Genomic DNA, 277480 nt, shown 5'->3' on the forward strand with positions numbered 1-277480 from the left:
TAGAAGGGAAATGTCATGATGTCTATTATTCATGTTTAAATACTAAAAAGAAGCCAATGTGGTAAAACATCGGTAACAATTAAGTATAGATGATGAGTATGTAAGTATTCATTATGCACTTCTGTCATTTTTTGATTTTATTTTACTGGAAAGCAAGAGAGTAAGGAGATCAAATTTGAACTTAAGAAGCTCACTCCCCCACTTACTGGGCGACAAGAGTGGAAGCAAAAGACCAGTTAGCTGATTGTTAGTGATCGTGATGAAGAAGCACAGCGTTCTAGTTCAGGTAGTGAGGACGGGCAGAAGTGGACTGATGGAAGATGTATTTTGCAGGCAGAAACCGTAATATGATTGATAGGCTCAAGGTGGTCCAGGAAGAAAGGAGAGTCAAAGCTAACAATGAGGTCAGGCATGGTGGTTCATGCCTGTAATCCCCTCACTTTGGAAGCCTGAGGCAGGTGGATCACCTGAGGTCAGGAGTTCAAGACCAGCCTGGTCATCATGGTGAAAGCCTGTCTCTACTAAAAATGCAAAAATTAGCTGGGCAAGGTGCCGTATGCCTGTAATCCCAGCTACTCGGGAGGCTGAGGCAGAAGAATGGCTTGAACCCAGGAGGCAGAGGTTGTAGTCAGCCAAGGTCATGCCACTGCACTCCACCCTGGGCGACAGAGCAAGACTCCATCTCAAGTAAATAAATAAATAAATGCTAATGACAAAAGCTAATATGTATAGAGCATGTAGTATGCACCAGTCCAGACATATAACTAACAAAATCTTCACAATCACCCTGAGAGGCAGGTACTATTAGCACGGTCTGAGGCAGGCACCTCCACTTTGCAGATCAGGAAACTTGGATGCAGACAAGTTAAACAACCTGCCCAAGACGAACATACCCTTAGTAGGTGCCCTGCTAGACCTGGAATCCAGGCACAAACGTCTATCCATTTCTTCTTAAGGAAGACACCAGTACCATCAATGACAATGAGGAAGGGTACTTATACTACCCACGTTCTGCTTCTCCTCTTCGGGTTTATCATTCTGGACTCACCTCTCTTTCCTGGCCCCCACCCAACTCGACCATTTTCGCCCACATAGAGGTAGTGGTCCTAGAAGAGGGCTACAGGTCAAAAAGGGGTGGGGCCGAGTGGGAATTCTAGCGAGGCGCCTAGTATTTGACGGAGGAGGGATGGGCTGGGTAGGTCCCCCGCTCCGACAAGGCTCTTACGCCATATGTGACGCAAATTAGCTTACGAGCCGGGGGTGGAGGTGTCGTCAGCACCCGCCTGCGTTTGGCAGCGTTGCAGCGAGAGGGGCATGTAGACCCCGCCTCGTAGCGGGGTGGGAAGCAGCAGGCCCCGCCTCGGCCCCTCCTTCAGGCTCCCGCCAGCGTCGCTGCGGCTCCGGCCCGGGAGGGAGCGCCCGGAGCTCTGAAGGATGCGGCGCCCGCGGCGGCCTGGGGGTCTCGGGGGATCCGGTGGTCTTCGGCTGCTCCTCTGCCTCCTGCTCCTGAGCAGCCGCCCGGGGGGCTGCAGCGCCATTAGTGCCCACGGTCAGGAGGAAACTTGGGCTGGCCGGTGGGGGGGGGGGGGGTGGGATGGGCAGCTTGGGGCCAGGAGCGAAACTGGGTGGTGGTGGGGGTGAAGTGTCAGGAGGCTTAGGGAGAATACGGGTTGGGGGGGTCAGGCGACAGAGGAGGGTGAGAGGGCGTCTGGGAGGAAAGGGGCGTAGGCCTGGAGGTGGGGCTGGGAATACGGGGGCGGTACCTAAGAGAATTGGGCTCCGGGGAAGACTGCAGGTTCGGGAGGAGGACACGGAGTGCTTGTGGGCAGAGGGATTTACAGACCGGCTGCGAGACCACAGGAGAAGCCAGTTACGCGAGGCGCCAGGGGGCTGGTGACAGGCGCTGAACGGAAGGGGGCGGGGACGTGTCGGAGAGGTTAAGGGAACGGCGATCCCTGGGCAGTGGAAGCCTGGGCCGCAGGCATAAGGTCCCAGATGGGCCGAGAGAGAGGCGAGGGTTTCTCCGTAAGCCTAGAGAGGCTGATTGCAGTGATCTGATCTCCCGTAAGAGGGAACAGCACGGGGAGGGGGCAGAAGAGGATAAAGAGAGGAGGGTCCTCTCCTGTCCCCCTCCCCACAGCCGGGCCTGGTGCTGACTCACATCTGTGCGGACAGAGACAGTCAGCGCTGACTCACGGGAGGAGGGTGGGGGTAGGAGGGTGGCGCGTGGGGGAAGGGGCGCAGCCTCGCCGCCTGGCGCCCTCTTTCCCCAGCCGGGCTTGGAGGCCCGAGAGGCAGAGTACTTCCTGTGACGCTGTGGGTTGACAGAATAGAACGGAGGGCTCAAGTCTTGTGGAGAGTTGTCGTTCTGTGACCCCTTCCTCTCTGGTAACCGCCTCCCAGGCGAGCCCCGGGCGGCGCCAGACTCAGAGCTTCAGCACCGCGGACAGCGCCAGCGGCCCGGGACAGCGCCGGGAGAGAGACACCCCCCCACATCCGCTTTCCCCCGACCGGGCGAAGTGTGCTAGGGTTTCCACCTCTTCTGGGTTCCAGGCTATTACAGGATGCTTTTGGATATTTGGGGACGAAATTCCCCTTTCTCTCAAAATATGGCCAAAATCTCTCCTACAGTAATTCTATGAGAACAGACAAATATGTTATTCTCCACCACTTTTCTTCCTGTACCTGGAAGATTTCTTCCCCATCACTCAGTTAAGTAAACAGAGGCTTTTAAGGATCCAGACTCACAAATTCTTCAAATCCAAAACTAGATCCCATGCTTCCTTTTAAGAATTTTAGGCCTGATTTCTACTCTCCTCCCAGCTTAAGGCCTTCTTTAGAATGAAAGAATAAACTGCATCTGCTTCCCCCCTTTCCCAGCCTGTCCACCCATCTGCCCATTCTCTGTGTGTGGGTGTCTGAGCCTCTGCTCACCTGTTCCTCTACAGGCTGTCTATTTGACCGCAGGCTCTGCTCTCACCTCGAAGTCTGTATTCAGGGTGAGTGAAGCCCAAGCGTAGAACTCACAAGGTGGGGGGAAGATGGGCAATAAAAAACAAGAAAGGGAGAGAAGGCCCAGAAAGGAAGAGGGCTACTGGGCTTGAGAAGAAGGAGGACTTGCCTGGAGGAGGAGAGGTAGGGGAGGAGGTGAAGAGAGTACTGTTCATTTGCAACCTGGACTTCGGAAGGCCTCTTGTTCAAGCCTCCTGCTGACACCACTTTTGTGCCCTTAGATGGCTTGTTTGGACAGTGCCAGGTGGGAGTGGGGCAGGCCCGGCCCCTTTTGCAAGTCACCTCCCCAGTTCTCCAACGCTTACAAAGTGTGCTCCGACAACTCATGTCCCAAGGTGAGGTCTGGGTGCATTGGAGGAGAGAGATTGGAACTTGGTTAGTTATGGGTGGGGAAGAGCATTTCTATTCAAGGAACATTTTTATCACACTCACTGCTGGAGCCTCATCTTCCCAGATCTTGCTGGAGTGAGAAGTGAAACCCTAGAGATGAGCTATTCACATTTGGACTCTCTGGAGAAACCCAGAGGAGGCTTCTAGAAGAAGCCACTGGAAAAAGCCAGCTTCCTTAGGACCAGTTCCTGTCCCTGACACTCTCTGAGTGCTACAGAGCCAAGAACACTGTATTCCTCAGCCAGGATAATATTCCACTCATCCAATTCCTCATTCAACAAGTATTTATTGAATACTAACTATGCAGCAGGCATAATTTTAAGTATTTGGCGTGTATCAGGGAATAAAACAAAGATCTCTGCTTACTGGAGTTTATATTTGGGGGTAAGAGGAGGAAACACTATAGAAGTTAGAAAATATAGTGTCTTAGAAGATGATAAATGACATGGAATATTACAGCAAGATAAAGGGATCAAAATGGTGAGGTAGAAAGCTACAGTGTTAAATCAGGTGGTCAGGTGGAACTTATTGAGACCGAAATCTGAACAGATTTTTTAAGGAGGTGGGGGAGTTTGTCAGGTTATCTAGGGGAAGAGTATTTCAGGCAGACCAAACATCTAGGACAAAAGCACAAGTCTGAAGAATACCATAGAGGCCAGGAGACTGAAGAGGATTATGGAGAAGAGCAGAAAGTGCAGTCAGGTAGGTGAAGGGAAGGGATGCAGATTACTTTAGGGCCTCACAGGGGAATGTATGGACATTGGCTTTACTCTGAGTAAAGAAGGAAACCATTACAAGATTTTGAGCATAGGTGCACGTGATCTGACTTACCCTTTACAAGCATCACTTTTGCTGCTGTAGTGAGAATAGAATATATGGAGTCAAGAATTGATGAGGGAGGCCATTCAAAACCACCACAATAGGTTTCTCTGTCTATGGAGTAGCCATTCTTCTGTTTCTTCACTTCTCTAATAAACTTGCTTTCACTTTACTAAAACAAACAACCAAAAACTACCACAATATCTCAGATAAGAGATGAATATGGATTGGGCCAGGGTGATTGCAGGGAAGGAATGAAAAATGACAGAATTCTGCATTTATTTTTAAGGTAGCCAACATTATTTCATGAAATATTAGATATGGTAATAAAGAGAGCAGTCAAAGGTGTTTTTGTTGGATTTTGCTGTTGTTGTTGTTTGAGATGGAGTCTCACTGTGTTGCCCAGGCTGGAGCACAGTGATGCGATCTCATCTTCCTCCCGGGTTCAAGTAATTCTCCTGCCTCAGCCTCCCAAGTAGCTGACATTACAGGCATATGCCACCACTCCTGGCTAATTTTTGTATTTTTAGTAGAGACAGGGTTTCACCATGTTGTCCAGGCTGGTCTTGAGCTCCTGACCTCAAGTGATCCATCCACCTCGGCCTCCCAAAGTGCTGGGATTACAGGCATGAGCCACCATGCTTAGCCAGGAGTCAAAGGTTTTATTTACTGAATAACTGAATCAGGGGAGATGTCACAATTATAATGTGGAAACTTGCAAATGGATCAACTTGGTAGGGGTGTTCGGCTTTGAATACGTTGTTTAAGATGTCTAATCAAGTGAAGTGGCAAGTTGAATATATAAGACTGAATTCTGAGAGAGGTCTCAAGTGGAGCTACAAATCTGAAATTCTTTGGCATATAAATGTTAATTAAACCCACGAGGTAGATGAGATAACTAAAGAATTGAGTGTCTATGAAGAAGAAGACCAAGGATCAAGTCCTAGATAATTCTATTAAGAGGACCAGGAAAAAGAGGGGAACCATCAATCTCTTCTCAGGGAGACTGAGAAGGGGAAGCCAGTGGAGTAGAATTAAAAACAACAGTGTTCAGTGTCCTAGAAGCCAAAAGAAAGAGTATCAAGGAGGAGGAGAAGTGACCAAGTCTCAAATGATGATTACGGGAAAAGTAAAATTAGATATGAGAACTGACCACCAGATTTGGACGTGCAGAAGTCACTGGTGATTTTAATGAGAGCAGCTTTGGTAGAACAGTTAGGAATAAAATCCTGAATAGAGTGGATTAAGAGGGAAGAGAAAGAAAGAAATTGGATACACCCAGTAAAGGGAAATTTTTTCTAGAAGTCTTGTTGCAAAGAAATGGAGTGATTGCTAGAGAGGAATGCAGGATCAAGCAGTATTTTTCTTAAGATGGAAGAAAGTGCATATGACATGCATGGGAATGATGTGAATAATTCAGCAGAGAACAAAGAAAATTATGTAGGAAAGAGGAGAGAATTGCGAGGAGAATATTCCTGAGTAGGTGAGAGTGGATGAAATCTAGTGCTCAAACAGAGGAACCGGCTTTAAATAGGAACACAAACAGCTCATCTAATGTTAAGAAGAAAGGAGGCAGATGTGGATGTTGGTAGATACCAGAATACAAGTTAAGAGCAGCATAGATTATAAATCCAGAAACAGAGAAGAACGGATGAGGGTGGAAAGTGGGAAATTATTCCTTTAGAACAAGTGACTAACCTTTCCTGAGAGCAGAGTTTTTTGGGGATAAGAGTCAAATAGGAGAGCTGTCTCTGAATAAGATGATGATGATACTGACAATGATGATGATGATGACAGTGAGGATGATTATACATGTTTAAAACATGTAGATTGTGCTTTAGAGTTTTCTAAGCACTTTGATTTCCCTGATCACACTTGATCTTCACAACAGCTCCCTGAAATACGTATTGTCTCCGCTTTATAAACAGAGAAAGTTGAGGTTCAGGGTCAACATAAAGAACACTAACAATAGTAATAATAATTGTAGTAATGGCATTTGTTAAAAGTTCACGGCATTACAGGCACTATTCTAACCATTTCATGTGTATATATGTTATTTTAATTATAACAATCCTAGGAGATATAAATCACCATTTTATAGATGAGGAAATTGAAGCTTGGAGAGGTTCAGCAATTACCCAAAGTTACACAATTCATCAGTAGCAGAGGCAGGATTCAAACTCAGGCAGTCCGGCTCCAATAGCTGTACCTGAGGGTGGGAGGAGGACAGCTCAGATCACTCACTAGGTTTGTCTCTCTACTCTGACAAACCCCAAGAGCTGCGGGGCAGAGGGTACATTTCTGATCCCCAGTGGGCCCCATTACTGGACCCTCAGACTCCCAAACTAACTTACCCTATCCTTTTTCCTGACAGGATTGTCCTGGCATGATGACCTCACCCAGTATGTGATCTCCCAGGAGATGGAACGTATCCCCAGGCTTCGACCCCCAGAGCCCCGTCCAAGGGACAGGTAGGCAACCTTTCTTGACAACTCTAGCAATGGTGAGGCTGGTGAACCTCTGGTCATCCTAACAGATGGAGGGAAGGGGAAGGAAGTGGGCCCCAAGGCCAGCAGGCTGGGGCACAGGCAAACAGATGCGGGAATGCTCACTCTCTGACATGCTCCCACTGCCAACAGGAGCTTAGCTCATCTCTAGGGATCCAAAAAAAGGGGGGAATGTTTTCAATGTTTTGAAAAACCTTGACATTGGATACTTTAAAAAAAAAAAGCATCAACGTAGTCATCAATGGAGAAATTAGAATTGTGTTGGACTAAAGTTATTCAATATTCAGTTTCATTGTTATATGAATTTCTATATGGCAGGAGGCACCATCATCTTTTTGTGGTTAGGGCCTCTAAAGGCATCATTCAGTCTCTGCAAAGCGGAGGAAAAATAAATGAGGTTTGTGGAGCTCAGATGATGATACCAGGATGAAGATGGCATAGTGGTGGGGGGTGGAGGAGCAATCCTGAATAGTTGGACATACACTTGGAGAGCCAGGTGTGGGGACATGACACACAGGGACAACGGGGACAGCTGCAGCCACAGTTCATCTAGAGAAGTTCCTGGCTGCCTTCCCCTGCTCCTGTGTGCCCCTTCTCCATCCCCAGCCTCATGATTCACCAGCCTTTGCAGCTGTTTCAGAGACCCAGCCATGCTCACCAGGGAGGCAGATACCTCTGCCCTCAGCTTGGCCCTCTGGTCCCTCCCCATGCCCACCCAACCCATCTCTCTTCCCCTGAGGTCACTCAATTTCTTAAGAGGTCAGGCCTGCTCTTAACCACTGAGGCTGCCTGGCCCCATCTAGTTCTGCCTTGCAGGCTCTTAGGCTCTCTATGCCCTTCCCCCTGCTCCAACACACACACTTTGCTTTCCCCTCCAGGTCTGGCTTGGCACCCAGGAGACCTGGTCCTGCTGGAGAGCTGCTTTTACAGGACATCCCCACTGGCTCCGCCCCTGCTGCTCAGCATCGGCTTCCACAACCACCAGTGGGCAGAGGTGGAGCTGGGGCCAGCTCCTCTCTGTCCCCTCTGCAGGCTGAGCTGCTGCCCCCTCTCTTGGAGCATCTGCTGCTGCCCCCACAGCCTCCCCACCCTGCCCTGAGTTATGAACCTGCTTTGCTGCAACCCTACCTGTTCCACCAGGTAAGCCCTTAACTCTGGCACCGCCTAACTGCAGTCCCACAGTCCCTCAGCCCGGACTTCTGCTCTTACCCAGATCTCTGGTTTTCCACAGTTTGGCTCCCGTGATGGTTCCCGGGTCTCAGAAGGCTCCCCGGGGATGGTCAGTGTCAGCCCCCTGCCCAAGGCTGAAGCCCCTGCCCTTTTCAGCAGAACTGCCTCCAAAGGCATATATGGGGACTCCCCTGGCCACTCCTATGGGGACCTTCCAGGGCCTTCACCTGCCCAGCTTTTTCAGGACTCCGGGCTGCTCTATCTGGCCCAGGAGTTGCCAACACCCAGCAGGGCCAGGATGCCAAGGCTGCCAGAGCAAGGGGGCAGCAGCCGGGCTGAGGACTCCCCAGGGGGCTATGAGGAGGAAGGACTAGGGGGCCGCAGAGAGAAGCCTGCTTCCCCAGCAGTGCAGCCAGGTAACGAAGTCCTCAGCATCCACCTCCCTGTGGGGGCTGTTTGGGGGAACCATGGTCGGGCCCCTCCCTGACAATCCATGCATTTGCTAACTTGTCTTTAAAGTCATTCATCCATTTAAGGAATGTCTAATGATAAGCTGTTCCATGCCAAGCACTAAGGAAGTGGTGGGGACACTGTGGGGAATGGGAACACTGTGGAGAGTCACAATGTCCTGAAGTTTGGTCTGGGCCCCCGGAAGCCCTTTCCCCCAACATGTGGACAAGGGCTGGGAAGGAGAGGGCACCCTTTAGTGTCCTGGTGTTTGGGAAGAGTACTTAATGTGTTAGTCCCCTCCCACCCTGAGTCACCCATCTGCATCCCACAAGTTCACCCCACAACCAACCCTAAGCTCTGTGTCTGGCTCCCAGCAGACACGGCTCTGCAGAGGCTGGCCGCTGTGCTGGCGGGCTACGGGGTAGAGCTGCGTCAGCTGACCCGTCAGCTGACCCCTGAGCAGCTCTCCACCCTCCTGACCCTGCTGCAGCTACTGCCCAATGGTGCAGGAAGAAATCCAGGTGAGTGTCCAGGCGGAGGGAGGCACCAGCATCTCCCAGCTCCGTGGATGCCTCTTGCCCCACCTCAAGACCACATGGAGTAGCCTAGAAGGGAAGAGTCAGGCTTAGGGAGAGAGAGTTCCTTTGAGACACAGGGTCATTACCAGTAAGGCAGGAGCAAGGGGGTAGGGTGGTGAGCTGAGGAGTTAGATCAGGAAAAGACTAGAGGGTGAAAGCAATGGAAAAAGCAGCCAACAGAGGGTGTGAGCAGGGAAAAGGAGGCATCAGGAAAGGTGGGTCAGTGACAATGAGGGTGTACAAATGGGCTTAGCCAATGCTAAGAAGAAGGCAGTAATTGATAGGTAGAGATGAGCACAGAATAGCTTTGAGAGAGATGGTCAATGACAGAGGAAGTTGGGAGGAGGAAGCAAAGAGGAATGAGGCCAGGCTTAGGGTAAGACTAGTCACAGGGTCTTGGTCACTGACTGAGGAGGAAGACAACAGCAAATGTACCAGGCTCGGGGGCTCTGGCCCTGTCTCCCACTTGTGACGTGTGGACCTTGGCCACGGCCATTTTTCCAGACTCTCGTTTTTCCTGTCTCACAGGAGGGGTTGTAAATGTTGGAGCTGATATCAAGAAAGTGAGTCCCCAGCACCTCCTTGACTCCTCATCACCCCATGGCAGCACACCCCCTTGCCAAACCTAGATCTCAAATTCAGGACCCAGAATCTGTATCCTCCCACCCCTCATTTTGGGGAAAAGCAAGGCCCAGAGACTGCAAGTTATTACCTAAGATCTCGCATCAAGTTGATGGCAGAATCGGGGCTAGGAAACCGAATTCTGAATTCATTGCTCTTTTCACTCCAATCATTTCACACCATGCTCTGAGGATTCCTAGGGAAGGAGGGAAGTTTCGAGCAGGAAGCCCTTCCTGAGCTTCCGTAGCTGAAGGAGCTCTGCTTCTTTCTGTTTCATGTGTTGGAGTTCTAAGACTTTGCGGCTAAACAAAAGTTTAGAAACCATTGCCTGCCTGTTCATCTTCTACCCCCGCTTCTCTGGCTGCAGAGGTTTCCCTCTCCAGCCCCATTCTGTGGATTAGTACAGACCATTTTCAGTCATGCAATTCTTTATTCATTCATGCGTACACTTGTGTCACATGCTCTGGTGTCCTCTCTGTACCCAGCACTGCAGTGGTCCCTGGGGGTAGAAAGCTAAAAGCAGGTCCTGAGCTCCACTGTGGAAAGCTCAGAGTCCAGGGCACCCCTTCCCGCAGCACTGTCCAGATGCACACCTCCACCCTCTCTTCTGAACAGACAATGGAGGGGCCAGTGGAGGGCAGAGACACAGCAGAGCCTCCACCCCCCACACCCTCCATGCCTGGATACCCCACTGCCAGTTCCACCTCCAGTGAAGTCCAGCAGGTGCCAAGCCCTGTCTCCTCTGAGCCTCCTGAAGCTGCCAGACCCCCCGCTACACCTGTCCTGCTAGAGAAGAAAAGTCCACTGGGCCAGAGCCAGCCCACAGCAGCAGGACAGCCCTCAGCCCGGCCAGCAGCAGAGGAATATGGCTACATTGTCACTGACCAGAAGTAAGGGCGGCATCCTGGGAAGCCTTCTGGCCAGCTGGGAGTTGGGCTGGCCTGCTTGGCCAGAAGCAGAGGGCAGAAATCCAGATGTGTAGGGACAGGGAAGTGGAAGGCTGCTCTGCGCCCGTGGAGTGACCTGTTTTAAGAAAGTGATTGGGTCAGGTCACACCTGTAATCCCAGCACTTTGGGAGGCTGATGTGGGTAGATCACCAGAGGTCAGGAGTTCGAGACCAGCCTGGCTAACATGGTGAAACCCTGTCTCTACTTAAAATTTAAAAATTAGCGAAATGTGGTGGCAGGAACCTGTAATCCCAGCACTTTGGGAGGCTGAGGTGGGTAGATCACCTGAGGTCAGGAGTTCGAGACCAGCCTGGCTAACATGGTGAAACCCTGTCTCTACTTAAAATTTAAAAATTAGCCAAATGTGGTAGCAGGTACCTGTAATCCCAGCTACTCAGGAGGCTGAGGCAAGAGAATTACTTGAACTCGGGAGGCAAAGGTTTCAGTGAGCTGAGATCGTGCCATTATACTCCAGCCTGGGTGACAAGTGTGAAATTCTGTCTCAAAAACAAACAAAACATGACTGGGCGCAGTGGCTCACACCTGTAATCCCAGCACTTTGGGAGGCCAAGGTAGGCAGATCACCTGAGATCGGGAGTTTGAGACCAGCTGGCCAACAAGGTGAAACCCCATCGCTACTAAAAATACAAAAATCAGCTGGGTGTGATGGCATGCACCTGTAATCCCAGCTACTAAAGAGGCTGAGGCAGGAGAATTGGCTTGAACTGGGGAGGCAGAGGTTGCGGTAAGCTGAGATGGTGCCACTGCACTCCAGCCTGTGCAACAAGAACCAGACTATGTCTCAAAACAACAACAACAAAGAAAGTGACTGAGAGGGTTGCCCCACTTTCCTTCCTCTGCCTTCTCCCATCTCCAGGCCCCTGAGCCTGGCTGCAGGAGTGAAGCTGCTGGAGATCCTGGCTGAGCATGTGCACATGTCCTCAGGCAGCTTCATCAACATCAGGTGAGGCTGGCATCTTGCTGGGGCAGTGGCCAAGATCTAGAAGGCAGCTTGAGCCAGGAGGTGGCTGGAGGGGCCTGGGGGAGGAAGGGCAGACAAGGTCTGAGCTAAGGGATGCTCCCAGCTGTATTGAAGGTACAGCCACACCCAGCCCATTACTGGCCCCACCCAGCATCTTCCTTGCCGCAGATACCCCTGTAGCGCATCCCTGATCTGCGACGGCCCCATCCTTTAATCGGGAGAGGGCCAGATCTGGCCTCTTTTGGAGTCTGCGGTCTAGGGTGGAGAAGGCAGTAACATAGCTCCTATCTGGCAGTGTGGTGGGACCGGCCCTGACCTTCCGCATCCGGCATAATGAGCAAAACCTGTCTTTGGCTGATGTGACCCAACAAGCAGGTAAATACCTCGACCTCGACTCCAGGCTTGGCCCCAACCCCATTCCTAAGAGGATATATCCAGGCCTGTGGCTGATTCCCCCTTGAATGTTCCCGGCCCACATGGGCCCTGCCTGCCGCTTGGCAGAGCAAGACAGAGGGTGGAGACCACAGGGGGCTGGAGCGAACCTGACCTGCGTCCTCCCTGCAGGGCTGGTGAAGTCTGAACTGGAAGCACAGACAGGGCTCCAAATCTTGCAGACAGGAGTGGGACAGGTATGCGCTAACTGGAGAATCAGTCAAGGCCCCCAGAGGGCTGATGTTGTCCACAAGAGCTGGAGGTGAACTAGAGGGGAGAACTGGAGCTGAAACCTCCTGGGCCCGGCTGGCTGGGGGCGGCCTTCGCCCAAGCAGTCCCTCCCCCTGGAGTTCTCTTTCTGACCAGCAGATGGCGCAGGTGTCCCCTCCCTGCAAGAAAAGCCTGAGAACTAGCAGAGGCACCCTTAGCCTGCTGGAGGGAAATCTCTAAATTCCAAAGGAAAACCGTGCACAGAAAGCACATTATACTCAAAATAAGTTTTGTTTGTTTGTTTGAGACAGAGTTTCACTCTACTCTCCCAGGCTGGAGTGCAGTGGCGCAATCTCGGCTCACTGCAACCTCTGCCTACCAGGTTCAAGTGATTCTCCTGCCTCAGCCTCTCAAGTAGCTGGGATTACAGGCACACGCCACCACACCTGGCTAAATTTTTTTGTATTTTTAGTAGAGATGGGGTTTGACGGGGTTTCACCACGTTGGCCAGCCTGGTCTCGAACTCCTGACCTCAGGTGATGTGCCTGCCTTGGCCTCCCAAAGTGCTGAGATTACAGATGTGAGCCACCACGCCTGGCCTACACTCAAAATATCCTTGTCTTCTGCATGCAACACTGGTGCCTCACATCCTACAATTCAATTCCTAGGGTTCTCTGTCCACTTCTGTCTTCGTTTTAAAATGCAAACACTCCTCGGGCTCTGCAGTGTGGTTGAGTTGACCTGATGGGGATTGAGAAACGGGATCTGAGCCCTTCCGGCTGTCCCACCATCCCCCTATGCTCCCAGCTTTCCCCCAGAAGACGTCCTAACAGGGAGTGTGGCATGGGATGGGGCTGAGGAGCAGCTCCGAAATCTCCCCATGCCACTGCCTCCCTTGATTCTAGCCTTGTTCCCACAGAGGGAGGAGGCAGCCGCAGTCCTTCCCCGGACCGCGCACGGCACCTCTCCCATGCACTCAGTGCTGCTCACTCTGGTGGCCCTGGCAGGCGTGGCCGGGCTGCTGGTGGCTCTGGCTGTGGCTCTGTGTGTGCGGCAGCATGCGCGGCAGCGGGACAAGGAGCGCCTGGCAGCCCTGGGGCCTGAGGGGGCCCATGGTGACACTACCTTTGAGTACCAGGTGTGCAGCCCCAGAAGCTGGTTGAAGAGAGGAAATGCAAGGAGCTTGGGAGTCTGGGTCTTGCATGGAGGGAGGGTAGGAATTGAATGGAGAGTGAGCTCCCATCCCTGGGAAGGTCCAGTGGAGGCTGGAGAAGCCCCAGTGGGAGGGAGTATGGTGGGGGCCTTTGTGAATGGATGGGAACTGGAGCATATGATGCCTAAGGTTCTTCTTGGTGTGGTGCTTCTGGGGTTCTGGGATTCCACTCTATCATGTCTGAGGTTGACATAAGCCTCGCCCAAGTAGACCAACCCTGAAAAGGACCAGGGCCAGGCAGAAGACCCTACCCCAGAGGAGCTGAGTTCACTGAAACTCAGTCCTCCTAGGACAAGCCTAGGAGCCCAGCGTTGAACCCAGGGCCCTGTTGAAAGTTTCAAGGGACTCTTGGACCTCACCTGGTTCTTCCTCCACAGGACCTGTGCCGCCAGCACATGGCCACAAAGTCCCTGTTCACCAGGGCAGAGGGTCCACCAGAGCCTTCACGGGTGAGCAGCGTGTCCTCCCAGTTCAGCGACGTGGCCCAGGCCAGCCCCAGCTCCCACAGCAGCACCCCGTCCTGGTGCGAGGAGCCGGCCCAGGCCAACATGGACATCTCCACGGGACACATGATTCTGGTCAGGACACGGCCGGGGCCCCGAAGTGGGTGAGGGAATGGGATGGCAGGAGAGACCAGGCTGGCTGTATGGGCCAGAGCCAGACAAAGGCACCCCCACAGGCGTACATGGAAGACCACCTGCGGAATCGGGACCGCCTGGCCAAGGAATGGCAGGCCCTCTGTGCCTACCAAGCAGAGCCAAACACCTGTGCCACTGCGCAGGGGGAGGGTAACGTCAAAAAGAACCGGCATCCTGACTTCCTGCCCTGTGAGTGAACCCTGCTGGCCAGCCCAGCCCAGCCCTCTCTCCGATGTGAGGTCTGGAGGGCTTAGGGGAAGGGGTTGGACTTCTGGCTCAGGCTGAGTGGCAGAGGTCCCGGGAAGCCAATGACCAGAGGGTCATCTGGGGTGGGATGTGGGTCTGTGCAGATGACCATGCCCGCATAAAACTGAAGGTGGAAAGCAGCCCTTCTCGGAGTGATTACATCAACGCCAGCCCCATTGTGAGTGGCCCTGACTCCAGCCCCCACCTCTGCCCCATCATTATCCTGGCCCTATGCACTCCATTCCCCTGTGGTCACCTCCCACCCCACCCACCCCCTGGAATGGTGGGGCCTGATATCCTAGCAAGGAAAGGGGGAATGGCCAGCCTTCTCAGACCCTGACCCACTTGCTTTGAAAATTCATAGTGAATTTTCCCACACTGGCTCATGGTGTATCTTCCCTGCCCCCAGATTGAGCATGACCCTCGGATGCCAGCCTACATAGCCACGCAGGGCCCGCTGTCCCATACCATCGCAGACTTCTGGCAGGTGGGCTCTTAAAGGGAGGGCTTTTCTGGGGTCCTTGTGGCCAGCCAGGTCCCAGGGAGGTTAGAGTGGAGCTCACCTGGGTCTCTGTCCTAGATGGTGTGGGAAAGCGGCTGCACTGTCATCGTCATGTTGACCCCGCTGGTGGAGGATGGTGTCAAGCAGTGTGACCGCTACTGGCCGGATGAGGGTTCTTCCCTCTACCATGTATATGAGGTCAGCAGGGCCCCACAGCAAGGGGACAGTGAGTGTGGGGATAGTAGATGATGACTACTCAATAGTCTTTTTAAAAAGCCTTTCATCGGCTGGGTGTGGTGGCTCACGCCTGTAATCCCAGCACTTTGGGAGACCAAGATGGGCATATCACACAGTCAGGAGTTCAAGACCATCCTGGCCAACATAGTGTAACCCATCTCTACTTAAAATACAAAAAATCAGCCGGGTGTGATGGCAGACACCTGTAATCCCAGCTGCTTGGGAGGCTAAGGCAGGAGAATTACTTGAACCTGGGAGGCAGAGGTTGCAGTGAGTGGAGATCATGCCAGCCTGGGCAACAGTGTAAAACTCTGTCTAAAAAAAAAAAAAGCCTTTTATTGGCCCTGCTCATGATTTATAGACATGAATATATATAAACACATGTATGCACACATATATATTCACATACATGCGTGTGTGTCCTGTCTAGAGCCAAAAAGCATTCATAGAGACATAATAAAGGCACAGAAATAAAACTATAAAACCACCAAAACTGAGGTACAAAGCTAACAGCTAAATGCATACAGACAGGAAAGGTAAGTATACCCAAAGACTGAGATTAAGACCTACTTTAACTGAGCCTAATTTAGCTCTGAGTTTCCTGGTGGCCAAAGCAAAGAAAGAAATACCACCAGTTACATATGTTATTAATGTAAAACAGAAACAAACTTTTTCATTAGGAGAGAGACTAGGTGGGGAAGGCGGAGAAGGTGCGGAAACTGGGCAGAGGTCAAGCAGGGAAAAGAGATTTCAGACAAATGGGAGGTGAGTCCCCATAAGACAAAATAAGAACAAAACAGAAGCTTCTTATCAGCACATGAGCCTGAATAGCAATTTATTTCCCATCAAATAAGCACATTACAATTTTGTTTTGTTTTGTTTTTTGAGACAGAATCCTGTTCTGTCACCTAGGTTGGAGTGCAGTGGCAAGATCTTGGCTCACTGCAACCTCCGCTCCCGGGTTCAAGCGATTCTCCTGCCTCAGCCTCCTGAGTTGCTGGGATTACAGGCGTGCGCCACCACGGCTGGCTAATTTTTGTATTTTTAGTAAAGACAGAGCTTCACTATGTTGGTCAGGCTGGTGTTGAACTCCTGGCCTTGAGATCCGCTCACCTCGGCCTCCCAAAGTGCCGGGATTACAGGCATGAGCCACAGCGCCCAGCCTACGGGTTCTTTTTTTTTTTTTTTTTTTTTTTTTTTTTTTTTAAGCCTTTCATTTGTCCTGCTGGTGGCTAATGAAAAAAATCAGAAGAGAATATTACAGAATTTCATCCAAGTTTATGGCACGTGTAGCACAGACACTCTGGTAGACCCTGCGAGGAGGAGGAAGGAGAAAGTCCGACCTCGAGAGGTTCACAACAGTTGTGTCTGGGTGCAAAAGCCACCAGTGGTCCTGAGCAATAGATAAGTGACAGGCAGCCAGGGTTCCTGGGACCGCTGGGACTTAGAATTTGAACCGGCCTGGGAGGGCAGGGGGCGACTTGGAGAGATCGAGAAGGCCGCGAGGAGCGCGCGCGCAGACTAGATGCGGGGACTGGGGCGTCCCGCGGCGCTCAGGCCTGGACCCCGCCGGGCAGGTGAACCTGGTGTCGGAGCACATCTGGTGCGAGGACTTCCTGGTGCGGAGCTTCTACCTGAAGAACGTGCAGACGCAGGAGACGCGCACGCTCACGCAGTTCCACTTCCTCAGCTGGCCGGCAGAGGGCACCCCGGCCTCCACGCGGCCCCTGCTGGATTTCCGCAGGTGAGCGCCGGCGCCCCGGCCTGGAGCCTCGGCCTCTGACCTCTGGCCGCCCCCTGCAGAGCCCACCGTCCCACCCCCTAAATCAGGCCTGAGGCTCCGGCTGTGCTGGTCCCCGCGTGGGCCAGCCCCTCGCCGGCCGCTTCTGCTCCGCTCCTCCCTCGCACGCTCGCGGGACCGGCTCCTTCTCCTCCACCTGCTTCCTCTAGGGGGCCCTCCAGCTTTCTGGCTCCCCTCCCTCTCGGGGCCCCTGCTCCCTCTCTTCTTCCCGTTTGCTCCTGCCCCGCCGTCTCCAGGCCCTGCCCTGCGCTCATCGCTGCCCCCTCCATCTCTCTCTCTCCCTCCTGCCCGTCTCTCCGCCTTCATCCCTCTCCGTCTCTCCGCCTCTCTTTTTGTGTCTTTCATTCTTTTTCCTTTCCTCTTTCTTCCTCTTCTCTCTCCCCATCTCTTTCTCACTCTGTCTCTGCCTCGCCCATTCCCTCTCTCTCCATTTCTCCCTCCGCGCTTCCCTTCCTTTCTCTCTGTCCTTCGCCCCTGTTTTTCTCCACCTCCTTCCCTGTCTGCCGGTTTCTCTCGGCCTCTCTGTCCGTCCCTCCTTCTCCCTCCCGCTGCAAGTCTCCTCCTCTCTCTGTTCTTCCCTCCCTTCTCCCCTCTTTCTCTCTCTCCCTCACAGCTGCCAGCGTCATTTTTGTGATCTGCAGCTAGTATTCTCACTCCAGTTGCATAGTCACAAAAGTGATCATTGGCAGGTGTGGCTGCTGCATGGACAGACAGGACATGTGGCCCGGGGACCACCCCGAGCTGGGAGCAGGGAGAACAGGGGAGAGGCAAAGACTGTCAAAAGGAGTGTGGGAGGATCTCTGGACTGGGGGACGGGGGGCGCTCAGTGGAGTAGGTGGGGCTAGACGGGGGCTACCCAAGAGACTTACCCTTTACCTACACTGACACCAGGACAGGTCAGCCCTGCAGACCTGTGTATAGTTTCTGAACCTCAGGACAGCGGTTTCTAACTGGGGTCCCTGAGAGCTGAGACACAGGCATCTTGAAAGCAGTGCCAGGGTATCAAAGCTATTTCCTTTTTTCCACGTTTTGAAAATCCTGATAGAACTAGCGCATGCATCTGTTTTAAGGCTGCACAGTCACTTCATCTACTTGATTGTAAAAAAAAAAAAAAAAAAAAAAAAAAAGCCAGGGGTGGGGGGTTGCACAGACAGCTGGCCAGGCACAGTGGCTCACGCCTCTAATCCCAGCACTTTGGGAGTCTGAGGTGGGTGGATCACAAGGTCAGGAGTTCAAGACCAGCCTGACCAACATGGTGAAACCCATCTCTACTAAAAATACAAAAATTAGCCAAGTGTTGTGGCAGGCACCTGTAATCCCAGCTACTCAGGAGGCTGAGGCAGGAGAATTGCTTGAACTCAGGAGGCAGAAGTTGCAGTGAGCTGAGATCACGCTGCTGCACTCCAGCCTGGATGACAGAGCAAGACTCTGTCTCAAAAAAGAAGAAAATAAAAAGGCTACACAGATAAGCTAAAAGATTGTTTTTTGCTTTAGGCTGGAATTATGTGAACTCAGTTGGCATTAGATATCCAGAACAAATAAATTGGTGCTTAATAAATGCATTTCGGGGGCCAGGCAGAGTGGCTCACGCCTATAGTCCCAGCACTTTGGGAGGCCAAGGCGGGCAGATCACTTGGGGTCAGGAGTTCAAGACCAAATTGGTCAACATGGTGAAACCCTGTCTTTGCTAAAAATACAAAAATTAGCTGGGTGTGATGGTGCACGCCTGTAGTACCAGCTACTCAGGAAGCTGAGGCAGGAGAATCGCTTGAACCTGGGAGGCGGGGGTTACAGTGAGCCGAGATCATGCCACTGCACTCCTGCCTGGGTGACGGAGTGAGACTCCCTCTCAAAATAAATAAATAAAAATAAATGCAGTTCGGTGAAGGCCCCCCAGAAAGAAAACAAATTAATAAAAGAGACCCTAAGAAAGTGACCCTGAGCAAGTTCCTTGGCATCCCCCACCTGTGAGATGAGGATGATGACACATACTTTAGAGCAGAGGTCCCCAAGCTTTTTGGCATCAGGAACCAGTTTTGTAGAAGACAATTTTTTCCACAGCTGGGAGAGGGGGTTAGTTTGGGGATGAAACTGCTCCCCCTCAGATCATCAGGCATTAGATTCTTTTTTTTTTTTTTTTTTTTTTTTTGAGACAGTCTTGCTCTGTCACCCAGGCTGGAGAGCAGTGGCTCGATCTCAGCTCACTGCAATCTCCGCCTTTCTGGTTCAAGCGATTCTCCTACCTCAGCCTCCCAAGTAGCTGAGACTACAGGCAGCACCACCACGCCCAGCTAACTTTTGTATATTTAGTAAAGACAGGGTTTCACTATGTTGGCCAAGATGGTCTCGATCTGTTGACCTTGTGATCCACCCGTCTCCCAAAGTGCTGGGATTACAGGCGTGAGCCACTGCACCTGGCCACATTAGATTCGTATAAGGAGCTTGCAACTTAGATATCACACACGTGCAGCTCACGATAGGGTTCACGCTCCTGTGAGAGTCTATTGCACCCGCTAATCTAACAGGAGGCGAGGCTCAGGCAGTAATGCTCGCTTGCCCACCACTCACCTACTGCTTTGCAGCTTAGTTACCAACAGGCCACAGACTGACACCATCCATGGCCCAGGGATTGGGGATCCCTGCTTCAGAGGATTGTTGCGAGATTTGATAAAGTACATAAAATCTAGTGTAAGTACCTGATACATAGCAAGGGCTCAGTTAATTCTAGATGCTACCTATTATCATTATTAAATGAGTGAAAACAACTATTTTGACTGCTCTTCTACCCCAGCCCTCTGACATAACAGCCAGTGAGCTAGAAAACCATGTGGACTCCCATAAAGCCATTCTAAGTCACCTGGACCCATAGCTGAAGGACTGCGAAGTTCCAGACTTCAATCTGACAACCCCTAAGAAGGTTTTCCCTAGTTCTGGCCTGCAGGGATCTCAGGAATATGCAGGTGACTCCCAAAGCAGAAAGGTCATAGGGACAAGGGCAGGTTAGATGGGTCCGTTGAGAGATGGAGAAACCTCCTGCTCCTCAATGAGTCATGATCAGGGGCAGCAGAGAAAGGTCTGAGGTCCAAGTGGACCCCAAGTCTGAATATAAGCCAGCCACAGAATGCCTGTGCTCAAGTGAGTCTGCTCCAACGAGACAGGGAGTAGCACTATGTCCAAAGTTGGGGTGTTGGGGCTGTCCTCCCCTGGCCCAGGGAATGCTATGCCCAGGGCAGCCTGATGTCACAACCGGTAAGGACCATTGGAGCCTGAGTGGGGAGGAGAACAGCCTGGGTGGTCATAGAGGATGGCAGAGGGGCAGAGCAGGAATGTGGCAAGACTGACACCTCTGAAGTCACCAGAAAGCCAGGACTTGGGCAGAGGCGGCTCTTAATATGATGATGTATTATTGTCAATAATTCCTACCATGTATGGAGCACCTACTGTGTGCCAGACCTTAGCTCTTTACATGAGTTATCTCATGTGGCCATTGTGCGAACCCTAAGGAGGTCACTATTATTATCCTCCATTTCACAGGTAAGAAAACTGAGGCTCAAAGAGGCTAAATCAGTTGTTCCGGGCACATGGTTGGGCACCTAGCTTGTAAGTGACAAGGCGAGCCCAGTGCCAACCACCCTAGCTCTGGCTCTTTGCCTCCAGCCCTGGCTCCTCCTTTCTCTGACCATCTTCCCCCACCGCCCTGGGCAGGGGGGGAGAAAAGGAGGAAAGAGAGACCCACAGCATGTGTTTCAGCTTCCCTTTCCCTCTGCCAGTGCCCACTGGCCCTCACGCCCATTTCTTGTTGCAGGAAAGTGAACAAGTGCTACCGGGGCCGCTCCTGCCCCATCATCGTGCACTGCAGGTGGGTGGAGGAGGGTTCCTCTCTCTGGTCCCACTCCCTGTGTGTGTCTCCTGCGCACGTTGCCTGCCTGTCCCCTTGGTGCCAGCAAACTGCAGGCGCAGGCCAAATCCAGCACACCACCTGTTTTTAATGGCCAAGACCTAAGAATGGCGTTCACATTTTTAAATGGGTGAAGAAACAAGAAGAAAAGTATGTGACACAAACTGTATGTGGCCCACAAAGTTGGAAATATTTACCATTGTCCCCTGATGTACACAAAAAGTTTGCTGAAGGCTAGAGAGGCCCATCCAATCCCCTCCTGCTGGCTCCACCGCAGGGCTGAGCTGTGGCTCTCCTTTTTGGTTGTCCCATTGCTCAAGTGACACCCACAGGTCACAGACCGCCCTCTCAAGGCCCAAGTCCCAGCATGCAGGTGCTATGAGCTTTCCTTCATCCTCGGATCACTCACGCCCTCTCTGAGCCAACCCAAATGGGTCACCCAGTGTCCTCCCCCTTCCAGGCCTCCTCCATCCCTTCCCCTTTCTGCTGCATTGCAAGCTAAACCTGTCACTAACTCCTGTTTCAGTGATGGTGCAGGGAGGACTGGCACCTACATCCTCATCGACATGGTCCTGAACCGCATGGCAAAAGGTAGGGAGCTTCCCACGGTGCCCGCAGCCCCCAGGCCCTTTTTAGAAGCTCCCCAGCACACAGGGTCCTGGGAACTCAGAAGGAGCAGGTTGTCAACCTCCAGGCTCTGCCCAATCCTCCAAGACCTCCCAACAAGGAGGCCCCAGGCTTTCTGGGTCCTATCCTCCTCTGGACACCCCCTGAGCAGCCCCATCCCCCCAATCTTCAGGAGTGAAGGAGATCGACATCGCTGCCACCCTGGAGCATGTCCGTGACCAACGGCCTGGCCTTGTCCGCTCTAAGGTGACCGTGCCTTCCTGCCCCAACCCCAGCTGCCACCCTTCCCTAGCACCCACTTCTTAGCCACCCCAGGGAAAGCAGCAGCTTCCAACCTCTCCCACCTGCCTCTGCGTTTCCTCCCGGAGGACTCCCCTCCTCCCGGGGAACCTGCCTAGGGACCCCCACCCCCGCTGAAAGCCCCCCACCTCAAGGGCAGAGCAGAGACCAGGCCTTTCTGTGACCATCCTGCCTCTGCCCTTCCCTAGGACCAGTTTGAATTTGCCCTGACAGCCGTGGCAGAGGAGGTGAATGCCATCCTTAAGGCCCTGCCCCAGTGAGACCCTGGGGACCCTTGGTGGGCAGCCCAGCCTTTGTCCTTCTTTGCCTGTGTGAGCATCTCTGTGTACCCACTCCTCACTGCCCTACCGGCCACCTGTTGGGCATGCCCAGCCCTTCCTGGAAGAGTCAGGAAGGGGAAGCCAGAAGGGGCACACCTGCCCAGCCTCACGCATGCGGGAGCCCGGGGCATCCCAGAGCCCAGGGCGTCCCATGGGGGCTCTGCTGCCAGGAGGAGAGGAAAGGACGTGGGCAGCAATTCTACCCAGAGCCTTCTCCTGCCTATGTTCCCTGGCTTGGCTCTCCCATGGCTCTCCCATGGTTCTGGGAGCTCTCCCCATGTCTGTGTGTGCCCCACTATGCTCCAGCGTGGAAGAACGGGGTGGAGGGTCACCACACCCGGCTCCCCCTGCTTCTCAGCCCCGGGCCTGCCTCCTTGACTCACACTTGGGCGTTCTGCCCTCCCTGCCCTCATGCCCAGCCTCCTCCCACCGCTCTCCCACCATGTGCTGCTCAACCTCTCTCCTTCTGGCGCAAGAGAACATGTCTAGAAAAATCTACTTTTGTACCAATGTGAATAAAGTTAGTGTGTTTTCTGTGCAGCTGCAACCCAGACTCCTGCGAGTTTGTCTGCTGTGGTTCCCGACTCCAACCCCAGCCTCAGTCTGGAGCCGGTCCCTGCTGGTCTCTCAGAAAGTGCAGAGAGCACAGCAGGAGAGCGCCAGCTGCAGTCAGGCCCTCCTGGGCAGGAACATTTGCTTAGAACCACACGGCTTCCTATGTGGCCGGCAGTCTCCAAGGTGTTTTACATGATGAGCCCCATTTTATAGGGGGAAAGACTGAGGCACAGAACTTACTTGTGTAACACGTAACACAACTGGTAAGATTGTAAGGTGGCTGGGTGCAGCGGCTCACGCCTGTAATCCCAGCACTTTGGAAGGCCGAGGCAGGCAGATCACCTGAGGTCAGGAGTTCAAGACCAGCCTGGCTGACACGGCGAAACCCTGTCTCTATTAAAAATACAAAAAAATGAGCCATGCATGGTGGCATATGCCTGTAATCCCAGCTACTCGGGAGGCTGAGGCATGAGACTCACTTGAACTCAGGAGGTGGAGTTTGCAATGAGCCAAGATCGTGCTGCTGTACTCCAGCCTGGGTGACAGTGAGACTGTCTCAAAAAAAGAAAGAAAGAAAGAAAACGCTGTCAGGTGGAGTTAGAGTTTGCACCTGGCTGACTAACCTCCTCTCTATGCCTCTTCTCTCAGTTCTTTTTTTGTTTTGGGTCTTTTTTTTTAGAGACAGAGTCTCACTCTGTCACCCAGGCTGGAGTGCAGTAGCATGATCTCGGCTCACTGCAACGTCTACCTCCCAGGCTCCAGCAATTTTCCTGCCTCAGCCTCCGGAGTGGCTGGGATTACAGGCATGAGCCACCATGCCTGGCTAATTTTTTCTATTTTCAGTAGAGAAGGGGTTTTGCCATGTTGCCCAGGCTGGTCTGGAACTCCCGAGCTCGGACAATCTGCCCATCTCAGCCTCCCAAAGTGCTGGGATTACAGGTGTGAGCCACTGAGCCCGGCCTCCTCTCAGTTCTTCCCAGCTGCTTTGTGCCCTTCAGCTGCTGGATTGAGGTGAGGACTGAACAAGGGGATTCTAGCAAAGTGCCTGCCTCACCTTAAGCAAAACTCTGACAGTGGCCGGGCCTCTGAGATGCTAGGAAAGGCATTCCTCTGGAGGTAAAGGACACTTTCTGTCTCACCCCAGCTCCTACCCTGAATGGTCCCAGAAGGTACACTCACCTGTGTGTCACAAGATGTCCTTGGACAAAAGTGGTGGACATTAAGCCGAAAAGAGCCTTAGGCCTGGGGCTATTTGGGAGTTGGCCACTTACCTGTGCTGAGGCTTAGTCTCCTTAAATAAAAACAGGGCAAACACCATCTGCCCTGAGCAGGAGTGGAGGGACCAGCCAGCAGACCACAGGCCCTGCCGCTGTCTCACCCACGCTCTGCTGAGCTCAGCACCAGTGACAAGCATCTCAAAGGCTAGAAGTAGATGAAACAGCCATTTGCACTCAGGATGGAGGCTTGAAATTCCTCTTTGAGGGTAGGCTGCTTCTTTGCTTTGAGAAAAACATAATAGAGACCCTTTGGTGATTGGTGGGGAAGCAAGAGCCTATCCTGAATGGAAGAGAGGCCTGGGGAGCAACCTGACCCTGCTTGACAATGGAAAGGTGCTTGTCCCAGCATGGTGGCTGGAGATGAAAGGGAAGGGGTACCTGGGTTTTTCTTCCCTGGGCCCTGATGAGTTTGGGACCCGGGCCCTAGGTGGGCTGGACTCGTGCTGCTCCACCTCACTGGCTCATGCCTCAGGCTGAGCCAATAAAACCTGCCCAGAGGCTTAGTTTGTGGGCCTGGGCAAGGGTGGGGGACAGTTTCAAGGTTTTACCATGTGTTCTCAGCTTTCTGTGCTTTCAGTCCCCATGCTTTAAATCCTTTTTTTTTTTTTTTTTTTTCTTTTTTTGAGACGGTCTCACTCTGTTGCCCAGGCTGGAATGCAGTGCCTCAATCTTGGCTCTCTGCCTCCCAGGTTCAAGCAATTCTCCTGCCTCAGCATCCCTGCATAACTGGGATTACAGGCATGTACCAACACATCTGGCTTTTTTTTTTTTTTTTTTTTTTGCATGTTGGCCAGGGTGGTCTCAAACATCTGGCCTCAAGTGTTCCACCCTCCTCAGCCTCCCAAAGTGCTGAGATTATAGGCATGAGCCACCATGCCCAGCCTCAGTCAAGTCTTAACTGAGTATGGTCCTAGCTGTGTTGCGGAGTACTAGGGGGTGAGGCCCCACATAAGGGGAACATCGGCAGCTAGGGAAAGCCGGTGTGGACCCCCAGGAGGTGAAGGCAAAGAATGGAAGCATTGCTTGGGGTTCTACAACATACTTGGAGAGGGCAGCCTGGTCAAAGAGTGCACTTCTGCCTTCTACTGGCAAGCCCTGTACCTCTAGCTGAACAGGCATAAAGGGAGGTGTGAAGCCTGAAGTGTCACCCACTGTCCTTTAGGGGCTCTCCTGGGCTACCCTGGAAAGTAGGAACACAAGAACCCAACACACCACCGAGCTCTCAAAACAGTTTTATTGCCTTCCAGCATTTTCCCCTTAGTCTGAGCTCAGCCCAGCTGGCTTTGGTTTGTCTCTGAGACTCAGTGTTACAGAAGCTGGCTCCACCACTCCCCTCCCTGGCCATAGGGCTCCCCAGGCAGGGAGGAGGAGAGGCGGCTTGTCTGTGACGTTGGAAAGAATGGGCAGCAGGGTCAGAGGCCAAAGAAAGCCATACAAGCAGCGGCATGCCTGGAGCTGCCATCACACGCCAAGCCCCGCCACATACACGCACCCTCGGGTGGCCTTGCCCTCGAAGCTCTCTGCCAGCACATACTCCTCAGCTTTCTGGAGCCACGCCCTGCTCAGACAAACATGCTACTGGCCCTGGCTTGTTCCTGGGACCCCAGGCTGCCCACGGGAAGGGAACCTCTCCCAGGTGCTGCACGGCTCTGCCCTGCCCACTCTAACCCTGGGGCTAGCAAGATGTGTCAGAGGAACCAAGGCTCACATCATTCCCCCTTCATCTATGACCTTGCTGGCCCTCCAGGGATAAATCAAAAGACAAAATCTCCCCATCACACAGTGAGTGACAGGCCAACCTGGGCTACTACATGTCCCAAGATGCACAGCTCCATAACTAGGCACTAACTCCCCCAAGCAGGATCTATCAGAAATGGGGCCGGGTGCACTGCATTCTGGGATTTGTAGTCCCCAGGAGCCAGCACCAAACACCCAAGGAAGAGAGTGAACAGGCTAAGACTACTGCTGCCTCCCACCCAGCCCCCACCCACCACCCAGGCCCCGGCTCTACACTCAGCAAGGGTGAGGGAGAGGAATGGAGGGTCCCCTCCCAGCACATGGGGGAGGGCGCTGTCCTGTTGGAACTGTGCAGCGACTCTGGATCCCGGCATCCAGCTCAGAACACATCTGGGGAGAGAGCAGGGGCGGGGTGACAGGAGAGAGCATCAGCGGCAAGCTGTGGAGGATGGAGCCGAGCATGCAGACCTGGGCTGGCCGCACGGCCTCTCCCTAAGCCCTGATGTGTGGTGGGGAAGCAGTACGGGAGCAGTCCCCTCCTAGCCTCCCTCCTGGGTCCCCCTGGCTCTATCCCACCTCTCCAGGGTGAGCCAGCCTCACCTCTGCCTAGTCCTGAGGCTGAGGGCAGGCTGAGGCAGCAAGAGGAAAGGAGGAATAGCGGGCTCCAGTTCTGAATCTGGACAGCTGAGAGGCTCCCGCCCCACCCAGCTAGCCTCCCCAGAAGATCTCACAGCCCTACCGGCCCCAGCATCTTCCTTGCCACATTGAGGCCTTCTCGGGGAAGGAAGGAAGAAGGGAGTCCTAGCCAGACAGCAGTGAAAGCAAGCGACGCGGCCCGCAGGGAGTTGCAGAGAGAATGGGAGGAAGGAGAAGCAACACCAGAAGAGAAGCAACAGAGACGGTCAGAGTGCAGCATGGCACAGAAACCAGGGTGGGGTCTGCAGCTGGACCAGGAGAGCAGGAGGCTCCACTTGGCCTGTGCTGCTCCCCAGTGAAGCTGCTGGCTCCAGCTCAGACAACCCCAGGCCAAGTCCTCCTTCCTGGACACCATCAGCAAAACAGGTGGCAGAGGACCTGGGCACAAAAGGCCCAGCCCAAACTACTAATGCCCCTTGGAGCTCCCCATCCAATAAATGCAGTCCAGCTCCCCAGGCCCTTCCACTGCCCTGACAGCCCCCACCCTCGGCTTCACCAGGGACCTATCAGCCTTGGGCTGAGCACAGCAAATCCCAAGTCCACACTGGGGTGCAGGGCGACCTGGGAGGGAAACTTGTGGAGGGAGCATGAAGTTGAAAACCGGTTCCTACAACTCAGGATACTCCTCTCTGCTCTCCCCACAGTGAGCCAGACCCCCAGTCAAGACCTGGACCAAGTCAGGTTGGGCCTGGTGTTCAGAGGATGAGGCAGCGAGAGGCCTTCTCCTCTGGGGATGGGCTGCGTTTGGTGGCTTCACCCCTCACACCCTCCTGGGCTCCCCCTACGCCTGATTCTTGGTGCTGGGCCTTGGACCGCCCCTGTCGTCGGTGCTGTGCCTCCCGCCCACCTGCGGGTTTCTTCCCAGCTGCCTCCATCTCTGACAGGCTGTAGGCCATGGCCAGCTGCAGGTCCTCATCCTCAGAGAGGTCACTGTCCAAGGGGCCTGAAGCAGGGGTCTGCTGGACCTGAGTGCCTCCCGACCTGGAGGTGACTGACGGCTGCTGCTCGCGACGGCTCAGCTCCAAGCCCAGTGCCAGGTCATCTGGGACACCTGCAAGAGTCACACCACCATAAGGCCCCAGCCTAGGCCAGGGGTATTACTGCCAGGCTGCCTCATGCAGTAATGACCCTGACCACTTACAGTCTCTCATTTGGAATTGGCACGCATGCATTTAGGCACATAGGGTCATGATTTTGAGCACAGGGAAGTATTCAGCTCTACCAGGTAGAAGCTCCTCCCCTTGGCCAAGTTACTCAACATCCTTACTCCTCCCTTTCCTCATCTAGAAAGTAGGAATGATGGCCGGGCACAGTGGCTCATGCCTGTAATCCCAACACTTTGGGAGGCCAAGGTAGAAGGATCACTGGAGCCCAGGAGTTCGAGGCCAGACTGGGCAACATAGTGAGACCCCATCTCTGAAAAATATTTAAAAATTAGCTGGGCATGGTAGCACATGCCTGTAGTCCCAGCTACACAGGGGGCTGAAGTGGGAGGATTGCTTGAACCAAGGAGATCAAGGCTGCAGTGAGCCATAATCATGTCACTACATGCCAGGCTGGGCACCAAAGCAAGACCCTGTCTTAACAAAAAAGAAAACAGGAATAATGATAGTGCCTTTGTACTCAAATGTTCCAATGATTAAATATGTCAGCCCACGTAAAGGACTTGGTGCACAGTGCCTGGAGTTGGCAGGTATGAAAGGTTAGCTAGTGACGACCCTGCACAGCATGGTGATAGAGGGAGAGTGCTGCTCTGGGAATCGTGCATCCTGAGTTCAACTCCCGGCTCTACCCCTTACTTGGAAGGAAAGTCTTGGGCCTGGGCTACTTGGAAGTTAGGGTCATTTATGCTGCCTCTCAGGCTCCCCAAATTAGAACTGGGTGGATACCATCTGCTCTGCTTATACCCCTAGATGCTTTAAGAATACAGAGGATATCGTATATGTGGAAGTGCTTTAAAAATAGTAAAGTGCTTTGCAAATGTAAGGCACCCCACTTACGGTGACGGTCGTGGCTCCCTGAGACTCCTCCGCCCCCTTCCTGGCATTGCCATCTCTGATCTTACCAGTCTGACCTGTAGCTGCCACTCCCTCCCAAGCCCTAAAGGAGTTCAGAGAGCAGCAGTTTGGGGAGGAGGTTGCTGGGTTGCAGCTGGGGCTTCCTGCCAGAGGCTGGATGGTGGAGCCGCTCCTCACCATTGATTGTGACTGACTTCAGCTGCCCGTCCTCCTCCACTTCCACCCGCTCCTGCCCGTTCTCCGTGATTCTGTGAGAGACAGCACAGTTCAGGCCACCAGCAGTGACAAAATCCTGCAGGTACTGGTCCCTGTTCTGGCCACCGCATAGAAAGTACAGGCTGGGCCCTGCCCTCAAGGAGCCAACTTTCTATTTGAACACAGCTCCTCCGCAGACCTCTCTCCCCTCTACGGGCCCAGAAGGAGCTCTGACCTGCGTGTGGTGATGCGGCGTCCTTGGACAAAGGTGGTAGATGTAGAAACAGAGCGAAAAGCACCAGCCCCGGGACTGAAGGAGAAAGATGAGGAGGAGAAATCTGGCATCGGGACAAGGGAGGAGGAGGAGAGGTGGTTAGAAGACTACTGCCTGTCGGAGTCACCGAGGCTCCAGGCCTCCTCGCAGGGCTGCTGGAGGCAGGGCTCCTGACACAGAGACAGGCTTGGAAAAGCAGCAAGCTCACACCAGGGGTTCCAGGCATCAGAGCTTGCAAAAGTGGGAAGGGGCAGAACTTACCGGACTGACCAGGGAAGGAGGAAGAGAAGGTAAAGAAGGGGCCTGAGTGTCGGGAACCCCGGTTCTGAAGCTCTGAGAAGGGGCCCAAGTCATCTGCAACAAGTAAACAGGTCAGCAGTCATCTGGTGAAGACATTTCACCCCAAAAGTGTGTGGGCCCTGCTTTTAAGTCTGGAAGTATAAAAAAGTACCCGCTGCCAGGCGCGGTGGCCCACGCCTGTAATCCCAGCACTTTGGGAGGCCGAGACGGGTGGATCACGAGGTCAAGAGATTGAGACCATCCTGGGCAACATGGTGAAACCCCGTCTCTACTAAAAATACAAAAATTAGCTGGGCATGGTGGTGCATGCCTGTAGTCCCAGCTACTCAGGAGGCTGAGGCAGGAGAATTGCTTGAACCCAGGAGAAAGAGGTTGCGGTGAGCCGAGATCGCGCCATTGCACTCCAGCCTGGGTAACAAGAGCGAAACTCCGTCTCAAAAAAAAAAAAAAGTACCCGCTAAGCAACTGGGTAGGGTTTTTCTTTTCCGCTTTTTAGTTGGGCTTATTTACAATTAAATTCCTTTTTAATGTTGACTTCAAAAACACTCACTGGTTAAGTCCGTCCACAATAAAGAATAAAGGAAGGAAGGGGGGGAAGAGGGATGGAGGACAGATGGCTCTTTCAGTTCAGCAAATCATCGTGACGTGATGACAGGCAGGCACAGCTAGGAGTCCGGCTCTGCCATTTGCTATGTGACTGGGCTATTAGCTGTGCCTTGGTTTTCTCATCTGCAAATGGGGATAAAATTGCCCATCCCTCGGGGTTCACTAGAAAATTAGGAAATGTACAATATTTGGCACCTATCAATCATTTTAAAACACCAGTATCTGCTTTATAGATAACAATATTGTCACAAGATGCTTTGTCTCGATTTCCTGGCTGTTATTGTAGAGATCTAACAATGTATTATTGTTGTCGTCATTTAATAAGGTGAGTCTGTGAAGTGTCACTGTTGGATCACGGGGGTTCTGGCACATGTGAGGTTCTGTCCCAGCTCTCACTGGACCCAGCTCCACAAAAATCTCCTGTCCGTGGCATTCCCGTCCCCTCCCAGCCTTCTACCTCAGGGCCTCCCAGCTGATAGAACAGGCCTGGAAGGGGAAATTGAGCCATTCAGAGGCTTCCAGAGTCCACTCACCAAAGAGCTCTGCAAAAGGATCTCCACTCCCAAAGAACTCCCGGAAGACCTCCTCGGGGCTGCGGAAGGTGAAGGTGAAGCCTGGTCCACCACTGCCAGCTTCTGCCCGAGACGGGCCAGTTCCTGGAAAGGCAGGAAGAGGAGAAAGCTTAAGTCATGCATCTTGCCCTGAGCCGGGGGACCTCACCTGAGGCACGGCCAGGAGCCTGAGAGAGCATCCATTGCAAGACTCTGCCCTGCCCTCTCCCCCCTGCCCTACCCACCACTCCACCTACCTGCCCCTGTCAGCCCTTCCCGGCCATAGCGGTCATAGATCTCTCGCTTGTGCTCTGCAAAAAGAGACCAGATCACTTCACCCTCCCTCCGGGATGGCTTCCCCTCCCAAGATAGGACCCTCAAAGGATTGTCCAAAGACTGACACTTGGCGGGGGAAGGCAGGCACAGCAGGGGACCCAGGGGACATGGGCTATAAGTTTTAGCAGCAACTCAGCCTTTCACACAGCTTTTTTTTTCTTTGATATGGAGTCTTGCTCTGTCAGCCAGGCTGGAGTCCAATGGCACCAGCTTGGCTCACTGCAACCTCCACCTCCCGGGTTCAAGCGATTCTCCTGCCTCAGCCTCCTGAGTAGCTAGGATTACAGGCGTGAGTCACCACACCTGGCTAATTTTTGTATTTTTAGTAGAGACAGGGTTTCACCATCTTGGTCTGGCTGGTCTCATGATCCACCTGCCTCAGCCTCCCAGAGTGCTGGGATTACAGGCATGAGCCACCACACCCGGCTAGCTGGCCTCTTTTCATCTGGAAAATGGGTATCATCACAGCACCTACCACATAGGGTTGTTGCAAAGATAAAATGAGACCATCCAAGTAAACTGCCTAGCACAGTGCCTGACACATAGGAAGTGTTCAATAAATGCTACCTAATGATTACTACATTATTATTCACCAGGGCTTAGCCTAAATGGTATCACCTCAGAGAGGCCTTCCACCATCACCAGCAGGTACACATTATTCCCTAGTACTCCACCCACCCTGCTTCTTCCCTCTGGAATACTCTTCACAAGCTGTAACTGTGTCTGTGTGTGTGCCTGATGGGTATTGGTCTTCTCTGCCCCTCTGGGCGAGGACAATGCCAGCTTGTCCTCCAGTTTCCCCAGAACCTAGCAAGTGCTGGACACTGTCAGCATTCAGTGAATGCTTTTTGAATGAATCAATAAAAAGACAGACCTGGATTCATATTCCAGCTCTGTGTGGCCTTGAGCAAGTTACTTCACCTCTCTGTGCCTCAGTTTCCTTGCCTGTAAAATGGGGGTGCTCGAACCTGCCTCACAGGACAGCTGTGAGGACTCATGGAGATGATACCCACCAATGCCTGGCACGCAGGAGGCTCAGCTCACAAGTTACCTGCCCTGCTTCCTTCCCTTTGCAGGTCTCATGCCATCCCTACCAGACTCTGGGGAGCAGATACTGAGCTGTCCCTGTGGGAGAGGGAGCTTAAATGTCAGGCTGGAAAAAGGCACCAAGTAAATTAGGGTGGCAGAGGCATTGCTTTAAGAAAATGTGAGCTGGGATATAAGGTAGGGATGATGTGCTGGGTCTGCCCTGACCCCGCCCTTACTGTCAGACAGCACTTCATATGCCTCGGCCACCTCCTTAAATTTCTTCTCAGCAAACTCTTTATTATCTGGGTTTTTGTCTGGGTGCCACTGGAGAGCCTTGCGCCGATACCTGCAGAAAGTGAGAGCAGAGGAGAAGGTCGCGGACAAATGCAGGCACTTCCCACGAAGGAACCCAACGACCCATTTTCCCATTAGCCCACCGCTGTCCTTTCACCGCTGGCTCCCCAACCACCCCAGATGCTAGGGCTGCCTCTGCTGGGATGTTTTAATCAAATTCCACCCTCTCGCCTCCCAGTGCTAGGACCACATGTATGAGCAGATACAATGCCACGGTGAGAACACCTGGCTCTAGCCCCTCCCTGGGGCTCGCTGGACTGGGGCTGCACAGGATGGGGCACATGTGGCCTTGAAGAGCAGATGGACACCGGCCCCTCCTCGTCACAGAGCCTGGGCATCTTCGCACTGCAGCCTGAGAATGCCCACATTTAGGGGGAAGGGGAGGGGAAAGGGGAGGGGCGGGGAAGGGAGGGGAGAGGGAGGGAGGGGAGGGTAAGGGAGGGGAGAGGGAGGGAGGGGAGGGTAAGGGAGCGGGGAGGATGAGGGGAGGATCCACTGGAGAAGAACCCACAACACAGTGCAGCTCCCAGTAGAACTAACTACTTCACTCTCTGGACGTTCTTCTTGTACTCTACGAGCGGTCTCCTTCCTCCCTGCAGGTGTCACTCGGAGGAAGCCCCCCACCCCAGTGCTTTCTAAGGACCTCAGACACCCACAGGTGTCACTCTGAAGGAGGGTGAAGGTTCTCTGATGCACATGGAGGCACTTACGCCTTCTTGATGTCATCAGCGGACGCACTTCGCGGCACATCTAGGATCTCGTAGTAGGATGCCATGGCAACTGGTCAGTGGTCAGGCGGGCCTCCTTGGGGCTGCAGGAGAGAAGGAGTCAGGAGGAAAGAACCAAAAGCCCCTCCCTGTGGCTGCAGCAGTTCCCCCAGGGTGGCAGGAGGAGCTCCCAGTTGGAAGCGGAGCCCTCTGCTTGCAGCCGGTGACTAGGCTCCCTCCCGCAGCCTTATCTGCCCCCGCAGGCCGAGGCCAAGGGCTATCTCGGTGCCCAGGCCCGGGAGCCCCATCGGGGCTCCCCAACTCCAGCAGTCCGGCCCAGGGCCCCCAGCCTGATCCGGGCCCCCAGCCGCACCTCCTCCGCCGGGAGTCCCGGCCTCCTGCGGCGCCCCGCCCCTGCCCCCCGCCGGGAACCGTCTGGCACCGCAGCCCGGCTCGCGGCTGCTGCGTAGGACGCGCCGGCCCAGCTGTGCGCGCAGGCATGCGTCAGCGGCGCGGAAACTACTAGAGACCGGGAGAAGGCCAGCTCGGCCTGTTCCCCGGAGGGGGGGCCTGCAGGGGCTGCCGGGAGATGAGGGCGGAGCCGGCTATTTTGGGCCTGCACCAGGACGACGTCAGCCCAGCTGGGACCTGGGAGACGGCTGCCCCGCCTCCATCTAGGCAAGACGCGCTCGGACGGAGACTAGGGCAGCCTGCAAACAAGGCCCCGGCCCTCAGGTCCCTCTGTTACTTTCTTATAAACATGCGCGATGATCCATGCTTACTCACCCACCTCCAGGACTTACACTCTCCCCGCCTTCCCCCACCCGCACCGTTCTAACTCCTCCCCCTTCTTCAGCTCCCAGCTCCAGCCCCAGGTCCCCCGTCAGGCTGCCCTGGCTTTCCTGAGTAGGTCAAAACTGCCTTTTACAGCATCTCATGGCATTTCCTTCATCAGGCTTATTAGAGCCTTTATTAGAGCATTTATTGGTTTGACTATTTTTGATTACCATTTACCTCCCCACTAGAATGTGGATTCCACAGGGCAGGAATTGTTTTTTTCTCACCGGTCTGTTTGAGCAGTCGTCAGGGTTCAAAACTACCGGTGGGATGAATAAATAATAAACACATGCAAACCTTTTGTTGACAGTTTTGACACATTTGGGGTAAGTGAGGTAAAGGGGACAGTGCAATGGTCAAGTCTTCCGAAACTGATCCCAAGTAGGCCTATTCCACTTCAAAATGCTTCCTGGGTTCAGGCCTCATGGGAGGGTTAGGAAACCTTCCAGAACTGGCTCCTGCTTGATCCCATCCAGGCCAGTCCACAGGCATTCGCTGAGCATTTTTCTGCATTCAAGATGCTGCCAGGCCGTATAAAGAAGAATGTGGCCCAAGCCCTGCCTTTGCAGAGCTTGAACTTGATAAGATACCAGCCCATCAGTGTAGCCTGCTGGGAAACCCGAGGCTTTGGAAACAGAGTACAACCTGGCATCACTGCGAGACTTGGGAAAATCTCTGAGCACTCTTTTTTTCTCAGTAAATATAGGGAGTGCCTAGGGTTGTTTAAAAGTCAAATGAGGCATGGTATACATTTATTATAGGTGTTACTGCAGTCCTCACTGGCATCATGAGTGGCTCAAGCAGTAAAATGGTTATGTGAGTCCAGAAAACTGCTTTAGGCTGGGGGACTCAGGAGCACTTCGCCAACGAGAAGGGCTTGAGGCGGACGTGAGAGAAGGTGCTGTGAGTGTCCTGTTTTCCTGGCTGCTCACCGTGGGAACCTCCTGCCTACATTTGGGGAATTTCCATCGCACGGGCCCTAATAGGAAGCAGGCCACCATTTGCCACCAAGTCCCGACTCTTGCTCTCCCTGACTTCTCGGCTCTAAAGTTGCAGCAGAAGACATAAACTCCCCCAACTGGGACTTTGAATCTGGAGCAAGTCACGGAGAAGCAGGACTGGTTGGGAATTCATTTCTGCGTCGGCGGTGGAGGCGATGGGGCCAACAGCGGCCTCTAGTGTCTGGAGGAGGAAATGTCAGCCCTAGTGCCGCAGGTGAGGGATGGGGGTAGGGGAATCACTGAGGAGGGTGCAGGGGACTGGAGCCTCCTACACAGGCTGTCCTGTGCCCAACTTTGATTGTGGTGCTGGCTGCCCAGCTTCCCTGGGTTCCTGTCTGATTGCTGACCCTTGTTTGCCGGCCCCCGCATTGATTCTGTATGCTATCCGATATCTCTATGATTGGTGGGGGTGGGGGACTTGAAACAGTTTGCCAGTAAGCTTCTGCTGTTTACAAGAGTCCTAACTGACACAAAAACTAAGGGTTACACTTGTTATAAGAGGAAGGAGTGGTTGGGTTAAGTCTTTCCAATTTTTCCAGATCTCTGCCTTTTTCTTCTTACTCTCCCGTCCCAGCAGACATTTGTCTAGCACCTACTGTGTATGTCTTGTTATATTAAGAATAAGAATATAAAGGCCGGGCGCGGTGGCTCACTCCTGTAATCCCAGCACTTTTGGAGGCTGAGGCGGGCAGATCACAAGGTCAAGAGATCAAGACCATCCTGGCCAACATGGTGAAACCTCATCTCTTAAAATATATATATATATATATATATAAAGAATAAGAATATAAAGAAGCTGAAATTCCAGTCTCTGTGCTCAAGGAGATGAAAATCTAATTGGGACATAGACAAATGACAACCGAGGGAAATTATATGGAGCACATCCAGCAGACAAAGGTTGAATTTCCTTTGTTCACAAAGAAATCTCAACTAATAAAAGACAAACTGCCATTTTTAAATGGACAAAAGGCACAGGCAACTCACAGAAGAGGAAATACTGGCTTTTAAACATACGAAAAGATGCTCAATGTCATTCACAAGAAAACTGTAAACTAAAGCTACAACAGGCCGGGCCCCGTGGCTCATGCCTGTAATCCCAGCACATGATCTCTGCTCACTGCAACCTCTGCCTCCTGGGTTCAAGTGATTCTCCTGCCTCATCCTCCCTAAGAGTGCCTAAGATTACAGGCACTTGCCACCACGCCCAGCTAATTTTTAGTAGAGATGGGGTTTTGCCATGTTGGGCAGGCTGGTCTTGAACTCCTGACTTCAGGTGATCCACCTGCCTCAGCCTCCCAAAGTGTTGGGATTACAGGCCTGAGCCACCTTGCCCAGCCTGGTGTGACTTCTAAAGAGAGCAAGATTTAAAATGCATAATATTTGACCAAGAAATCTCAATTCAAAGAATGTATGGTTGTACATATGTGCAAAAAATACATACAAGCATTCCAGCATTCTTTTTAATAGCAAAAGATTGGAAACAATCTAAATACCTATTAATAGCAGACTGGCAAAACAAATATTGGTATTCTATACAATGGAACATTATATTGTGACCGAAAGGAATGAGGCATAGCTAATGGTATGCATATGGACCATCTTCCAGACTTACTGTTATGTGAAAAACCAAGGTGTAGAACAAAGTGTATACTAAATGTGCATACAAGCATGGTAGCACAGGTGGAGCATCCCTGCTCCAAAAATCCAAAATGCAAAATGTTCAAAACTCCAAAACTTTTTGAGTACTCAACATGATGCCACAAGTGGAAAATTCCATACCTGACCTCACATACACAAACTTTGTTTCATGCACAAAATTATTTAAAACATAGGCCCTTCACAGTGGCTCACACCTGTAATCCCAGCACTTTGGGAGGCTGCGGTGGGCAGATCACCTGAGGTCAGGAGTTCGAGACCAGCCTGGCAAACATGGTGAAACCCTGTCTCTACTAAAAAGATAAAAATTAGCTGGGTGTGGTGGCAGGCACTTGTAATCCCAGCTACCCAGGGGGCTGAGGCAGGAGAATCACTTGAACTTGGAAGATGGATGTGCAGTGAGCTGAGATCATGCCATTGTACTCCAGCCTGGGCATTATGCCTGTAATTCTAGCACTTTGGGAGGCTGAGGCAGGTGGATCACAAGGTCAGGAGTTTGAGACCAGCCTGGCCAATATGGTGAAACTCTGTCTCTGCTAAAAATACAAAAATTAGCGGGCCGGGCGCGGTGGCTCAAGCCTATAATCCCAGCACTTTGGGAGGCCGAGGCGGGTGGATCACGAGGTCGAGAGATCGAGACCATCCTGGTCAACATGGTGAAACCCCGTCTCTACTAAAAATACAAAAAAATAGCTGGGCGTGGTGGCGCGTGCCTGTAATCCCAGCTACTCGGAAGGCTGAGGCAGGATAATCGCTTGAACCTGGGAGGTGGAGGTTGCAGTGAGCTGAGATCCTACCACTGCACTCCAGCCTGGGCAACAGAGCAAGACTCCATCTCAGAAAAAAAAAAAAAAAAATTATTTAAAACATACAACATTCCCTTCATGCAATGTGCATAAAGTATATATAAAACATAAGTGAATTTCATATTTAGACATGGGTCCCAGCCCCAAGATATTTCATTATGTATATGCAAATATCTCAAAATCTGAAAACACCTGAAATCCTAAACACTTCTGGTCCCAAGCATTTTTGATAAGGGATATTCACCCTATGTATAGTTAGACATCTCTGGAAGTCTAACAAAACATTAACAGTGGTGGCTGCCAAGAGGGGAACAAGATGAAAGAGACTTGCTTTTCTTGTTTCTAAACCTGATACTTTTTGAATTCTGAAGCATATGCCCCTAATACCTCTTCAAATTCATATTAATTGTTAAAAATTGAGTAGGGAAAGAAGACATTGACAAGAAGCCAAGTGCTGTCATACAAGGCAGCCCATGCCAAGTGCCAAACGAGGGATAGAAAGAGACAGAGGTAGGTGCTGAAAGAATCCAGAAGCGGGCCAAGCGTGGTGGCTCACGCCTGTAATCCCAGCGCTTTGGGAGGCCAAGGCAGGCGGATCACAAGGTCAGGAGTTAGAGACCGGCCTGACCAACATGGTGAAACCCTGTCTCTGTAAAAATAAAAATAAATTTAAAAAATGAAAGAATCTGGAGGTTGCGGTGAGCCGAGATCGCGCCATTGCACTCCAGCCTGGGTAACGAGCGAAACTCCGTCTCAAAAAAAAAAAAAAAAAAAAAAAAATGAAAGAATCCAGAAGAGAGAGAGCTCCCTGGGGCTGGGTAGGTTCTGGATAGCTGTGACCTAAGTTGGAAGGAATGGTAACATTGAGACAAGCAGGGAGACCTGGCATTCCAGAAGGAGGCAATGATGACAGCACAGCTTTGAAGCTGGGCGTGTTCCTGACACATCAGAGCCCAGGGAATAAATTTGTTGGGTGGAATCTGAGTTTGGGGACCTGTCTCTTCTGTCTGCCTGCAGGAGGTAATTGTACCTTGGCTTTAGAAGTGTCAGGGATGAAAGAATTTCCTGCGCTGAGGGAGTCCTCAGGAGCCAGGCTGGGTGGTGCTCCCAGCTGCCCCAGGAGATCCGGGTTACCATCTCTCCACACCCACACCCAGTCCAACCCAGGCCTGCCAGGGCCTGCCAGCAGAGTATTACTAGCAGGGAGGCTTCATGGAGATGCCATACAGCTGCCCAGGGTAGGGTGGCTGGTTCAGCAGATAGGAAGGGAGACGAGCTGCCTCTCTGGGTCCCCAGCCATCTTGGCAAGTGAAGATCTCGCCTCCCTCCCTACCCTCTCTCCTGACCTCTCCCTGGCCCTCACCACCTCCTAGGAGATGTTGGAGGGTGTTTTCCAAAGGCACTGATAGCCCCAAAACCTGGCCCCAAAAAAGTCTCTGCTCCCATTCAGACCCAGAAGCTGGGACTCTCCCCTCTACATGGATGCCTTCCATCCCAGAGATTGGGCAGGGCAGTATAAAGCATCAGTCCCTCCCTGCCCTTGAGGCACCTGAGTCACTGTCTGGGCACTGGGGAACTGGCAGGCCCAGAAGAGGTGGCATCTGAAGAGATGCCCGGAACCACTGTGGGCAGGAAGTAAAGGGACCTAAGAAAAAGGGAAGGAGGGGCAGCAACATATGATTTAACGAAGGCTAACCTGGATTTGAATCCCGACTCTTCCATTTACCACCTTGGGTGAATCTTTAAGTCTCAGTCTCCACATCTGTAAAATAGATGTTGATTGAACAAGTTCATCCAACAAATAATAATCATCTAATATGCCGGGAAACATTGGAGTGTTGAGAGTAGAACAATGAAGAACAATCTTGAGGCCTGTCTGAGAGCTTCTGTTCCTATGGGTATAACTGTACTAACCTCAGGATTAAACAAGAGCTTATGGATGCAGGACCTAACACAGAGTAGATGCTCACTAAATGATGACTATTTCTGTGGGGTGTAAAGGGCTCCCAGAGTAACACACTCTTCCCTTTTTAAGTTTTAAACCAGTTGACAGAAAGACACATAAGTCAAATATATGGAGATTTAATATCATGCCATGCCAGTCATGGTGGCTCATGCTTGTAATCCCAACACTTTGGGAGGCCAAGGTGGGAGAATTGCTTGAGCCCAGGAGTTCGAGACCAGCCAGGGCTACATAGTGAGATCCCCTTCTTACAAAAGTATTATTTTATTTTATTTTATTTTATTTTATTTTATTTTATTTATTTCAAGGGGGAGTCTCGCTCTATCACCCAGGCTGGAGTGCAGTGGCACTACCTCAGCTGACTGCCCCCTCTGCCTCTTGGGCTCAAGCAATTCTCCTGCCTCACTCAGCCTCCCGAGTAGCTGGGATTACAGGCATGAGCCACCACACCTGGCTAATTTTTGTATTTTTAGTAGAGATGAGGTTTCCCCATGTTGGCCAGGCTGGTCTCAAACTCCTGACCTCAGGTGATCCACCCACCTTGGCCTCCCAAAGTGCTGGGATTACAGGCATGAGCCACTGTGCCCAGCCCCTACAAAAATTAAAATTAAAAATTAGCTGGGTGTGGTGGCACATATCTGTGGTCCCTATTTGGGAGGCTGAGGCAGGAGGATTGCTTGAGCCCAGAAGGTCAAGGCTGCAGGGAGCTGTGATCACACCTTTGCACTCCAACCTGAGTGACACAGCTGTCTCAAAAAATAAAAAATTTAAAAAGTTGGCCTTTCTGGTGAAAAAAAAAAAAGGGAATTGGAAGATATAGCTGAGCTATTCCACCAAAATGGGCTTCTAAATACACCCCTTGGGCTGGGCGAAGTGGCTGATGCCTGTAATCCCAGTACTTTGGGAGACCAAGATATGCGGATCACTTTGGCCAGGTGTGGTGGTGGGCACCTGTAATCCCAGCTACTTGGGAGGCTGAGGCAGGAGAATCACTTGAACCCGGGAGGTGGAGGTGGCAGCGAGCTGAGATAGCTCACTGCATTCCAGCCTGGAGACTCCATCTCAAATATATGTATATATATTTAAATATATATATAAGAGGGAGGATACTGCTGAGCTGAGCATGTCCGTCTTCTCCAATGCCCCCCAACCAATCCTCCCATCCTGTTGCTTCCACTCCATCCTCAACTTACTACAAAATAATTATTAGAATGAGAGTGACAGGGACTGGTGATAAAAACCGGACAAGGAAGAGAACTTCCTCCATTTCTGTTTTCACCCCCTATAGGCCCTGAGTGGCATCTTAGGGTTGGACTTAGTGGGGTGGTATGCAGTGATTTCCCCTTTTTCTCTGGGATCCTTTTCCCCACATTGCCCACCCTGCTCTGTGTTCTGAAGAGCTGCATACCCTTTGCCCTGACCCCCTTGCTATCTGGCTACTGTCTAGGTACAGCAAGTGGGAATTACTGGCTGGAGATTGAGGCTGAGAGGGAGAGAGAAGCCAGGGTATTTCTCACCCTCTCTAAATCAGGTGTGGTTGTGTCTCCCCTTGGCTCTGAAATCCTGCCAAATATCCTTCCATCTTTGGTCCTTCCTGCTCCTTCTGGGCATCCCAGCTCTCACCCAGTGGTCCCAGGCCCAAGGCCCTGTGATCACATCACATCCTCCAGCCCTAGGGGATAACAGCAGTGTCCTGGTGTTGCTAACTTTTGGGTTACTGTCCCAGCATCCAATCTTGGGAAGTGACACGAAGTTTGGAGAAAGGAGACTACAGGAAGAAGAGAGCCAAGGGTGACACTCTAAAATGATTCTCTCCTGGAGTAGGGTGAGGATTGTCCTGGTTGCAACATCTCCAGTGGTTAAGCCGTCCTTCAGCCCAACAGGGGCTCCAGAAATCCATGGGAAAGGATTTAAAGTTTGCCATCTGTTTGGGAGTGGGAACATGAAGCTGCACACGCATAATGCCACAGGACTGTAAAAAGTCAACCGTCTTTACTAAAAAGTGGCAAATTTCAGGTCCAGGCACAGTGGCTCATACCTATAACCTCAGCACTTTGGGAGGCCAAGGCTGGTGGGTCACTTGAGGTCAGGAGTTGGAGACCAGCCTGACCAACATGGTGAAACCCTGTCTCTACTAAAAACATAACATTAGGCCGGGCGCGGTGGCTCACACCTGTAATCCCAGCACTTTGGGAGGCCGAGGCGGGTGGATCACGAGGTCAAGAGACCGAGACCATCCTGGTCAACACGGTGAAACCCCGTCTCTACTAAAAATACAAAAATTAGCTGGGCATGGTGGCGCGTGCCTGTAATCCCAGCTACTTAGGAGGCTGAGGCAGGAGAATTGCCTGAACCCAGGAGGCGGAGGTTGCAGTGAGCCGAGATCGCGCCATTGCACTCCAGCCTGGGTAACAAGAGCTGGGCATGGTGTCACGTGCCTGTAATCCCAGCTACTCAGGAGGCTGAGGCAGGAGAATTGCTTGAACCCAGGAGGTGGAGGTTGCGGTGAGCCGAGATTGCGCCATTGCACTCCAGCCTGGGTAACAAGAGCGAAACTCCGTCTCAAAAACAAAAAATAAAATAAAATAAAATAATAAAATAAAATTAAATTAAATTAAAAAATAAAATAAAATAACCCATAACATTAGCTGGGTGTGGTGGCGCATGCCTGTAATCTCAGCTACTTGGGAGGCTGAGGCAGGAAAATCGCTTGAATCTAGGAGGCATGGGTTGCAGTGAGCCGAGACCATGCCATTGCACTCCAGCCTGAACAACATAAGCAAAACTCCATCTAAAAAAAAGTGGTGGGTGTTGACAGAGATTACTGGGAGGTAAGCCTCCAACCCTCACAAGCCATTACCCCTCTATGGCCACCACTGCGCCACTCTTCTGCCTCAATCAACACCAGCATCAGGACTCTCTCTTACCCCAACCTCCTGCCTGGAGAAGACAAGCCTCTAGATGGTAGGATGGGCTAGCAGGCACTAGATTAAGGATTGCTTCGGGTCCTCCTGGACTCACCAGGCTCTTGTTGCGGCTCTATGTGGGTTCCCACCGACTTCACATATGTGCAACTTAACAGCACCTCCTCCTCTCTCAGGGCTTCCTGATGACTCTGCAGCCCAAGTGTGTGCAATCCAGACATGCAGGGGAGTTGATGCTTGGTGGGGTACAGCTTTAACCAATGGAAGAATAGAGCCTGTGCATAAGCCCCACCCCCACCCCCTCTCCTGCCCACTCACCCAAGGATGGTTCTGAGATGCCATTTATTCAGCTGCATTTTCTCTAGGGTGAATTGTTCCTCCTTATGTGCTTTACTTCCCTTGGCCCCCATTCTGTTCGCTGTAATTGCACTCTGTAATGAAATCTAAAATCAGATCTGCTTTCTGGGGAATCGAGGCTAAGACACCAGCGTTCCTATCTCTCATGGAGAAGAAGCCCTCCCCCTATGGTTTTTCCCAAGAGAAAAAGACATTCGTGAGACAATAAGGCCACAGCACTTTATGTAGGACAGACACGCAGTATTACCCTAGTATTAGGCTCCCTTTTCCCTTCTTCCCCCAACTTCATGCTATGCATGCCCATCTCCTCGTAATCCTTCTCCAGGGCAGCCATATCCTCACGGGCCTCGGAGAACTCGCCCTCCTCCATGCCCTCACCCACATACCAGTACACAAACGCCCTCTTGGCACACATCAGGTCGAATTTGTGGTCCAAGCGAGTCCAGGCCTCGGCGATGGTGGTCGTGTTGCTCAGCATGCACACAGCACACTGCACCTTGGCCAGGTCACCCCCAGGCACCACAGTGGGAGGCTGGTAGTTGATACCAACCTTGAAGCCTGTGGGGCACCAGTCCACAAACTGAATGCTGCGCTTGGTCTTGATGGCGGCAATGACAGCGTTGACATCTTTGGGCACCACATCTCCACGGTACAGCAGGCAGCAGGCCATGTACTTGCCGTGCCGGGGATCACACTTGACCATCTGGTTGGCAGGCTCAAAGCAGGCATTGGTGATCTCGGCCACCGACAGCTGCTCATGGTATGCCTTTTCTGCAGAGATGACTGGTGCATAGGTGGCCAGGGGGAAGTGGATGCGAGGGTAGGGCACCAGGTTGGTCTGGAACTCTGTCAGGTCCACATTGAGGGCCCCGTCAAAGCGCAGGGAAGCTGTGATGGAGGAGACGATTTGGCTGATGAGGCGATTGAGGTTGGTGTAGGTTGGGCGCTCGATGTCTAGGTTGCGGCGGCAGATGTCATAGATAGCTTCGTTGTCCACCATGAAGGCACAGTCTGAGTGTTCCAGGGTGGTGTGGGTGGTCAGGATAAGAGTTATAGGGCTCGACCACAGCTATAGACACCTGGGATGCTGGGTAGATGGAGAATTCCAGCTTGGATTTCTTGCCATAGTCAACAGAGAGCCGCTCCATCAGGAGTGAGGTGAAGCCAGAGCCAGTGCCCCCGCCAAAGCTGTGGAACACCAGGAAGCCCTGAAGGGGAGGAGAAATGTGGCATGGAGCACAGCTGATGGACAGGAAAGAAACAACTTGTGCTGTTTTAAATATCCAAAAGTTTCATGAAATCCTCGGAAGACTTTTCCAAGAGCACAGAAGAGATCCTCACAGGGAGGATCCTCCCTGTGAGGATGCTTTTCTTCTCCCTGTCCCTCTTCCTCTGAAATCTCCTGAGATCCTTAACACACAGCTCTCTTGTATACTGAGAAAGAGGGGTGTGATGGTGGGTGGAGTTGGCTGTCTAGGCTGACCAGTGCACAGGACTCCAGGGCTTCCTCATCTTTTCATCATCATAACTTGCCAACCTGCCCCCAACCACCATCACATGCATTCCCCCTTGATTTAACTTTGGATATTTCTGGAGGGCTTCTCTACTAAGATCAACAATCCAGGAATCTCATCCCCATCCTTCGTAGGAGCCAAAGCCAATCACAGAGCCTTTGCTGACGTTCTTTGAATCCCTGGTTTGCACAGGGACTTCTGCCCACATTCTTGTAACACAAGGTGATGTTCTGGAAATGCTTATGGACCCCCACAACTTGGCCAGGCAGCCCATCAACATGTTAGCCTTAATGGACACCCTGCCTAGCACCAGGCCAGCCACTTCAGAGATAAAGGAGACACCAGCTCCAGCCTGGAACCTACAGTTGTCCCCCTGATCAGAGTGCAAGGCCTCTCCTCAATGGTTCTGATCCTTTGTGTTTCTACCGGAGGCTGAAGCTATCCTTCCCCAATCTGGTCTCCAGACTACCTCACAACAGGAATCCAGAGTCATCCCCCCTGCCCCAGCCCTCAGTCCTTTCCTCACTGGCTTCCAAATCCAGTCCAGTACCAGGTCAATGAGTTCCTTCCCAATGGTGTAGTGACCCTGGGTATTGTTATTGGCAGCATCTTCCTTGCCTGTGATGAGCTGCTCTGGATGGAAGAGCCGGCAGTATGTGCCTGTTTGAACTTCATCGGCAATGGGCAGAGTTTTGGGCCCCACCTCCCTTTGGGATCCAGCTGCTGGAGCCCCAGGGTACCCCAAGGAAGTGGGATCACCAGGTCCCAGGTTCTGCATTCAGGCTGCTGCTATTATCTGCTTGGATGTATGTGTGCTGCTTGGATGTGCTTTTCAATAAGGAAAGTATTAGAAATAGATGTTGGAAATAGATGCTCGGTGCTGCAAAGAAAAATTAGCACTGAGACAAAGGATCTTTCAGCAACACAATTTTTACTTCCTAGACTTCAGGAAGGGAACTCTCACTAGCTATCTTGCCATGAGAGTACAAAGAACAAAGAAAAACACACAAATTTATCTTTTACACATTTGGGATCATCCTTACAGCTGTGTCTGATCTCCGTTGGCTGGAGCCAGACCTTACAATCTAAAGTAAAACCCAATTGGCAAAACTATTCTAAACAGATAAAAGCAATGGAGAGCTGGGACCTACCTGTGAACATGTCCAGCACAGATATCTTGGTTAAAGTACAAGGACATAGAATGCACTACATGCCTGTAAGCATGGCATATCTAATAGCTACATAGGATAGGGCTTAACAAAGTTATTAGCACACTTATGATTTAACAAGAAAGGAAACTTTAAAAAGGAACTTTTCTACTTCCCACAGAAAGGGATCTGGAGTGGCCTACAGACTCAGGAGCTGAGTAACATGATGATTCTGTACATTTGGAGTTCTAATTGACTGCAGCAACTGGGAAGCTATACCACAAACTCCAGTGCTCTGCAGTTATGGTGTAAGACTTGCTGTGGTACCCAGGGACAAGGTCATGACTGGGACTGATCAACACTCAATAATCATGGTGGGGTCTAGATCCACAAACACTGCCTGGGGCACCTGTTTCCCAGCCCCAGTTTCACTAAAAAAGGTGTAGAAAGCCTCATTCCCTCCCCTGATGATCTTGTCACTGGGCATCTGCCCATCAGGCTGAATCCCATGCTCCAGGCAGTAGAGCTCCCAGCAGGTGTGGCCAATCTGCACACCAGCCTGCCCCATGTGGACTGAGATGCACTCACACTGAGTGGGCAAAGGGCAGAGAACGGCCTTGGCAGAGGGAAACATATCATGCCTGGACATGGCTCCTGCCTGCCTTCCTTGAGTGGCTCTCTGGCTGAGGGCCAAGGTTGCTGGACTCTGCTCTGCTTGCCTCACCTCCTGTGTCTAAGCATTTACTGGTGGCATGGAGGAGCAGCAGGCATTGGCTCTAGGGTCCAGGCCAAACTCCTTGGGGAAGCAGAAGATGTGGGAAGTTATGAGATTATAGAGTCTTACTCAGTGTCTGTCTCGATGAGGAACATTGAAGGGATCCAATGAATCTAGAAGAGCAAGATAATCAACCCACCTGTGTCCATTGGTGAGGGAAGCAAGGGGAAATAGTCCAAAGATAAAGCACAGGAGACCATTAACTTCAAATCTGGAATAATGGCGTTCTCTGGCAGGGGAAGCAGGTAGATGCAATTGGAGACAGATTCTATTTTGTAAGCTTGATAGCTGCTGTTCATCATATTATTCTTTTTTTTTTTTTTTCTTGAGACAGACTCTCGCTTTGTTGCCCAGGCTGGAGTACAGCAATGTGATCACAGCTCACTGTAGCAGCCTCGGACTCCTGGGCTCAAGGGATCCTCCCATCTCAGCCTCCCAAGAAGCTGGGACTACAAGCATGCACCACGATGCCTGGCTAAGTTTTTAATTTTTTTGTAGAGACAGGTCTCGCCATCTTTCCCAGGCAGGTCTTAAATTCCTGGGGTCAAGCAGTCTACCTGACTTGGCCTCCCAAAAGTGCTGAGATTACAGGCATGAGCCACTGTGCCCAGCCTATCACATTATTCTTTATACCTTTTTGCATTCCTGGAATATTTCTTAATTCTTTAATTAGGGTGCCTTCTCCATAAATGTAGCACTTCACTGACTATTTTTTAATATCACAGGGACTTGACTTTTCATGATTTTTAGATGACTGGGATTCATCCATAAATAATCTTTATTCCAGCCCCATTACTTCTCTACTTGTCTTGAGTAAAAGTCTTTAACCTCTTTGTCAATGTTCTCCTTTTGAAATGTGGACAATAATTAGAGCCCCCTCCTAGAAAAACTATTAGGATTAAATGAAAGAATGCATGCAGTGCCTGGCCCCCTGCCTAATACACACAAGGGTTCCCCTTCCAATTTTCCACCCCCAGTCCCTGATGAGTTGAGGCCAGGTGCAGTGGCTCACACCTGTAATCCCAGCACTTTGGGAGGCCGAGGTGTGTGGATCACTTGAGGTCAGGAGTTAGAGACCCACCTGGCCAACATGGTGAAACCTCCTCTCCACTAAAAATACAAAAATGGTGCATACTTGTAATCCCAGCTACTCAGGAGGTTAAGACAGGAGAATTGCTTGAAACCAGAGGCGGAGGTGGCAGTGAGCCGAGATTGCACCACTGCACTAAAGCCCAGGCAACAGAGTGAGACTCCATCTAAAAGAAGGAAAGAATGGAAGGAAGGAAGGAAGGGAGGGAGGGAGGGAGGGAGGGAAGGAAGGAAGGAAGGAAGGAAGGAAGGAAGGAAAGAAAGAGAAAGAAAGAAAGAAAGAAAGAAAGAAAGAAAGAAAGAAAGAAAGAAAGAAAGAAAGAAAGAAAGAAAGAAAGAAAAGAAAGAAAGAAAAAAGAAATGAGTTGAGCTGAGACCTCAAGGACTGGAGAAATCCCAGGTGGGTCCAGTCCCGAGCCTGCCTTGGCTCACCAATCACCTGCCTGGTGCTACACCTCTGAGCCTGTCCAGCCAGCACCGTCCACAGATCCAGACATTGTCCTGGCCCCCAGAACTGCTACTCCATGGAAGGTGTCTCTAGCCTCTCCAGGAATGAGGCCTCACACTGTGGGGCAGCAGGTTTGGGGCAAAGAACTCAGTCTCTGGAGTCACACAGACCTGGCCTCAAACCCCCGTCTCTCTGTGACCCAGTACAAGTCATTTCACCTCAGCTTCCCTAGCACCTTTTTCATGACTAGAAAGAGAAGAATCTCATACCCAGCAGGCTGTGTTGTTATGTTGCTTAGTTCTACTTGTTAAGCACTAATTAGGTGCCAGGTGAAGGTGGCACTTTACACACACTATCTCATTTAATCTTTACCACATACACCTTAGGTAGGTAGTTTTGTTGCCCCCAATTTATAGATGAGGAAATTGACCCTCAGAGGAGTCAAGTAGCTTGCTCAAGGTCATGAGCAAAACTAAGAATGTTTAGAGCAGGGACAGCCTGGCACCAACCATGCTCTTAACTGTTCTTCTATCCTGCCTGATATGAAGGTGAGTAAAAGATATCATATGAGCCCCAGGCACAGCCAGCTCTTGACAGATAGAAGCACCCCCTTTTCCCTCTCCTTCCTCTCCCCACTGATTTGCAACTAACATGAGAAGTCAGACAAAGGCACAGCAGATGGGCAGGGCGGAGGGAGGAACCAGAGGGGAGAAGCTTCTATGGAGGATGTCTCCCTGTGGTGGGAAGGTGGGACCACAGTCCAACAGTGAACCTGTGGCAAGACCAAGGGTCTGGAGATTCTCAGCCAGCAGAGGAAAGCGCCTACACTTTGTGCTCAGGTCCTGCTTCCCTGACACTCCCCGCCCCTAAGTTCAGACCCCCTCAGCAGCCCTGCCCCTGCGCCTAGGCTCATCCTGGTTACCATTGACCTTTCCTTCCCTACCCCCTGTAATGCCCCCCACATCTGCACATTTGGGGACCACAGCCACATCTGGAAGTCTCTTTCCCTCTCCCCACCTTACCACATACTGTAGCCCCATCAACATCTGGACTCTCCAGATAGCTTCATGCCAGATAGCTTGGGCCCACTGGGACTCTTACTTGCATGCTCAGCCCCCTCCCCTCCACCAGGCCCTTTCTGCTCACCATGCTGCCTGGACAGGGGCTGGCTGGGGTCCTGTTTGTCTGTCTACTGCAGGATAGTGAGCAAGGATGGATCTGTGTGAGACCTGGAGCGGCCAGCCAGCCTCCTTATACTCTCTGGGTGGCTGCCAGCAGGTGAATGTTTTTAGAAACAGCCAGGGAGGGCAAGCCTGTTGACTTGGTTAAGGAGCACCAGGCAAGCACTGGGCCTGCGCCCAAACAGGGGAACAGCTGGCGTGGGCAGAGGAGGGTCCAGGGCTAGTGACTCCACACAGGTATCCAGGCCCCTGGGTACATGGTATCTGTTGTCAGTCATGCAATCCCATCTCCTCATGGCACAGCCTACACTTCACAGGTGGGAGAGGATTTAGAAATCAAGGCTCCAGCACCAACCCCATCCATCAAACCCAGTACTCCCGTGCCCTAGGGTTGGTGAGGGCTGTCAGTCAAATGTGGGTGGGACTAAGAAGATGTCTGCAATTATCCAGAAATAATGAGTCCTCGGCCAAGAGATCAAGCCTCAGGACATCCTGCATGGAAACTCTGAATATCATCGAACAAGCAACCTAGAGCTTGGTTTTAACCCCACCTCTGATACCTGCTAGCACTTAACTTCTTTTTTTCTCCATGTTCCCATCTGGAGAATGGGGAGAGGTAGTATTGCGAGGTCCAAACAAGGTAACCTTTCTTACGTACTTAGTCCAGAATGGCTGCTGCTCTCTAAGGGCAAAGCAAGAGGATGAGCAGGACCTTGAGACTCTTCCTAAATGTCTCCTCCTAGCCCATGGCAAGTCACTGCTGCTCTAGCCTGGCCTTACATCACAAAAAAAGTCTCCCAATGGTCTTAGACAAAATTCCTTTTTTTTTTTTTTTTTTTGAGACGGAGTTTCGCTCTTGTTACCCAGGCTGGAGTGCAATGGCGCGTTCTCGGCTCACCACAGCCTCCGCCTCCTGGGTTCAAGCAATTCTCCTGCCTCAGCCTCCTGAGTAGCTGGGATTACAGGCATGCGCCACCATGCCCAGCTAAGTTTTTTGTATTTTTAGTAGAGAAGGGGTTTCACCATGTTGACCGGGATGGTCTCGATCTCTTGGCCTCGTGATCCACCCGCCTCGGCCTCCCAAAGTGCTGGGATTACAGGCTTGAGCCACCGTGCCCGGCCTGACAAAATTCTTAATTAAAAAAGCTAGTCTTGCCAGGCACACTGGCTCACGCCTGTAATCTCAGCACTTTGGGAGGCTAAGGTGGGCAGATCAACTGAGGTTGGGAGTTTGAGGCCAGCCTGACCAACATGAAGAAACCCTATCTCAACTAAAAATACAAAATATTAGCCAGGTGTGGTGGCACATGCCTGTAATCCCAGCTACTCTGGAGGCTGAGGCAGGAGAATTGCTTGAATTGGGGAGGTGGAGGTTGCAGTGAGCTGAGATGGCACCATTGCACTAACAGCCTGGGCAAAAAGAGAGAAACTGTCTCACACACACACACACACACACACAAAGAAATGAAAAGAAAAGATGAAGATAAAGGGCTAGTCTCTAGCATTTATATTCTGCTATTTATTTATTTATTTATTTGAGATGGAGTCTTGCTCTGTTGCCCAGGCTGGAGTGCAGTGGTGCGATCTCGGCTCACTGCGACCTCCGCCTCCCAGGTTCAAGCGATTCTCCTGCCTCAGTCTTGTGAGTAGCTGGGATTACAGATGCCCACCACTAGGCCCGGCTAATTTTTATATTTTTGGAAGAGACAGGGTTTCACTATGTTGGCCAGGCTGGTCTCGAACTCCTGGTCTCAGGGGATCTGCCTGCCTCGGCCTCCCAAAGTGCTAGGATCACAGGCGTGAGCCACTGTGCCCAGCCTGCATTAGCTTCTTAAGTCACCTTCTCCCCATATCTCCTTTGAGTCCCTCAACAACTCTGAGGTAAGCAAGGCAAGGCCTCCCTTTCCCAGGATGAAGAAAAGAAAATTGAAGTCCCTAGTGTCCTGCCTGTGGTCACATGGGGATTAATTAGTGGTGGAATTAAGATTCATCTGGGACTTGGGGTCTGCTTTCCCTCTTCCCACATGGCAGAGTGTCCACAGCAGCCCCTCCTCGGCCTTTATCTCCTTCCTCCCAGTCTTCAGTTTCATGGCCAGCCAGGGTTGCTCCCTTATGTATCCTTCAACTCTCTTGCCTCCTGCTACCTTCAGCATCCTTGTTTGACTAAACCAGAACCCTGGTTAAATTTATTTTGTCCCCAGCTCTGTGTCTGCACTCGCCCAGCTAAACAGTGGCCATAGAAAAATCCAGAACTGGGTTGGGTATGGTGGCTCACACCTGTAATCCCAGCACTTTAGGAGGCCGAGGGGGGCAGATCATGAGGTCAGGAATTTGAGACCAGCCTGGCCAATATGGTGAAACCCCATCTCTACTAAAAATACAAAACCTTAGCCAGGTGTGGTGGCAGGTGCCTGTAATCCCAGCTACTCAGGAGGCCAAGGCAGGAGAATCACTTGAACCCAGGAGGCGGAGGTTGCAGTGAGCCGAGATCACACCATTGCACTCTAGCCTGAGCGACAGGGTGAGACTCCATCTCAAAAAAAAAAAAATAAAAAGAAAGAAAGAAAAAAGAAAAAGGAAAAATCCAGAACCATGCTGACTGATGTTTTGAACGCATGGCCACTGGCCTCAAATGGGTGCTCATGTCACCTGGAAACACCACCACAGTAGCACCCCCATCTTGCCACCTTAGCCAAAGCTTCACTTTCTGCAGTTTCTGTTGCCTGTGGTCAACCATGGTCTGAAAATATTAAAGGGACAATTCCAGAAATACACAATGTATCAGTTTTCAGTTGCATGCATTCTGGGTAGCGTGATGAAATCTAGTGCCGTCCTACTCTGTCCTGTCTAGAACATTCCCATATGCACATCTATTGGGCAAGACAGACAATAAACAAACAAGAAAATTTCAGATAGCAATAAGCATGTGAATAAAACAACACAGGATAATGAGTCAGAAAGATATGCAGGGGCTGTTTTGTTTTTGTTTTTGTTTTGAGACAGAGTATCTCTCTGTCGCCCAGGCTGGAGTGCAGTGGCACAATCCCGGCTTACTGCAACCTCTGCCTCCCAGGTTCAATTGATTCTCCTGCCTCAGCCTCCTAAGTAGCTGGGAATACAGGCACACGCCACCATGCCCAGAAAATTTTTTGTATTTTTAGTAGAGACGGGGTTTCACCATGTTGGCCAGGATGGTCTTGATCTCCTGACCTCGTGATCTGCCCTCCACGGCCTCCCAAAGTGTTGGGATTACAGGCGTGATCCACCATGTCCGGCCCACGGCCTGCTATTTTAGACTGAACAGAGAAGAAACCACTCTCTAAGAAAGTGATATTTGAACTGAGGCCTAAATGGTGAGGAGTCAGCTAGGTAAGATCTGGAAAATGGTGCTCCAGACAGACAGAATAGCAAGTGTAAACATTCATAGGTAGGAACCAGCCCAGTGTGTCCAAAAACCCAGAGTGAGGAAGGGAGAGAGCTGTACAAGATGAGATCATAGAGGCGGAGGGGCCTTGGAAGGAGAATGGTTTTATATAAGTGTAACAGGAGGGTTTGAGGCAAGCGTGATTGCCTAGCTTGTGTTTCAGAGATGACTGCAGCTGCTGGGTAGAGAATGCATTAGGGTTTTAAGCCTAGAAGCAGGAAGTTGGTTCAGAGGCTGCTGAAGGCATCTAGGAATAAGGGGATGGTAGCAGGCGGTGGTGAGAAGTAGCTGGGTTGGCTGTAAAGTGAAGGACATGCTAGTGTAGGTGGTGCCAGAGCTTCTCAGCAGCCTTGCCTGCCCCTGCCCCTGCCACAATTCTTCACTGGCAAGGTCCTGATTTATTTGAGTATTCACCCTTCCACTTGTTCAAGGAAGACGGCTTTTTCCCAGGAAGACGGCTTTTTCCCAGACCTAGGGGTGTGGACAGTTTAGTCCAAACCATCCATGCTCACTTAACTCCCTCCCTCCAGTGACTGGTTTAGGCAAGAGCTAGTGAGATAGAAGGGGGAAGTCTGCTAGGGTGTTTCAAGGAAAGGTTTTTCTCTCGATAATAAAAGATGTGGGAGGAAACCCCCCTTTCCTGCCTTAAGACAGTGTCATATAAGGACATGATACTTAGAGCTGCTATATCTTGTGTTCCTGAGGAAAGATGTCACCAGCTCATTGAGGATGACATAGCAGAAAGCTAGAAATACTGGAGTTATTGGTGACATGACTAAACCAACCCTGGAAAGGCCCTCTACTCAGATTTCTTGTGAAATAATAAATGCCCTCATTGTTTAAGCCACTGATAAGTTAGGCTTTCCATTGTTTGAAGCCAAGAAATTCTAACTTATAAAGAAGGAGAGGAGAGAGACAGGAAAATGATCCTAAGTTTTTAACTTCCTTGGGAGGAAGATGATCACTCAGACTGGGAAGCCTAGAACAGAAGCAGGTTTGGCAGGGAGCGGGGCGAGGGTAGAAAACAGAGCTCCATGTTAAATGTGCTATGTTTGGGAGTCTAATGGGCTTTCAAGTGGAAAAGTAAAGAAGGTAAATAGGCATATGAATCTCAAGTTCAGAGGAGAGGTCGAAAATGGAGATATAAATAAAAAATATATATAAATTAAAAAAGTGAAAAAGAAAAAAAAAGAAAATGGAGATATAAATTTGAATCATCAGCATATATATGACATTCATTTAGTTTTATCCTATTCTTTCACTATTGTATCGGAATGTATATACTCTAATTCTACTCCTTTTTGAATAATTCCAAAAATGTTACAATAACTTTTTTTTTTTTTTTTTTGAGATGGAATCTCACTCTGTCACCCAGGTTGGAATGATGCAATGGGGCGATCTCGGCTCATTGCAACCTCTGCCTCCCAGGTTCAAGCTATTCTTTTTCCTCAGCCTCCGAGTAGCTGGGGTTACAGGCATATGCCACCATGCCCAGCTAATTTCTGTATTTTTAGTAGAGATGGGGTTTCACCATATTGGTCAGGCTGGTCTGGAACTCCTGACCTTGTGATCTGCCCACCTCGACCTCCCAAAGTACTGGGATTGTAGGCATGAGCCACCACACCTGGCCTACAATAACTTTTTATTATGGATATTAAAAATGTACCTAAAAACAGAGATAATATAATAAAACCTGTTATATTCATCAGCAAGCTTTAACCATTGCTCTTCAGGGAGAAAAATAAATGAATGAAATCAGAGAACCTAAGACTGGGCTATGGGGAACACCATTTAAAGTTAAGCTCTCGGCCGGGCACTGTGGCTCATGCCTGTAATCCCAGCACTTTGGGAGGCTGAGGTGGGTGGATCACAAGGTCAGGAGTTCGAGACTAGCCGCCAAGATAGTGAAACCCTGTCTCTACTAAAAATACAAAAAATCAGCTGTGTGCGGTGGTGGGTGTCTGTAATCCCAGCTACTCAGGAGGCTGAGGCAGGAGAATCACCTGAACCTGGGAGGCAGAGGTTGCAGTGAGCCAGATCACTGCACTCCAGCCTGGGAGACAGAGTGAGACTCCATCTGACAAATAAAATAAAATAAAGTTAAGCTATCAGAGCCTACCAAGGAGGAGTGGCCAGGACAAAAGCTAGAAGACGGTGCTGTCATCAAAACCAAGAAAAAAGAATTTCAAGAAGGAAAGAAGAATCAACCATGTGAAATGCTGCTGCGAGCAGCTGAGAAAGATGAAGATGGAGATGTATGGCCTTTGGATTTGGCAAGATGTAGGCCACTAGAGACCTTGGCAAAAGCATCTCAGCAGAGCATGTGAGTCAAGTCTGCAGGAAGAGTATTGAGGGGTGAATTCATGGCTATGTGATGAATAGAGCTCTCCCTTTGTAAAGGCTGTGCTCTGAGAAGGAGGATGGCTGGGAGATGCTCTAGTCTGGAAAAACTGAAGGCTGCACACCACTAAGGCTGCGGCTCGCTGGCCGGGCGCGGTGGCTCAAGCCTGTAATCCCAGCGCTTTGGGAGGCCGAGGCGGGTGGATCACGAGGTCAAGAGATCGAGACCATCCCGGTCAACATGGTGAAACCCCGTCTCTACTAAAAATACTAAAAATTAGCTGGGCATGGTGGCGTGTGCCTGTAATCCCAGCTACTCAGGAGGCTGAGGCAGAAGAATTGCCTGAACCCAGGAGGCGGAGGTTGCGGTGAGCCGAGATCGTGCCATCGCACTCCAGCCTGGGCAACAAGAGCGAAACTCCGTCTCAAAAAAAAAAAAAAAAAAAAGGCTGCGGCTCTACCTCTCCCAGATGGAGTCAGCGAAAACATTTTAAACTTTGAGTACCTTGCTGCCCTGCTTCAAGATAAAGGTGAGACTCTGGGAAGGGGTCAGAAAATATGGAAATGATAATGGGAAAGGAGAAGAGGGAGAGAGACCCAGAGGGAGAGTACCTATGTAGGTAGATGGACTGAAAAATAATTCAATGGGAGAGTGAAGAAGTGTCTGGCAGCATTTTCTAGATTCTGAACATGTCTATGAATGTGTAAAAGTTTTTGATCTGGTAAAATGAACCATTACCTGCATACTCACCCAGAGTTTGTGGCCCTAATTCTGGGGATCTGTATATATCCTGAGGACACATGGACACACACACACACACACACACACACACACACACACACACGGAAGCAGAATCTGTATTTTACTAACATGCCTTGGGCATTTCTTTCTGCACCATGTGTTCTCCATTTTGTCAGCTAGAAAGCATGCTCGAGGGTTGTAAACTCTTAGCTACAGGGGCCGGGGTATCATAAATGTGTAACGTAGGCTGAGTGTATGAAGTTAAATGACAACAGACACTTGTGTTCTGTGTCAGGGAGACACAGAAAGTGATGAGCACTGTGGTGAACTGGAGGGAGCATGTTGCCCATCTTAAGATGGTAGCTTCTGTCCACCTCTATTGTCATATCATTTTCCTATTGTCACTGTAGCAAATTATAACAAACATGATAGCTTAAAACAACAAAAATTTATTATCTGCCAGGGCTGAAGTTCTGAAGTCCAAAATGAGCCAGGTGGGCTGGGTACGGTGGCTCATGCCTGTAATCCCAGCACCCAGGGAGAGCGAGGCAGGCAGATCCCTTGAGCTTACGAGTTCAAGACCAGTCTGGGCAACATGGTGAAACCCTGTCTCTACTAAAAATACAAAAAAAACTAGCCAGGCCTGGTGGTGTGCACCTGTAGTCCCAGCTACTCGGGAGGCTGAGGTTGAAGGATGGTTAGAATGCCACTGCACTCCAGCCTGAGACAGAGCCAGACCTTGTCTCAAACGAAAACAAAAACAAACACAAAACAAAATGGGACTGGGTGTGACAGCTCACACCTGTAATCGCAGCACTTTGGGAGGCTGGTCCAGATGAATTACCTGAGGCCAGGAGTTTGAGACCAGCCTGGCCAACGTGGTGAAACCCTGTCTCTACTAAAAATACAAAAATTAGCCAGATGTGGTGATATGCACCTGTAATCCCAGCTACTCGGGAGACTGAGGCAAGAGAATCACTTGAACCTAGGAGGGGGAGGTTGCAGTGAGCTGAGAGCTGAGATGATGCTACTGGACTCCAGCCTGGATGACACAGACAGACTCTGTCTCAAAAACAAGGCAAACAAACAAAACAAATGGGCCAGGTGCAGTGGCTCATGCCTGTAATCTCAGCAGTTTGGGAGGCCAAAGCAGGAGGATACCTTATGGCCAGGAGCTCTAGATGAGCTTGGGCAACATAGTAAGACCCCATATCTACAAAATATATAAAATTGTGTGTGTGTGTGTGTGTATACAAAATATATAAAATGTGTGTGTGTGTATATATACATATATATGTATATATATATATATATATATATATATATATATATGTATGTATATACATATATATATAGAGAGAGAGAGTTTTTGCTCTGTCACCCAAGCTGGAGTGCAGTGGCTCTATCTCAGCTCACTGCAACCTCCACCTCCTAGGTTTAAGTGATTCTCCTGCCTCAGCCTCCAGAGTAGCTGGGAATTACAGGAGCCTGCTTAATTTTTGTATTTTTAGTAGAGATGGAGTTTCACCATGTTGGCCAGGCTGGTCTTGAACTCCTGACCTCTACATATATATATATATATATACACACACACATATATATACACATATATGTGTGTGTATATATATGTGTGTGTGTATATATATATATGTAGCTGGGTGTGCTGGTGCCTGTCTGTAGTCCCAACTACTAGAGAGGCTGAGGTGGGAGGATTGCTTGAGCCTAGGAATTTGAGAGCAACGTTGCAGTGAGCCATGATTGCACTGCAAATCCAAATGAAGAATCTGCACCTTGGGCAAGAGAGCAAGACTCTGTCAAAGAAGAAGAAGGAGAAGGAGAAGGAAAAGGAGGAAGAAGAAGAAGAAGAAGAAGAAGAAGAAGAAGAAGAAGAAGAAGAAGAAGAAGAAGAAAAAGAAGAAGAAGAGAGAAGAAACCAGAGGGTCAAAGGGTCTTGCAGAACTAAAATCTGGAAATTCTAGGGAAGAATCCATTCCATGCCTTTTCTATCTTCTAGACGCTGTCCATATTCTTTCACTCATGGCCCCTATTCCTCTTCAAAGTTAACAATCACCTCATTCTGACCTGTACTTACTTTTGACTTCTTTATTTTTTAATTTTTATTTTTTGGTAGAGACAGGGTCTCACTATGCTGCCCAAGCTGGTCTCAAACTCCTGACTTCAAGTGATCCTCCCACCTAAGCCTCCTAAAGTGTTGGGATTACTGGCATGAGCCACAGAACTGGGTCTGACCTCTTCTTCTTTGACTCTGAACCTCCTGCCTCCCTCTTTCACTTATAAAAGCCCTTGAGATTACATTGGGCCCACCTGGGATAATCCAGGATCATCTCCTTATCTCAAGATCTTTATCTTAATCACATCTTCAAAGTCTTTTGCCATGTAAGGTAACAGTCATAGGTCCTAGAGATTAGGATGTGGACATCTTTATGGGGGAGCATTCTTCTGCCTACCATCTCTGAAGTGAAACAATTCATCTGACACACACTTAGCAAATGTGTACCAGGCATGCTAAGCACTATGGTAGGGGCTACAAAGATGAATAAGACACAGTCCTTACCGCCAAATAGTTTGCTATCTATAATAGTAAGATGTACATGTACACAAATAACTATGGCATGATGTGCTATCTGCACTAAAATAAATGTGAGGCGAATATGCACATCCCTAAACTCATGTGATACTCACAATCCAAAGTTGTTACCGAGGTTTTACAAATGAAGAATCGGCACCTGAAGGTCAAAGAGGTTTAGAGTTTTTCCTAGGAAAGCTCAAGTCTCTTACTACATTCATTCTGCTTGGGTAGGGGACCACAAGGAGGGTCCAAAGAGGGTCAGGGAAGGTCTACAACTTCCCACCATGTGTCCTATAATCACCACAGCTCCTTGCTTTGTACTGATCATGACCTCATTCCCCAAAGCAGCCTTACTATATGACCTTTTCAGTTTTCTTTTTATGAGTGAGTCTTGTTCTCCCGATCAGATGGCAAGTCTACTGGGAAGACAGACCTTGTCACATTTCACTATATTCCTTTCCATGCCTTGCCTAAACTATTTTGTTGGTAGAGAGTTGCCATCACTAGTTCTTTCATGGTATTACGTTTTGTCAGATGATGGGGGAGGGTCAGGTGAATCCTTTCCAAGTGATGTAGAGCCAGGAAGACAGGTTTCTTAAGGATGTGCAAACCAGCAGCACCTGAGGCACTGCTGGATGACTTTCCCCACTGAAGGGAGACAATTAGAAAATGTAAGGTAGGCTGGGGTGGTTGCTCAAGCCTGTAATCCCAGCACTTTGGGAGGTTGATTCGGGTGGATCGCTTGAGCTCAGGAGTTCAAGACCAATCTGGACAATATGGTGAAACCTGGTCTCTACTAAAAATACAAAAAATAATCTGGGCATGTGGTGCATGCTTGTGGTCCCAGCTACTGAAGAGGCTGAGGTGGAAGGATGAAGTAGAAGGATGGCTTGAGCCCAGAGACGGAGGTTGTAGTGAACTGAGATTGTGCCACTGCACTCTAGCCTGGGTGTCAGCAAGAAACTGACTCAAAAAGAGAGAGAGAGAGAGAGAGAGAGAGAGAGAGAGAGAGAGAGAGAGAGAGAAGGAAGGGAGGGAGGGAGGGAAAAAAGAAGGGGGGAAGGGAGGGAGGAAAGGAGGGAGGGAGGACAGAAGTAGCCTGAAAAGGTGGAGTTGGGAGAACGGAATGAAATATAGAAAGAAGGGCTTCTGCTGAGGCCTGGGGCTGAGATCATTAAGGTGTAGGGTGCAGATCCTGCCCTTGGCTTGGAGACAGAAGAGACCAGAAAAGTCGAAATCATCCAAGATATGAGAATCTCAATTTTCTTCTTTTCTCTTCAGAGTCAACAGACATTTCGATAGCTTACAACAATGTTTCCTTTTGAAACATTCAAGTGTTTCAGTGAAACACTGAAACAAACAAGTGATTCCAGATAAATCACTGTCTCCTCTTCACCCACGAAAATGTCAAGGACTCAGTGAGGTTAAGTCACTTGCCCAAGGTCACACAGGGAAGCCTGGAGGCGAATCCAGGGTCCTGAGCTGTCCGGGTCAGCGCACCCCGCAGTTTTGGCAGCAGGAGAACGGGCAGGTGTCCGCAGCGAGGGCATCATAGTGACGGCGCTGATGACCCGGCCACTGACCCGCAGGTGGCCGGCGAGCCACGGCAGATTCCTGGGTCGGCCCCGGCAGACACGTTGCCTGGCTCGGTTCTGCGGGAGGGCCTAAGGAACCGGCACCCTGGGACTCAGGTTGTGCAGCTCCAGGTCCTCGGCCTCCCACAGGCGTCGGCGAAAGCCTGCCGCCCCGGCCGGGGACCAGCAAACGTCGGGCAGCTGGCAGGGACTCCCCGGGGACCCGCCTCAACCGCGCAGCACGCTCGAGTCTCCTGGGAGGCGGGGCTGGAAGGGCACCGGCGAAGGCCAGCCGCGGCCGCTTGGGAAGGACCGCCTCGCCTGCTCCCGACCTAAGTCGGAACACCTGGATAACCGGCGCCCCCAGGATGCAGGTGCAGGCAAGACTCTCCCAGCCACAGCACCCTGCGTCTCCACGGAGGCCCTCGGGAGCCCAGCGTGTAGGCTCAAAACGGGGAAGGAAGAGTTAAAGCCTGAGTCGCGACTCCTAATCCCAGCCCGACAGGTGAGGGACCCGCTCGCAGCTTAGGGAGGGGACCCGGCCACACTCCGCCCTTCGGGACCAATTACCCCTCCGGGAGGCGTGGCCTGTGGCCGCCCAGCCCCTAGTGGGCAAGCGGAGAACGCGGGCCCCGCCCTCCGCATATAAGACCAGTGCAGCACTGCAGCTAGCGCAGTTCTCACTGAGACCCGTCACCCCGACTCAACGTGAGACGCACCGCCCGGACTCACCATGGTGAGTGCGGCCCTGCTTGGGTCGCGCCCCTCCCCTAATTGCTCCTCTCCTTTGGGGGACATTCCTTCCAAGCCTGCTCGGGGACCTCCACCCGGCGTTCCGGGTATCCAGGAGGTGCGAAGGTTTTACATCCTCGTTCCCCAACCCCCTCCTGGTGACTTTGGCCGAGTCCTGTAGTTCACCTTCGGTGGCTGGGGATGGGGCTTGGGGTGGAGTGCTACTCTTCAGTAACAGAGAGGAACCCTGGCACTCTGCTTCTGCCTTACCCAGCATTTGCGTCCCGACTCTGGTTGAGAGTCACGCGGGCCCGCGCCCCGTCCTTTCCGCGGGCGAAAGAAGACCTGTTTGGCTGCCCTCTTCCATCCCCAGTCCCCGGTCCCCTGAATTGACCGAGCACATGCTTGGCGTTAGAAGGTGGAAGGGGGTCAGGTTACCTAGTGCTGCATCCCCCTTTCCTCTGTGTATGCATTCCAACCATCCACGGAACCCCCCGCCTTGACTCAGCACCTCGCTTCTGAGCTGAGAGGGGTAGTGGGAATGGGGTTCGGCCTCCTGAAGCTAGCCGGCCCTCTCCAGCCGGAGCCCGGGTGCGCGGATGGGCAGAGACAGCTGGCGCTGAGCACTGCGCGGGCCGAGGCCAGGTTGGGGGGAGGGGAAAGAGGTGCGTGTAGGGGGTGGTATTTATAGCTCAGGAGCGGGGGCCGAAACCCAATCCCCGCTTTGGGCCGGGAAGTAACTGGAAAGACTCCAGAGGGAGAGCGGATGTAGGGCTGGGCTGCAGAATGGCGCCCACCCTGCGCGGGGCAAGGCGGCTTACCTCTGGGGCCTCACCGCAGGTTCCGCTTCCTTTTCTGGGTATTTGGAAACCGTCACCCCGCCATTTCAGTGTGGGAAGGGAGGTGCGCGGGCCCTGCGGACTTTAGTGCTTTAGGGGTTAATTTCGGGCTGGCAGGGACGGAGCCTAAGGCAATGTGTGCCCCAATACCCTCAAACCTTATTGCTGGCCCCTACCGTCTGTGCTTACAAGCATTACTGCTGCTACTTCCGTGCAGGCTGCCAGAGGAGATGAAAGTGGTGAAAACACCCAGGTTGCGGGGGGTGGAGGTGGGGAGAGGAGCCAGATGGGATTGATCCCCAGAGCCAGATGGGATTTAAAGGTGAGGGAGGAGGGCATCCTGATGGCCTGTGGTCCGTTGATACCAGATTGGATGGCTGAGACACCTCTGCAGCCTACAGGAAAGAAAGGGGGAAAGGGTTCTATGAATTCTAGCTGTTCATACTCAAAGCAAATCATCAAGTGGGTGGCCTCTAGCCTTAAACCCATACCTCCAGGAACCCTTCTTTAATCATGTGGAGCTACAGTGCTCACTTGACAGATTCCCCACTGAAAAGTGGGCTAAGAGGTTGGCCTGCCCTGCTGGGTGCCTCCAGGTGGGGGGTCCTGTACCCGGGAGCCCAGGCAGGCTGCTAGCCTCTTCTCACCTCTGCCCAGCCCCAAGCCTCCACTCTTGCCAACTGAGTCATCCTAGCTGGTAGGTGATAGGGTGGAAGAAGAACTTGCGTGGTGACGACTTGTGGATGTGGGACTTATGCTGTGTCCCCTCTCTCTATCCCTCAGCGTGAATGCATCTCAGTCCATGTGGGGCAGGCAGGTGTCCAGATGGGCAATGCCTGCTGGGAGCTCTATTGCTTGGAACATGGGATTCAGCCTGATGGGCAGATGCCCAGTGACAAGACCATTGGTGGAGGGGATGACTCCTTCACCACCTTCTTCTGTGAAACTGGTGCTGGAAAACATGTGCCGCGGGCAGTTTTTGTGGATCTGGAGCCTACAGTCATTGGTGAGAGGAAGTGGGGACAAAATTGAGGGGGTTGGAGCATGACACAAAGCTTCTCCCTGGGGAGAGGGCATTTAGACCAGGCATTCCTGGCCCTGAAAACTCCTAGCCGTATTTGAAGCTGCAGAAGGCAAGCTGATCTCAGACTGGCCTGGGCAGCCGGTCTGGATTTCTCTCACACTCTGGTATCTCAGGCTGGCAGAAGGATGACTCCTTCCATGCATCTGGCCACAGTCACCACCCGGGGGGAGGAAGGTCTCTGCTGACATAGCCTTGTGGTTTTTGCCCTTCCAGATGAGATCCGAAATGGCCCATACCGACAGCTCTTCCACCCAGAGCAGCTCATCACTGGGAAAGAGGATGCTGCCAACAACTATGCCCGTGGTCACTATACCATTGGCAAGGAGATCATTGATCCAGTGCTGGATCGGATCCGCAAGCTGGTGAGAATTTGTCTGGGGAGGGAGGGAACTTTAGAGACTATCCTAATGGTCAGGAGTATTTTTTTCAGATCCCTTTCAGGGGTCATCTCTAACTGTACATGATCTCGAGTATGGTACTGCTATGGCATCCTCAGTATGGCCCTGACTGCTGATACATTTATTTTATGCTTTATGAAGCCAGGTGATTGAGTCCCTTAGGCCCCTCCCTAACAGTTTTAGGCCCGTGCCTAAACTGTTCTTTCTCGTTCTTGCCTTTCAGTCTGACCAGTGCACAGGCCTTCAGGGCTTCCTGGTGTTCCACAGCTTTGGCGGGGGCACTGGCTCTGGCTTCACCTCACTCCTGATGGAGCGGCTCTCTGTTGACTATGGCAAGAAATCCAAGCTGGAATTCTCCATCTACCCAGCACCTCAAGTGTCTACAGCCGTGGTCGAGCCCTATAACTCTATCCTGACCACCCACACCACCCTGGAACACTCAGACTGTGCCTTCATGGTGGACAACGAAGCTATCTATGACATCTGCCGCCGCAACCTAGACATCGAGCGCCCAACCTACACCAACCTCAATCGCCTCATCAGCCAAATCGTCTCCTCCATCACAGCTTCCCTGCGCTTTGACGGGGCCCTCAATGTGGACCTGACAGAGTTCCAGACCAACCTGGTGCCCTACCCTCGCATCCACTTCCCCCTGGCCACCTATGCACCAGTCATCTCTGCAGAAAAGGCGTACCACGAGCAGCTGTCGGTGGCCGAGATCACCAATGCCTGCTTTGAGCCTGCCAACCAGATGGTCAAGTGTGATCCCCGGCACGGCAAGTACATGGCCTGCTGCCTGCTGTACCGTGGAGATGTGGTGCCCAAAGATGTCAACGCTGCCATTGCCGCCATCAAGACCAAGCGCAGCATTCAGTTTGTGGACTGGTGCCCCACAGGCTTCAAGGTTGGTATCAACTACCAGCCTCCCACTGTGGTGCCTGGGGGTGACCTGGCCAAGGTGCAGCGTGCTGTGTGCATGCTGAGCAACACGACCGCCATCGCCGAGGCCTGGGCCCGCTTGGACCACAAGTTCGACCTGATGTATGCCAAGAGGGCGTTTGTGCACTGGTATGTGGGTGAGGGCATGGAGGAGGGCGAGTTCTCCGAGGCCCGTGAGGATATGGCTGCCCTGGAGAAGGATTATGAGGAGGTGGGCATCGACTCCTATGAGGACGAGGATGAGGGAGAAGAATAAAGCAGCTGCCGGAGCCTATTCACTATGTTTATTGCAAAATCCTTTCGAAATAAACAGTTTCCTTGCACGGTTCCTTGTCCCCTCTGTGAGTACTTGAGCTTCTGCTGCCTTCCCCTTCATGCTGCTGCTGCCCTCACTGTTTGCTGCTAATGATCCTTATCCCTTCCATGGCTGAAGGTGAGACCTGCCAAGGGGTCCTTGCCAGGCCCAGGAAGCATAACCCCAGGGACTTTAAATTGAAGTCCTAGGGGTACCTGGGATAGGGAGGAAATGAAGACCAAATCCAGGCACAAACTATTGAAGGATGAATCTTCAGTTTCTTTCAAGTAGAAGTTTAATCCAGTAGTTTGTCTTTGAGAGTTAGACTGCTACCCTGTTCATCCTGCCGCCTCTACATTTACCAACTCTGGGAGCAAGGCTTGGCCCAGGCTCCTCTGCATTATGAGGGTTTGGGAGCAAGGCTGGGCTGGCCCAGAGTTCCTGGGCATGGAGCCACATCATAAGCTTGGGGGATGGGAGGGAACACAGGCGATCTCCTAGAGTTGTTTGTGCTACTGCACCTCTGAGCAGCTTTGCATAGCTTCCTGTCTTGCTGCTTTGCTGGAGCTGAGGCTGTGCCATTAAAAGTCAGGTCATCTCCCCTGTTTGTGATTTATTTCTGGCCTCAGCCTTGGTGCTAGCTGGTGGAAGAAGACTCCTGCTAGGGCCCTGGGGAAAGCTTCAACTTTGCTAACAGGAGCCCCAGACCCCATGCTGATGTCAGCCTGCAGGGTGGGCCTGGTTGGGGGGAGGAGGCTTGGATCACAAGAGCAGGAGATGCCAACCCTGCCCTTGCCTTTCCTCCCTGGTGATTCAGGGACAGTGCCCTTCCCTAGGGAACAGGTTTGACGCCCAGCTAAGACAGGGCCCCTGTTTACTCAGCAGAGTAGGCAAGAAGTGGCAGCTGGATACTGCCACACCACACTGCCCCATTAATCATTAACCATGTATGAGCTAGAACCATCAGGGAGACATGAGCCAAAACAGCTGCCACCTCCACTCCCCTTGCCCCTAGGCCGAGGATGGGAGATTGTAACATAGCTGTCCCAAAGCTTCCTCAGGTGTCTCCACCCAGAGGCCCTTGCCTGGCAAACCGGCTGGGCTGCTTTGACAACTACTCAACCCAGGAGTGAAGGAAGGAAAGAACTAATTGGGTGCTTTTAGGGGGCCTTAGTCCCAGTTTTGACACAGGCAGACACCAGCTTAAGCCCAAGCAGCTTTAAGTTTTGATCTAAGACAAACTAGAACTGTCCACTGCTAACCAACCTCCTTCCATGGAATGAAGTCACACCACTGCTGACTCTGTACCAGTCCCTCTTCTTCCCAGGCTGTTCACCTGGAAATGGCAACCAGACTCTGGGTGCCCTGCACCTCTTCTCTCACTCCAGGAACACTGAGACTAAGATCCACACCAACCTGTTTCCACTTTATTCTTCTTTATACATTCTCCTGCTCCCAGATTTGGAGGCAGAACATGATATGAGCTCAGCAGTCCCACTCAGAGCCATGTTCCATATCCCAGTAGTTTCCCTTTTCCCAACCCCCACCCACCCCCACTCAGTAAGGCTCCTTGCCCAGATTTTGCTCTTAGAGGTAAGAAAGCAGAAGAGCGGATGCAGGACTGAGATGACTGTCCTGACCCCACTACCCCCAAGTGTAAGAAAGCAGTCCTGGATGGAATGGGGGGAGATTCCAATGAGGGATGGAAACCCCTTTCTAAGGCATAAGGGGCCACCTTCTCAACATGCCACTGCTTTTTCAGATTTGGGTAGTGTGCTGGCCAGGAGCTGGGGGCTGTAGCACCTCCAGCTGACTGAGGAGTTGAGGAATGTGAGGACGCTGCTGTGGGTCCACGGTCATCATCGAGGCCAGGAGCTGCCGCAATGCTGAAGAATGCCTGTGGAGGGAGGAGCTCAGGGAGACTGGATGACGCCTATCCGCCAACTCAGCTAATACCAGGGGGGAGTCTGAAACACCTGGTGGCACATTCATTGCTTGCTCACCTGGGGCTTTGTGGGATGCTGAGTTGGTTCTGCACAGCAAGGGCCACACTGTCACCCTTCTGGAACACCATGTCATAAGGGCCTTCCCCAAACATCATGGCGTATAGCACGCAGCCTAGGGACTGAGTATAACTTGATTAGTCCCTAGAAGGGACCAATGGAGGTGACATCTCTCTCCTTCTGTGGTAAAAGGAGACTAAATAAGCTAAAAATAATATGCTGACCTCAGCCACATGGCACTGCCAGGGCCCAGAGAAACTGCCAGTCAGCCAGAGGCCTCTGCAGCCCCTGCTTAGCCAGTGCCTTCAGTACTGACACTGAGCTGTATTCACCCTGTTCAGGGGCAGGGATTATACCACATCCGGTGCAAGTGGGTACAGTATCAGTGACAGTTCCCAGGAAGGAAGTTGAAGTGGATGGGGACATATTGTGGCTCCTGGGGCCCCATGCAACAGAAACCAATGACCTACTCTACTCCACAGTGGGTACAGAGCCACAGCCGTCCCTACCCAGATGCCCACCTACATGCTCCTCACCCAGACATCAGTCCGCTCATCGATGACACAGTGACTCTGCACAGAGAAGAGTTCTGGGGCTCGGTAGGAGATGGTGCACCGCTGGGCTGCCCAGTCCTGGAACAGTGGTCCCAGAGCTCAAAAGTGGGGCACAGGGCATGGTCATGTGACCAAACCAGGGCATGCACGGGAAGGGGTGGGAATGGGGAACTGGTGAGAAAAGGAGCATGGAGACTCTTTTACCTGCAGGGTCAGGGCCTGGCGGGAGCCCTCCACGTGGATGCATGCTTGATTCATGGAACCCAGGTCCATTAAAACTGGCTGCCCATCATCTCCAAGCAATATATTGGTGGGCTTCAGGTCTCTGTAGGGAAGTAGAAATGACCTGGACATCTCTGGACAGGAAGCCTGGAATCCCAGCGAGCAAAAGAATCATGCAGGCTGTTTCTTGAGAGAACAGACTTCCCATTTCTCTTAGTGAAGCTCTTCTTCTGGGCCCCAGCAAGCACACAAGGTCCTCCCACTGACCTGTGGGCATAACCCTTGGCATGAATGGCCTCTAGGCCTCTGCAGATCCCCAGCAGCAGCCGAAGGATTTGATCCTCGGTCAGGAAGTTGCCTTTGTCCTTCAGCCTTTCTATCTCATTCCACAGCGTACCTCTCTGCAACACAAGTTTCCCTACAGTTGGAGATGTTTTTGGAGCCTCTGCTCCCTAGGCCTGATCCCTTCCATGTGACAAAGCCTATTAGCCCTTTCATGACACACACCTCAAACCCCAAATCCAAAGTGGCCAAACCCAGGACGTGGTCCCTGCTTCCTAACATGCTGGGCAGCTCACACAGCCCTTGGGTACGTGGCTCTGTTGCAACCCCCTCCATAACCAAGAGTCTTTCTGACCTTGAAGAATGGTAGCAGCAGCCAGGCCTCATGCTTAGCACCCCGCTCCCTCAGACAGTAAGCCACGAGGTGAAGGACGTTGGGGTGATTGAAGAGGTGATGCATGTCGGCTTCTCGCTGGGCCTCCTCCCGGTCCTGCTGCTCGTGACACAGGATTCGCTTCAGGGCGTAGAAGTGTCCATCATGTAACCCTTCCACTAGGTCCACATAGCTGAACCCACTGTGGGCCAAAGGGGTCAATGAAGGGCCGTGGTCATTTCCCACATGGCTTGGACCTAGAGAAATTTCCTGGTAGGGAGTGGGGTGTTCTTCCCATTTAGCAGAAACCCTCCCAAGATGTGGCTCTAAGTGAAATCTGAAGAATATTACACTGTGAGCTCCTCAGGAGCAGAGATATAGAAATCTTTGAGGTCCTATGGTCATAATAGAGAGCTCTGCACCTGACAGAAGTAAATAATAGCCAACACTTATCAAGTACTTATGAACCAAGCACTGGGTGAGAAATTTTATAACATTATCTCATTTAAATCTCACAACTCCACCAGTGAGGCATAATTATCTCCATTAAGCAGATGGAAAAAACCATGGTTTATCAAGGTCACACGAAGTGGTTTTAGCAGGCCTGGCTCCAGGATCCACCTTCTTGATACCGTGTAGCTAAGCTCTGTCAGGTGAGAGAGGACAGGGATAGGGATAAAACCCTTGTGGCCCAAACAAGTGCAGACCGCTGCCCTTCAATGACCATAACCTTGAGGACTAGTTAATTGACTTCCAAACACTCACCCCTCCCCCAGTTTCTGGATGAAGAGGTAGCGCTTATTGTCAATGACGACAGTTCCCCGAGAGCAGACACACAGCGCGTGGCCCATAATGTCTCAGTCATCCTCTTCAAGGACGATCTGAGGCTACCGAAGAGCTCGTCCAGGGTGAGTGGGCTCTTCCAAAAGATGTGCCGGGAGCCCAGCGGATCATACTGGAAAGAAAACAACGGCAGGGTCGCAGGTCCGGCACAATCCAGACGACCCCTGAGGAACCAATGCAGAGAGCTCAGGCCCAGGTCTCTGGAACCTACACTACTGTCCAGGGAAAACACCCTCCGTCGCCAGCTCCAAGGGTGGGGTCAGGGGCCTTAAGGCCTCAGAACAGACACACAGCGGCTACCAAGGCACTTCCTCCAACCCCAGCCCACCTTTGGGCAGCCCCGCTCCCATGCCCGTCGCGCCGCAAAAGCAGAGCACAGGGCAGTTTCAAAAGATGTGCGAGGCTCAAGCCCACTCCTGGCAGGGCCCACCCCTGGCTTCGGAGCCCAGCGTGGGCCAGCCTGCACTCCCCGACTGACCTGGCTCGGCCAGAGCTCAGCGCCACGGACCGGAAGCAGCGCTGACATCATCAGTCTGCACCGGCGCAACTGCCCGCGATAGCTTAGCAACCGCTAGGCAGCGGGAGGATGTGAGGGCGCGGAGCTGAGAGGCCCGGGGCGGGCTAGGCCTGGGGTGGACGGGTCGCAGGACCCTTGTGAGGGTTCTCTACTCGGCCTTCAGTAGGGGTCAAGACGTAGGCACCTGCGCCAAAGGGGAGCAAAGCAGGGCTCGGCCCGAGGCCCCCAGGATCTCCATCTCCCAATGTTGGAGGTAGGAGGCTTCATACCTCCGGCGCTCTGGGGCAGAAAGCGGCCAACTGCACTGCAGCCCGGAGGGGGATCCAGGGAGGGGCGGGTCTGGTGGCCTGGACTCCTGATCCCGTACAACTTCCCGGGCTCTGGCCTGTATCCCACTACCCTTTAGTCTCAGTGATTCAGAGCTCAGGCTTGTGAACCAGACTTCTAGTTTCTAAATTGAATGTTAATAGCATACTAGCTGTGTAACCTCGCGCGAGTTTCTTAACTTCTCGGATCCTTAATTTTGGTACCTGTAAAACAGGTATAATAGTACCTAAGGTTAAGTAGCTTAACCGTGAGGCCGGACTGACTAGTTGAAATGCCAGCTCTAGTAACATAGTTGCCTGATCTTGGACAGGCTACTTCATGTTACCGTCCTTTCCTCTCCTCCTCTGTGAAATGGAAATTAATTATCTACCTCATGGAGTTGTTTGAAGATTAAATGAGATGTACAGTGTTTAATACAATATCTGACACATAGCCTTCAGTACGTATCAACGGTAATTATTTTACCCTGATCTTCACATCCCATGCTTGAGACTGTAAAAGCAGAAGGAACAGAAATTCACAAATTTCCAAGCCTTGGCACAAAACAGTTGTCCTTGACATCTGTTGCCAAGGCAGGCAGGGGTAAGCTGGAGAGTGGTGCACTTCCAAAGAAGGTGGAATGGCCAGGAGGGAATGGCTGTTTTGCTGAAACAGGGCTCTCAGGAAAAAGGTCCTTCTTAGGACTTGGTTGCCCCCTTCCACACCCCGGATCACCCTGAAGATTTTCCAGCGGTTTCCCTTGGTTCTGAACATGTTTTAGCCCTTTGGTTCTGACATTCATTCATCCAGATTTAACCTGCTATGTGCCAGGCCCTGTGCTGGAAGCTAAGGATTTGAGAGAAACGGGGCACTCCCTGTCCTCAGGGAGCCCAGTCAGGTCAAGCCATGCTTCTCAATTTTGAAGGTGCCTAGGATCACCTGGGAATCTTGTTAAAATACAAATTCTGATTCTGTCGGTCTGAGGTAGGATCTGAGATTTTGCATTTCTTTCTTTTTTCCTTTTCTTTTCTTTCTTTCTTTCTTTCTTTCTTTCTTTTTTTTTTTTTTTTTTTTTTTTTTTTTTTTTTTTTTTGAGACAGTGTCTCTCTCTGTTGCCCAGGCTGGAGTACAGTGGCAGGACAGCTCACTGAAGTCTCCGCCTTCGGGGTTCCAGCAATTCTCCTGCCCAGCTACACTAGTATCTGAGATTACAGGCTTGCGCCACCAGTCCTGACTAACTTTTGTATTTTTAGTAGAGATGGGTTTCACCATATTAGCCAGACTGATCTCAAACTCTTGACCTCAGGTGATCCACCTGCCTCAGCCTTCCAAACTACTGGGATTACAGGTGTGAGCCACCGCAACTGGCCAGATTCTGTATTTCTTCCTTTTTTTTTTTTTTTTGGTTGTTGTTTTTGAAACATTGTTTCACTCTTGTTGCCCAAGCTGCAGTGCAATGGCCTGATCTCAGCTCACTGCAACTTTCACCTCCTGGGTTCAAACAATTCTCCTGCCTCAGCCTCCTGAACAGCTGGAATTACAGGTGCTGGCCACCATGCCCAGCTAATTTTTGTGTTTTTAGTAGAGACGGGGTTTCGCCATGTTGGCCTGGCTGGTTTTGAACTCCTGATGTCAGGTGATCTTCCAGCTTTGGCCTTCCAAAGTGCTGGGATTACAGGCAAGAGCCCCCATGCCCGGCCCAGATTCTGTATCTCTAACAATGCTCTCAGGTGACGCTGATGAAGCTGACTGGTTAACTGCACTTTAGCATGATAAAGAGGATTTTACAAACTAGTAGAGTAGGGGGTGGCTGCAGGCTGGAGAGGAGGAAGTCCAGGCTAACTGCCTGGCAACTTGAGGTGGTCTCCGCCCCCTTGCTTGTTGAGGTTCCCTCCCAGGAATCCGACACGTGACAGTCTGTCTGCCGTCTCTGACGAGAGGAGCCCTGTAAGCGCCATGGCTCCCAAAAAGCCATCCTGCCTTCGCTCCCTGCTGCTGCCGCTTCTGACGCTACTGCTGCCCCAGGTAAGATGAAGCAGTTGAACCTGGTGACGGGGGGGTGGGGGGGGGCGCGGGGGGAATGTGGTGACGAAGGACCAGATCCAGCGGATAAGAGAAAGTCAAAAGCAACAACCAAACCACCCTCGGGGCTACTTCCATCTCCTCCGCTTTGGGCAGGCACTGACCCTCGACCCTCCCTCCAGGCCTCTGCTGAGCAGCGTCTCTTTCTCTTTGTAGGCAGACACTCGGTCATTCGTAGTGGATCGGGATCATGACAGGTTTCTCCTAGATGGGGCCCCGTTCCGCTATGTATCTGGCAGTCTGCATTACTTTCGGGTACCACGAGTGCTTTGGGCTGACCGGCTTTTAAAGATGCGATGGAGCGGCCTCAACGCCATACAGTTGTAAGAAGTGTTGGCAAGAGCCACGAAGGGGTGGGATCTACCACCCACTTAGAAAGGAGGTCGGGACGGGAAGACTGGCATGTTTAAACAAGGGCTTAGAGCTCCAGGACTCCTAGGCCAAGGGTGGGAAAGGACAGGGTAGGACCTCTTTCCAGCCGCTTCCTGGAGATGCCCTGCAAGGCCTGAGCCTTTAGGCCTCCTGGTGTCTCTCTACCTTGGGCTCTGTTAACCTCTTCCTTTCTCAGTTATGTGCCCTGGAACTACCATGAGCCACAGCCTGGGGTCTATAACTTTAATGGCAGCCGGGACCTCATTGCCTTTCTGAATGAGGCAGCTCTAGCGAACCTGTTGGTCATACTGAGACCAGGACCTTACATCTGTGCAGAATGGGAGATGGTGAGTCAGCTGGAGGAGGGATAGAACCAGAGTTATCCTTGTGTGGTTCCTAGACCACCCCCATCTGCCCACCCTCTAGGGCCATCTCCAGCACTATACTCAATTCCTTCCCTTCCTTCCTTCGCCACCACACCCCAAAACAAAACCTACATGCTTCTATGTCGTCTTTATGTTTGTCTCAGGGGGGTCTCCCATCCTGGTTGCTTCGAAAACCTGAAATTCATCTAAGAACCTCAGATCCAGGTGAGTTAAGACAAAAGATTTAACACAGAAGCAAGTAAAATGGGCCATTTGGGTGCCAAAAGCAGAAGAGACCATTCCCAAATTGGAGTTCATCATTCACATACCAGGTGTTTCCTTCATGCCTAGCAGGATACTAGAAACTGGGGGACCAGACAGACTCCCATTATTGTGCAGTGGAGCTTATAATATAGTGGAAGAAACTTATTTTTTAAAAAAAGGGCCGGGGGCAGTGGCACACCCCTGTAATCCCAGCACTTTAGGAGGCCAAGGCAGGTGGATCACAAGGTCAAGAGATGGAGACCATCCTGGCCAACACAGTGAAACCCCATCTGTACTAAAAATACAAAAATTAGCTGGGCCTGGTGGCACACGCCTATAGTCCCAGCTACTCGGGAGGCTGAAGCAGAATTGCTTGAACCTGGGAGGTGAAGGTTGCGGTGAGCCAAGATCCATGCCACTGCAGTCCAGCCTGGTGACAGCGAGACTCATCTCAAAAAAACAAAACAAAACAAAACAAAAAACCCCTATTATTGCAAGCTGTAAAAATACTATACAAGAAAGTAAACAAGGAGTTAAGATATGAATGCCAGTGGGCGTCTTTTAGGTAGGGTGGTAAGAAAAGCCTTCTCTGAGAAGGTAGCATTTCAGTTGACTTCTAGGGAAGGGAAACACTGGCCTTATGAAGAGTGAGGCAAGAATATTACAGGTAGAAGGGATGATAGAGGTCCCCCGAGATGGGAAAGAACATGGCATGACTGAGGAACTGAAAATGGACCAGCATGGCTGGAGCATAGGTGGGTAGGGAGACAACAGTATAACATGAAATCGAAGATGAGATGGAGACGGTCGAGATGGCAGGACCTTGTGTGCCACTGCAAACAACTTGCGTTTTATTCCAAGTACAGTAGAAAAACACTGAGAAAATTTAACCAGAAATGTGACATGGTGTTTTAAAATATTTCAGCCTGGATGTGGGAAATGTATTCAGGGGGCAAGGGCAGGGGTGGAGAAACTAATTGGGACCTATCACTTTTGCTGAGGGCAGAGATGATGGTGCCTAGACTAAGGCAATGGCAGTAGGAAAGAAGGAAGAGTGCAGACCTGAGAGATGGTTTGGAGATAAAAATCACCAGGACTTGTTGATAGATTTTGATTGGAAGGGAGAGGGTGAGGTGGTGTAGGTATGATTGGGAAAGAAAGGCATCAAGGCAAGGGTGGCAGACGAACAACTTTAGGGGCAGACAATAGTTTTGTCCTGGTCATGTTAAATTTTCATGTCACACTCAAGTGACGATATTAAGTAAGCAATGTATGACTATGGAGCTTAGTGGAGTGGTCTGAGCTAGACATATGAATTCGGATGTCATCAGTCTAAAGATGGCATTTAAATCCATGGGTACTGAGAGAACGCCTGGGGAAAGAGTATAGAGAAAGCAGGGGTGAGAACTCAAGATTAAGCTCTGAGAATGCCCAATATTTCAAGTTTCGATTTCACTTCAGGTGCAGCTATCAAGGGAAAAGATTATCTGATTTATAACTTTTTAAAATACTGCCCTGGAAAAATGCCTTATATCTATGGGGCTCTATCCAGGTGCTGTTTCACTTCTTCTTAGGAGAGCCGGAGAGCTTTATGTTCCTCGTAGTATCTCCCAAATTCAGCTGACTGAAATACATTTAAAACGATAAAGTATTCATGGTACACCAACATGCATTCTCTGTTTTGCGCAAGAAAACCAGTGACCTCTACATTGCTAAATCCATGGTGATCTTTCAGGCCTCATCCTGCTTAACCAATCAGCAGCATTCAGCACAGCTGGTCACACTGTCCTTTGAAATACACTCTTCTCTCACCTTCCATGATACCTCACTTATCTGGTCCCTGCCCCTGCCCTCCAGTCTTTCTGACCACTTCTTCTTAGTCTCTTACTGGTTTTTCTCTATTTTCCTTTCCACTCAGTGTAACAGGGTTCAGTCCTTGGATGCTTCTCTTTTCTATATTCTCATTCCTTCTATATTCTCATCTATTTGCATGATGGAATTTTAATTCCGTTTAATAGCTGATGACCCTGAAATATGTATCTTTAGCCGGGACCTTTCCCTTGTCTTTCAAATACGTATATCCAGCCTGCTTGACTTCTCCATTTGGACAAATAAAAGGCACAATGACACAACTAAGTTCCTAGCATTGCCTCCCAAATCACTTGTTCCTTCCCTTCTTCCCTTCTCAGCTAATGACAACTCCATTTTCCAATGGGGCAAGCTAAGCACTATGGTATAATCTTTCACACCTGTCTTTACAATCTCTGGGGACCATAGCATATATCATTCCTTCTACCGAGATGTTCTTGCCTTGCTCTTCACATGACCCTTTTCAGAGAAAGCTTTACTGACCACCCTACCCCACATTCAATCTGGCAGAAAATCCTATCATCTGAGATCAGGAGTTCAAGACCACCCTGGCCAACATGGCAAAAACCCATCTCTACTAAAAATACAAAAAATTAGCTGGGTGAGGTGGTGGGTTCCTGTAATCCCAGCTACTTGGGAGGCTGAGACAGGAGAATCACTTGAACCGGGAGGCAGAGGTTGCAGTAAGCCAAGATCGTGCCGCTGCACTCCAGCCCAGACGACAGATCAATGAGACCTTGTCTCAAAAAAAAAAGGAATTCCTATCAGCTTTTCTTCACAAACATTAAATTTAAGTACTTTTTATCACCCCCATTGCCTCCACTCTGGTCCAAACCATCTCTCTCACCTGGCTTATTTTATAGCTTCCTAACTGGTTTCCCTCATTTGTCCTCTCCTCCATATAGTCTTGTCTCAATACAGTAGCCAGTGTGATCCTGTTCAAATATAAGTTTAAAGATATGTCTCAGATCTTGTCATTTCTCTGCTTAAACCTATCCAGTAGGTTCTCATCTCATTCTGAATATGAACCATAGAATCCTTAAAGTGGTAGGTCCTACACAATTGGCCCCAGTCACCTCCTGGGCATTATTGCTCTTCTCCCCCATGTTCACTTTGCTCCAGCCACAGTGGCCTCATTGCTGTTCTTCAAACCCACCAGGCCTTGGGCTTTGCGGCCTTTTCATGTGGTGTTACTTCATCACAAGCTTCCTGAGGAGGTCACCTTGGTGAGACCTTCCTGGTCTCTCTCTCATATATGTATATATATGTGTTTGTATATATATATATATATATATATATATATATATACTTTTTTTTTTTTTTTTTAAGACAATCTTGCTCTGTCACCGAGGCTGGAGGGCAGTCACGAAATCTCGGCTCATTGCAACCCCAACCCCCGGGTTCAAGCAATTCTCCTGCCTCAGCCTCCTGAGTAGCTGGGATTACAGGCGCTCACCACCTCACCCTACTAATTTTTTGTATTTTTAGTAGAGACAGGGTTTTGCCATGTTGGCCAGGCAGGTCTCAAACTCCTGACCTCAGGTCATCCACCCACCTCGGACTCTGAAAGTGCTGGGATTACAAGTGTGAGCCACTGCGCCTGGACTTCCTCTCTGTTCTCCATATACCACCTCTCCCCCCGTTCCCCTCCCCCCATACAGAGTTTCGCACTTGTTGCCCAGGCTGGAGTGCAGTGGCATGGTCTTGGCTCACTGCAACCTCCGCCTCTTGGGTTCAAGCTATTCTTTTGCCTCAGCCTCCTGGGTAGCTGGGATTACAGGTGCCTGCCACCATCCCCAGCTAATTTTGTGGTACTTTTAGTAGAGACATGGTTTCGCCATGTTGGTCAAGCTGGTCTCGAACTCTTGACCTCAGGTGATCCACCCACCTCAACCTCCTCCTAAAGTGCTGAGATTACACGTGTGAGCCACCGTGCCCAGCCATACCACCTTTTTTTTTTTTTTTTTTTTGATGGAGTCTTACTCTGTTGCCCAGGATGGAGTACAATGGCACAATCTCAGCTCACTGTAACCTCCACCTCTTGGGTTCAAGCAGTTCTCCTGCCTCAGCCTCCCAAGTAGCTGGGATTACAGGCATGTGCCACCACACCTGGCTAATTTTGTATTTTTAGTAGAGACAGGGTTTCTCCAGGTTGGTCAGGCTGGTCTCAAACTCCCGACCTCAGGTGATCCACCTGCCTCGGCCTCCCAAAGTGCTGGAATCACAGGCGTGAGCTACTGCTCCTGACCCATACCACCATTTTTCATCCTCCTTCCCTGCTAGTGAATACAATATTTTATGTTTTTTGTTTGTTTGTTTTGTTTTGTTTTTTGAGGCAGAGTTTCGCTCTTGTTACCCAGGCTGGAGTGCAATGGCGCGATCTCGGCTCACCGCAACCTCCGCCTCCTGGGTTCAGGCAATTCTCCTGCCTCAGCCTCCTGAGTAGCTGGGATTATAGGCATGCGCCACCATGCCCAACTAATTTTTTGTATTTTTAGTAGAGACGGGGTTTCACCATGTTGACCAGGTTGGCCTCGATCTCTTGACCTCGTGATCCACCCGCCTCAGCCTCCCAAAGTGCGGGATTACAGGATATTTTATGTTTTATTATTTTATTTTTTTTGAAATCGAGTCTTACTCTGTTATCCAGGTTAGAGTACAGTGACATTATCTCAGCTCATTCCACCCTCTGCCTCCCAGATTTAAGCAATTCTCTTGTCTCAGCCTCCTGATTGGCTGGGACTACAGGTGTGTGCCACCATGCCCAGCTAATTTTTTATTTTTAGTAGAGATGGGGTTTTGTCATTTTGGCCAGGCTGGTCTCAAACTCCTGTCCTTAGGTGATCCGCCTGCCTCAGCCTCCCAAAGTACTAGGATTCCAGGCATGAACCACCATGCCCAGCCATGTTTTATTTTTTTAAGAAACAGGGTTTCACCATGTTGCCTTGCTGGTCTCAAACTCCTGGGCTCAAGTGATCTGCCTGCCTCAGAGTCTCAGAGTGCTAGGATTGCAGGTTTGAGCCACTGCACTCATCCAGGAATACAATATTTTAAATAATTGTGTGCATGAAATGAAGTTTGTATACTTTGGACCATCAGAAAAAAAAAAGGGTCAGATGTGGAATTTTCCATTTGTAGCATCATGTAGATACTAAAAAATTTCAAATTTTGGTGCATTTCAAATTTCAGATTGAGGATGCTCAACCTGTATAATGATGTTTCAATTGGTTATTTAAATCACCTGCATTGTCAGTTACATCAGAGCAGATCAGATATTCTACATTTCTGTGAATTCCCATGCTACTTCATAGCAATCTCAGGTATAAGTTGATTACATTCTCTAGGCTATATATTTAATATTTTTCTTATTATTTATTTTTTTGTGTAGATACCATTAAATTCACATAAGCATCTTATATTTGTTCTTAAGAAACACTAGGGCTGGGTGCAGTGGCTTACTCCTGTAATCCTGGCACTTTGGGAAGCCAAGGGAGGCAGATCGCCTGAGGCTGGGAGTTCGATACCAGCCTGACCAACATGGAGAAACCCGGTCTCTACTAAAAATATAAAATCAGCTGGGTGTGGTGACGCATGCCTGTAATACTAGCTACTCGGGAGGCTGAGGCAGGAGAATCGCTTGAACCCTGAAGGTGGAGGTTGCAGTGAGCTGAGATCACACTACTGCACTCCAAAAAAAAAAAAAAAAAAAAAAGAAGAAAAGAAAAGAAACACTTTAAGGTTTCCAATGTTCAAATTTCATTGACATGCAAATATACAAGGTGCTTAGGGTTGGGAATTTCTTGACGAGTCATTGCTTCCTGTATTTAGTGTTGAGCAAGTGTAATGTTAGCCCCTAACAAAGAAGCTCTGCTCCTTCCTTTAGACTTCCTTGCTGCAGTGGACTCCTGGTTCAAGGTTTTGCTGCCCAAGATATATCCATGGCTTTACCACAATGGGGGCAACATCATTAGCATTCAGGTACAAGAGGGATGTGACTGGGGCAGGGGAAGGAGGTGCAAGGGGTTCTTTATCTCCATCCCATATCTGGGCTCCACTTTCCCTTCCCTCTGGCAGGTGGAGAATGAATACGGTAGCTACGGAGCCTGTGACTCCAGCTACATGAGGCACTTGGCTGGGCTATTCCGTGCACTACTAGGAGAAAAGATCTTGCTCTTCACTACAGATGGGCCTGAAGGACTCCAGTGTGGCTCCCTCCAGGGACTCTATACCACTGTAGATTTTGGCCCAGGTCTCCTAAGCAAGGGCTGGGAGTGGAGTCTGGGGAAGGGACGACTCTTCCACGATATTTGTCTTTTTCTTTTCTCTTTTTTCCGCAGCTGACAACATGACCAAAATCTTTACCCTGCTTCGGAAGTATGAACCCCATGGGCCATTGGTGAGGGACCAGAGAGGAATCAGAGAATCAGGGGTGGGAATGGATCCAGCTCAGTTCCATCTCACTCACAGCTCCTTTCATTTCACATTCTAGGTAAACTCTGAGTACTACACAGGCTGGCTGGATTACTGGGGCCAGAATCACTCCACACGGTCTGTGTCAGCTGTAACCAAAGGACTAGAGAACATGCTTGAGTTGGGAGCCAGTGTGAACATGTAACTAAAGACACCAGGGCCAGTATAACTGTAGCTGGGAGTTGGGATGAAAGTTAAGATTCAGTGAGTCGGCTTTTACCTTTTCCCCACCCTCCCTCACTTCAGGTACATGTTCCATGGAGGTACCAACTTTGGATATTGGAATGGTGAGTCCAAATGGTCCCTGGGATAGAAGCAGGGAGGTAACAGAGAATTAGAATCTAAGGGCTAGGTGGATTAGCATGTCTAGAAGCTAAATATGGCCACCACTGCCCCCTCTCATGGCAAAATTCCTCTGCATGAAACATGCTTAGTAGTGCCTGTCATCTGAAATATATGTTGAATTAATTAAATTGGCTCAACTTCAGGCGCCGATAAGAAGGGACGCTTCCTTCCAATTACTACCAGCTATGACTATGATGCACCTATATCTGAAGCAGGAGACCCTACACCTAAGCTTTTTGCTCTTCGAAATGTTATCAGCAAGGTACTCTACCACTTAAGCTCCAAAGGCTTTTATTAATTTCGGGGGAGTGCCCACATTGTAAAGGGATCCCATGAATTGGTGGTTATTCTCTGGGCCACAGCTCAGCATCTCACTGAAGCATTTCCCATTCACCCAAATGGGACTATGTGCAAAGAAACTCGGGTGTGCAAAATAGAGCCTTCATGACCCCTGAAGCCCTTCCCTGGGCCCCAGGTTAAGAACTACCTAGAGTCTCGGAATAGGTATTGTTGTCTGTGGTTTTCCTATGGCTTCTGAGAGAATTTGGGCTCAGTTCCAGGAAGTTCCTTTGGGACCTTTACCTCCCCCCAGCCCCAAGATGATGCTTGGACCTTTGACTCTCCACCCGGTAAGTTCCTCCACATCTTTTCTCTGATACCACGCCTTTGTTTTCTGAATAGCCTATTCTTTCTTGTCCTCTATCCAGAAACTTCCCTTATATTCTGATTCGTCTCCCTTATCCTAATAGGTTGGGCATTTGCTGGCTTTCCTAGACTTGTTATGCCCCCATGGGCCCATTAATTCAATCTTGCCAATGACCTTTGAGGATGTCAAGCAGGTAAGACATAAACCCACATCTGGTGGAGATGACAACCTCCCTGAGCAGCTATAACCAAAAGTTCCTTGGCTATAACCACAGTGTCCTTTTGTATCACTCTTTGTCTGAAGTACTCATTCTTCCATACCCAGGACCATGGCTTCATGTTGTACCGAACCTATCTGACCCATACCACTTTTGAGCCAACACCATTCTGGGTGCCAAATAATGGAGTCCATGACCGTGCCTATGTGATGGTGGATGGGGTGAGAACCTAATTCCAGGCTGTGAGCCCTAGCTTCCTCTCTTCCCCAGGAAGTGTTAGCCTTAAGTTCTCCATATTTACCCTTTCCCATCTGTCTGCTCACATTTGCAGAGGGTTCCAGGGATAAGCTGGGATGAGGAAGAGTTTGATTAAGGATAGAGTTCTAGAATAGATAGCTACGTTCTCTCTGTCCTCCAAATAAGTGTCCTAATGTGGTTTCCTATGCAGTGGCTAAGAGCTAGATTCTGAGCCTTGCACCTATCCTATCTCCTATCCACAGGTGTTCCAGGGTGTTTTGGAGCGAAATTTGAGAGACAAACTATTTTTGATGGGGAAACTGGGGTCCAAACTGGATATCTTGCTGGAGAACATGGGAAGGCTGAGTTTTGGGTCTAACAGCAGTGACTTCAAGGTGAGCTAGCTTTGCCTAGTTATATCCCAGGACTTGATTAAGGATAGCTTGGACCCAGAGCTTAGTGAATGATGACTTTTCATCTGCCTTCCCTACAGGGCCTGTTGAAGCCACCAATTCTGGGACACACAGTCCTTACCCAGTGGATGATGTTCCCTCTGAAAATTGATAACCTTGTAAAGTGGTGGTTTCCCCTCCAGTTGCTGAAAAGTCCACATCCTCAAGCTCCTTCTGGCCCCACATTCTACTCCAAAACATTTCCAATTGTAGGCTCAGCTGGGGACACATTTCTGTATCTACCTGGATGGACCAAGGTAATTGCTAATGGTGGTGGTTTGGGTAAGCGGGGAGGCAAAAGAGAAGAATCATAAAAGGAGGGGAACAGACAGTATCCTTTGATTAGAAACCCAAAAGGATACGATTCTACCTCCGAAGAGCTGACCCTTTCTTTTCCTCCCTTTCCTGCTCCCTATTCCCCAGGGCCAAGTCTGGATCAATGGGTTTAACTTGGGCCGGTACTGGACAATGCGAGGGCCACAACAGACCCTCTATGTGCCAAGATTCCTGCTCTTTCCTAAGGGAGCCCTCAACAAAATCACATTGCTGGAACTAGAAAATGTGCCTCTCCAGCCCCAAGTCCAATTTTTGGATAAGCCTATCCTCAACAGCACCTTGCACGGGCTACGTATTGATTCTCTCTCAGCGGATACACTGAGTGCTTCTGAACCAATGGAGTTAAGTGGGCACTGAAAGAAAGGTAAGCCGGGCGCGGTGGCTCACGCCTGTAATCCCAGCACTTTGGGAGGCTGAGGTGGGTGGATCATCTGAGGTCAGGAGTTCAAGACCAGCCTGGCCAACATGGTGAAACCCCATGTCTACTAAAAATATAAAAATTAGCCAGGCGTGGTGGTGGGCGCCTGTAATCCTAGCTACTCGGGAGGCTGAGGCAGGAGAATTGCTTGAACCCAGGAGGCAGAGGTTGCAGTGAGTGGAGATCATGCTACTGCACTCCAGCCTAGGTTACAGAGCAAGACTCCATCTCAAAAAAAAGAAAGGTAAAATCCCTTGTACCCGGGACATGCAGTGGGCAGGATTCCTTGGTGCTGGCCATGGTGACCATAAGGAACTAAAGGCCACAATACCTCTGAATGTAAGTACAAGTACATATTCCTTGCCAAACTTTATTGTGATTAAAGTTCCAGAGACAGTACCAGCTCCACATACCTCCGTGGCCCTGTCTTTGCCCTGGTTCCCGAGTGTCCTTCACCCCCATCTTCTGAATAATCTCTGGTTTCATGGGGAAGAAAAAACCTAGGGCTGCTGTGAATATGCCCTCTCAGGGCCATGAATTGGCCCCAGGTAGAGCTGTAAGAGATCAAGAAGAGGGCTTCTTTGCCTGACAGCGATGATCCTGGAGGCAATGTGTGGAGCAGAAAGAGAAGTCGAAGTAGTGAAAGGGAGTGAGGCCTTGGAGGGATGCCCCACAACTCCAGCAGCGTCTGAAGAGGAAGAAAAATGGCTAGACAGGTACCCCCAAAACTTTCCAACACAAGCTCTCCCCATCCCTCCTCCTGCCAGAACATCTCAAATCCCCTCAACAGCCCTTCTGAATACTGTGCAGGCACTCAATTCACTTGTCCCCAGTGGTCCCTGCCACATTACGGCCCACCCATTCCCTCAACCCCCTGCCCCATACCGAGCATTGGTGATTGCAGAGTCAGGGATTGGAGGGGTAGGGGCTCCCAACTGAGCAGCTAGTCGGCGCTCTGCAGCTAGAGCTCTCTGAGGGAGAGAAGTTGTGTTAAGGACCAGCCCCCATTGGTGAGTAGGGCACCCAAGAAGTGACATCTGCACGCTGGGGAAGGGATTAGACCTCTAAGGAAGGCTTGCTGTGGACAAGAGAACGTCCAGCCTCACCTTCTCTCGGTCACTGAGGGCGGCAAATCGCTGCTGTTCTTCTCGTTCCCGCTCCTCCTGCTCCTGCTGTCTCCGCTGCTGTTCCTCCCGTTGCCGCCGGGCTGCCTTCTGCTCCCTTTTCCGTGTAGCCTGCCGTGCCTCCATTTCTGGTGTCAATGGTCCTGGCACCTGGAGGATGTCAGATATAAGAACCTATAAGCTATCCTTGGTAAAACTGCAAGAAGTAGAAAAGATCTAGCCAGGATCTGTAAGGCCTTCCCACTCTGCTTCTGCTTCCTATTCCAGCTGACCTGAGCTTTGTTGTAATCATAGGCATCTGGATTCTTCTCCATGAACCTTCGGAATTCATTACGTGTTGATTTGTCAGCCGCAACGGTATAAGGTGGCCGGGCCCGAGAGTCCCTAGGTGCAAAAACCCCAAAAATGGGTTTAACTTGCCTCCTATCTTTCCCAACATCACCTAACCAGAACAAGGGAATATTGTCAAGTAGCTAATGCCAACTTTAACCTCCAAAATATCCCCTCTATACCCAAAATGACTCAGAATAGGGAGCCTTACTCACTGCACAGTGGGGTCGGCACCTGCTTCCAACAGCAGACGAACCACTGAGCCTCTTCCAGCTGCAGCTGCTGCATGCAGGAGAGTAGAGCCACCAGAGCCTAAGGGGGCACTGAGCAGAGACAGCACTCCAGGGTCTCCAGGGTTGGGAGCCAGCTGAAGCTTCAGCACTCCAACATCTCCAGCTCGGCAAGCAGCAAGCAGCACATCCCAGAGCTCTGGCTGATCAGGGGCTTTGGCCTCATCCAGCAAAGGGCCCAAGGGGGTGGCAACTGCCTGGGATGACTGTGCAGAAGGCTTCTCTTGAGGTTGCTGGAGAAGAGTAATATGTGCCCCAGCCTCCTGGTCCCGGCTTTTCTCCTTCTTACTCCTTTTTTTCCTCCTCCGCTTGGGGAATACTTCAGACTCACGAAGATCCAGAGTCCCCACGGTCAACTCCACTAGCTCCAACTCTACCTGGAAGCCATCTTCTCCCTCCGACTCTGAACCTAGGGAAAAAGCCAACATGTGAAATCCATCTAGGGAGTACTCAGAGGGTGGAAGCAGATGCCTCCAATGCATAAGAATGAAAGCCTGAAATGAAATTGTTTTTATTTTGTCACCCAGATAAAGCAGCACATCAAGAGCTGAGTCCATTATATCCCATGCAGAAAGCAGGCTCTCAGCCCAGACAAGGCCAAGAGTCCCTGGACTCTCCCTATGAGCAGCCTTAGGATGCTGCACAATAGAGGAAAGCATAGAAGCGCCCTCAACCCAAACCAGGGCATCCAACGCAAGATCAACTACGTGAGATCCACGCAACACATCCACACAACTGCTCCATGCAGAGACTTTTTTAAGCTCTGGGGAAACATCCATAATAAAAGAAATATCGATAGGGCACGGCAGCTCACGCCTGTAATCCCAGCACTTTGAGAGGCCAAGACAAGTGATCACCTGAGGTCAGGAGTTCAAGACCAGCCTGTCCCATATGGCGAAACCCCGTCTCAACTAAAAATACAAAAATTACTCAGGTGTGGTGGCGGGTACCTGTAATCCCAGCTACTGGGGAGACTGAGGTGGGAGAATAGCTTGAACCCAGGAGGCGGAGGTTGCAGTGAGCCGAGATCATGCCATTGCACCCCAGCCTGGGCAACAGAGCAAGACTCCACCTCAAAAAAAAAAAAAAAAGAAAAAGAAAAAAAAAGATAATAGATTTGGAAAGGTCATTAAACATGCCTCAGTAATTGCTAAGATAATAGACACTCTGTGAGTGTGTGTTTAAATAAGGAAACGGGTCAGTTATGAGAGCAGGGAATTTGCCACTGCATTTCTAGGACAGAAACTCAGATCTGAGAGTTGCCAGATAGTAATCAAACCCTGTTTGGGAGATTCCTCATTCTGCCCAAGTGCTTCCTTTTCATCACTGCAGATCTTTATTGCTTCCTCAGTAGGCTTCTTCCTCTTCTCTCTTACTGTTTTCCAATGTGTCTGAGGTGAGTGCAGTCTGACCACTTCCCGAGGGTCGTCTTCTGCCATAAAACAAAAGATCTTTCTCAACCCTAGCTGAGGAGAAGCTAGTGCAGGTTTCTCTCAATGAAGATGTAGCTGTGCTGCAGTCCAAGGCTTAGAAAATCCTCTGGATATACCAATGAGAATGGAGGCTTAGGCTGGAGAGAACAAGAAGGTCTAGGGAATCGGGATCTGGAGCAAAGGCTCACCATAGACATGCAAAGTGGTCAGCTTATGGAGCACACGCTGTAGCTCTTGAAAGGTGGGTCTGCGGATGGCGAGGGGGATATCCCAAAGTCGGGGATCCCCCCTTTGCAGGGGTGCCCCTTTGCCTCCAAAGAACAAGGACCGGCCAGAGCGGGGGGCATGCAGCAGTATTGTATCAGCCTCCTCCAGCGCCTTAGCCCAGCCTGGCCCTGCCAGCAGGTCACGAACATCCTAGAAAAGAGAGTAGCTCAGTCCTGCATACCCTTACTTGCTATTTTTAAATCGCCTACTAAAAAGATGGCCCACAGAAGTGCAAGGAGTGGAAAGAAGAGGATAACACAAAGGAAAAAATTAGAGGACCAAGGCTCCTGGGGAATCCTTAATCTGCCATCGTCTACCTAGAAATAAGGAAAATTGGAAAGATATGAGCCCAAAACCTCCCTACTTAACAGTGAGTTGAACTGAGATGCCAAAAAGAATAGATCAGGACCGCCAGGTCTAAGAGGCTTAACTCACCTTATAGAGTGTGGCTTCATTGTAGCGCCTCAGGTTGGCTCCAGCAGAGCGTGATGCCCCACCCCGGGCATCCCGAAGCCCCTGGGCTGTGCCCTGCTTGGCTCGCACCGTGTAGCGGTGAAAGGTTTTGTGTGTCACCACTTCTCTTCTGTAGACAGTACAGACTCAGTACTGGAAACCAGCTGGTCCTCCCTGGCAACCAGGATCCACTCCATCCTTACCCCCATGCAGCACCCTCTCACCCTTGAAATATGGCACCAGCAAAGTGCCCAGCTGCAGCCATGAGCACCACGCAGTCTCTGGGACCTCTACTTTGCAGGTTCTGTAGCAGGAGTTCTGCCTCTTCTGGGGGATTCTTGATGACAGAGAAGCATCAGAAACATACCTGTTGCATTCACTGACAGCAAGAAACCAAGTGCCATTTTTCACAAACATTACCTCATTTAATATGACCACCCTGAGACTTATTTCCGTTTGATTAACAAGGAAATCTGAGGCTTGAAGAGGCAGTCAAGAACCATAATTCTAATCTAAATTGTTTTGTTTCCAAACTTAATTCCATTATACTTAACCCTTCTACAATTCAGGCCAGTTTCAATCCAAGACTGTGTTGTCAAGCATGATACCCACACCCAACAGGAAGAGAAGCAGTGAGAAATGTACTAGGCTAAGGGAAATCTAGGCTGGGTATACAAAAGGCTGGGGTAAGCCATACAACCTGTACTGTCACTTGCCTGATGAGGGCCTAGGACACAGCGGTAGGCATAAAGAAATTGGCCCTGGGCATTCTGGAAAAGAACTCGATGAGGGTAAAAGCCTTGGGGTCTGTTGGGCTTCTCAAATATAGCCCTCTCCTGATCCAGCGTCTGCAAGTCCTCCTCACTGGCTGAGTCTGAGTCTTCTGATCCTGAGATGCTAGAAAGATCTCCTGAAGACAGACAATAGGAGATACACAAGTTAGATACCCCATCTTTGTTCTTTCCTCAAACTCTATAAAACTAGTGCCTTCTTATACCTCCATGTCCGATTTCTACACAGGTTGCCCTACCAATCACCTGTGGAGCTCCGCTTTTCAAAGTCCAGGACAGACAGGAGAGGCTTGTCCTTGAGACGCTGCTTTAGGTTAAACCGATGCCAGTCAAGCTTATAATGCTCCCTCTAGTACAAAGACAAAGAGTGAGATAAAGATGGAAATATGCCCCAGCCTGACCTTGTATACTGGCCATATAGAATTCTAGAAGTACGACCAGGTAACACCAACTGCCTCAATCAAAGCATGGACCTTGATTGATTGATTGGGACGGGGTTTCACCATGTTGGCCAGGCTGGTCTCGAACTCCTGACCTCAGGTGATCCACCTGCCTCAGCCTCCCAAAGTGCTGGTATTACAGGCGTGAGCCTGCATGGACCCTTCTTAAGACAAAACAAATGTCTACCTCTCCCCACCCACCATTACACTTTTGCTTCTAACATCTAGCTCTGCACCTGACCTATTACCTGTTCTTGGTGGTTCTGGAAGGTCTGGTCACATGTTGAACAAAATAACTTCTCTGAAATATCCGTAGGACCCTGGAGTTGCTTTCTTTCTGGGCTTTCTCTCTCCCCTGAGCCTAAATAAGGGAAGAGTAACTGGACGTAGAAAGGGAGCCCAAGTCCACAGTGACAAGAATTATATTCAGTATGTGATATACAAAGCAGAGGAGGATACAAAAAAGATGGCATGATACTGCCTTCAAGGAATTTACACTCTAGTAGTCATGAAATAAACAGTACGGCAATCACTTAATGCGATAAACATGCTTCTGAAAAGATGTATGTAAAATGAGTGTAAATAAAATATTGTATTTAAATTAGCTAAACAGATTGTTTAGGCAAATCCTATAGAAAATAATTTCGTTAAGTTTAAAATTATTTCTAACTGTACAAAGACTTCTCAAATATTTTCTAAAGTTCACATTTCCAATTAGTGTACAGTTTGTCTAAAAGGCACAAGAGGGCCGGGTGCAACGGCTCATGCCTATAATCCCAGCACTTTGGGAGGCCAAAGCGGGTGGATCACGACGTCAAGAGATCGAGACCATCCTGGTCAACATGGTGAAACCCCGTCTCTACTAAAAATACAAAAAATTAGCTGGGCATGGTGGCACGTGCCTGTAATCCCAGCTACTCAGGAGGCTGAGGCAGGAGAATTGCCTGAACCCAGGAGGCGGAGGTTGCGGTGAGCCGAGATCGCGCCATTGCACTCCAGCCTGGGTAACAAGAACGAAACTCCGTCTCAAAGAAAAAGAAAGGCACAAGAAAACATGGAGCCAAACTAAAGTTACACAAAACAGGCCCAGCACGGTGGCTCATGCCTGTAATCCCAGCACTTTGGGAGGCTGACACAGGCAGATCACTTGAGGCCAGGAGTTCCGAGAACAGCCTGGCCAACATGATGAAACCCCGTTTCTACTACAAGTACAATAATTGGATGGGCGTGGTGGTGCAGGCCTATAGTCCCAGCTACTTGGGAGGCTAAGGCAGGAGAATCACTTGAACCTGGGAGGCAGAGGTTGCAGTGAGCGGAGATCACACCATTGCACTCCAGTCTGGGCAACAGAGCGAGACTCTGTCTCAAAAAATAAAACTATACAAAACAAATAAATTGTTTTATATTCAGCAAAAAGGAATAATTTGAGTGGTGCCCAGTTAAATCTGGAATATGTATATCTGAGAACTTTGAAAATGTATCTAGAAAGTTTGAAGTGTTTTTGAAGCCAATGGTGGTAAAGTGAGGAGACATATGCAATAGCAAAAAGACTTGTTTGATAACAAGGGTTGTATTGGAAATTACCCAGAGATTAAGTGAATTTAATCAAGCAGAAAGATAAATAAGTTGGCCTCCTAAGCTCGGGAATATCAGTAAGAATGTGTTCCCTGAGCGGGCAATACACTCTAAGGAGCCCTGTCACGTTTCACATAGATCCACTCCAAATCTTCCCGGATACCTGAACAGGAAGAACGCCGAGCACGGGCCACAGCCTCCCCGGGCGCATGGCTCACCAGGCTCAGGCCCTGAAGGACCGGAGCATCCGCGCTGAGGTCAAACAGGGAGATGAAAGCAGGAGCCGGGGCTGCATCTGGAGCCGGCGACATGGCTGAGCAGAAAGGATTTAGCAGCAGCTCCTGGAGCAGAAAGCGGGTAAGAAACACAGCTTCCCCAAACGAGATCCTACTGCCGCGTCTCCTGCCTGCCTGCCTGACTTGGTTTCTCCTGCACCGCAAGGCTTCTCATCCCTCATCCTGCTACCAGGAATCAGCTGTGAGATGACTACCTTGACCCCAGTCCGCTTTCTCAAACCCCCGTCTCGGCCCACAAAATAATGAAAGATGGGGGAGCATCCAGCTCTCAAATGAGTCCAACAGAGTTAAAAATAACTGAGGTTGTCTAGCCGAACTTTATTCGTTACCCATGCGACCAGCAATGACTGGCCCACAGCAACTCGCCCACGCCCTTAGAAGCCGCACCAAAAGCCCCGGGAGCTGAGCCGCACACAAGTCCACAGGTCTACAGCCGGATTTCTGCAACACAGCAATCCCCGTCACTACGGAGCAGCAAAGAGGACAACCGCTGGCGTCCGCACCTGAGCCCCGCCCCACGTAGAGCACACTATTGGGCCGTTGACAGGCTAAGACCCGCCTCGAGCCTTTAGCCCCGCCTCTTAAGCAGAGAATTGGCCGTTGTGTCTCCACCCCTTATGCTTATTGGCCAGACTGGTTGCGGGTGACAGTGAGTGGCAGACACCAGGCCTAGCGCTCCGGGTCTGGCCGAGCCGAGCCAGGCCGGCTGAGCCCTGGAATCACCGGGTCGCTGTTTCTGAGGTGAGACGTGAGACCGGTTATTGGAATCCCAGGGCTCGTGTCTGGCTTTGCCAGGGGTGCCTGCGGAGCCCTAAGTGACCTCGCGGCGGGTAACGGGGGAAGGGGCGCCGCTGGCGGGGCGGGGGCGCGCAGCCGGAATGTTTTGATTGCGGGCGCGCGCGGACGAGGGCGCGCGCGGGCGACGAGGCCGCGCGTGAGGTTGTCCGCTGTTGGTAGCTGGGAGCCCTTGGCCTGGGGCCGGGCGACCCTGGGGCGAGGTGGAGTCCGGTCGCCGCGGCTGGGTGTAGGGAGGCAAGCCAGCCCACCCAGGGTATCAGCTGTAGGGCTGGCTCGATCCCTGCAATATCCGCAGGCACCCCTGAGCCCAGGCCCAGCCGGCCGGGGCTCCAAGGGCCCTGGTCCACACTGACCCTGTGAGTGGTGACTTCCCTGCGGTGCAGGACTCTCACTAGCCCAGGGAATCCCACCGGGGCCAGCCTGGGCCAAGATCCACGGCCCGGAGGGGCTGCACGGACAGGTGAGTACCACCTCGGCTATGCCTGGCTCCCACGAGGGAACCCACAAATGCCCCTAGGATCGAGGGTCTACACTGACCCCGTCAAGGTTTCCCATCCAGCAGCTATGCCCACCGGCTGGGTCTTTGGTGCTAGGGAAGCAGGAGAAGGGGTTGACCAGAAAGGTCCTCTTCAGGAAAGACTCTATTGGGGTTTTGTGGACCCTGAGAAGTATGTCATTTCTGAGGCTGAGGTGGGGCAATGGAGAAACAGTCCAGAGGGGTCTCTGGCCTCAGGCCTGTACCCACTTACTCTCCATGGGTACTTAAGTTACTTCTTGAGACCCTGGAGTTGGAAGAGTGACCCTGTTTAGCACGGCCGGAGGAAGTGCTCATAGTCCTGGCTGGAAGGGCGCTTCTTCCCCACTGCAGCCTTCCTGCCCTGTGCGTGGCCTCCTCTTGGTGGGGTGTGGATGGTTGGGAGGGTCGGGTTCCTTTTTAATCCCCACTCTCTGGGTCCCGACATCTTCTCCAGCAGCTGCAGAGCATCGAGGGCTGGAGTGGAGCACGAACTGTCCATGGAGCTGGTAGGGCCATGTGCTTTTCTCAAACATTTGTTTACAAAGTGCTTCCAAATTGCTAGTCTCTTGGGAGACCAGGGTTCCCAGGATGGGCAGGGGAGGGACTCTTCTGGCCATTAATTAGAAGATGAAACAGCCCCCAACAAAGGGGCTGATTCTGGATTTGGGCCAGGAAGGCAGCAGTAGACACCCAGACTGGCCAGAGTTAAGGCCTCCCAAGTCTTGAGCTTATGGCCTTCCTTGTATTACTACTCCTCTTCCTCTGAGCCAAGGAGGCTGAGGGTGGAGACAAAGCTGAAGGGTACTTTCTCAGTCCTTTTGGAAGTAGGTAGGGCAGCCAGGGGCAGCAGCTGGGACTGAATCAGGGTCTCTTCTTCCTTCTCATTGGCAGGTGGTCAAGGTGGACAGGGGGTGGTGGTGATGGCGCAGTTTGATACTGAATACCAGCGCCTAGAGGCCTCCTACAGTGATTCACCCCCAGGGGAGGAGGACCTGTTGGTCCACGTCGCTGAAGGGAGCAAGTGTGAGTTCTTGGACATGCCAGCCAAGGGGAGAGTTGGTGAAAGAGCACTGAGGGAGCAAGGGGCTTGTGTTCCCTCAGAGCTCTGACATCTCTGTTCCTGTGCCCACAGCACCTTGGCACCATATTGAAAACCTTGACCTCTTCTTCTCTCGAATATCCTTTGTGTCTCTGAGTTGGAGCTCGGAGACCTTTAATGTCTCTCTAAGCCAGGTGTCTGGTGGGAAGTGGGGGTAGGTTTGATTCTAATCCCTGGAAGGGGTAATGGAGCTCATCCTGAGGCTGAAAGAGGCTGGTGAAATCACCGTTAAGTAATGATAGCCCATATTTACCAAGATCTGTGTGCCTGTGTCCACTCTGTGGTGTTAATTTATAGAAACCTTTCTAAGGGTGAGCCTCCTTTTTTTTTTTTTTTTGAGACGAAGTTTCGCTCTTGTTACCCAGGCTGGAGTGCAATGGCGCGATCTCGGCTCACCGCAGCCTCCGCCTCCTGGGTTCAGGCAATTCTCCTGCCTCAGCCTCCTGAGTAGCTGGGATTACAGGCACGCGCCACCATGCCCAGCTAATTTTTTATATTTTTAGTAGAGATGGGGTTTCACCATGTTGACCAGGATGGTCTCAATCTCTTGACCTCGTGATCCACCCGCCTCGGCCTCCCAAAGTGCTGGGATTACAGGCGTGAGCCACCGCACCCAGCTTTTTTTTTTTTTTTTTTTTTTTTGATATGGAGTCTCTCTTGCTGCTGGAGTGCCGGGGGCAATCTCAGCTCACTGCAACCTCCACCTCCTGCCTCAGTCTCCCACATAGCTGGGATTATAGGCAAATGCCACAATGCCTAGCTATTTTTTTTCGTAGAGACAGGGTTTCACCATATTGGCGAGGCTGGTCTTGAACTCCTAACCTCAAGTAATCCACCCACCTCAGCCTCCCAAAATATTGGGACTACAGGCATGAGCCACCATGCCCAGCCTAGCCTCTTCTTTGATGGGTTGTTAATAATGGTAGTAAGTGATGTCTTTTGACTCATTCTGTGTCAGCTCTATGTTAAATACTTTACATGCATTATCTCAGGTCTACTAATCCTGAGACAAAGGCCGGGCGTGGTGGCTCACACCTGTAATCCAAGCACTTTGGAGGCCAAGGCAGGCGGATCACCTGAGGTTGGGAGTTCAAGACCAGCCTGACCAACATGGTGAAACCCTCTCTTGGAAAAAAAAAAAAAAAGTCCTGAGACAAGTGTTATTTATTCCTAATGTACCACTGGGGACAAAGTTTACAGAGGTTAGGTAACTTGGTAAAGTCACAGAGCTAGGACTTAAACTAGGGTGTGTTGACACCAAAGTCTGTGCTCTTACCTGTTGTCTTTACTGACCACTTTTTCTTAACAATTACACGTTTATAATCTACACCAGAAGAATGGCTTCACTTGTATGCTCATCGGGGAGATCTTTGAGCTCATGTAAGTATAAGAAGGGGCAGATGATGTGGTGAAGGAATACATCTTAGTCTTTCCTTGCACTCATGCCTGGCCCAACCTGCTAATGCAACTCAGTTGTATGCTAAAACTCTGCAGACCTTTGTAGTTCAGGGACTGGCTGTAGCACCAAAACTTACAGCTTCACTTTTTTTTTTCGAGATGGAGTGAGTCTCACTTCTTGGACCAGGCAGGAGTGCAGTGCTGCCTTCTTAGCTCAGTGTAGCCTCTGCCTCCCAAGTTCAAGTGATTCTCCTGCCTCAGCTTCATGAATAGCTGGGACTACAGGTGAACATTGCCATGCTCAGCTAATTTTTTAAAATTTTTAGTAGAGATGGGATTTCGCCAAGTTGGCCAGGCTGGTCCACGCCAGGCTAATTTTTTTTGTATTTTTAGTAGAGATGGGATTTCACCAAGTTGGCCAGGCTGGTCTCCTGACCTCAGATTATCCGCCTGCCTCAGCCTTCCCAAGTGCTGGGATTACAGGTGTGAGCCACCACGCCCGGCCAAGCTTTCTTATAAGAGCTTTCTAAGCTGTATCTCTTCCATGAAGAGAACCCAGGCCTTGGCTGGGTGTGGCGGCTCACACCTGTAATCCCAGCACTTTGGGAGACCCTAAAAATATAAAAATTAGCCAGGTGTGGTAGTGCACACCTGTAATAATCCCAGCTACTTGGGAAGCTGAGGCCCAAGAATCACTTGAACCTGGGAGGTGGAGGTTGCAGTGAGCTGAGATCATGCCACTGCACTCCAGCCTGAGTGACAGAATGAGACTCTCTCTCAAAAAAAAAAAAAAAAAAGTTCAGGCCTTGACCTTGATCATTTCAGTGCTCCAATGGAATGTACATGGTTCAGTCAGGGAGTCTCAGAGATGCCAGCCACAGAGAAAAGCCTCTTCTGCCTTGGCTGTACCATGGCCTGCTCCTAGGCAGACAGCCTCCTGGGAGAGAGAAGCCATATAGCATTGCCAAAGGGGAAGGGGTTAGGAGGTTCTTCCTCAATCAGAAAACTCCCCCAAGGGCTTTTAACTACAACCTCAAAAGGAAATCAGGGACTGAAGATCAGAGACTCACGGGATGAAACCTTTGAGAGTCCAGTGATAGTGACTGAGGTTACCATGAGGTGAGGAAAGCAGGCTGTGGCTGTGGCGGCTAAGAGCAAAGAGTGAGCCGGAGATGGGCCTGAGCCCCCGAGTGAGCCTGAGCCCCTATGGGGCTGAGCAGCAGAGAGGGCTCACTGGGAGTTCTCCAGCCCCTTCCAGTTCCCAGTCTTGTTCTACCACCTCCAGACTCTGCTCTTCTCACGGTGTTTCACTGGGTCGTCTCTGGCTCTCAGACTGCACCCCTTATTCCCAACTCCCCAGGCAGTTCCTGTTTGTGGTTGCCTTCACCACCTTCCTGGTCAGCTGTGTGGACTATGACATCCTCTTTGCCAACAAGATGGTGAACCACAGTCTTCACCCTACCGAACCCATCAAGGTCACTCTGCCAGACGCCTTTTTGCCTGCTCAAGTCTGTAGTGCCAGGTAAGGGCTGCAAGTCAAGAAGACACCATAGCCTTGATTTCTGCTAGCAGGTGGGTAACAGAGTGGAGTCTGAGGGAGCAACTCATGCTCCAGAACTGACTCAGGCTCAGTCTAGCAAATATACTTCAGGAAAGCAGCGTCTCTGCCAAGACTCCTTCCTCAAGGGCCACCTCTCCTCCCCTTCTTTTTCCCCACAAGGATTCAGGAAAATGGCTCCCTTATCACCATCCTGGTCATAGCTGGTGTCTTCTGGATCCACCGGCTTATCAAGTTTATCTATAACATTTGCTGCTACTGGGAGATCCACTCCTTCTACCTGCATGCTCTGCGCATCCCTATGGTAAGACTGGGAAGTTGGCCAATTTGCTTGTAGTCTAAGATGTATTGGGAGGTATGGGTGTATTCCTGGCCATCAGTTATCATCGTCTGTCATTGGCAGGTCAGGAAGTGTCTCTTAAGCTCACAACCCCTGAACCTCACTTCTAATATAGGGCAAAGAGGTCAAGGCAACAACCCCACCTTCCATACCTTGTCTCTTTCCCCCACCCCCGCAGTCTGCCCTTCCATATTGCACGTGGCAGGAAGTGCAGGCCCGGATTGTGCAGACCCAGAAGGAGCACCAGATCTGCATCCACAAACGTGAGCTGACAGAGCTAGACATCTACCACCGCATCCTCCGTTTCCAGAACTACATGGTGGCACTGGTTAACAAATCCCTCCTGCCTCTGCGCTTCCGCCTGCCTGGACTTGGGGAAGTCGTCTTCTTCACCCGTGGCCTCAAGTACAACTTTGAGCTGATCCTCTTCTGGGGACCTGGCTCTCTGTTTCTCAATGAATGGAGCCTCAAGGCCGAGTACAAACGTGGGGGGCAACGGCTAGAGCTGGCCCAGCGCCTCAGCAACCGCATCCTGTGGATTGGCATCGCCAACTTCCTGCTATGCCCCCTCATCCTCATATGGCAAATCCTCTATGCCTTCTTCAGCTACGCTGAGGTGCTGAAGCGGGAGCCAGGGGCCCTGGGAGCACGCTGCTGGTCACTCTATGGCCGCTGCTACCTCCGCCACTTCAACGAGCTGGAGCATGAGCTGCAGTCCCGCCTGAACCGCGGCTACAAGCCTGCCTCCAAGTACATGAATTGCTTCTTGTCACCTCTTTTGACACTGCTGGCCAAGAATGGAGCCTTCTTCGCTGGCTCCATCCTGGCCGTGCTTATTGCCCTCACCATTTATGACGAAGATGTGTTGGCTGTGGAACACGTCCTGACCACCGTCACACTCCTGGGGGTCACCGTGACCGTGTGCAGGTGGGCCAGGGCCGCAGGCGGGAGCAAGCCAGCTAGCATTCCCGGGAAAGGCTTACATCTCACCATGACCCTGATCCCACTAGGTCCTTTATCCCGGACCAGCACATGGTGTTCTGCCCTGAGCAGCTGCTCCGCGTGATCCTCGCTCATATCCACTACATGCCTGACCACTGGCAGGGTAATGCCCACCGCTCGCAGACCCGGGACGAGTTTGCCCAGCTCTTCCAGTACAAGGCAGTGAGTGGAGTTGGAGTTAGGGCCTGCTAGAGACTGGCTGGTAGTTCCGTGGAGGGCTGGGCTCCCTCCTGCTCACTTATGACCTTGGTCCCGCCCTTTTAGGTGTTCATTTTGGAAGAGTTGCTGAGCCCCATTGTCACACCCCTCATCCTCATCTTCTGCCTGCGCCCCCGGGCCCTGGAGATTATAGACTTCTTCCGAAACTTCACCGTGGAGGTCGTTGGTGTTGGAGATACCTGCTCCTTTGCTCAGATGGATGTTCGCCAGCATGGTCATCCCCAGGTGCTGGGAGAGGAGGTGGCCAGGGGTGATGTTGGCACATACAGCGTCTTTGGGAAAACCGCAGAAAGATACCTACTCCGAGTCACACAAAGGCAGTCCTGTATTAGGGGCACACTGCTTGGGAGCCTGGTCTGGATTTCAGCTTGAATTTGCACCCTTGGCAAAGCTCCCTTGAGAAAGTCACAGCACAAGTAACTGGCTCAGCATGTGGTCACTGCTTGGGTGGCGGGCGGCAGGGCCCCTGGGAGAGATTTCATAGTACACTATGGTCTCTGTCCTCCAAGAGCAAGACCTCCCCACTAATAGGAAAGGTACAAGATGGTCCCTGCCAGAGGACAGTCCTGCTCACTCTGCTTTTCCTTGTGCAGTGGCTGTCTGCTGGGCAGACAGAGGCCTCCGTGTACCAGCAAGCTGAGGATGGAAAGACAGAGTTGTCACTCATGCACTTTGCCATCACCAACCCTGGCTGGCAGCCACCACGTGAGAGCACAGCTTTCCTAGGCTTCCTCAAGGAGCAGGTTCAGCGGGATGGAGCAGCTGCTAGCCTCGCCCAAGGGGGTCTGCTCCCTGAAAATGCCCTCTTTACGTCTATCCAGTCCTTACAATCTGAGTCTGAGGTGTGTTCCTGGGGACTGGGAGATGATGGGCAGAGTGGACTTCAGGAGCTGGGAGTTGAGGACCAGGCGTAGGGTGGAAGGTTCCCTTCTGTCTCTTCAGTATGTGCCATTGAGATTCAGAATACTAGGGGATCCTGGAGGCCTTTCTCCTGCCTCTAGAATTCTACTACCCCTTTCTCTCATAGCCGCTGAGCCTTATTGCAAATGTGGTAGCTGGCTCATCCTGCCGGGGCCCTCCACTGCCCAGAGACCTGCAGGGCTCCAGGCACAGGGCTGAAGTGGCCTCTGCCCTGCGCTCCTTCTCCCCTCTGCAGTCCGGGCAGGCGCCCACAGGCCGGGCTCCCAGCACCATGACAGGCTCTGGGTGAGTAAAGAGGGGTCAAGACGGGAGGGCACGGCAGCCCTCAGCAGCCTGTGTGGATCTCAGAAAAGTTCACAGCTGCTGTCTGTCTGTGCTGGGAGAGACAGGGTAGATGCCAGGACAGCCAGCTCCGGGAGCAGCGTATGGGAAGGACAGCTGCAGAGCTTGGTGCTTTCGGAATACGCATCCACAGAGATGAGCCTACATGCCCTGTATATGCACCAGGTGAGTGTGTATCTGAAAAACAAGAGTAGAGTGTTTCAATGCGGAGAAGCAACACTGGGGTTCCAATCCCTTCTCTGCCATCTAGCTGCCCTGCCACCACCACTCCCGTATCTACTTTCTTGATACCTTTTTTAGCTAAGCGTGCTCTCATCCAGGGCCTTCACACACTCGCAGTTTCCCCTGCCTAGAATCCACTTCCCTGGGATATCCGGATGGCCTCCTCCTTCTCCTTCCCAGGTCTCTGCAGCTACCATTTCCCTGAGACTTTCTCTGATCACTCTCAGTAAAAGGCTCCCTTGCCCACCTTCCTGAATCCTCCTGTCTTAGTTTTCTCCACAGCATTTAGCACCATGTGACATACCATGTTTTTTTCTGATTTGTTTATTCTCTGTCCTCTACCAATATATAAGAGTCACAAGGGCTGGCATTTCTGTCTGTTTTGTTCACTCCTATCTCCCCACACCTAAAAGAGTGCCTGGCACTTAGACTGTCAGTCACTGTGTCCTTGAATCAAATGAATAGGTAAAATGAGGGCTATTACAACACAGGCTTCTTCCAGGGATCTGCTGTGAATGTAACCTGTAAAGGTCAGAGGTATATTACACACTATTAACATAGTAGGTGCTCTGAGGCAAGGATTCTCAGGGAAGGGGTAAAGTGGGAACTGACTGACACCAGGTTGGAGGGCAGCTGTTTCAGATGGACATCCTTCTGTCTCCCACTAATGAGCCCCCCACTTCTCCAGCTCCACAAGCAGCAAGCCCAGGCTGAACCTGAGCGGCATGTGTGGCACCGCCGGGAGAGTGATGAGAGTGGAGAGAGTGCCCCTGAAGAGGGGGGAGAAGGTGCCCGGGCCCCCCAATCTATCCCTCGCTCTGCCAGCTATCCCTGTGCAGCACCCCGGCCTGGAGCTCCCGAGACCACCGCTCTGCACGGGGGCTTCCAGAGGCGCTACGGGGGCATCACAGGTATCCAGTGGGGGTATAGGAGGAAACGGAGGCTGCCAGGAAGGGTGGTTGTGCCGGGGCCTCTTGAGAGGAGGAAAGAGGTCTGAGGGACCAGGACCAAAGACTCACCCCTCCAAGCAGCCCCCCAGCCCTGTTCCTCATTCTTGTGCTCCTTCTGTGAATATGCTTACTCTTACTTGTCTTTCCAGATCCTGGCACAGTGCCCCGGGTTTCCTCTCATTTCTCTCGGCTGCCTCTTGGAGGGTGGGCTGAAGATGGGCAGTCAGCATCAAGGCACCCTGAGCCCGTGCCCGAGGAGGGCTCAGAGGATGAGCTTCCCCCTCAGGTGCACAAGGTAAGGACCCCAGGGCCTAGAAACAATTGCCAGAAGTAGTAACTTCCAGGGTGTGGTAACAGCTTTTCAGGGGAAGGGAAGTGTGCTTGACTCCTGCCCGGGCCCCACCCCCACACAGAGATAATGTACCCTCTCCTCCAAAATGCAGTCCCCCTTCTTTTCCTCAACTGCTCTGCAGGGCTTGGTTTTTCCTTCCCTTACCTCCCCAGGAATCAACCTTTCCTGTTGCTTTACTTCTAGGTTCCTATGGGGCTAGCAGGTGTCAACCAGTAGCTGAAGACCATCTCCATTACCAACCCTTTCTCTTCACAGGTATAGACAAGGCTGAGCAGGGTTCCTATGGCCCAGGATGGAGGCCACCGCTGTCCTGCCATCTCGTCTGCCCACCATGGAGGGCTCCTCTGAGTGTTGCCTGGCTCCACGTGTGTGGTGTTTGTGTGTCTGTGCCTGGCCAAGGGAGGTGCCAACACTGGGCTTGCCACAGTCCCAGGAGAGGAATCTGGGGCCTAGGAACTGAGGGCACAGAAGACTCTAGCCTCATCCCCAGGACCCCCTTGGCTCAGAGTGTGGTGCTAGAAACTGGTCCCCAGCCCAGCCCCAGTACTGCCACCTTTATACCTACCCCGCAAGTCCCCAGAGGGCTGCCCACCACAGAAGCTGCCAAGCAGGGAGAACCTGTGCCAACTGTGGAATGGGGAGGTTGGGCCTGGACCCTCAACCCCTGCAACCCTCCCCAATCCCCTCAATAGATGAGCAGCTTAGGCTGTGGCCCTTACCTCACCCGCCATTCTCGCCCGGAGCTGCAGCCGGCTCACCTCTCTCTGCTTCCTGCACATCACTGGCCTGTGTGTGCTGCTTGTTCCCATTCTGTTTGCTTGCTCCCATTCTGTTGAGCTTTTGCTTTGCGTTGGGGTGAAGGCCCTAGCTTCCAGGTCCCCTCAACGCTATCTTTTGACACTAAGAAAGAAGGTTTCTAAATTGTAGGAGCAGAATGGAAATACTTTGCTGCCCTTTCCACCTTTTAGGATGGGCTCCCAGAAGACTGAGGTCTTCCTGGGCCCTCATTGCTGCTTATCATAACCCCTATCACCTGCACATGGGACAGACCGGGCTGGAGGGTGACCTCGGCTGTGTATGTCCCAGCAAGAGAGCTCTGGCCCGCATCTCGCTGTCCCCTGGAGGGGGATGAAGGGCGCTGCCTCGCCAGAGGCTTTGGTCTGCTGCACTGCATGCTGGGACTGCTCCTATTCTGTCCCACCCCTCACCCAGCTGTGGTCCGGCTTTGGGAGAGTGGTGATTTGCACTGCCCGAAATCGGAGCGGAGCAGGGTAGGGACCGTGTACAGCTTGATAACCCTTAATAAAAAGGGACTTTGACCAGACTTCTTGTCTCGTGTGGCTAGAATCCTGGGAACGATGGGAATGAGATGGGGATTTGGCAGGGGTCTAGAAGAAAGTAAGTTTAGGCCGTCTCTCAGCTACGCTGAGCTAGGCGGCTGGCGGAAGGGCAGCTTCCAACCCACGATTCCGTGGAGGTCTGTTTCCAGCCGGACTTGGAGGTCAGATTTGCCGCCCTGAGCACATAACCAAGCCGGCTCTGCCCTTCTAGTTTGTCTTCCTTGCAGGCACCATTCCCCCCACCCCCTTCAGAGACATTTGGCCAATGGAGACCCTGGATAGGGGTGGGGGCGGTCCGGTGGGCGGGGCTCCCTCAGTGGAGCGCAGTGCGAGTGTCAACACCGAGCATTCCCGTGGGCCTGCAGGTGGCAGAAGGGTCCCGGGCCCAGAGCCAGCGGGGCCCGGCAGAGACGGCGTACGTGCCCTGCGTGAGTGCGCGGCGGCGGCGCGTGCGCGAGGGGAGTGGGCGGTGAGGCCGGGTCCACGTGCGTCCCTCCCCGGGACCCCAGCAGCTTAGCGCCCAGCGGCTACGTGAACCGAGGCACACGGATGTCCGCGCCCCTCTGCGAGTGACCAGTCCCTTCCTCCGGTCCCGCAGGGCTCGCAGCCTCGGCCGGGGTTTACGCATTGCCATGGTGACTGTAGGCAACTACTGCGAGGCCGAAGGGCCCGTGGGTCCGGCCTGGACACAAGACGGGCTGAGTCCCTGCTTCTTCTTCACGCTCGTGCCCTCGACGTTGATGGCCCTGGGAGCTCTGGCCTTGGTGCTGGCTCTTCCCTGCAGACGCCTGGAGCGGCCCGCTGGTGCTGACTCCGTGTCTTGGGGGGCCAGCCCTCGCGTCTTTCCCTACGTGCTGCAGCTGCTTCTGGCCACACTTCAGGTGGCGCTGCCCCTGGCCGGCCTGGCTGGCCGGATGGGCACTGCCCGGGGGGCCCCACTGCCAAGCTACCTACTGCTGGCCTCCGTGCTGGAAAGTCTGGCCGGCGCCTGTGGCCTGTGGCTGCTCGTGGTGGAGCGGAGCCAGGCACGGCAGCGTCTAGCAATGGGCATCTGGATCAAGTTCAGGCACAGCCCGGGTCTTCTGCTCCTCTGGACTGTGGCGTTTGCAGCCGAGAACTTGGCCCTGGTGTCTTGGAACAGCCCGCAGTGGTGGTGGGCAAGGGCGGACTTGGGCCAGCAGGTGAGGGACTCTGTGGGGATGAGCAAGCCTCTGCTGGCCGGGTTTGGGAGAGAGCACTGCATGTCCAGTCACACTGCTTCCAGGCTTTAGGATGCCTCACAGCAAAAGGAGAAGGGAGTGGCTGAGGCTGGCGGGGAGCTGATAGCCAGCTGGTGGGGTGTGTCTTTGCTGAGTCACTGTGGTTTTCCTTTTTTTTAAAAAGGCTGTAAGTGCTGCATGTGTTCATGACACCAGTCCCCAGCCCTATTACAAGTAGTAATACAATGAAATTTTATCCTCAATGATACTCTCTCCACTTATATTTCATTCTAGGTTCAGTTTAGCCTGTGGGTGCTTCGGTATGTGGTTTCTGGAGGGCTGTTTGTACTGGGTCTCTGGGCCCCTGGACTTCGTCCTCAGTCCTATACACTGCAGGTTCATGAAGAGGACCAAGATGTAGAAAGGAACCAGGTACACCTCAGTTTCTTTTTTCTTGTATCTTTTTTTTTTTTTTTTTTTTTTGAGACACAGTCACGCTTTGTCACCCAGGCTGAGTGCAGTGGCACAATCTCAAGCTCACTGTACTCTCTATCACCCGAGTTCAAACAATTCTTGTGCCTCAGCCTCCTGAGTAGCTGGGATTACAGGTGTGCACCACCACACCCAGCTAATGTTTGTATTTTTAGTAGAGAAGGGGTTTCACCATGTTGGCCAGGCTGGTCTTGAACTCCTGACCTCAGGTGATCTGCCTGCCTTGGCCTCCCAAAGTGCTGGTATTACAGGCATGAGTCACTGCACCAGGCCCCTCCTCAGTTTCTGAATCCTAGAGTCTGTCTTCATTTCGTTCCCTGTCATCATTCCTTCCCCTAAAAGTGAAATGCTTCTTTTCCAAATCTCAGTTTGCAACTTAGTTTTTCTGACCCCATCAAGGATCACTTGTGGGTCTGAGATACCTGGGAGCTGTAACCCCATGTTTTTCCCTAGAGGATTTCTAGTTAGTGTACTTATTTGATTTCTAAGCTCCCTTCCTTTGTGTTTCACTATCTAGGTTCGGTCAACAGCCCAACAATCTACCTGGCGAGATATTGGCAGGAAGCTCCGCCTCCTGAGTGGCTACCTGTGGCCTCGGGGGAGTCCTGCTCTGCAGCTGGTGGTGCTCATCTGCCTGGGGCTCATGGGCTTGGAACGGGCACTCAACGTGTTAGTGCCTATATTCTACAGGAACATTGGTGAGCAGGAGGAACCCAGCTCAGCATGCTGGTTCTTCATCAGCCTGGTGGCTGGGGTGGTCCTTACCTAGGGAGGTGGGACAGAGCTGGGTGATCAGAAAAAGGCTGTGACTGGTACCTGGGGTCATTTTGCCTGAAGAGAGTCTTGGGTGCCATAGTGGGCTCGCTCTGACTCGTTTTCTCCACAGTGAACTCGCTGACTGAGAAGGCACCTTGGAGCTCTCTGGCCTGGACTGTTACCAGCTATGTCTTCCTCAAGTTCCTCCAGGGGGGTGGCACTGGCAGTACAGGTATGAGAGACTCCATGCTCACCCTGTTAGGATAGGCCCCTCCCCCAGGCATTCCCTCACCCTTCACGTCTCCCAGCAGTCCTCCCTAGCTCCCTTGTACTCTCAGACCTTTCACTTCCTGGTGCTGAGCTGACGTCCCTCAGTCCCCAGGCCCTACTGAGGCCTCCCCTGGCTCCCTGCAGGCTTCGTGAGCAACCTGCGCACGTTCTTGTGGATCCGGGTGCAGCAGTTCACATCTCGGCAAGTGGAGCTACGCATCTTCTCCCACCTGCACGAGCTCTCACTGCGTTGGCACCTGGGGCGCCGCACCGGGGAGGTGCTGCGGATTGCAGATCGGGGCACATCCAGTGTCACAGGGCTGCTCAGGTGCTGCCCAGTGGAAAGGGCAGATGGGAGGGTGGAGCTGGAGAAGCAGGGATAGGGGCCTATAGGAGAAGGAGAACAGACCCAGCCTGAGGAGTTGCCTCTCCCACATTGGTGTTTTTTTTAATTACAGGATTCTTGTACACATGCTTTCCTAATAACTCAAGTAATGCAGGCAGAGAGCAAATCTCTTTCAAGCTGCACTCACTTTTTCAGAGCTTCCCACTCTGTTTAGTATGTTGGGTTCTGCTTTTTTTTTGAGACAGAGTCTTGCTCTGTCACCCAGGCTGGAGTGTGCAATCTTGGCTCACTGAAGCCTCCACCTCCCAGTTTCAAGTGATTCTCGCACCTCAGCCTCCCGAGTAGCTGGGATTACAGGCATATGCCACCATGCCCGGCTAATTTTTGTATTTTTTTTTAGTAGAGACAGGGTTTCACCATGTTGGCCAGGCTGGTCCCGAACTCCTGACCTTGTGATCTGCCCATCTTGGCCTCCCAAAGTGCTGGGATTACAGGTGTGAGCCACCACAGCAGGCCAGGTCCAGGTTCTCCTTTTTTTTTTTTTTTTTTTTTTTTGAGACAGGGTCATGCTCTGTCACCCAGGCTGGAGTACAGTGACGTAATCTCTGCTTACTGCAACCTCTGCCTCCCAGGTTCAAGCAATTCTCCTGCGTCAGCCTCCTGAGTAGTTGGGATTACAGACGTGTACCAGCACGCCTGGCTAATTTTTGTATTTTTAGTAGAGACAGGGTTTCACCATGTTGGCCAGACTGGCCTCCAACTCCTGGCCTCATGTGATCTGCCTACCTCAGCCTCCCAAAGTGCTGGGATTACAGTTGTGAGCCACCATGCCCAGCTGGATTCTGCTTTTTTTGCATTTTTGCATACATACTGTATATGCAGACTCACAGAGCTAATACGATATATTGTGGAAGTTTTTCCTAAAACAAATGGTATTGTGACACAGGCATCATTCTCAAATTGCTTATTAACAGAACATTAGAGAGGTATATTTTTTCTCCCGTGCATGAAGGTCTTCCTCATTCATTGTAATTGATACAGAGAATTCTGTAGTTTGGGCATGGTTGATTTAGCCACCCACCTCTTGAGGGTAGAATCAATTATTCTATTGAAAATAAAACACTACCCTGAAATGCCTAGAGGCAAGGTTGCCAGGTCTTAGCACCTGAACCTTTGTCACTTGACCTGCCCTCCTAGCTACCTGGTGTTCAATATCATCCCCACGCTGGCCGACATCATCATTGGCATCATCTACTTCAGCATGTTCTTCAATGCCTGGTTTGGCCTCATTGTGTTCCTGTGCATGAGTCTTTACCTCGGTGAGTGCCGCTGGGTGACACCAGCTCCCTGAACTATCCAGGGGCTCCCTTGGCCATGAGCTCTGCCCCAGCTCAGGTGACCCATCTATGGGAGGCCATGGATTGGTGGACTTGAATGGACTCTTAGTGTTCCTCATGTGATGGATGGGTCCCCTCCGTGTAATCGAACCTTAGCTCAGCCTAGGTGAGGGCTGGGGAAGGGCATTCTTGTCACATTAAGTCCGTGCTGTGGACACAGGTCAAGGAAGCCTCATTTGTGTAACAAGATGCAGCTTGCTTTCATTTGTTTACCAGAAGCGTTTTCTACACATGAGGCCTTGTGCAGGCTGCGGAGACGTTACCCTGTGGAATCTGGATCTCTGGGCTTGAGCACAGGTTTAGTGTGTACATGGCAGGTAGTGGACACTGACATTTGGTCTCTGCTGTTGGGATGATGTCCTATTCTCCTCCCTGTCCTGTCACTCTCCAGCCCTGACCATTGTGGTCACTGAGTGGAGAACCAAGTTTCGCCGCGCTATGAATGCACAGGAGAACGCTGCCCGGGCACGAGCAGTGGACTCTCTGCTAAACTTCGAGACGGTAACAGAGGCCCTGGGGGCGGTGGTGTGAGGCATGGAGAGGTGGAGGAGTGTGGCTAGGACCACTGGGGCTGACAAAGAGTCGGGGGTTCAGGAAGGAGGATTGAGAGTCGGTGGGGAGGGGAATGACCTGAGTGCCATGTGCTGTGCCCATGCCAAATAATTTCGGATTGAATTCCTCAGGTGAAGTATTACAACGCTGAGGGTTATGAAGTAGAACGCTATCGAGAGGCCATCATCAAATATCAGGTGAGGATGCTAGCTTGAGGCCTCCGGAGAATAATGCCCTGGCCTGGTAGAATTGCCAGGACCAGGAGTAACAGTCGAGTGTTGGGGTGGAAGGGTCCTGGGCCCAGGTTTGGACTCAGCGATGGTCACTGTGTATGGGACATTCCTTCTCCTGTGTTACTGCCCTCAGGGTTTGGAGTGGAAGTCAAGCGCTTCACTGGTTTTGCTAAATCAGACCCAGAACCTGGTGATTGGGCTCGGGCTCCTTGCGGGCTCCCTGCTTTGCGCATACTTTGTCAGTGAGCAGAAGCTACAGGTGAGGCAGGATCTTGGAGAGAGTGGGGCACAAGGAAGAGGGGGTCTGGGGCCTGCGTCTGGGCCACCAGGCTCTTGGGTAGGAAGTGGGCAGGGTGACACAAGAAGAGCAGCCTGCAGGCCCCCATGACATACTTTGCTTCCCTGATCGCCACAGGTCGGGGACTTTGTGCTCTTTGGCACCTACATTATCCAGCTGTACATGCCCCTCAATTGGTTTGGCACCTACTACAGGTAACCTGAGCCCTGGCCCTCACCTGCCCAGGCCACATTACTACTTCCTGGCTACTCAGAGAAGTCCTAACCAGCACCTTCTTGTAGGATGATCCAGACCAACTTCATCGACATGGAGAACATGTTTGACTTGCTGAAAGAGGAGAGAGAAGTGAGCAGAGACGAGTCGGGCTTGGGGAGGGAGGAGCTGCGTGGTGTTTCTTGTGCCTGAAACATATGAAGCTGAGAATCTCAGCACACATGGGTGGCACTCTTCCAGGTGAAGGACCTTCCTGGAGCAGGGCCCCTTCGCTTTCAGAAGGGCCGGATTGAGTTTGAGAACGTGCACTTCAGCTACGCTGATGGGTGAGGCCTTCTTTTTGCTTCCTTTCCTTTTCTGAAGCAGGAAGGCAGTTTTGCACACTGCCTTCCTGCTTCTCACTGCTCTGAATCCCTGCTTTTGGAAAAAAGCCTGGGCAAGGGCAGGGCCTAGTAGCAGCTCTGGTGATAGAAGGCGCCTGCTGAGCACACCCATGCTTCCTTGCAGGCGGGAGACTCTGCAAGACGTGTCCTTCACTGTGATGCCTGGACAGACACTGGCCCTGGTGAGAGGAGACCCAGCCACTTGGCCCAGATGACTCAAGCTTCCCTCATTCAGTGCCCATGGTAGCTCGTGACCCAGGCTGTGGAGGCAGAGAGCCCTGTCACAGTAGCCAACAGGACTGAGTGGTGCAGGCTCCACGAACATGGGTGATCTCTAGAAAAGGGGGCCTTAAAAGCCAGTGGGCCTCAGCTAGGCGCAGTGGCTGCCTGTAATCCCAGCACTTTGGGAGGCCAAGACAGGCGGATCACCTGAGGTCAGGAGTTCAAGACCAGCCTGACCAACATGGTGAAACCCCGTGTCTACTAAAAATATAATAATTAGTCAGGCATGGTGCCGGGCACCTGTAATCCCACAACTCAGGAGGTTGAGGCACGAGAATTACTTGAACCTGGGAGTCAGAGGTTGCAGTGAGCCAAGATCACACCATTGCACTCCAGCCTGGGTGACAGAGTGAGACTCGGTCTCAAAAAAAAAGAAAAGCCAGTGGGCCTGAGATTTTTCCTGTTTCTAATGCAACAGGTGGGCCCATCTGGGGCAGGGAAAAGCACAATTTTGCGCCTCCTGTTTCGCTTCTATGACATCAGCTCTGGCTGCATCCGAATAGACGGGCAAGACATTTCACAGGTAAGGTTGCTCAGGAGAAGATTAGTTTAGGGGTGTATGTGTGGAGGAATGATAAGGGCTGAGTGTCCAGAGAGAGTAGATGTCACTCTTGCAAAAAACTGGGGCCATTCTAGCACGATAAAACCTATACTCACACAGGAAAAGTAGTCCTGTAAAGGATTTGTATGGTGCCATAAAAGGTACAAAGGGCCAGACGCAGTGGCTTATGCCTGTAATCTCAGCACTTTGGGAGGCCAAGGCAGGTGGATCACTTGAACCCAGGAGTTCAAGACAAGCCTGGGTAACATGGCAAAACCCCCTCTCTACAAAAAGTACAAAAATTAACTGGGCATGGTGGCACATACCTGTAGTCCCACCAAGAAGCTGCAGTGAGTTTTTATCATGCCACTGCACTACAGCCTGGGTGACAGAGCAAGGCCCTGTCTCAAAAAAAAAAAAAAAAAAAAAAAAAAAAAGGTACAAAGATCTGTAGCCAAATGTGGTGGCTCACACTTGTAATCCCAACACTTTGGGAGGCCAAGGCAGAAGGATCATTTGAGTCCAGGATTTTGAGAGCAGCCTTGGCAACATATTCTGGCAATCCCATCTCAACAAAAAATAAAAAAAAATTAGCCTGATGTGGTGGCAAGTGCTTGTGGTCTCAGCTACTCAGGAAGCTGAGGTGGGAGGATTGCATGAGCCCAGGAGGTCAAGGCTGCAGTGAGCTGAGATTTTGCCACTGCACTCCAGCCTGGGTGACAGAGTAAGACTCTATATCCAAAAACAAAACAAAACATCCGCAGCAATCTGGTGGAGCAGGAAGAGAAGATGAGGAAACAGAGAAGTTGAGTGATTTGCCCACATGGTTAGGATTTGGGGCGGTGATGGTGGGATTCTTTCCAGGGCCTCTTATCCCATGTGCTTCCGGCCAGCCCATCCTCCATCCCAGGCCTCGCGGGTATCTCACAAGACAGAATGTGTGGTCTTTTGACCCTAGGTAACCCAGGTCTCTCTGCGGTCTCATATTGGAGTTGTGCCCCAAGACACTGTCCTCTTCAACGACACCATCGCCAACAATATCCGTTACGGCCGTGTCACGGCTGGGGACGATGAAGTGGAGGCTGCTGCTCAGGCTGCCGGCATCCATGATGCCATTATGGCCTTCCCGGAAGGTGAGATTCCTTTGCAGAGAGTCTTCTCTCCTCCCAGTGTTGTCCTGTTAATCCCTGACCCCTGTTCCCTCCGTTTCTTGCTTCTTCCACGTAAGAAATATTGTGGGTAATATCCACAGAGTACAGGACACAGGTGGGTGAGCGGGGACTGAAGCTGAGTGGTGGGGAGAAGCAGCGCGTTGCCATCGCCCGCACCATCCTCAAGGCTCCGGACATCATTCTGCTGGATGAGGTGCGCCCTGGGTCTCCTCTCCTCCTTCCTCTTGTGTATACTCAAGCCATTCCTGCTGAGCACTGTTCCCACCTAGAACAGGTATCATGAATCCATGTCTCACAAAACACACTTTACAGTTCTCAAGCTCAAACAAGCCTCTTGGGTATTCTTGAGGCCTTAGCCAGCAGCCTGCTTCCTCCTTCCATTGGGGGTTTTGAGTGGCAGGGGCAGTTTTACCTGAACCCTCTCTATAGGCAACGTCAGCGCTGGATACATCTAATGAGAGGGCCATCCAGGCTTCTCTGGCCAAAGTCTGTGCCAACCGCACCACCATCGTAGTGGCACACAGGTACAGGACTACAGGACCGGGGCGGCTGGCAGTGTGGGCCCACTTTGGGTGGGGTAGTAGGTGACTGATCTTTGACTTTAGGCTCTCAACTGTGGTCAATGCTGACCAGATCCTCGTCATCAAGGATGGCTGCATCGTGGAGAGGGGACGGTAAGAGACGCAACATAGATGAAAAGGACAGATCTGAATTGGGGGCTCCAGGAAAGGGGTGTGAAGTCCCAAGGGCTTCTAGAGGGGACCTCCCTTGCCCATCCCCTGTCCTCTCTGTGGGCTGGTGGCAAGGACCCTTGGGGTAAAACTAATGGTTGGAACTCACACTTTCCTTCTCACCCCAGGCATGAGGCTCTGTTGTCCCGAGGTGGGGTGTATGCTGACATGTGGCGGCTGCAGCAGCAGGGACAGGAAGAAGCCTCTGAAGACACTAAGCCTCAGACCATGGAATGGTGACAAAAGTTTGGCCACATCCTTCTCAAAGACTAACCCAGAAGGGAATAAGATGTATCCCCTTTCCCTGGCTTATTTTGTCCTGGTGGTGGGGTATGGTGCTAGCTGTAAGAAAAGGGAAAGGGACCTTTCAGAAAAGCACTTTTTGGAGAAATAAAATGTGGACTGTGCGAGGATCACTGTGGCTTTGTGGGGTGGGGTACTGCGGTGGGCCTCTACCCATAAGTCAGGAGAGTATTCTGGACACGACTTTTCTGTTTGAGGCGGAAGAGGAGAGAGACACACACCACTTGTATGTCTTATCAACTGCCAAGATTCTTTATTTTCTCTAAGCCCCTTGCTGCCCACACCACATGGGAGCAGCTCCAGTATAACGGAGATGACATGATGAAGGGGCTGAGAGTAGGGCCTGGCCAGCTTCCACCAAGGGCCCAGCCAGGGAACAGTTGCTAGCCACTCTCTCCCATGCAGCTGGAGCTCTAGCAAGGCCTTCCAGAGGCTCCCAGGGCGACCTCCACATCACTCCCGATTGTCTCTGCCCTCCAGGCTGCTCCGGACCTCCTCTCGCTGTGTACCCTAGAGGTGTGAGGGCCACAGTCCTTCTCAGGTGAACCTCCCTCCCCAAGCCCAGGGCCCTAGCACAGGCTGCAGTTGGACGGCTTCGAGCTGCGGCTCTGCGCCTAGGGCAAGGAGAAGAAGGGGAAGACAGGGTGCAACGTCAAGGAAATGAGGGAACAGCCCTCATTCCAGAGCTCAGCACGGGCTGGAGTCATACTGAAAACCAAATGACAACCACCATTCCAAAACTGTGCACCACTTAGAAGAACCCCAACCCCGACTTCCTCCTCCTGCTGCAGCATCCATCTTCATCTCAGCCTCATACCTGCTGCCGCTGGTATTCTGCCTCACTGGCTGACAGTGCTTGTGCTAAAGCTAGGTCTTCTTCCTCCTGAGAACTGGGAGGGAGGAATGGCTTAAGTTAGATGATGGTAAGATCTAAAATTTGAACATAATGATCTGTATGTGTCAGGCCTCAGGGTGCTAAGCTCTGCCAGGGATGATGTCAATCTTCACAGCCACACTACGTAGTGGGTATTAGTACTGTCCCTATTTTATAGAGAAAATGAAAGCTCCATGGGTTAAATAACTTGATAAAGATCATATGGTTCATTTTAATTTTGAGCCCAATTGCTAGCGACTATCTTGCATTGTGTCAGAGTGGTCTCACCTACCTCCCTCCACATCAAGCCTTTGCCTACAGCTTGCCGTCTCTCTTTCACGAGAGATTTAAGGTACCTTGGAACCTGGGGTTTGGTCTCTGCCAGGGACATTTCCAGGGCTCGCTGCAGAGCTTCATCCTCACTCTGCAAAGGGAGAAAGAAGACCAGCGTCCTTGGACTTCACTCTGTGTGTGCTTGTTTTTGCCCATCCAACCTCTGCCCAACTCACCAGGCCATTCTGCAAAGCAATCACTGGAGGGGCTGTCCAGGATGGAGATCGGGTTGTGGCTCTACGACAGACATTGAAGAGGTAGAAGTCAGAGGTGTGAAGGGGAAAAACGGGGAGCAGGGAAACAGGCAGGCCTACCTGCTGGGAGAGGGACAGGAAGGCAAGGTTCCACTTGGGCTGGGGACGGTGCTTGTAGAAGCCACAGCTTGTGCTCTGGAGATGGCAGCAAGGCTGTAAGAAAGAAATATTTTTGACATGTCTCCAAGAGCCAGCCTTACCCAGGAAGTGAAGAGTTCTGGAAAAACATGCACTTGAAAAGGAAGCTAAAAGGCTCCCCTAGCCGACAGGGATGGGGTTGAAGCTCCCCAATTTGTAATGACAGAACTTGAGTTAGTTCCAAAAGAATGCGATGGTCCCAAAGCCAAGTAGAGGACTTGGCTGCAATTACCCTGCCCGGCTGGTTGGATGCCCTTCCCCAGAGCAATCATGGTCCAATGGGTGCCGGTGCTTGATGCAGAAATTTCGGCTACAGCGTTCACAGGTCAGTTTCATCATTTCTCGCTGCCGGCAGCCAGCGCGCTCACACTTATTGGTAAAGATCTGAGGTGAAGTGAGAAGGTTGTTTCTGCTAAGATTCTTCGACTATTTGGGTTTCCAGGCATCTATAGTCCCAGCTGGGTTGTGGCTGACTCCTACAGTGCTTACCTTACGTTTTTGCTGTGCTGGATCAGAGCGACAGTCTCTGTCAATGTGCTCTCCCACAGCACGGTCAGGGGGCTCCCCTCTGGCCACAGGCACAGGCACATTGCAGAGAGGGCACACAGGTACCTGGATATCCTATAGTCAAGGAGCAAGGGTCAGTCTGTAGTCTACTCCAGTCCAACAAATCTCTGGTCCTGAAAGAACTTAGCTATGACCCCACAAATGCTCAAGAAAACAGTGTTCCCCAGCACGGACAGCCTCAGAAAGACAAAAGAGGAGGAATGTGAGACACAGATTTGGGGGATTCTACACGTATTCTCCATCTGCCCGCTTTCACCCTGAGGATCGCCCCCTCACCTTTTGGTAAGCAGATCCACAGTGATGCTGGGCGTAGGCCACATGGTCTGCGCAGAAAATGCCCGAGCAGGCATCGCACTTAAGCGGCAGGAAATCTGCAGAGAGTTGGTCAGATTGCAGGTCCAGCGGGACCTCGATGTCCTTCCCTCTCACCCAAGCCTTCCACTCAGGGGAAGGAAAACGCCACGCTATTTGCGACACACCGCCCCTTCCCAAGCCCATTACCTCCTTGGCCACGCCCCCTCGGCCATCGCCCCCAACTTCAAGCCCCGCCCCCCGGCCTTGCCAGCCGGGAAGCCCACCCTTCCCTCCCCACCTGTGGGTCGAAGTCCCTTTCCGCTGGACCCCGCCCCCCGCGCGCTCCGCCCCTCACCCAAGCGCTGACAGCTCGGCTCCGAACAGTGAGCCCCGAGGTCCGGAAACTCCATAGCCAGGCCGGGCAGGGCCTGCTAAGAGAAGCGGCGAGTGCTGAGCGTCTCCAGGGTTCCTGCTCGGAGTCCGGACCGCAACCCCGCACTCTGGCGGACTCCCTGCCCCGCCCCTTCCTCTCCCCCGCCCAGTCCGGGTTACTGGAGCCCCCGCGCCTGCCGGCCCACGGCGCCTGCTCCTCTCTCACCGCGCGGCGTGCTGACGTCATCACGCAGGGCGGGCAAGTCCGGCGCCTCTCCGGGCAGCTGGGGAAAGCCGCGGCCAAATCCCCTCCCAGCCTTGCTCCGGGAGGCGGAGTGTCGGAAGAATCTTCCGAAGCCAGAGGGTGGCTGTGCGCGGCTCCGCGACCCTGGGCGCGGGCATAGCTCCACTAAGCGTCTCTCTGGGGCATCAGGGACTGGCGAAAGGGCCAGCGAAGGCGAAGTCGGATATCTTGGGGATGGAAGGCTGGATGATTTGGGGTCCTTCACAATTCGGTCCGTAGACACGATGCCCTCCCCCTGGCCATTTTGTTCACGGCCACGGCTGCCCTACGTCTCCACGAGCTGAAGGGAGCACACTCCCATCTTTCTCTGAAGTACAGACCTCTCTAGAGATGCAGATCCCTCCTCCAGTTTCGACTTTGGTACCCGCCTCAGACTGAAGTAGGCGCACCTGCTATGTGATCTTCCTGCTTCTATTCTAGTACCCATATCACCACTGAGCTGTCCCCAGCCCCTACGTAAGTATACTGGGAAGTCAGGAACCACGTCTACCTTGTTTCGTGTTAGGTTCTAGCACCCAACAGTGCCTAGAACAGTGTAGTCCTCAGACTTTACTGTGAATCCAAATCGCCTACAAAGCTAGTTTAAAATGCGGATTTCCGGGTCCTGGAGCTTTTAATTCAGTAGGAAGGCCTGAAGGAATTCTGACACAGATTGCCCATGCACCCACTCTGAAAAACACTAGCCTAGAATATTCTCAGTGATTATTAAATAAATGTAGCTAGGACTACAGGCACAAGGCACCATGCCCAGCTCATTTTTTAATTTTTATTTTATAGAAATGGGGCTCTCACTTTGATGCCCAGACTGGTCTTGAACTCCTGCCCTCAAGTGATCCTCCTGCCTTGGCCTCCCAAAGTGCTGGGATTGCAGACGTGAGCCACTACACCTGACCAATATTCTTCTTACTTGTTTTTCCTTTATTTTTTTTAATTGTGTATTCCAGGAAAACTTGTTTTTATTTTAAATTACTTCCAGGACTTTATAAATGCTTTTATTTTATTTCAATATGTAACTGTCAGATTTCAAATTATTCTTTTCATGTCTCATAATTATTTGATTCTAAGAATTTTGTTTATTCAATTTTTCTCTATATATATTCATCAGTAGCTTTAGAATTGTAGGCTTCCAGGCCTGGCATGGTGGCTCATGCCTGCAATCTCAGCACTTTGGGAGGCTGAGGCAGGAGGATCACTTGAGCCCAGAATTTCCAGCCTGGGCAACATAGTGAGACCCTGTCTCTACAAAAATTAAAATAAAAAGATTTGTAGGCTTCCACTTTGGAGACACTTGTATGGAGCAGACTAAACAAAAATAAACACTGCCTCTCTCCCTACTCCCACTTTACAAATGCTCAGATAACCAAAGCTTTGTGGAACTCAAAAAATAAAAATCTTTGGATCGCATTTTTTAGCATGAGCCAGAATGCTTGAAGGGCCATGTATTCATTTGTTCTTATGTTGCTGTAAAGAAATACCTAGCTAGGGATAGCTGCAGGGAAGGGTTTACTGAGGTGCTCAGATTCTTGCAGCTGTGTGGGGATTTAACTACCACCATGTCAAGCAAAAGAGCTAAGACCAAGACCACCAAGAAGCACCGTCAGCATGCAACATCTAATGTGTTTGCTAAGTTTGACCAGTCACAGATTCAGGAGTTCAAAGAGGCCTTCAACATGATTGATCAGAATAGAGATGGTTTCATCGACAAGGAAGATTTGCATGATATGCTTGCTTCATTGGGGAAGAATCCAACTGATGAGTATCTGGATGCCATGATGAATGAGGCTCCAGGCCCCATCGATTTCACCATGTTACTCACCATGTTTGGTGAGAAGTTAAATGGCACAGATCCTGAAGATGTCATCAGAAATGCTTTTGCTTGTTTTGATGAAGAAGCAACTGGCACCATTCAGGAAGATTACCTGAGAGAGCTGCTGACAACCATGGGGGATCAGTTTATGGATGAGGAAGTGGATGAGCTGTACAGAGAACCACCTATTGACAAAAAGGGGAACTTCAATTACATTGACTTCACACGCATCCTAAAACATGGATCAAAAGACAAAGATGACTGAAAGAACTTCAAATTCCAGCCAGGTGTGGTGGCATGTGCCTGTAATCCCAAGTACTCAGGAGGCTGAGGCAGGAGAATCACTTGAACTTGGAAGAAGGAGGTTGCAGTGAGCCAAGATGGCACCATTGCACTCCATAGTAGCTGGCACCCATAGACCCAGCTACTCTGGAGCCTGAGGCAGAAGAATTGCTCTAACCAGGGAGGCAGAGGTTGCAGTGAGCTGAGATCATACCACTGCACTCCAGCCTGGGCGACAGAGCAAGACTCCATCTCAAAAAAAAAAAGCGACAAAAAAAAGATTAGTCTGGGCGTGGTAGCTCACACCTATAATTCCAGCACCTTGGAAGGCCGAGGCCAGTGGAGCACTTGAGGTCAGGAGTTCGAGAGCAGACTGGCCAACATGACGAAACCTTTTCTCTACTAAAAAGACAAAAATTAGCAGGGCTTGGTAGCAGGTACCTGTAATCCCAGCTCCTTGGGAGGTTGAGACAGAAGAATCACTTGAACCTGGGAGGCAGAGATTGCAGTGAGCCAAGATCGTGCCACTGCACGCCAGCCTGGGTGACAGAGCGAGACTTCGTCTGAGAAATTAAAAAAAAAAAAGTAGAGGTGAGGTTAGAAAGCCACAAGGGCGGCCGGGCGCGGTGGCTCAAGCCTGTAATCCCAGCACTTTGGGAGGCCGAGGCGGGTGGATCACGAGGTCAAGAGATCGAGACCATCCTGGTCAACATGGTGAAACCCCGTCTCTACTAAAAATAAAAAAATTAGCTGGGCATGGTGGCGTGTGCCTGTAATCCCAGCTACTCAGGAGGCTGAGGCAGGAGAATTGCCTGAACCCAGGAGGCGGAGGTTGCGGTGAGCCAAGATCGCGCCATTGCACTCCAGCCTGAGTAACAAGAGCGAAACTCTGTCTCAAAAAAAAAAAAAAAAAAAAAAAAAAAAGCCACAAGGGCAGAGGGGCAGAGGGTTGGGGCCATTAACAGGAGGGTAAGTCCTGCAGTGAGGGACATCTGGATATTTTTCTTACCTTCTGTGACATGAAACTTAATTATCTGAGCATGATCGCCCTCTACCTTGCTCTTCTTCCTAGAAGAGACCTATGGCTCTGGCAACTACAGATCCTGGAATTTTTTTTTGTCCCGCTGGGTCAGTGGGTGGATCTGAAAACCTGAGGAAGCAGAGACTAGCCTGATCTGTTGGAAAGGACTGAGAGGTAAGCATCAGAGTGAAGAACAGAATTTGAAAGATTACAAGGGAAGGGGCTCACCTGGAGAGGAGGCACAGAACAGGTGGAGTTTGAAGAGTCTAGGAAAGAGACTGACAAAAATGGAGGGACGATGTGTTGCATGAGGCAATGTGAGAAAAGTGGGGAAGAGAATGGTAGGAAATACTGTGTATTGGGCATGTTCACCTCCTTTAGTGTGTTTGGGAATGATTTTGTTGATGCATCCCAGGGTTTTCAGTGCTCTGTAGGTGTCAGACTGGCAAGACCTTGCTGAGACTGGCTAGGAGGAGCTTGCCTCCCCAGGGAATAGGGCATGTGGCTTGTTCTGCGTAGCTTCCTTGTTTTCACTGGGCGAAAATGACAGGGTACCAGTCTTTGATTGAAACTCTGCACAGGCCGGGCGTGGTGGCTCACATGCCTGTAATCCTAGCACTTTGAGAGGCCGAAGGGGGTGGATTACCTGAGGTCAGGATTTCAGGAGTTCAAGATCAGCCTGATCAACTTGGTGAAACCTGATCTCTACTAAAAATACAAAAATTAGCTGGGCATGGTGGTGGGTGACGGTAATCTCAGCTACTTGGGAGCCTGAGGCAGGAGAATTGCTTGAACCGGGGAGGCAGAGGTTGTAGTGAGCTGAGATCAAGCCACTGCACTCCAGCCTTCTCAAAAAAACAAAAGAAAGAAAGAAAAGAAAGAAAAATAGCTGGGCATGGTGGCTTACGCCTGTAATCCCAGCTACTTGGGAGACTGAGGCAGGAGAATTGCTTGAACCCAAGAGGCGGATGTTGTGAGTCAAGATTGCGCCACTGCACTTCAGACTGGGCGACAGAGGGAGACTCCATCTGATCTCAAAACAAAACAGGCCAGGAGAGGTCGCTCATGCCTGTAGTCTTAGCACTTTGGGAGCCCAAGGCAGACTGATTACTTGAGGCCGGGAGTTTGAGATCAGCCTGGCTGACATGGTGAAACCCCATCTCTGCTAAAAATACAAAAATTAGCCCAGTGTGGTGGCACTCACAGGTAGTCCAGCTACTCAGGAGGCTGAGGCAGCAGAATCACTTGAATCCGAGAGGTGGAGGTTGCAGTGAGCCGAGATCATGCCACTGTACTCCAGGCTAGGTGACAGAGCAAGACTCCGTCTCAAAAAAACAAAGAAACAAAACAATATAAAACAAAAACAAAAAAAACCCTGCACAGTCCGAGGAGTTTGTCTGTTAAGATAAGGGAGGCGGCTAGGCACAGTGGCTTATTCCTGTAATCCTAGCACTCTGGGAGGCCGAGGCAGGCAGATTACAAAGTCAGGAGTTTGAGACCAGCCTGACCAACATGGTGAAACCTCGTTTCTACTAAAAATATAAAAATTATCCAGACATGGTGGCAGGCACCTGTAATCCCAGCTACTCAGGAGGCTGAGGTAGGAGAATCACTTGAAACCAGAAGGTGGAAGTTGCAGTGAACTGAGATGGTGCCATGGCACTCCAGCCTGGGTGACAAGAGTATAACTCCATCTAAAAAAAAAAAAAAAAAAGAAAAAACTGATAAAGGAAGCTACCTAGACCTTCTGAACCCCAGCTCCTATCAATCACTGGGAATCTGTTTTCAAAGAACCCAAGCCTTACTTGTGTTCTGTCTCTTCAGACTTGCTTTGAGTCAGATGCGAGCTCTGTTCCTCAATTTTACTTCCTGAGAAGCTTCCTGGCAACTTTTGTTTTCCTCAGCCAGAATCAGCTCATCTTCAGTAAAGTTTAGGTGAATGTTAATGTCCCTTAACATTAAAACCAAGGTCCTAGTGGCTTTGCATGTTTCATCAGAGCCTCTGAGCCATCTCCTGCCATGGGGTAGCCACCTCTACCTTTTAGGGGCCTGCTTTTAGCGTGTCTGCACTTAGCTTAGTCTTGAAGAGTGACTCAGGATTGTCCAGGTGAAATGGACAGAAACGTGTTCCTGCCTGAAAGATGCAAATACAAGAGGAATGAGGAGGGTTATAAATACTTGCTGTTCTGGGGTTGGAATATTCCATTAGAGGCAGGAAATGGGGAGAGAGAGGAAGTTAAACAGCCAGGTAATTTTTGCATTGTTTTGAAATGTGTGTGTATAAACATCTATATTCAGGGGGTAAAACTAGGGTTCAAACTCACCTTTTGCTTCCAAGTTTAGCAGTTTTTCCATATAGCCAGAGTACCCTATCAGTTAGATCACGGGTGATCCACTGGGGCAATTTTGTCTCCAGGGGATATTTGGGGGGTGGGGAGGCAGGAGGAGGGGTCTTTTGACATCAAATGGGTGGCAGGCAAGTGAGGATGATACTCAACATTCTACACTGCTTGGGCAACATGGCGAGACCCCGGCTGTAGGGTCCAGCCCTACAGAGTCCTTTGAGCCCCTCTCTGCTAATGTGGAGACGAGAAATTGTAGAAATAAAAGACATAAGACACAGAGATAGAGAAAAGAGAGTTTGGACCCAGGGGTCCACTGCCAACAAAAGCGCGGAGTCCAGCAATGGCCCCGAGTGCCTGGACACTCTTTTATTGAGTACACAGCTGGGGGCAGGGTAGGTAGGGCGTGGCATTGGTGGTTGGTGATCAAGTACATCACATGTCATATAGGTGGGGGCCCAAAGCTTTCAGGTAGCCAAGATGAGGTAAGGAGCATAATGCATCAGCACTTTTCCATACTTGTTAAGAAAGAACAAAGACATTAAGATTTATATTGCTTTTACTGATTATCTTTTCTAAGAAAAAGGAGCCAGGTGCAGAATGAGAACATGAGAGTGGACACGGAACGTGACCACTGAAGCACAGCATCACATAGAGACAATTAAGCCCTGGGATATCTACAGGCCTACCTAACATCATCAGGCCTGCCGCAAGGGATTGAGGAACGGAGTTTTCTCCTGACTCCCCCGAGGAAGGAGACATCTCGGCCATCTTGGACAGCTTCTTTCCTAGCTGGCTAAACAGCAGGCGCTTTCCCAGCACTGGCGCTGCCGCACAGCCAAGGAGCCCTCCAGTAGCCCTTCTGTGGGCATGGCAGAGGGCTTAAAGCATCTTGCCTTAGGGTCATTGCTTTCACAGTCTCACCTCAGGTTCACACTTCCTACCTGAGAGACGTAGTAAAAGAATGAGGATCACCTATGAATAACTAAGATCTCCTATGAATAGTTACTGTGGTTATATTTCTAGTTACTTTCTTCTTCATTATTTATATGGAAATAGGCTGAGGCTATTGGCTCCTGCCTCGGTACTTACGAGGTCTCCTCACTACACCCGGCAAGATCTTGGCTTACTACAACCTCCACCCTCTGGGTTCAAGCGATTCTCCTGGTGGGTCCTTTTTTCTTTTCCTTTCTTTTTTTTTTTTTTTTTTTTTTTGAGAAGGAGTTTTGCTCTTCTCAGGATAGAGTGAGATGGCGTGATTTTGGCTCACTGCAACCTCTGCCTCCTGGGTTCAAGCAATTCTCTTGCCTCCCAGTAACTGGGATTACAGGCGTGAGCCACCATGCCCGGCCAAGAGGTGGATCTTAATTGCCCTCCCGTTGAATATAAGCTGGACTTAGTGACTTGCTTCTAATGAATTGAATATGCAGGGAATCATGGAGTGTGATGTCTGACACTAGGTCATAAAAAGCATTGTGACTTCCTTCTTTCTCTCTTGGATTGTTTGTAAGGGGGAAGGTAGTCATTGTAATGGCAAAAGCCACAATTAGTTTTTTACCAACCTAATATGTTGTGATGACACTCAAGCAGATATAGGGAGAGGTTAGTATGATGAGGAACTGAGGCCTCCTGCCAATAACAAGTTGGAATTGAGGCTTCTAGACAACTGCCACATGAGCGAGCCATCTTGGAAACAGACCCTATAGTCCCGGTCAAGCCTTCAGCTGACTGCAGCCAACCCTGAGTGGCATCTTTTTTTTTTTTTTTTTTTTTTTTTTTTTTTTTTGAGACGGAGTTTCGCTCTTGTTACCCAGGCTGGAGTGCAATGGCACGATCTCGGCTCACCGCAACCTCCGCCTCCCGGGTTCAGGCAATTCTCCTGCCTCAGCCTCCTGAGTAGCTGGGATTACAGGCACACGCCACCATGCCCAGCTAATTTTTTGTATTTTTAGTAGAGACGGGGTTTCACCATGTTGACCAGGATGGTCTCGATCTCTCGACCTCGTGATCCACCCGCCTCGGCCTCCCAAAGTGCTGGGATTACAGGCTTGAGCCACCGCGCCCGGCCCCTGAGTGGCATCTTTAAAGCTTTAAAGCAAACTCATGGGAGACCTTGAACCAGAACTAGCCAGATTCTTTTTTTTTTTTTTTTTTTTTGAGCTGAGTCTCACTCTGTCACCAGACTAAAGTGCAGTGGTGCGATCTTGGCTCACTGTAACCTCCACCTCCTGGGTTTGGGTGATTCTGGTGCCTCAACCTCCCAAGTAGCTGGGATTACAGGTGCGTGTCACCATACCCAGCTAACTTTTGTATTTTTAGTAGAGATAGGGTTTCACTATGTTGGCCAGGATTGTCTTGATCTCCTGACCTCGTGATCCACCCACCTTGGCCTTTCAACATGCTGGGATTACAGGCATGAGCCGCTGCGCTCTGCCACCTACTTAGATTCCTAATCCTCATAAGTAGTGTGAGATAATGTTTGTTGATTTACGCTGCTAAATTTAGAGTAGTTTGTTATGCAGAAATAAATTATCAGTACACTTTGGTATTGACACTTTTTACTGAACTGTTGTCTTAGCCCATTTGGGCTGCTATAAAAAAATACCTGAGACTAGACAATTTATGAACAATCAACATTTATTGCTCACAATTCTGGATGCTAAGGAGTCCAAGATCAAGGCACCAGCAGCTTTGGTGCCTGGTGAGGGCCCATCCTTGTAGATGGTACCTTCTATGTGTCCTCAAATGGTAGAAGAAGCAAACAGAGTTAGGCTATCTCGAGTCCTTTTATAAGGGCACTAACCCCAGTTTTTAGTTTTAGTTTTTTTTTTTTTTTTGAGGCAGAGTTTCGCTTTGTCACCCAGGCTAGAGTGCGGTGGCGTAATCTCAGCTCACTGCAACCTCTGCCTCCCAAGTTTGACCATGTTGGCCAAGCTGATCTCAAATTCCTGACCTCAAGTGATCCACTGGCTTCAGCTTCGCAAAGTCCTGGGATTACAAGAGTGAGCCAAAACACCCAACCCACTAATCGTATTTATGAGGGCAGAGCCTTCATTATCTAGTCATGTCCTAAAGGGTGGGATTTGGGTGAGCACACAACCACAACCAAACCATATCACAGGTACAGTGACTTAGGCTTGTAATTCCAGCACTTTGGGAGGCCAAGGTGGTCAGATAACCTGAGGTTGTGAGTTTGAGACCAGCCGGACCAACATGGAGAAACCATATCTCTACTAAAAATACAAAATTAGCCAGGCGTGGTGGCACATGCCTGTAATCCCAGTTACGGGGAAGCTGAGGCAAGAGGATCACTTGAACCCAGGAGGCAGAGGTTGTAGTGAACCAAGATTGTGCCATTGCACTCCAGCCTGTGCAACAGGAGTGAAATTCTGTCTCAAAAAAGAAAAAAAATATAGCTGGGCAAGGTAGTGGGCACCTGTAGTCCCAGCTACTGGGGAGGTGGGCCAAAGGGATCACTTGAGCACAGGAGTTTAAGGCTGAAGTGAGCTATGATCTTACCACTGCACTCCAGCCTGGCCAACAGAGCAAGACTTTGTCTCAAAAAAAGATTATAAATTCAAAATTGCTTTCCAAATAATATAATAATTTGATGCAATCACAGAAGATCAAGCTAGCTGGGCAATCTTACCTTAAACTCAGAAAACCCAGCTCCCAAACCAGCAACTACGAACTTCCTGCTCTAGATTGTTTGAATTGCCTTTAACCTAGATCAGGGAAAAAGAACTCACAAGTCTATCTGTCGATTATTTTAACTTAGCTACTGTTCACTCTAGAACAGTAACAGACAAGCAAAGGCATGCATCAATAACATAGACATGTAACAATCACCAAACTCTTTTCACTAGCTGCTTCAAAATCTATAACTGGTTACTCTAGTATTAGTTCAATTTAGTCTAACAAGCTTTTTTTGAGCACGTACTATGTGCCAGACACTGTGCTAGGCTTTGGGGATATTCAGATGAATAAGACATTGTCTTTGACTTCAAGAATAAGCAGTATTGTGGAGGCTACACATACATATATGTGTATTTGTATATATACACACCCACACATAGACCTATATATCCTATATCCACATACTGTCAGAGATAGTATGAGGATTCTCTGTGATAATTGGGAAAACAGAAGTATGCCCAAGAGACTGCAGAAGCACTAGGAGAGTAGGACTGACACAGGAGTGGGGGGTGGCATGGTGAGGGATACTAGGGGACATTTATAGATGATGCGTGGCCTGAAGTACATCTTAAAAGATAAGTGTTCAGGCACGGTAGCTCTCACCTGTGATCCCAGCACTTTGGGAGGCTGAGGCGGGTAGATCATATGAGGTCAGGAGTTCGAGACCAGCCTGACCAACATGATGAAACCCTGTCTCTACTAAAAATACAAAAAAGTTAACTGGGCATGGTGGTGTGAGCCTGTAGTCTCAGCTACTCAGGAGGCTGAGGCTGAAGAATTGCTTGAACCCAGGAGGTGGAGGTTGCATTGAACCAAGATTGTGCCACTGCACCCCAGCCTGGGTGACAGCGAGACTCTGTATCTAAAAAAATAAGTGAGGTGTTTGCCAAGTGACGGGGTAGGGCATGTGAGTGTAGAGCAGAGATAGGGGAGGGCAGCAGAACTGAGCAGCAAGAAGGACAAGCCATTTGGGGTTTGCTGTTGCTGTAAAGAGCAAGACAGGCCAGGGTCAAATCTCAGAAGACTTTTTTTTTTTTTTGAGTTGGAATCTCACTCTGCTGTCCAGGCTGGAGTGTCGTGGTACGATCTTGGCTCACTGCAACTTCTGCCTCCCAGGTTCAAGCGATTTTCCCACCTCAGCCTCCTGAGTAGCTGGGACTACAGGCGTGTGCCACCACACCCAGCTAATTTTTGTATTTTTTTTTTTTTTTTTTTTTTTTGAGACGGAGTTTCGCTCTTGTTACCCAGGCTGGAGTGCAATGGCGCGATCTCGGCTCACCGCAACCTCCGCCTCCTGGGCTCAGGCAAGTCTCCTGCCTCAGCCTCCTGAGTAGCTGGGATTACAGGCATGCGCCACCATGCCCAGCTAGTTTTTTGTATTTTTAGTAGAGACGGGGTTTCACCATGTTGACCAGGATGGTCTCGATCTCTCAACCTCGTGATCCACCCGCCTCGGCCTCCCAAAGTGCTGGGATTACAGGCTTGAGCCACCGCGCCCAGCCTAATTTTTGTATTTTTAGTAGAAACGGTTTCACCATGTTGGCCAGGCTGGTCTTGAACTCCTGACCTCAAGTGATCCACCCTCCTCACTCTCCTAAAGTGCTAGGATTACTTTTGTTACATTTTGTTTTTGAGATGGAGTCTCGCTTTGTCACCCAGGCTGGGGAGTGCAGGCTGGAGTGTAATTGTGTGATCTTGGCTCACTGCAACCTCTATCTCCTGTGCTCATGTGATTCTCATGCCTCAGCCTTCCCAGTAGCTGGGATTACAGGAGCACACCATCACTCTTGGCTAGTTTTTGTATTTTTAGTAGAGATGGGGTTTCACCGTGTTGGTCAGGCTGGTCTTAAACTCCTTTTTTTTTTTTTTTTTCTGAGATGGAGTTTTGCTCTTTCTCCCAGGCTGGAGTGCAGTGGTGTGATCTTGGCCATGCCCAGCTAATTTTTGCATTTTTAGTAGAGACGGGGTTTCACCTTGTTGGCCAGGCTTGTCTCGAACTCCTGTCCTTGTGATCTGCCATCTTGGCCTCCCAAAGTGTTGGGATTACAGATGTGAGCCACTGTGCCCAGCCTCAGAGACTTCCTTTTTTTTTTTTTTTTTTTTTTTTTTTTGAGACAGAGTTTCATTTGTTTGCTCTTGTCACTCAGGCTGGAGTGCAATGGTTCGATCTTGGCTTACTGCCAACCTCTTCCTCCCGGATTCAAGCAATTCTCTGGCCTCAACCTCTTTAGTAGTTAGGATTACAGTTGCGTACCACCATTCTTGGCTAATTTTTGTATTTTTAGTAGAGACAGGGTTTCACCATGTTGCCAGGCTGGTCTCGAACTCCTGATCTCAGGTGATCTGCCCACCTTGGTCTCCTGAAGTGCTGGGATTACAGGCATGAGCCACTGCACTCCGCCTCAGAAGACTTCTTGACCATTTCAGGGAGGTTGAATTTATGTCTCAGAGGAGAGCCTTCAGTTAATAGTAAGTAGTAGAGAGGTCATCACATTTGTATTTTAAAATAATCCAGCCACCTTCTTGGGCACAAATTTCAGGTGGGGAACAAGAATATGACAGGGAAACTGTCTCACTGGGCTAGGTGAGATGAGGAGGGTGTGAGTCAGGGCTGTGATGGAGGTGACAGTCAAGAAATCAGCAGCAACTGGTGATCAACTGGGTGTGGGATGAGGGAGGAGGAGGCCTTCGTGGTTGGCGTACCAGCAAGTGAGATGGATATGACAGAAAAAGACTTCTGTTTTGGGGAGGTCAGGGAGTAGAGTGCAGAGTAGAAAGAGGATGTGTTCAGTTTTTGATATAATGAACAGCAGGTCCATCTTCATCCATTTTCTGTTGTTTATATAACAGAATACATGAATCTGGGTAATTCATAAAGAATTTCTTACAGTTTTTGTTTTTGTTTTTGTTTTTTTTGAGACTGAGTCTTGCTCTGTCACCAGGCTGGAGTGCAGTGGCACGATCTCAGCTCACTGCAATCTCCGCCTCCCAGGCTCAAGTGATTCCCCTGCCTCAGCCTCCCTAGTAGCTGGGACTACAAGCATGCAACACCATGCCTGGCTGATTTTTTCTATTTTAGTAGAAACGGGGTTTCACCATATTGGCTAGAATGGTCTTAATCTCCTAACCTCATGATCGGCCCACCTCGGCCTCCCAAAGTGCTGGGATTATAGACGTGAGCCACCATGCCTGGCTGAATTTCTTAGTTATGGGGACTGACAAGTCCAGGGTCGAGAAGCCACATCTGGTGAGGGCCATCTTGCTGACAGAGACTCTGCAGTCTTGAGGTGGCACAGAGCATTACATGGTGAGGGGGCTGGACATGCTAACTCAGATCTCCCCTCTCTTTTTATAAAGCCATGAGTTCCACTCCCGTAACTCATTAATCCATCACCCCATTAATTCATGAATGGATTAATCTATTCACCTCTTCAAGGCCCCATCTGTCAATACTGCCACATTGGCCAGGCGTGGTGGCTCACGCCTGTAATCCCAGCATTTCGGGAGGCCAAGGCAGGCGGATCATGAGGTCAAGAGATCGAGACCATCCTGGCCAACATGGTGAAACTCCATCTCTACTAAAAAATACAAGTTAGCTGGGCATGGCGGCATGTGCCTGTAGTCCCAGCTACTTGGGAGGCTGAGGCAGAACTGCTTGAACCCAGGAGGTGGAAACTGCAGTGAGCCAAGATTGTGCCACTGCACTGCAGCCTGGCGCCTGGTGACAGAGTAAAACTCTGTCTCAAAAAAAAAAAAAAAAAACTGTCACATTAGGGATTCAATTTCAACTGAGTTTTGGAGGGGACAAATATTCAAACTATAGCAGTGTCTGGTGGACATTAAAGTGGAGATGCCTAGTTGGAATTTCTGGGAAAGGAAATGAACTAAGATTCAGAAGTCATCCAAATCTGAGTGGGAACTAAATGGGTTAATACATGAAATTGTCCAGAATGAGTGAGCAGAATGCAAAGATAAGTGAGCCACTGATACCCACAACAATCCAACTTTTAAGGGCGTGGACAGAGGAAGAGAAGTCCAGGTGACTTTAGTTGGACACTAAAAGCAAATATGGTGATATATTTTCCTTCCATGATAGAATTATTCTTAGAATCACTACTCTTGATCATTATACTTTTGAAGATCATTTAAAATCTACTGTTTTGCAATATTCTCTTGACTAGAAAATTAAATTCTACCTAGCACTATTATCAACCAAACTCAACTCATATCTGCCCTCTGAAGTCCTACAACCTTTGAAGTTTGAAGCCAGCTGATGTGAACCCACTCAGCTCTCTTCTTGGATTAGATTCCCAGTTCCTTCAACAGTCTGTTATATGATGATTTTCAGCATTCATTTCTAGCAGTCCTCTCCTGGACATAACTACAATTTGCCCACAAGCACAGCAAGCCATCCTCTGGAAGTTATTTTATTTTATTTTTTTGAGATGGAGTCTCACTCTGTTGCTAGGCTGGAGTTCAGTGGCACAGTCTTGGCTCACTGCAACCTCCACCTGCCAGGTTCAAGTGATTCTCCTGCCTCAGCCTCCGGAGTAGCTGGGATTATAAGCATGCGCCACCACACCCAGCTAATTTTTGTATTTTTCGTAGAGATGGGGTTTCACCATGTTTTCCAGGATGGTCTCGATCTCATGAACTCATGATCCACCCACCTGAGCCTCCCAAAGTACTAAGATTACAGGGTGTGAGCCACCATGCCCGGTTGCCATTCTCTGAAAGTATTAGAATACTCATGCACAGAACACTAGAATTATCACATTTCTTGTTCTGGAGACTACACTTCTATTAATACAGCCTAAAAGTAAGCTTATGAGCAACATTGAACTATTAGCTGTTTGAGTACATGGCTAACTAAAATGTACTTCCCCCTCCCCCAGCATAAACATGTAGCCAACTCTTCTCTCACCAGTCTGTACTTTTCCAATTGATTTTTGTTTAGCCTAATTGTAGGTTTCACATTTCTGCTTTCTTCTTTTACTCATAGGAAAACCTTTGGCCCTTTCATCATGGTGCATGAAACGGCCAAGACACCTGATAATGGAAAAAAAAATTATAGACAAATATCTAGCAACCATCAGACCATGGTGAATATAAAGAATAGACCCTCATGAAACTCCAGGCCTATGGAGAATATTTTGATCCAGCTACAAGCTTCTGGTTCTATTCTCAATGTCCAAGTTTAATAAGGAAATGGATTAAAGATAGGACATGTGGTAGCCATTGCATGACTAGTTAATTCTACTTTTCCTGAATTGCCTGCTTATTGATTGTAACTATTTTTCCATTCTCCTGTGAAATCTCTAGATCATGAAAAGTTCAAGTTCCTTCAGTGGCACAGGACAGGGGCTCAGTGAAACCCTCGGTCAAATGTGAAGAGAAAAATTCTTACACGCTTAGGAAAGATATGGCATAGAAATCAAATCAACCTCAGACAGGTAGCATTGCCATATGGTACCTCCAGCGAAAGACAGGTAGCATTGCCATATGGTACCTCCAGTTGAAGGCAGAGGACACGAACTCATCAAGGAGGCCATCTGCTCAGTTCTGGGCTTTTCCCAAAGAGGAAGGAATGCCATGTCCACTCTTTGTGAAGCCAAGGTATCAAGATTGGTTCGCTATAGTTCTCCCATCCTCACTCATCTTCCTATCTGTGCCCTATTAATGGACAGGGCCTTACTGTTTGATGCATTTGCTGAAGCCAAAACTAGTTGGGTTTGGATTCTGGCTCTACAGGGACCCGTGGCCTTCAGGAAACTTAACCTGTCTATAAAATGAAGTTAATAGCAGTCTATATCTGAGTTGTGAGCAAATAACACTTGTTAATATCTATAAATCCCTCAGAGCAGAGCCAAGCACATATGATGGACTCAGTAACCATTAGATACTATTTCTTCAGTGTTCCTTGGCTCCAACTCATTTCTAACACAGGTAAAGGTCCTCTATTGCTCGTTTGGCTTCCCCAGTATAGATAAGTCAGGGCTGAGTGAGCTGTTAGCACGCAGATGGGTGAAGACTTCTTAAGGAAACAGTGTTAAGGTTGTAGGCCACATGGTAGAACACAATTGCTATGGTCCCAAATTTCTATTGACTGGGAAGACAAGGCAATTTCCTCCTGCATACATTTTATTCACACATGCTACATCTCACTACAGATCACACTGTCGGGAAGATGGCTGAGGGGAAGCTAGGGTTGTCAAGGTGATCCTTGCTTCAGCCCTGTTATGCACCAAAGTAGTAAACAGCCAAAAAGACTAGGGTAAACCGGGTAAAGGTGAGGAGGAAACGTGGTACAGGGTGTAGAAGGCAGTTCAGTCAGGCAGGCAGCAGTTCTAGCCAATCAACATTTTATTTTTCAAGTCAACACCTGCACAGATGTTACTGTCCACTTCCTGACCCTGGTAGGAGGTCCCACTACACTTGGACCACCCAGAGGAGCAGTAAGGAAGCCCCTCATCTCAAGACAGAGCGCATGTTCACCAACTCCAGCGCTGGCGCATGTGCTGTGGGATCCCGGCTCTCCTGCATCATGAAAGGCCGGGCTGAATGGGGCAAGGATGCAGTGAAGGTTACACAGACTACAGTGACCTAAGAGTGTAACTACTGGCCTGACCCACCGCCCCAGGTTTACTCTTTACTTTCCAGACCAGGAGCCTCCCTAAAGCTTGGCCAATGCCCATGGGATAGGAGTTGGCAAAGGGTGGGGTTGAGCTGCTAAGGACAGGACACAGCAGGGAAATAAAGCAGAGAGTAACGCAAGACAGGAGAGAAAAATTATAAAGTGCCTGAACTAAACAACCAAGTGGGACACGAGGGCAGAGCAGCACAGGTCCCTGAGGATAGGAGGAAAAAGAAAGGGCCAGACCACCAGGGCTTGGGGCATAGTGGAATGACAGTAGAGATGAGGCAGGGAGGCAAGCGCAGGCTGTGGGAAGGACTTCCCTAGCCCTGTTCACATCCACTAACCCAAATGGAAAATTATTTACAAATTTAAAACCAATCCTAGGCACAGGTACTGCACCATGCCCAGGACAGCAGGCAGGCAGGCAGAGGGTGGAATGGCTACCATCCGACAACCAGCTTCCCCGCGCACTGCCCATCCCGAGTGGGAGGCAAAGGAGGAAACAGCAACATTCCAAGCCAGGAAGCCCTACTGTGCCTGCAGCTCCTTCCCCAATGGCTCATGGCTCTGCCACGGCCCGAGCTTCTTGGTCTGACTGTACCAGAGAATGGGTGTCAGGCCCCAGGGGTGGAGCATCAGGGGTTTTTTGGGGTGTCCCTGGCTCCAAGCCCAGCTCTGCATTCAGCTGCTCCAGCTCCCCCTGATCCAGCAACTCAAAGTCCTCAGTGGTGAGTGCCTCTTCTTCCTCAGGGGCAGGCAGGGGCTGGGGTGAGTCCTGGGAAACAGGTGGGAGAATGGAGGGGGAGGGGGCCGGGTCACTTTCAGCAAGGCAAAGTGGGGGTGACAGGGTGCTGGGCGGAGCAGTGAGGTCACCACTCACTGTCTCTGGGCTCAGTGTCTCCACCGGTCCTCCAGGGGTGCATTTCACTCCATCTGAAGGGGACCCTGCCCCATTGAAGTGCGTGTTCACAAAGTGAAGTGGGGATGAGAGCCGAAGCAAGGTTTCCTTAGCTGCCACATCATCTTCCTCTTCCTCTGAGTCCAGGGCTTGCCTTGACAGGGCTTGAGGACGGCTCAGTAGGTCTTCAGGCGGGGCCAGCTCTGCCTCCTCTCCCTCTCCTAGGTCCCGGCTTAAGGTCTCCTCTGGCTCACTTGGCAGGCTCTGCTGGTCCAAATCTGTACAGAGAACAAAGAATTAAGAATGGTGGCCGGGTGTGGTGGCTTACGCCTGTAATCCCATCACTTTGGGAGGCTGAGGTGGGTGGATCATGAGGTCAGGAGATCAAAACCATTCTGGCCAACATGGTGAAACCCTGTCTCCACTAAAATACAAAATATTAGCTGGGTGTGGTGGTGTGTGCCTGTAGTTCCAGCCACTCCAGAGGCTGAGGCAGGGGAATTGCTTGAACAAGAGAGGTGAAGGTTGCAATGAGCCAAGATGGCACCACTGCACTCCAGCCTGGCAACAGAGTGAGATTCTGTTTAAAAAAAAAAAAAAAAGGAACGGGGAATGGGCCTGCTAGGGTCTTTTAGGAGCTGAGTAGAATTAGAGAATCAGTAGGCCAGAGAGCACAGCAAGTACCCATGGTAGGAAACAGGAAGATCAGGGGAGGGTGAGGAGGGGCCAGCAAAGGGCTCCCCATACCCTCAGAGACATCAGTCAGTTGCGGAGTTGTGGCCCGGGATACGGAGAAGCCACCACTCTCCAAGATAGAAGCCTCTTCATCTGACAGCTCTGAGTCTGTAATGGCCAAAGCCAATGCTGTTTTCTTCACATCCACCTACAGGAGAGCCAAGATGAACACGACACATGAGGGGGTAAGAGAACAAATTTGTCAGGGGCATCCCCTCTCCCAAACCTCTGGCTTCCACCTCCTTTAGAGGTGGCAGCTCCAAAGCAGAAAGATGTTTCCTCTGGCTTTCTATTTGACACCCCCGTCTTCCCTGGACCTCACCACTGGGGAGAAGCCAGCCAGCTCTGCCTCGCTTTCACTCTCTGTCTCCGCCAGTGGCTCATCACCTCCTGGGGGTGCATTCTTCCCCTGCCGCTCTAGAAAAGCAAGAGTAGTAGGGCAGTGACCAAGCATGAATGATGGGAGGGGAGAAAGATCTAAATTCCAGGGCACCTCATGAGCCACAAGCCAAGGCCCTCCCCGTCTTTCACCCTCCCATTATGGGAGCCCCTTACTCCTCTTGTCGTGTTTGTGATGCAAGGCATTGGCTTCTGCCTTCATGCTGTAGTCCAGCTGCATGAGCAGGGGCTCCAGGCGAGTGTACATCCTCTGGATCAGCTCATGATAAACCACCAGGGGCCACAGCAGGATACTCAACACTATGGGTTAAGAAAGTCAACTAAGAGCTCCCTATGCCAATTTCCTAAGGGTCCCCATTCAACTGGTCCTTAAACTGAAGTGCTGAAGGTAGGCAAAGTCGTTTCCCAAGTCTGTGCCAACCTCTTCTCACCACATCGACTACCCTCCTCCCCAGGTAAGTCTTCCACAGTTACTAACACTAAAGCATCCCTGGAGATCTCCACAAATCAGAAACTGAGCAGAGAGTAGTCTTCCCTCTGGATCAGCACAAAGAAAGAAGAAAGGAGAGGGCTTTAAATAGGGCAGGGACAGACCCTACTCACAGACAATGTAGGAAATCATAATCCCTGGAACATAGTGTCCCAGCACAGCCAACACAGCACAGCCAGAGCAGACTCGAACACAGAACTGCAAAGAAAAGCACAAGTCTAAGAACAGCAGGCTGAAATATGTGCCCTGCTCAGCTGGAAAAGAAACTACTGTTCAGCTGGTAGAAGGATGGGTATGTCCTTGAGGAATGGGGTGGTCCAGTTTGGTTAAGAGGATGCTCAAGACCACCAATTCAGGAAGTTGGCAATAGATAGTGCCCGATTCCTGTAATTCACACTGATCTGCCTTGGCAGGAGAAAGTGCCAAGCTATCAGAAGCTTTTTTTTTTTGAGATGGAGTTTCGCTCTTGTTACCCAGGCTGGAGTGCAATGGCACGATCTCAGCTCACCGCAACCTCCGCCTCCTGGGCTCAGGCAATTCTCCTGCCTCAGTCTCCCGAGTAGCTGGGATTACAGGCACGCGCCACCATGCCCAGCTAATTTTTTGTATTTTTAGTAGACAGGGTTTCACTATGTTGACCAGGATGGTCTCGATCTCTTCACCTCGTGATCCACCCACCTCGACCTCCCAAAGTGCTGGGATTACAGGCTTGAGCCACCGCGCCCAGCGCCAGAAGCTTATTTCCTGAGGTAAGACTGCCTCCTGCTCCAAGGACTAGCTGTGAATGCTGCCTCAAGGAGGCACCCAGGCCTCTTCTTCCAGGGTCTCCAACCGGGGTGTTTACATCACTCCACTCCCATCCCTGCCACCTCTATTCCCCTTCAGTGTGTAGTGAACTGTTGTATGATCGGGGGAAAGTTACCTGAGCGGGATTCTGCCTCTTATACTGCAGCAGCTCCTGTAGGTGAATCTGGAAGGTGAGCCAGCTCTCAGCCAGGTATCTGCACAACTCGGGCACACTCAGCAGGTGCGGCCGGGCGCCTGACCCCGCACCCTCACTGGGGAGACATGACATGACCCCTGGAGGCCTCAGATACCAGCTTCCTAGACACTCAAATCCCTCTGAGAATGTCAATGACACCTTCTGTCTAAAAAGTGAATAACCCCACCGCCCAAAAGGAGGCTGTCCTGGTCTTCGAAAGCAAAGTCAGGAGGACCCAACCCTCTGCCCCCAAAGGAGCAGGCACGAGAACACCTACATGGGAGCCTAGGACCATGACAAACCCATGGCTTGTTACCAGTCCATTCACAATGCTGGGGCATTGCCCTGCTCCATGGTGACACCGGCACCGGCAAGCAGAACAGGATGTGGGCATTTGTCTTCAAAAGGTGGCCTGCACTCACCTGTCAGAGTGTGGCTCCTCTGGGGATGATGCTAGAGAGATAGGAGGGGGACAGATTTTTGAGTGGTAGGGGCCCTGGGAGACACTCCCAAAGTCAGGAATAGTTGTCCCTCATTTGCAGCCCCAGAGCACTTTCTTCAGATGCCAATTGGGGAGCTGTCACATGTTACTGTTTTTGTCTGTCTCCTTTAGACTTTACCCTACTCCAGCATAGGAACACATTTTACTCATGCTTCTATCCCAAGCAACTCACACACAGCCCATCACCTGTTAAGTAAATTACATGGATAACAAGAAAAACAACACTGACATTCCATTTATACAGCTCATATCATATGTGAAGCACTATCACAAGTATAGGATGTGTATGAACTCATTTAATCCTCTCCTCACCTGTCTATGAAGTAAGTTCTATCATCTGTGTTTTACAGATAAGGAAATTGAGGCAAACGGAGATTGAGCTACTTTTACAAGGTCACAGACATGGTAAGTGGTGGAGCAGGGAAAGGAACCCAGGCAATATGGCTGCAGACTTCACAATAGCCACTGCACCTGCAGTAATATTAATTTGGGAAAGGGGCAATTCTCATTTTAGACAATTCCCTGCAAAAAAGGAAGGGGAATATGCCTGGGAGACAGGTGACCTGCTGTCCGTTCCCCTCACCATTCAACCCCACGCCGCGGAATCAGGCACCCAGCAAGTGCCCAAAGGGTGCTTACTGAGTGAAGAACCACTCACCTGAAACGTCAGGGAGAAAGCGAGGCTGCCAGAGATCCAGCAGAAAATAGGCCAAAAGTGAGACGCTGAGTAGGAAGAAGGGCCGGAGGGACGAGGAAGACAGCAACCTTTGGGAGAGACAGGCACCTCAGCCGTGAGTGGGTGACGGAGGAGGCTCCTGCATCCATCTCGGAAGGGGGAAAGGCGCCTACTGATGGGGGAACGGCACCGCTAGGCCTGACTCGCGACTCAGAGACAGAAGAAAGGGGCAACCTAAGCGGATGTCAGCCTGCAAAAACTGCGATGGGCCATTCCGCCGGGCCAAGTGACAACCCAGAAAGGGGAATGGTGCTCTCGACCCCTCCCGCCCCCGCTCTCCCGCTCAGCCCGGCCCCGCCCCCTCCTCCGCGGCCGTTACCAGAAGAGGCCGTTGAGCGCGGCAGCCGTGACCAGGCTGTGCAGCGGTTTCTCCCACACCAGCAGCCGCTGCGCCGCCGCCAGCACCGCCTCCCAACTGCGGAGCCGCAGCCACAGCGTCGTGGCCAGGCGTCCCACCGCCTCGGCCGTGGCCGCCTCCTCCTCTGCCTCGCCGGTGGCCTCACCCATGCCTAGGCTCAGACCCAGACCCAGGCCTAGGCTCAGGCCCATCCCCGGCCCCCCACTCGCGCCGGTGTTACCCCCGCCACCGCCGCTCGCCATAGCCCCGCCGCAGCCGCCGCCCGAGCCCGCGAGGAGCCAGGGCTGCGCGGCCGCCGCCGGGGGCGCGTCAGGCGGAAGGGGGCGCAGCGGAGGACAGCAGAGGCTGCGGACGGGCGTCACGTGACGACAGAGCGCCGAGGCCGTCACGTGACGCGGCCCAACCGCCCGGATAGGGCGGCCCGCGCTTGCGCGCCGGCGGCTGCCGCTGAGCCTGCGCCTACTCAGGAGCGTTTTCTGGCTGCAGGAATCCCCCCGCGTCTGAGTCCTGGTCCCGGTCCGGGCAGTGGAGCCCGTTTCCGTATCCCACAGTGGGCCGGGCGGCTAGGGAGTGTGGTGCTGCCCAGGTATCCCCGGTGTGGGGCAGGAAGTGGGCTTCCAGACGCCCAGTATCCCCGGTAGGATCTGCTTCTGCTCGGGAAGGGCGGTGGCCGTCCCATTTCTCAACCCTCTACGCACTGGTGCTCCCGGTTCCCTCCCCTCAGCGGGTAAACAAACACGCACCAGCGCGTGACTCGACAGACGCGGAAACAGCTTCGTCTACTCAGAAAACGTGTTTTTTTTTCTTGTCTCCTTAAACTTTCCCGCCTCCACATATCGGAGCTCCTTCCCACCTCGGCCTCTTCAAGCATGCATGAGATTGGGGGCGGGAGGTGGGTTTAAAAACAAAACCTTGGGTAGATGCAGTTTACTGTTGGGTCGACGTGTTGACACGTTTTGGGGCCTTATATTCGCTTAAGATCACAGAATTTCCGCAGTAACCTTTGGTTTAAAAGTTCAGATTACATAAAAAGAACCCCTGGGTTTCTTTTCCTCCTTGTCCATAGTTCACACGCTGATACATTTCTTGTGGATCCTTTCAGATGTTTTTCATACGAATTGCTGAGTGTATAATCTCCCTTTCTAAAAAGCAGTTGAGAACAACTGCCTGTTGTGCGTCTCGTCTTATTCACATTAACTTCACCATTGCTACGGAAAGGTCTGCCTGACTCCTTCATCCTCAGTGAGGACTGGTCCCCTAGGAATTGTCCCCATTTCTCAGACGGGCGCCTGGGGCTCAGCTCTGGGACTTGGCCGTGCTCTGGGAGACCAGGAGTTCGAGTCCGGGTCCTGCCCGCTGGGCGGGAGGCTGGGCGGAGCGGGCGGCAGGAAGTGCGGACGCCGACTCCCGGGCGGCATCCCCGCAGCTTGTAAACGCCGGTCGGACGCGGCACGCGCGCAATACGGGCCTCGCAGCTAGGTCTCCTCTTTACTCCGCACGGTGAGCGCCGCACGGACGTTCGACGCCGGGCTCCCGGGGCCTAGGGCTCCGCGCCGTGCCAAACCCGGGGCGGAACAGGAAGAGGAGACCGCCAGCCGGGTCCCCGCCTTCCGCCTCCGGGAGGAGGGAGCTGCGAGGGCGAGGGCGGCGGCCCGCAGCGGGGAGGCAGCCGCGCAAGGTGGACAGGCGGGCGAGGACAGCTCCGCGCTCCCCCCACAACTCGTTTCCTTCCCTTCCTTCGCAGGGCGGAGGCGCGATGGACCTGACTGGGCTCCTCCTGGACGAAGAAAGCACCTTCTCCCTCGCCGGCTTCCAGGACTTCACGGTGAGCGCGCGGCCCGCCTTCTCCCCAGCCTCCTGGCGCGCCCCTCCGGGCCCCGGCGGCTCCGCGAGCTCGCCTGACTCCCGCGCCGGGACTGGGTGGCAGCTGCTGGAGCAGTGCCTCCTCAAGGCGGTGGCCGCTTTGGCCCAGAGGGAGAGCCACGGGGTACAGGAATGGGGGTAGAGGTGGCCAGACGAGGGCCCTTCTCGGAGAACTCCCGGGGAGTCCTCGATGAGGGTAGGGGAGCCTGCTTCTGTGGACCAGGCTGCCATTGGCAAGCGATTCAGAGAATTCGGGTCTGGGTATGGCATGGGCCTCCTGGCCGTGAGGCCGGCCTGTCCCCCCCCACCGACTTACAGCCCGGAGTCAGGATCTCCATCATACCTTTCCCTGCTCTTCACCCTCCGCTGCGCCTGCCCTGTTTCAGTTCCTTCCAGGACACCAGAAGCTGAGTGCCCGGATCCGAAGGAGGCTCTACTATGGCTGGGACTGGGAAGCCAACTGTAGCCTGGAGGAACTCTCCAGCCCGGTGGCAGGTTAGGCAGCGTTGTGTGACTGGACAAGTGAGAAGCATGAAAATGGGGTTGTTATCAGCCATTAAAATGACTCGAGGTTTGCCCGGTGGCTGCACTGTCTCTTTGTTGCTACCTTGTTGGTACTTGATTTAAGAGGGCAGTTTGTATTTCCCATTCTTTTAGCCCAAGTGAATAAAAAACATTGCTGCCATGTATATCTATACAAACCACTCTTGATTTATATATTGAAAATCTAATTTTCCAAGGATATCCATTATATATTTCCCAAGTAAACAAGGCCTGTTTATGCCACAGATGAACAGCAGTGGTAGACAAATCTGGATAATTTCAGGTGACAGAGCAGTAAGCTTTCCTGCTAGAATGAGCTGAAATTCAAACTTGGAATGGGCTTTTTGTCTGAGTATGGGAGAATTTGATTTCTATTTTGTTACTATGGTCCTGGTCCTTTCCCCAAGGCCTCAGAAAATACAGATCTGCGTCTTCTGCTAGCAGTGGCGACTGGTGTGTTGGGGGTGGGTACTTACTTGCTCACTTCTGTCCCTTGCAGACATTGCTGTGGAACTGCTCCAGAAGGCAGCCCCCAGCCCTATTCGCCGACTCCAGAAGAAATACGTAGCTCATGTGTCCCGGTGAGCCTGGAAGTGAGGATAGGATGAGAGTGTTTGGACCCTAGAGAAAGAAGAATAGTTTTTTCTTTTTCTGTTCCTTTTTTTTTTTTTTTTTTTCCCTTGAGACAGTCTTGCTCTGCTGCCCAGGCTGGAGTGCACTGGCACAATCTCAGCTCACTGCAGCCTCCACCTCCTGGGTTCCAGTGATTCTTGTGCCACACAGCCTACCTAGTAGTTGGGACTACAGGCACACACCACCATCCCTAGCTAATTTTTGTATTTTTGATAGAGACAGGGTTTCACCATGTTGGTCTTGAACTCCTGGCCTCAAGTGATCCACCCACCTTGGCCTCCCAAAGTGCTAGGATTACAGGCATCAGTCACTGTGCCCAGCCAGGAATAGTTTTTTTCCAAAGATAAGTGGTAAAGACAGGAGCTAGCATCTTAAAACTTGCAAGAGTGGAAGGACGCTTGGATTTAATTAGTGATCCTTTCTGCCCTCAGGGAGGCGTGTATCTCCCCATGTGCTATGATGCTGGCTCTGGTGTACATTGAACGGCTCCGGCACCGAAACCCAGACTACCTGCAGCACGTGTCATCCTCTGACTTGTTCTTGATCTCAATGGTAAGATACCCCCTCCCCGTCTCCCTAGTGAGCCAGGGGCCTGCTGTGAGCTCTGCTCTACCACTTCTGGTTCCTCGGCAGATGGTGGCCAGTAAGTACCTCTATGATGAAGGGGAGGAGGAGGAGGTCTTCAATGATGAATGGGGAGCTGCTGGGGGTGTGGCCGTGCCCACTCTCAATGCCTTGGAGAGGGGCTTCCTGAGTGCCATGGTGAGTAGCTGTTCTCTCTCTTGCTCAGTTTCCCTGGCCCATCTTTACCATCCTTAAGTCCTTTGTTCTTGCACAGCTTTCTGTTGGTTTGTCATTTGTCTTCTGTCTTTCTTGTGCCTTTGTGTTAGTGTCTTCGTTTCCCATCTCTTCAGTACTAACCACGGTTTTGGAGATTCTAGAGCAGTGAGGCTCTATTCCTCTATTCCTCCAGAGTCCCACAGGTATACTCTGAGTCAGGCCTCACAGGGTACACTCTGAATCAGAGTTTATCCTATTGGGTTCTGAGTATTTGTGTCCATACTTTTTCTGCCCCTAGACGTTTAGCTCCCTGTGGGCGTGAACCATTCTCAGCATAATTTTCTCTCCTCTTCCTTAATGGAGGGTATAATGTGAAACCAGGCAGGTGGTGATCCAATAAGTTAATATGTAAAAGGTTTTAAGACGGTATCTGGCATATATTAAGTGCCAAGTATGCATTAGCCATAGTGGTGGTTGTAGTTGCTTCTATGGCTCTTATTATTAAATGATTGTGGCTCATATCCAAGTCTGGTTTGGTGTCCTCTCTCCTTACAGGATTGGCGTCTCTACACTGACCCTCGAGAGATCTTTGAGGTGCTGAGCTGGCTGGAGAGCTGGTAGGTTCTAGGAGTTGAGAAGAAGGGCTTGAGGGATTTGGGGGCTGAGGCCTCAGCTATAGGAGCTAGAGATGGGAGTCTGTGTAACTAGGGGAGGAAGGAGACAAGAAAGAGAATTGCCAAGATAGTGGTTCCCAAACATGTGTGTCCTCTTCATCATCTTCTTTGGGAAGGTGGGAAACAGCTTATTTAAAATACATGTGTTGGGTGGGTACGGTAGTTATGCCTGTAATGCTAGCACTCTGGGAGGGCAAGGCAGGAGGATTGCTTGAGTCCAGGATTTCGAGATCAGCCTGGACAATGTAGCAAGACCCCTGACCTTACCAGAAAAAAATATTAGCCAGGTGTAGTGGAGTACACCCATAATCCCAGCTCAGGAGGCTGAGGCTAGAGGATCACTTGAGTCCACAATGTCAAGTCTGCAGTGAGCTATGATTGCACTACAGCACTCTAGTCTGGGAAACGGCAAGATCCTGTCTTAACTAACTAAATAAATAAAAATAAATAAAATACAGGTCTTGGTCTCACCCTTAGTTTCTAGATCAGCAGATAGCCTAGGAATCTGTAGGTTTAACAAGCTCCCCAGTGTGTTCTGGTGGGTCCTGGGTGACAGGAGGGTGCCACTGGGCTGGCTGAGGGAGAGTTGCGTACTCTGTCATTTCTCTATTTCCCCTAGTGTGGCTGAGCAGCAGGGACGGCGGCGAGGCTGGTACACCTACACAGACCTGTGTGTGCTGCTGGAGCAGCCAACCTGGCAGTTCGCCCTGGGCTCCCTCTGCCAGCGGCTGGTAAAGGTGAGGAGGGCTTGGAAGGACAGGAGCTTCAGCAGGCTGATGTATAGGGTGGGATGGTGTGAAGTGATTGCTGAAAGGCCCGAGAGATGGGATTGGGAATAGATGGGCAAGATGGGGTATAAATGGCTATAGAGAGCTCCAACTGGAACACAAGTTTCTAGAGGCAAGGGGTGAGAATGTGTTAAAGACAGTCAGAATCCTTTCTTACCTCCTCTCCTGCAGCTGTCCTGCATGTTAGCTGTGGCATATGTGAGCAGTGTGGCCCTGGCTGTGGCATCAGTGGCCGTAATACATCAGTCTTTGGGGCTGTCCTGCACCCCTGCACCTGGGCCACCTGACCTTGGACTGACCTCCCGGTGCCTCCTGGAGCCCTGCATACCTTCTGTGCCACAATGCCTGCCATCTCCTGCTAATGTCTCCAGCTGCCTGAAAGGCAGCACAGGGCTGCAGTCACTCTGGGGCAGTCTTCTTGCCTCGCTGACTCCTCCACCGTTGCCTCCCCCAGACCCCCCTGCCCCTCCTACTCTTTTTCATAACTGCCCCCTTTGCCAGAAGCTCCAGAGAGACTCCCCAACCTGCCGTGCCTGCCCCCATCCCAACCGTACAGTCCCTGCTGGGCAGCCCAGCCCCTGGTACCATACCTATGGCCTGGCTCCCCCCTGGCCCTGGAGTCCAGTGCCCCCTTCGCTTCCCCAGCCCCAGCAATGTTCCCTTTTCAGTGTCATGGAGCTGGCTCGCCTCAAGTCTTTCATTTTCCCAGGCTAGGTAGGGCTCCGAGGAATGCATTAAGAGGGTTTGGGAGTTCAGAGAACCTGGAGGAGCAAAGCTTGATTTAGATCCTCTCTGCCTCTCTGGGTCCTTGGCAGATCCCCTGTCCTCCTGGGTGGGAGCTTATGGGGTGGTAGGGCAGAAGGACTGAAGGTCATTCACTTCTAGACCTCAGTGGCTGCTGGCTGGCTGCTTGGCCAGGACAGTGATGACACCAGGGAGAGCTTCCACTTGGTCACCAGGGACATGTCCCAGATGGACATAGTAGAAGCCCTTCTCTTTTTCTAGACGTTTACTTTTTAGTTCCCTAGGATGGAAAGGTAAAGGTGGGAGATAAGGGAAGTGGGGTGAGAGGAGGAAGGAAATGTTGACATGGGCCTGTGTGATGTTCCTGAGGCAGAAGAGCCAGGGACTGATGGGGTCAGGTGGGAGCTGCTGGGTGAGGCAGGGAATTCTTTTCACTCCCGTTCCTTAGCTTTAGTCTAGTGGAGCAAAGGACTGCTGGGACCTTCAACCCTGACCTTTTGTCTTCCAGTGTTCTCCTAGTGTCCTGCTCCTAGGCTTCCTTCTCTTCTCGTTCCTCTCCTGGGTGTTCTCTTCCCAGGCCTTTCTGGCCACTGCTTTGTATCAGGGTTTTTCACGCTTTTGTAGAACTGAGGTTTCAATAAACAGTTTCAGTTGCATGGCCTGGACTTTTCCTTCTGCGGCAACCCTTAAAGGTCTTTCCTCCCTGTATCCACCTCCCAAGCCTCCCTGCTTCCTCATCCTGTCATCTCACAAACCGTTTTCTCTGAAACTCATCTCAGGACTTTCCTATCATTTAATAGGCATAGCTTTCATTTCCAACTTTGTTCCTGCTCCCAGGACCCTGGGCCCTAGCACTGTTCAACTTGGGGTGCCATGGGGCACAAAGAGTGACTGTCCCGTGCCTGAGTTGGTCTTGTCTGTCACTTGTTCTGGGTGAGCACTCTCCTTGTGGATTCCGAAGCTCGTCTCCTGGAGAGGGGCCCGGCCTTGTATCTAGCAAGGCATCAGGAGCTCCTGAGAGCAAGCCATGAGGACACCTCTCTCCTGACCTTCTCACTAGGCTGACATGGTGATGGTCACGTGTGTTTAACAATTCCAAGAACTTGAAGACCTCCAAGGCTGGGTCATCACTCGAAGAAGGAAAATAGTCTGGGCAGCTTGGCTGAGTGTACTGGGGACTGCTGAGGATCCTTCACGGAAGAGGTGGTTCTGCCCCCTAGGGGGCATTTTGGAAATTCATGGGCCATTTTCATTGTCAGAAGGATTTGAGGGTATGCTACTAGCATTTCATCAACCTGGGCAGGATGCTAGACATCCTGAAATGCTCAGACCTCCCTTACTGTAAAGAATTCCCAGCACAACTTTTGAATGACCAGCTTTATGTATATGAAAACCCTGTTTATTTATCTGAGCCTAGAACTATCTTTGTACCTCTAAACATGAAATAGTGTTTGTGCAATTTGGAAAAGACTGAGTTTGCTAGGAATTCATTCCCATGTCAATTAAAACTACTTTGTTTTACTTCACACTTTAACCAAGAGTTTGTTTCTCATTCTGGAAAATCGGGTTACGAATATCAGCTTTCACTGTAGCTGTTGCAACCACAGCGATTCTACGTAGGGTGTGGGAATTGACTGCTTCATTGTACTTTATTGTCTTCTGGTTTAGTTGTGCTTAAGCCTTCACATAATGAAATACGTGTTATAAATTTTGTTCATTACAGTGAGCATGTTACGGGTAGTTGTGGTTGTCACATGTGATACAGGATATATTAGCCACAAGTTTTTGTTTTTTTTTTTCTTTTTTTGTGGCACAGTCTCACTCTGTCACCCAGGCTGGAGTGCAATGGTGCGGTCTCAGCTCACTGCAACCTCCACTTTCTGGGTTCAAGCTATTCTTGTGCCTCAGCCTCCCGAGTAGGTGGGATTACAGGCATATGCTACCACATCCAGGTAATTTTTGTATTTTTAGTAGAGACAGGGTTTCACCATGTTGCCAGGCTGGTCTTGAACACCTGACCTCAAGTGATCAGTTCAGCCTCCCAAAGTGCTGGCATTACAGGCATGAGCCACCACACTCGGCCCACAAGTTTCGTTTTGAAGTAGTCCAGGGGCCTTGGTCCTGAAAGAGGTGAGGACTATAAATCGAATAGTGATGGTTTTAAATGGGAGGGAATGAAGTCTGCAAAATTTCCCCAGATTATTTTGAAGATCTCTTCTCCCCACCCCTCCTACCCTACTTTCTACAGTGTGGTCTAGGAGGAAATCTGGAAGAAGATTCTTGGGGGAGGGCTCCAGAACTCAGCTTCCCAGTTAATGGCTGATGGAATTTACACAAGAGCTGGGCAAAGGTGAAAGGGCGGTGCCCAGCCCCAAATTCCTTATACCTTTGCTCCGCTTCATTGACACCCCCACCTTCTCCCCACCCCAGACTTCACCCAAACTCTGACCTCTTACTCTGCCTATTTAACTCTGGCCCTGGGCAGCCAAGACAAAGCAAAAGGCAGGGCAGCATGAGCCGATCACCTTTCAATCCCAACCAGCTCCGATCAGTGGGCTCACAGGATGCCTTGGCTTCCCTGCGTCCACCTACTCCCCAGAATCCCTCCACCCACTCTTGGGATCCTCTGTGTGGATCTCTGCCCTGGGGCCTCAGCTTTCTTCTGGCTCTGCAGGTAGGAGGCAGAGGTGCTGGCTGATGGTGTGTGTGGGGAAATAGGTGTAGGTGTGACACACGAAAACCTCTGGAAGTATTGTAGGTATTTCCACCTGTCTGAAGACTGCCCTCCCCATTCCTCCACCTACAGCATGTCTTGGTCGTGGCTTCTCTGCTCTGTGTCTCCCACCTGCTCCTGCTTTACAGTCTCCCCCCAGGAGGACTCTCATACTCCCCTTCTCAGCTCCTGGCCTCCAGCTTCTTTTCATGTGGTGTGTCTACCATCCTGCAAACTTGGATGGGCAGCAGGTGAGAGGAACCTCCCTGGAGAGAGGGGCAGGGTTCCGGAGGGTAGGAGAGGTCTGGGGAAGCTTTGTTGGCTGCCATGTATTTCCAGACTTGCTGGGGCTGCCGTTCCTACAGGCTGCCTCTTGTCCAGGCTCCATCCTTAGAGTTCCTCATCCCTGCTCTGCTGCTGACCAGCCAGAAGCTACCTCTGGCCATCCAGACACCTGGAAACTGTGAGCACAGAGCAAGGGAAAGCGGTAAGGGTGGGGTTGGGTTCTCATACGAGTGTGCAGGTATAGGTGGGTGCAGGATTGAGATTGGGCAGTGGTGAGACTGAGGCACTGTAGGGGGCCTGGACCTGTGCCAGGAGTGGGACTGTTAGAGCAATGGGTCTCCATCCCATTCACCTTTCTCTTTTCTATGCCCCAAACTTTTCCTAGCCTCCCTCATGCTGCATCTGTGTAGGGGACCTAGCTGCCACGACCTGGGGCACTGGAACACTTCTCTCCAGGAGGTGGGTGTCTAGAGGTGAGGAGGGATAAGGATGGTGCCAGGCTTTTGGAGGTGGGAGGGAGGGCTCTTGTTTCCATTTTGCAGAGACTGAGATGCTCCCGGAAAGGAGCTGGGGGAGGAACCCGTACCTAGAATTAGGAAGACCAGGCTGAGGCCAGTTTGACTGAGCAGAATGTTTTCTCTCCATCCTCTCTCTTCTACCAGGTATCCGGGGCAGTGGTCGTATCTGGGCTGTTGCAGGGCACGCTGGGGCTGCTGGGGAGTCCTGGCCGCGTGTTCCTCCACTGTGGGCCCCTGGTACTGGCCCCCAGCCTGGTTGTGGCAGGGCTCTCGGCCCACAGGGAGGTAGCCCAGTTCTGCTCTGCTCACTGGGGATTGGCCTTGCTGTACGTTGAGTCCTGAGGCATGGGATGGTGCCCAGTGGGGTGTATGGGGAGACAGGGGGAGGGTAGAGCTGCTGGTCCTATCAGATTCAGCAGCAACTGGAATAGGGACATGTTTTATATTTGGAATCCAAGACTTTTCCTTGATTCATCTGTTGTCTCTGACTTTCACACTGTCTTCTGCTGTCCCTCGAGGTACCTTCCTATTCCTTCCATGGGAGTTTCCTTCTCTGGGACACCCCTTTTTATAGTATTCTGCCCACTCTCACCTCCTTTCCCATCCCTCAGGATGCCTGCTGCTCTTGCTCCTAAAGCCTTCTCTCTACTAGGGTCATCCTGCTCATGGTGGTCTGTTCTCAGCACCTGGGCTCCTGCCAGTTTCATGTGTGCCCTTGGAGGCGAGCTTCAACCTCATCAACTCACACTCCTCTCCCTGCCTTCCGGCTCCTCTCGGTATGTGTGGGTCTGGGCAGGGCGTAGAGGTCAGAAGGGCTACCCTGGAGTGCTCACTCCAGCCCCTACCTTTCGATTTCTTTCTACCCCTCCAAGGCTGGCTCAGAAAGTTCTGGGGAGGAGTTCTTTTCTGTCTCAGTCTCGCCCCTCAGGTGCTGATCCCAGTGGCCTGTGTGTGGATCATCTCTGCCTTTGTGGGGTTCAGCGTTATCCCCCAGGAACTGTCTGACCCCACCAAGGCACCGTGGATTTGGCTGCCTCACCCAGGTGGGTTTTCTCTTTGTCCTCCATTCTCTTGCTCAAATAAAGGTATCTATTTATTTGAACTCAAACTACTTAATGGATTTTATTTCTGAGTTAAATCTTGTGTTTTCTCAAAACATACAGGAGAGAATAATTGCCAGTCTAGGGGACAGACAATGCTAGTCCCTCACTGCAGGCGTTTTTTCTTTTTTGTTGTTGTTTGTTTGTTTTTTGAGACAGGGTCTCACTATGTCACACGGGCTGGAGTACAGTGGCATGATCATGGCTCACTGCTGCCTCAACCTCCCAGGCTCAAGTGATCCTCCTATCTAAGCCTCCCAAGTAGCTGGGACTACAAGTGCATGTCACCATGCTGGCTTTTTTTTTTTTTTTTTTTTTTTTTTGGTAGAGACGGGGTTTCACCGTGTTGCCCAGGCTGGTCTCAAAACTCCTGGGCTCAAGTGATCTGCTTGATTAAGTGCTGGGATTACAGGCGTGAACCACTGTGGCCCATCCCACCACAGGTGTTTTATTTGGGTCAGTGTTAGGAGACACATCTATTGTTGCTGTAGCCCCCAATACTCACTATCAATACTCCTTACCCAATGAACACATTTATATTACCAGCCTCCATGGGCATTTGACTTGGCAACCTATGTATAAAGATTGCTTTTGAGGCATTGTATGTGAAATTTGCCCATTCTTCAATTTATTTATTTATTTAATTTGTTTTTTGAGGCAGGGTCTTGCTGTGTCACCCAAACTGAGATGCAAACTTGACTCACTGCAGCCTCAACCTCCTGGGCTCAAGCTATCCTTGTGCCTCAGCCCCACAAGTAGCTGGGATTCCAGGCGTGCACCACCATGCCTGGCTAATTTTTGTGCGTTTTTTTGGTAGAGATGGGATTTCACCATGTTGTTCAGGCTGCTCACTCATTAATTTAATAAGGATCTGTTGAGCTGATTATGTGCTAGGCATATGTTAGGGGACATAGTGATGAACGTGACAGACACAGTCCTTTCCTTCGAGCTTACAGTCTATTGGGGAATACAGATGCTAATTAAAGAGTCATCCAAGGAAATATAAAATTGCCATTGTGGGAAGTGTAACCAAAGGGAGATACAGTATGTCCTAAGAGCTAATAATGGAGGCCAGGCACAGTGGCTCACACCTATAATCCCGGCACTTTGGGAGGCAGAAGCAGGAAGATTGCTTGAGGCAAGGATTTCAAGAGCAGCCTGGGTAATAAAGGAAGACTCCATCTCTACAAAACATAAAAAGATTAGCAGGGTCCAGTGGCACACGCTTGTAGGCCTAGCTACTCAGGAGATGGAGGCAGGAGGATCCCTCGAGCCCAGGAGTTGGAGGCTGCACCATGCTATGATCGTACTGCTGCATTCCAGCACAGGTGACAGAGTGAGACTCTGTTTACAAAAATAAAATCAAATGCCAGGTGCCATGGCTAACACCTGAAATTCCAGCACTTTGGGAGGCTGAGGCGGGAGGATTGCTTGAGCTCAGGAGTTGGAGGCCAGCCTGGGCAACATGGTGAGACTTTGTCTCTATTAAAAGTAAAAAAAAAATTAGCCAGTTGTGGTGGCACACACCTTTAGTTCCAGCTACTTGGGAGGCTGAGGTGGGAGGATTGCTTGAGCCTAGGAGATTGAAGGTGCAGTGAGGTATGATTGCACCGCTGCACTTCAGCCTGGGCAACAGAGCAAGGACCTGTCTCAAAACAAACAGGCAAACAAAAAAGTTTATAATAGGGAATTTGAATTAATCAGGGAGGTCAATAAAGATTTTTTTTTTTTTTTTTTGATATGGAGTTTCACTCTTGTCACCCAGGCTGGAGTGCAATGGTGTGATCTTATCTAACTGCAGCTCCACCGTCTGTGTTCAAGTGATTCTCCTGCCTCAACTCCTGCTTCCCAAGTAGCTGGGATTACAGGCATGCGCCACAACATTTAGCTAATTTTGTATTTTTAGTAGAGATGGGCTTTCACCATGTTGGTCAGGCTGGTCACAAACTCCTGACCTCAGGTGATCCACCTTCTCAGCCTCCCAAAGTGCTGGGATTACAGGTGTGAGCCACCGTGCCTGGTCTAAGGAAAGATATTCTTGAGGACGTGATAATTGAGTTGAGATGGAGGAGATAAGTAGGGGCTAACTAGACAAAGGCATGAGGGAAGAGCATTCTAGTTGCAGGAAACAGCATATGCAAAGGCCCTGTGGTGGCTGGAAGCACAGCAAGTATAAAGGCCTACAATGAGACCATGTGGCAGGAGTGAAGGAAGTGAGGTGGTATGTGCTGGGAGATGAGGCTGCAGAGAGAGGGAAGGGCCAGACCAAAGAGGACCTTGTAGAACATGGTCAAGGGATGAGTCTTTCTCCTTCGAGTTCTGTAGTTTTGTCCCAAGACATTATCTTCAAATACACTGAGGCATCTAGGATTCTTGTGGCACAGGCTGTTGGAGGCAGGGGGATACTCCTGACTTGAACCTGGCCCCAAAGTGGCTCCTTCTCCTTCCCCAGGTGAGTGGGATTGGCCTTTGCTGACACCCAGAGCTCTGGCTGCAGGCATCTCCATGGCCTTGGCAGCCTCCACCAGCTCCCTGGGCTGCTATGCCCTGTGTGGCCGGCTGCTGCATTTGCCTCCCCCACCTCCACACGCCTGCAGTCGAGGGCTGAGCCTGGAGGGGCTGGGCAGTGTGCTGGCCGGGCTGCTGGGAAGCCCCATGGGCACCGCATCCAGCTTCCCCAACGTGGGCAAAGTGGGTCTTATCCAGGTATGTGGACCTGGGATGGGGGTGGGGTGCAGCCAGCAGTGAAGGAGAGGGAAGGGAATTTACATCGATTGATTGCCAGCTGCACCCAACACCTCACATCAACTATCTCACTTGGAGAGGTGCTTAAGATTAGACTTTGGGCTAAGAGACTAGGGAAGTGAACAAGTTACCACTGAACTCCTGTGCATGAAGCACTGTGCCAAGGCTGGGTCACCTAAAGTTCTGCTCTCTTGGGGACTTTGTAGAGGGAGAGGCAGACAGTTGAAGGAAAATAGTATCTTTTTTAAAAAGTGGGCCAGTCATGGTGGCTCACACCTGTAATCCTAGCACCTGGGGAGGCTGAAGCAGGTGGATCCCTTGAGTCCAGGAATTCAAGACCAGCCTGGCTAACATGGTGAAACCCTGGTTTTGCTAAAAATACAAAAATTAGCTGGGCATGGTGCCCTGCACATGTAATCCCAGCTACTTGGGAGGCAGGAGTATCACTTGAGCCTGAGAGGCATAGGTTGCTGTGAGCTGAGACTGTGCCACTGCACTCCAGCCTGGGCGATAGGGCAAGACTACATCTCAAAAAATAAAAATTTTGGCGCCGGGCGCGGTGGCTCAAGCCTGTAATCCCAGCACTTTGGGAGGCCGAGGCGGGTGGATCACGAGGTCGAGAGATCGAGACCATCCTGGGCAACATGGTGAAACCCCGTCTCTACTAAAAAAATACAAAAATTAGCTGGGCATGGTGGCACGTGCCTGTAATCCCAGCTACTCAGGAGGCTGAGGCAGGAGAATTGCTTGAACCCAGGGGGCGGAGGTTGCGGTGAGCCGAGACCGCGCCATTGCACTCCAGCCTGGGTAACAAGAGCGAAACCCCGTCTCAAAAAAAAAAATAAAAAATAAAAAAAATAAAAAAAAAATAAAAATTTTGGCTGGGCGTGGTGGCTCAGGCCTATAATCCCAGCACTTTGGGCGGCCGAGGCGAGTGGATCACGAGGTCAAGAGATCCGAGACCATCCTGGTCAACATGGTGAAACCCCGTCTCTACTAAACATACAAAAAATTAGCCGAGCACGGTGGCATGTGCCTGTAGTCCCAGCTACTCGGGAGGCTGAGGCAGGAGAATTGCTTGAACCCAGGAGGTGGAGGTTGCAGTGAGCCAAGATCGTGCCATTGCACTCCAGCCTGGGTAACAAGAGTGAAATTCCGTCTCAAAAAAAAATAAATAAATAAAACAAAAATTAAAAAAAAATTTTTTTTAAATAAAAATTTTTTAAAAGGTGAAGGGGCCAGGTGTGATGGCTCATGCTTATAATCCCAGCACTTTGGGAGGCCAAGGTGGGAGAATCACGATGTCAGGAGTTCAAGACCAGCCTAGCCAAGACGTTGAAACCCCGTCTCTACTAAAAATACAAATATTAGCCAGGCACGGTGGCAGACGCCTGTAATCCCAGCTACATGGGAGGCTGAGGCAGGAGAATCGTTTGAACCCGAGGGGTGGAGGTTGCAGTGAGCCAAGATCGCGCCACTGCACTCCAGCCTGGGCAACAGTGAGACTTTGTCTCAAAGAAAAAAAAAAAAAGATGAAGACAATTTCAGAAAGCGATTAAGTGCTATATAAAAAAATCAGGGTAGCAGGGTGGAAAGGAGGCAGGTTTAGATAGACTGGCCAGGGAGGCTTCTTGGAAGAGTAATGTTTGAGCTGGGATCCAAATGATGAGAGGGAGCCAGTAAGGCAAAGACCTGGGACAGTTGGAGGAAGTGGCTGTGTTTTCAGCGTCTCTTCTTCATGCAGGCTGGATCTCAGCAAGTGGCTCACTTAGTGGGGCTACTCTGTGTGGTGCTTGGACTCTCCCCCAGGTTGTCTCAGTTCCTTACCACCATCCCGCTGCCTGTGCTTGGTGAGTGGATGCATCAACAGGTCTGGTATTGAACTGGTGCTGCCCAGCGTGGCTCAATCAATTATTTAGGATGGCATCCCTTCTTTCTAAATAGCTTTCCTGGATGGATAGATGGATGGGTGGATGGATGGACGGATGAGTGGATGGATAGATATAAGCATGTATCAGCCTCAATTTCTCAGCCCAACATCTTGGTCTCTTGATTGGGCTTCTGGGCTTCCTGAAGAATCGGAAATCAGCCTCAGGCCAGGCGTGGTGGCTCACACCTGTAATCCCAGCACTTTGGGAGGCCAAGGTGGGCAGATCATTTAAGGTCAGGAGTTTGTGACCAGCCTGGCCAACATGGCGAAAATCCATCTCTACTAAAAATACAAAATTTAGCCGGGTGTGGTGGCGCACAACTGTGATCCCAGCTACTCGGGAGGCCGAGGCAGGAGAAATTGCTTGAATTTGTAGTAGGAAGTGGAGGTTGCCGTGAGCTGAGATTGCACCATTGCACTCCAGCCTGGGCAACAGAGTGAGACTCCATCTCCAAAAAAAAAAAGGAAAAAAAAAAAAAAAAAGAAATCAGTCTCTTGGTTTTCTTTCCCCATCACAACCTGCTTGCCCTGCAATGCTCCATACTATGTGAGCCCCCTTAACCTCTGCTGACCCCCTTGATTTCTTCTGTATGAGACAGGTGGAGTGCTGGGGGTGACCCAGGCTGTGGTTTTGTCTGCTGGATTCTCCAGCTTCTACCTGGCTGACATAGACTCTGGGCGAAATATCTTCATTGTGGGCTTCTCCATCTTCATGGCCCTGCTGCTCCCAAGATGGTTTCGGGAAGCCCCGATCCTGTTCAGCACGGGTAGGTGGAATGGAAGAGGAGTTGCTCAGGAGCAGGGAAGCAAGGATTTGAGGCTTCAGGCTCCCCTGACTCCTGGCCCCACAGCCTTCTCTGGGCTTTGGTGTAAATACTTCATTTGTTTAACAAATATTTATTGAGCACCATGCTAGCCATTTGAGACACAAAGATGCCTGCCTTGGTTACAGTGTAGTAAAAGAGATGAGATGTGTAGGAAAATCATAGGGAAGGTTCAGATAAAGAACTATGGTGCTCAGTGGCAAGAGAGATGGCTTCTGTTTCAGGTGAGCCAGTAACAGAGCTGGTCATGAAGGATGGTAAGTTTTAAACATCTTTGGTGAGAAGAAGGTCACTCTTGATGGAGGAACCATCATTTATACAAAGACACATAAGTAGGAAGTCTTAGGATATGTCCTGAGAGCAGTAAATTATTTAATTTGTCTAGAACAGTAGTTCTCAACTGGGTGATTTTGCCCCCATGGGGACATTTGGCAATGTCTAAAGGCATTTTGGCTGTTACAAATGGAGGAAGTGGGGGTTGTTACTAGTGTTTAGTGTATAGAAAGATGCTGCTAAACATCCTAGAATGAACAGGACATACCCCTGCACCAGTACCCCCAACAAAGAATTATCTGGTCCAAAATGTCAGTAGGACTGAGATTGAAAAACCCAGGATAGAGCATAGAGGAAAAAGAAATGGGAGATGAGGCCGGGCGTGGTGGCTCACACCTGTAATCCCAGCACTTTGAGAGTCCAAGGTGGGCGGATCATAGGTCAAGAGATTAAGACCATCCTGGCCAACATGGTGAAACCCTGTCTCTACTAAAATATAAAAATTAGCTGCATGTGGTGGCACGTGCCTGTAGTCCCAGCTATTTGGGAGGCTGAGGCAGGAGGATTGCTTCAACCTGGGAGGCGAAAGTTGCAGTGAGTCAAGATCGTGCTACTGCACTCCAGCCTGGGGCCTGGTGACAGAGCAAGACTCTGTATAAAAAAAAGAAAAAAAAAGAGCGATGAGAGGTTGTGACTTAAATACTAAGCTTTCTAGAGAAAGGGAGCCTGGAGCAGTCAAAGCATATATGGAGGGTGTGTGGATGATCAGAACATAGGGTGTTGAACAGAAACCCTGTGGGAAAGGCCTGGATTTGGAAAGTGGAGAATAGTGAGACAAAGGGTGAAGGGGATGAAATGACAATTCAGAAAGATCTGTCCTTAGTCCAAGACTTAGGTTTACATTTGCGAGGGTAAGATTCCTGGGCCTGGATATAGAATCAAAGCTCCCTTCCTGCCTGGCCACAACCCTTCATAGGCTGGAGCCCCTTGGATGTATTACTGCATTCACTGCTGACACAGCCCATCTTCCTGGCTGGACTCTCAGGCTTCCTGCTAGAGAACACCATTCCTGGTAAGTTGAGGCCAGGCCCTAGCAGACTGGGGAATGGCCAGAAAGCCATCACTCCCCGGGTTGGGCAATGGCCTAACAAACCTCTCTTTTGCAGGCACACAGCTTGAGCGAGGCCTAAGTCAAGGGCTACCATCTCCTTTCACTGCCCAAGAGGCTCGAATGCCTCAGAAGTCCTGGGAGAAGGCTGCTCAAGTGTACAGACTTCCTTTCCACATCCAAAACCGGTGTCTCTGCATCCCCCAGCCTCTCCGCTGCCTCTGCCCACTGCCTGAAGACCCTGGGGATGAGGAAGGAGGCTCCTCAGAGCCAGAAGAGATGGCAGACTTGCTGCCTGGCTCAGGGGAGCCATGCCCTGAATCTAGAAGAGAAGGATTTAGGTCCCAGAAATGACCAGCACTCCTACTTCTGCCCTGGGTAGTTTAGCCCTAACTCACATCTGCTGGAGAGTCAGAGGGTGTTCTTTCTCATAGGTAGAGGGTGTATGTGTTTGTATTACATGGGCCCACCTAGAGATTCCATTTCCCAATAGGGTGGGTTACCTTTACTTGTCTTAATTAGGCCTAACTGTTCCAGAGCAAAGGCCATGATTTAATGGACCATAAATGAATGAGATTTTGCCTGTGTACTATCAATGCCACTTGAACCCCAGCATTCACTTGAATACTTATTGAGCATCTCCCACGTGCAAGGTCCTGGAGCTAGACATAGATAAGACAGGGTCCATGCCCTCTTAAGGCATTCACGGTTTAAAAAGACCTGTGTAATTACGAAAATGCAAAGCAGAAAGCAGTCTGTAATAGATTAAAATAATGTTGTGGCAGCAAAGAGGAAGGGACAATGAATCTGATTGGGGACAGTAGGAAAGGATTTATGCAAGAAGCAGCACTGAGGGTGGCCTTGACAAGTGGGGAAGATTTTTGGTTTTGGAAAATGGATGTAGAGAATTTTTTTAGGTTCGGGGTCCAGCTTGAGCAAAGCTGTGACTTGTACAAAGTCCAATATAGCTAAGGCATTTGAAATTTCTCAGTAATGAGGGAGCATAAGTACGGGAATTATAGAGAAATGAGGCAGGAGAGGTAAAGGGTGAGGTCAGACTATGGGACTTATGCCTGGGAGGCGCCTTCCTTTAACATCTCTAGTGCTGGTGGAGGACCTGAGAGATTCTTGAAGTTCAATCCCTTCATTTTGTTAAAAGGAGACTGGGGCCGGGCACGGTGGCTCACACCTGTAATCCCAGCACTTTGGGAGGCTGAGGCGGGCGGATCACGAGGTCAAGAGATCGAGACCATCCTGGTCAACATGGTGAGACCCCGTCTCTACTAAAAATACAAAAATTAGCTGGGCGTGGTGGCGCCTACCTGTAGTCCCAGCTACTCGGGAGGCTGGGGCAGGAGAATTGCTTGAATCCGGGAGGTGGAGGTTGCAGTGAGCCGAGATTGTGCCACTGCATTCCAGCCTGGCGCCTGGTGACAGGGTGAGACTCTGTCCCCCCAAAAAAAAAAAAAAAAAGACTGGACAGGTAGGGGAAGGAAGAGAAGTGACTCGAGTTTGACGAACCCAAACCTGAGCTTCCCTCTCCAGCGTCTAGCCCGCTGTTCTTTCTACTCTGCCAGCGTGACTACTAGCTGGTCGCCCGGTCTTTCCTCCAGTTGTCCAGGCCACTGTGGTGCTCCTCTCATCAGCGTCCCCGGCCCCGAAGCCGCGCCCACGTCAGACATAGGCCCCGCCCCGTTCGAAAACCCTGCCTCCTCTTGGCGGTGGGGGTTGGGGATCGGCCTCTATTCTAGGCCTTTCGGTTTGCGCGGGCGGGCAGCAGCGCGTGCGTGCGGCGAGGAGGGTGGGAGCTCTCGCGGCCGCTGACGGTAGGTGGGATTGTGCTGGAGTCCCCGCCGGAACAAGCCAGCGAGGGGCCGGTCAGACGCTGAGGGTTTGGCCTGGCTAGAGCGCTTTCTCCCAGGAGGGAGCGCGCGCGGCTGGGGACCCCGGCAGGCCTCCGGTGGTGGGCGGGGCCGCGCGTGCGCAGTACGCCGGCTGAGGCCCGGCGTGAGTGGTGGAGATGGAAGTGAGGTTATTCCTTGGCACCCTGTTTGGTGCGACGAAGCTGCGGGTGGCCGGCTTTGTTGCCCGTTGAAGGGTCCCGACCACGCCCCAGTGCAGCCAGTGCTGTAGAAATGGGAAGGCGGACGGCGAAGGCTCTTCTAGCCGGGGCGGATTGAAGCAGGACGCCCGGCGGCTTTTGGGGTGGGGCTTGTGATGATGGGACCGAGGGTTAGCGCTCTCCCAGGGGGAACTGGGCGGGGGCCCAGCCTGGATGCTCTCTGCGGCCCTGCTGCCCTCTGCAGGACGTCGGAGGAACTGCCCAGAGGGGTCTCGGCTGTAGTTCCCAGAGCGGAACTCGGTGCAGATGAACAGTTCTCAAGGGACCCCTGCACCAGGATGCCCCTCAGCGCTCCTCCTCTCAAGAGAACTAAACCTGTGAATCTAGTTAATGTGAAAGTTGAAGGCAGCCTTGAAGGCAAAAAGAAAAGGGTGAAATATAGAGGCCTCGGACGCAGAACGGGACGCGTGCGGTGGGAGCAGGCAGCCGGGGTCTGGTGCCCAATGTAACATCAGGCCTTTTTATAGGGCCGCTTACTCCTGGCCACATTTTCAACTCCTCCCCCTTTAGCCAACAAACAAACAAAACCCATCAATTTGAGGGTTCTGAGCTTCCGGGCTTTCCGAAGGAATGGGCTAGAATAGTAAACCCAATTTTGGCAACTCTTAGAGTACACTGGGGAGTGCCTGTAAGGGAGATAAAAGGATTTGGCCACCTTATTTGCGTTTGTGACCTTTGGCAATGTGGAGCTCTTGTCCAGCTAGGACCAGCTTAATCATCCGTGACCACTTCGGTCCCCGTAAGAGCAGGGTGTGGGAAATGTGACGGAAACATTATTCTCCAAACTCAAGGTTTTGAGGCTGCCACAAATAAAAATCACCATATATATGTGTGTATATGTGCATATATATGTGTGTATATATATATATATATATATATATATATATATATATTTATGTCACAAGTCATAAAGCCACATTTCAAAAACTAGGTTATGCTTGGAAGAATGATGGTTTAGACTGAGATGGAAATAACTGTGTTAATCAGACTTAATAAGGAATTTCATTATTTATATTCTATATTTTTCCTTCCCGGTACTTCTCCTCATTTTGTATTTGGAGACTGGAATAATAAAGGAAACTGTCATCTTTTTTTTCTCCGCTACAGGAAAAATAATCCCATTCTCTGTCAAGCAGCCATAGTTCTGTTTGTCTACTAGGTTAAGCCTACTACTTTGGGGGGCTCTAGGCTGTGCAGTTGGGCGTGATGTCATTGGTGGCCGTGCACTGGAGCGGGAACGTGGAGGATGAGTTCTGCGGAAGTTAACTCAGTCTTTACCTCTGTGATATGCTCTGCCTTGTATTCATGATTTCCTAGTCAATCTGGAAATGGAATTTTGTTGAAATGGAATTTAGGTCTTTTCTGTTGCTCCTGGACCCAGGTTCTTAGCTCTTTTTTGTGTCATTGATCCTTTTGAGGGTTTGATGATAGCTATAGACCTCTTCCCCCTCCCCCTACATATATGCATGTATGCACAACATTTTCGTATAATTCTAGAGGATTCACATGCATTGACTCTAGATGAAGAATCTCTGTTTTGGGACAGGCGCGGTGGCTCATGCTGGTAGTCCCAGCATTTGGGGAGTCTGAGGCGGGTGGATCACCTGAGGTCAGGAGTTTGAGACCAGCTTGGCCAACATGGGGAAACCCCTTATCTACTAAAAATACAAACAAATTAGCCTGGCGTTGTGGCAGTCGCCTGTAATCCCAACTACTGGGAAGGTTGAGGCAACAGAATTGTTTGAACCCAGGATTTCAGGGTCAGAGGTTGCAGTGAGCTGAGATAATGCCATTGCACTCCATCCTGGGCGACAGAGTGGGACTCCGTCTCCAAAAAAAAAAAAAAAAAAAAGAAGAAGAATCTTGTTTTAGGGATTTAAAAAAATCCTGAGAGCTTCCTAAACTTTGTTTTTAGATAATGATCAAATAATTTGAATTTCCTGGCCCTGACACTATGACTTATATGATGTTTTATAAGACAAGAACTATTCCTTCTCTTCTAGTTCTGGGAAAGGATAGCAGTGACATATTTATTAGCAATGTGATAGAGATGGAACAGGAAGGGTTTAGGTTTCCACATTATGTTATAGTATTAGAAAGCAGAAATACAGCAACAGAGGCTTAAACTCTATGGAAGAAAGATTTTTTTGCCCTCTAGGAATGTAATATGGAAAAAAAAAAAAAACCCTCAAGATCTTAAATATACTTTTAGTGGCCAAGAAGTAGTAAGGTCAGTGCTCAGCTGATTGTATACGGGGAGAACATAAATCCATGCTTTCTATCAGGGAGGATTTTCCTGAGATTTTAGTTGATACAGAGCGGTTTGGGTGGTGCCCTCCCTAGGCCAGCATGACCCTGAGGCACTTTACTAAATTAGGACTTTCTTGCAGATGGAGGAACTGGAGCAAGGGCTGCTGTTGCAGCCGTGGGCGTGGCTACAGCTTGCCGAGAACTTCCTCTTGGCCAAGGTTTTCATCACCAATCAGGGCTATGCCTTGTTAGTTTCAGATCTTCAACAGGTGTGGCATGAACAGGTGGACACTAGCGTGGTCAGCCAGCGAGCCAAGGTAAGTATGAAGAGAAGTACTGCTGTGAAGTGCTGGGGGACACCATTCTTTCCTAGTGAAGGTTGGGGATGTTAACGGCAACCAGCTTGCTGGCCTGTCGGTTCCCAAGGAAGGTCGAATGGGGTTGAGACAATTCCAGTTAATGTCCTGTACTGCTGCCTATAGCCCTGGAATCTTCGTGTGTGTGTGTGTGTGTGTGTGTGTGTGTGTGTGTGAGAGAGAGAGAGAGAGAAAGAGAGAGAGAGAGAGAGAGAGAAAGTTTCTTTTTTTTTTTTTTTGAGAGAGAAAGTTTCTGTGCCCTGTGTATGATAACAAATATATCATTTGATCTAGATATGCCTTCTGTAAGTTCGTCTTGCCCAAGGCAGAATTGTGAAGCAGGCCAGTAGATCTCTGTGACTGTCTCTTTTTTTGTTTTCTTCTTTCCCCTTCCTCTCATGTCCTTTGTCTTCATGTTAACCAGGGCTTTCCTTTGCTGTTACTTATGAGGGAATTTGTTTCCTTTTAGCACCCTTCCCCTGTACCGCTGCTCTCTCTTTAGGAGCTGAACAAGCGGCTGACTGCCCCTCCCGCAGCTTTCCTCTGTCATTTGGAGAATCTGCTTCGCCCATTGTTGAAGGATGCGGCTCACCCTAGCGATGCTACCTTCTCCTGTGATCATGTGGCAGACGCACTGATTTTACGGGTGCGGAGTGAGCTCTCTGGCCTCCCCTTCTGTTGGAATTTCCACTGCGTCCTAGCTAGTCCTTCCCTGGTAAGTACAATTCGAATATGAGGTTGGGAGAAGGATGCCAGCTGCTTTGATATGAAGCTTTAGGTGCTTTTATATTTTTTGCAAATCTTGGTTGAAATTCTTCTCCAATCAGAAAACTTTCATTGACTAGACAGAAGGCAGAAAGGATTCTTGACTGTTATATATCCTTTCCTTGCAAAAGAAGCAGAGTATTCGATGTTTTTATGCGTTCATTTATTTATTCAGCATTTTAAAAGCATCTACTATGGGCTAATTGTTGGTTATCCAGACATGAGACAATATAGCCTCTTCCTGGAGTTCATAATCTAGTGAGAAGACAGATAAATAGGAAATTATAATCAAGTATGATAGGTTCTTTGATTGTGGTAGACCCTGGATGGTTGAGGATTGGAGAAAACATCTTTGAGGAGACTGTTACTGAGCTGAGTTTTGAAGATGAGTAGGAACTAGCTGGGAGAAAATAAATAGAAAAGTCATTGTAGGCAAGAGGTATAGAGATGTGTAAGTCTGGGGCACGTTTGGGAACTTCATGACTGCTGTGTAGATAGGAAGGCATGAGGAATGAGGGAGGCGGTGGCCAGATCTTGAAGGATTCTCTGAGTTTGAATTTTATCCCAAAGGCAACAGGATTCATTGAAAAACTTTAAATAGGAATTTAACACGATCCAATCCATGGTTTGTCAAGATTTTTCTGGCAAGAGGGTAGAATATGTACCGCTGTTAGGTACCTTTCTAAACGTTATCTCACCATTTAATCCTTACAACTGTCATTCAGGATAAGTATTATTATCCCTGTTTTTCAGAGTAGGATACTGAGATTGAAAGTCACTTGTCCAAAGCCATCAGCTTATGAATTAATAAGCTAGAATCTGAATCCCAGATTAGTGTGGTCCAAAGCCTCATTTTCTAAGACTAGGAGGATAATATCCTCTACTCACTCCTACCTTTATGTTTCCCAAGAGATGTTATTAGAAATTCAGTGATTATTAAAGACTAGTTTTTTGGAATAACAGACAGGACTTCAGTCAGTAGCACTTAGGGGACAGGGCCTTCTTTGGGAGGCCTAAGGGTATAGATTTGTTAGCAGAGGGATCTGAAGACAAGAGGACATCATTTTTTGTCTCCTTCTCTCTCTCTCTCTCTCTCTCTTCTTCTTTTTTTTTTTTTTTTTTAAAGACGGAGTCTTGCTTGTTGCCAGGCTAGAGTGCAATGGCTAGAGTGCTCACTGCAACCTCTGCCTCCTGGGTTCAAGCGATTCCCTACCTCAGTCTCCCAAGTAGCTGGGACTACAGGCATGTGCCACCACACCTAGCTAATTTTTTTGTATTTTAGTAGAGATGGGGTTTCACCATGTTGGCCAAGATGGTCTTGATCTTCTGACCTTGTGATCTGCCTGCCTTGGCTTCCCAAAGTGCTGGGATTAAAGGTGTGAGCCAGTCCACCTGGCCTTGTCTCTTCTTTAGTTTCCCACAGGGGATGTGCAATACTTTGGCATCAATAGATACTGGATAGAAAGACTTTTTCAGAAACTGTTTGCTGCTGTTTATTTATTTATTTATTGGAGATGGAGTTTCGCTCGTTACCCAGGCTGGAGTGCAATGGTGCGATCTCGGCTCACCGCAACCTCTGCCTCCTGGGTTCAGGCAGTTCTCCTGCCTCAGCCTCCTGAGTAGCTGGGATTACAGGTATGCACTACCATGCCCAGCTAATTTTTTGTATTTTTTGTAGACACAGAGTTTCACCATGTTGACCAGGATGGTCTTGATCTCTTGACCTCGTGATCTACTCGCCTCTGCCTCCCAAAGTGCTGGGATTACAGGTGTGAGCCACCGTGCCCGGTGCTACTGTTTATTTTTGATCTGGAGCCCAGTAAAACTAGAACTGAGTGCTAGGAAATTAATTATCATTCATTAATGAACTAATAAGGCCTATTAACAGTGCTTAGCATATACTCACGTTTGTTGATTTCAATAGAATTTCTTGTGAAATTTTCCATCTTGCAAATAAAAATAAATTAAATTAAAAATAAATACATAAAATTAAAAAAAAATTTTGTAGAGATGGAGGTCTCTCTGTGTTGACCAGGGTGGGTCTCGAATCCTCGCCTCAAGCAATCCTCCTACCTTGGCCTCCCAAGGTGTTGGGATTACAAGCAGAAGCCTGGCCCCATCTCTTCCTTCGTTTAACACATTTAAACTTCCTAAGTAACACCAGGGGGCAATGTTTCCTCAATAATGTTTATTCTGGGCCCAAACCATTTGGGCAGCCTTTGGGAATCCCTAGCAATAGCTAGTCTCCTTTTGCATTACATGGACCTAGAAATTCGGAATATGTAATGTAATTGTGGAGGCAGTTCTCCTTGGAGGCTGATGGGCTCTGATAGTTTCTTTTTCCAAAAGAATACAGTAAGGAACCCTAGTATAATGATATGATAATTGGAAAAAAGTATGTAAAGAAAAACTAGCTATTCTAGGCTAATTCCTCTAATTGGAGAACTACAATAAAGGAAAGAGACAACAGGGTTTAGGGAGGGGTGAATATTGGTTTGCCATAGGAAGAAATTAGCTTTGAACAATTGATGAACAATTGTGCTTTAAGTTAAAATAAAATACTTATCATTAAAAGAAGAATACTCTCGTAGGGAAACCCCTGAACCTCAGAAAGCTTTATATGGAAAAAGAGCCAGTGTACACTGGTAAGGATGTAGGTGGATACTATTTCAGGTCTGTGTGTATGTCTGTAAGGTCACACAGTTATAATTTTAGTTTGTAACTCATTCTTATGATTGTTTTCATTTAATTTTTTTGAATGAGTATTTCTTGAAAAAGGCAAACATTTCAAACAACATTTAAGTGTATGCAGTGAAAAAAATAGATCTTTCTACCCTTTCTCTAGTCCCTCCTTTTCCTTCCCCAAAGCAACTACCAATATCAGCTTCTTGTGAATTCTTTTTTTTTTTTTTTTTCTGAGACAGAGTTTCACTCTTGTTGCCCAGGCTGGAGTGCAATGGCAATGGCGCAATCTCGGCTCACCGCAACCTCTGCCTCTCGGGTTCAAACAATTCTCCTGCCTCAGGCAACTGAGTAGCTGAGATTACAGGCATGCGCCACCACACCCAGCTAATTTTGGATTTTTAGTAGAGATGGGGTTTCTCCATGTTGGTCAGGCTGGTCTCAAACTCCCTACCTCAGGTGATCCACCCACCTTGGCCTCCCAAAGTGCTGGGATTACAGGTGTGAGCCACTGCTCCTGGCCTTGAATTCTTAAAGCTATATATGTACATACTGTATTTTATCCTCTTAAAGCCAAATATATATCTGTGTAGATGTATATTTTTTGACAAATAGTATCATGCTGTACACACTGTTGAGTACCTTCTTTTTTTCACTTAATTATAGAACTTACCCGTTGATTCACTTGACTAGCCTTAAAAAAAAAAAAAAAAAAAAAGAGGTCAGGCTCGGTGGCTTACACCTGTAATCCCAGCACTGTAGGAGGCCAAGGGGGGTGGATCATGAGGTCAGGAGTTCGAGACCAGCCTGACCAACATGGTGAACTAAAAATACAAAAATTAGCCGGGTGTGGTGGTGTGCACCTGTAATTCTAGCTACTCAGGAGGCTGAGACAGGAGAATCGCTTGAACCTGGGAGGCAGAAGTTGCAGTGAGCCAAGATTGTGCCACTGCACTCCAGTCTGGCGACCGAGTGACACTCCTCTCAAAAAAAAAAAAAAAAAATTTGAAATTACTCATATCAACACATTCAGAGGACCTGCCTTTGTGTTTTTCAATGGGAGCATAGCATTTTATTTAATGAATGTTATTTAATTGATCTACTATTAGTAGACACCTAAGTCTTTTGTTGTTAGATACAGTAACCTTGTATTTACTTTTTGTGCATGTAAATGTGTGAGTAAATTCCCCAAAGTGAAATAGCTGGGTCAAGGTATATTTGTATCTTTTAATTTTGCCAAATAGTCTTTCAGACATGCAGCTTAACTCCTTCCAGCTATACAGGAGAGAGGAGAATACCTGTTCCTCATACTTCTCCATCATAACATAGTCACATTAACAAGCTCATGGTTCCTAAGTTTGCTCTTTGGAATATATTAGGTTTGGGGTATTATGGATTATATTAGATTTGGGGTCTCTGTTTGCTTGTTTGCTTTCTCTCTCCCTCCTTTTATTTTGAGATGAGGTCTCATCATGTTGCCCAGGTTGGTCTTGAATTCCTCAGCTCAAGTGATCCTCTCACCTTGGCTTCCCAAAGAGTTGGAATTACTGGCATAAGCGTCCGTTCTTGGCCCCAGGTCTCTGCTTTCTGACACTGAGTCCATCTTCATTTATGACAAACTCCATCTCTTCCCCTTTCCTGTTATCTGTTCTTTCTAGTGTCTAATATAATTCTTGATATTCCACATTTTGGCTTTCAGATTTGTCACATCTTTGGACATTTTATGATTCCTAGGGGCCACATTCAAAGGTTTCTTAGTGGCAGAAAGAGACAAGTTTTGGAACCAGCAGACATGAATTTGTAACTCAGCTCTGCCACTTTGAGACTACTTGTATTAATTTGGATACGTACTGAATTTTTATGATTCAGTTCCTTCTGCAAAAAAATCCAACCACAGCCTTACTGTCGAGTCATGAGGCTTAATTAAAAGAACATATGTAATCTTACTTATGCTTAGCATTATAGTGGACCATGAGAGCAAGTATTTCAACTCTATAACTTTTCTTTTTAAAAGAGGTGCTGGGGCCGGGCACAGTGACTCATGCCTGTAATCCTAACACTTTGGAAGGCTGAGGCGGGCGAATCACCTGAGGTCAGGAGTTCAATACTAGGCTGGCCAACATGGTAAAATCCTGTCTCTGCTAAAAATACAAAAATCAGCTGGACATGATGGTGCATGCCTATAATCTCAGCTACTCAGGAGGCTGAGGCAAGAGAATTGTTTGAACCCAGGAGACAGAGGCTGCAGTGAGCAGAGATCGTGCTGTTGCACTCTAGCCTGGGTGACAGAGCTAGACTCCGTCTCAAAAAAATAAATAATAATAAAATCAAATAAATAAATAAAAGAGATGCTGGATATGATGGCCCATGCCTGTAATCCCAGCAATTTGAGAGGCCAAGGAAGGAAGATTGCTTGAGACCAGGAGTTTGGGACAGCCGGGGCAACAGTGATACCCCTATTTAAAAAAAAAAAAAATAGCTGGGTGTGGTGACATGTGCCTGTAGTCATAGCTACTTGAAAGGCCAAAGTGGGAAAATCACTTGAACTTAGGAGTTCAAGGCTGCAGTAAGCTGTGATTGCGGTACTGTACTCCAGCCTCACTGTATCACCTGATATGATTCATCTTGATCTTTTTTGTTTGTTTGTTTATGAGATGGGGGTCTTACTATGTTGCCCAGGCTGGTCTTGAACTCCTGGGCTCAGGTGATCCTCCCACTTTAGCCTCTAGAGTAGCTGGGATTACAGGTGTGCACCACCACACCCAGCTTCATTCATCTTGAGATTGAGACTGGTCATTCTGCTCCCCTGCTAATGACTTATGAACATTTCTATGAGAAATCTGAAGACTTTGGGGGAAAATTATAAATAGTTTTTCCTCTGAAAAAGATTAGCAGCTCCTATTTTTATATCTATTATACTTCCTAACCTCCTTAACTGTTGTGAGCTCTTTGATGGCAGAGGCCTCGTAGTACATATTAGGAATCCAGTAGATATCTGTTGAATTGACTGATGAACTGTCTATCTTCATATATTGCTGTCTATAAATTAAAGGGAGTGGGCTGGGCGTGGCGATTCACAGCTGTACTCCTAGCACTTTGGGAGGCCAAGGCAGGTGGATCATGAGGTGAGCAGTTCCAGATTAGCCTGACTAACATGGTGAAACCCCATCTCTACTAAAAAATACAAAAATTAACCAAGCATGGTGGCACGTGCCTGTAATCCCAGTTACTCAGGAGTCTGAGACAGGAGAATCGCAGGAGGCAGAGGTTGCAGTGAGCCAAGATTGGCCACTGCACTCCAGCCTAGGTGACAGAGATTCCATCTCAAAAAAAAAAAAAAAAAAATTAAGGAGAGTGCCATCCTAAAGCACTTCAGGATTTTTCCTTACAGTGTCTGTGGATTTGCTTTGATCTATTTACACGTTATTATTGTTCTCTGAGATGGAGTCTCTCTCTGTCACTCAGGCTGGAGTGCAGTGGCGTGATCTCTGCTTCTCGGGTTCAAGTGATTCTTCTGTTTCAGCCTCCCGAGTAGCTGGGACTACAGGTGTGTGCCACCATGTCTGGCTAATTTTTTTTTATTTTTATTAGAGATGGGGTTTCACCACATTGGCCAGGCTGATTTTGCATTCCTGGCATCAAGTGATACGCCCACCTTGGCCTCCAAAAGCGCTAGGATTTACACATGTTATCTAGTCTCTCATATGCCCATTTAACACATATTTTCAAGATTTCTACTCAGCATTAATTTAAGGCTATCTGGTCTAAGGCAAATAATTTTAATGTTCATCTAACTTTGAAATGAATTATGCCTCAGTAATTAAAAATGATGTAATCCAATCCTATGAAATTATTTTAATAGTTATAATATTTACTGATAAATGAACTTTTTAAAACCAAATAGACATTAGGGTCTGATAGATAATTTCAGTTGCCTGATATGGCATTATCATATTTAATTAGATATGACATTAATTAAAAGCTGTTCCTTGTCATGTTTCATGTTTCCTATATAATATTTACTATCATTCAAATAAATTGCTATTGAGGTAGCCATCCAGAGGGAAGCTGGTTATTAATTTAGGAGTTTCTGTTGTTTAAGTGCCACAAATTGGATGGTGTTGCTGCTTGGATAGTAATGACAGTTATCTTAATTCAACTCATCAAATAATCACTGTCATTTATACAAGTATTTGCTTGTTTTTCCTCCTGATCTACCTTAAACAGTACCAAGCTTTTTTTTTTTTTTTTTTTTTTTTTTTTTAGATAGGATCTCACTCTATCACCCAGACTGGAGTGCAGTGGTGCGATCTCAGCTCACTGCAACCTCCGCCTCCTGGACTCAAGCAGTTCTCCTGCCGCAGCCTCCCTAGTAGCTGGAAATACAGGCATGCCTCACCATACCTGGCTAATTTTTTGTATTTTTAGTAGATGTGGGGTTTCACCATGTTGCCCAGTCTGGTCTCAAACTCCTAAGCTCAAGCAGTTCACCTGCCTCAGCCTCCCAGGGTGCTGGGATTACAGGCATGAGCCGCCATGCCTGCACAGCAGGACCAAATTTAACAAAACAATTCTTAGGAAAGAAGATTGAGTGTAGAGCAGATACGTTTTTCCAAAGCTGAACTTCTGCCACATTCTGAACAGTACTTCCTAGAGGGTGAAGGTTTTATTCAGGACCTCAGTTGGGAGACAGTGCTGGGGTGGGATGGGCTGTGTGGTGGAAGGAAGGGTCTAGTATCTATAGCTGGACTTTATTTCCAGCCTTCCCCTCTGTGCCAAAACCCTTCCATTTCTTGGATGTTGGTGTTGGTACAAAAGCTGCCGCCACTGACTTCCTTTCTTCCCACCTCCCCACATCCAATCATTTCTCTTCTAATCTAACAGAAATGTGGAAAAAAGTCTTTTCCTCTTAATTTGAGCCAAAGCACAATTGGAGTTTTTAGTAGTAACTTTTACCTGGAAAATGAATGGAAAATGGAAACACAAAGGTCTGAAGAGTCCAGACGTCTGATCTGGATCCAGATGAGTCTGGGTTGCACATCTCATGGGACACTCTAGTACCTCTTCCTCATCTCAAGCCTGTTAGGGGTATCTTGTCTAAACGTACTCCTGTTTCAGGTCTAGGACAGGGGTTGGCATATGATGGCCATGGGCCAGTTCTGGCTTGCTGCCTGTTTTTGTAAAGTGCTGTTGGAACACAGCCACCTGATTTGTTTACATATTGTCTGTGGCTGCTTTCGTGCTACAACAGCAGAGTCAAGTAGTTGCAACAGGGACTGGATAGGCCACAAAGCCAAAAATATCAACCGTCTGGCCCTTTATAGAAAAGGTTTACTAACCTCTGATCTAGGGCATTTCTTCTTTTTAGGGCCTCCTTTAGTTCATCTCCTTAGGGGAAGGGAAAGGAAGTCTGATAACATCCCTTAGTCACAGATAGATTATTCATTATTTTATTTTATTTGAGACAGGATCTCACTCTATCCTTAAGGGAAGGGAAAGGAAGTCTGATAACATCCTTTAGTCACAGATAGATTATTAATTTTAATTATTTTGTTTTATTTTGAGACAGGATCTTGTTCTGTCTCCCAGGCTGGAGTGTAGTGGCATGATCTTGGCTCACTGCAACCTCCGCCTCTTGGATTCAAGCTATTCTTGTGCCTCAGCCTCCTGAGTAGCTGAGATTACAGTCGCATGTCACCATGCCTAGCTAATTTTTTTTTTTTTTTTTTTTTTTTGAGATGGAGTCTTGCTGTGTCACCCAGGTTGGAGTGCAGTGGTGCAATCTTGGCTCACTGCAACCTCCGCCCCCAGTTTCAAGCAGTTCTTCCTCAGCCTCCTGAGTACCTGGGACTATAGGTGTGTGCCACCACGCCCAGCTAATTTTTGGATTTTTAGTAGAGATGGGGTTTCACCATATTGGTCAGGCTGGTCTTGAACTCCTGACCTCATGATCCATCCACCTCGGCCTCCCAAAGTGCTGGGATTACAGTTGTGAGCCACTGCGCCTGGCCCTGGCCAATTTTTGTACTTTTTGTAGAAACTGGGTTTCGCTGGTCTCAAACTCCCAGACTCAAGCAATCCTCCCATCTTGGCCTCCCTGGTTATTTATTTATTTATTTATTTTTGACAGGTATTAACCATTAGGACACCTTGCATCAGTGAATTAAATGGTTATTGTATATATCTATACATTATCATATAAGAGTATCACCCTATTTATATGGCAGTATGGCTGTGTTTGCATTCTTCTTACCTCTTGTTAAAAATGGGGTGTGTGTACCAGGCATGGTGGCTCACGCCTGTAATCCCAGCACTTTGGGAGGCTGAGGCAGGTGGATCACCTGAGGTCAGGAGTTTAAGACCAGCCTGGCCAACATGGTGAAACCCATCTCTACTAAAAATATAAAAATTAGCCAGGCATGGTGGCACGTTCCTATAATCCCAGCTACTTGGGAGGCTGAGGCAGGAGAATCGCTTGAGCCTGGGAGGTGGAGGTTTCAGTGTGCCGAGATTGCACCACTGCACCACTGCCCTGTAGCCTGGGTGACACGAGCAAAACTCCATCTCAAAAAAAAAGGGGGCGTGTGTGTAGAGTGGATTGGCTTATACCTTCCTAGGCTAGTTCTTGGTAGCTGGCTTGCTTCTATGGTAACAATTACCTGAGACTGTGCTGCATTTGTAGGAACAAATAGAAACTCCAGGCTCCTTCTGAGCTATCATGAGTCCTGAAATGGCTCTTGGTGTCTGGATCTAATTTGGCCTTCAAGGATCTTTACCTTGTGTTGATTTTTGTCATCTGTTATGCTTTAGCTAGTGTACTCTATTTTTGCCACATTTACTTTCTTGAGGGCTACTTGGATCTTCTGCTTTTCTTGTTTGTTTTCTTGTTGTTCTGAGATGCGGTCTTGCTCTGTTGCCCAGGCTGGAATATAGTGGCATGATCACAGCTCACTGCAGCCTTGACCTCCTGGCCTCAAGTGATCCTCCCACCTCAGCCTCTGGAGTAATTGGGACTACAGGTGCTTGCTACCATGCCTGGCTAATGATAAATGTTTTTTTTTTTGGATAGAGATAGGGTCTCACTATGGTTCTCAGGTTGCTCTTGAACTCCTAAGCTCAAGTGAGTTCCTACCTGGGCCTCCCAAAATGCTGGGATAACAGGTATGAGCCATCACAACTAGTGGGATTTCTTTTTTTTTTTTTTTTTTTTTTTTTTTGAGACAGAGTCTTACTCTGTCACCCAGGCTAGAGTGCAGTGGTGAAATCTCAGCTCACTGCAACCTCTGCCTCCTGGTTCAAATGATTCTCATGCCTCAGCCTCTTGAGTAGGTGCCTGCCATCATGTCCAGTTAATTTATGTATTTTTAGTAGAGATGGGGTTTCACCATGTTGACCAGACTGGTCTCAAACTCCTGACCTCAAGTAATCCACCCACCTCGGCCTCCCAAAGTGTTGGGATTACAGACATTAGCCACAGCACCAGCCAACTTCTTAATATATTTAATTTTTGTATTTGTGTTTACATTCATGTAAATGGATTACTTGCCTATGAAATTATTTATTTATTTATTTATTTTTTGAGATGGAGTTTCACTCTTGTTACCCAGGCTGGAGTGCAATGGCACGATCTTGGCTCACTGCAACCTCTGCCTCCTGGGTTCAGGTAATTCTCCTGCCTCAACCTCCTGAGTAGCTGGGATTACAGGCATACGCCACCATGCCCAGCTAATGTTTTGTATTTTTAGTAGAGATGGGGTGTTGACCAGGATGGTCTTGATCTCTTGACCTTGTGATCCACCCGCCTTGGCCTCCCAGAGTGCTGGGATTACTGGCTTGAGCCACCGCACCTGGCTTGCCTATGAAATTATAAGTTTCTGGAAGAACATTTATTTTTCAGTCTTTTTTATAGCACTTAATATTGAATTGGAGAGTACTTTATAAGACTGTTTTGGCTAATTGATATCTCTTTCATCAAAGGTCTCCCAGCATTTGATTCGTCCACTGATGGGCATGAGTCTGTCATTGCAGTGCCAAGTGAGAGAGCTAGCAACATTGCTTCATATGAAAGACCTAGAGATCCAAGACTACCAGGAGAGTGGGGCTACGCTGAGCCGAGGTGAGAGGACATTCTTGGAGGAGTAGGGTGAGGGGTGGTGTAGATAGTCAGAGATTCTTAGGAAAGGGGGAGACTTACTTACATTAGAGAGGTGCTTCCCCCAGGGTGGGTGCTGGGTACTAACCAGAAACTGGAGTCTTGATACTAGGTGACTTTTTTTTCTCTAGAGATGGAGTCTTGCTCTGTCACTCAGGCTAGAGTGTAGTGGTGTGATCTCAGCTCACTGCAAATTCTGCCTCCTGGGCTCAGGCGATTCTCTTGCCTCAGCCTTCTGAGTAGCTGGGTTTGTGAACGCATGCCACCATGCCTAGCTAGTCTTTTGTATTTTTAATAGAGACAGAGTTTCACCATGTTGGTCAGGATGGTCTCAAACTCCTGACCTCAAGAGATCCACCTGCCTTGGCCTCCCAAAATGCTAGGATTACAGGAGTGAGCCACCATGTCTGGCCTAGGCAAACACTTTTCTCTGCCTTGAGTACCTGGCTGGAGCCCAAGTGGCCAATAGAAGCTGTAACCGAGTCCAGACATGCCCTAGGCAATGGCAGGGAAAGGCTTTGGGAAGGCACCAATAGCTCTACAGAATTGTACCAAAGCAACATGGACTTGGGAGTTTAGGAAGCTTCATGGCTCCAACTTCAGAATAAATGTTCAATTTGGCCTTTGTTTTTGTGGCAGGAAAAACTTCTAGAGCAGATGCTGCCACCAAACCTGCCATTTGTTGCTAATCACCCTCTCCCACTACTGTTTGCCCACATGCGCTCAGCCTTTCTTCTCCCACTGGACCAGGTGTCTCTGCATGATGCATCTTCCTCCTGTTTCCTAAGAAGCCCCGTTCTGTTCCCTTTCCATCAGGTCGGAAGCTCATGCTAATGACTCATGTTTCTTTTCTCTGTTCCTTATTACAGATCGATTGAAGACAGAACCATTTGAAGAGAATTCCTTCTTGGAACAATTTATGGTAGAGGTAAGGTATTTGTTGTTTTCTTGTGTGTCTTTGCCATGCTTCCTCTTTCCAGGTGCCTGAGTGGCAACTTGTGTTTTGAGTGTTAGGTGGCTTGTGTGGTTGGAATGCCCTTTGTCTGAAAAGTTGCCCATTGAAAGTCTGATAAGGCTTGAGATGTACTTAGGGACAATAAGGGGGAAAAGTGGGAAAGAACATGAGGTGAAAGTGGGCTGATTGATACTTAGAAAACATCTCCGTTAAAGTACTAGGGATTTCATTTGGAATTCTCTAACCTTGGAAATGTTGGTTTACCCGTTGCTAAATTTTTGCTTGTTGGGATCTGGTCACAAGGTCTGGATTGTGGAGCAGAAGGGTAGGCGTCATTACATGTCTAGGCCCTTTTAGCATCCAGCAGGAAAGGAAGGTAAAAACCTTAGGGCTACCATTTGGGGGCTGCCTTGTGGGCACAGTAGGTTGTGGAAAATCACAGTGTTTATACAAGGGGACTGGCAAAGGAATGAATGGGGCGTAGATAATTGTGGCCTGTCGGAAGCTCCTGCCTAGGTTTCCCTTCTAAGGATTGAGCTCAGCCAAAAGAAACATCTATTAAATGCCAAATAGGGGAAGTATTAATAATAGTGACCTTTGATAATGCCAGTCAATATTGATCTTCTTCCCTCACTCTTCTGGGACTTGTTGATTGTACAGTTAGTACTTAGTATTATTGCTCCATTTTCTTTTTTTTTTTTTTTTGAGATGGAGTTTCACTTTTTTTACTCTTGTTGCCTAGGCTGCACGATCTTGGTTCACTGCAACCTCCGCCTTCTGGTTCAAGCGATTCTCCTGCCTCAGCCTCCCGAGTAGCTGGGATTATAGGCACTTGCTACCATGCCCAGTCTCGCTCTGTTGCCCAGGTTGGAGTGCAGTGGTGCAATCTCGGCTCACCATAACCTGCTCCTCTCGGGTTCAAGCGATTCTCCTGCCTCAGCATCCTAGTAGCTGGGATTACAGACGTGCCACCATGCTCAGCTAATTTTTGTATTTTTAGCAGAGACAGGATTTTACCATTTTGGTCAGGCTGGTCTTGAACTGCTGACCTCAGGTGATCTGCCTGCCTCAGCCTCCCAAAGTGCTGGGATTACAGGCATGAGTCACTGTGCCAGGCCTATTGCCCCAGTTCCCTGCCTCATCCCCTTAGTTAAATAATGCAAGGCTGGTTCTTAGCTCAGTAGAGAGGTCTCTTCCTGATTTAGCATACCTATCGAGCTTGACTTCTTAACATTTTTCTCTATGTACTTTATGTTTTAGCTATATGGAATGACTTTTAAATTCCCCAAATGCTGTTTTATCTTATCTTTATATCTTATCTTTATATACACATTCTTCCCATGATCTAGAATGCCCAATGTGGTAGCCTTATCTTACTTATAAACTTCTATTAATATTCTAGATGTTAGCTTCACCTTGTTTGGGAGACCTTTCTATACTCTGCTTGTATAGACTGTTCTTCTTCCCTGCTACTACAGTACCTTGGATTATACCTCTGTTTTGCCAGTTATAACATTGTAGTATGTTTGTACATCTGCAAGACTATGGCTTTCTCTTCCATTGATCTGTGGACTCTGAGGCAAGGACCATGCTTAATGCATTTCTATATCCCCAGCACTGCATATGGTGCCTACAAGTAGTGAGTTTTCAATAAGTTGGGATCAATATTTTGATAAATCTATGCTAGGGGGATTTTATGAAAATTATGACAGTGTGGCCTGTGGATACAGTGTTGGTTTATTTTGGCTGGAGTGCAATGGTGTGATCTCAGCTCCAACCTCTGCCTTCTGGGTTCAAGAGATTCTTGTGCCTGAGCCTCCCAAATAGCTGGGATTACAGGTATGCGCCACCATGCCCAGCTAATTTTTGTACTTTTAGTAGAGACATTTTTATCATGTTGACCAGGCTGGTCTTGAACTGCTGACTTCATGTGGTCTGCCTACCTTGGCCTCCCAAAGTGCTGGGATTACAGGTGTGAGCCACTGGACCTGGCTCAGTATTGCTTATTAGATCTGTATTTGGGATCTTCAGTTATTCTCTTGGCTCGTTCTGCAGCTTTGGATAAATCACTTCTCATTTGTGAAATTGGAGGCTCATCTCTTTCATACTATGGGGTTGGGAGGAGCCCTGTAGAACTGAATGAGGAAGCATATAGAATTTAAGTGCTAGCATAGGAAGAGTAGTAGTGTTTTAGAACCAACTATTTCAAGAATACTGGTCCTGGCCCTGCGTGGTGGCGCACACCTGGAATCCTAGTACTTTGGGAGGCTGAGGTGGGCAAATCACCTGAGGTCAGGAGTTCAAGACCAGCCTGGACAACATGGTAAAACCCCGTCTCTACTAAAATACAAAAATTAGTCAGGCGTGATGGTGGGTTTCTGTAATTCCAGCTACTTAGGAGACTGAGACGGGAGAATCGCTTGAACCCGGGAGACTGGTCGCACTGAGCCAGGATTGTGCCACTGCACTCCAGCCTGAGTGGCTGAGCAAGATTGTCTCAAAAAAAAAAAAAAAACAAACAAACCCAAAAAAACAAACTACTGGTCCTGTAGTTTCTGGGTGAATCAACCTCATAAATTTGTAGAATTTTATTATATCTGGAAAGGATTTGAGAAATAGGTAGTTATGGTTATAGCTTTCCATTTTATAGATGAAGAAGTCGAGCCTCAGAGAGGTTAAGTGATTTGCCTAAGGTCATATAGCTGTAGCTTTATGTTTAGGACTTCCTACATTTCTTGACACACAGTCTAGAATTATCCCTGTTTTGTTTTGCAACTTTAACTGATTGTACACACCAGTTAGGGGAGACATAAGGGCTGGGGTAACATGGAATTCTCGTGACCTCTGGGGTTGCTGCACTGTCCTCAGAATGTCCTGTATAGCTGCTAAAACTGAAAGGTTTCCTACTGGGGGTGTAGAGCTCCTTATGACTGCTGCATCTTTTTAGTTACCCTGCTTGCCCGGGGTCCTACAAACAGGACACAGAAGGGTCATGGGGTCACCCAAGACTGAACTAAAAGGATGTGCCATCAAAATAAGCAACATGGAATAGGAAGATAAACAAACCAAGGAGAGAGCTCTGGATGAAGGCGCAGAGGGGCCAGGGCTGGTGTCAGACGGCCATGCGGTCATTGCCTGGGGTCAGTTTTTTAAATTCTTACTGGGATTATTACTAGGCAAGAGTCTATAGACAATAAGTCACAGGGGGCAGCAGGCCAGGCAGGTTGTTAGGATACTAAGGTTTGGGAAAGTTAGAATTGAACAGGGGTTACTTCTCCCTGTTTGGTCCTTTTGTTTTTCTACTCCCTCTAAGAGCCTCTGATTTCTCAATTCTGGGGAATCCAAGGGGCCAATTAATACTGGCCTGACTAGAGGGGAAATACTGGCAATATCCACTCAAGTCAAGGCTGGGTGGGGTGCCTGTTGGCATCTTCATGGAGGGTAAGAACCCAATATAGGGCATTTTGTAGGTATGGGTAGAGAGGCATCTTTAGGAATGAAAGAAGAGTCAGAGCATTAGGGACTGTTGTTACACGGCGGGAGGAACTGTACTAAAGAGGAAGTTTAGGATGACTGGGCAGAGCCCACTCTCAGTCTAGTCCACTGGAGGGAGTTCCTTCCCCTGGCCCTATCCATGCTTCGCTCTCTCCATCTGGTTGCCATCAGGCTGTGTGGCTTCTGGCCGGCTCTTTATTTATTTATCCCAGTGTAATGGGGTGAGGAGGGAGCTGGCCTAAGGCTGGCATTCCAAGGCCATGCCACTGAGCCACAGGCGGTTTGCATGGGTGTGTGAGTCACTGGGGCTGCATGCTGCTCAACCAGACGCGGCCAGGCTCAGGGACAGCAGGCAGCCCAAAATAGAGCCCCGCCCTCTACAGCTGGCAACCTCTGGCTAGGAAGCAGCCCTTGAAACCAAAACCTGGGCAGTTGTGTGAAGTTGGCTTCCTTTGGTAGGGGTCTCTTAAGCAGAGATGGAGATTCTGCAGTTCTTTCCTTCTCTTTCTTCATAGGAGAGTATTCACCATAGCAGTCGTTCTTACTGCTGGATTCTGAATGCCTTATAAATAAATCTTTTTTTTTTTTTTTTTTTTTTTTTTTTTGAGACAGAGTCTCATTCTGTCGCCAGGTGCCAGGCTGGAGTGCAGTGGCACAATCTTGGCTCACTGCAACCTCCTCCTCCTGGGTTCAAGCAATTCTTCTGCCTCAGCCTCCCAAGTATCTGGGGTTACAGGCACACGCCACCACACCCAGCTAATTTTTTTGTTTTTAGTACAGATGGGGGTTTCACCATGTTAGCCAGGATGGTCTCGATCTCTTGACCTCGTGATCTGCCCGCCTTGGCCTTCCAAAGTGCTGGGATTACAGGCTTGAGCCACCGCACCCGGCCCTTATAAATAAATCTTAACTAATCTGTACAGTATAATACCTTAGCTAAGAAATTAGGGGGCTATAGTTAACATTGATTTGATTTAGCATCCTAAATGCAGCCGTGGTTATTATGTTCTGTCTAGTTGTAGTTACTGTCTTCATCTCCTGTCTGGTTGCAGCCTGATTCTAGAGCAGATACTTTAAGCTATGAAGATAATCACTGCTGCTCTTATGAAACTAGTGCTTCTGTCACCTGTGGGAAGATGGGCAATGCTTTCACCTGAAAATTGCCATCCTGTTAAGCTTTTTCATAGTTCTAATTGGTTTCCTTGGCTGGCTCTCCATCTTCTGCCTGCCTCTTAAAGGTTAGTGTTTCCCAGGATCAGGTCCCTGATCCTCTCACCCTTCACTTTCCCTGTCTCTGGGTCATCTCATCTAGACCCCCGTGTCAACTATTGTTTGTAAGTACATCACTGAGTACCAATTTTATATCTCCACTGTGTTTTAGGCCCATATTTCTTTCTGTATGTTTGACATTTCCACTTGGATGTCCCACATAAAGCATATTCTAAACATGCCCAAAATGAATTATCTACTCCCCCAGGCTATTTCTCTTATACTTCTTATCTTGGGGAATGATATCATTATTCATTCAGTTTTCTAAGCTAGAAGTTTGGGGGTCACCCCCTTTCTTCTTTGTCCTTACTTTCAAAGCCCAACTTGTTGACTGTCTTTTGAATCTGCCTATCTTCTCTATTCCAGCTTCTGTTGTCTGAGGTTAGTCGTTTTTCTCTCCCCTTTCCCACTCTGGCTTTTTTTTGAGACCAAGTCTCACTGGTCTCACTGCCCAGGCTGGAGTACAGTGGCGTGATCCCTGCCTCCCAGGTTCAAGTGATTCTCATGCCTCAGCCTCCTGAGTAGTTGGGACTATAGGCTTAAGCCACCATGCCTGACTAATTTTTGTATTTTTAGTAGAGACAGGGTTTCACCATGTTGGCCAGGCTGGTCTTGAGCTCCTGACATCAGGTTATCCACCTGCCTTGGCCTCCCAAAGTGTTGAGATTACAGGTGCGAGCCACTGTGCCTGGCTTTTCTCTCCCATTTTTGGCTTGATCGTGCAATAGCCTCCTAATTTGTCTCCTGGTCAGTTCTTACTCTCCTGCAGTTGAACTTGTAGTTCTGTCAGAGTGATGTCTTTGAAATAGAAACTTGATTATGACACTTTCTTGCAAAGTCCTTTAGTGGTTCCCAGTTTCCTGCAGGATAAAGTTCAAACTCCTTGCACGCCACACATGATCATTTATGATTTTGTCCTCTTGACCTCTTCAGCCTGCTCCTCTGGCATTCCAGCATAGCACCTTTAAATACCATCTTGTGGATGAATCCCACATTTATTCTTCACTCTAGATCTTACCCTAAAACTCTAGACCAGGCGTCCCCAAACTTTTTACACCGGGGGCCAGTTCACTGTCCCTCAGACTGTTGGAGGGCCGCCACATACTGTGCTCCTCTCACTGACTGCCCATGAAAGAAGTGCCCCTTCCTGAAGTGTGCCGGGGGGCCGGATAAATGGCCTCAGGGGGATGCATGCGGCCCGCGGGCCGCAGTTTGGGGACACCTGCTGTAGACTGCCTCTTCAACATTTTCATACAGAAGACTCAAAGATATCTTAAATTCAACAAGTCCAAAATTGAACTTCCAGTCTTATGCCCGTATTTGCTTTTCCAACAACCTCTTCCCATCTAAGTTGATGGAAGCTTCATTCTTTTACTTGGCTTGGGTGAAAAACCTTGGAGTCAATCCTAGCTGCTGTCCTCTCACTTCCTACAGCCAGTCCATTAGGAAATCCTGCTGGCTGTATCTTAAAACTGTGCCCATAATCTCACCTCTGCTGCTACCACACTGGTTTGAGCCACCATTATCTCCTACGTGCATCATGGCAAAAGCCTCCTTGCTGGTATCCCTGCTGCTACTCCTACCCCCACCCAGGCCTGTTATCAACAAAGCAATCTTATTAAGTCACATGGTACACATCGTGATATTCTTTTGCTCAAAGCTCTTCAGTGGCTTAACACTTCCTGTACAGAGTGAAATCCAAATACTTTATGGTAGCCTATAAAACCCTATATGATCTTACAGGACTCTTTTCCCTTTCTGACCTCATCTCCTACTTTTTTCCCTCATTCACTCCACTGCAGCCACACTGGCCTCTTGCTGTTTTTTTTAACACTCTGCGCATGCCCTGCCTTTAGGCCTTTACATTGGCTGTTCACTCTGCCTGGGATGTTCACTCTGCCTGGGATGTTCCTTCTTCAGATATTTGTGTGGCCAACTCCCTCACTTCCTTTAAGTCTCTCTTAGTTATCCATTGCTGTGTAACAAATTGTCCCAAAATGTAATGGCTTAAAACAACACACATTAATTATCTTGCATGGTTTCTGAGGGTCAGGAATATGGGAGCAGCTTAGCGGGTGAGATTCTGGCTCAGCGTCTCTCATGAAGTTGCAGTCAATATGTCAACTGGTAACGCAGTCATTGTAAGGTCTGGATAATTCATATCCAAGATTTCTCATGTGGCTGTTGGCAAGAGGTGCCATTACTTGTCACATGGCCTCTCCAGAGAGCTGCTCACAGGACCTGGTTTCCTCCAGAGCCAGTGATCTAAGAAACAGAGACCAAGGCCAGGTGCGGTGGCTCATGCCTGTAATCCCAGTACTTTGGGAGGCCGAGGCGGGCAGATCACTTGAGGTCAGGAGTTCAAGACCAGCCTGGCCAACATGGCAAAACCCTGTCTCTACTAAAAATACAAAAATTAGCTGGGCATGGTGGCATGCGCCTGTAATCCCAGCTACCCAGGAGGCTGAGGTGGGAGCATTGCTTCAACCTGGGAGGCAGAGGTTGCAGTGAGCCAAGATCACACCACTACACTCCAGCCTGGGTGACAGAACAATACTCTGTCTCAAAAGAAAAAAAGAAAAAGAAAAGAAAATGAGAAATGAAACCAAGTCCTTTTATAACATAATTTCAGAAGTTACATTCTATCACTATCTCACTGTATTCTTTTTTATTAGAAATAAGTCACTAAGTCTAGGTCACATTTAAGTGTAGGGTAATTAAACTTCACCTTTTAAGGGGAGCTGTGTCAAAGAATATGGAGACGTATCTACATAGACCGTCTGTCTACACGGACTACAACAATGTCTTTGTTCAAATGTTACCTTCCCGATAGAGTCTACCCTGACTACTCATTTAAAGTTGTAAGCTACATTTTTCCCCCTCTGCACCTTAGCACTCCCATTTCACTTTACCATCCTCTACTTTTTATTTTTTCTGTAGCACCTAGTTTCCAACATATTGCCATAAATGGCATTATTTTATTATACTTACTGTTTGTGGTTTATCTCCCATCTGTTAAAATATAAGCTCAACAAGGGCAAAGATGTGTGTTTTGTGCACCAGTCTATCTCCAGTGCCTAGAACAGTGCCTCCATACATAGTAGGCACTCTATAAATATTTGTTGAATACATGAGGGAATCATATCTTCTCACTTTTTAAAATTTTTCTTGTCTTATGAATAAGCCATCAAATAATCACCTGTTGGTAGCCTTAGACATAGGCGGCCTTACATGTAAATAGATGAGTAGTCTATATTTCCATTCTACTACCTGCCTTATTTATTTGACATTTATGTTTTCTGAAAGGCAGTCCTAACTTTGGGATGAAGTATATTGTATTGAGTCTTATGTTATTGAGAAATCCCAGACCTCCCTTTTTTTAGAGCCAGTTAAGAGACTAATACCTCAAAAGTCAAAAAATAAGTACCTAACAAAATCCTAGAAAGAATGTTAGCCATAAAGTCACAAGGGTTCTACTTCTACAGTTAGAAGGGCTACCCTTTTACCATGTACCTGTTGTTCAATATGTAGAGCAAGCCATAGGATTTGGGACTTTTTTTTAGTATCCTTGTGGGCATCATAAAGAAGGATAAGTCTAGATGCATGACAGTATGCTTGCTCCTATTGTGTGTGTCAGTTCTCTGACCTAGAAAAACTTGCAGTTAATTCAACCTTTCAGTATTCAGTTGAGGGTATGTGGGCTGTATGAGGTTCTGAGCATATAAGTTATGGTAATATTGCCATCAAAGAGCTTACAGTGCTGAGCAAATGATAATAAGGGCCACAGTAATGGAGTGATTAGAAAAAGCTTTCTATAAATGGCAGGACTTGAACTGGGCTTTGATTGAAAACTATGTGGAAGACATTTTAGGTGGGAAGCACATGGGCCGAGAATACAGAATAAGAAAAATAATGGATGAGGATTAGTAGAAAATAAAGTTAGCAAGATAATAACTTGAGGTTAAATTGTGGGGGCCTTAAATGTTGGGCTGGCAGATCAGTGTTTTATTCTGAAAGTAGTTTCCAGCTTTTTTTTTTTTTTTTTGCTTGTAACACATTTATTTCTCCATTTAATTCAGTTATTAACAACTGTCATTATGTGCAGTGATTCTCAAGCAGGAACACATCTCCTAGGAAGGAGATGGGGCACATTCTCCTTGCACTTATTAATTACTGTTGCTGTTAGTGGGAAACCATTGAAAGCTTTGACTGGAGAATTGACACATGAAGGTGATCTTTAGGAAGATAGGCTCTTGGTCATATGCTTATATGATTCGAAGAATAGCGATGCCATTGATAGATCATGGGTGGGTTCAGTTCAGTCTAATCATGGGCATATAAAGGAATGGTTTTCCGTACTGAAAATATGAATGTACCAGTATTTGAGCTCTGGAATGAAAATCTCCAAGGAGGAAAGTATGGCTATGGCTGTGCATGTTTCTCAACTGTATTTTTTCTGAACTTTGCTTTCTCTTTGGGGTTTTCTCACTGTGAATGTTGTAGTAACCAGGGGTCACCACTTGTCTATTTTTTCATTTGCTCAAGAATTACTTAAAAAGACCTCTTTATTTTCCTTTTACAAAGATTTATAAGGACTGTGTTTTCAAAGGGAAATTATTAAAATTTTATAAAGTAATTTTTTAAAAAATTGTTAAAATTTTGAGAGAGAACAAAAAGGAAATCAATATAGAAAATACAAATGGGGCCGGTCACGGTGGCTCAGGTCTGTAATCCCAGCATTTTGTGAGGCTGAGGCGGGCAGATCAGTTGAGGTCAGGAGTTTGAGATCAGCCCGGCCAACATGGTGAAACCCCATCTCTACTAAAAATACAAAAATTAGCCAGATGCGGTGGCAGGCAACTGTAATTCCAGATGCTCAGGAGGCTGAGGCAGGAGAAACGCTTGAACCTGGGAGGCGGAGGTTGCAGTGAGCCGAGATCATGCCATTGCACTCCAGCCTGGGCAACAGAGTGAGACTCCATCTCAAAGAAACAAATCAAGAAACCAAGTGGGGCTGATTGCAGTGGCTCATGCCTGTAATCCCAGTACCTTGGGAGGCCGAGGTGGGTGGATCACCTGAGGTCAGGAGTTTGAGACCAACCTGGCCAACATGGCGAAACTCTATCTCTACTAGAAACGTAAAAATTAGCTGGGCTTGGTGGCACAGGCCTGTGATCCCAGCTACTTGGGAGACTGAGGCAGGAGAATTGCTTGAACTGTGGAGGCTGAAGCTGCAGTGAGCCAAGATTGCACCACTGCACTCCAGGCTAGGTGACAAAGCAAGACCTTGTCTCAAAAAAAGAAAGAAAGATACTAATTGTGAGTACATTATGAGAAAGACACTGTCTCAGAAAAGAAAGAATACAAAGGGGGTAAAAATTATCCATTTTGGGTTTCTGACTCTTAAGAATCCCAATAGCAAAATATTTTCCCATATCTCAAGTTGTCTTATCCTAAAAATCTCAAAACCAGATATTACAAAATCAGATATCTACAGGGGCCAGTCTATAACATAAACATATATATCAGGCTGGATAGGAGACAATAGAGAGTTGTAGGGGCCTGTGGAAAACGAAATCATGCCTGCTCCTGTGTCTAGACCCAGATAGGCTAGCATAGTTTAACAGACTTTGCTCCAGGGGGCTGTATATCTTACTTTATTCAAAGGAAGTTACCAGCTCTGCCAAAATGAAAACTATTTTTTCCTCTGTTTTGCTCCACCACATCCACCAATTAGTCTCTCATTTGGTTTATTTATTTGTTTTTTAATAGAGACAGGATCTCGCTATGTTGCTGAGGGCTGGTCTTAAACTCCTGGGCTCAAGCAGTTTGCCTGCTGCAGCCTCCCGAAGTGCTGGGATTACAGGTGTGAGCCACTCTTATTTGCTTTAAATCTCCAGTCTGAGAAATCCATTTGGTTTAGACTTGATTTGTGAGACAGTGATGATTGATGTCTTACTTTTTTTTTTTTTTTCTTTTTTTGAGACTGAGTCTCGCTCTGTCACCAGGCGCCAGGCTGAAGTGCAGTGGCACAATCTTGGCTCACTGCAACCTCTGCCTCCCAGGTTCAAGCAATTCTCCTGCCTCAGCCTCCCCAGTCACGGGATTATAGGCACCTGCCACCACGCCCAGCTGATTTTTTTGTATTTTTGGTAGAGACAAGGTTTCACCATGTTGGCCAGGCTGGTCTCAAACTCCTGACCTGGAGTGATCTGCCTGCCTCGGCCTCCTAAAGTGCTGGGATTACAGGCATGAGCTGCGGTGCCTGGCCTCATTGTCTTACTTCTGACAAATATCTATCCCTGTTGGGCCTAAACTATAAGCTTCATGTGCCTCCGGAGCTTTTTGTGAAGATTTACACAGTTGAGTCTCCCTCCGCTTCCCCTAGTAGAGGAAGGGTTTAATAAAAATCCGTTTGTTACAGTATGATCATTTAACAATACCTTAGCCTTTTTTTTTTTTTTAACAAACCCAATGGCTTATTTATAATTAGAGTTAATTTAAAAACATAAGATGAAGTTTTTTTCACATACATGTTTAACTTAAATTGATTATAGGATATACAAGTGAGAATGCCTTGGAAAGAGTTGAAAAAGTAGAATTGAAGCTCAGGTTGAAAAAAAGGGTCTACAGAAATAGATTTGAGGATCTTCTACAAAGGAATGATATTTCATGCCATGAGAATGGATGGATCTTTAGCTGGGAAGAATATGGAAAAAAGAACAGAGGCCCAATGATTTGATATTTGAGGAACAGTCAAAACCGGAAGGAGTGGTAATAGTAGCCAGTGATGGAAATATGAGACAGGAAAATAATTAGAATAGCATAGTAGATCAGCCAAGAAAGGGTAACTAACAAATATAAAGTCCATACTCTGTGTGTGCTAGACACAGTGGGTGCTTTATAACTTAATCCTTACAACAAATCTGTGAGCTAGGTGATATCTTCATTTGAAAGATAAAGGCTCAGTGGTGAACTAATTTGCCTAAGGCCATTCAGCTGATTTCCCCATATTTGTCTTGACTCAAATCCTTTGCTGTTTCCATCACCAAGGAGGACCACAGTGTCATGTGCAGGAGAGAGACCAAAGAGAAGGGGTAACTGACTGACAGAAGAAAGGCCATTAGGCAATTCATGGTCTTGGGCAATATCAGAAGAAAGCAGGCAGTTAAAGAACGATCAATTGATAAGGCAATGGAGACAATGAGCATAGAACTCTACCAGAGAAGTTTCACAATAAGTAGGAAATAAATGAGAGAGAGCTGGAGAGCTAGAAGTAGTTTAAGCAAAACAAGTTGGAAAGATGCATATGTGTTTGAAGGCAAAGAAGAAAGCAGTGGAAAAGGAAAAATTTATGCCGTTGAAGGGGAAGGAATGGTGTGAAAGCAGGGACCTGTGGAGTTGAGCCAAGTGGAAAGATTAGTTCTTTCTCTGGGATTTGTGGATGGCATGAAGGGATGGGTGATATTTTGAAAATAGATGACTAGATTTCTGCATACTTCCAGCTTCTTTCCTCCAGGAGATACAGCCTTTTCATTCAATAATTTTTAAAGTCTTTTCCAAGGGCATTTAATTTCCCTGACTTAGAAAGAGAGTCAGGTGGTCGCATGACCTTTCTGTTCTGACAGAAATAGTGAAAGAAGTAAAAGCACAAGCTGTATTAATTTCCTCTTCGGAACTCTTAGTGCTTTCTCTTTCCTGTGTCACATACTACTTTTGCCTTGTATTCTAAGAATTACTGTCTCCCTGTTAGCTTACAGAGTCCTTAAGGACAAAACTGCCTTGCTCATTTTGTTTCTTCTTCTACCTTTACCTCCGGGCCTCGTAGATAGGAGGTACCTGGTTGTAGCTGAAAGGTATTGGCATGAAAGGAATCTCTCGCATTGGGACATGTTTTCTCTGGTTATAGAAGTTAGGAGAAAACTAAGTATCAATCAACTGACCTCTAAGTTTTACCTTGCCCATTGGCATCATAATTTTAGCCATACACCGTAAGCGTTCTCTTATAGCCTTCACTTACGGGTGATATTTCTTTTGCATAGTGGGTCACATTGAAAATTGAGAGTTCTATAAAGACTGAGTCCTGTAGGTTGGCAGCTTAGCTGTCCAGTGTTTAGGAAATGAGACTGCAGGATTCATGGATATCCTTGTTATCTTCCATAAGGGAATTATGAAGGGATAAATTGCCAGAAGGCCTCAGAAGCATTTTTTTCATTCAGTGTGGGAGATCCTTGGTCTGTTTTTCTTTTCTCTTCTTTTCTTTTCTTTTTTTTTTTTTTTTTTTTTGAGACGGAGTTTCGCTCTTGTTACCCAGGCTGGAGTGCAATGGCGCGATCTCGGCTCACCGCAACCTCCGCTTCCTGGGCTCAGGCAATTCTCCTGCCTCAGCCTCCTGAGTAGCTGGGATTACAGGCACGCGCCACCACGCCCAGCTAGTTTTTTGTATTTTTAGTAGAGACGGGGTTTCACCATGTTGACCAGGATGGTTTCGATCTCTCGACCTTGTGATCCACCCGCCTTGGCCTCCCAAAGTGCTGGGATTACAGGCTTGAGCCACCGCGCCCGGCCTTTGGTCTGTTTTTCTATTTAGATGTTTAAACTCTTCGTGGACAGTACTTATTAAGTCCATTGAAAATACGAAACTTGATGGAATTATACTGAGAAGTTAAAACATGTTTTCTGTCCTTGAAAAATGGACTTTTGATGGAGATTAGACCACTGGAATTTACATATCTACAAAGAATATTCTAAAAACATTATATATATATGATACCTGAGAAGAGGAAGAAACAGATTCATCTGGTTGGGATCTGGGGTTCATAGCAGGCCAGTTTGGGCAAAGTATTTTTGGAAGAGGTTACTCTTGAGGTAAGAGTTCAGAGGAATATTGTGTGGAGAATTGCTGCTGAAGGAAAAGACACAACTAGATTATTTCATTCAGTTACATAATCTAAGGGGCTTTCCTGAAGTGTGGTGGTTTGAGGGAATCCTTTAAAAGCTGTTTGGCTTTTGTTAATCTTATGCTTGAAGCCTGAGCAATTCTGATGCTATGCATTGCTCTCTTAGAATCTTTTACTCTAAATAACCCCTTCTAATTTTGTATAGGTAAAGCTAGCAATGATGAGAAATTGTGAGATGGGATGATACTGCTTGGTTTAAAGAAGGAATGGTTGATGGCAACTGCATTCTGTTTTCTGCAGCCCCCAGCAGCTAGGGGAAGAGCATGGCAAAATTGCTGAGTTTAGTGAGTACATAGGAAATGCAAGTGTTAAGCAGAGTATCCCCTCCAAATTTGGGGTAACCTCTCATACTGAGGTGTAAAGAAGAATCAGTATAAAATGAGTAAGATTAGCTATCTACAGAGTAATCTATCCAACGGTTTATAAATACATTGCTTATGAAACTAGGTTACAAATCTCAAGGGCCTGGGCCAGTATCTCAGTGAAGGAAATAACAGCCTGTTAAATATTTTGTCCAGATTAGAGACACGGAATTTTGAAGTGACTTTATCAATCTAAGGCTATATCAAGCCACCCTCTTTTACTTATGTGGAAATTGGGGTCCACAAGGATAAAATAACTCTATAGAGACAAACAGTTGTAGAATTTGGCACTAGAGCCCAGGACTCTGACCCTCCGATTCAGTATTCTTCCGTCATATCCCACTGCCTTGCCACGTGTCACACATGTTGGAAGTTTTGTGGGCAGTAGGCAAGATTGAGACCAATTTGTGAGCAGTGTAGAGACATAACTTAAAAGATAGGAAAATGGTTCAGGGCTGGAGTGCTCTGCCCCAAGTACTGCCTCCTTTCTTATTCCACATTCCATTCTTGCCACTTTTAGTCTTGCACACCTCTAGATTCTTACAAGCAATTATAGAAAAACTTTTATGTAATTAATTCATGATGTGTGAGGAGATGTACTAACAGAGGAACAGAGTTGTACAGAATCTAAAAAAAGAAAAAGCAAGGGGTAACTATCTATTAAGTTATCTAGCACAATGCCAAAACAGTGATACGGTAGAACGAGATGAATGTCTAGCTTGTACAGTGTATGTAAACTATCCCCTAAAGCTAGTCGCCCATTTTTGCCCTTTTCCTGTGTTTCACAAGTAGCACTCTCAATATTTATTCAGCTTCCCAGGAAAAAGCAGCCGAAGATATTTTAGTAACTGGACTAGACTTCACCTTGTAAACTAATAAATTGGCATTTTAATTTTGAAATTAGTCTCTTATAATTTTTACTTAGCATTAGCCAATCTTCTAAAATCTGATCCTCCCTAAATGAACTAATGAAAACTGAGTTAGAGACTCTGGATCTTTGGTGACCCCTGCAATGTATAGAGTCCCCAGGAGGTGCTACCTGAACAGCCATGCAGGGTCTTTCAGTTCATGTATCTATTTCCCAGCCCCAACATGTCTTATCAAAAGCACTGAATGCTGGGGGCTCCTTCTACACCATCTTAGAATATCAAACTGCAGGTTATTATTTTTTTTCTTTTTGAGGCAGAGTCTTGCTCTGTTGCCCAGGCAGGAGTACAGTGATATGATCGTTACTTACTTAAGACTTGATGTCCCAGGCTCAAGTGATCCTCCCGCCTCAGCCTCCTGAGTAGCTCGGACTGTAGGCACGTACCACCATGCCTAGCTGATGTTTCTGTTATTTTTAGTAGATCCTGGGTCTCGCTATTTTGCCCAGGCTGGTCTTGAACTCCTGGTCTCAAGTGATCCTCCTGCCTTAGCTTACCAAAGTGCTAGGATTACAGACATGAGCCACCACACCTAGCCTCAAACTTGATTTAAAAGTATATCACAGACAAGTATTTGGAGAGTGCTTATTTGATGCTATGTCTTTTGTTCAGTATTGTAAGTTAACTCAACCATATGGACCATTTCATCCAACCTAACACATACAGAAAGAAATCTTCCCTTCAATTTTGGGGCTTTGTACATCTGGAGAAGCCTTTGGACAGTAAGTGGGAGATGTGGAAGTTCTAGCTTGGAAGGGATCTCTCCAAGCACTCATTTAACTCATAACTTCCCTTTCTTTAACTTATCAGCCAGAGAAGAAGGGAAATATTGATGCCCTTTTCCATTCTGTTTTCTTACAGCCATTTTAGGAAATTTCATGTCAGAGGACTTCCCAGAGTTTTGTTCCTCTATCTAAAGAGCCTTAATACCTCTGGGTTTGAGGACTGGTTCTAGCTGTACTTACCTTATCAGAACCACCTGGGAGGACCAGCAGTGTATACAGACCAGTAGCCCCTCTCTCCTGAAACTGCTTCTGAGGTCTCGAAGCCTGAATCAAATGACCATTGTACTAGCCTTGTATTGGGGCTCAGAATGTCAGTTTTCAGCTTGTCCTCATATATAAATATAGGTCTCTCTAGATATAAAAAGTGAGAAAGTCTGTAAGTTGCATTTTTTTTCTATACTCCCTTTCATAGGACACGTTAATGAGATGCATATCATTAAAGGCCTGATGTTTTGTGGGATGGAGCCTTTTAAACTGGATGTGCCTGGCTTAGTTATGGCAAATATTTACCAAAAAAAAAAAAAAAAAAAAGAAGGGACATACCATATAAAATTAGAGTTCTGAAAATAGAACGGAGAGAGGGAGAAAGAGAAAAAAAAAAACCAGGACAGAAAATACAGGCCAGTCTGTTTGGGGAAAAGGGAAAAAGAGATAAAATGAGAGAAACCTCGGCAGTAAAAACAGCATCTTGGTAAACAGACTATAAAAAAAATTGTGACCTGCTTTCTGGCAGCCCTGGCGGCTGTCGAACGGGTGAAGGTGGCGGAGCTGGCGTCTGTGTGGACACACGGTGCCCGGGGCGCACGGCTCCCCTGGCCGCACAGGGCGTTAAATTTAGCCACATAATGATGGGCCTGAGGAGCAGCCTCTTGTTGACCACACCATAATTACTGCTTCACTTTATGAATTTTATTTTGCTTATTCTGTTTCCTCCTTCTTTGGCATGAAGGAGGCCTGGAGTAGGGGGTGTCCCGCCCCTACATCCCTCCCTTTACAGGACAAATTAGTCTTCATAGAGACTTGGGCTCTTGGACCATCAAGATAAAGAGTAAGCTCCCTTGATTAATCAGAGAGGGAAGAAGGTTTGCTGGTCCCCAAGGCTCTTGATTTATCATAGCAAAGTCATAGCTGGAACTTGCTAGCCCCACTTCTCAGAGTTCTTGGATAAAATGTCCTAAAGTCTTTGGTCTTAGATTAGATGGCACCTTCATGTGAGTCTAAGAGTTGAAACTCTTATTCTGTTTATATGCCCAAGAGCTAGGCTCCCAGGTGTTGGATTTTTGGTCTTTGGTTCTTTTTATTTTTGTTTTTTTGGGATAGAGTTTTACTCTTGTTGCCCAGGCTGGAGTACAATGGCAAGATCTTGGTTCACTGCAATCTCCACCTCCCAGTTCAAGCAATTCTCCTGCCTCAGCCTCCTGAGTAGCTGGGATTACAGGCATGCACCACCACACCCAGCTGATTTTGTATTTTTTTTTTTTTTTTTTTTTTGAGACGGAGTTTCGCTCATTACCCAGGCTGGAGTGCAATGGCGTGATCTCGGCTCACCACAACCTCCGCCTCCTGGGTTCAGGCAATTCTCCTGCCTCAGCCTCCTGAGTAGCTAGGATTACAGGCACGAGCCACCATGCCCAGCTAATTTTTGTATTTTTAGTAGAGACGGGGTTTCACCATGTTGACCAGGATGGTCTCGATCTCTTGACCTCGTGATCCACCCGCCTCGGCCTCCCAAAGTGCTGGGATTACAGGCTTGAGCCACTGCACCCGGTTGATTTTGTATTTTTTAGTAGAGAGGAGGATTCTCCATGTTGGTCAGGCTGGCCTCGAACTCCCGACCTCAGGTGATCCACCTGCCTTGGCTTCCCAAAGTGCTGGGATTACAGGTGTGAGCCACCATGCCCAGCCCTTGGTCTTTGGATCTCAACTTCCTAGCTAACTCCTTGGAAGTTTAGTTTTGACATTCTGCATCATGTATAGGTGTGTTGTTTTACATATTTTAGTCTTGATGATAACTGGATTCTTGAAGCTGATGATCTAATGCAATCAAGTAACTCTATCTAGGTAACAAAAATAGTTGTTCAGAATATTCTATCGAAGCTTCAAATATTGTTCTTCTTGGGCACTTGGCTAGATGCTGATCTTGGATTTAGTTTGCTACAGCATACCATGGCCTTTGTTGGAGTGGTGTTCCGAGACTTAACTTGACCTGCAACTCTAGGGAAGGGGCCAAAAGCCCTTGTTCTCAGACCAGACCATACAAGGGATAGAAAGTAGGCTATAGGAAGGGCATTAGAAGAGTTCTGTGGACTAGGTATTGGGTCATTGGGGGTGAAGTTGTTGAAGGGTGACCTAGGTTGGCAGCCACCTGTGGCCCCACAGTGGCCCTCGAACTGAGGAAGTGGTGGAAAAGGAAAAGCAAACAGGGGCTGTGGTCAGGGTACTGGCTGGTCCGTCATTGGCCAGGACTCTCCTATTTGTGTGTCAGGGGTGGTTGGGCTTCTCCTGAGGCCAGGCAAGAACGTGTCAAGGAGAAGCTTCTTGCAGCTCTTGTTTTCCCAAAACAAAGGAAGCTCCTTGCATTGCTGGAAGTCGCGTGCTTGGTTGCTGAGTTTGTTATTGCCTGATAACCTGGCCACCAACTCCTGCCCTCCTCTTCACCCCATACAGTCAGTGGCTTGGTGGGAGCAGCTTCCTGTTCCTCATCCGAAGTAGCAGATTCACTCTCTATTGTACCCAGAAGCGGGGGGTGGGGGGGGTGGGAAGAAGAGAGCTAGCCCCCCTACCCACCAGACCTATCTTCTTCCCTTCTAAAAACTTTCTAGAATAGTGCTTTTCAAAGTAATCTGACATATGGTCTTAATGTGCCTAACTGGTATGCAGCATGTACCATATCTGACTTACCATACAAGTTCAGTAGTACTCTAACTGTTTTATGCACTGTTCATTGACATAAATCCTCTGAGCATGTGTTTCAATGTCCTGGTAATGTCAAATTGCTTTAGAAGTTTTAAAATGTTTACACTTAATTTCTATACTTATTGCATCATGGGCTAGTTACAAAGAGTTCACAGACCAGCGCTGACCAGTTTGCGATCATACTTTGAATAGCATTGTTCTAGAACCTTAAGACCTGGTGAGTTGAGCTATTTCCTAATGGATATATAGATCTTGCTCTAAACCTGTTCAATGGGGATGAGTAGAAAAAGGAATTCTCGGGAAATTTCAGGCAATCTGATCTCAATTGCCAAGTCATGCCAAAGAGCTCTGACACTGAGGTAGGAGATTGGACTAAAGGTTTCTTTTCCAGTGCCAAGGCTCTTTGATTCTAAGGTTGAATCGTAATGCCAAGAGATAAACTTAATGACCATGATGATTTTCCTGCATGGGATTGATTCTAAACCCTAAACTGCAGTTTTAGAGGAGATAAGGAAGGAAGAAAAGAAATGAATGTTTTCATGGAGTTCATTTGCTAGTTTATCATCATCTAGCTATGAGGTCTTTCTTATGAGGCCTTTCAGACTCATCACCTGTTTGGTCAGCATATCTTGGTCTTCTTTTAGGAGGCTACCAAATTGTTTTTAGAGATTGAGAGATCTTGGATTGAGGAGAAAAGTAAATATTGGCAGAGCTGGTGGAATTTAAGTAAGAGATAAGAAATGGGCTTTGGATTAGAAATGTGGATTACTGGCAGGGTCACTTGACAGCCTTATTTGGAGGTGGCTGGTGAGGGGATAATATTCAAGAAACCAGGCCAATATCCTAGGTCAATAGGACAGCTGACTGGAAAGGACTTGCCACATAATAAAAGAATTTTCTTTGCCAGAGAAAGAGAGAGGAGTAAGGGGACTGACTGAGAGGGAAGACTATTTGGAAAGTAAGCTAAGCACTTCAAGGACTGGGAATCTGCTGGGTTGCATGGAAAAAAAAGAAGTAGGCCCTGTCTGAACCCCTGGTTCTTTTCTTTTTGACACCTCCCTAGCCCCAGGGATCTGCAATCAAGAAAATAAACCAAATGGAAGCTGCTAATCAATGTAAATCTTGTCATGTGTCCCAGCTTAAAACTGTTCCATGGCTTCCTGCTGTCCTTAGGATAAAGTCCAAACTTCTTAATAAGACCATTAAGGTGCTTATGATCTGGCCACCACTTGCATCTCCAGCTTCAAACTAACCCCCTCCTCCCAACCCCATCCACACTGTCCACCTTGCTTCTCAGATCTACACTTTTGTCACAGTGAACTGCTGTCGGTTGCTAGAGCCCATCATTCCGTTATCTCTAGTCCTTGGCACACATCGTTCCCTCTGGAAACCCCCTTCCACCTTTTCACTTGAGTAACTGCTGTTCATTGTTTGAATTTCAGTGAATATGTTACTTCCTCTAGGGAATTCTCCCTGGCCCTCTGAGTTCAGTTTACTTTCCCTTCTTATGTGCTATTCTGTTTGCTCTATGGTAGGCCGTATCAACACTATACCATAATTACTGGTTTTTCTGGCTCCTCCCACTAGGTGGTAAGTTCTTTAAGGGCAGGGATATTATATCTTGTTTAGCTTGTCTGATCCATTGTTAACACTCAGTAGATTTTTCTGCTACTATGAATTCTGCAGAGAACTTTTGCCTTTTTGATTTCATTAAATTTGCGTAACTACCCGGTAAAATGAGCAGGCTTACTTGAGTAAAGTTCAACACAAATATATTGATCACCTACTAAAGAAGATAAAAAGAAGACTAAATTGACATGATTGATGTTTTGGGGGTTTGTTTGTTTGTCTTGAAAGCCCTCTAGGGCCACTTAAGGATGAGGAGATATGATAGGTTGGCTCAGAGAAATCGGATGGCCTCGAGTTGCACAAGTAATTGGTGGAAAACAGAACCTTGTCCTTTGACTTTCTAGTGCAGAGCTTTTCCCCATTATCCCATGCTATCTTAGAGGCTCTGTTCTAATGAACTATATTTGAGACGGGAGAAAACTCAGAGAGTAAACAGCATTCCTGTAATTCATCCTACAATCTGCCCATTGAACCACAGGTTTTGAAATTACAGAAAAATGGCAAAGCCCCAAAGTGGAATATCATTACACAGAAGGTCAAGGAAAAATGTTAGGACCATGAGACATGGAAATGAGCTAAGACACAGTTGGAGGGAATCCTCTGGCTTGGAGTCAGATCTGAGAAACAGTGACATTTTCAGCTGCCAAAATGTTTTCCTAGGGGCTACCCTCAGAACCGAATGGCCGAGTGGGATGAGAACGGAACTCGGGGGATACTTGCTGGCGCTCTTGCGACTCTAGCGATTCCTCAGCCACTGAACAAGTAAGGCAGAGGAGCTAGCACCTTTAGGGCTGCCTCTCAGCCCTTTTTGTCCTTCAGCTCTTGGGAGCTGGGTATCACCCAAATCAGTGGACACCTAGTCTGTAGGCAGGGCTGGCCACAAGGCCAAGTTCAAAATTATTCCTGTGCCCTGCCTTTGGGCAGAGAAGAGCATAGCCTGGGTTCTGTCACCAGCAGGGACCAGTAACTTCTAGCTATATAGGATCCAGACACTCTTTGTCCAGCTCTTGTTTTCCCAATGTCTCCTGGGGAGTGATTCAGGGCCAAGGTGACAGTGGGTTTGGAGCCCAGATGAAAGGATCGCAGGGACCACAAGACAAGATCCCTTGTGTGGTGGCCGGCTGGAAAGAGGAGGGAGTGAGTGTGTGTGTAGGTCAGTGACGCAATTGCCCTGGCTCGCAGGGGTGGAGGAGGAGAAGGCCCGTGGTGTGTCTCCTTATAAAGAGGCCCTTACCACATGAAGCAGGGGTGAAGGTGATCCCACTGTGAGTCACCCAAGAAGGGACGCTGTGTGCCCAGAGCCCAGAAGAGAGGACTTGTGGATTTCCCACTCTTTCCTTCTATGATTTTATGTGTAATATGGGTTGCTTTAGTCACTCACGCTGCGCGGCTTTTCTTTCTGTCCTCTGATCCATTCTTCCCCCTTACTTTGTACTATCTATGATGGGTTTTAAGTCTATCAATTTGTTCTTGATCTTTCTAGGGTTTTTTTTTTTTTAATTTCCAAAGTTAGGGAATCTATTGATTTCAAGAAACCCAAACCATCGTAATTGTGTTTGCCTTTGAGAAGATGGTCTAGTGGCTTTTTGTAAAGCATGGTGGTTCTTAGATTATGTTTGCGTTCCTCCTTATCTTCAACCAAGGCAGATATCACATCCTGGACTGGAATCCGAAGGGATTCTAGGGGGCCCCTCAGTTGAAGGCAGCTCAAGTCTGGCCTTTATTGAGGTCTGGGACTGCAGAGAGCTCTGGGGAGTGGCCCTGTAATCAGCCAGCCACCAACCCCATGCTGCCTTGTAATAAAGCAGCACTATATTTGTTCTGTTTATAGTCTTCTCTGTAATAATGTCACAAACCTCACTTCTCTTTCTCTTTGGGGAGATTTTCTGGGTAATAGAAAATTTTAAAATGTTAAAGAGGCTTGTAGACTCCGAAATGTTTTTATCTAGGATGTGTCTTAAGTTGGGAAGATGCCCAGGATATGCAGGCAGCCCTTGGCCGTAAGAAGAAGTGTGCTGTGGTGTGGTGAGCGTGTTGTATGTGTGTGCACTGTGGCTGTGAGGACCATGTGTGAGGAGGGGCGGCGTGGGAGAAGCTGTGGGTGTGCGTCGTGTGGTTGGAGTAGGTGTGGGGTGCACTCCTCTCGTGGTAGTGGTGGTGAGTGGAGAGTGTGGTTGGAGTGGGGAGTGTGAGGTGTGCAGAAGGGGCCGGTGCAATGATGGAAAACCCTGTTTGGGGAAATTTCAAAAGTGTCAGATATGTTGGATGGTGAGAAGTCAAAGTTTAGCTCCCGAATGAAGCTTATATCCTACTCATTCTTTCAACGGATGACTCCTTTCCTCTGCTTCCCAGCCTTTGCAGGCCTACGCTCCACAGTTTTGCTGATATTCCTTATTCCTCTTCCCTACTCTTCCCAGTTCCTCACTTCTTTCTTGGTTAACCAAGAAGAAGTCAGAGACAGACTGTTGTAGAGGGAGTGGACAGTAAGCCATGCTGATCGAGGTTGATGACAGCTGGCCTGATGTCCCAGGCTAAAGGCTTTGAAGTTTGCCCAGGATGGTGAATGCTGGGGGCTGCTATTGCTAGGGTTATTGCTAACAATTTCTATTCCTCCTATTTCCCTCTCCCTCTCTCTACCTCTGCCCCCACCGCCCAGATTCTATAAATACTTTATTATATGGCCCTAATAAAACTTCAAGTATTTCTTTTTATTAGAGCTACATAATATGGTAATTGTGTGACAGAACACAGTGCCCGAGAGCAGCCCCCACCCTCTTCCTAGGTGTGGCCTCTACCATCTCAGCTTGGGCTAGGCCCACAGGGCTCTCTGTTCCTCTTGAGTGTGGGTGAAGGGGGCTGGGTCACCTTTTCAGGCAGAGCCAAGGGGTCAAGGCCTTTGAGTAGGATCAGGCTAGAGGAGTAAAGAGGCACTTTTCTAGTTTTAAATGTAGTTTGTCTTGGTGGATGAGTACAGCGGGAATCTTATTAGCATTAATTCCAGCCACTGCTTGAGGTCACTTAACCTGCCTTTCCTTTGAATAGTTCTGTCATGTGACATAGAATAGATTTTGAATTTAGACCCAGGGCTGGGAGTACATAGGTTTCATTGGTCAACTCTGATTCACAGTACTTTTTCTTTTTCTTTTTTTTTTTTTTTTTTTGAGATGGAGTCTTGCTCTATCTCTAGGCTGGAGTGCAGTGAGCCATCTTGGCTCACTGCAACTTCCATTTTCTGGTTTCAAGCAATTCTTCTGCCTCAGCTTCTAAGTAGCTGGGACTACAGACATGAACCACTATGCCTGGCTAATTTTTTGTATTTTTAGTAGAGGTGGGGTTTCACCATGTTGGCCAGGATGGTCTCGATCTCCTGACCTTGTGATCCGCCTGCCTTGGCCTCCCAAAGTGCTAGGATTACAGGCATGAGCCACCGTGCCTGGCTTGTTTTTAATAATGATCATCATTCTTTCTGATGTCTCCTTGAGGATCTGTAGGTGCAAAAAGAATCTGACTCCTCCTGTCTCTCACTGCATCAATCCTAGAATAGCTTTCTGCCCAAGTCTCAGCCATTGTTCTCTGTGTCCACTAGTCTCATGGGAGGGCATAGGGCTGGAAACTCCAGTCTATAGAACTTTCCTTACTGTTAATGTATGATCTATAAAATGTGTCTTTGTTGCTTAATTGAGCCTTATAATTTGATTCTGGTTTTTGTCCAATGTGACCTGACTGTCAGCCTTTCCTACCCCTTGCTGTAGCTATTGAACTGGGTCAGTGTATCCCTACCAGTGTTTTTCTGAATTGAGTGTGAAATAGTTTCTACATCCTAACTTCTGCAAAGCTTGAGAATTGGGGATTCCTGTCTGGGTAGCAACTAACAGAGCCCCCAGTGCCAGGGACGTAGGACACAATGTTTAGTTCTTTCTTAACTGCCTGTGTGCCCAGTGTTTGCTTAGGGGCCAACCTCCAAACTGGACTCTGCTATCCACTCTTTACTCCCCATGGGGATGTATGGGCATATGCTCCTTCTACCTTTTGGGCCTCGCCAAGGTTAATATTAGACCTTCTAGTTGGGCTGCTGTTCCCGAAAGCCACAGGGTGTTGTTAATATTCATGTGACCGCAGAGGCTCATCAATATTCATGAGGTATCTGCAGTCTTCCTTCAGGCCCTTAGCTTGAAGAAAACAGAAATGATTAGAGTTTCTAGAACTTAAAACTAACCCCATTTCCTGGAGTCTATTGAGGAGGAGGCAAATTGTAAGAGTAAATGTCTGGGCCAAGAGAAAAAGCATTTTCCATGCCAATATCCTAAACTGGTCTGACAACTTAGTGGAGTTGTACTGAATGGCTGTTATTAATGTTATCATCCTTATATAGCATTTATTGAATACCACTGGGTTTTGGTTCTCATACCAGTACTATGGGGGATAAGAAACTAGCATATTTAAGTACTTACTGTGCTAAGGGTACAAAGATAACTAACATGATTCCTGCCCCCAAGAAGCATATGGCTCAGAAGGGGAGATAGATGGGTGTACACACACTTATCTTACCAAAGTAAGAGTGCTGTAATAAAGACAAACATGAAGTGCTCAGTGAGGACAGATGAGGAAGTCATTCCCGGTGGGGAAATTAGTGAAGGATTCCCAGGAAGCTCTTGAAAGGTGCTTGGATCTTTTTTTTTTTTTTTTGAGACGGAGTTTCGCTCTTGTTACCCAGGCTGGAGTGCAATGGCGTGATCTCGGCTCACCGCAACCTCCGCCTCCCCGGGTTCAGGCAATTCTCCTGCCTCAGCCTCCTGAGTAGCTGGGATTACAGGCACGTGCCACCGTGTCCAGCTAATTTTTTGTATTTTTAGTAGAGACGGGGTTTCACCGTGTTGACCAGGATGGTCTCGATCTCTTGACCTCGTGATCCACCCGCCTCGGCCTCCCAAAGTGCTGGGATTACAGGCTTGAGCCACCGCGCCCGGCCGGTGCTTGGATCTAAGGAAAGTAAAGTAAAATTGTTGTGACTTCTTGAATAACCCTCCACAAGGCTATAAATGCCCTTCCTGGGCTCCCTACTTAACCAACCTTGGCTGCTGCCCTCACTGTCAGATGCTTTCACTGTGGTCTAGTCTCCTGTGGAATAGAATTTCTTGCTTATAAAGTAGTCTTCTACTCCTTAGGTGAGAGATGTTGCCCCATCTTTTTACCCGAAAGCTTTAGTAAGAGCTCCCAATTGCAATATAGTCCTTGGTGTAATTTGGGTATTTAAAAAGATGAATGTAATTCTAGACTGCAATTAAAAGAATAGCATAGGAGCCCCAAGCCACCCTACCATTGTATTTAGCATTAGTTGAGCTCTTGAGGTTTTGTTTGTTTGTTTTGAGACAGAGTCTCACTCTGTCACCAGATGCCAGGTGGGAGTGCAGTGGCACAATCTTGGCTCACTGCAACCTCCGCCTCCTGGGTTTAAGCAATTCTTCCGCCTCAACCTCCCAAGTAGCTGGGACTACAGGCGCACGCCACCACGCCCAGCTAATTTTTTGTATTTTTAGTAGAGACGGGGTTTCACCATGTTGACCAGGATGGTCTCGATCTCTTGACCTCGTGATCCGCCTGCCTCGGCCTCCCAAAGTGCTGGGATTACAGGCTTGAGCCACTGCGCCCGGGCTCTTGAGGTTTTTTTTTTTTTTTTTTTTTTTTTTTTTTAACAATTTTTATTAATTTAATTATTTCTTCTTCTTCTTCTTCTTCTTCTTCTTCTTCTTCTTCTTCTTCTTCTTCTTCTTCTTTCTTCTTTCTTCTTTCTTCTTTCTTCTTTCTTCTTCCTCCTTCTTCCTTCTTTCTTCTTTCTTCTTTCTTCTTCCTCTTATTCCTCTTCCTCCTCCTCCTCCTCCTCCTCCTCCTCCTCTTTATTTATTTATTTTTTTCATACGGTCTGTTCCCGGGCTGGAGTGCAGTGGTGAAATCAGGGCTCACTGCAGCCTTGACCTCCCAGGCTCAACTGAGCCTTCCATTCAGTCCCCCAAGTAGCTAGGACCATACGCACATGCCACCACACTCAGCTAATTTTTTTGTATTTTTAGGTGAGATGGGATTTCACCATGTTGCCCAGGCTGTTCTTGAACTCCTGGACTCAAGCGATCCACCTGACTCGACCTCCCAAAATGCCAGGATTATAGGCATGAGCCACTATGCCCAGATGCTCTTGAGGTTTTGATGTCACGTGTGAAAGATGCATGGGGTCTTGATGCCCATGGAAAAATCAGAACAATAATAAAAGGGGGGACATAGAATAAATAGGAAAAATCCAAGGACAATAGAATTATTTAATTCAGAGGATAGATTGAATGGTAGTTCATTCTCTTAAATGTGGAAAATTAACACATGTAGGCTAGTAAATCATTTTCCTGCATTTTGCTCAAGATAGTACAAGAAGGCCGGGCGCGGTGGCTCAAGCCTATAATCCCAGCACTTTGGGAGGCCGAGGCGGGTGGATCACGAGGTCAAGAGATCGAGACCATCCTGGTCAACATGGTGAAACCCCGTCTCTACTAAAAATACAAAAAATTAGCTGGGCATGGTGGTTCGTGCCTGTAATGCCAGCTACTCAGGAGGCTGAGGCAGGAGAATTGCCTGAACCCAGGAGGCGGAGGTTGCGGTGAGCCAAGATCGTGCCATTGCACTCCAGCCTGGGTAACAAGAGCGAAACTCCGTCTCAAAAAAAAAAAAAAAAAAAAAAAAAAAAAAAAAAAAAGTACAAGAAGGGATAAACTTGAATTATAAGGATGTAGTGGAAGTGGAGAGAAGAATTTTTTACCTGACTAGATTATGTTACTAGGGAAGCTTTGGGAACTCCTTTCCTACTTTCCGAGATTTCTTTAAGATTCCTTTTTTTTTTTTTTTGAGATGGAGTTTTGCTTTTGTTGCCCAAGTTGGAGTGCAATGGCACAATCTTGGCTCACTGCAACCTCCGCCTCCTGGGTTCAAGCAATTCTGTACCTCAGCCTCCTGAGTAGCTGGGATTACAGGCGTGTGCCACCATGCCTGGCTAATTTTTAGTAGAAATGGGGTTTCACCATGTTGGTCAGGCTGGCCTCCAATTTCTGACCTCAAGTGATCCACCCACCTTGGCCTCCCAAAGTGCTGGGATTACAGGCACAAGCTACTGTGCCCGAGCAATTTATTTAAGATTCTTTACGTAATGATCAGTATAGTGTAGTCCTGCTTGGAACAATTAGAGGACAAGGTTGGGAGAGGGCATGGCTAGCCCTGAGATTCTGTGACTGACTCTATTTCCCTAGATTTATTGGCTAATCAGAACTTTTCTCTCTTCTACAAATGGTATTACACTTGATGGAACCCCACATATTTCCCGAGTTGACATTTGGGGAAATACTTGCATATAATTTAAGCTAGCAATCCTAGGTATTGAATAAATATCACTTCTTCATTCTTTGTACAAAGACCTGTAAATCTTGAGGTCTGAGGAAGTTGACCTTGGAAGCTGGCATACAGTGTCTGTAGAGTGAGATCCAAGAATGGGGTTTAGGGGAAAAGCTTAGCCAGAAAGAATAATCTTAACATAAAATATTAACATATTTTATATATATTTATTCACTGCTCCCTTCTCTGATTCCTTCCTCATGCAGTTCTTCATTTCGTCTCTTTCCAAAGCCTGTTTATATTTTTGTCTTGATCTGTGCTGTTCACATAGGTTTTCTTGAAGATGAATGAGAAATTGCTACACTACCTTATTGAGTCAGATACATGATGCTAGAATGTAACCTTTCTGAGAGTATTAACCTTGTGTGACTCATTCACCACTGTACCTCCAGTTTGTGTCTGGCATATAGTAGGGCTACAGAAATTGTTAAATGAATGAAAAAATACCTTTGCAAGATGAAGTGACTGCTCAGTGAACTTACTACATATTAAACTGTTTGCCCAGAGTGAAGACCATAGGAATGGTATAGCAGCATAAAATGTCTAAGTCATTGCTTTTTGGGTGATACCGCTCTTATTAGTGTTTGATGACAAACACCGGATCATGTCTTCTCGGTGCTAAATTAGAATTTCTGCCCAAACCAAGAAAACCAAAACAATGAGATACAGTAATTTCAAAATATGTGGTTTCTATTAAGTAGAGAAAGGGCTTGTTAAGTATTTGTCATTCTCAAGTCAGCCAGACCCTTGGAGAAGGAACTTCACGAACAAAGAGCTGTAGGACGGGATCTAAAAATCCTATGAGAAGGTTCTGGCTAGTTGCGTTCCAAGGAAACAGGAGAAGATTGGAGCTCTGGATTTCTCCAGTGTGCTTATAGGAATATTCCCTTTGATAGAAATTATGGTTTCTTGGCTAATGCCCTTTTCGGCCTTAGCACACCTGCACCCAGGTGAATAAACAGCTACGTTGCTCACACAAAGCCTGTTTGGAAGGTCTCTTCATTCAAAGTGCATGTTTTTTCAACATTTGGTGCTGGAAACCTGGCACAGGGGACCTCCTATGAGAGACCAAACCCCCACCCCTGTTCTTGTGCTACCTCCATGAAGACATCTACCTGCCAACCTGTAACAGAGATACAGACCAATGCAACAGAACACAGCCTTCGGAAGCAACACCACACATCTATAACCATCTGATCTTTGATAAACTGGACAAAAACAAGCAATGGGGAGAGGATTCCCTATTTAATAAAAGGTGTTGGGAAAACGGATTAGCCATATGCAGGAAGCTGAAACTGGACCCCTTCCTTACACCTTATACAAAAATTAATTCCAGATGGATTAAAGCTTTAAACATAAGAACTAATACCATAAAAGCCCTAGAAGAAAACCTAGGCAAAACCATTCAGGACATAGGCATAAACAAGGATTTCATGACTAAAACACTAAAAGCATTGGCAACAAAAGCCAAAATAGACAAATGGGACCTAATTAAACTTCAGAGCTTCTGCACAGCAAAAGAAACAATCATTAGAGTAAACCGGCAACCAACGGTATGGGAAAAAATTTTCACAATCTACCCATCACGCAAAGAGCTAATATCCAGAATCTACAAAGAACTAAAGCAGATTTACAAGAAAAAAACAAACCCGTTCAAAAGTGGGCAAAGGATAGGAACAGACACTTTTCAAAAGAAGACAAATATGTGGCCAATAAACATATGAAAAAATGCTCATCATCATTGGTCATTAGAGAAATGCAAATCAAAACCACATTGAGATACCATTCCACACCAGTTAGAATGGTCATTAAAAAATCTGGAGACAACAGATACTGGAGAGGATGTAGAGAAGAAGGAACACTTTTACACTGTTGGGAGTGTAAATTAGTTCAACCATTATGGAAGACAGTGTGGCAATTCCTCATGGATCTAGAAATAGAAATTCCATTTGACCCAGCAATCCCATTACTGGGTATATACCCAAAGGATTATACATTGTTCCATCATAAAGACACATGCACACGTATGTTCACTGTGGTGCTGTTTACAATAGCAAAGACCTGGAACCAACCCAAATGCCCATCGATGATAGACTGGACAAAAAAAAAAAAAAAAATGTGGCACATATACACCATGAAATACTATGCAGCCATAAAAAATGATGAGTTCGTGTCCTTTGTAGAGATATGGATGAGCCTAGAAACTATCATTCTTAGCAAACTGACACAAGAACAGAAAACCAAACCCCACATGTTTTCACTCAGGCGGGTGATGAACAATGAGAACACTTGGGCGCCGAGAAGGCAACAACACTCACAGGGCTGGGGTGGGGTGGGGGGTGGAGGGAAGAGGAGGATGGAGAGGGCTAACACGGAGAAATGCCTGACATAGGCGACGGGAGGGAGGGGAGGAGACAGCAAACCACCATGGCATGTATGTATGTATGTACCTATGCAACAATTCTGCAGGATGCAGGACGTGCACATGTACCCCACAGTCCAAATACAATAAAAAAAAATTAAAAAAGAGAAATTATGGTTTCTTTTCTCTTGGTTTAAATTCCTTTAGGATTTATGGTGAATTAAGGAAGGTAAGCTTGAGGTCCACCCTATTCGGATATATTCTACTCAGTTGTCATGAAAGGACAGCAGGTGGCGCCAAAACATTGTCATACTGCTGAGCCGTGGGGCAGGGTGGCGGGGAGGACTCAGGTTTGTGAAGGGGAGGGATTCTCTTCTGAAATGGGTTAGGGGAGCAGGAGATTGGTTACCCTCGCTGTTGCTCAGGTAAGAAATTCTCGCATGGGCTTAATGTCTTCTAGCTCCCCATCACTGGGATATGTACCCTTAATGTCCTGATTTGGCAAGAAGGTTGGTGGGGAGAGGGGGATCCTAGCAAATCAGAGTGGAAGACAGTTCGCTTTCTGTCCCTGGCAAGACTCCTTTAGGGATTCCACCAGATGCCATAGTTGATAAACAATTGTCTCATTCTGTGAGCCTCTTTTTTGTGTGTGAATTTGTTTCTATCTTTTGACAGATTTCTGTCTCGAAATACTTTTCTTGCTTCAGGGCACTTCTTTACAGATAGATTTCTTTTTTTCACTTTCCCCCAACTCTGATTTCTCTGGGAGGCCGGGAGTGGGGTTAAGGGAGTGAGGCATGGGGAACATCGGCCCCTTGACTAATTTAAACTGCAGGTCCTGATTGGGACACATAAGACAGGGAAAGCGGTTTGTTAGAGGCTTGTTGTTCCTGAGAAGGAAGCAGAGCACTGTCAAGACTGTGGGACACCAAAGCAGTCGGTTCAGGTTCCCCCAGGATCTGCTGAAACTTGGAGTCTGCCCTTTAGCATCCGTGTGCTGGAGTGGGCCCCGGCTCCCACTGGCCTCTCTTGATTCCCACAGCTCCGTTTAGCTCTCTTCCAGCATTGTCCCTGACGCCCCTAATTTCCCCACTCCCTTGGTAAGCCCGCCGGGCTGTCTCCAGCCTTCATTCCTTCAGCTTGTTCCTTGGGCCTCCCCCTTCCCTGGGGCGGGTTTAAGGGCAGGGCGGAGCTGTCCGCCTGAATCCCCTGTGGCCCCTTTGGTTCCTGGTTCTATATATATCCCTGTCCTTCTCTGCACAGGGTTTGATACGGCTTTATGGGCATTTCCATCCGCTTTACAGACACAGGCATCACAGAGGCGTGTTTCACCCGAGAAACCTCAGCGGAGCCTGGCCTGTAGCGGACTCAGTCTGGCCCCTGAATCAAGGCTCTCTTCTCTTCCTGCCCTCCCCGTCCCTCCCCCTCCATCTTCACACTGCCTACCCTCAAGTGAATAACGGAGCTCTGGGGAGCACTCAGTCTCCTTGGCAGAGCATTTTGGACCCCCAGAGACTGTGGAGAATTCCTTAGTGTCCAACATTAGTTGGGGAAGGTATGAACCCTCGCTTCTGGCTTAGAATCTGTTGAATAGGGCAGTCCAGCATTTCGTGAAAAGAGTGAAATCCATTGGGTGCTGGCAGGTTCTCTTGAGGCGTCTGAAGAGAAGGAAGAAGAGCCTTTATAAACTGAGGCTGAAGGAACCAATGGGGGCCTGGTGAGAAGGGCCAGGAGCAGAGCTAGGTTATGTGAGTTCAAAGTCATGAAGGGGCAGGGGTTCTCATGGCAGTGGGTAGGAAATAATACTCCCCTAGGAAATTCCCTTTGGCTCCTTCCCTGGCCAGGAGATCAAACAGTGGAATCTGTTATAGAAAGGGAACTGCATAGAATAAAGGGGAAACCTATTAAAAAGGCTGTATTTGCGTGGAGAAGGAATAGGACCTGCCTACCCCTACCACAGTCCCATTTTAGGATGTCTAACATCCAAAATAATAATAGCTACAGCTTTTTGTACCTATTGTATGCCAGGCACCCTGGCTATAAATCTTATTAATCTTCGCAACTTTTTACAAGCTGGTATTTTTCTGTGATACAAAGTAAAAGTGAAATTCAGAAAATGTAAGTTGCCCAAAGTCACATAGGTAATAAATAAGTGATGAAGCCAGCTTTCAGACTCAGTCAGCTGAATTGAAAGCCTACGCTGTTTCCACTACACCATGCTACCTTCCTTTGGAGCCCATAAGAAGGTGACAGAGCTGATTCTTAGTTCATAGTTTGAAAAATGTTTAGTCTCTTTCTGTTATTTAAAATTTCACATTTCCACATGGTTCTCTGAACCTGACACCTGTGTTTACTTGTGAGTTTCCCCAACATTCTGGCTGATTCTCTGAGCCTGGGAACTCCCAGCGCACCAGGATACTTGGCTGTGCCCCATGAAGGATGGGTGTCTGTGTGTGCATGTCTTTGTTATTGACCAGGTGAGTCCAGGCAAGAAGGTAGTTCACTGTTGCCTAGAGGCCTTCATCCCTGGCTTAGAGACATCAGTCCATTTGTGACTCTGCTGTCCAGAGTAGCCTGGCTATGTATTTTCTTTCCCCTGCGATGTTTACTGTTCTTTCGTGGGATTTCAGATTTCCATGATGGCGGAAGGCTTGTAAAATGAAGCGGTGGAGAAGGGTTACCGTGGCAGGAGCCTGGGCCAGGCCAGGTCGAGCCAGTAGCACAGACAGCTTTTATAATGGTCTACAGGGCTAGGAGGCTTGTAAAGGCGATGCAGGCAGATAGGGGGATAAATCATGCAAGCAGTGGGCAGGGTGGTGAAGCCGAGGTTAGGAATTAACTTTGTGTTGGATGGAGCCCAGGTTGTGGGATGGGAAGAGAGGCCTCTCCTCTTTTCCTCTCCTCTCCTCGCAGCTCTGTTCTTTGCCTCTCCTTTCTGTTGGCTCTATTCAGTGCAGGCTGTGACATGTTTGCCCTAGCCCTTCCTGTGCCTCCTCCAAGTTGCCTGAACTAAATCAACAAAGGAGAGGGTACCCCAGAGCAAGGGGAAGAAAGTATTCCATGCTTCTCCCAATCAAACTGGCTTGTTTATTGCAAATGTGGAATGAAACCAGCTGATCCTTTTCTTCCTATAGCCAGATACAAGGGTGCCCATCCCCAGTTTCTTTCTGCTGCTTCTCATGCATTATGGCCTTTACACAGAAAATGGACCTGAATCCTTTGGGATCATAAAGAAAGCAGAAAGGCTGGGTATGGTAGCTTACGCCTATAATCTCAGCACTTTGGGAGGCCAAAGCACGCTGATCGCTTGAGCCCAGGAGTTCTAGACAGCTTGAGCAACATGGCGAAACTCTATCTCTACAAAAAAATACAAAAATTAGCCAGATGTGCTGGTGCATGCCTGTAGTCCCAGCTACGGAGGAGCCTGAGGTGGAAGGATTGCTAAAGCCTGGGAGGTCAAGGCTGTCGTGAGCTGAATTTATGCTGCCGCACTACAGCCTGGGCTGCAAAGTGAGACCCTGTCTCAAAAATTTAAAAAAAGAAAAGAAAAGAAAAAAATCCTAAGAGACATATCCACCAATTGCAATGTGTAAACTTTACTTGGATCTTTTTTATTTATTTATTTTTTCTGAAACAGAGTTTCGTTCCTGTTGCCCAGGCTAGAGTGCAATGGCACAATCTCGGCTCGCTGCAACCTCTGCCTCCCAGGTTCAAGCGATTCTGCCTCAGCCTCCCGAGTAGCTGGGACTACAGGCATGCGCCGCCGTGCCCAGCTAATTTTGTGTTTTTGGTAGAGATGGGGTTTCACGATGTTGGTCAGGCTGATCTTGAACTCCTGACCTCAGGTTATCTGCCCGCCTTGGCCTCCCAAAGTGTTGGGATTATAGGCATGAGCCACCATGCCTGGTGGATCTTTTTAATTAAAAAGAGAAAGCAGGAAATGCTTTTTCATCTGTTCTGAGATTCTTTGTTTTGATGCAGTGTCTCAGGCTGCCTGAGCCAGGGTATAGGCCTTGACTGGCTGCTTTTGAGGGTGGTGGCAAATCCAAATCACTTTATTTAGGAATTATATTTGATGATAACATCTTTTTCTTATGGGGTCTTTGTATATCATAATTGCAAACAAGCAGGGAGCTGGGAGAGATGCAGAGACAGCTCATGTGAGTTGTCAGAGTGGACTTGTGTAGGAAAAGAAGTCGAGGTTGAATTTTCTCCGAAGACTTGTGAGTGTGTGTACAGTGGCTGAGTAAGAGGTTGGATGTTTATTGCAGGGACAGTGTTTCCAAGCCTCTTTAGGTCAGAGTTATATCTGTTGTGATCTTCGTTTCTCCTTCAAGCTCTTTGTGTAATGCTTTGCAGATTGTGGCTGATCAATCCGTATTTTTGACTACTTGCGGAGGTTCTTGACTTGCATGATCAGTCGGCCCCTAAGCTCTCTTCTTTTTCTTCCCTGTTCCTCCCTTCCCTTCTACCATCTCTCACCATAAATTATCCCTCTAATCATCATAGCTTTCAAGTGGATGGCCCAGCCCAAACTAAAGTCATTGACTGCATTTCTTCCTTCCTAGATCTGTAATAGCACTGCCACTTTCCTTTCTAATTAGGCCCTAATTGAAAACTGGTTACATTTGGACTTTTCTTCTTCTTTTTCGCTTTTTAGTTCCACTGGTGGAAAAACATTAAGCTGAGGTTTGGGTTTTTTTCCTTCCCCCACCCCCTTTTTTCTCCTCTTTTTTTTTTTTTTTTTTAAATATGGTGAGATTCTTTTGGAAAAGCTGTCCCCAGTCTGTTGGAGCCCCACTCACAAACCCCAACCTCCTAGAAGACCCGGTCTTTTCAAGTGGTTTGCATTGAACACATCGGAGGCCCCCAATGCCTGTGACAGTTTCTGTTAATTATAGAGGCTCTTTCCCCCTCTCACATTAGTCAAAGGAGTTTTGTATGTTTTAACAGCGTTTTCCCTTGGCTTGAATAAGACTCTGTTCAGACATTTCCTAGGCCTGGTAAGTCGGCAGCACTCACTGGTACCCAGTAGCAATGTTTCCTTATTTGCCTCTCTAGGGGCTTTAGAGACTACAGTAGAGGGATGCTTCCTAGCATGCTTGAAATTTGGTTGTTTCTGGATTACAGATATAGTTCTTATAAAATCAGAAATCTCTGCCATGTCTGGGCCCCAGATATAGAATTAGATGGGCACTGGTGTGTGGAGATGTTCTCCAGGTCTCTGGGTCACTTCTTTGTGCCTGCAGTCTGCTCCCAGCCTTACCCAGTTTCTGTGTAGGAGTCCCCCTCTTGTTCTTATTATTGGGCTGCATCAGAGCATTTTCTTGGGACCTTGGCTTCCATTTTCTATTTCTTAGTCCTGTGTAAGCATTATCTCTTGTAGGCCTGTGGAGTACTTATACTGCTGTCATCTTTAATATTGGAGTGTCCTTCTGTCTTGAGCCCCCAGGAATGACATTTTGCTTGCTTAGACCAAGACATTCTGAAAGGAATCAGCCCAGGCATGTGATCTGCTTAGGGACTTCTCTGAGACCGATATACCAGCTTGGCTTGGAACAGTAGATCACTGAAACAAACAATATTCAATCAGAATTACTATATGGATTTGCATTTTGCTGAATCGAGTTGAACTTAGGCAGTCTGAATTTAGTCTGGGAGGTGACTGGCAGGGTCTCACAGATGGAGTTGTGGGTGGAGAGTCAAGAGACCCCCCTCATAAGCAAAATGTCCTTGGACATGTCACTTTTAGTTGCTGGATGACAATTGTTTGTCCCCTTGTGGGCTTGTGTGTGTGTGTGTGTGTGTATGTTTTCAGAGATTTCCTTAACTTGCTCAAAGCCATGAATTTCTCCCTAAGAATATTTTGCTTTTGAAGATGCTTGTTTTCAGTCCTTGCCCCACTTTCCTAGCCTAGAAACCTCCCTGTCTAAGGCATTGGTTTTATTTGGATGAGAATATTGTGGTAGGAGGATCCTGACGAGTGATAGACTGAGTTCTGTTTCCGGCTTCTCCTATGAGCATTGTTGCTGAGAAGGAGAGAGGTGAACTTTTTTTGGAGTATTAAATGGGTGACGCTCTTCATTATGGTAACTCTCCCTTTTCTAGAAAGGTATTCCAAATATGGAATACCTTGGAAATGATAGTGGTTCTGGCTGTGGCTTAATCGGTTTGCCAAGGGTCTTAGGCTCATACAGGTAAGGCCAGCTGGCTCCACTTCTCTATAGTTTATAGAAGATGACACTAAGACCTCTGGATGGGGAGAAAGATGGGGGTAGACTGAGGAAAGGGCTCTTTTCTATGTCAGAACAAAAGCCTTGGAGGCTCTGTGTGGCTGCACTTGGAGGCTTATCACTTATCAGGAACCTCTGAAGAAGGACAAAGCCAGAGAAAGAGGGTTATAGACATAAATAATGATTACATTTTAAGATAAGTTCTTGGTAGTAAAAATGTCAGATTACAAAAAAAGAAAAAAAATCTTGAATCAGAATTCAAGGAAGCTAGTCCCTACCTGGAGGATAGCTTCTCCATTTTCCTCCCGTTTTTCATTCCTGTCCGTCTCTCCCTCCTCCATTTGTTTTGAGTTTGTGCTTCAGCACGTACTTGGTGCACTAAATGCAAATCATCTTCCTGCCCTGCGACCACAGAGATTGCAGTGTTGGAAATTCTTCCTGAATTGCTGACCTGGTTCTGCTGTACATTGTTTATGTTTTATGACACATGTTTAACAGTATAAACTGTAATATATTAAGGTAAAACATTGAACAAGTGAAGCCGAGTAGAAAGCTGCTGGTGACACATGTTTGGTTTAGCCTTGAGGAGGTGAAGTACTTTGACTTAGTCGTTGGCTTTTTGTATGCCGTGATAGTCGCTTGCCTACCACATGATTTTAAGGTGTATAGCACAAACAACATACCACATAAAGGCACAAGAGCTTTCTGTAAAACTGGGCAACTAATTTCAGCAAAATCTTTTCTTGTGTTTTTATTGGAAACACTTTCAGATTGTGATTCTTGGTGGCACTGTGTGTGTGTGTGTGTGTGTGTGTGTGTGTGCGCGTGCACACGTGTAACATCCTACCATGTGGAGATGGATCCAGACTTTTTATGCTTACTGTTATTTATTGTGAAGGTCATGAGTGTAAAGGAGGGCATAAAAGGGGGCAAAGTTTCAGAGGTTTGGAATAGAACTAAGTTGCCCAGCATCTGTGATATTTGTTCCTGAAACTCTTCAGATTGCTAGAGATCAGCTTTCAGGAAAGTAGTATTGATGAGTCCTTTCTCCTCCTTCATATCTGGACCTTTTGCAACTGAGTATGGCTTTTGGGGCCTGTTTCAGCAGGCTGACCTCACTGTTATCTTGCAACAAGAGAAGGGTCTAGGTGTGTGCCCTTAGGAGACTTTTAACAAGTTCAAGGCAAGGTCAAACTCTTCTTTCTAGCCCCTGACTTTGTTTCTGGAGAGACTGTAGTTTGCTGGCCAGTTTGGAGTGTAAAAGTGCACAGTTAGCTGGGATAGAATTAATAATAATGATGATTTATATATGTGTGATATTTATGATTGGTCCTAGTCTTTGTGAATTAGGACAATATTTTTGTATTCCTATCCTTATTTTATAGACGAGGAAACTGGGGGTCCTTGAGTTTCCAGAGGTAACATAGCAAGTAAGCAGCAGAGCCAAAACTCAAACCAGGTCAGTTTAAATTGTTCCATTCGGTTACTTAAATTGGTCACCTGGTCTTCTACCTTATGACTCTTGCTTTGACCAAGGGCCAGGGTTCAAAAGGATAAGCTCCCCAGTGCTCTCACCATTTAGTTATAATCTCTATTATACTTCTCATTCCTTTTAGCATTTTTTTTCTCTCTGAAGCTTTCTTTTTCCTCTCTATTCCTATTTCTCTGACCCCCACTTTCAGAGACCGCCTTATTTGCTTTCCTAGAAATTCCCCTTTTAAGGCTTTTGGGAACTTTGACCTACCAGTAGTAACTACATTTAAGAGAGTGTTTAAAATGTCTCCTGCCCCTCTCATTCATCCCCCCACCCCTAAAACGTGGCCTCGCCCCATCCTGCCATGATGCTGGCCAAGCGCGTGGGGCAGCTGTGGTCAGTCCCATTTATAAAGCTGGTAAATATGGGACCGGTTTCTGTCCCCTCCAAAGGTCAATATTTGTACAGAGTTTAATTTTAACTTAACAAGCAGTTGTTTTCTGCAGCTGCCCTGGTGTGTTGTGTTGTGTGTGCTTTCCTTTCCCCTTCCTTCCCGCTGACTGTACGCGTCTCTGTGTGTGTGTGTGTGTGTGTGTGTGTGTGTGTGTGTGTGTGTGTCTGCGTTCACATATTCACACTGTAGACTGAGTTCTGGTCTTCAGAACCTGCAGCTCACTGGCTTGGCCACACTTTCTCATGAAAGACATTTGGGGCTAAAGGGATCTAGATAAGGGCAGTCGGCCTAGTGTGTGGGATAACTAGACTTTTTCTAGGTGTCAGGGGACAGAGAACACTGTTTAGTATTCTATAATGCTAATACCATCACCCTATCTTCCTCTTGCCCGAGAGTTTCTAGAGTGCAGGATTTAAGAGGTGGTCCCCTCTTTTAAAAGCTATACCATAGCCCTACTTTGCTTTTTAAGGAGTGTTTACCCCTTATCCAAGAAACCTGGGTTCTAATTTTGTCATTTGCCTTTTGAGTAAAAGAGGAGAATGGGTGAGATAAATCTGACTTCCACCTTTTAGTAGTCTATGCTTTTATGAATAATAGAACATTGGACTACCCGGTCAAGAGCAAATTCTATTTCAGTTCTAAAATCATCTTTAAAATGATTTTCCCCTCTCTGGTCCTTAGTTTAGGCGTATGACCTTTGTTCCTTACAAGGATTTTGTCAGGATGGATGATATTTATTTAAAGGAACCTTGAGCTGTTTCAGTAAAGAGAAATGCCTTAACACTAAGCTCATCTTATCTACTCACGGCCCTTTTCACCGAGCTATTTAAGTGCTTTCTGCTTGTAAGCATGTCCCTGGCTTGGGCAATTCAGTCCAACATGCAGTGAGCCCAGACTCCTCAGAGCCAAAGGATCTGAAATGGAGGAGGAGCACTGTGATGAACAGTAGCATATGGACTCCAGCCACGCCGGCCACCTCCTTCCTGTTCCTTGAACATCTGAGACCGGTGCCCCACCTCAGGACCTTCTCACTTGCCATTCCCTCTGCTAAGAATGGTCTTTCCCAGTTATCTGCATGATTAATTCCTTCACTTCCTTCAGGTCTTTTTTCAAGTACTACTTTCTAATTGAGGACTTCCCGGCCACCCCATCTAAAATTTCAGCCCCACCTCCACCCCCACCCCACCAGCACTTCAACACTTTCTGTCTCTGTCCCTGCTGTATTTTTCCCCGTAGCACTTGTCATAACCCAATATACCACAGATTCTACTTTTTTTTTCTTTTTCTTTTAGACAGGGTCTCACTCTGTTGCCCAGACTGGAGAGCAGTGGTGCAATTACAGCTCACTGCAGCCTCGACCTCCTAGCATTCAAGTTATCCTCTCGCCTTAGCCTCCCAAGTAGTTGGGACTACAGGTGCACCTTACCATGCCTGGCTAATTTTTGTATTTTTTGGGTAGAGATGGGATTTTTCCACGTTGCCCAGGCTGGTTTTGAATTTCTGGGCTCAAGCAATCCTCTTGCCTCGGCATCCCAAAGTGCTGAGATTACAGGGTGCAGTGGGTACCCCCTAGATTCTACTTTTTAACTGCATTGATTTTACCCCTGTGAAGACATGGATTCTCAATGAGGGTAGGGATTTTTGTCTGGGTGTTCATTGCTATCTCTCCAGTGTCAGTAGAACAATGCTTGGCACATGTAAGCTCTCAAAATGTATTTGTTGAATACATGGAAGGAAGGAAGGGAGGGAAGGAAAAGTAGGCTCTTTAAGCTCATGATTCTTCATAGCGGGTAATACCCAATAGGGGAGATGGTTAGAATTATTTGGAAGCCTTCTCAAACTATTCATACCCTTACCAAAAAATTTTCGATTCTTTTTTTGCATGTATCAAAGAACTACCCCAAGATAGGTAAGAATTATTGTATAATATACCATTGTTACTGAGGAAAATCTGTGGTATGCCTCTTGCGTGTTAGGTGGAAAAAAAACGTTGAGAACCGCTGTCTCAGGCAGTCTGTCAGGGCCTGTTTCCTCTCAGCCTGTGAATTGCCGGCAGTCCTGAGGTCTAGGAGGAGAGCTGATGTTTTCTCTCCTTTCTCACCTTTCCCTACCTCATATATACTCCCAACCCACGCCTCCTTGCCCCTCCCCTTTCCTTTATTCTCTGCCAGACACCAGCCCGCCTCCAGCACACAGAGTCTGCCTACATTGTGAATGGTTGTAGTTGAGACACAGAGAGCCCTTGATGCAGCAAGCGCTTCTTGTGACATCAGCTCTGTGGCTTTAGGGGGAAGGCTGTGGCTCCGGGTCCCCAAGGGAGGGGGCTGTTTTTCTCTTCTTGATCCTTCACGTTGGTGCCCGTCTGACTTATAAACTTTAATGGCCAGTTTTAAAGGTTACTGCCATGGGGCACCTTTGTTGCCAGTTTTAGTTTTTTAATTTGGAAACTTTTTTTTTTTTTTTATCCTTTGTGGTCTTGGGAGGAAAGATTTGGGACCATTTGGGGCTGGGAATTGGTATTTGTGGGTGATGATGAGATAGCACAGCAGCATTCTGGTTCTGGTTCCAATAACCAGAATCTCTGACATATTATCCATTTGTCCAAATGAACCCCAAAATGAGAAGGAAAAGACTGACATTGGGATGTGTAGTCTTGGGCAGCATCAGTCAAGGATATAGACGGTTGGGAGCTTGTTGTTCTGTCTGAGAATGGTAATTGTAGTTGAGGTGCTGAGCCACTGGAAAAAGAAAGAGAGAGCTCACTCAAAGTCTCTTAACTCTTCTTTCATCTCTAGTCCCAGTCCTTTGTTCTGAATGTAGATGTCATTGACAATGGTTAAGTTTAACTGGGATGGGAGCAAGGGTTCACATGTAGAATTCTCAGGGGGGAATGTGGCCCATGGTGGTTGCCCCACTGTAGCGCAGGTACAGAATTAACGAAGTAAGCTTCATTGAATCTTTTTACCATTAACTCTTATGCCTTATAAAAACCATTTTTTTCCACCCAGGATAGTTTCACAAAGCATCGTATGCAAAAAAAACAAAAAACAAAAAACGGTCATTGCCCATCTCAGTAATCTCTATTTCCAGGGGGGAAACAGTATTATAGAATAATACTCAAATAATAGCATCTTGAATCAGAAGAGATTATTTATAGAACTCTCATAAAGCTATCATATTCATGTTCTCTATCTGAAACTAAGAATATGGAGGATTTAAAATGTATTTGGTAAGTACTAGAAAATAATTTTTAGAAGTTTATTTCTGTTGGGAGGCCGAGGCGGGTGGATCACGAGGTCAAGAGATCAAGACCATCCCGGTCAACATGGTGAAACCCCATCTCTACTAAAAATACAAAAAATTAGCTGGGCGTGGTGGCGCGTGTCTGTAATCCCAGCTACTCAGGAGGCTGAGGCAGGAGAATTGCCTGAACCCAGGAGGCGGAGGTTGCAGTGAGCCAAGATTGCGCCATTGCACTCCAGCCTGGGTAACAAGAGCGAAACTCCGTCTCAAAAAAAAAAAAAAAGAAGTTTATTTCTGAGTATGCCACCTTCCTGGGTACTTTTTTGTGGATGACTAGAGTAGTAACACAAATAAATGGACAGATAATCTAATAAATAGACCCAGGAAGAGGCAGACACACTAATCCATGGGTGCTTAGATGCTTGCTCAAAGACATATGCTCCTTACTTAACTGTTGGCTGATGTCCTTGGTAGCCAAAATTCATCTCTCCCTGTCTAGCATTTGGATGGGTTAGACTGAACTCAGGATTCAACTCTGGATGAATTTAGAAAATTCAAGAAAGGAGGCTGGTGTGGAAGGAGGGGACACTCAACTCTCCAAGATGTGTAGAACGAGGGCATAGCCTTCTGGACAGTGTTGATACCGTTCATGAGGCCTATAATACAGGGTCTTGGATTCAGATCTCACTCCCGGCTGTTCTTCCTGGTCTGGACAAAACTAGATTTGCTTCTTGTTCCCTGTATTACAGAATGGGGGAGGAGGTGTGGGGGTTGGCTCGGGGCTGGGCCACAATTAGTGACCTGGAAGCTGGGCTGGGCACCCAGAAGCTATAAATAGCAGTCATGGCGCAGTCGCTGAGCAGACTCGAAGCCCAGCCAGACTAGCCGCGTTTCAAGTGGTCTGGGTGGGATTTTTTTTTTTTTTTTCTCTGTTAACCATTTGTACATCTGGTTCCCTCAGTGTTGGTGGGGCAAGGGAGGAGGGTGGAGCTGTAAGCAGAACAAGAAGTTCGTATGTGGAGTAACTTCTCGGTTAGTTTTGCCATATGTGTATCTTGGAGCTTCTAGTGCTCTCAGAACCAGTACAGTCTCTGGGAGTGAGAATTGTGGCCCTTAGAAGGAGCTAAGGCCCCAGAGCAGGGCATGTGGTATGGGAAATGCAAAAGTGCCACGGGGCGCCTGCCGCTAATTTAAGGTATGGTGGCTGTTCTTAAAGAGAGAGAAACTGGGAGTCCACATGGAGCCACTAAGATGATTTGGGAGGAGCCTGGGACTTTATTTTTTTTTTTCCATTTTAGGTTTTGGGGTACATGTGAAGAACATGCAAGATTGTTGCATAGGTACACACATGGCAATGTGATTTGCTGCCTTCTTCCCCATCACCTGTATCTGGCATTTCTCGCCTGGGGCTTCTTGTTTCTCTTTATGAAACAGTTCCTCTGTCCCCACCAAGCCACTCTGTTTACCTTCTTCCTTGTAGGCCTTGCTGTTTCTTGCTTCTTTGCATTTGTTCCTGTCATCTGCCCTGGATTTTGAAATCAGAATACTTTGATTTGAATTCCAGTTCTTCCACTTTTTTGACTTGTCACTTGGGCATATTATTAAGCTCCCTGGGCTTCATCTGTCAAATGAGCAATTTTGATCAGATACACCCTGAGGTTCCTTCTAGCTTTTGTAAACCATAAATTGGTTTCAGTCAATCAATTTCTATTTTTCCTCTTTCGGAATAAAATTCACCTTTGCTGGGAAGCCCTCCCTGAATGATCAGTTCAGTTGTCTTCCCTGGCTAGACAGATGATTCACATTTATATAGTTGATTTTTCCTCCTTTCTCTTGCATATGTCATATGTTTCTTTGCAGTTATTTCTTTGCTGTTTTCCCATACTTATATTTTGTCTCTTCAAGTAGATTAGAAGCTTGTCAAAGCAGGACACCGTGTCTTCTATATCTCTATCACAACACTCACTATCAATGTAATGGGCACCATTGAAGCCCACTCAAGCTTACTGGAAGGCAGGCAGGCAGACTTGGAGTAGAATGGGAAATAGGAAAAAAATGATTATTTTCAGCAAATGCCAATTTGATAGGTGTTTTCGTTAGAGTAAAATGGAAAACAGCAAATGAGAACACAGATTTCATGCATTTTACCAAACTGTGGGATTCCAGTTCACTGCTTTGCTGACTCACTTTTTCTTTTCTTATCTTCTCTTGAAGATGCTTTTACTTATGAGCCCAGCCTGAATCTGTGGAGCTACATTTCGCATAACAGTAAAAGGACTTTCTGTTCCAAGCATAGGCTGTTTGTATTAGGTTTCAATAATCCATCTGTTGTAGACCTCCTTTCTGCCTGAAGATGAGGATAATAACACTTGTTGATATTTGTGAAGATGTATATGGCCTGGTTTTCTCTCAGTCCAAGGAGAGCAGTGTCTCTTTTGCTTGGCTTTCTGTCCCAGGGCTTTGATCTCCTGTCCCTTGTCTCATCCTCCCTCCTACTTTGAGCCCACTGGACCAGGCTAAACAATTCCTCCCCTCTTGGGTGTTTACGCTCTCCCAGTGTTCGCAGAAGGTTATCGTGTCTAGTCTCAGACGACACTTAGGCCATCTGCCTAACTTGAGCTCCCAATCACTCCTTTTTTATCCTTTCCTCCCCACCCCAAGTCAATTATGTTACTCTTCCTGGAACTTCTTCAAACTTATCTCTACAGTTTTGGTGCCACGGTGCCTGACATTGGCACAGGAACCAGGCAAGGTCTCCTTAGAACCAAGAGAAAGAGACCATTTCTGTGTCTTCAAGGCATGATACCTCCCAGCCCTGGGATTTGAGGCAGCTTAGTTTTGCTGGTATTACCTTTCTTTCAGTTCATTCATGGAATGAACTTTTAATGAGCACTTAGTATATGCTGGTGCCTTATTAAACACCAAGAATATAATTCTATTTTATTAAACTTAGCAGACATTTAAGTAATTACTATTCGCACGGTTTTATGCTAGGAGATGGATGTTCAAGGATAACTGAAACCAAAACCTTGCCTTCAAGGAGCTTGTAACCCTGTGGAAGATTTGGACATGTAAATACTGAATTGAAAGACAATATAAAATGAAATGAGAGCAAATACAGGTCCAAGTAACGTACCATGGGAAAACGAAAAAAGAAGGTTTAATTCTGGTCATTTGAAGGAGGCAGGATTGTAAGCGGCAGAAAGGGATCAGGGAAGACTTTGAGGAAGAGAAGAAATTTGAGCTGGACCTTCATAAATGAGAATTTCCCTAGTTAGAGAATGGGAAGAAGGTGTATTAGACAGAATGAACAGAATTCATTCTTTATTTCAAGAGGTTTTTTTGAGAGAATGAGAAAAGAGCATATTAAATGGAACAGCATTTATTAATATTTCTTCTTTAAATACTTTGTGAATGCCTCCTATGTGCCAGTCACTGTTCTAGAGACAGTGGCAGAGCAGTGACCAAAGCAAAGTTCTTGTTCTCATAGAGCTTGCAGTCTAGTGAGCTGTGAAAGCGGACATGGCAGGTTCCCCTCTGTCCCATTGCTGTGATCATTAACCACATGTCTTACTGCACAAGTTCTTTGAACTCAAAAAAAGGATCTTTCCTGTCTGGGCAGTGGAAATCTGGTGCCATTTACATCTTTCTAGATATTTCTCTTTAGCCAGATCTTTGACAAGTCAATAACAGATCAGATTCCACACAAACCTTAGACAATAGTGACAGTTGATACTTCTGATGAACACCCTATGTTATTGGAAGATTATGAGGTTGTTATTTTTATTTTATAACATACTTTCTAATTATTTGAAAATTAGTAATCTGTTTATGGAAAAATGGTAAATACTAAACTAGAAGATGTGATTAACCAGAATATCCCCCTCTCAATCAAGCAGTGACCAGCACTCAGCTGTAATCAGGTTTACTTTGGTGAATCCTCTTCATTTTCCTCAGTTCCTGAGCTACATCTGAGTGCTTGCCTTCCACCCCAGCTGATGTGTGTTTCTGTTTTACCCATGGTCTCTTTATGGCTTTAGGCCATTTTAATTTGGTCAAGTTAAGCCTTTCTTCCCAAGTCTGCAATTGCCTTTGCCTCAATTCTAAGAGAGGCTGACAGTAGGAGTGAGTCCAAAATTCCATTCATTTTATATTCACCACATCTGGGTTTCTTTTAGCATCATTTTCCCTCTTGAGAACATTTTCAAGGTTTTCCTAATTTTCTAGTGGTTTTTCTTTCTTTCTTTCTTTCTTTTTTTTTTTTTTGTGTGTGGGGGGGTCCCTTTTGGAAGATTACTGTGAAGTTTCCAGCATTGATTATCTAGTCTTGAGTCTATTTATGTATATCCCTCTTTCTCTACCACCTTCCCTCACGTAGTAAAAGTTGTTTTTTTCTCTTCATTTATTATGTAGGCATCTGATTCTTGAGACCTAAGTTGTAGGTGATACTTATCCTGTAGTCCCCTTTGTTTCCTAGGAAACCACTGATTCTTCAAAGAGTAGCCTTGATAGATCTTGCACCCTCTTGTAAGGGAACACCCTAGGTAGAGAGAGCAGCAATTAAAGTTTTCGTATGTGCTGACCTCACTTTAGCAACTACCCTAATTCTGTTAGTTCTGGAGCCTTCTAGGTAGACATTTTCAGCTGTCAATATTATTCTCAACCACTAGGGGACACGCTGTTTCCCTTAGCTCTTTTGGCCTAGTTACAGGCAGAAATCTCCCTTTTCCTTTAGTCAGTCTGAACCTGGTCCTGGGGCCACCATGTTTGGCCCTGCAGGTTGTGCATAGCGCAACTCCAGCGAGTTCCGTTCTCATGAAGTAGTATGCTCTGGATTCGTGCACTGCAGTGACCCTGACTTTGTTCAACCAAGGCAATGTCTTTTTTTAAAAAAAAACCTGAGACAAAACAAAACAAAAAAAATGAAACCAGAACCAAAAAACGTTTGGATAAGAATAAATTTTTTCCAACAGTATCATAACTTTATTCATACAGATAATATAAATTCCATTAAACACCTTAGATAAGTGTGCTGTAGAGTTAGGCAAACCTGGCTTTGAATCCTAACAGTACCACTTACTGGCTATTCGACTTCACTTGAGCTGACTTTGGTCTAAATGGAGGCTCCACAGTCTGGTGATCTGAATTGAAACCTGCCTCTACTTAGTTACTAGCTACATGACTTTGAGAAAGTTTCTTAACCTATCTGGCTCAAGTTTATTTTTGTGTAATATAGGGATAATATTCTCTCTAGAGTGGGAGAGCTCCATGTGATATACTCGGGTGCTTTTTGTAGTGTCTGGCACATTAGAAGATTTTGAAAGTATTAATTATATGTGTAATATTGTTATTCTTTGGTTTCTTTTCATTTAGCAATCATTTTGTTTAAAAAAAAAAATGGTGGTTGGGCATGGTGGCTCAGGCTTGTAATCCCAGCACTTTGGGAGGCCAAGGCAGATGGATCACTTGAGGTCAGGAGTTTAAGACTAGCCTGGGCAACATGGCAAAAGCCCGTCTCTACGAAAAATACAAAAAATTAGCATGTGTGGTGGCACATGTCTGTAGTCGTAACTACTTAGGAGGCTGAGGCATGAAAATCACTTGAACCCAGGAGGCAGAGGCTACAGTGAGCTGAGATGGCACCAGTGCACTCCAGCCTGGGCAACAGAGCAAGACTCTGTCTCACAAATAAATAAATAAATAAATAAATAAATAAATAAATAAATAAAGTATAATAGTATCCTCTTGGTTCAATGTTTATGCATATAACCTAATCTAAAAACAGTTTTCAGTATTTTTTCATTTTGTTTGCTTTCTTTTATTTTTTTAAAGAGCGCAGTGATGTGATTTCAGCTCACTGCAACTTCTGCCTCCCAGGTTCAAGAGATTCTCCTGGCTCATCCTCCCAAGTACCTGAGATTACAGGTACCCACCACCACACCCGGCTAATTTTTGTATTTTTAGTAGGGACCAGGGTTTCACCATGTTGGCCAGGCTGGTCTCAAACTCCTGACCTTAAGTGACCTGCCTGCCTTGACCTTTCAAAGTGCTGGGATTATAGGTAGGAGCCACTGTGCTTGGCTTTTTTTTTTTTTTTTTTTTTTTTTAAAGATGGGGTCTCCCTATGTTGCCCAGGCTGGAGTGTAGTAGCTATTCACAGGCACAGTCCTATTACTGATTAGCACCGGAGCTTTGACCTGCTCCATTAACGATCTGGGCTGGTTTACCCTGCCTTAGGCAACATGGTGGTCCCCCGCTCCCGGGAGGTCACCATATTGATGCTGAACTTAGTGCAGACACCTGATCAGCATAGTACACTACAGCCCAGAACTCCTGGGCTCAAGCCATCCTCCTGCCTCAGCCTCCCCAGGTAGCTGGAACTACAGGTACACACTACACCTCGCAAGTTTTCAGTATTCTTAAACTGAAATATCCCCTGCCACCCAAATAAAGAAAACCAAAAAAATTTCACATTAAAACAAGAATGAGATGATCTTCTATCAGTTGGCAAAAATCAAGATTATTATAGCTTTGACAAGAGTATGAAGAATTGGGCACTTTATACAATTTTGGTTGAATGATATATTGGTACATTTTTGGAGGGCAGTTTTTTGGCAGTGTCAGATATATCCTTTAATCTAGCCAGTGGGAATGTACTCTATAAAATTATTAACATGCAAAGGCATCGCCATAAGCATTGTTTATAATGCGGAAAATTGGAAACAGTTAAACTCCATTATTATAGAAATATGAATAAATTATGGTTTATCCATGTAATATAATACAATAAAGTCATTAAAAAGAATGAGATAGGCCAGGTCTGGTGGCTCAGGCATGTAATCTCAGCACTTTGGGAGGCTGAGGCGGGAAGATCACTTGAGGCCCAGAGATCAAGAACAGCCTGGTAAATATAACAAGGCCCCATCTCTACAAAAAATCAAAAAGTTAGCCAGGCATAGTGGTATGTTCCTGTAGTCCCAGCTACTCAAGAGGCTGAGGTGGGAGGATTGCTTGAGCCCAGGAGTTTGAAGCTGCAGTGAGCTATGATTGTGCCACTATACTTCAGCCTGGCAACAGCGCGAGACTCTGTCTCAAAAAGAAATAAATAGGCCAGGCACAGTGCCAAGGCAAGCAGATCACCTGAAGTCAGGCGTTTGAAACCAGCCTGGTCAACATGGCAAAATGCCATCTCTACTAAAAATACAAAAATTAGCTGGGTGTGGTGGTGCATGCTTGTAATCCCAGCTATTCAGGAGGCTGAGGCACAAGAATCACTTGAAACTAGGAGGCAGAGGTTGTAGTGAGCCGAGATGGCACCACTGCACTCCAACCTGGGCGACAGAGCAAGACTCCATCCCCAATAAACAAACAAATAAATAAATAACCTTGAAAAGATGGCCATGATGCACTGTTAAGCAAAAAAGGCAAAATGTATAAGAATATATATAATGCGATCCAATTTGGGATGTTTATACAGAATAGAAAAAATGTCTGGGAGGATACGTATCCAGTCGTTCACAGTGGTTTCCTCTGAGGAGAGGATTGGAGTTAAAGAAAGGAAGTCTGTTATTTATATACCTCTATAGTGTTTAAATTTATTAATATTTTAAAACTAATTTTCTAAAATGCTCATAGAGGAAGAAATATAAATGGATTAATTTTTCCAACACCAATTCCTTTTCTTGATAGAGTTCTTTGCCACTTCTTAGCTCAATTGGTTTAGCTTCTTGGGTCCAGATTACTTTCCTCAACCCTGTCTGGCTTGGTGGGATTTTTAATCCCTATGGGAATCTGCATTCTAATTCTCTTCTAGAGTGTATAAGCACTAGATCAGATTCTCTGGATTCTTAGTCATATTTCATTGCTTTTATTTTTATTTTTTGAAATAGTCTCATTCTGTTGCCCAGGCTGGAGTGCAGTGGTGTAGTCTTGGTGTACTGCAACCTTTGACTCCCGGATTCAAGTTATTTTAATGCCTCAGCCTCCCAAGTAGCTGGGATTACAGGCATGCGCTACCATGACCAGCCGTTTGTTTTTTTTTATATTTTAGTAGAGACCAAGTTGTGGCATGTTAGCCAGGCTGGTCTTGAACTCGTGGCCTTAAGCAATCCACCTGCTTCAGCCTGCCAAAGTGTTGATAAATTACAGGTGTGAGCCACTATATGCAGCCATGTTTCACCATTCTTGAAGGTTTCCTTAGTTCCTGGACCTTTGAAGATCCTGTTTTCACCTCCTGATAGATTTGTATCTGTTTGCTCAACTTCCTCATATGAAAGCTGTCAAAGCTTAGAAAATTATTCTTTTGTTCTAAACTAGTTCTAGCCTAGGGTTGGTAATTACAGTGTGATTCCTGACTATAGTGTGAATATGTCATGTGCCATGTTCCCAAAAGATTCTTACCTTAGGTCCACCTTTTTGCCAGAATAGCCGAAGGCTTCCTTCTTCTATATTAAAGATCTGCCTCCACTATACCACCTCTCTCCTCAGTGGACCTCCCACTGGATTCCACCTACCAGTTTCAGATATACAGCTTGCATTTCCCCATTCTGTCCTCTTTTCCTTCTGAAATTCATAGTTTATAATCAGCAAAATTTTCTTTATCTTCAGTTTCTTTGAGCATTACTTTCTCGTTCTTGGTCAGAAACCTGGTCTTCCCCTAAAGACTTTTCACATGTCTTCTCTGCTGCACTCTCACGTGGTGGCTATTACTTCTCTCATAGTCCTCTTACTGCTGAGTATGGAGCTGGGATACATGTCTTCCTTATTTCTAATTGCTGCTTTCTGACGATGTACCCTTCCTCTTCTTTAAAAAGCCCCAGCTTTGAGTCCGATGCATCTGAATCTATCACCCAGGACTCTTCACTGTTAGGAAATACACTGACTCTGAGTCATTACCGCTCATTTCTGGAGGAGTTCAGCTCCTGACTCACTACTGCCTTCTCTAGGACTTCTCTAATTATCTTGACTCCTGCCCTGTCTCATTCACTGACTTCTCTGGACATACTCTAGAACAGTGGTTTTCAACGAGGAGAGGTTTTGCCCCCAAAGAACATTTGGCAAGGTCCAGAGACATTTTTCGGTATCATAACTTGAGAAGTGCTACTGGTATCTGGTGTAGTGAGTAGAGTCTAGGCATGCTGTTCAACATCCTGCAGAGAACAGGACAGCCCTCTAGCATGAGGAATTGTCCAGTGAAAAGTCTCAGTAGTACCACTATTGAGAAGCCCTCTTCTAGAGTGTGCTCTAGGCCTTGTCATCACCAATGATTGCACTCCTCTGTATCCTCAGTTTTATGCATCCTACTTTCTGAGCACATCCCCATTCTGTTTTTCCAGCTATCTTCCTCTACCTTGACTCAACATTCCTTTAATTCTACAGAGAGCTCCAGTCCATTGATCTTACCTTCCTTTTCATTGCCCTGACTCCTGTGATATCCTGCCTCCCTTCCTTACCCAGTTTTGATGGTCAGTTATAATCATCGATTGCACACACTCCTGATTTTATTGCCCATCTCTTGTGTACAGTTGAACTCAACTTTCTACCTCCTCTGTACCTATGCAGTCAAATGTAGTCAGAAAGTAAAACATACAACCATGCTGACTAGTGTCTTTATTTTATTTATTTATTTAAATTTTGTTTTAGAGACTTGCTCTGTTGCCCAGGCTGGTCTCGAACTTCTGGGCTTAAGCAGTCCTCCCACTTGGGGCCTCCCAACGTGCTGGAATTACAGGAATGAGCCACTGCACCCAGCCTGACTAGTTTCAATTTAAATTCTTGCCCCTGCCTCTCAAATGCACCCTTAATGCTGCCAGGCAATTATATTTCCCTAAAAAAGAAGAATCAGTCAGAAATGAACTTTTGCAGACTTAAACCATACTTCTACTTCCTGCTAACATATGTACCCTTGGACACTGCCTTTTCACCTATGTGGAAAGGTAAGGTAGCCATGCCCCTGTCTAAAGGCTGTCCCTCTATTTGTGCATTAGATTATATCTCACCTATCAAGGAAATTGCTCTAGTAATTCTCCTCTCTCTAATGTTTTGTTTTCTATAAGATCGGTATATTAGCATTCAAATGTACTGTTATTTTTCCACCTTAAAAACTCTTCTGACACCCCAGTTTGCCCACCAGTTACCACCCTACATGTTCAGTCTACTACAAAACTCCTTACAAACATTGTCTATTTTTACCGTGGTCTCTTCCAGTTCTCTCTTAAAACCATTTCAGTGGGGTTTTGGGTCCCATCACTCCATTGAAATTGTTCTTCAAAAGGTCACTAATGACTTTCCCATTACAAAATCCAATAAATAGTTCACATCTCTCATCTTATTTGATCTGCAAACAGCATTTGATCGAGTTAGTCGCCCAGTCCTTCTTGACATACTGTCATTTGGTTTCCAGAGCAATATGCTTTCCTTGCTTCATTTTCTACTTCATCAGTTACTTCTTCACAATCTTCTTTGCTGATTTCTTCTCTTCTGTACCATCTCCAAGGCTCAGTCCTTGGCCCTCTTCTATTCTGTACCCACATTTGCTCTGTTGGTGATGAACGTTCAGTTTCATGGCTTTAAACATCATCTTTATCCCTGTATCTTCAGCCCAGTTCTTTCTCCCAAACCCCAGACTTGTATATTCAACTAGTTGTTCAACATTTCTACCTGGAATTCTAATAGGTCAAACTCAACATATTCATATTGAACTTCTGATTTCTTCTTCCCTCCTCCCAACCCTCATATCAAGCCTGCTCATCCCACAGTCTTCTTGGTTAATGGCAGCTTCATCCTTTCACACTTGCTCAGGTTAAAAATCTTGGAGTTGAGCCAGACATAGTGGAGCACATGGGTAGTCCCAGTTACTTGGAAGGCCAGGCAAGATAGGATCTCTTGAGCCCAGGAGTTTGAATCCAGCTTGGGCAACATAGCAAGACTCTGTCTCTGAAAATAATAAATCTTGGAGTCATGTTTGACTTTTGTCTTTCTCTGGTGCCCCACCTTCAATCCATCAAGAGATTCTATTGGCACTTCTTTCAAAATAAATGTAGAATCTGCTTCTGCTCTAGTACCTTGATCTGAACCACCATCATTTCTTGCTTAGGGGACTGCAGTTGTCTCTAGTTTTCCATCTTTGTTCTCCTGTACAAACTCCCTTTGACTTATGATGGATTACATCCTGATAAACCCATCATAAGTTGAAAATGTATTGAATACACTTAACCTACAGAACATTATAGCTTAGCCTATCTTCAGTATGCTCAGAACACATACTAGGCTACAGTTGGGCAAAATCATCTAACACAAAGCCTATTTTGTAATGAAATAATGAGTATCTCTGAATATCTACTGAATGCATATCAGTTTCACACCATTGTGAAGTCAAAAAAATCATAAGCCAGGAACTGTCTATAATCTCTTCTCAGCCTGGAAGCTGGAGTGATACTTTAAAGTTCTAAGTGAGTTCATGCCACTTCTTTGCTCAGAACTCTGCAAGGGATTCCATTTTACTCCAAGTAAAAACAGTTGTTACAGTGGCTCACAAGGCCCCTTCTAATCTGATCTCTGTAATCTTTCTGACCTCATCTCTTACCACCTTTCTCTCCCTCACTTCACTCTAGCCACATTGGCCATCTTACTATTTTTTTTTTAACACACTGGGCACACTTCTGTCTTATGCCCTCTTCTCCCAACACTTGTGCCCCACTGATATCCATAGGCTAATTCCCATACCATCAAATCTTTGCTAAGTGCCATCTCATCAAAGCCTACCCCGACCACCTTATTTAAAATCGCAACCCACATTTTCATCCCTAGATTCCCAGTCCTTCTAGCCTACAATTTTTTTCCCCATTGCATTTAACATTTCCTAACATAACTGTTTAATACTGATGGTGTTTTACCACTAAAATGTAAGCTCCTCAAGGGCGGGGATTTTTGCATGTTCTGTTGACTTCTGTGTCTCAGTAGCCAAAAATAGTACCTGGAACATTGTAGGGCCTTAATAAATACCTGTTGAGTTAATACTCATCTACTTTTTAGGCATGATTGCAAAGCAAAAATGACTGAAAATCTGAGTCAATTGAGTAGTAATTTCATATAGCTCTACAGCACTTTATGTTTACAGAATCTTTCCCAGGTCATTACCAACTCTTTTTCTCCTGCTTCCTCAAGTATTCTCCTGAGGGATTAGTCTTGCAAAGTTCTATCAATTTTACACTATAAAAATTCAAAGAATTTAAAAATGCATAAATAGCAAGAGATAATACATAAATAGCAAGAGATAAGTCCAGCCCTGAATTATTTAGAGAGAAGGAAATCTTAGAATGCCATGTGTCCTTTCTCCAAGTGGCCCTCTCTAAGTTTGATTCCTTGATTTCTGGGCTTTAATGTTGAGTTTTAGGAAATGTTTCTGGATAAGGTAGAATGCTTTGTACCTAGGAGCCCCTGAATAAATGAGTCTGCACCTCTCTCCCTGAATCTGAATTTTGGTTTATGAAGCCTGTTACCTTTTGCCAGTTTTTAAAAAATCTTCTCTACCTAGGCCCAACTCAGATGTTGTCAAATTGATACATTTATTGCTTTGCCAGCTTTTATCTGGTTTTCTGCGTTCAGTCCTCCTCATTACCTCCTTGAAAATGTTTTTTTTTTTTTTTTTTTTTTTTTTAGACGGTGTTTCGCCCTTGTTACCCAGGCTGGAGTGCAATGGCGCGATCTCGGCTCACCGCAACCTCCGCCTCCTGGGGTCAGGCAATTCTCCTGCCTCAGCCTCCTGAGTAGCTGGGATTACAGGCACGCACCACCATGCCCAGCTAATTTTTTGTATTTTTGGTAGAGACGGGGTTTCACCATGTTGACCAGGATGGTCTCGATCTCTCGACCTCGTGATCCACCCGCTTCGGCCTTCCAAAGTGCTGGGATTACAGGCTTGAGCCACCGCGCCCGGCTCCTTGAAAATGTTTTGAATTTCCTGTGTACTTTGAAACCTGCCGCTTAGCTCTCTGATTGCATTTATAATAGTACCCATACCCCTCCTCCCTGAAGTAGATCCTAGGCTCTTAAGAAATTAATCCAGAAACGAATCCCTGCTATGGATGGTGCTATCCCCATTGGCTGGGAGCTCTCATCCCTGTGGTAAGGGCTTTCTTAAAGCAGTCCAGGCCTGGCCACAAGAAGTTGGCAGCAGCTAAGGAGTCTTTAACTTAGGTTTCAGTTGTATGGGCAATGATATGGGAAGGAGAAAGCTATTAAGTGACCATTAGGTTTAAATCATTGTACTGTATCACCCGGAAACACATGCTCAGTACCTGATGGTAAGATCTTTTAACAGTCGGGACTACTAGTAACCAAATAATTTATCATCTTTCAGTTAAAGATACACCCCTCAAAACTGGAGACCTAGCATATTGGACTAGAAATCTACACACAGCATTGGTCTCTTTTTATCATGGGAGGCTTTTGTTTCTGTTCTCCCTGACTTACTCTCTCACAGATCTTACAAAAGCCACCTCAGTAGGCTGAGTGGAAGTGGGAAGGAAAGAAAGCTGCTTTGACCAGGTGTTTCCTTAGCCATAGCCACTGCCCTGCCCATTTACTAGGATGGGACCAGTACAGTCTTTCACATGCCTTGGTCAGTCTTAAGAATTCTTGAGATCCTCCTGAGTGCTCTTCTACTCTGGCTAGTGGCCTTTGGGATGGAGTGAGGGTTGTTATTACCTGGGGTGAAAATCAGAGGGACTAAAATTCCTCTCCCACCCTCTTCCTCTGTTTTGGTGGTTTGGAGGGACAAGGCCTTGACAGATAATGTTTTATTATTAGCAGGTGTTTAAGATGCCCTGTAACCAGAGCCTAGATTTGGTCTGTCCTTCATCCCCTCACCTGGAGATGAACCCTGGAGTGCTGTTCTGTTGCCTAGGGTCAGCCTGGTGTCAGGGCTGCCTGTTTGTGCCTCCTAAGTGAGGATGAGGATAGGGGGTTAACACACTCAATGGGAATCTTACACCCACAAGCTATGACTTCCTGCAAGGAAGTGGAGAGATTATCAGTTAGGAAATGCTAAATTAAGTAACCAGGGCATTCTCTCCTGCTTAGTGAAACCTAGAGCCAAAAGAGTGTGAGATGTACTACCCCTAGAAATGATCTGGGCATTTTAGTGTACCTGGACTATAGCCATGAGTGAGGACAAGGATGCAGAAAATGTGAACCGGGGAACTAGAAGTCTCAGGAAGTCTCAAGCCTGATCATATGCATTTGGGAAAACTTCCTCCAAATCAAGCCTGTCTGGACTCCCCTGCGATTCATTTCTCTCTTTCTTCCTGCTCTGAGTGAGGGGGTCAGAATGGAAGTATAGCTCTTAATCTCCAGAGTTTTGTTTTTTTTCTTCTTCTCCTTCTTCTTTTCCCTATCCTCCATTTTTTTTCTGGGATTTTTTTTTTTTTTTTTTTTTTGAGATGGAGTTTCGCTCTTGTTACCCAGGCTGGAGTGCAATGGCGTGATCTCGGCTCACCGCAACCTCCGCCTCCTGGGTTCAGGCAATTCTCCTGCCTCAGCCTCCAGAGTAGCTGGGATTACAGGCACATGCCACCATGCCCAGCTAATTTTTTGTATTTTTAGTAGAGACGGGGTTTCACTATGTTGACCAGGATGGTCTTGATCTCTTGACCTCGTGATCCACCCGCCTCGGCCTCCCAAAGTGCTGGGATTACAGGCTTGAGCCACCACGCCCGGCCTCTGGGATCTTTTTAACAGCTGGTAAGTCCTGCTTAATTTTCCCCAGGCACTGGATGTTAGGGTCATCCTAACATTTTACATCAGATCAGATCCCTCCAGCACCACCCCAGCCATGGGTTAGGCAGGTACCCTGTTGAGAATGAGTCTTTTAAGTTAAACTGATGGCAGATAACTCAGGCCTAGCAGTTGACCCTTCGACTTCCTAACCTCAAAACCTGCTAGTCTTGGTTTTCTGGAAAGTGATCTTGTATCCAAAACTTACTGATTTTTCTTTAGAGCCTCTCCTCAGCATCCTTACTCATCTTTAAACTTGGACTCTAGTGGGACCAGGCATTGGGTACAGATCTGGAGAGTATGTTCCTCAACACAGTTTCCATGCTTGGACTTTGGTAGTCACTGCTGATGTTGTGTTAAGTAATTTCATTTTGCATTTGTGTATTTGGTTTGATTTGGTTTCACTGTGTCATTTAAAAATATTTTTACTCTAAAATATTTAATACACAAGAAAGAACATATCATAAAACAGACACTATATACCCACTATTCAACTGCATTGTTAAACATTTAATTAATAGTAACATTCAGTTCCTTTCCCAGTCACTTCTTCCCTGTTTGCCCTTAGTGGGATTAAAAACAGTAGGAAGAACAGCTGGAGAGTCCTGGAAGGTCATTCTGTTCCCTCCTCCAGAGAAGTGGCCCCAGATCGATATCTGTCTTGTGGGAGTTTAGGCACTGACCATTCTGTATTCAGGGCACAGTTTATCCCCCTCAGTTTTTCCCTGTCAGTAATACAGAAAATCGATTTGAGACACATTTTACAAGAGGACCTCTGATAGCTTTGGTTTCTTCTTCTGGCCATTTATATATCTCTCTTGTCCTTGCCTTCCTTAAACCTAAAGATGTACAGTTTCAGGTAGTGCCCTGACTTCTTTATTGATTGTTCATCCTGCTCCGTTTCTTCTGGCTCCTGTGAGTTCACCGTCTACCTATTGATCAGTCCCCTGCCTGCCAGGTGTAGCTATCTATGGAGAGGACAGGCAGCTTTCCTTCTTCCCTGAGATATTTGACAGTGGTATCTTCTACAGCAGGTTTATGGAAATCAGCAGCTATGGGCTTTACAGAATCGTGAGTATACATACCCTGAATTGATATAAATTAAGGAATTTCTCATCTGGAAGGCTGTTAATATACACAAATATGCATAGTGTATTACGAACATGTTTCATTGAGCACTTTTGTTTAAAGTATTATCTCAGCAATTAATTGTAAGGCAGAAAATCCCCTTAATTAGCTTATGTAAAAAGAAGATTTACTGAAAAGGCACAGGGAGGTCTCTCGGTACCTAATTTCAGATGTCTATCCATGCCTCACAGAACTAGACAGGCAGCTTCTTTCTCTGGGATCTCAAGATCCCTTATCTCTGCCCCTCCACAGCCAATTTGTTTCTACTCCTGCAGAACACTGACTGGCATTTGACTTTGGCTCCCCTTACTGTAACTCTGAACTGGCTCTACATGGTCTTTCTAATTACATATTCACTGTTTTCTAATGAGAGTCTTTATATCTTTACAATAGGGGTTTTTACCTTGGGGTCTATGGATGCCTTGGGAATTGGTGCTTAGAGTTCGTGGTTTCGGGAATGAAATGAGGGCGAAAGTTACATCTTTATTTCCATTAACCCACTGGAATTTAGCATTTCCTTCAATTATAAATGTAAGCAAAAGACATTGTATATTAGAAGTATCCGTCACCAGTAGAAATCACAGATATTTTCATATCATTATATACTGCTGCGGATGTCTTGAAATATAGTTTTTGCTGATTACTACTTGAAATTATGGTTATTAGACTCATTGTTAAATCTTGTGATTTAATGTGTTAATAAAGAAGCTCATATGTTATAATATTACAGATTTTTTAAAATATTTGAATAATAACATTTCAATTAATTGGTTTCCTTTGTAATCCTATAATTTTTTTTTTTTTTTTTGAGCCAGTGTCTCACTGTGTCACTCAGGCTGGTGCGAAGTGGCACAATCCCAGCTCACTGCAGCCTTGAACTCCCAGGTTCAAGCAATCCTCCCTTCTTAGCCTCCTGAGTAGCTGAGACTATAGTCATGTGCCACTCATTACACCTGGCTAAGTTTTTATTTTTTATAGAGACAGTCTCACTATGTTGCCCTGCTGGTCTGCTTTTCTCTCAAAGCAGACTGTACATAGACCTGTATCACAGAACTGAATGTATTTTGCTAACCCCACAATGAGTCATTTATTTCTTTGTACCTGGAATAATCTGGCTCAGAGAAAGTGTCAAGTAAGTGGTTCTTGAATGAATAGGTCTGTTTGCTTATGTGGCTTGAAACTTTGTTCCTGATTCTGCTCTCAGGACATTATCTCCTGCTATTAAGCAAAGATTTATTCATTAATTTTATAGACACATACACTACATATGTACATATATCCGTGTTCAATTAATAACAAATTTAAAGAAGCTTTTTCAACAATCCTTTGAATTTTGTTACCTCCCAGCCCTGGAAAACAGTGTTCCCTCGGTGCTTCCCCAGAGAATTTGCAGCAGAATGTATTTCCTAGAACCTAATTCAGCATTCCTCGACCTCAGGCTGGTTTAGCAGGAAGTAGCCTTTAGGACAAAGTCAGACTCAATGGTGGAGAAGCTTGGACTGTGGGATGCAGCCTTCTGAGAAATTGAGGGCATTGAATTTGAAAGGCACTGAGGGCTTAGCACTTCTAGTTCAGTCATTGCATCTCTGCAGGACTTAGGGAGACTCTTGCCTCTCTGTCCCTATCCCCTATTCCACACTCCACCCCAGCTAATGTGTTTCTTGCTGATACTGACCATTCTTTCCCTTAGAATGCTGATGGGAATAGCTTGATAAGGAAAGAACTTGCAGAAATGTCTCTGAGGTTATGTTGTTCGCCCTAGCCTAAACTCCACAGGAATCTAGGACTGCGGTGGGGGGGAGAGGGGGGGAAACTGAGAAGTCCCCAGAGATTTAGGGTCTGGCTTTTTGGACTCAGTGAGAGATTGACAGCCAAGGGCTCCTATCTGACTGGGCTGGTCATAAGCGAGTCCTCAGCCAGAACTGGGATAAACCTGCATCCCAAAACTTTTTCCACAGATATAGACTGTAAGCTCTATGAGGACAGTGGCCATGTCTCTACCCCCAAACTGAATTCCCAGCACATACTTCAGTGCCTGGCACATAGTAGATACTTGTATTTGCTCGATGCATGGTCCCTGAACTCTAGGGGCTCACAGCCTGATGGGGAAGACAGCAAATGAGTAAATGAATAACTGAAAATTATTATACTTTGAGGAAAATGAATAGAGTGTTATAAAAGCAGTACTTCAGATTATATGGTCAAGGGACCAGAAGAAGTGACATTTAAGCTGAGACTTGAAAGATGAGAAGAAACCAGCCACTTGATGAAGTTGGAGGACACAGATGGCCCCTTAGTAGTAATGCGGAGGAGGAAGTCTGTATGCCTATCTAGATTTTTGTAGGCTATTTGTGGGAAAAGAAGGGCCTACTGTTGATTCACGGTGAGTCTGTTCACTGCTGCCCCCACCTCACGCTGTTCCTTACATATCCAGCTTTGTTTAGTAAGGTCTCAGACCTAGTGCTGTTCACTGGGAATCAAAGGCTCCAGTGTGTGGCTGGCTGGGAAGAACAATTATTTGTTTATGTGTCTGATTCTTCAACCAGACTATGAGCTCCTTGAGGGCAGTGAACCCTGTCTTATCCTTAGGACACAACATGCTATAGCATATCCTTGGCAATTTGGTTTAATGATTGAATTAATAATAACAGTTAATATTTATTGAGCACTTCCTATGTGCCAGGCACTATAGGGAGAACTTAACATGCATTATCTCATTTAATCCTCATAATAACTCTATAGTGCAGGTAGTAGTATCATTCCCATTCCACAGTTGAAGAAACCAAGGCTTAGAGATGAATATGAAGTAATGGGTCAGGAATTTCTCTGTAAACAATTTAACTCTAGAGCCCACACTGTTTTTGCTGAAGTAAAGTGATTTTCCCAGTTGCCTTCAAATAGTTGAGAGTGTGTGGCACTCTTAAGGGAACAGAATTATTATGTTACATACATTATCTCATTTAACAATCCTTGGACAACCTCATTAGTAGGAATTACTTTACTCATTTCATAGAGAATTGAGGCTCAAAAAAGTTGAGTTACTTGGCCAAGATCAAGATCATAACACAAACATGTTAGTGGTGGGCTTATTTTTAAAACCAGGTCTGTCTGACTCCAGATCCTGTGGTCTTTCAACATTCCATGTCAACTCAGCCACTGGTAGGTATCTGCTCCACTGACTGCGCTGAAGTCCTTTAAAAGTTGTCCAGGCTCCTTGCTGGCAACCTGAGAATCTAAAAGAGGAAATGGAGTGGAGAGTAGGCAAAAGAGAGGAGGAGAATAGAGACTTCATATATTTTAAAACTTGTTTTTAAAATTTGAGCTATATAAAAAAATTGAGCTATAATCCGCATACCATGAAATATAACAAAAAGTATATACCAAAAGTGTATACAATTCAATGGTTTTAGTGTATTTACAAGGTTATGCAACTGTAACTACTGTCTAATTCTAGAACATTTTCATCACCCCAAAAAGAAATGCCATACCTATTTGCAGTCATTCTCCATTCGCCCTGTCTCCTATCCCCTGGAAATCACTAATCTCTGTCGTGATGGAATTGCCTGTTCAGCATATTTCATACAAATGGAATCATACAATATGTGGTCTTTCATGTCTGGCTTCTTTCACTTAGCATTATGTTCTCAAGGTTCATGTACTGAAGCAAATATCAGTACTTTATTCCTTTGTATGGTAGAATAATATACCCTTGTACAGATAGACCACATTTTGTTTATCCATTCATCCATTGATGGACATTTGGGTTATCTCTACTTTTTGGCTTTTATGAATAATACTGTTGTGAGCATTTTTGTGTACATTTTTGTGTTAACATATGTTTTCAGTTCTCTTAGGTATGTACCTAGGAGTAGAATTGCTGGGTCATATAGTAACTCTGTGTTTAACATTTTTAGTAACTGCCTTGCTGTTTTCCATAGTGATTCATCTTTTATTAATAAACTTTTAAAATTGAAGTATAAGATGCATGTAGGAAAGTATTCATATCAGAAGTGTACAGCTTGAAGAATTATTACAAAGTAAACATAGCTGTGTAACGAGCACCCAAATGAAGAGCTAGAACATTTCTAGTACTCAGAAGTACCGACTATTATCCACCAGTATCTATCTCCAAAGGGTAACAACCGCTATCCTGACTTCTGTTTTATTTTTTTATTCACCTGAGTACAGGTGGGCTGAGGCCAAAAAGATGTCAGCCTATCCTGACTTCTAATATGATCATTAATGTTAATTTTGCTTGTTTTTGAGCTTCATAGAAATGGAATAATATAGTATATACTCTTGTGTCCAACTTCTTTTACTCAACAAAATGTTAATTTTTTTTTTTCTTGAGACAGGATCTCACTCTGTATCCCAGGCTGGCATACAGTGGCACGATCACAACTCACTGCAGCCTCAAACTCCTGGGCTCAAGCAATCTTCCTGCCTCAGCCTCCCAATTAGCTGGAACTACAGAAGTGTACTGACACACCTGACTTTTTTTTTTTTTGTAGAGACAATGGTCTCACTTTATTGCCCAGGCTGTTCTCAAACTCTTGGGCTCAAGCAGTCCTCCTGCCTTGGCCTCCCAAAGTGCTGGGATTACAGGTGTAAGCCACTGCACCTGGCCCAAAATATTAATGAAATTCATCTATGTTGCTATTTGTAGCCTTACTTTTAAAATTTTCACTTCCATGTAATATTTTATGGTAAAACTGTGCCACAACTTATATGGCTTCTTGTGTTGGATAAATACACAGAAGGGGAATGGCTGGGTCATAGTTGTGTATATGTTTAGATTTAATAAATACTGCCAAACCATTTTCCAAACTGACTATATCAGTTTATAACCACACAAGCAGTTTATGAGAATTCTGATCATACCATGTGTCAACACTTGATATTATCATCCTTGTTCCTTTTAGCCATTATGGTGAATATGTAGTGATATCCTGTTGTGGTTTTAATTTTCTCAATGAGATTCTGTACATTTTAGTGTAATTATTGGTCATTTAAATATGACTAAGCCTTTGATATGACTCTTTTTTTTACTGATTTTTAAGGTTTTTTTTTTGTTTGTTTGTTTGTTTGTTTTTTTGAGACGGAGTTTCGCTCTTGTTACCCAGGCTGGAGTGCAATGGCGCGATCTCGGCTCACCGCAACCTCCGCCCCCCTGGGTTCAGGCAATTCTCCTGCCTCAGCCTCCTGAGTAGCTGGGATTACAGGCACACGCCACCATGCCCAGCTAATTTTTGTATTTTTAGTAGAGACGGGGTTTCACCATGTTGACCAGGTTGGTCTCGATCTCTCGACCTTGTGATCCACCCGCCTCGGCCTCCCAAAGTGCTGGGATTACAGGCTTGAGCCACCGCACCCGGCTATTTTTAAGTTTTTAATATATTTTGGAAATGAGTTCTTTGTTGGTTACATGTATTGCAAGTGTTTTCCCCTACTTTATAGCTTGCTTTTTTTTGCTTTCTTGTCTCTTTTGATGAACAGAAGTTCTTAATTTTAATCTAGTCCAATTTATCAATCTTTTCCTCTATGGTTTGTGTCCTGTTAAGAAATCTTTACCTGCTCAAAGTCATGAAGATCAGTACCTTATCTTATTTCGAGTATGTGTGGTAGGTGGGGGAGGTGGTACATCACCCTATAGAGTAAGATTTCTCAGACCAGAGAGGACATTGTCACCCTACAGAGAGGCAGGCAGCAGGCGGGATGGGGGCAGGGAGTCCATGAGAACGTGGCTGCTGTGGGCTGTGTTCCCAGCTGTCAAGCGTGTAATCTGGAGTGAAAGAGAATACTTTGGGTGGTGGAGGTCCTTCAGAGAATACTGCAGGGTCCTCTAAATCAACTTTGTGCCCTACACACCTAGTTGACTGTCCTCTCTTCTCCACTAAGAGGGGGGAAAAAAAAGGAATCTGCGCTTCTTCACGGTGCTGGTAGCACAGGGCAGGGGTGAAGAGCTTTCAGAGCCAGACTATCTGCCTTACTGCCGTGGTTTTCTTTTTGTTATTAAATCTGATGCTTTTATTCTTTCCAGTCCCTACCATTGTTTCCCTTGTATTTGGGAAGAGGATGTTGAGGTGGCTGAATTTGAGAGAGGTGCTAAAATAATGTTCAAACTGTTTGTTCCCCCGCTAGGCTGGTTGGAGCCCCTTCCCTGAGCCAGAGCTGACAGGAGCTGCTTGTTCTTCTTGGAGGAGTGGGAGTAGAGAAAAGAAGGAATGAGAGTTGCTCCTGCACTTTCTGAGGGGCTCTGAGGATTCGTCCCCCCCAGGAAACCACTTTCGTTCCCCCAGCCCCTCTGCTGCTCGTTAGTTGCCCTCCAGACTAGAAAGCCATGGTTTGTGCTGGGGCTGGGTGGGGCTCCAGAGACAGTTTAGGCTCTGGCCCTCCAAAGGGGTGGGGGGTGGTTATGGAGCAAGCAGAGGGTCACAGCTCAGTCTGTACCATTTGCTTGTCACCTTGAGAAGTTCCACCTTGTCTAGCAAAACCTCCTTTCAGAGGCAGTCACCACAAAGGGCTCTTATGAGAGCAGCTGCCCCGCCCCCACCTTCACTTCCACTCCCTTTACCATTATTTTTCTTTGGGGGCAGAGCTGAGGGGCCTTCCTGCTATGACTCTGAGGGGCTGTACTTATTTTAAAAGGAGATTCAAGTCTAGAGACTTCCCATACCAGAGATTCATTTTTCTGATTTTCCAGTACACTTGGAGGACACTCAAGGGGTGAAGTAAGGCTTTCGTTTTCTAGAGGGCATTTTGTTTTTTCCCTCTTTCAGCCTCTTGAGCTCTTTGGAGATTTAAGAAGGAAAGTGAGAGCCAGCTTCTAGTACCACTAGACCTCAGCACAGGGGCAACTTCCTTACAGAGGCAGGAGGTCAGGGGAGAGATGGATGTCTCATTGGTAGGAGGCGTTATAGTGTAGAGATTCAAGTGTAGGTTCTAGAGTTCGGCTTCCTGCGCCTTCTGTTTCCCCATTCTGCTGTGACCTTGGTCAAGTTACTGAATCTCTTCCAGCCTTTGTTTTCTTATATATAAAATGAGATTGGGCTTCAAGTCATGACAAGTAAATAAGAAAAAACCCCAAAATTAAATAAAATGAGAATGATTTTAGAGCCCAACTGATAGGGTAACAGTGGAGGTTAATTGCGATAATGTGTCAAAATGCACAGCCTAGTACCTAGCACACAGAAAGCATTTACAAAGTTAATCTTACTAACATTAAAGTCCAAACTTCTGTTTGGACCTCTTTTTGTCGTCTTTCTTTGCATCCCCCTCCTCTTCTGATCTGCAGTCCGGAGAGCTAGCCAAGCCACAGACTGAACCAGAAAAATCTGAATAGTATCCGTAGGACCCGGACTTTGTCTCAAACTGTTTTGAACTCTGCACCTAGCTTACTCTATTGCATTTCCAGCATCATGAGAGAAAGACAGCAAAATTATCTCATTTTGAAGGGAGGCCACAAAGAAAGTGATTTAGTAACTTGACTAGATTGCATACATGCATGTTTGCGTATGTGACTGTATGCCTGCATCCATTCTCCCAGCTTGTTTTAAAAGCGGGGACGGGCGTGTTGGACTATTATTTAATTAATTTGCAAGGTACCTATACAAGATTAAGTTTGAGTGTCTATGTGTTCATTTTCCTTATAGCCCAGCACTGAGTGGATGCTCAGGAGCTGGAGGCTAATCATAGAGCATGGCAAGGTCGGCAGCAGCAGGGCAGAATGATCAGGGAAGACCTTGTTGCAGGCACAGACCCAAACAAAGTGAAATCAGACCAAACACAAGGGTAGTGTTAGCTCTTTCTTCAATTTCACATAAAGACCTTCAAGGGCAGTGTGCCTTGTGTATTTAGGGCACTATGTTTTCTCCCAAATCACCAAGGTTTCTGATCAGTGAACTGATAAAGGAGTATTCTGTGAGGACAAAGAGAGAGACCCAGTATCAGGGTTGGATATTTTCTGAAACTCAGAGGTAGCTCATCTAAGTGAGCTGCTGTGGAAAATCAAAATGAGGAGAAAGGGGAATGACATAGTTGTCTTCTAAAAATCTAGACATCACTACCATATCTCTTTTCTCTGTCCTAGTAGTTTTTTTCTCTCAGACTCTGAGGAAACTGTGAAATAAATCCCATGAAAAACCATTTGGCTGTTAGCTATTTTTATGACCCATATCTGCAGGTCGTATTTTTGTGTTTTCCAAATAGCCCTTATTGAGTGTATATTACTTAAAAATGGAAATGATATAGCAGAGCATTTTGCACAAGCCACATTAGGAAGCAGGAAATGGTGGTGAGAGAGTTCTTGGTTGAAGCATTGTGGGATAAGTTGGGCTGTGTAGAATACTCTTGCTAAAATTTTGCTGGAAGCCAGCTGTTTGTGCTTTGTGTGCTTCTGGAGAGAGTAGCAGCTTTATTCTTCATTATTATACTTGCCACCCAAAAAAGAGAGTGGAGAGAATGAAGATGAAACCTTGGCCTCTTGAGTAGGTCCTGAAGAATTAGAGAGTAAAGGAGAGCTTTGAGAAGCAGGGGCTTTTGGGGGGAAGCAGGAAGACAATACCTACTGAGCAGGCACCCTTTACACATCTCATCCCATGGAATCCTTCCATCAGCCTCATCAAAGTAGCTGTTGGTCTCTTCGTTTTTCTGGTAAGGGAACAGAGGCTAAAAGGGGTTGGTGACATAGCTGGTAACTGGCAAAGCCAGGATTTAAACCCAGGACCTTTTGATGCAAAAGCCATGCTGCCTCGGTCATTACTAGAGACTGAGGAGTCAGCTAGTGTGGTGATGGTGGGCAGTAAACTACCCAGCGGTTATTCATGGCTAGATTTCCGTGTCTCCCTGATCTGGACCTTGACTGGTCACTGCATTACTAGACAATAGCATGCTTTGGGACGCCAGTGGAGAGAAGTTAATACAGATGCTTCTCAACATACAATGGGGCCACCTCCCAATAAATCCATCCTAAGTTGAAAATATCCTGAGTAGAGCCAGGTGTGATGGCTCACGTTTGTAATCCCAGCACTTTGGGAGGCCAAGGCAGGCAGAGCACCTGAGGTCAGGAGTTCAAGATCAGCCTGGTCAACATGGTGAAATTCCATCTCCACTAAAAATACAAAAATTAGCTAGCGTGGTGGCAGGCACCTGTGGTCCCAACTACTCTGGAGGCCAAGGCAGAAGAATTGCTTGAACCCCAGAGATAGAGGTTATAGTGAGCCGAGATCGTGCCACTGCACTCTAGCCTGAGCGACAGAGCAAGACTCCATCTCAAAAGAAAAAAAAAAAAAAGAAAATACCCTGAGTTGAAAATGCATTGTTGACTTATGAGACTATCCAGAGACCCCATCATAGGTCAAGGAGTGTATTGAATGCCTATCACTTTCACATCATCAGTAAAATAGAAAAGTCCTAAGTCAGGGACCATCTGTAATTGGATCAGAACTGGTTTCTTTATGTACTTTATCATTAGGGCATTTCTTGAGTTCACTTAGCACTCACTGGAGTAGGGCCAGGCAAGAAAAGTCTCAGTGTCCTTGCAAAGGGAAGGAGCAGACATTTCTTGGGCACTTACTCTCTTTTAATCCTTTGACACATTCTGTGATATCAGTGTCGTTAGCCTTGATCCGTCACTGCCTGACTCCCAGTGTCTCTCTCTCCTTTCCCTCCCCTCTCTCAAAATAAACCATTAAGCATGATGGCTTGCCCACAGTGTCACAGCTAGCAAATAGAAGACCATCTTAGGTACAAATCCACATTTTTGAGACTCTAAAGCCAGAACTTAAAGTGTATTTGGTTTTTTTTCTAAGAGTTTTTTTCCTAATTCTTGAATAGTCAGTCTTGCTTCTTCCTGTTTGAGTGAGAAGCCACTTTGGACTTTCTTTTTTAAACCCCGATACTGTCCTCGGGCGTTGGGTTCATTTTTCCTTCTGACTCTCAGCCTTTTACTATTGCAGTAAACTACTGTGTCGTGGACCCAGGGCCATTTCAGATTATCTTTGATTTAGAGATTTCATTTGGATCGTTGTAGTGCCATCTCACAGAGTACACATTTTAATTAGCTTTGTATTTGTCGGTCATCTCCCCTCTAGAATGTAAATGTCAAGAGGGCAGGGAATTTTATCTCTTTTGTTACTACGATATTCCCAGCATCTAAAGAGTCCCGAATACCACAGTAGATGATCAGTAAATATTTGCTAAATATGAATGGATTGGCAGAGGGGGAGTTCTGTTTCTTGAAGAGTCCTTCTCATTAGAGTATTCTTCCTAAATTACTTTTCTTGTTCCTTTCTCTTTATTCTGGCAAACCCTCTGGCAATTTGAGACCTTAAAAGAGTTTTCTAATGTGCCCTTATCCCTAAGATAAGCTAATGGTGAACATCGCTGTGGTTCCCTAAATGGAGACCTGGGCTCCTGAGGGAAGGAAGTTTGTATCCAGACCAGCAATGTTTACCACATTGCAAGAGGGAGGAGTGGAATTCTTACATAGGGAAGTCACATGTTGGGGGCCCTGCCCTTGTGATATTGTGATGGTCAATGCCAGCCCCTTGGGGCTGTGCCAGTTTTCGGGGCTGGTGTCAGAACCAAAGACCTGCTCAAAGGCTGACTCTGGAGAGCTCCAGTTAGCTTGTTTTCCCTTTTTCTTCATGAAATCTGTATCCTCAGACCGTGGGCCCATGTTTATAGGATGAGCAGTCGATCAGATCTAGCCTTTCTTACCCAGGTTTCTAAAGTTTCTTTTCTGAAACAGCCTCAGGGGAAAGGAGGGATGAGGCAGGGAGGAGAGGCAGATTATTACTTTTAGTTGAAAGTGCTCATTGGAAGCCCTCCAACAAATCCTGGGAGAGTCTTGGACTTTCGGGACCACTGGGAATGAGTTTAGACCTGATGAAGATGAGAGTTACCTCTAAAGAGGGGAGGTTGAACCCTCGGAACCAAGATGGGCTGCGGTAGGGACAAGAAGGGGAAATAAAATGCTCTGCACGATTTCTGTCACTTTGATTTGTCTAAAGTTGCTGTTATGGCTGTATACAAGGGTCCAAAGTCCCAGTGAATTGGAGATGGGAGAGTAATTTAGCTCTTGTGGCTATTGAAAAATCACAGTACTAGAAGTAAGTAATGAGGAAGTACTAAGAGTTTAGGTAAATGTAACAGAGAGTCTAAAAAGGGAAACCTAGAAGCAGCTTTGGATTCCTCATTGTTCTATCAATATGAGTTTGGAGCCGAGGAAGCTTTGGCAAACAGTTGTAGAGAAAGCCACTTTGTGAAACAAAAGGAAATTCCCATGGGCATAACCTTAATTCAGAAAATGAAGTCCTCTGCAAACTAGTGAATGTGAACTTAGCCTTCTCATCTTGTTTCCCTTGAGACATCCACACATCCTGTCTTCACACCTTGTGCTTCACTTAACTTCCAGCACATCCAAAGTCTAACTCTGCAAGGCTTACCTTGATGTCACCACCTCTAGTGCTTTTTGCAGCACTCTGTGTCAAAATCTTCTCTGGTTTCCTATTACTCTTTGTTTAGAACTCTGTTATAGCAAATCACTTGAAAAATGAAACAAAACAACCTATGTCTGCCTATCTCCAACATGCAAATATGAACTCTTTGAAGTAGGGACTCTGAGTTATCTATCTTTGTATTAACTCAGACCTGTTATGAGGGAAGGATTGATGCATCTGTTTTCCCTGCCCCGACTCCTGTAGTGCCCGCATATTGTAGAATCTCAGTAACTTTTGTGCTTAGAATTGATTCTGGGTTAATCAAATGAACATGTCCTGCAAGTAGGCTGACCTGACTCTTCTCTCCCTCCCCACTTTGGGCAGTGACCCGCATTGTGGCCGGTACGCCGTGCTCCTGGCTCAGTCGCACTTATGGGAGGGGCAGTATTTACTTTGCTTACTCCTGACTCCAGCACTCTCCCTTTGATCTCTGCCGCCTGCCCCAGATAGCCACTACCATTGTCCTGCCCCAGGAGCTAATGTTTCTCTTTCCCAAGCTCCTGCCTCTCCACCTCTCTTCCCTAGCATATTCTGAGAATGATGCCCAAGGAATCCATGATAATGGGGAATGGCTAGAATAGGATGAAGAGTATGGCCTCTCAGCCCCTACGGGTTCCAGTCTGGTCCAGCTGTCTCCTTTTTATCTGCTTCTTTTTCTTGTCACCTTAGGAAGCTTGTTTCTCAGCTGGATGGCAGGTGATCTGGGATGTGAAGGATTGCAGGTTGTGATCCTGGGAGAAGCTGGATTGCCCTTTTGGCTAAAATAATGCTGTTCAGAGAAGTAAATAGGATGGTAATTCTATGTGTAGGCCCTGAAGCCAGACTGCCTGGATTCTAATCCTGTGCCACCACTTACTAGCTGGGACTATCTCAGCCAAACTGGGCCATGTTAGCGCCTACCATGCTTATTCATTCACAGATAGTTATTGAGCCTCTACCATGAGCTCAGGGTTCTTCTAGATGCCAGGGAAATGGTAGTAGAAAACACAAAAATGGTTTAATGTATTTTAAGTACTAGAGCAATGCGTAGTACATGTTAAGTACTTGACAACTCTAGCAATATGCTGTTCCTAGAACTTTTCTGAGAATAGATAGTCAGGTGGAATAACTTTGCCAGCAACTGCAGGACCAGTTCTCTCTGAGAAGGGGAAGGACAGAGGAAGGGCTTAGATTAGGTTTCACATTTAGACTCAGGTCCAGCATTTTTGGCACTTCATCTTGAGGTTAAATACTTGAGCTGAGTAAAGATCGCCCTGGAAAATTGATGAGTCTGTTTAATTCCATGAAAGGGCAGGGGAAATGACTCTGGACTGCCTCATTGTGCCTAACCCATTTGTGTAGACAGCATGGTGCCTACCAAATCATTTGTGAGTGACCCTAAGAGAGGCTACATTTCTTGGGTAGTATGAAGGGAGATGCTAGACGTCAAGATATAAGGAAAGAGGGTAGCCATTTGCCTCCCCACCACCAGGACTCTCTGGCTATGGAGGAGAGAACCCTCTTTTGAAGGAGATGTCTTGGGAGTTGGAGAGCTGACCTTAGGAAGGAGAGTGAGGTAGTAGAGGTGGTGTGGCTTGATAGTTTACCTTCCCTGTTTCAGTTCATTCCTCAGGGAATGCTGCCAGAGGGCTGTGAGACTCCTAGTGTGATTACTGGCTAGAGGCAAAGTTTGGACTTGGGGTTCTGATTCATTGCCTGTGGTTTCCAGTGAAAGTCCAGGCCTGATATAGTCTTTATGGGGATAGGATTGGAGTAGAAATGTATGTGACATTTCCTGGTAATCAACAAGGTTTTCAGCTACTGCCTCCTTCCTTAACTGCATAATCCTGACTGGTTTAGCACCTGCTTTCCTGCTTCTCACACTTTCTCTTTTTTTATTCTTCTTCCACGGGGGCTTTCAGAAATGAATGCCCTTATAGCACAAAAAGGTGCCCTTGACCCAAGATACGGGCCAATCCAGGATTCTTGGGTTGGTTCCCATGTGAGCTGCTGGCATGGCTGCTCCTGGGGACCTGCTAAGTTGGCTGGGAACCATGGTGATTTTCACGCCTAGGGACAGGTGAAATAGTTCTGGGCCTTTCCCAAGATTCCGAAGTGCAGCCAGACTTGGGACCACTAGATACCCTACTCTTTCATCTCATTTTTATTGCACTTTGTTCAGGCTTCAGCCATGACCTCAACCCAGTTCAGCCAAGTATATGAAACTACAACTATGCAAAGCACTTTGCTGTGGATATAAGTCCACAGTTCGTTCTGTAGGGAAAGAAACATAAATATAATGTAATCATAGCAGTGTTTCTCGGTCTTTTAAAAATTATCACTTCCCTAAGGAACCTTTGAAGACATTTTTTTCTAATCAGTCCCTTTCTGGAAATTTTAATGCCACAGATACACCAAAAATCCATTTATGTACTGTGTGTGTGCGTGTGCGTGTGTGCGTGCATGTACACTTTATACTTTAAAAGAGTAAGTTTTTTTTTTTTTACCCCTCAAGAACAGCTTTCACCCCCCTGGGGGAATCTCAGCTTACTGTGAGCATGTGGGTGATAGTAAAGGATGGCGGGACAGCAGTGGAAATGGTAAACGGTAGGGAGACCTCAAAAACTTTGTTGACTTTATTTTTCCTGTCTCCTCTGTCTGAATATCACAGCTCCATAATTTTTCTTGTCTCTCAGTCTGTCATTAATTACCATTTTGCTCTCTCTCCTTTATCCTGAATTTTATCATTTTTCTCTAGTTTAGGAATGAATTTAATGAAAATAGTAATTTGTACAGCTCAGGGAAAATTTAGGGGAAATGATTTCCTAAAATAGCCCTCTAAGAAATCATCCCTTTGAAAAAAGAGCCTAGAAATTTATAGGGTATTCATGGGAAAACATAATAGACCTAAAGATTAGGGGAAACAAGATATACATTTTGAGTTGCCCTTCAGAGGAGGTGTCCCAAGAAATCTTTATATTGGTCCCACCAGGCTTGGATATGGATGCCCCCTGTTGGAGCTAACTGCTTTAGATGAATTCATTTGGGGTTGATGCTGGTTCTGCAAATGGAGTATTAGATCTCTTCTCTGGTAATACAGTGTAACCAATGACAGTATCTCCCCTCTTTTACAGAAGCTGCCAGAGGCATGCAGCATTGGCGATGGAAGGCCCTTTGTCATGAATCTTCAGAGTCTGTACATGGCAGTCGCCAAACAAGAGGTCCAAGTGGGACAGAAGCATCAGGGCGCTGGTGAGCACTCCAGAGGTACCTGGTCTGTCTGAGGATACAATTAAGATCTAGGTTGATGCTGTCCAATATGATAGTTTTCTAGCCACATGTAGCTATTTAAGTTTAAATTAATAAAAATGAAACAAAACTAAAAATGTATCTTCTCTTTTGCGCTAGTCACATTTGAAGTGATTAGTAGCTGCATATGGCTAATGGCTACCAAGTTAATGCAAACACAGAACATTTCCATCATTGCAGAAAGTTCAGTTGGATGGCATTGGTCTAGGTACTTAGAAGGGTTAGCAAAAGCACCAAGAGAATCATTAGTTTCCCTGGCTGGGTACAGTGGCTCACACCGGTAACCCCCACACTTTGGGAGGCTGAGGTGAGAGAGGCCTGAGACCAGCCTGGACAACATAGCAAAAACCCATCTCTTTAAAAAAAAAAAAAAGATTAATCTCCCTCCCTACCTGAGACATGTCAGGGAATATGCAGAAGAATTGCTGGCTATTTTGAGTTGAGGAAACACTTATCCCACCTGCTGAAAGAGGGTCTGGGGAAATCTTCATGGCAGAAATAGGGCTTTCCAAAAGTCAGCTGGAAGTTGGACTTGTGGCTACTTCTGTTTGCTTATATATTTGAACCAAACCCTGGCCTTTATCAGAATGCTTGGTAAATGCTAATTTCTTCCTGGTAAGAAGAAGGCATTTATCACTATCACTGTCTTTTTTTTTTTTTTTTTTTTTTTTTGAGACGGTGTTTCTCTCTTGCTACCCAGGCTGGAGTGCAATGGCACGATCTTGGCTCACCGCAACCTCCGCCTCCTGGGTTCAGGCAATTCTCCTGCCTCAGCCTCCTGAGTAGCTGGGATTACAGGCACGCGCCACCATGCCCAGCTAATTTTTGTATTTTTAGTAGAGACAGGGTTTCACCATGTTGACCAGGATGGTCTCAATCTCTTGACCTCGTGATCCACCCGCCTCGGCCTCCCAAAGTGCTGGGATTACAGGCTTGAGCCACCGCGCCCGACCTGCATTTATCACTATCTTATCTTGATCTTTCTGATTTCAGGAGATCCTCAGACCTCAAACAGTGCTTCCCTGGAAGGAATTGACAGCCAGCATCAAAATCAGCCAGAAGAACTGGTCTCTTCAGCCCCAACCCTCTCAGCACCTGAGAAAGAGTCATCGGTGAGTCAGAGCAGCTTCCTGCTTGGTGTCCCAAGAGTTGGCACTGATAGCCCCTGAGCCAGTGGTCCCTGCAATTGTTACTTCGTTGGCACTGCCTCAACAATATTGAGGGATATTTGTGACTAGGCTTCCAAATAGTAGGTATCTAGTTGGACATGTTGTGTCCAATTGTAGGTGTCTAGATGGATGGCAAGGGAAGATATTGCACACCTTCCCTTGCTGTCCCTTCTCTGTAAGTTCTTGTACTGAATGATATGTCCTGACTCCTCTTTCACCTTATCACACTTCCAGTGATGGCCAGTGATAGCCAGTGATAGTCAGCAGGCTATTCCTTGGAGGAGGAGGGACATCCATATCTCCTGCTTAGGGTCTTACCTCACATTTACTGCCTGACATAGACTTCCAAAATACCTATGTCAGACACTTCCTGAATGCCTCTTCCTTCTGGCTGGGTATGGTGGTTGACGCTTGGTAGTACAGCCATTGGGAGGCCAAGGCAGGAGGATCACTTGAAGCCAGGAGTTGAACAACCTGGGCAACAAAGTGAACCCCTGTCTCTACAAAAACTACAAAATTAGCCAGGCATGGTGGCGTGTGCCTGTGGTCTCAGCTACTTGGGAGGCTGAGGCAAGCAGATTGCTTGAGCCCAGGAGTTCAAGGCTGCAATGAGCTCTGATTGTGCCAGTGTACTCCAGCCTGGGTGAAAAAAAAAAAAAAAAAAAAAAGAAGGCCTCATCCTAACTAGGAGCCATGAGAGGAAGAAAGTTCCTTTCCTAATTTCAGTGGAACTATTTCAAAACCCCTATTAACTTGGGTTTCCTTTTTTCTAGGGTACTTCAGGCCCTCTGCAGAGACCTCAGCTGTCTAAGGTCAAGAGGAAGAAACCAAAGGGGCTCTTCAGTTAACCTCTTGTGGCCCAGCTGCTAAGGATGGACTTGGAGAATAGCTTCCAAGCTTCACCTTGAAAGGAGCTTGCATGGCAGCAATACCTATCTATCCAACAGTGATACAGTCAGGGTCCTACTGTAAGGGCGAGAGAACTGGGAGTTGGCCTTTGCCGTTCAAGTGGAAGCCCGTCTCTGAGAATCCCGTGCTCGCCTCTCTTTTAGTGGAGGTTCTGTAGATTCAGGTTTCTACCATGGGCTTTAGGTATATAGGGCAAGTCAGCAAGAAAGCACAACACACTCAGGAAGCCTTGTCTACCTTTCCCTAAAGTCTCTAGCCAGCCAGCCGCAGATCCTCCTCAGAGACCCACTTCTCTCTTTTGCATGGAATAAAAAGCATTCACACTCCCCTGCTTTTGGGATTATTTATGCTGTGGAACTCATAACCCAACTGATTTCACTGAGTCCCCACCCCATTGTTGTCTCTGGATGAAATCTAGCCCTCAGTCCAGTCCTTCAGATTCTTCTTAAACTTCTCTGGCAGTGGCCGGAACTAAGCCTCCATCAGAAACTTTGATCTCAAGAACTTTCTTCATGGCGGGCACAAGACAGAGAGATGGTTGCTGCTTTCCTTTGCCAGACTTGGATCCATTTTTCTCTTTCTTTCCAACGCATAGGTAACAGGTTAAACTACCATGTGGGGTTGAAATTGCATAGTGCTTCGAGCATTAGGGCCGAAGTGGTAAATTCCCCCTGGGGTGAGAGAAAAAAGAATATGACTTTCTTGTTCTCTACCCCACTTCAAGTAACTTAGTTAGAAAAGATAGGAGAGTATGACGGGAACAGGAAATGACCACAGCAGTTCTCTGGGGCAACAGAATTGGCCTCTACAGCTAATAGAAACTAGCAGGAAACATGTAAAGGCTGCATGAGATAGGCAGGATCTTAGAAAGACAACTCTTTGGCGTCTCAGGATTGGCAAAGTCCCTTGACCTTCTCTGCCAGTTTTTCCTCTATAGGTAAGATCGCCTGAAACTTTGCCTTGGAGAGGCAGGAATGAAAGTAGAACTCAGATGTTCATGGGAAACCACTGGGTAGAGGAAGGACTCAGGAGCACAGTGCTCAAAATTTTTTATTTTGAGACAGTGTCTCATTCAGCCACCCAGGCTGGAATACAATAGCACCATCACAACTCACTGCAGCCTTGGCCTCTCGGGCTCAATCAGTCCTCCCACCTCAGCCTCTTCAGTAGCTGGGACTACAGGCACACATCACCATGCCTAGCTACTTTTTGTATTTTTTTGTAGAGCTGAGGCTTCGCCATGTTTCTGAGGCTGGTCTTGAACTCCTGGGCTCAAGCAGTCTGCTCACCTTGGCCTCCCAAAGTGCTGGAATTACAGGCATGAGCCACTGCACCTGTCCCATTTCTGGTTTATTTACTTTTGATGGTTAAATGCCTCCTTATTCATCTATCCAGTATATGTATATATATATACTGGTTCTGTCCTGATGTCAAGTCTGGAGAGAAGATGATCAAACAATAATAAAATAATTATAAGAGCAACAATAATAAATAGCTAACATTTATTGAACACTTAATGTATACCAGGTATTCTAATGAGCATCTGACATGATCCTCAGCATCATATGAGGAAGAGGCTGTTAACACCCTAGGAAACTGGGTCTTGAAGGAAGTGACTTATCAAAGGTCACACAGCTAATAAGTGACAGCCAGAATTTGAGCCAGATAGCTGAGTTCTTAACAGCATTATTATATATATTAATGAAAACATTTATTTTCCAGAAAGGATGTTAGGTCCTTTCCAGTCATGTCCTTATCCCATGATCTTGCCTCATTTCAGTAGGATGCTCTGCTCCCCATGGGCTCTTCAAGGAGGGTGCTCTTGAGGACTCCAGGACTTACCCTCATGTGCTTTCCTGCTAGCAGAGTCAGAGAACTCCACCAAGGCTCATTCCCAATCACTTCTGATAACTTTCCTTTACCTCCGGACCACAGGACCTAGAGTGTGCTATGTGGTAGTGACTGTCATCAGAGTGAATTGGGAACAGCTGCAGCTGGCTTACTTTGCTGTTTTTTGTTTTTGTTTTTGTTTTTGTTTTAAGACAGAGTCTTGCTCTTGTTGCCCAGGCTGGAGTGCAGTGGCCCGATTTTGGCTCACAAGGGATTCTCCTGCCTCAGCATCCCGCATGCATGGGATTAGAGACACCTGCCACCACGCCCAGCTAATTTTTGCATTTTTGGTAGAGATGGGTTTTCACCATGTTGATCAGGCTGGTCTTGAACTCGTGACCTTAGGTGATCTACCTGCCTTGGCCTCACAAAGTGCTGGGATTACAGGCATGAGCCACTGCGCCCGGCCAATATTTCGTTTCTTCTCAGCATAATTTAGACAGCCAGCTTTTAGTATCTACAAGGCACATGGAAAATGGAAAGGCTTCCCCTGCAAGCTTGGAGAAAATATGGGTTCTTCACCCTGGACATTCCCTATATTCTAAGAGCACAGACTCAAGGCATTTTTCATCACAGCAGGGCCGGGGGCTTGTGAATCCTTCAAAATTGTAGGTAAAATCTTAAGAGCATAATTTTGTTCATGTTCTCAAAAAGAATATGTGACTTTCTAAAAAGGTTAAGACTATAGCTAGTAACCTTCCATCTACTGCCCCCATCATCCCCAAAGGATGCTGTCTCCATGGGGGTATTGCTTAAATACGTCCTTAGAGAAACATTGCTACCAGAGGCCTGAGGCATTCTTGCCCTGAAGCCCTTACCCCCTAAAGCTAGGGGTGGTGGTTGAGAATCATTCATCCTAAGGCAACTCCAGGGAAATCCCTGCTTTGACAAATTGGCCTAGCCAGGCTGTATTCCAGCCCTGCCCCCTGGCTTGGGCCCCTCCCTGAGGCCCCCAGCCTGGCCCAGCCCCCACTCCACATGCACATAAAAGGGTCGAATTCTCGTGGCTGCTCCATAAATTTTATTCCGTAAATATTAGTTTTCCCTGTGTTTAATAAAGCAGTGGCCCACCTCCCCGCCTACCCGCCCGCTCCCCGGGGCTGGGGCTGGGGCCAGGGCTGGCTGGTGGGAGAAGGGACTCTTTCAATTGCTTTGGAGTATTTTTAGAAAAAAAAATAATATAAGGTGGTTTACACGAGCAAGCCAGCAAACCAGGAGCAGGACTTGGGACCTCGAGGAAGTTCCTGCAGGAACTTGACCTAAAAAGTAGAGAAATAGCGCCACCTAGGTTGCAAGGCCTACTTGGCCTTGCTGCTGGTCCCCCATAGTTAGCTAGGACAGGCATGCTCTTTGCTTGGAGAGAAAGCCTCATCCTTTTCCACTCTAGCTGGGTAGCACCTCCTTTTCTCATGCCTCAATGGGGATTCCCCAGTAACCTCAAAAGCAAAGCTGAGGCTGGGTGCTAAAAGATCCCACCAGGGTCATTCTCTTCTCTCGTCACTAGGCAGCCAGTCTCTCGGATCAAGGAGTATTTCCAAGGGACAGCAAAGTTATTGAGAAGGCAGGAAGAGAGCTTCTAGTCTCATCTTACTCTGACTCTTGAGGAGGGAATTCCTATGGTGTAAGGTGGCGAAGAATGAGATCTGTACTCCTGTGCTCTGAACTGGAATGAATCTAGCCTGTTCAGACCAAAATCCTTCCACAGGCCTGGTGCAGCACACCTGCGGTGAGCACTGGGAGAAGGAGAGATGCTCACATCTCGATACTCAGCCCTACTGCTTCTTGTTTTTATTCAGCAGTACATTTGGACTCCCTTTTCTTTCCTTCCTTTTCACTTAGACCTGCCATTTTCCCAAGCTCTTACCTCCTCCTTAACCTACATCTACTGGAAGATAAGCAGGGGCCCCTTGTGTACTCTGTACAAAGCTGGCGGGAGGAGTAGGGAATGGGAAAGGCTGTGCTGGTCTCCTGGTCTCATTCCTGACATTGTCACCAGGAGTATTTTCCTCTCTCCGTTTATTCTGTCTCTCGTTTTCTCCTACTTAAAAAACTACACGGATTTGCTCCAAAGAGTATAGGGTAAACCTAAATTCTCTTAATAACCCTTCCTCATGAAATGGTAAACTCACTTTGTCTGTTCTGCTCATGCTATTAATGTAGACTGTGTTTTAGACACATTTTCTGTGCACTTTTCTGTTTTCATCCTCTCATCAGATTATACTCTTTGAGAGCAGGATCAGTTTTAACCCTAAGTCAGAAAATATCACCGCAGGGGTAGTATACCATTAAAGAATACAATTTTATGTCAACTAGGTTTTGATACAATTAGGATATGTTTTTCTAAGCTCTGCTGTGAAGTCGTTTCTGTCTTTGAATTTTTCTTGAAGAAAAAACTGTTCAAAAGGAGTAAGTGGCATACTGCAGGGAAGCCACCAGACTCAGAGCTCAAGAATCTTGGCTCCTGCTGTCTGTTACCAACATCCATAAGTGTATGGGCTGGCAAAATTGTAGTGGATTATAGTAGGCCCTTAGATACAGAGGGGAATGCAGGAAGAGAAGGAAGCCCACACTTTGGAGGAGGGGGTGTTCCCAGCTGCGGTGACCCCCTGGAAGCTGCTGCAGGATACTCTTGTCCAGGGCAGCTCATTACTCTGTGTTTCTCCGTTGTGTTCTTGGCCAAGGCCTCAGAAGATCTCACCATGAGGGGAACATCCAGTACGTGGATCGTATAAGGCAGCTTGTCTAATGTGAGGAGGAGGGACCGTAGGGAATCCTTCTCTATTTGAGAAGCTAGAAGTCCATCTGTTCTTGAACTTTCATCCCATCCTCTGAGACTTTCTTTGCGGTGACTTTTTATGTATCCTGTCAGCTCTGGGCTCTCAATTCTCTACCCTAGCACATGGGAAGTCATTAGGTAGCACCCCAGTATTCTAGCAAAGGCTTCATCACTCTTCTGAGCTATTAAGTCCCACCCCACTCCTTTAGTCTCTATTTGGAGCCCAACAGATTTTGCTATCCTTCTACCCACTCAGCACCCAACTCTCATGGGTTCTTGAGAATCTGGGCCAGCCTACCAGGGGAACCCGGAAGAGGCACTGGAAGAGCTCCAGGGTGTGGGGAGCGCACAGCCATTGACTCACCTGGGAAGATTGTGCCAGGATTACTTGTCCTACTGGGCCAAGGGCCAGTAGTTAAAGGAGCATGCAGTGCCACACTCTTCCTCCTTCACTTTGCCTTGGGGCCCCAAACACTAACAGAGTTAGAATTGGGGAGTAGGGCTCAGGGGCTGCTGGGAGTCCTTTTTGAAATGTGTTGTATTTACTTTTTCATATTGGCAGCTGGAAGGGGAAGCCCATCCCAGCTCAGCATTGTTGTCTAACATGGTTAATCAGATCCTATAATCCTGCTGTGGAAATATTGGGCCTCACTCAAAACAATAGAGACCGAGAATATTGTGGTTAAATTTCAACCAACTGCCTCCCTGTCCTGTTTGCCTAACCCCTACCCCGCTCTCCCGGGCCAGAGTCCTCCCAGCTTTATGGACCCCTGATAGGACTGACGGCCAGTCAAATGGGTGACAGAAGAGGGGAGAATGGAGTAAGGAAGGGTGATCCCCTTGACTGGCACTTCATCCTGGCTTTTCCCTCCCACCTGAGGCCTTGAAGGCTGAGGAGGGGGTGATAAAAGGGGTTGGAGCTGGTGGGGAAGCCCCACAGGGTGTGGGTCTCCACTCAGGGATCAAGAGCAGTACTATTGGGAATCATGCATGGTAAAGAAGCCCTTACTTAGGACAGAAAAAGCCTGATGCCACATGAGAAGGAAAGACTGCCAGTTTCATTCAGCATTGCTGCCTGGGGGGGGTTCCAGGGCACCCTGTCACATGTGGGAGGAATGGGGAGGCACTAGTGGCGGGAGGCGGAGCTGCTAATAATGATTTTGTTTTATATGTAACAGTAACAATAGCAGTGCGGTAACATTTGAAGGTGATACCGATGGCCCACCTTGAGTGGTTTTCTGGTAATGGTAATGTCCATTGTTTTGCCTTGTTTTATAGGTGTGAATTAAATCTGGCAGGAAATTTTACAAAATTAGAATAGCAAGACAAAGGGAATAGATTATTTCAGAAGGATAAGCTGTACAATCATATTTTGAATTAAAGAAAAAAAGATTGAGTGTCTGGATAGTACTAAAGGGGAAATTTAAGGCTGGACTCCATGGCTTATGCCTGTAATCCCAGCACTTTGGGAGCCTGAGGTGGAGGGATTTCTTGAGGCCAGGAGTTCGAGACCAGCCTAGGCAACATGGTGAAACCCTGTCTCTGCAAAACATTAAATTTTTTTTTTTAAATTAACATGGTGATGTGCACCTGTAGTCCCAGCTACTCAGGAGGCTGTGGCAGATTGCTGGCTTATTGAAAACAGGGAGTATGTTTTTGTGGCCATTCAGCAAGGAGCATAATGCCCCTGCTGGTGGTGATAGTGAATTAGTACTCAGTGCAGTCAATAAGTAGATAATTTGAGTTAATGCATGTTTAATGATTCATGTTTCTTGTTGAATATGGGTTTCTCTATCTCATTCCCAATACATTTCCTATGAGCCTGTGCCATTCCTTTGAATTGCTCTATAGTGATCTGGAATGTTTTCCCATTGGATTTTCTCATTTGCAGTTCAAGTCGGGGAACAACATGAGGCTTAACCAACATGAGATTTAAGCCAACTGTGTAGACTTCCTGTATCTCCCTTCCTGATCAGCAATATAGCCCATTCTTTGGAGCTTCCAGTGGGGATCTTTCTTCCCATTGAATTCTTCCTGTTAGTTATCTAAGTTGCTTAACTGTTGAAATGTTTTCCAACATCTTTAGATCCTTCTAAAACCAATTTCTCTATGTGCCTCAATTCCATTTGATGACTGCCATTATCTTTGAGATTCCCATCCAGAAGCATTCATACCTCTTAGGTTTTCACAGCCCGGAACTATTTCCTAAGTTGTCTTTCTGGTCGAAAGCTCAGCTCCTACCACACAGTCCCTGCTTCAAAATGTCTTTGATGAATAACCCAAAGGAGCCAGGGCAGTTTCTGAGTCATCACAGAGTACCCTAGGTGAGAAACACCCTCAAGTGTTCTCTGCTGTTGCTCCACCCCCACCCTAGAGGAACAGATTAAATAGTTTCTTCTGGCACAGTTCTGCTATTTTCATTTGTCAAATCCTAAAAATGCACACATGCTTTGACTGTTCAGTAGTCCATAGTGCTGGAACTAGGGCCTCACTGTGCTTCGCCTCATTGACTGGTGATGCCTCCAAAAGCAGTGTGGCTGCGCCTTGTGCCTGGTGCATCCTGGGTGCATGACAGCCAAGTGCAAACTCGAAGGCAGCCGCTTCACAAGCTGGGTGTCCTAAAGAGAAGTCTTCTCTGCCTTTTGCTGAAAATATCACCGTGTTAAATTTCCCCTTTATTTTTAAAATTTTCATTGATTTATTTTAGAGATGTCTTACTCATTCACCCAAGCTGGGGTGCAGTGGCACAATCATGGCTTACTGCAGCCTCAGCTTCCTGGGCTCAAGGAAAGTCATTAGGCCCAACCCAAAGTTCATATTTAGGGATAGATTCTTTTCCCCAAATTGTTTCTTTTTTGATTTTTCCCCCCAAGGGGTTTTATTAAGTTGCCCAGTCTGGTCTCAAACTTCTGGGCTCAAACAATCTCTCCACCTCAACCTCCTGAGTAGCTGGGACTATAGGTCATTGCCTCCGCACCCAGCATTCCTCCCAAGTTTTTCAAGTATGGGAGCCAGGTGAGGTGGCTCACACCTGTAATCCCAGCACTTTGGGTTGCCGAGGCAGGCAGATCATGCACAAGGTGAAGAGATTGAGACCATCCTGGCCAACATGGTGAAACCCCATCTCTAATAAAAATACAAAAATTGCTGGGCGCGGTGGCTCAAGCCTGTAATCCCAGCACTTTGGGAGGCCGAGGCGGGTGGATCACGAGGTCAAGAGATCGAGACCATCCTGGTCAACATGGTGAACCCCGTCTCTACTAAAAACACAAAAATTAGCTGGGCATGGTGGTGCATGCCTGTAGTCACAGCTACTCGGGAGGGTGAGGCAGGAGAATTGCTTGAACCCAGGAGACGGAGGTTGCAGTGAGCCGAGATCGCGCCATTGCATTCCAGCCTGGATAACAAGAGTGAAACTCCGTATCAAAAAAAACCCAAAACAAACAAACAAACAAACAAAGCCGGGCGCGGTGGCTCAAGCCTGTAATCCCAGCACTTTGGGAGGCCGAGGCGGGTGGATCACGAGGTCAAGAGATCGAGACCATCCCGGTCAACATAGTGAAACCCCATCTCTACTAAAAACACAAAAAATTAGCTGGGCATGGTGGCTCGTGCCTATAATCCCAGCTACTCAGGAGGCTGAGGCAGGAAAATTGCCTGAACCCAGGAGGCGGAGGTTGCGGTGAGCCGAGATCGCGCCATTGCACTCCAGCCTGGGTAACACGAGTGAAACTCCATCTAAAACAAACAAACAAACAAACAAACAAACAAAACCCAAAAATTAACTAGTCCCAGCTACTGGGGAGGCTGAGGCAGGAGAATCGTTTGAACCCAGTAGGTGGAGGTTGCAGTGAGCTGAGATCCCGCCATTGCACTCCAGCCAGGTGACAGAGAGAGACTCCATCTCAATAAATAAATAAATAAAAATAAAAAAATTTCAAGTGTACAAAGGAGAAAGTGAGAATCATGACAAGGTCTCTCTCTCTCTCTCTCTCTCTCTCTCTCTCTCTCTCTCTCTCCTTTTTTAAAGTTTAAAAGAATTCTATATGTAAATACTATTACCTACTTAATTATGTTGTGTCTATGTTTACATGTCAATACATTAATTTCTTTAAAGGGTAAATTATCTTCACCCTGAGCTTTATGAAAAGTTCGAAAAACATCCTCGTGATTAGAAAGTAGAAAGTTAAGCTCACTCACTCCCTCCTCCTCTCCCCCCACCCTCCCACCTAGCTTTGTTTTCTTTAGTTACAAAGACCTCCTCACTATTTCCCTGACAAGCCACAGTTCTGTCTGCCTAGAAGCTCTTCCCCTAGGTGATCTACTTGGTCAAAACCTTCACCTCTTTCAGGTGTTTGCTCAACTCGCACGTTCTCAATGAGACCTACATTAACCACTCTACTTAACGGAGGAATCTGCCTTCTGACCTTGCATCCCCCTCCTGCCACAAGCAGGCTGTACCCTAATCCTTTCACCCTGTTTTAGGTGCTTAGAATGTGGTGTTTTGCTCAGAGTCCTTTCTTATTCCCTCCTAACACATTATTATTATTACAGATGATCCCCAATGGACCATGGTTCAACTTAAATTTTTTGACTTGATGGTGGTGGAAAAGCCATCTGCATTCAGTAGAAGTCATACTTTGAGTGCCCATATAATCATTCTGTTTCACACAGGCTTTATGTTAGATGATTTTACCCAACTGTAGGCTAATGTGAGTGTTCTGAGCATGTTTAAGGTAGGCTAGGCTAGGCGATGACATTTGATAGGTTGGGTGTATTAAATGCATTCTCGACTTAGGATATTGTCAATTTACAGTGGATTCAGTGGGACACAACCCCATTGTAAATTGAGGAGTAACTGTATTATTTTATTTTATTTTTTGAGACGAAGTCTCACTCTGTCACCCAGGTTGGAGTGCAGCAGTGTGATACCAGCTTGCTGAAACTCCCACCTCCCGAGTTCAAGTGATTCTCCTGCCTCAGCCTCCCAAGTAGCTGGGATTACAGGCATGCGCCACCACACTCAGCTAATTTTTGTATTTTTAGTAGAGATGGGGTTTCACCATGTTTGCTAGGCTGGTCTCGACCTGACCTCAGGTGATCCACCCACCTCAGCCTCCCAAAGTGCTGGGATTACAGGTGTGAGCTCCGGGCCTATTTATTTATTTATTGAGAGACAGAATCTTGCTTTGTCACCCAGGCTGGCATGCAATGGTGTGATCTTGGCTCACCGCAACCTCTGCCTCCCTGGTTCAAGCAATTCTGGTGCCTCAGCTGTTCGAATAGCTGGGATTACAGGCGTACACCACCACGCCTGGTTAATTTTTATATTTTTAGTACAGACGACGTTTCACCATGTTGACCAGGCTGGTCTCGAACTCCTGACCTCAGGTGATCTGCCCGCCTCAGCATCCCAAAGTGCTGGAATTACAGGTGTGAGCCACGGCACCTGGCCAGTTATTTATTCTTATGTTTGTTTGTAATTGTCTATCTCCCCAACTCCTCTTTCCTCTTTACTGGAATGAAGCTCCATGAGGACCGGGATTTTATTTTGTTTTGTTTTGTTTTTTGTCCTCTCACATTTCAAGCACCTGGAACAGTGTCTGGCACTTAGTAGGTTCTCAAAAAAAATTTTTTCACAAAAAACTAGCTGGGCATGGTGGCGCGTGCCTGTAATCCCAGCTACTCAGGAGGCTGAGGCAGGAGAATTGCCTGAACCCAGGAGGCGGAGGTTGCGGTGAGCCGAGATCGCGCCATTGCACTCCAGCCTGGGTAACAAGAGCGAAACTCCGTCTCAAAAAAAAAAAATTTTTTTTTGTTGAGTTAATAAATGAAGAAAGATTATCACACACATAAGACATCCCTGTTCACACCAGCAGTATCTTGGGGTGGTTTTATTAATTCGTGGATATGAATGAAGTCTGTTTTGTTTGAGGTACCCTGTTGTAGGGTGGGAGTGAGTGTTGAATCCCCTTTTGTTAGCTATAATCATAATATAATAAACTTGCCATTTTGCATAAACTAAGACTACAAATTACTAAAAATCAAATGATTTTATACTTTCTTGCTTTCTTTGACTACAGATCCCCAGCATCCTTAGGGTGCCATCTCTACCTAGAGACCAGGTGAGAGAGTGTGGGTAGACTACTACAAAGCCAGTTACAGAAATCTGACAGTCACGCCAGGGAATCACTTGAGTATTACTGAACATTCACTGAACTAGTGTTTTCTAAGATTTTCTATTAAGCAACTAATTTTTTCTCAAATAGAGACAGAGTGGAAATAAAGTCTGGGCATGGTGGCTCAGAAATAAAGCACATTCGTTAGGCAATATGTTATAATCCATGCACAAAAATATATTTATTTGTATGTTTTTAATGTTCTTTTTGTTTGTTTGTTTGTTTGTTTTTGTGAGACAGAGTCTTGCTTTGTCGCCTAGGCTGGAGTGCCGTGGTGTGATGTTGGCTCACTAAAACGTCTGCTGCCCAGGTTCAAGCCATCCTTGTTCCTCCACCACCTGAGTAGCTGGGATTATAGGCATGCACCACCATGCACAGCTAATTTTTGTATATTTAATAGAGAAGGAGTTTTGCCAGGTTGGCCAGACTGGTCTTGAACTCCTGACCTCAAGTGATCCACTGACTTCAGCCTCCCAAAGTGCTGGGATTACAGGCGTGAGCCACCACGCCCAGCCTATATGTCTGTCTATCTGTAAATGTCTTTCTATAAGATAAGAGTTTCCCAGAAGCTTTCATCTCTGACTTGAGGCAAAAACACTTTGTAACTAATTCTGCCTTTTCCCAGCTTTTAAAAGTCATCAAAGCAAGGTCTTTAATGCCTGACTGTCTCTGAAGTACCATGTAATGAGCTTATTGTTTGAGCAAAGGTAACTTGACATTCCCATTTCTAATCAACAGCCAGCTTTCAAAGCATTGTTAGTTTTGAGTGGCTATAGTTGGATCTTCAAATGTGACCTGGACTGATCAGAGAGTTGAAAGACAGGTATGCTTTTGTTTCTGCATATGGGGCCAAATTTGGTGGAATTGCTTACCTTTTCAAAAAACAGTAGAAGTCAGAGTGACACCAGCCCATTGGTGAAGTGGTGAGTCAAAGTATAAGGTGTTAAAAACCCAAGAAGAAGGCAACAGTTCTAGAAGGAGGAAAAACTTCCTTCGATTTAGGAAGGAAAATGATTGTCTTGAACAGAGGTCGACAATCCAGTATGCTTACCCTGGGAATCACTCAGCAAGAAACTTACTGTGGAGTCAGTGGGGGTCTGAATTCCAACTCTAGCTCCCTATTGGAAAAGCTCTGAACCTGGCTTTCCTCATTTGTAAAATTAAGATAACAGTGTGAACTTCATAAGGTTTTTGTGAAGGTTGTATGAGATGATATTAGGGTTTCCTCTCTTTCCTAGATCATCTAACTTGGCTCTTCATCATTACTAGGGCCATCATATTTGCTTGGACCACTCCCCTTTCCTGAGTATCCTCTTCATTCTTTTCAGTCATTCCCTTTCCTCCTTCAGGACTGATTTTATCCAAGAAGTCTAACCCCAGGCCAATCACCTCTTCATTCCATATTCTCCTACACCAAATTCATCTAATCTACTAACCTATCTAGTTTATAATGCATTATTCTGTATTCATTCAGGAGTAGCATTTGTGGCTTTGTAATTGTCTTTTATTTTCATGATTTATCTTTAAGGTTAAATAGTAAATTTCTCGAGGACAACGCTATCTTCTGTTTTTCTGTTTGCATTCTGTGTTCTTATGTGCCTATTACACTACCGTGTCAAGGTAAATATTCCCTAATAGAAAGATGTAGGGCGTCCTAATCACCACTGCTGTCTTGAGGCACCTTCTGTATTTCCCCTAGATGAGTAATAGGAATCAGAGAACTGCTGCTACCCTTAAGTGAACTCAGTAGAGGATAAAAGTGAATTATATGTAACATTTGTACTTTAAAGCTTTTTTTTTTTAACCCTTTCAACAACTCTATGAAGTATGTGCTGTTATTTTTATTTTATAGATGAGAAAATGGAAGTTCAGAGACTTGTCTAAGGTCACACAGGTAGAAGGTAGCAAAGACAGTGTTGAGGCACGGGTCTGCCACTTCTGGGTCTACCGTTTCTACGGAGCCGGGATTGCTGTGCACTCAGCAACTGGAGCACGTTTGACTAATTGCATTTTTGAAACTTGTCTGGTTGTGGCTTACCATCCTTGGATTTAGAGCTGGATTGATCTGGTCAAGTGGCAGGATTAGGAGAAAAAATATTAGTTGACTATAGAAGTATGGACCGATACAGTATGTATGTGGATGTGAAGATATGCTATATAGTACCATGTGTATAATAGAAGTACACTATATTTGTACTATATAGTGTTAAATTAAGATCAACTAAAAATACTAACATGGTAGTCTACTAAGTAGATATTTAAATTATGTTCTATTATATATTTCCCTCTGTTTCCAACCTATTTTTTAAACTTTCACTTTGCTAAACAAAAAATTAATCATATTACCCAAAGCCATAGATAATTTGTTCTCTTCAAAATAGAGCTGATTGAGGGAGAGAAGAGATCTAAAGGTGAGAGAAGAAAGTGATTTTACCAGCAGGCCCAGGACACAGATGGGAGGTGTCCCAATGAGTCTCCGTCGCTGCAGCTCTCTCCTGATAATGGGGTCACATGTCCCACACTGTAGGCCGTCGGAGCTTCCAGAGCAGGATACTCTGCCTCCATCCAATTTTAATGCTGCTGGTAGAGGCTGGCAATGATCAGAAAAAGAACTAGGCTTTGTTTGATAGGTCTAAGGGACTACTAACCCAGTTTAAAAGCTACTCTACATCTACTGAACAGCTAAGAACATAGGCAGCCAAGAAATGCCCTGGGCACCGAGGCCCCAGGTTGGATTTAAAGTGCTCCAGGTCACTGCTGTAGAAATTATGGTGCTCCCAGTCTCTGCCCTTCCTTGAAGAAGGTTGGACTGATGTTGACCCAAATTTGAGATTCAGATCTTGGAGTGCCATTGTGTCCTGAGAAAAGAGTAGCTAGCTTTGGAGTGAAAATTTTAGCTGTGGGACCCCAGGCAAGTTACTTGACTTCTAGATCTTGGAGTTATAGATTTGTAAAATGAGAATAATGTCATGCACAGAGGATTATTGTGGAGATGTTACTAACTGTGTAAAGCACCTGGCAGAGAGAAAAGACTTGATACATGCTGGTCTCCCTCTGCTTCTCCAGTACACACCCTTATCGCTGCTCCTAAGTTAGCCTGGCAGAGGAGGGTCTGGTCTTAGTGAAGCCCAGTTGCAACCAACAAGGTTGCTCTGCTGCAGAGGCATGCCTCATGCCAAGCCGTGGCAGCACTTAAGTACTTATTTGACACGGATCAGATCTTTACCAGATTTGTATTCAATAGGTTAGAATCACAGTCTAAGAGAGGAGAAAGGAGAGGAAGAATGGAAAAGCTAATAAATGGTTATAAATTAGAACCTCTGAGAGAACTTAAAGAAATTGTCTTTTACTTGGAGAAAAGAAGATTGAAAGTAATTTAACAACTCTTCAAGACAATGCATGCAGGATAATCAGCAGGATAATGGCCCTAATCCCCAAGGCCAGAAAAAGAGAAGTTGAATTTGCATTAGAGAGGGAGGGAGAAAGATTCAATTTAAGGCGAAACTTCTCTAGAAGATTATTATTAAACACTGGGATAGGTGACCACAGAAGCCTATGGAATTTTCTTTCATGGAGCTCCATAAAAACAGAGAGCCTCTGTTTGTCTGGTTTGTGAGAGGTACTGACCCTGCTCCAGAAATCTGAGGTAGAAGGGCAGGAGGGAAAGGGGATGGAGAATATTGCAGAGATAGTTCTTGAGCCCTGGAAAATACAAGTTAAACCACTTAGAAAGCTTGCAGGGAAAAGAAGCAACATTCATCGCTGACTAGGAAACATAGAATCTGAATGCTAATGCAAGAAAGAACAAGGGGGGCAGGGAGAAGGTTCGGGCAAAGGGGAGGAAAGGAGGCAATCCGTTCTGTTTCCACGTTGCAGGCACCACTCCACTCCTGGTGGAGCAATCCTAAATTTCCTACTGTGGGCCTCCATTTCCTTTTATGTAATATTAAGCGCTTGGAGTAAGCATTTTCTTGAGTCTCATCTAATCATGAATTTGTGTTTATAAAACTGATCCAGAGGGCGGGCACGTGGCTCACACCTGTAATCCCAACACTTTGGGAGGCCGAGGCGGCTGGATCACAAGGTCAGGAAATAGAGACCATCCTGGCCGGCATGGTGAAACCCTGTCTCTACTAAAAATACCAAAAATTAGCCGGCTGTGGTGGCATGTGCCTGTAGTCCCAGCTACTCGGGAGGCTGAGGCAGGAGAATCGCTTGAACCTGGGAGGCGGAGGTTGCAGTGAGCCAAGATCGTACCACTGCACTCCAGCCTGGTGACAGATCGAGACTCTGTCACATACACACATACATACATACATACATACATACACACATACATACATACAACTGATCCAGAGAGTGAGTAAATCTGTGAACAGCTGCTTCAGCCCCAAACCTAGGTGGAGCTGTGTGGCTTGGTCCTGCACAGAGGGACCCATGCACCTGCAGAGGCAAAAACTAGGGCTGGGCCAGAGCCATGGGCTTCAATCCCTGCTTCCCAGCCACGTGCACGTTGCTTATCTCCTCTGAACTTCAATATCTTCATTTGTAAAATGTGGACAGTAATAGCTCCTTCGGCCATTGTGAGTTTAAATTAGATAATGCAAGTAGAACACTTAGTATAATAATATCTAATAGCTCCCATGTTCAGGAATATAAGTACCAATAAAATGATACCTATTCTATTAATAGAATTGGAGTGAGAATTTTTAAGCCTTTTTATGTCTCATCTTTTCATTTCTACCTTTATTGGATTTGTAGAACATACTACAGTCAAATCATGTAGTTTGGTGGTGTGGTGGTGATGTTGTTTGTTTGCTTTTAACACACTTGCTTTTACTTGTTTTGGCACAAGGGATCCTAATTCATTCAGCTTTCCTGAATGTTATATTAAAACACATAACACTTGTTTACGTCCCTAGTTGCTTCTACATATTCTCTGCTCTTTTAAATGTGTAATACAGAGTATTTATTACACAAGTAATTACTTAGCAGTTCTGGTGGCTTTGCCCGATTTGGGCATTCAGGGCAAGCCTCCCTTACTGAGATCTTTGCTGCCCCTTTTTAATATGGTCAGTCGAGGTTTCTGGTATTCTGCTTGATGTCACCATTTTAGCTACTCTTCTCTGCATATTGACCTATCCCTTTACAACTTCTTATTGTTGGTTTTAGCGGCGTCTCCCCTGTTTGACTCTTCAAAAGGCTAGACTCCCCACCCCCAGTTTGACACCGACAGGCAGGTTGTGGGATGTGCACCGGGTTGATACAGAACCTAGCTCCACTAAGCCGAGAGGGCGCGTCGCCTGGGCCAGGGTGGGGACCAGGTTATGAGCGGCCTCCTGCATTTTCGGTTGGCTTCCCCGCAGGGGACACCGTAGGCGGCTGTGCGGTCCGGCCACTGCCCCCCGCCCCTCGCGTCCGGCCGCGCCGTGGGTTGCGGTCTCCGTGGGGGTGGCAGGTCCTGTCCGGGAGGTTTGCGCCTGGCGGGGCACCCCAGAGCAGCGAGGAGCCGGTAGGCGAGGCCAGGGCGGGGTGGGGCGCGTCCAGGCGGGGAGGGCAAACTCGGGCAGCTCAGGGGGCGCAGAGGGCAGCAGGCGGGCGGACGCGCGGCGGAGGCGCGAGCGGGACGAGGGCTGGCTAGTGCCGGGGCCGCCCGCCCGAGGGGGAGGAGGCTGTGCTGCCCTTGCTGCAGGTTCGCTGTCGAGCGCACAGGAGGCAGGGACATGGGTAGGGTGCGGTCTGCGCGGGGCCCGAGCCCGGATCTCTTCCATTTCCCCTCTCACTCGGCCCCGGGCTGCGCCGCAGACGGCAGCAGCTCCCGCTCTGCCCGAGCCGCCTGACCGCCGGGCCGGGGTGCTAACCGCGGGGCCCTGCAGCCCGCCGGCCGGGCCAGCCCAGCCCAGCCCGGCGGCCCGCAGCCCCGCCGCCCGCCGCCCCCCGCCGCCGCCGCGTTGCCAAAACAAACGGGCCGGCCTATTTATTGGCGGCCGGCGAGCTCGGCAGCTCAGAGTCGAGGCGCCGAGGGGGACAGCGCGCCGCCACCAGCTCGGGCCCCGGGCCCCCGCCCCTCACTTGAGTCCCGCCGGCCCTGGCCGCACCGCGCCGCCCATGGCGCCCCCGCCTGGAGCCCCCCGGAGCCACCCGGACGCCTGAGCCCCCGCAGCGCTCCCGTCGACGCGCCTACCCATCAGCCCACCAGGAGCCCTCGCCTGCAGCTCCCCCGGGCTCCCCGGCCATGTCTCCCGCCCGGCTCCGGCCCCGACTGCGCTTCTGCCTGCTCCTGCTACTGCTGTTGGTGGTGCCGGCGGCATGGGGCTGCGGGCCGGGCCGGGTGGTGGGCAGCCGCCGGCGACCGCCGCGCAAACTCGTGCCGCTCGCCTACAAGCAGTTCAGCCCCAACGTGCCCGAGAAGACCCTGGGCGCCAGCGGACGCTATGAAGGCAAGATCGCGCGCAGCTCCGAGCGCTTCAAGGAGCTCACCCCCAATTACAATCCAGACATCATCTTCAAGGACGAGGAGAACACAGGCGCCGACCGCCTCATGACCCAGGTGAGCGCGATCCACCCTACCAGCGCGCCGCCGCCGAAGCACCGCCACCTGCCTGGCCCTACCCGCCCCCTGGCACCTTTTCTCTACTGCCTGGCACGCCTCCTGGCACCTGCCCCTCTCGCCAAGCCCCGCTGCCTCGTGCCCAGAATGGGTTGGCCAGGGGTCCGGGCAGGAGTGTCAGCATCCCCAAGCCCGGCGGAGACTGCTGGAAGAGCTCCGCGATGCCAAGCCCCACAGCCCAGCAGGTTGGCGGCGGCTGCTCTGCCCCAGAGTACTGGCAGCTCAGCCAGACGCGGCACCCTGAGGTACCTCTACCCGGCTGCCTCCTGCGCCTCTGGGACCCACGCAGTCCCTCCCGGCCTAACCTTCTGCACAGCTGTGTCCCTTTCATTTTGAAACCTTTCGGCACCCCTGACGCAGACTCTCTGGGTGCGTTGGGCACCCGGCCTTTCCTCCCTTTGCGCTCTTGGTTCTGCGCGCTGCCCGCTCTAGGAGCAGCGTCCCAGCTGGGTCTGGGATTAAGAACAGCGAGGAAGAGTTGAATGGGGAGGCGGAGGTGGGAACGGGAACCCGCCCAGCGAGCCCACCTGTCTGTTCGGAGATCAGAGGGGTACTACTGCGGTGGAAGGGTGGGTTATTGGGGCCTTGATGCTCTGGGACTGAGCTTAGGGGATTCCTGGGCTTGGTGGTGGGGACGGGAAGAGGTGGAAGAGAGGCTGAGATGCCGAGGGAGGTAGGGAACAGGGCTGACGCTAGTCCCTGCGTACTGGGAGCAGGACCTGCGCTCCACTTAAGCTCAGAGGTGCAAACTTCCTTCCTTGCAGCCAGGTCTGGGAGGGGAGAGACCTGCACCCGCTTCCTCCCGGGTCTCCTGAGGCTTGTCCCCGAAAGCTGGCCCCTGGCTTTCTAGATCCATTGGGAAGAGCAGCTAGACTCAGGGCCCTCAGCACGCACCCTGGCGCCGGGGCTGGCTGGCCGGTGTCGGGGCGAAGGTTGGCTGGTGGCCGGGCCGGGCCGGGCCGGGCGCCGAGGAATGCAGATAAGGATCCGGGCCACAGGCTGGGCAATCATTGACAGCGCACGCCCGGGCTCTGGACCCGAGAGCGGGGGAGGGGGAGGCAGTGGCAGTGAGGGAGAGAGGCGGGGAGCCAGGGCTGCAGGCAGTCGTAGGTGGGGGGCCAGAAGCCTGAAGGCAGGAACTATGAAGGAGTAAGCAGAGCTCCCTCCCCGGGCAGTAAGCACCCCCAGCCAGGCTGTGCACCAGGGAGGACCCACGGGGCCCTGGGTTGTAGCTGCTATTGGCTCCTGGGAGGCTGAGTCCAAGGGTCTGTGGGGCCCGGGCTCTGCAGGGTGGGGGGAGGTTGAGACTTGGACTGCCCACATTTGTTGGCGCCTCAAATCTCGGAGTCAAGGACTGGTGGAAGGGCCTCTCCCCTTAGGCCAAGGACCCAGCCCCAGCTTCTCCTTCTTAGTCAGCCGCACAGTACCTTGGGTTCTCAGGACCCAGGCACACTGGAAGGCAGCAACCAAGGATGGCCACTTCATCCTTCCCCCAGGGCGGGCTCTACCTCAACTCCATGTGAGGTGGATGGTGGATCTGGCTCCCTGAGATCAGAAGCTTGGTTTATGGAGTTCCTTCCGGTATAGGGGTGGGGCACCCTTGCAGAGGTGCTGAGGGTTTGAGATTGTCCACCCCTTTTGCGCCTTGCAGAGGAAGACGCTGCATGTGGCCCCTCACTGGGCAGCCCTGGGGCTAGTTCACCGGTTTCTGGTTCCCGGGCGCTGTCATCTCCGGTGGGGGTGCGGGCCGGTTTGGGATCATGAGAGTCCCGGTGGGAATCCTTTGTGGCGCTCGAGGGATCCAGGCAGGCCGGCGATTCCTCTCCAATACAGCCGCCCCCAGCTGCCGAAGCTCTCTGCACCTGCCGCGCCTCCAGAGCCCGTCGTCCCCAGGCCTTATCCCTGAGGCTGCGGTGACACCTACTGGGCACCTCGGGCCTTGCATGCCTTGCAGGCCCGCCGCAAGCAGTCGGCTTCTCGGGCACTCCTCCCTCCCGGCCGCTGCCTGGCCCTCCCGCCTTGGAGACACAGAGGGACCGGGCTGCACTGTGTGGTCCTATCTGTGGAGGGATGGCTACCCGGAGCTGAAGACAGCACTGGAGGGAGGGGACCTCCACCTACCAGAGAAGGAGCCGTCAGGGCGCTTGCCTCCATGCCTCCTCCAGATTTGTGGTGCCGCCTCGAGGTCCAGAGGCGGCTCTATGCTAGAGAGGGAGCACTCCAGGGCCTTTTCTGTTCCTAAGGAAGAGGGAAAGCACCCTCCCGGGCTTCCAGCTCCCGTGGGTGTGGCAGGAGAGTTCTGGGCGAGGCTGGCCTCCGCCTGCACCTCAGCCAGCTCCGCCCGCTGATTTCCTCACATTCCTCTCCCAGCGCTGCAAGGACCGCCTGAACTCGCTGGCTATCTCGGTGATGAACCAGTGGCCCGGGGTGAAGCTGCGGGTGACCGAGGGCTGGGACGAAGACGGCCACCACTCAGAGGAGTCCCTGCATTACGAGGGCCGTGCGGTGGACATCACCACATCAGACCGAGACCGCAATAAGTACGGACTGCTGGCGCGCTTGGCAGTGGAGGCCGGCTTTGACTGGGTGTATTACGAGTCAAAGGCCCACGTGCATTGCTCCGTCAAGTCCGGTGAGCCGCCGCCAGGGGGCTGGGCCCAGGGCCGGGGCCGCAGGGCGTGGGCAGGAGGCACAGTGCCTAGAAGGTGAAGAGGCCACCTTCCCACCGCCCCCCCCCCCCACCCCGGGATGGAAGCAGGTATGGGGGAAAGAGGACATCAGCAGCGCTCCCCGTGGCTGCTCCTGACCATGACTGCCTGCTCATCCCGCGCCTGGTAGTGTCCTGGCAGGAGCCTAGGGAGATAGGGCCCGGTCCCAGGGCTGCTGGGTACTGACCCAGTGGTCCACAGTCCAGAGCCTGCCACAGGAAGTGCAAGACAGAGCCAGCTGCACAGACGGAGGAAGCCAGGCTGCCAGACAAGTCTTCCCCACCCCACCTGGTGCAGAATAAGGCAGGTGGTGGGACCAGGGGCTAGGGTGTGCCCATACACCCACATGCCCGACCAGGAACCCAGAGGCTCAGAACCACCACGCAGCTGCAGGTCAGCCCTCCTTGGGGAGCGAGAGTCCCCAGCCTTTCCCCCAGTGCCCTGAAGTTGGACATTTTGGAGCAAAGCCAGCCAGGAGAGCCAGACTAAGCAAAGTGGACTCAATAAAATGGATTTTCCCAGATTGGCCGCATTGTTGATCAGAATTGGCAGGCACTGGGGCTTCACCCTTTCCTCAAGTCTTGTCAGCACCCTGTCACCTACACTGAACCTAGTCATGGAGGCTCCAAATGGTTCCGGTGTGGGTCCCATCTAGCCCCACCTGACCGTGGGCTCAGCCCTTCACACTGGCAGCGTGTCGTAGTTGCACTCAGACCCACACACTCAACCCAGGCCCACGTTTTGGTATTCCTGACCCTACCCTGACCCACAATGACACCCTGAACCTTCCGCTCAGTAATTCCCCTCCCAACTGTGTCTACTTAAGTCCCATCCATCTTCACTGCAAACACGCACCCAGGGCAACCACTTTCACTCATTACTCCTGACTCCAAACACTGTTCTCCAGGTGGCCTGCTAATGCCACAGTGTCCTGTCCCTGCACAGGGACTCAGCACATGAACTGAAGATGGTGACTGTGTCCTCGCCCCTGGCCTGCTCCTGCCCCAACCATTCACTGCAGGGCTGCCCAGGAGTCTGCCTTCACCCCACTGGGTGGGGTCCCCTCACATCCTTCCACTTAAAGGGCAAGCTCTGTTACAGAACCCAGGCAGTCAGCCTGAGAGGACAACTTTGGGGGAGTGTCTGAGCAAGGGGTGAGAAATAACAGAACATCAAGGCCCCGGGGGAGCAAAGCAACCTCCCCTCTCCATGATGCAGTCCTTTCCTTCTCACCCACTGGGTCTTGGGGCCCTAGTATGCTCCTCTTGTTGGCAAAGTATTAGATTGGGAGGAGGGGCAGATCACATTGGAGTGAGGGAATCGGGGGCAGTAAAGGGTGGGTTCAAGTCTACATAGGAAGTGGGAGAAAGGAGCCAGGATATGGTGATGGGGGTTCTCTGGGAGCAAGAGGGGCTCTGGCTGGCTGGGGTGCTGTGACCCGGAGGCCGAGCTGCACAGCCGTAACACCTTCATATCCTTTTCTCCCACAGAGCACTCGGCCGCAGCCAAGACAGGCGGCTGCTTCCCTGCTGGAGCCCAGGTACGCCTGGAGAGTGGGGCGCGTGTGGCCTTGTCAGCCGTGAGGCCGGGAGACCGTGTGCTGGCCATGGGGGAGGACGGGAGCCCCACCTTCAGCGATGTGCTCATTTTCCTGGACCGTGAGCCCCACAGGCTGAGAGCCTTCCAGGTCATCGAGACTCAGGACCCCCCACGCCGCCTGACACTCACACCCGCCCACCTACTCTTTACGGCTGACAATCACACAGAGCCAGCAGCCCGCTTCCGGGCCACATTCGCCAGCCACGTGCAGCCTGGCCAGTACGTGCTTGTGGCTGGGGTGCCAGGCCTGCAGCCTGCCCGTGTGGCAGCTGTCTCTACACACGTGGCCCTCGGGGCCTACGCCCCCCTCACAAGGCACGGGACGCTGGTGGTAGAGGATGTGGTGGCATCCTGCTTTGCGGCTGTGGCAGACCACCACCTGGCTCAGTTGGCCTTCTGGCCCCTGAGACTCTTTCACAGCTTGGCGTGGGGCAGCTGGACCCCGGGGGAGGGTGTGCATTGGTACCCCCAGCTGCTCTACCGCCTGGGGCATCTCCTGCTAGAAGAGGGCAGCTTCCATCCACAGGGCATGTCCGAGGCAGGGAGCTGAAAGGACTCCACTGTTGACCTCCTGGAACTGCTGTACTGGGTCCAGAAGCCTTTCAGCCAGGAGGGAGCCGGCCTTAGAAGGGACCTGAGCTGGGAGGCACTGGCTCCTGCCGTCTCCTCTGCCACGGAGATACACCATTGAGACTTGACTGGGCAACACCAACATCCCCCACCCCCATTGTGGTGTAGTGATACAGCTGCAAGCTGAGCTGATGAGGGGGCGGTTGTTGACCCCTCTATCCTAGAGACCTTGAGACTGGCATGGCGACTCCCAACTCAGCCTGCTCTCACTACAAGTTTTCACACCCTGCCTCCCCCGTTGGGGCGGGCCCGTTCTATCTGTCTTAGGCCCCCTTGAGTGGGCTTGCACCTCAGTCAATGCTGCTAGATCCCCTGGGAGCCAGCGTGGAGCTGGCTGGACCCAATGCTGTCCAGAACTGGGAAGGCCACAGAGGTGGGGCAGCCATCCCGGCCATTCTGAGGTCTGACTTTCCTCCCCAGCCACACTCCTCAAGACACATCCAGAGACTGCTGCTGTCAGCAGGCAGAGTTCTGTGTTCTGGCCAATGTGACTGTAGTGCCTGGGATCGGGGGAGGTGGGCTGGATGTCCTTGCCACCCCCAGGCTAAGCTCCCCCTTCTGCTGAACAATGACCCTCACCCCCTCCGCCGGTCAGTCTCCCACACCTTATTTATTGGCATGGAGGGGGAAGCCCATGGGAGAATTCTGGGGATGTTTTTGGTCTTTCCTTCCTTTTGTAATAAAAATTATTTAAGTTGTTAGAGCCACAGAGTCCAGGATGCTGAGTGGTAACAATTCACAGATAGTTTGGAGCCCTAAAAGAGTGTGTCCAGGGCATTCTCCCCTCCTTGGAGAGGCTCACCTTCCTCCAAGGACAAAATCTCCAGGGCTCCAGCCCTCACTGCAGGCCCATTTCCACCCAGTAGCTCTGCAAAGCCCTCACAGAGAACTATGCTCTGCATGGGGCAGAGCCTTTGCACGCTGACCCCACAGTTTACCCCAGACAAGGATGGACCCGAGAGAATAGTGACTAGTCCATGGTCATCTATAACCATGCCCTTGTGCTCTTAGGGCCTAGGTTTCTGACTCTTCCATGTTGGTAATGGACCACAGTGTGGAAAGATTCTGTAAAATTCATATTTGTCTTGCAGACTGTTCTGACTTCTCGGACAGGTCAGAGATCACTAATCTGGCAGTTCTCAAACCTTAGCTTGGATTACAGGCATGCACCACCACACCTGGCTAATTTTTTCTATTTTTGGTAGAGACATGGTTTCTCCATGTTGGTCAGGCTGGTCTCGAACTCCTGATTTCAGGTGATCCACCCTCCTTGGCCTCCCAAAGTACTGGGATTACAGGCATGAGCCACCGCGCCCAGCCAGAAGCTTGTTTGAGGATGATTCCTGGCCCCACTTTCAGGATGCCACTTTAATAGATCCAGTGCAAAGCCCAGGAGCTTAGTCTTGCAAATACCCCAAACATGGCAGATGTTCCATAGGCCACACTGAAGAGCTATGTCTTAGTCCAGAGGAGGCCCATTTTACTACCAAGACAGCATGCCCCCCTTCTTTACTTTCCCTCTGTCCCTCTATCCCGAGCCAAGTTTTTCTATACTCACTACAGATAAACTGAGATTCCAGATCCAGTGGTACAAAGTCTTTGGGAGTTTTGTGAGTCAGTTGAAATAGGTTGTAATCCTAGCACTTTGGGAAGCCGAGGTGGGTGGATCAACTGAAGTCAGGAGTTGGGAGACCAGCCTGACCAACATGGCAAAACCCCATCTCTACTAAAAAAAAAAAAAAAAAAAAAAAAAAATACAAAATTAGCTGAGCATGGTGGTGGGCGCCTATAATCCCAGCTACTTGGGAGGCTGAGGCAGGAGAATCGCTTGAACCCGGGAGGCGGAGTTTGCAGTAAACCAAGATTGCATCATTGTACTCCAGCCTGGGCAACAAATGTGAAACTCCGTCTCCAAATATAAATAAATAAATAAATAAATAAATAAATAAATAAATAAATGACACAGTGGCTGTGGAACACTGTGGAAATTGGCAGAGATTACAAATTAGGGTTTCCCCCACCTTGGGAAACTAGTTGTTGAAGTGTGCCACCGCCCAGGCTCTGTCCTGTTAGAGATGACCGTGTTGGAAGTAGGGGGATGACTGTTCAGACTCTTAGCTTACCCACCCCTCACATCCATTGAAGAGAATGCCGGAGAAAACCATTGCTGTGGGGTCTGTGTCATCTGGAGAAATAGGACCCCACTGGCTGTACTGATAACTGCTGTCATTTGATGATGATTAACCATTTCTTGGCATTATTCTAGCCCTTTACACTTAGTAGCCCACTTCATGCTCATAATGACCATACATGGTGTGTGCTATTTAATACTACCACTCTCCAGAAGAGAACACAGTGGCACAGGGAGGTTAACAAACTTGCCCAAGATTACCCAGCAAGCAGGAGAAGCAGCATTTGAATCCTTCCAGACTGGCTCTTGGGCTCATTGTTTTTACCCCCAAGCTTTTCTCTTAGGGAACTTGGGTTCTCTCTGGAAGGTTGCACTCAGCATTTGAGGTCTAGAAATACATGTTGTCTACACATCTAGAATGGACTCATCTCTCTGTGGCAGACTCTTACTGACCAGGCTCACAGGGACCAAAATGAGTTCATGAACTCGTTCACAGTGAGAAATATCAGGTCGAGGTCAAGATGCTCTTGTCTATTCAGTCACATTCTCTCCATGTAGGGCATTCTACCTGGGAGATCAGATTGCAATGATAAGTTGTTGGTGAGTGTGGATGCATGGAGTAGATGATTCCCCAGGCCATGGAGGAAGGAGTCGGGGGTGCCTCTCCTACTGAGTCTGGACACACGTGGTCCAGCAGACACAGCCATTTGGTGTCCCTAGACCTTTCTGTTCTAGATGGGCCTTCTCAGGGAACACATTCATTCTTCAGACAAAGATTGCAAAGATTCAGCAAAGAACTTTGTCCAAAATCAGGCCCTCAAAAAACAAAACAAAACAAAACAAATTCAGGGTGGGAGTGAGACCCTATAGCTTTTCCCAGAATCCTGGGCCCAGATATGAAGAAACGAGGAGATAGCTTGGAGATCATCTTTCATGTCTGCAGTGTGGTGACCTAAATCTCTCCCAAGAGGAGGGTCATTTGCACAGCCCAGGCCCTGGCAGTGCTGATCCAATGCCTCCTTCTCCACTTGGACCTAAGCTCAGCCCCCAAGGCTGCTGCATCCACAACTGTGATGTTCCCTCATAGTCAATGCTTATTTCATTTTACTTATTTTTTGAGACAGGGTCTCACTCTTTCAGTCAGGCTGGAATGCAGTGGCATGATCTCAGCTCACTGCAGCCTCTGCCTCCCAGGTTCAAGCAATTCTCTTTCCTCAGCCTCCTGAGTAGCTGGGATTACAGGCAGGCACCACCAAACGTAGCTAATTTTTTGTATTTTTAGTTGAGACGGGGTTTTGGCATGTTGGCCAGGCTGGTCTTGAATTCCTGACCTCAAGTGATCTGCCTACCTCAGCCTCCCAAACCACTGAGATTACAAGCATGAGCCACCGCGCCTGACCAGCCTCATAGTCAACATTGTTGGACGCCTCTCCATGTCAGGCATTGTGCCTGAGTTTGGGGAAAGAGGCAGTGTCTGCCCTCAGTGAACTCTTAAGTCGGGAGGAAGTGTGGGGGACAGGGATATCCACACAGTGCACTGAGTGCTGTAGCTGACATCCTCACAGTGTCTACCAAAGCACCATGGAGTGGCTGGTGACTAGGAAGACTTCCTGAAGGTGAGGACACTATAACTCGGGGCAAGAAGGAGTTTGCCGGACAGGCAAGTGGAAGGGAGCCAGGCTAAGGACAGTTAAATCAAAGGTTTGGGGGCTTGAGGGCTTAGAGGAACCAGCATTAGGCCAGCATGGCAAAGCTATGTGGGCCACGTGGGCTTGGCAAAAGCCAAAGTGAAGGGGGAGAGAGGAGGCAGATGACGCAGAGCCTGTGCTGGATGCAATAGGACTCAATCCCAGGGGCCCTCAAGCAGGGAAGCTCATGACTAGGTTGCTTCCAAAAGCTCTTCTGGCTACAGTATGGAGGGCAGACCAGAAGGGGCAATTGTGGAAGCACTCCTGGGAAGTTGGTGTCCTAGACTAGGGAAGTGGCTCTAGGATCATAAAGAAGGTGATGGATTGCAGACACGTAGGCAATAGAGTGGCCAGGATGGAAGCCAAGGTTGGATGAGTCAGGGGGATGAGAAAAGGTCCAAGGTCAACTTGGGGGATTTTAAGTAGGAAATCCAGCTTCCCCACCCCAGCATCCTGGACCTTGGACCTTGGCCTTTTTTGGCCTTAGTGGCTGCACCTGTCAGGGTGATGTCCAGGACTTTCCCGTATAGGTATCCTCTCTCCCTGTCATCCAAGGGTTACTTGGATTCAAGGGCCCCTCCAGGCATCTGTTATGTCTTCCTGCCTCTCTGTCCTACCTTGGACATGCATGGGATAGAAATTCAGAGTAGCCTCTGCTATCTCAGTCCAAGCAAAATGTAAGACCTATGCCTAAGTCCACAGGTCCCTGGGAGGGCCTGGAGCGTCAGGGTCCGGGAGTCAAAATGGGGGAATTCCTGGCTGCGCGGATTCTGGAGCTGCCTGGCCAGTTGCTTTCTATAGAAGCTCACCCTGGTTCCCCTACCTGGCTGTGCTGGGGCCTCTCTGCAAGCACCCTTCCTCAAGCTGGCTTTTTGTTTGGAAAGCCCCAGTTGCTGCTGGCATGGCTCTTTGGAAGCCCTGCCGGCCTGCACTCAGCCCTCTTCCCTAAGACACACAGGTCTCAGGATGGAATGGCTTCTGACGGTGAGTGGTCTTGTTTTGAAAAGGGCTGAACCCAATGCACATATCCTTTAGGCATTAGGACCTGCTGCTAGCACCTATGTCCCCTGTGTGGGAACTGGAAATAGGAGCCCTCCATTGAAATATTTAGTAAAAAGTGCCCCCTCAGGGACACAAAGGCAGCTCTCCCGGTCTGGTGCCAGGAGCAGGAAGTCCATGTTTAGAAAAGAGCCCAGTGCTGGGTACATGCTAGGGCTTTCAGAGCATGTCTGGATTTCAATCCCCCTGCTCACTCAGCCTAGAGGCTTTGTGCAGTTTACAACTTGTACAACCATAAGTTCTGGTCCTGGTGGATCTGGGCTTCTGCCTGTCTCAGCCCATTCTGGCAGGGATAAAGATTCAGAGAGAAGCTCCATACAGTGAGACACCAGAGCGATTAGACAGGACTAGGGGCAGGATGCGTCATGCTCGGAGACTTCCTGGAGGTGGCATTTACCTGGGCCTTCAGGGGTATGAGTGACTTGGGCAAGGGCAGGTGGATGGATCATCAGGAGCAGAAGTACAGAGGGGAAGTTCAGGGCATGCTTAAGGACTGGGAGCCAGGTAGTTGGGGCTAAAAGTTTGAGGAGGGGAGACTTCAAAATGGGAGGTAGGGAAGGGAAATGCTGTATCCCCCGGCAGGATACAGGTCTTGAGGGCCTGGAGGGCCTGGAGGGAAATGGCCCAACAGTGCCCCAAAGAAGGCTGGACTCCAGCAATGGAGGCCATCTCTGGAGATCACAGACCCAGCTTCCCACCTGGGAGGGTGCCCCTTCAGGGCAAACCTCCTTGGTGGGGTAGGCGATGGCAGCTCCCCAGACTGTGCCCTCTGGCCCCTGGATGGCTGTGCCTCTGGGGCTTGGCCCCACCTCCCACACCCCAGCCTGGTTCTCAAAGCCTCTTTGTTTCACAGGCTTAGTGGTGGCCAGCCCGGATCTGATAAGGCTCAATTGGGTAGATATGGACCCCCCCCCCCCCCCCACCGCATGTCTCACCACTCTGAGTCACACCTGCTGCCTGGCACGCATGCACATCCCATTCACCCAGCTGAGCATAGATATGGGGGCCTTCTGCCCAGGCAGGGCCAGGGTTTGACCTCTGGGCTGGCTTTCCCTGCAGCCTATCTAAGAACTCTCCATTTGTATGGGGAAGCAGAATAGGGGAATTATTACCCCCATCTCAGAGATAAATAAACCAAAGCTCCAAGAGGGAAAATGCCTTGCCCACAGCCATTTCTTCCATAATCTACTATGCACCTACTGTGGATTAGGTGTGCTAGGAATGCTATTTACATGATCTTTTTTTATCCTAACATTGTGTGACATGAGGTTTCTAATTCCTACCTTGCAGATGAAGAAACAGAGGCCCTTAAAATCAAATATTAGCAGAGTTCAGACAGAACCCAGGTGTCCTGCAGCAGCAAACCAAGGGAGGTAGGAACCGACGCGTTACCATCCCAGAGAATGGTAGGAATGTACTCCTGGCCTCAGCCTACAGGACTGATAGACCTGGGAGTAACCAGAACCCTGTTAGAGAAGGGGGTCCTAGAGGAATAATGTTCTAGGTGCTGTGAAGGGATCCAGGATAGGGTCTGGGGGATGGTTAAAATATGTCCACAAATTCTTTGATATTTCTCCTGTAGAAATGCCAGATCTACCTTGAATTTGGTCTGAGGTTAGGTCAGAAAGGCCATGTAGTTTCTTCCTGGTTCTACCCTGAGATGGCCATGTTGGAGAGTGCATGCTCCTAACCTGTAGATAGGTGTTCCAGTCATCCAGCTGACATCCAGAGCAAATTGTCAACCATGGGAGCACACCATCTTGGACATTCAGCCCAGTTAGGCCTTCAGATGACTGCAGCCCTGGCCAATCTCTGAAATGCAACTGCATGAGAGACCCCAAGCTAGAACTACATGGCCACACTGCTTCTGAATTCCTGACTAACAAAACTGCAAAATAAAATGGCTGTTTGAAACCTTGGTATTTTGGACTAACTCCTTTCATGGTGATAGTAACCAGGACAAAGGGCAAAGAGGGAATGTGGACTAATGAAGGCATCTCCTGAGGCTTTCCAGAGCCTCAAAACACAATTTGACACAAAGGCTTTTAAAAATAGAGGAGGTGTGGCTTAACCCTTTGTCATCCGAAGGTGCAGAACAAGAAGACTCTGAAATGGGATAAATTTGGGGCAGATGGAGATGGTGACAAAGGAGAGGATTGGATAAGCACATCTTTCCACATTCAGTTGATTGAAAAAATGCTGTAAGTCTGGCCTTCTGGCAGGACCTCTGCAGAAGCGAGAAGCTTTGCAGTGGTTCTAGAAAGAAGGAAGCTCATGGATATGGGCTTGTGGTTAGCAAGAAGTTATACATGGCTGGTTGGAGAGAAACGCACTTAGAGATTTAAAAAACCCAAATGGGAATGTTGCTCAAGGGTTGCAGCCAGAGCTGGGATTGAGGTTGAACATACCTGTGGACCACTGCTGGCCACATTTGCTCAGAATGTCCCTGCAAGCAGAAAATACAGGACCTCAGCAAGAAGGTTCAGAAAGTACCCTGTTGCCCTAACAAACTCTAAGTCCATCAGCATCCAACCTGCACGTACCTCTGAATGGCCAACTTAGGAAAACTCAGAGGAAAGGAACCAGGTAGATGATAGGGAATGGGTGTGGCTTGAGAGAGTGGTTGGCAGTGTAGGGGTGGAAAAGATAGTGTGAGGACAGGGTTCTTGGTTTCAGTGTATTAATCCTAGAGAGGCAAAAGATGGAGATGATCAAAATCTAAAAAGAGAAAGAAATAGCAACTTTAAAGAATCCCAGAAGATATCACTTTAGCCAAGTTATCAAGTTAGCATCACTGATAATACATATCGACACTATGTATCCCCTGATATAATGCTCTGAGAAGGGCATATCACCTCTGCATCATCCTCACTCTAATGAGAAATCATGAGACAAACCTAGAATGAACCTTTTACAAAATAACTGACAGTACTCTTGAAGAGAGTTAAGCCATGAAACGCAGGGAAGACTCAGGAAATGCCCCACAGTGAAGGATGCTAAGGGGGCATGAAAACTAAATGCCAAGTGGGATCCTCTATTAGGTACTGGAGCAGGAATAGAACACTAATGGACAAACTTGAGAAATCTAAATTCCATACTTTTGTTAATCGTGTTTGTGTTTCAAGGTTGATTTCCTGTTTTTTTTTTTTTTTTTTTCCCCTATGGTCATGTAAGATGTTAATGTAAGGGGAAAGTGGGAGAAGTGTTTATGAAAACTGTCTGTACTATTCTGTGACTCTTCGGTACATCTAAAATTAACTCAGCTGGAGCAGTGGCTCACGCCTCTAATCCCAGCACTTTGAGAGGCTGAGGTGAGAAGACTGCTTGAGCCCAGTAGTTTAAGACCAGCCTGGGAGACATGGTGAAACTCCATCTTCACAACAAAAGTACAAAAAAAAATATAGCTTGGCATGGTGGCATGCACCTGTAGTCCCAGCTACTGGTGATGGCAGATTAGGTGGGGGGTGGGGATGGGGGTGAAGTGGGAGGATCACTTGAGCCCAGGATCACCTGAGTCAAGGTTGCAGTAAGCCATGATTGTTCCACTGTACTCCAGTCTGGGCAACAGAGCAAGACCCTATCTTGGTAATAATAATAATTAAAAAAGAAAATAATATTAACTAAAAAAATTTTAAATGCAAAAATAACTAATGAACACAGAATCTCATGAACCAGTCAAAGGTGGGCTCTCTTAACCATACCTGAGTCCAGGCTGATTTACACACTAAGGAAGGCCAGCCACACTGAGCCACTGGTCATGTCATGATGCCTTCATTTGAGAGAGGGCTCTAGTCAGAAGTGGACTGGAAAAGGGTTTGAGGAATTAAATAAGATAGGAAGTCACAGAATAATAGTGTTCTTCATTTACTCAGAGCCTGTAATGAACCAGGAACTGTACTAAATTCCTTAATTCTTTTGTCTCACATAAACCTCATAACCTTTGAGGTAGCAGTTATATGTTTGCCTGTTTACAGACAAGGAACCTTGTTCTTATAGAGGTGAAGGAAAAGGTTATACAGTTGATAGCTGATGGTTTTGGAATTCAAATTCCAGTCTGCTTGGCTCCAGAGTTCTTTCCTATCCACTCCACTGTACTGTCTCCTCGGGGATGTTCTCATTCAGTTCAGACCTCTGGATTTCTGCACTAGGGTGGGTGGAGAAAGAGGAGATAGAAGGTTGGAGGAAGGAGGAAAGGGGAAGGCCTGGCCCGCGGGAGCTGTCCGTGGTGCTGATCATAGAGCCCGCTAGGGACTGTGCAGATGAAGAGATAGCTACCACAGAGGAGCACTGCTTAGACTAGAAGGAAACAAGCACTTAGCTGTGCTCACAATTCCTCCCTCAGTGGGGAGGACCAAGAAGGGGAAAGACTTCAAATTGAAATAACCATGGATGCAGTAGCCAATGGGGTAGGGATTTGTCCTCAGGTCTGACTTGCACCCAGTACAGTATGGCTATACTGGTTGTTTATATCTGGAAATACTTTGGTGCCAGGTGGTAAACAGTCACTTACTGAGCCCTGCATTGCCCTGGACGCTCTCTCAGACCCCTCCCTAAACTTCTTGTGCTTCCTTTTGGCCCTGGCACAATGTGGGCTTCCAGGACCCTGACTCAGGCTCTGAGTCCAGCTGGTGTCCAGCTCACAAGTCTGTTCTCACGCTCATAGGTCGAGACACATTAGAAATTGTTAAGTATTTTGACACTCCTGTTTGTTCCCATTTTACAGATGAGGAAAGTCAGGTTTAGGGAAGTTTAACAGTTTTCCTGACATTGCTCAGCTATTAAAAGCTGGATCCAGGACTTGAACTTGAGTTTTCTGAGATTAGACTTCACGTCCTTTTCCCTCCATCCCCCTATTGTTAGCTCATATGTCTTTCTACCCTGTGGCAGAGGACAATGAATAGAGGGAGAAAGTTATCTATGGGGCCTGAGTTTGCATAGGAGACTTAGAAAATCCTATAGGGGTCCCAGGCAGAAAGGAATGCTTTCCTTTAAATTATCTTGCCATTTGGCAGTCTATCCTCAAATCCTGCCAGTTTTGGGCCCTGGCAGCCCTTTCAGGCTGGAGTTGCTACCAGTCTCTTAACACCCTCTAATACCAGTATCTGCAGGGGACCGTGATCCTCTAATGCAGAGAATGTTCCCTGTCTGCTCCTAGATTCAGTCCTAAATTATTCAGTGGTCCTCTTAGCTACAGCCTTCTCTCACCCTCTATTCCCCACCCCAGACTGGGCTGATAATACCCACCCTACTCATTTCTGAGGTCAGGAGCTTCTGTGGGAGAGCCCACCTTTTCACCTCCATTCCTTAAGTACAACTTGAATGCAAACCTGATTCCAGAACCAACACTCAAAATGGAGTCAGAATCTCAGGATGGAGGAAGGCAGGAGAGGGCTTTCTAAGTGCTGGACCTGGGTAGACTTGCAACTGGACAGCAAGGCACCCTTGTGTCTCCTTTTGCTTTTCTCCACCAGGAGCAGCAAGGTAGCCTCCTTCTTGGAGAAACAAAGGAGGATGTGGAGAGGACAGAAACTTTCCTCTTCTCCAGCATGCAGCAGAGAGGCTGGATGTTTGCAGGAGGTGCAGTTGCACAGAAGACTGAGTGGCTTACTTACAGAGACCTCCCATTTAGTGAATGTCCTCTCTCTTTCTCTCTCTCTCTCTCTCTCTCTCTCTCTCTGTGTATGTGTGTGTGTGTGTGTGTGTGTGTGTGTTTGTGATTTTGTTGATTCCCTGCAATATATCTAGTACTTTACACATACCTTATCACCCAATCTTCCCACCTGCCTTTTGAGAATTATCCCCAGGTAATAGATGAGGAAATTGAAGCTCAGAGAGGTCATGTGACTTGCGCAAGGTCACACAGGCAATTAGTAATGGAGTAGGGATTAATCTTAGGTCTGCTTAATTTCCCAGCCAAGGGTCTTCTCTATATGATGAGAGGCATAGGGGTGTGGGAAGATATATACCTTTAAAAAAACTTAGAAAAGAGATTTGTTTATATGTGCATTGAAGTCCAAATCATGGAGTGTGCTCTTACCTTTATTATTCCCCACCCCAGCTTCCAGGCCAGGAGGATCTGAGGCCGTCTCCCTTCCACCCTACCTCACTTTTCCTACATCCTGATCATCAATTTCCTGTATCATCACCTAGCCTTGAACCAAACAGCAACCCCTCTCACATGATATATTTTTTTCTTTTGAGATAGAGTCTCGCCCTCTCACCCAGGTTGGAGTGCAGTGGTGTGATCTCGGCTCACTGCGACCTCCGCCTCCCAGGTTCAAGCAGTTCTCCTGCCTCAGCTTTTCCCTCTAGATTGACTGGGATTACAAGCATGTATCACCACGCCTGACTAATTTTTTTTTGTTGTTGTTTGTTTGAGACAGAGTCTCATTTTGTCACCCAGGCTGGAGTGCAGTGGCACGATTATAGCTCACTTCAACTTCAACCTCTCAGGCTTAAGTGATCCTCCCACCTTAGCCTCCTAAGTAGCTGGGCTACAGGTGCACGTCACCATGCCCAGCTAGTTTTTGTACTTTTTGCAGTGATGCGGTTTTGCCATGTTGCCCAGGCTGGAACTCCTGGGCTCAAGCAATCCACCTGCCCTAGCTCCCCAAAGTGCTGGCATTAGAGGCATGAGCTGCCATACTTGGCAATATTATTCTTAAACATTATTCATGTGTGCGTACGTGTGTGTTTGTGTTAAGAAAGAGTCTTGCTCTGTTTCTCAGGCTGGAATGCAGTGGCATGATATTGGTTCACTGCAACCTTTGTCTCCCAGGTTCAGGTGATTCTCATGCCTCAGCCTCCCGAGTAGGTGGGATTACAGGCGTTTGCCACCATGCCTGGCTAATTTTTGTATTTTTTTTTTCTTTTTGAGACTGATTCTCACTCTGTTATCAGACCGGAGTGCAGTGGCACGATCTCGGCTCACTGCAATCTCCGCCTCCGGGTTCTAGTGATTCCCCTACCTCAGCCTCCCAAGTAGCTGGGACTACAGGTGCCCATCGACATGCCCCCGGCTAATTTTTTGTATTTTAGTAGAGGCGGGGTTTCTTTTTCTTTTTCTTTTTCTTTTTTTTAATAGGATAGGGCTTCCAACAAAAAGCAAGATGGCTTTTAAAGAAAGTGTTTGAAACAAACTATTATTTTCTAACACAAATTTTTCTTTTCTTTTTTTTTTTTAATAAGAAAAAGAATAAAGAGACGAAGAAAGAGAAAGAGGAAGAGGGAGAGAGGATGGGGGTATTGCTTTATTGCCCGGGCTAGAATGCAATCTAAATATGGGTATGCCTATAATTGTCCTTACTGATGAAGATATAAAAGAAAATGAGGGAAGAGAATAACAAACAAGGAGCCAACCAAAATTTCATTTAAACTTCTAAGTTGATATGATGTGGTACTGATAAGAGTATATATTTTGCATATTTAAAGTGGAGAGTTCTATAAATGTTAATTACATTTACTTGTTCCAGATCTGAGTTCAAGTCCTGGATATAGTTGTTAATTTTCTGTCTCACTGATTTGTCTAATATTAATGTTGAAGTCTCCCACTATTATTATGTGGGAGTCTAAGTCTCTTTATAAGTCTTGTATGTCTGGGTATTCCTGTATTGGGTGCGTATATATTTAGGATCTTTAGCTCTTCTTGTTGCATTGATCCTTTTATCATTGTATAATGTCCTTCTCTGCTTCTTTTAATCTTTGTTGCTTAATTGTAACTTCTGCTTTTTATTTATTTATTTTAGCTCTCTGTTTGGTTGGTAAATCCTTCTCCATCCCTTGTTTTAAGTCTTTGTGTATCCTTGAATGTGAGATGGGTCTGGATGCAGCAAACTGATGGGTTTTAGTTATTTATTTAAATTGCCTGTCTGTCTTTGGATTGGGGGATTTAGTCAATTTAAATTTAGAATTAATAATAATATATGTGAGTTTAATACTGCCATTTAATATTAGCTGGCTATTTTGCCCATTAGTTGATGTAAATTCTTCATTATATTGATGCTCTTTTTGATAATTTTTTTAGAAAGGCTGATACTGTTTGTTCCTTTCTATGTGTAGTGGTTCTTTTTTTTTTTTTTTGAGTCGGAGTTTCGCTCTTGTTACCCAGGCTCGAGTGCAATGGCGCGATCTCGGCTCACCGCAACCTCCGCCTCCTGGGTTCAGGCAATTCTCCTGCCTCAGCCTCCTGAGTAGCTAGGATTACAGGCACGCGCCACCATGTCCAGCTGATTTTTTGTATTTTTAGTAGAGACGGGGTTTCACCATGTTGACCAGGATGGTCTCGATCTCTTGACCTCGTGATCCACCCGCCTCGGCCTCCCAAAGTGCTGGGATTACAGGCATGAGCCACCGCGCCCGGCCTGTAGTGGTTCTTTCAGAAGCTCTTGTAAAGCAGGCCTGGTGGTGATGAAATCTCTGAGTGCTTGCTTATTCACAAAAAAATTTATTTTTCCTTCACTTGTGAAGCTTAGTTTGGCAGAATGTGAAATTCTGGGTTGAAAGTTCTTTTCTTTAAGGATATTGAATATGGGTCCCCACTCTCTTCTGGCTTGTAGGGTTTCTGCTGAGAGATCTGCTGTAAGTCTGATAGGCTTCCCTTTGTGGGTAACCTGACCTTTCTCTCTGGCTGCCCTTAGTATTTTCTCCTTCATTTCAACCCTGGTGAATCTGACGATTATGTGCCTTGGAGTTGCTCTTCTTGAGGAATATCTCTGTGGTGTTCTCTGTATTACCTGGAGTTGAATATTATCCTGCCTTACTAGGTTGGGAAAATTTTCCTGAATAATGTCCTGAAGCATATTTTCCAGCTTGGATTCATTCTCTTCGTCACATTCAGGTACACCTATCAAGAGTAGATTAGGTCTTTTCACATAGTCCCATATTTCTTGGAGACTTTGCTCGTTCCTTTTTATCCTTTTTTCTCTAATCTTGTCTTCTTGTTTTATTTCAGTGAGTTGGTCTTCGACCTCTGATATCCTTTCTTCTGCTTGATCAATTCGGCTGTTAAAACTTGTGCATACTTCACGAAGTTCTCGTATTGTGTTTTTCAGCTCCATCAATTCACTTATTTTCCTCTCTAAATTGTGTGTTCTTGTTAACATTTCGTCAAATCTTTTTTCAAAGTTCTTAGTTACTTTAGATTGGTTTAGAACAAGTTCTTTTAATTCACAGAAGTTTCTCATTATCCACATTTTGAAGCCTGCTTCCGTAATTGGAACACACTCGTTCTCCATCAAGCCTTGTTCCGTTGCTGATGAGGAACTGGGATCCCCCGCTGAGGGAGAGGCGTTCTGATCTTGGGTATTCTCAGCCTTTTTTGGCTGTTTTCTTCCCTTCGTTATAAATTTATCCATCTGTGGTCTTTGTATTCACCGTCTTTGTAATTGGGTTTCTGAGTGGACGTCCAACTTATTGATTCTCAGTGCCGAAATCTGAACAACCCACTGCGCCGACTAAATCAGCGGCGTTAAGATTGATGGTGCTTTTCTGA

General features: G+C 48.2%; 14 protein-coding genes and 2 pseudogenes across 54 annotated transcripts; 10 read left to right on the forward strand and 6 right to left on the reverse strand.

Moving 5' to 3' along the window:
- The first annotated feature begins 1254 nt into the window (after positions 1 to 1254).
- Positions 1255 to 22454, forward strand: PTPRN (protein tyrosine phosphatase receptor type N). 6 transcript variants are annotated; one of them, XM_074398990.1, is made up of 23 exons: positions 1255 to 1549; positions 2949 to 2999; positions 3234 to 3347; positions 6596 to 6692; positions 7607 to 7868; positions 7960 to 8314; positions 8723 to 8869; positions 9431 to 9489; positions 10163 to 10437; positions 11373 to 11459; positions 11773 to 11852; positions 12042 to 12106; positions 13039 to 13257; positions 13710 to 13910; positions 14012 to 14159; positions 14321 to 14394; positions 14626 to 14703; positions 14797 to 14916; positions 16533 to 16699; positions 20562 to 20615; positions 21181 to 21245; positions 21454 to 21527; positions 21770 to 22454. In XM_074398990.1, exons 1-23 carry the CDS (start codon positions 1435 to 1437, stop codon positions 21839 to 21841), a joined length of 2979 nt encoding a protein of 992 aa, XP_074255091.1. In that variant the 5' UTR covers positions 1255 to 1434; the 3' UTR covers positions 21842 to 22454. The 6 variants fall into 6 exon arrangements, with proteins under 6 accessions (XP_074255091.1, XP_074255093.1, XP_074255092.1 ...); XM_074398992.1 differs by having other exon boundaries at positions 1256 to 1549; positions 9455 to 9489; XM_074398991.1 differs by having other exon boundaries at positions 1256 to 1549; positions 8726 to 8869.
- A 2494-nt stretch (positions 22455 to 24948) lies between these two features.
- On the reverse strand, positions 24949 to 33121 carry DNAJB2 (DnaJ heat shock protein family (Hsp40) member B2). 2 transcript variants are annotated; one of them, XM_010336278.3, is made up of 10 exons: positions 32910 to 33119; positions 32540 to 32640; positions 31712 to 31821; positions 30368 to 30421; positions 30093 to 30215; positions 28915 to 29007; positions 28615 to 28717; positions 28362 to 28432; positions 27014 to 27217; positions 24949 to 25860 (listed from the first exon to the last, which is right to left on the reverse strand). In XM_010336278.3, exons 2-10 carry the CDS (start codon positions 32602 to 32604, stop codon positions 25850 to 25852), a joined length of 834 nt encoding a protein of 277 aa, XP_010334580.1. In that variant the 5' UTR covers positions 32605 to 32640; positions 32910 to 33119; the 3' UTR covers positions 24949 to 25849. The 2 variants fall into 2 exon arrangements, with proteins under 2 accessions (XP_010334580.1, XP_003925551.1); XM_003925502.4 differs by lacking the exon at positions 24949 to 25860 and having other exon boundaries at positions 26267 to 27217; positions 32910 to 33121.
- Positions 32814 to 45376, reverse strand: LOC101027527 (tubulin alpha-1C chain-like; annotated as a pseudogene).
- Positions 45377 to 59533: 14157 nt separating this feature from the next.
- TUBA4A (tubulin alpha 4a) lies at positions 59534 to 63225 on the forward strand. Its single transcript, XM_010336286.3, has 4 exons — positions 59534 to 59641; positions 61260 to 61482; positions 61774 to 61922; positions 62182 to 63225. The coding sequence occupies exons 1-4, from the start codon at positions 59639 to 59641 to the stop codon at positions 63151 to 63153; spliced, it is 1347 nt and encodes a 448-aa protein (XP_010334588.2). The 5' UTR covers positions 59534 to 59638; the 3' UTR covers positions 63154 to 63225.
- A 1372-nt stretch (positions 63226 to 64597) lies between these two features.
- Positions 64598 to 68011, reverse strand: STK16 (serine/threonine kinase 16). 9 transcript variants are annotated; one of them, XM_003925513.4, is made up of 8 exons: positions 67948 to 68010; positions 67392 to 67581; positions 66609 to 66828; positions 66239 to 66372; positions 65954 to 66074; positions 65732 to 65827; positions 65196 to 65317; positions 64598 to 65089 (listed from the first exon to the last, which is right to left on the reverse strand). In XM_003925513.4, exons 2-8 carry the CDS (start codon positions 67475 to 67477, stop codon positions 64951 to 64953), a joined length of 918 nt encoding a protein of 305 aa, XP_003925562.1. In that variant the 5' UTR covers positions 67478 to 67581; positions 67948 to 68010; the 3' UTR covers positions 64598 to 64950. The 9 variants fall into 9 exon arrangements, with proteins under 9 accessions (XP_003925562.1, XP_003925563.1, XP_010334582.1 ...); XM_003925514.4 differs by having other exon boundaries at positions 67681 to 67991; XM_010336280.3 differs by lacking the exon at positions 65196 to 65317 and having other exon boundaries at positions 67948 to 68011.
- Positions 68010 to 83392, forward strand: GLB1L (galactosidase beta 1 like). 3 transcript variants are annotated; one of them, XM_074399004.1, is made up of 18 exons: positions 68010 to 68239; positions 70179 to 70317; positions 70531 to 70697; positions 70943 to 71093; positions 71276 to 71336; positions 77128 to 77222; positions 77319 to 77493; positions 77582 to 77640; positions 77734 to 77855; positions 77961 to 78001; positions 78203 to 78321; positions 78614 to 78688; positions 78809 to 78898; positions 79030 to 79143; positions 79423 to 79554; positions 79653 to 79868; positions 80035 to 80311; positions 82637 to 83392. In XM_074399004.1, the coding sequence occupies exons 2-17, from the start codon at positions 70249 to 70251 to the stop codon at positions 80302 to 80304; spliced, it is 1956 nt and encodes a 651-aa protein (XP_074255105.1). In that variant the 5' UTR covers positions 68010 to 68239; positions 70179 to 70248; the 3' UTR covers positions 80305 to 80311; positions 82637 to 83392. The 3 variants fall into 3 exon arrangements, with proteins under 3 accessions (XP_074255105.1, XP_074255104.1, XP_010334581.1); XM_074399003.1 differs by lacking the exon at positions 82637 to 83392 and having other exon boundaries at positions 69393 to 70317; positions 80035 to 80764; XM_010336279.3 differs by lacking the exon at positions 82637 to 83392 and having other exon boundaries at positions 80035 to 80764.
- On the reverse strand, positions 80722 to 87863 carry ANKZF1 (ankyrin repeat and zinc finger peptidyl tRNA hydrolase 1). 4 transcript variants are annotated; one of them, XM_003925506.4, is made up of 14 exons: positions 87752 to 87861; positions 87232 to 87409; positions 85742 to 85854; positions 85300 to 85402; positions 84979 to 85172; positions 84487 to 84599; positions 84245 to 84392; positions 83731 to 83959; positions 83389 to 83541; positions 82035 to 82518; positions 81762 to 81873; positions 81472 to 81639; positions 81251 to 81336; positions 80722 to 81053 (listed from the first exon to the last, which is right to left on the reverse strand). In XM_003925506.4, exons 2-14 carry the CDS (start codon positions 87377 to 87379, stop codon positions 80930 to 80932), a joined length of 2175 nt encoding a protein of 724 aa, XP_003925555.2. In that variant the 5' UTR covers positions 87380 to 87409; positions 87752 to 87861; the 3' UTR covers positions 80722 to 80929. The 4 variants fall into 4 exon arrangements, with proteins under 4 accessions (XP_003925555.2, XP_003925556.2, XP_074255102.1 ...); XM_003925507.4 differs by having other exon boundaries at positions 87694 to 87861; XM_074399001.1 differs by lacking the exons at positions 85742 to 85854; positions 87752 to 87861 and having other exon boundaries at positions 87232 to 87362.
- A 132-nt stretch (positions 87864 to 87995) lies between these two features.
- ATG9A (autophagy related 9A) lies at positions 87996 to 98406 on the forward strand. 7 transcript variants are annotated; one of them, XM_010336288.2, is made up of 17 exons: positions 87996 to 88105; positions 88458 to 88622; positions 89134 to 89185; positions 89571 to 89702; positions 89812 to 89855; positions 91094 to 91158; positions 92537 to 92698; positions 92897 to 93038; positions 93253 to 94001; positions 94085 to 94238; positions 94341 to 94520; positions 94889 to 95137; positions 95323 to 95501; positions 95606 to 95723; positions 96469 to 96691; positions 96880 to 97025; positions 97338 to 98406. In XM_010336288.2, exons 4-17 carry the CDS (start codon positions 89600 to 89602, stop codon positions 97341 to 97343), a joined length of 2520 nt encoding a protein of 839 aa, XP_010334590.2. In that variant the 5' UTR covers positions 87996 to 88105; positions 88458 to 88622; positions 89134 to 89185; positions 89571 to 89599; the 3' UTR covers positions 97344 to 98406. The 7 variants fall into 7 exon arrangements, with proteins under 7 accessions (XP_010334590.2, XP_003925553.2, XP_010334591.2 ...); XM_003925504.4 differs by lacking the exon at positions 88458 to 88622; XM_010336289.2 differs by lacking the exon at positions 88458 to 88622 and having other exon boundaries at positions 89137 to 89185.
- A 97-nt stretch (positions 98407 to 98503) lies between these two features.
- On the forward strand, positions 98504 to 107700 carry ABCB6 (ATP binding cassette subfamily B member 6 (LAN blood group)). Its single transcript, XM_003925503.3, has 19 exons — positions 98504 to 99603; positions 99916 to 100053; positions 100631 to 100811; positions 101000 to 101101; positions 101284 to 101467; positions 102683 to 102804; positions 103274 to 103383; positions 103566 to 103631; positions 103801 to 103926; positions 104083 to 104159; positions 104247 to 104310; positions 104419 to 104504; positions 104686 to 104743; positions 105262 to 105366; positions 106343 to 106517; positions 106637 to 106749; positions 106986 to 107080; positions 107162 to 107230; positions 107416 to 107700. The coding sequence occupies exons 1-19, from the start codon at positions 99055 to 99057 to the stop codon at positions 107525 to 107527; spliced, it is 2532 nt and encodes an 843-aa protein (XP_003925552.2). The 5' UTR covers positions 98504 to 99054; the 3' UTR covers positions 107528 to 107700.
- Positions 107701 to 107814: 114 nt separating this feature from the next.
- On the reverse strand, positions 107815 to 110665 carry ZFAND2B (zinc finger AN1-type containing 2B). Of its 4 annotated transcripts, none has more exons than XM_003925512.4 (9): positions 110406 to 110665; positions 110033 to 110127; positions 109679 to 109810; positions 109422 to 109573; positions 109112 to 109204; positions 108974 to 109034; positions 108821 to 108888; positions 108408 to 108480; positions 107815 to 108204 (listed from the first exon to the last, which is right to left on the reverse strand). In XM_003925512.4, exons 1-9 carry the CDS (start codon positions 110458 to 110460, stop codon positions 108160 to 108162), a joined length of 774 nt encoding a protein of 257 aa, XP_003925561.1. In that variant the 5' UTR covers positions 110461 to 110665; the 3' UTR covers positions 107815 to 108159. The 4 variants fall into 4 exon arrangements, 3 of the variants coding, with proteins under 3 accessions (XP_003925561.1, XP_010334593.1, XP_074255111.1); XM_010336291.2 differs by having other exon boundaries at positions 107949 to 108100; positions 110406 to 110654; XR_012517612.1 differs by having other exon boundaries at positions 108178 to 108204; positions 108408 to 108888; positions 110406 to 110654.
- A 435-nt stretch (positions 110666 to 111100) lies between these two features.
- On the forward strand, positions 111101 to 113684 carry LOC101053931 (myosin regulatory light polypeptide 9 pseudogene; annotated as a pseudogene). Its single transcript, XR_012517613.1, has 2 exons — positions 111101 to 111182; positions 111504 to 113684. The product of XR_012517613.1 is annotated as a myosin regulatory light polypeptide 9 pseudogene (transcript).
- A 248-nt stretch (positions 113685 to 113932) lies between these two features.
- Positions 113933 to 138294, forward strand: CNPPD1 (cyclin Pas1/PHO80 domain containing 1). Of its 7 annotated transcripts, XM_010336294.3 has the most exons (10): positions 113933 to 114010; positions 130868 to 130922; positions 133356 to 133436; positions 133861 to 133969; positions 134517 to 134598; positions 135082 to 135202; positions 135284 to 135412; positions 135986 to 136047; positions 136724 to 136841; positions 137064 to 138294. In XM_010336294.3, exons 2-10 carry the CDS (start codon positions 130920 to 130922, stop codon positions 137604 to 137606), a joined length of 1248 nt encoding a protein of 415 aa, XP_010334596.2. In that variant the 5' UTR covers positions 113933 to 114010; positions 130868 to 130919; the 3' UTR covers positions 137607 to 138294. The 7 variants fall into 7 exon arrangements, with proteins under 7 accessions (XP_010334596.2, XP_010334598.2, XP_074255108.1 ...); XM_010336296.3 differs by lacking the exons at positions 113933 to 114010; positions 130868 to 130922 and adding an exon at positions 132033 to 132197; XM_074399007.1 differs by lacking the exons at positions 113933 to 114010; positions 130868 to 130922 and adding an exon at positions 132230 to 132248.
- Positions 126220 to 131990, reverse strand: RETREG2 (reticulophagy regulator family member 2). 2 transcript variants are annotated; one of them, XM_039469573.2, is made up of 10 exons: positions 131573 to 131990; positions 131176 to 131282; positions 130438 to 130468; positions 129956 to 130091; positions 129147 to 129231; positions 128700 to 128843; positions 128467 to 128561; positions 128157 to 128292; positions 127392 to 127687; positions 126220 to 127286 (listed from the first exon to the last, which is right to left on the reverse strand). In XM_039469573.2, exons 1-10 carry the CDS (start codon positions 131851 to 131853, stop codon positions 127071 to 127073), a joined length of 1527 nt encoding a protein of 508 aa, XP_039325507.1. In that variant the 5' UTR covers positions 131854 to 131990; the 3' UTR covers positions 126220 to 127070. The 2 variants fall into 2 exon arrangements, with proteins under 2 accessions (XP_039325507.1, XP_039325506.1); XM_039469572.2 differs by having other exon boundaries at positions 126220 to 127687.
- Positions 138295 to 138384: 90 nt separating the features above from the next.
- SLC23A3 (solute carrier family 23 member 3) lies at positions 138385 to 149706 on the forward strand. Of its 4 annotated transcripts, none has more exons than XM_010336300.3 (12): positions 138385 to 140310; positions 140443 to 140600; positions 140715 to 140836; positions 141020 to 141093; positions 141297 to 141478; positions 141805 to 141928; positions 142081 to 142195; positions 144705 to 144958; positions 146742 to 146847; positions 147527 to 147694; positions 149001 to 149096; positions 149191 to 149706. In XM_010336300.3, the coding sequence occupies exons 1-12, from the start codon at positions 140149 to 140151 to the stop codon at positions 149484 to 149486; spliced, it is 1857 nt and encodes a 618-aa protein (XP_010334602.2). In that variant the 5' UTR covers positions 138385 to 140148; the 3' UTR covers positions 149487 to 149706. The 4 variants fall into 4 exon arrangements, with proteins under 4 accessions (XP_010334602.2, XP_010334603.2, XP_010334606.2 ...); XM_010336301.3 differs by having other exon boundaries at positions 140715 to 140812; XM_010336304.3 differs by lacking the exon at positions 144705 to 144958 and having other exon boundaries at positions 140715 to 140812; positions 141836 to 141928; positions 142147 to 142195.
- Positions 149707 to 149808: 102 nt separating this feature from the next.
- On the forward strand, positions 149809 to 241047 carry NHEJ1 (non-homologous end joining factor 1). Of its 2 annotated transcripts, none has more exons than XM_010336305.3 (8): positions 149809 to 150958; positions 153645 to 153821; positions 154363 to 154575; positions 165285 to 165423; positions 166329 to 166387; positions 238468 to 238600; positions 239636 to 239754; positions 240585 to 241047. In XM_010336305.3, the coding sequence occupies exons 2-8, from the start codon at positions 153645 to 153647 to the stop codon at positions 240657 to 240659; spliced, it is 915 nt and encodes a 304-aa protein (XP_010334607.1). In that variant the 5' UTR covers positions 149809 to 150958; the 3' UTR covers positions 240660 to 241047. The 2 variants fall into 2 exon arrangements, with proteins under 2 accessions (XP_010334607.1, XP_003925564.1); XM_003925515.4 differs by having other exon boundaries at positions 238468 to 238585.
- A 16229-nt stretch (positions 241048 to 257276) lies between these two features.
- IHH (Indian hedgehog signaling molecule) lies at positions 257277 to 265402 on the forward strand. Its single transcript, XM_003925517.4, has 3 exons — positions 257277 to 258115; positions 260546 to 260807; positions 262374 to 265402. The coding sequence occupies exons 1-3, from the start codon at positions 257801 to 257803 to the stop codon at positions 263030 to 263032; spliced, it is 1236 nt and encodes a 411-aa protein (XP_003925566.1). The 5' UTR covers positions 257277 to 257800; the 3' UTR covers positions 263033 to 265402.
- Positions 265403 to 277480: the final 12078 nt, after the last annotated feature.

Source organism: Saimiri boliviensis, chromosome 5 (genome assembly GCF_048565385.1).
Source record: "Saimiri boliviensis isolate mSaiBol1 chromosome 5, mSaiBol1.pri, whole genome shotgun sequence".
NCBI lineage: Eukaryota > Metazoa > Chordata > Mammalia > Primates > Cebidae > Saimiri > Saimiri boliviensis.

Coding starts and splice junctions, on each gene's coding strand:
- ZFAND2B (XM_010336291.2), bottom strand. CDS start 110,460: ATGGAGTTTCCGGACCTCGGGGCTCACTGTTCGGAGCCGAGCTGTCAG. Junction 109,205..109,421: donor CATCCAACCAGCCGGGCAGG/GTAATTGCAGCC, acceptor TCTTTCTTACAG/CCTTGCTGCCATCTCCAGAG. Junction 108,889..108,973: donor TTGCTTTGCAGAATGGCCTG/GTGAGTTGGGCA, acceptor CTCCCTTTGCAG/AGTGAGGATGAAGCTCTGCA.
- STK16 (XM_010336280.3), bottom strand. CDS start 67,477: ATGGGCCACGCGCTGTGTGTCTGCTCTCGGGGAACTGTCGTCATTGAC. Junction 66,373..66,608: donor TGCTGCTACCATTCTTCAAG/GTCAGAAAGACT, acceptor CTTGTGTTGCAG/AGAGGTACGCTGTGGAATGA. Junction 65,090..65,731: donor ATGAGCGGACTGATGTCTGG/GTGAGGAGCATG, acceptor CTCCCTCCACAG/GCATTCTTCAGCATTGCGGC.
- RETREG2 (XM_039469572.2), bottom strand. CDS start 131,853: ATGGCGAGCGGCGGTGGCGGGGGTAACACCGGCGCGAGTGGGGGGCCG. Junction 131,283..131,572: donor GCGCTCAACGGCCTCTTCTG/GTAACGGCCGCG, acceptor TCTCTCCCAAAG/GTTGCTGTCTTCCTCGTCCC. Junction 128,293..128,466: donor TGGCTGGCTTCTCCCCAGTG/GTGAGGTCCAGG, acceptor GCTCTCCTGTAG/GTGGATGTGAAGAAAACAGC.
- ABCB6 (XM_003925503.3), top strand. CDS start 99,055: ATGGTGACTGTAGGCAACTACTGCGAGGCCGAAGGGCCCGTGGGTCCG. Junction 101,468..102,682: donor AGTGTCACAGGGCTGCTCAG/GTGCTGCCCAGT, acceptor CTGCCCTCCTAG/CTACCTGGTGTTCAATATCA. Junction 103,384..103,565: donor CTCTGCTAAACTTCGAGACG/GTAACAGAGGCC, acceptor TGAATTCCTCAG/GTGAAGTATTACAACGCTGA.
- GLB1L (XM_074399004.1), top strand. CDS start 70,249: ATGGCTCCCAAAAAGCCATCCTGCCTTCGCTCCCTGCTGCTGCCGCTT. Junction 70,318..70,530: donor TGACGCTACTGCTGCCCCAG/GTAAGATGAAGC, acceptor TTCTCTTTGTAG/GCAGACACTCGGTCATTCGT. Junction 79,555..79,652: donor CTAACAGCAGTGACTTCAAG/GTGAGCTAGCTT, acceptor CCTTCCCTACAG/GGCCTGTTGAAGCCACCAAT.
- SLC23A3 (XM_010336300.3), top strand. CDS start 140,149: ATGAGCCGATCACCTTTCAATCCCAACCAGCTCCGATCAGTGGGCTCA. Junction 141,094..141,296: donor GGAACACTTCTCTCCAGGAG/GTGGGTGTCTAG, acceptor CTCTTCTACCAG/GTATCCGGGGCAGTGGTCGT. Junction 141,479..141,804: donor CACTGGGGATTGGCCTTGCT/GTACGTTGAGTC, acceptor TCTCTCTACTAG/GGTCATCCTGCTCATGGTGG.
- ANKZF1 (XM_003925506.4), bottom strand. CDS start 87,379: ATGTCGCCGGCTCCAGATGCAGCCCCGGCTCCTGCTTTCATCTCCCTG. Junction 85,403..85,741: donor TCCAGAACCACCAAGAACAG/GTAATAGGTCAG, acceptor TCTTTGTACTAG/AGGGAGCATTATAAGCTTGA. Junction 84,600..84,978: donor GTGTCCTAGGCCCTCATCAG/GCAAGTGACAGT, acceptor TCTGTCATCAAG/AATCCCCCAGAAGAGGCAGA.
- PTPRN (XM_074398990.1), top strand. CDS start 1,435: ATGCGGCGCCCGCGGCGGCCTGGGGGTCTCGGGGGATCCGGTGGTCTT. Junction 1,550..2,948: donor CAGCGCCATTAGTGCCCACG/GTCAGGAGGAAA, acceptor GTTCCTCTACAG/GCTGTCTATTTGACCGCAGG. Junction 11,853..12,041: donor TGATGTGACCCAACAAGCAG/GTAAATACCTCG, acceptor TCCTCCCTGCAG/GGCTGGTGAAGTCTGAACTG.
- CNPPD1 (XM_010336294.3), top strand. Junction 133,970..134,516: donor ACTCTCCAGCCCGGTGGCAG/GTTAGGCAGCGT, acceptor TGTCCCTTGCAG/ACATTGCTGTGGAACTGCTC. Junction 134,599..135,081: donor TACGTAGCTCATGTGTCCCG/GTGAGCCTGGAA, acceptor TTCTGCCCTCAG/GGAGGCGTGTATCTCCCCAT.
- TUBA4A (XM_010336286.3), top strand. Junction 61,483..61,773: donor TCTGGAGCCTACAGTCATTG/GTGAGAGGAAGT, acceptor TTGCCCTTCCAG/ATGAGATCCGAAATGGCCCA. Junction 61,923..62,181: donor TGGATCGGATCCGCAAGCTG/GTGAGAATTTGT, acceptor CTTGCCTTTCAG/TCTGACCAGTGCACAGGCCT.
- DNAJB2 (XM_003925502.4), bottom strand. CDS start 32,604: ATGGCATCCTACTACGAGATCCTAGATGTGCCGCGAAGTGCGTCCGCT. Junction 29,008..30,092: donor TCCTTTTGCAGAGCTCTTTG/GTGAGTGGACTC, acceptor TACTTGTTGCAG/ATGACTTGGGCCCCTTCTCA. Junction 28,433..28,614: donor CGCCGCATCACCACACGCAG/GTCAGAGCTCCT, acceptor TGTCTCTCACAG/AATCACGGAGAACGGGCAGG.
- IHH (XM_003925517.4), top strand. CDS start 257,801: ATGTCTCCCGCCCGGCTCCGGCCCCGACTGCGCTTCTGCCTGCTCCTG. Junction 258,116..260,545: donor CCGACCGCCTCATGACCCAG/GTGAGCGCGATC, acceptor TTCCTCTCCCAG/CGCTGCAAGGACCGCCTGAA. Junction 260,808..262,373: donor GCATTGCTCCGTCAAGTCCG/GTGAGCCGCCGC, acceptor TTTCTCCCACAG/AGCACTCGGCCGCAGCCAAG.
- ATG9A (XM_010336288.2), top strand. CDS start 89,600: ATGGCGCAGTTTGATACTGAATACCAGCGCCTAGAGGCCTCCTACAGT. Junction 91,159..92,536: donor GGGGAGATCTTTGAGCTCAT/GTAAGTATAAGA, acceptor CCAACTCCCCAG/GCAGTTCCTGTTTGTGGTTG. Junction 95,502..95,605: donor AGCACCATGACAGGCTCTGG/GTGAGTAAAGAG, acceptor TGGGAGAGACAG/GGTAGATGCCAGGACAGCCA.
- NHEJ1 (XM_010336305.3), top strand. CDS start 153,645: ATGGAGGAACTGGAGCAAGGGCTGCTGTTGCAGCCGTGGGCGTGGCTA. Junction 166,388..238,467: donor TGGAACAATTTATGGTAGAG/GTAAGGTATTTG, acceptor CCTCTTTTACAG/AAGCTGCCAGAGGCATGCAG. Junction 239,755..240,584: donor CACCTGAGAAAGAGTCATCG/GTGAGTCAGAGC, acceptor CCTTTTTTCTAG/GGTACTTCAGGCCCTCTGCA.